Source organism: Somniosus microcephalus, chromosome 2 (assembly GCF_052327205.1).
Source record: "Somniosus microcephalus isolate GS21.2 chromosome 2, FLI_Smic_1.0, whole genome shotgun sequence".
Taxonomy (NCBI): domain Eukaryota; kingdom Metazoa; phylum Chordata; class Chondrichthyes; order Squaliformes; family Somniosidae; genus Somniosus; species Somniosus microcephalus.
The window spans coordinates 208,814,617-209,102,974 of record NC_140988.1 but is presented as its reverse complement, the minus strand read 5'-3'; the positions used below and the strand labels follow the sequence as shown (position 1 = coordinate 209,102,974).

Here is a 288,358-nt window from a genome sequence, read left to right as displayed (position 1 = left end):
ATTCGCCCCTAGAAACAGGGACCATCTTTGTAACCGTTGTGTAGTCATCACTGGCACGCCCTTCTTAGGATTAAAGATGGAGACAAGTGGTTGGTGGTCAGTCAGCAAGGTGAACTTCTGCCCATGCAGATAGTGGTTGAATTTTTTTACTCCCCATACTAGGCTGAGGGCCTCCCTGTCAATCTGGGCGTAGTTGCGCTCGGCTGAGGTTAGTGACCGAGACGCAAAGGCTACTGGCCTCTCCAACCCATCTGGGAATTTGTGCGACAGCACCGCTCCAATACCATAGGGTGATGCATCACATGCCAAACGAATTGGTAGTGCTGGGTTGAAATGGGCCAACACCTCTTTTGATGTGATCAATTCTTTGCACTTCTGGAAAGCTCGTCTACGTTCGTCATTCCACTTCCATGGTACCCCTGTTTGCAGTAGGGTGTTCAGTGGGTGTAATGCCGTGGACAAATTTGGTAAGAACTTGTGGTAGTAGTTTACCAGCCCAAGGAACGACCTCAGTTGTGACACATTTTCCGGTGCTGGAGCCTTGACTACTGCCTCAGTCTTTTCAGGGGACTTATGTAACCCCTCTTCATCGATGACGTGGCCACAATACGAGATCTGTTTCTGGAAAAACTCGCACTTGTGGCGATTAGCTCGTAGCCCATACTCCTTTAATCTGGTGAGCACCTTCTCCAAGTTGGCGAGGTGATCACTGTCATTTTCGCCCGTGACCAGGATGTCGTCCAAATAACACTGGGTCCCTGGAATCCCTTGCAGGACTTGATCCTTTGCCAGATAGCCGGAGCCGAGGCTACCCCGAACACCAGCCGGTTGTATTGATAGAGACCTTTATGAGTGTTAATCGTAAGGTATTGTTTTGAAGCTTCTTCTACCTCCATTTGCAAGTACGCCTGGGCTAGATCAATTTTGGTGAAGCGTTTACCTTCAGATAGCGAGGCGAAAATATCCTCAATTCGTGGAAGCGGATATTGTACCGTGTGAAGGACTGGGTTCACCGTCGCCTTAAAATCCCCACAGATGCGGACCTTCTTTGGTTCCCCAGGCGTATTACTCAACGACCTCTTCATTACAGGAACAATGGGTGTAGCCCACTCGCTCCAGTCCACTTTGGACAGTACTCCTGAACGTTCCAACCCTTCCAGCACTGCTTCGACAGCTGGTCTGGCCTTAAGAAACTTTGGGCTTGCATTTTCCTCTATTTTAATCGTTGCTGTTATGCCTTTTAGTGTTCCGAGTCCCTCCTGGAACACTTCTTTTGCGTCAGTTAGCATTTTTGACAGTCGTCCAGGTGTGACGTCGTCATCCTTTTTGGCCTCAACCTTCAGTGCCTGTATGGAATGCCAATCTAATTGTATCTTCCGGATCCATTCACGCCCTAGCAGTGGTGGTCCTCCATCTGGCAATACATATATATCCATTTTAGGTATTTCCTGGCCTTTACATATCACTTTCACCCTTATTTTTCCTTTGGGGTAGACCTTTTGCCCCGTGTACGTCTTCAAGACAATCTCTGTAGCTTTCAAGGGTATATGTGAAAATAGCCGCTTGTAGTCCCTTTGGTTTATGACTGTTAGGGCTGATCCTGTGTCCAATTCCATTTTCACTTGGACTCTGTCTATCTTGAGTGTAACCCAGATAGTCTGGTGATCCTCCATTTTGGTTACCTTATGTAGTTTCAGACAACCCAGCTCCTTGCTTCCGGAGTCTGTGTCACTTATCTGTTCGTCTGAACCACTGTCCATCACCTGGTGTACCTTTTTGTACTTCTCCTGTGAAGATTGCTTACTGTTGGCTTTCTTCCCAGACCTGCAGACTCTTGCTATGTGTCCTGCTTTTCCACACTGTCTGCACACTTGGTCCTTGAACCAACAATCCTTCTGGTCATGTGTTGTTCTGCCGCAGCGATAGCACTTCCCTGTTCCATAGGACATTTCATTGGTGCCATATTCTTGCGGTCTCCGTTGTATCTCTGCAGCGCCCCTTGCAGCTGCTTTGTGTGACACTGCCATACTGAAAGCCTTGTCCAGCGTAAGATCCTTTTCTGATAGAAGCCGTTTCTGGGTTCCTTCACTTTGTAGCCCACACACAAACTTGTCCCTTAACGTATCTGCTAGTCCCGCTCCAAACTGGCAGTGTTTCAATAGCTTGCGCAGTTCCGTTAGGTACTCAGCATTGCTTTCGTCTTTGTGTTGGTTCTTTTTATGGAACTTAAATCGTTTTGCTATCAGCAGCGGTGTGGGGTTTAAGTGGTCCTGTAGGATTTCTACTATGCTTTCGAAATTCTTGTTCACCGGCTTCTCTGGGGTTATTAGATTTCGCAGTAACCCATAAGTTTTTGCACCCATGGAATTTAACAAAACCAGTGCTTTACTAGCATCTGGCACTTCATTCACCCTGCAGTACACCTCAATACGTTCCACATATGTCGCCCAATCTTCGACTTCATTGTCGAACGTAGAGATACTGCCACTCTTCGGCATCCCTGGGTGTGATTTAACTGTTAAAATGGCATCTCCCGCGCTTCCCCTTCTTCTCCGCTGGCACAAAATGGCTTCTCCCGCGCTTTCCTTCCTTCCCGCGCTCGCCCTTCTTCTCTGCTGCGGCTTCTAAAATGGCATCTCCCGCGCTCTTCCTTCTTCTCCACGGCTCAATGGTGTCTCCCGCGCTCTCCCTTCTTCTCCCCGCGGACACTGTTCAGCCCTTGAACCCTGGCTGTGCTCTACCCTCTCTCTCTCCGGTTTGTTTTTTTTTCTTTCGACGCCGCTCGATTTTCAACCCCCGGCTGCGCCCTGTGCGCTTCACCCTCTGTCTTACCCCGTCGACGCTGCTCGGCTTTCTCTCCGCCATCGGTCGGCTCCAGCCGCCGCTGTCCGGGAAGGGTCTGCGCTGGACCTGTCATCAGTCTCTTGCTGATCGTCGTGGCTGGGGAACCAAGCCCGGCTCTCCACAGCCTCCCCTGCGATGTTCACTCTCTGCCGGACGACTGGGCGGTTGCTCGTGGTCGACGCCCGTGTTCCTGGCCTCGACTTTCTTACACCGCCCTCCCGGAGCGAATCCTCGAAGGGAAATGCAGAGTTGAAGGTAGATTCGAATCGACACTCGTCGCCACTGTTAGATCCGTGAGTCTGCGAGTATGATGTTTTTCAATAACCACATGGATGCTGTAACTTAACAATAAACAGGTATTTACTGGAGGAGGGTAGTCTCAAGACTGGGGGTACAGAGGCATGCGCAAGGCTTATATACAGGTGTGGTCACTGCCGGTACAACAGTATACAGGAACTGTAAAAGTAGTTCTGTCTTAAAGGTACATATACTACAGTATTGACTTGGATAGAGAACTGGTTGGCGGACAGAAAGCAAAGAGTTGGAATAAACGGGTCGTTTTCCAAGTGACAGGCAGTGACTAGTGGGGTACCGCAAGGATCAGTCCTAGGACCCCAGCTGTTCACAATATATATTAATGATCTGGACGAGGGAATTGGATGTAATATCTCCAAATTTGCAGACGACACAAAGCTGGGTGGGAGGGTATGCTGTGAGGAGGATGTTGTGAAACTCCAGTACGATTTGGATAGGTTGGGTGATTGGGCAGAAACATGGCAAATGCAGTATAATGTGGATAAATGTGAGGTTATCCACTTTGGTGGCAAAAACAGGAAGGCAGATTATTATTTGAATGGCAATAGATTGGGAGAAGGGGAAGTGCAAAGAGACCTGGGTGTTCTTGTGCACCAGTCGCTGAAGGTAAGCATGCAGGTGCAGCAGGCGGTTAAGAAGGCAAATGGTATGTTGACCTTCGTAGCAAGAGGGTTCGAGTACAGGAACAAGAATGTCTTGCTACAGTTGTACAGGGCCTTGGTGAGAACGCACCTTGAGTATTGTGTGCAGTTTTGGTCGCCTTACCTGAGGAAGGACGTTCTTGCCATGGAAGGAGTGCAGCGAAGATTCACCAGGCTGATACCTGGGATGGCAGGAATGACGTATGAGGAGAGATTGTGTCGATTGGGCTTATACTCACTGGAGTTTAGAAGATTGAGAGGGGATCTCATCGAAACCTATAAAATTCTGTCAGGCCTGGACAGACTAGATGCAGGAAGGATGTTTCTGATGGCCGGGGAGTCCAGAACCAGGGGTCATAGTCTAAGGATAAAGGGTAAGCCATTTAGGACTGAAATGAGGAGGAATTTCTTCACCCAGAGTGGTGAACCTGTGGAATTCTCTGCCACAGAGGGCGGTGGAGGCCAGTTCATTAAATATATTCAAGAAAGAGTTGAATATATTTCTTAAGGCTAAAGGGATCAAGGGATATGGGGAGAAGGCAGGGACAGGGTACTGAATTTGGATGATCAGCCATGATCTCATTGAATGGCGGAGCAGGCTCGAAGGGCCGAATGGCCTACTGCTGCTCCTATCTTCTATGTTTCTATGTTTCTATGAAAGGCTTTGGGGAGTCAGGAGGTGAGACACTCGCCGCAGAATTCCCAGCCTCTGGCCTGCTCTTGTAGCCACAGTAGTTATATGGCTGGTCCAGTTCAGTTTCTGATCAATGGTAACCCCCAGGATGTTGATAGTGGGGGATTCAGCGATGGTAATGCCATTGAATGTCAAGGGGAGATGGTTAGAGTCTCGCTTGTTGGAGATGGTCATTGCCTGGCACTTGTGTGGTGCGACTGTTACTTGCCACTTGTCAGCCCAAGCCTGAATGCTGTCCAGGTCTTGCTGCATATGGACACGGACTGCGTCAATTCCTGGAGATACCAGGCCAATCCTGGAGGATTTGCAAACCCAATCAGCATCTGAAAAAGGTTAATGGCTCAAGTTGCAATTGTTTATCAGAACTGAAAAAGGAAGGCAGGTTTTATAGGAATAATGACTTATAAGACAACAAAGATTTTGGTAGGAGGACAACAGGTAAATGCCAAAAATAAAGATATACCAACTATTAGCGCAGACACAGTGAATGGGTTAGTAGCTTGTGAATCCATTAGAAAAAACTAACGGGAAAGAACCGGAAAGTATGTTGGTCTAAGAAAATAAAAGAAGATTCCTCCAGTTGTACTTTGTTGCTTAATATAAGCATGTGACCAGCCACATGCTGGCAGTTGAACCTGGGTATTTATTGTTCTCTCTAATTTCAGTTTAGTAATGGAAAATACTCATTAATCAAAAGTTAATAATAAAACTAGTCAATTTTGTTTAAATCATTCTCAGGCATAGCTGGAAAGGTTGGCATTTATTGCCCATCCCTAGTTGGCCTGAGAAGGTGGTGGTGGTGGACGTTCTTCTTGAATTGCTGCAAGTGGTTTGATACAACTGAGTGGCTTGTTAGGCCATTTGAGAGTTGTCCACGTTTGTGTGGGACTGATGTCACATATAGGCCAGAACATAAGAACATAATAAATAAGAGCAGGAGTAGGCCAATTGGACCCTCGAGTCTGATCAGACATTCAATAAGATCATGGCTGATCTGATCTTGGCCTCAATGTCACTTTTCTGCCTCTTCCCCATAACCCTTGACTCCCCTGTACTTTAAAAATCTGTCTATCTCAGCCTTGAAGATATTCAATGACTCAGCCTCCACAGTTCTCTGGGATAGAAATTACAAAGATTCACGACCCTCTTGAGAGAAGAAATTCCTCCTCATTTCCGTCTTAAATTTCGACCCCTTATTCTGAAACTATGCCCCCTAGTTCTAGATTCCCCCATGAGGGGAAACATCATCTCAGCATCTACCCTGTCAAGCCCCCTCAGAATGTTATATGTTTCAATCAGATCACTTCTCATTCTTCTAAACTCCAATGAGTATAGGCCCAACCTGCTCGACCTTTCCTCATAAGACAACACCCTCATCCCAGGAATCAACCTAGTGAACTTTCTCTGAACTTCCTCCAATGCAAGTATATCGCTCCTTAAATAAGGAGACCAAAACTGTATGCAATACTCTAGGTGTGGTCCCACCAACGCCCTGTACAGTTGTAGCAAGACTTCCCTACTTTTATACCCCACCCATTTGCTTTCCTAATTACTTGCTGTACCTGCATGCTAACTTTTGTGTTTCATGTATGAGGACACCCAGATCCCTCTGTACCGCAGCATTCTGTAGTCTCTCTCCATTTAAATAATATTTTGCTTTTCTATTCTTCCTACCAACGTGGGTAACCTCACATTTTCCCACATTATACTCCATCTGACAATTTTTTGCCCACGCACTTAACCTATCTATATCCCTTTACAGATTCTTTGTGTTTTCCTCACAACTTGCTTTCCCACCTATCTTTGTATCATCAGCAAATTTGGCTACAGTACACTCGGCTCCTTCATCCAAGTCATGAATATAGATTGTAAATAGTTGAGGCCCCAGCATTGATCCCTGTGGCACCCCACTAGTTACAGGTTGCCAACCTGAAAATGACCCATTTATCCTGACACTCTGTTTCCTGTTAGTTAGCCAATCCTCTATCAATGATAATATATTACCCCCAACACCATGAGCTCTTATCTTGTGCAGTAATCTTTTATGTGGCACCTTATCGAATGCCTTTTGGAAATCCAAATACACAACATCTATTGGTTCCTCTTTATCCACCCTGCTCATTACATCCTCAAAGAACTCTAATGAATTTGTCAAACACGATTTCCCTTTCATAAAACCATGTTGACTCTGCTTGATTGTATTATGATTTTCTAAATGTCCTGCTACTACTTCCTTAATAATGGATTCCAGCATTTTCCCAATGACAGATATTAGGTTAACTGGCCTATAGTTTCCTGCTTTCTGTCTCCCTCCTTTCTCTCTTGAATAATGGCGTTACATCTGCGGTTTTCCAATCCACTGGGACCTTTCCAGAGTCTAGGGAATTTAAAAAAAAATTCGCTTATGAGATATGGGCGTCGCTGGCAAGGCCAGCATTTATTGCCCATCCCTAGATGCCCTTGAAAAGGTGGTGGTGAGCTTACAACCAATGTATCCACTATCTCTGCAGCCACTTCTTTTAAGATCCTAGGATGCAGGGCATCAGGTCCAGGGGACTTGTCCATCTTTAGTCCCATTAGTTTGCATTGTACTTTTTCTCTAGTGATAGTGGTTGTTTTAGATTCCTCCCTCTCTTTTGCCCCTTGATTTTGCACTATTATTGGAATGCTTTTAGTGTCTTCTACCGTGAAGACAGATACAAAATATTTGTTCAAGGTCTCTTCCATTTCCTTGTTTCCCATTATTAATTCCCCAGTCTCATCCTCTAAGGGACCAATGTTTACTTTAGCTACTCTCTTCCTTTTTATATACTTATTGAAGCTCTTACTGTCTGTTTTTATATATCTTGCTAGTTTATTCTCAATCTATTTTCTTCCTCTTTATTACTTTTTTAGTCATCCTTTGCAAGTTTCTAAAAATTTCCCAATCTTCTGGCCTACCACTAATCTTCGCAATATTGAATGCCTTTTCTTTCAATTTAATACCCTCCTTAACCTCCTTAATAAGCCATGGATGGTTCATTCTTCTCGTAGTCTTTCTTTCTCATTGGAATATATCTTTGTTTCGAGTTATGAAATATCTCCTTAAAAGACTGCCACAGTTTATCTACCGTCTTACCTTTTAAACTATTTTCCCAGTCTGCTTTAGCCAACTCTGTCTTCATATCCTTGTAATTGCCTTTATTTAAGTTTAAGATCCTAGTTTGAGACCCAAGTTTCTCACCCTCAAACTGAATTTGAAATTCTATCATGTGATGATCACTTTTCCCTAGAGGATCCTTTACTATGAGATCATTAATTAATCCTGTCTCATTACACATTACCAGATCTAAAATAGCCTGTTCCCTGGTTGGTTCCACAAAGTATTGTTCTAAGAAACAGTCCTGAATACACTCTATGAACTCATCCTCAAGGCTACCTTTGTCAATTTGATTGGTCCAATCTATATGAAGATTAAAATTGCCCACGATTATTGCAGTACCTTTCTTACAAGCCCCTATTATTTCTTGATTTATATTTTGTTCCACAGTGTAGCTACTGTTAGGGGGCCTATAGATTACTCCCACCAGTGACTTCTTTCCCTTATTATTTCTTATCTCCACCCAAACTGATTCTACATCTTGATCTTCTGAGCCAAGATAATTCCTCACTACTGCACTGATCTCATCCTTTATTAACAGAGGTACCCCACCTACTTTTCCTTTCTGCCTATTCTTTCGAAATGTCAAATCCCCCTGAATATTTAGTGCCCAGCCTTGGTCACCTTGCAACCATGTCTTTGTAATGGCTATCAGATCATACCCATTTATTTCTATTTGTGCCGCCAATTCATCTATCTTGTTACGAATGCTGCGTGCAATCAGATAAAGAGCCTTTAATTTTGTCTTTTTACCATTTTTCCCTACTCTGACCCTATTTACTGGTGCACTCTTACGTTTGTTCGCTCTGTCCCTTACTGTCACACTCTGGTTATCATTACCCCAATTGCTACCCTGCACTATTGCCTTGTCCTTTCTCTTTAACTTTCTAAATTTCCCCTCACCTGAAGCCGCCCACTCACTATTTAGTTTAAAGCCCTATCTACAGCCCCAGTTATTTGATTCACCAGGACACTGGTCCCAGCATAGTTCAAGTGAAGCCCGTCGGAACAGCTCCCTCTTTCCCCAGTACTGGTGCCAGTGCCTCATGAATCAAAACCCATTTCTCCCACACCAATCCTTGAGCCATGCATTCAACTCTATGATCTTATTGACCCTATGCCAATTTGTTCATGGCTCAGGTAGTAATCCAAAGATTATTACATTTGTGGTTGCTTTTTAATTTAGCCCCTAGCTGCTCATACTCCCTCAGCAGAACCTCTTTCTTAGTCCTATGTATGTCGTTGGTACCTACATGGATCATGACAACTGGATCCTTGCCTTCTCACTCCAAGTTCCTCTCCAGCCCTGAGGAGATGTCCTGAACCCTGGGGGCAGACAACACAGCCTTTGGGACTCATGCTCTCGGCTGCAGAGAACAGCATCTATCCCCCTAACTATGCTGTCCCCCTAACTATGCTGTCCCCTACCACTACGACATTCCTTTTCACTCCCCCAACTTGAATGGCCCCCTGTACCACGGTGCCATGGTCAGTTTGCTTATCCTCCCTGCAGTCCCTGCTCTCGTCCGCACAGGCTGCAAGAACCTCGTACCTGTTGGACAACTGCAAGAGCTGAGGCTCCTCCAATGCTACCTTCTGGATCCCCATACCTGCCTCACTCATAGTCACACCCTTCTGTCTCTGACCATGGATGAAATCTGAAATATTTAACCTAATATTTAACAAAGTGTCCAGGTAACTTTCTCCCTCCCTGATGTATCGCAGTGTCCGAAGTTCGGTCTCCAGCTCATCAACTCTGAGCCGAAGTTCCTTGAGCTGCAGACACTTACTGCTGGTCGCTGTGGATCACACTGGGGTCCACGAGCTCCTACATGCTACAGCTGCAACGCATCGCCTGCCCTACCATCTCTATTGTATTTTATTTAATTAATTGGGTTTTCAAGTTTTGAAATGCTCAATTGTCTATTAATAGTTTTTAATCTAGGTAATAACCTTGATTAATTTATTAAATTTAGTTATATGCTTTAGGTCTTTACTATAATTTAGCCTACAGTCCTAATTTAACCCTAGTTGTTTATATTTTTTTATGTATCAAGCAGCACTTCTTACCCCCGCCTCACCGAATTCCCTCACTCACCAAATTACTGAGTTTAGTACTCTGTAGAAGCAGTACTCCGTGGAACTGGACTCCGTACTACTTACCTCCATGCATTATGTTTCCTTCCCTAAAGGTCATTAGTGAACTAATTGGGTTTTTATGGCATCATGGTCACTTTTACTGATACTAGTATTTTATTTCCAGATTTTTAAAACTGAATTTAAATCCTTAAACTGCCATGGTGGGATTTAAACTCATGTTCTCTGGATTACTCGTCCAAAAACATAACCACTACACTACCGTACTAGTCCTGTAATGTTGCAGGGCAGATTTTCCTCTTTTACACTTGGGTGGGAATAATTGTCTGGGTGGAATACATAAATTAATCGACCGAATATCAATGGGCTCCATTACGGACCTCCCCGTCTGATTTTCCTCTATGTGTTCCACACAGGCGACTATTTACACCTAGTCAAGAGGAAAACCTGTTCTCGTATGCTTGAAAGCATATTATTAGTGAAGAGCAATTTTTTCTTCTCCCCCCACCCCCCCCGAAGGCCTTGACGTCTGCTGCGCTAGGGTTCCACAGGTACCGTTCAACCAAAAGCCTGTTCCTCATGTGTGAACTATGACAATGAGACTTAGGGAGCATCACAACTGAGCCTGATTCTGTCCTTAGCCGATGTTTATGCTTTCCAGCAGGTGTCTCTAGATAGTAAACAGAAGCAGCAACCCTGGTTGATTCTCCACTCCCTAGCTGAGAGTCATTTGCCTAGATATTAATAGGGGCTGGTTATGTAGGTGGTGGGGGCACTTAACATCCAAAAATTTGTGGGTTAGGGTTGGGTCAGATGTTAAAATTTTAAAAATCTGAAACCCGGCCCGTTCACTTCCGGGTTTAACAGAGGAGGGGCAATGGGCGGACAACCAACCTGCTCCCAGGAGGTAGTTTGGTGATGTGCCTCAATGAATCCGAGACTTGACGTTAACGGAAGACCTCTCCTGGTCCCTCAACACCTCCTCTCTGGTGAAGAAGGCCCAGCAGCGCCTATATTTCTTGAGGAGGCTGAAGGGATGTAATCTGTCACCCCCGATCCTCTCTAACTTCTACCGCTGCACTATAGAGAGCATCCTGACAAACTGTATCACGGTATGGTACGGCAGCTGTAGCTCCCACGACCGGAAAGCCCTGCAGCGAGTAGTCAAAACTGCCCAACGCATTACCGGCACCCGGCTACCGACCATAGAACATATATATCAGAAACGCTGCCTACGGAGGGCACGGTCCATCATCAGAGACCCTACCCACCCCAGCCACAGTCTGTTCGCCCTCCTACCATCTGGAAGATGCTACAGATGCATTCGCACCCGTACGACCAGATTTAGGAACAGCTTCTTTCCCAGGGCTGTCATCCTACTGAACTCCACAAATAAACACTAAAGCCTGCACATCTGCCGATGCACTTTATTATGGTCATATTTATGCTAATATATATGTGCAAATGTATGTTGAAATGTTTAAGTGTCCAAATCCAAATTGTACACTCTCGGGAGCCGCAATCCTACATTTCGTTGTACTGCACTTGTGCACTAACAATGACAATAAAAGTTGATTTGATTTGATTTGATTTGATTTATTAACTAAGAAAGTAATACACAGTGGAGAAGTGTCTCCCATCCAAAGATCTGCTGCACTGCCTGTGAGACAGTGCAGCCTGCTTAAGTAGTGGCCAGGTATGGGCGGAGCCCTACACACAATACAGTACAGGTGGGGAAATGAAACTGAAACTAAACTAAACACAGAGAATACAGTGCCTGAGAACACAGAGAATACAGTGCCTGATGAACGGCATATTTCATCACAGTTGGCAATTTGAGTATTTTAATGAGGCTGGCAGCCTCTGAGTTAACCTGCTTTGCAGGTTTAACCGTGGCCTGCCGGGTTTCCCAGGCCTCGGGAAATGCGGCAGCTAAAGAGAGGCGAGGACAGCTTTCGGGAGAAGGGAAGTGCCTTTACAGCACTGTTTGTGGGCCAGGAGGAGCAGGAGTGCTTCCCTCCGCCCCCCCCATACAAAGACTCCCGGGGTCGGGGATCTGATCCCCCCCCCCACCCCCATCAGGGTAGGGATCAGAACCCCCTGGGATCATGGATTGGACCTACCTGATCCTGCAGCCTGCTCTGGAGTCCTCTCCACCCAACTGGAAGCCAAACCTGTCAATCAAGCTGACTTCTGGGTGGGGAACCTGTCAAGTACAAAAGACGCACACTGTAGAGTTAAAACTCCACAGCACGCGGGGAAACTGGACTTCCAGGTTTCCCGTCCGAAACTCCGTCCACCCACCTACATAACTGCCCCTGTTAATATCCAGGCCATTATAATTGCCTTCATGAAGATTTCCTCTGTTCTGTATTTGTAGCAAAATTGTATGGCCTTGAAAATCTGCAGAGGGCAGGGGCATAAGTTCTTGTATGGGAATTCTGCCTCTGACCCCAGTAAATTTTTGGGGGTCAAGGAGAGGTTCCTGCTTTGCTTGGCAATAGCAAGTGCCTGTACTACTAGGGGTTCATCTGCAGCATCTGCCATATTAGTGAGGCTGGAATGTTCAGGCAAGGAATGGCCTGCCAAGTCCCCCTCCTGGAAACATCAGTCAGCTGTAAGAGGCCACATGTAAAACTTTTAACAAAGATCTCATGATCCTCTTTGTGAATCCAATCACAATCGCAGCCTGGACACTCAGGTGAACCCCACCTTTGTCATTCAGCAGCCTGGCACACCAGGCCTCACCAAGCATACTGGTTGCCAATCATGAATCCATGCTGGCTGAGAGGCTGCGAACACAGCAACTTAAATGTCCAGAGCTCCTGCTCTTGGCCCTCTTATGTCACGGACCTTGTAATGGACTCCGCCCCTTACAAAGCTGAGGAGAATTTCTGCACGAGAGCAGGATCGAGTGCAGGGGTTGTCAACCAGGGGTCTGCTACCCCCTAGGAGCCCATGAGAAGATTTCAAGGGGTCCGCCAATGTGTAGGCAAAAGTAATATTTTTTTGCCCTAACGAAATATGGTGGCACCCATTCGCAAATCAGTACAGCCCCACAGCATGCATGCGGTATAGTTTCCCTCCTTCCATGCCCCCCTTCTCTCTCTCTCTATGAGAGGCACCTTAAATATTTTATTGATTGATCACTGAGCAGAGGGAAGAAGGCCCCTCTCCCATCAAACAACAAAGGGAGAGGTGTGCCTTCACTTAACAGCACCCTCTGCTCAAGGAGCAAAAAAATACAAGGCCATAACGACCATCATCAGGCCTGAGACTTGGGGCCGCTATTTAAGCATCTGCAGGCGGCCTCTCCAATAACCCATGAGGCAGGAGGTTGGGCCTGTCAACTCATTGTGCAGCGTCTCCCTAGAACTGAGAATTAATGTGGTGCAGGTTCACAATATTACTTATCGAAGCATCCCCTATATAGGGAGGTAAAAAGCAAATTACTGCAACAGTACACATACTGGAAAACAACAGGTCAGTCAACATCTACCGGAAGAGCAGGCAGCATTTCTTCAAAAGGGTTTGAGGTATCTGATCCTTTGTTCACCCACCAGGGGTATCTGATGCTTTGCTCATCAATATGGGGAATTTGATGATATGTTCGCCCGTTTGAGGTTGGGGTACCATGCTTTACTCACCATTTGGGTGAGGGCTGGGATATTTTGAATATATTTTGATTCTTGGGATGTGGGCAAGGCTGGCATTTGTGCCCATCCCTAGTTGGAGCGCGTTTATTATGCTGAAAGCACAGAAATTAATACGTTCTCCGGTTACGTAATACATTCTCTCTTTACGTAAGGTGTAATGTTTCATATTAAGTAAATAAAACATAAATAATAATAAATATATATGTTTAATTGTATAACTAATTTTTATATAGAAAAAATACTTGTGTTGTTTTACAAGGGGTTCGTGGAGTTTTTATAACACGGAAGGGGGGCCTCCGAAGTAAAAAGGTTGAGAACCCCTGACCTAATGTATCCAGGTCCCAGCCTATAGATTCCAGCCCCCCAGTGGACTCCCACTCAGTACAGAGCATGCTGGAAGGGCCATGTACTGTATTTTTAGTACTTACATGTTTTGTTTTAGATGTGTTTCTTCTGTATACGCGTTAGCAGTGGAATGGATACAGGACCATTTGTGTGCTGTGACAAGATAGAAGACCAGATGGCGGTATCTACAGAAAGGGAACATCGAGGGCATAGAATGCTCAGCATGTGCTTACCTACCTAGACTGAGATACTTCACAGCAAGACAAAGCTGCCTGGAGCTCACTAAGGAGCAGTGTTTTTCTGATTTGTATTTTTCTGTTTTTTAAGACCTACACATTCTTATCCCTTTTGAAACAGTCCAACTCCAGTTCTTTGCAGAACCACAGAATGGAGCTTTTGATGGGAACCCTGCTGAAAAGGCATCTACGGTTATGGTGGAAGATTGGCAGAACCCTTGTGGTTTTATTTATCTTTTCTAACCGTATCCACTTTTTTGAATCTTTACTCACCACTGTGCTGTGCAATTGCCAGTGCTTTCTCCATATCTGTAAATGTCAAGATGCTAGTTTGTGGCTGACTCTTAGTGTAAGTGTTGGAAGTGACACTGGGTGCTCTGCAGTACTGTACTACAATTGTTCCTATTACAGACCTGCACCGTTGTCTGTAAAGAGAGCAGAAGGGATATTCACAAGTCCACTGCACAGCTTTCCTATTTATCATTGTTTTTGAGAGCAACAAATATGTAAAACTGTTATTTTCCAAATAAGAGCATTCTCGTCAGCTACTCCACAAATCAGGAGAATGTCACATGAATTTGGAACAGGGTAGATGATACATATTTCCTTCAAGTCAAGTGCCTTCCAGTACAGGCCGGCATTCTTTGTTGATTCATTGTGTTGCCTCCTGCACTCATACCGCTGCGGATTCTGTGAAAGTGATGTGGGTAGACAATATTGGCAGGTTCTATTTAGTATGACCCGTGCAAAGTGGAGAAGTGAGCATAGAATTTCAGGAGTAGGACTATGCAGCTTCTCTTTTGCTGGGATCATTTGGAGGCTCTCATGAGACTCTCATTAAGCCTTCAAAAACAAATTAAAAGAGGTCTGTGCTTACCTAGCTGGCATTTCATGTGGCTTGCCCCAGAAATGCAATGGGGGGAATTTAACCCCAAGAACGCCTAGGTAGGGATCGGTTGGGGGGTTAACATTTTTTGATCGGGAGCACAACCCGGCTCTAACATGTCCACTTCCTGGTTTAACGGGTTTGGAAAAAAAAATGGCGATGATTGGCACTATTGCAGCATTTGATAGCAGCATTGAAGACTGGGCAACTTACATTGAAAGAGTGGAGTTGTACTGTGAGGCTAACGGAGTGGAGGTAGAAAAGAAAGCCACTGTTTTGCTGAGTGTTATGGGTGCAAAGACATACAGGCTGCTACGTAGTTTATTAACCCCTGAAAAGCCAGCAAACAAAACATTCAAACAAATAGTGGACACACTCCAAGACCATTTAAGCCCCAAACCACTGCTCATAGCCGAAAGATTTAAATTCCATAAACGGAACCAGAGCAAAAATGAAAGCATTTCTGAATATTTGACAAAGTTGCGCAAATTATCAGAACATTGCCAATTTGGAGAGGGCTTATCAGACGCATTGAGGGACAGATTTGTGTGTGGCATGCAAAGTGAAAGCACACAAAAGAAGCTCCTGTCTGAAAAAGACCTCACATTGGAGAAGGCTCTGAGTATCGCAATATCAATGGAAGCAGCAGCATGTGGCGCTTTAGAAATTCAACAAAAATCCCTGGAATATTCAACTAATAAAATGTCACTGAAACAAGAAAAGAAGTGCTATCGCTGTGGCAAAATGTCACATGACCACAATGACTGTTGGTTTAAAGATAAAGACTGCAGACAATGTGGCAGACGAGGGCACATTGAAAGAATCTGCAAAGCAAATAAGAAGCCGGAAACTGATACAATACAGAGTAACAAAAAGGTACATCAAGTGACTGAAAACAAGAAACCTTTCAAAGATAGATACAAGAAGGTACACCACGTGACTGAAGACAGTTCAGATAAAGAAAAAAGTGACACAGACTCAGAGGAAGAGGATCTGGCTTGTCTAAAACTACACAGTGTAAAAGAGACAGGGATCACAGAATAATATGGGTTACTCCAGAAGTGGTAGGAGTTAGGCTGAAAATGGAGTTGGACACAGGCTCAGCTTTAACAGTGATCTCTGTACATGACTACAAACGACTGTTTTCACACATACCACTAAGGCCAAATAAAGTACTGTTAAAGACATACACAAGACAAAGAGTGTGCCCCAAAGGTAAAATAAAAGTGACAGTGATATACAAAGAAAAAAAAATACCGCAATTGAACCTCTATGTAGTGGAAAATGGAGGACCACCATTGCTGGGACACGAATGGCTCAGGAAAATACAGTTAGATTGGTACACCATCCAAGCACTGTTTGTGTCAGCAAAGGAGGACAGCAACGCCACTCCTGTGAGACTGTCACAAATACTCTCTGACTCTCAGGAAGTGTTCAAGAAGGGAATAGGAACACTTAAGGGCATGAAAGCAAAAATTAAGATTGAGGAGAACGCAAATCCAAAGTTCCACAAGGCCAGACCAGTGCCTTATGCAATTCGCCCTTCAGTAGAAGCAGAGCTGGAGAACTTGGAGCAGTTAGGGGTCCTGTCCAAGGTGGATTGGAGTGAATGGGCCACACCTATAGTTCCAGTGATGAAGAAAACCTCCAGCACAAAACCAGGAAAGCCAAGAAAAGTGCGCATCTGTGGAGACTTTAAAGTGACTGTTAACCCAGTCCTCCACACAGTACAGTATCCATTGCCTCGCATTGAGGACATCTTTGCTTCCCTGTCAAGAGGGGAACGCTTCACAAAGATTGACTTGGCCCAGGCCTATCTCCAAATGGAAATTGATGATGCATCAAAGAAGTACCTGACAATAAATACGCACAAAGGCCTTTACCAGTACAATCGACTGGTATTCGGAATAGCATCAGCTCCTGCAATCTGGCAAAGGGCAATGGACCAAGTCCTGCAGGGGATCCCAGGTACTCAGTGTTATCTTGATGACATCATCATTACTGGCAAGAATGACAACGACCACCTTTCCAACCTCGAACAGGTGCTCATCAGGTTACGGGAGTATGGGCTCCGAGCGAACCGAGACAAGTGTGAGTTTTTCAAAAAGGAAATCTCATACTGTGGACATGTGATTGACAAGGACGGTTTACACAAGTCTCCAGACAAGATTGAAGCTGTGATTAATGCACCAACACCTGAAAATGTGTCTCAGTTGAGATCATATCTTGGACTGGTGAACTACTATCACAAGTTCTTGCCCAACTTATCCACAGTGTTACATCCACTAAATGCACTGCTACAGACAGGGTCACAATGGAAGTGGAGTGACAGCTGTGAACAAGCTTTTCAAGAGAGTAAAAGACTCATTACTTCAGAAGAGGTGCTAGCTCACTTTGACCCATCCTTACCTATTCGACTGGCATGTGATGCTTCACCCCATGGCATTGGTGCCGTGTTGTCACATAAGTTCCCAGACGGCTCAGAAAGACCAATAGCCTTTGCCTCAAGATCATTGACTACAGCTGAACGCAATTATGCACAGATTGACCGAGAAGCCCTCAGCCTTGTGTGGGGAGTCAAGAAATTCAACCACTACTTGTATGGTCAACAGTTTACACTGTTAACTGACCACCAGCCTCTCGTTTCAATCTTCAACCCAAGGAAGGGCGTTCCAGTGATGACAGCACAACGGCAGCAACGATGGTCACTCTTCCTAGGGGCTCACCTGTATGACATTGAATACAAGGGGACCAAGCAACATGGCAATGCCGATGGTTTGTCACGTTTACCACTGCCGAACTCAGAGGAAACTACAACAGTTGACTCAGCAGAGGTATTTCACACAACAATAGTTGAGCAGCTACCAGTGACAAACTCCCTCATTGAAAGAGAAACACGCAATGAACCTACATTGTCAAAGGTTTATGACATCACTGTGAAGGGATGGCCAGCGCATGGTGACTCATTGTTTCCAGCATTCTCAGCTAGGAGGGAGCAGTTATCAGTGTGTCGGGGAACACTGATGTGCGGCTCACGAGTTGTGATTCCTCCCAAGCTTTGTAACCGAGTGCTAGATGAACTGCATGAAGGCCACTTAGGTACGGTAAAGATGAAAAGCCTTGGCCGTGGTTACCTGTGGTGGCCGGGAATTGACAAACAGATCGAGGACCTGACAAAAAGCTGCTCAGGATGTCAAAAGGTCCAGAATGCACCCCCACAAGCCCCTCTCCATCCATGGGAATGGCCCTCATCACCATGGCAATGTGTGCACATCGACTTTGCTGGACCGTTCATGGACTCCATGTTCTTGATTGCAGTCGATGCACATTCCAAATGGCCCGAGGTCATTAAAATGAAATTAACCACATCTGAAAAGACCATTTCAGTTCTGAGGACCATTTTCGCTAGAAATGGCCTACCAGAACAAATCTGCACAGACAATGGACGACAATTTGTCTCTGACGAATTCCAAGGTTTCATGAGGAAAAATGGAATCAAGCACTACACATCTGCCCCATACCATCCAGCTACAAATGGCTTGGCAGAAAGATTCGTACAGACTTTCAAGAAGGCCATCAAAGCAATGTACAGCGAGAGTCTACCACTGCAACACAAGATAGACAATTTCCTCTTTGCTTATCGGAATGCAGTACACGCAGCCACTAATCAGACTCCAGCGATGATGTTTCTGAACAGGAACTTGAGATCTCGCATGGACCTTCTTAAACCGAATGTACGTCGTGATGTAGAGAAAAAACAGTTCAAACATTTGAATGCTAAGCCAACAAGAAGCTTCAGTGTGGGACAGTCAGTTCTTGCTCGTGATTTCCGGACGGAAAAGTGGCAACCAGGGACAATATCCACAAGAGAGGGACCACTGATGTATACTGTGGATGTGGGAGAGAACATTTTGAGATGTCACGTGGACCAAATTCTGGATATTCAGGTGGAAAACACCCCAATACCTCGCCCAGACTCACCTGACATGGAAACAGACACTCCTGATTCATCAGCATCAGCACCAGCCTCATCCACAGCCGAGAGTTCTACCTGTGCTGATAGCTCACCTGATTCGTCTCATTCCCCAAAGCAAAAGAGTCTGGAGAGATGTTACCCAGAGAGGCAGAGGAGGCCTCCCCAGAGACTTGACTTGTAAAAGGGCTGTTGACAAAATAAAATGTTATGTTGGAATTTGAATTTTGTTACTTTTAAGAAAACAAAAAGGTTACTGTAAAGACAGGCTCTGTATGTTAATTATAGAAATTTTGCATTAATATACTATTAAACTAAAGGGGGAGGAAGTGTAATGTATACAACATTGAAGGGACTACTTTGTTTTGCGGATGTACATCCTTAGTTGCGAGCGTATATAACAGATGCATATCGATTTGTATAGTCAGTGCCGAAGTTCCAGTTAACCAGTAAAGATCACTTGAAGTTACTCTCAGTCTCTGCTGCTTTATTATTTTAATGTAGTTGTGTATAGCGGTACAAACACAACACTCACTTATTACAGCTGGTGTCTCAGTTCCCACTGGCAAACACTTGGCAGAGAGTGCTTGTGTGGAGATAGCTTTTTCAATCTTGGAGGCTTTCAAACTGACAAGATCAGGATAGGAGGCATGTTGGATGTGTTTGGCAACACATCAGAAGAGGAAGACCATCACCATCTACAGCAGTGATGACGTGCTGTGGTGGGATCAGCATGTACACAAGAGGGAAGTGCACAGGAGGGAGGTGCACTGGAGAGGGGTCGAGCTCCAGGAGGTACTACCCACATCACAGGGTTTACTCAACTTCCTTTACCTCTCAGAAGCGTAGTAATTCCACAGGCTGAGGTTGCCATGTCAGGTGGTGGCAGACATCTGTAGCTACCTATTGGAAGACCTGCTCCCTGCTGGATCTGGTGGCCACGCATTACCAGTGGCTGTGAAAGTGACAACCGCCCTTAACTTTTATGCCTCTGGTTCCTTCCAGGGTGCTACTGGAGACATATCCAAGATCTCCCAGTTGGCTGCACATAAATTCATAAGGCAGGTCACTGATGGCTTGTTTGCCAGGGCCGACAAGTATGTAAATTTCCCCTGTGATGACAATAGCCTGAATGAGCGGGCACTCGGATCTGCCTCTCTGGCTGGATTCCCACAGGTACAGGGTGCCATCGACTGCACACACGTGGCAATCCGAGCACCGCCACAGCAACCGCAAGGGATATTACTCCATCAATACGTAGCTGGTGTGCAACCACAAGAAGAGGTTCATGCAGGTGTGCACCAGATTCCCTGGGAGCTGTCATGAAGCATTCATGCTGCATCAGTTCAACATTCCAGACCTTTTCATTCTAGCAAGCAGACTTAAGGGCTGGCTTGTAGGAGACAAGGGATACCCTCTTCAAACTTGGCTCAAGACACCTGTGAGGAACCCTACAAATGAGGCGCAGGAGTGCTATGACAGCCATATTGTAATGTATATACCTTTAAGGGGGGGGAACTATGTTTTACAGCTCATGTATACTGCAGTACCGGCAGTGACCACACCTGTATATAACACTGAGTAGTAATCTGTACAGATCAGTTGCAGTGTGAGCCACGTTGAGTAAACACCTGTTGTACCGTTCTCCGCAGTCTGTGTCTCATTATACACGGACGCAACATTGGCGACGAGGCAGGTTCGAACCTACCTGCAACTCTGCATTACCTCCCGGGGATTCGTTCCTGGAGATCAGTGGATTGGAGGTCAAGGCCAGAGACTCGGGCGTTGACCACGGGCAACCGCCCAGTCATCCAGCAGAGACTCGAGCATTGCGGGGGAGGCTGTCGAGAGCCAGGCTTGGCTTTCCAGTCGAGGTGGTCCAGCGAAACGGGCTGGCAACAGGTAGTGCGCAGGCCCTTCCCGGACAGCGGCGGGCTAGAGCCCGACCGAGCGGCACAGCAAAGGGCCGAGCAGCGTCAACGGGGGAGAGAGAGAGAGGGCAGAGCGCACAGGGCGCAGCCAGTGTTCAGGGGCCGAGCAGCGTTGGAGAGAGGGAGAGAGAGACGCGCAGAAACCCGCGAGGCGCCGCCATTGCCACGAGGACCGCCGAGAGCGGCGTTGGCAGCAGCACAGGAGAAGCGCGCGAAACATACAGGGCGCCGCCATTGCCACGAGAACTGCTGGGAGCGGCGTCGGCAGCAGTGGGGGAGGAAGGAAAGCGCGGGAGATGCCATTTTAAGCCATTGGGAGACGCCATTTTAAACTACACCCAAAATGCCGAAGAGTGGCAGCATCACCGCATTTGACAATGAAGTCGAAGATTGGACTACACCTGTCGAACGAATAGAGGTGTACTGCAAGGCAAATGGGATGTCAGATGACAAGAAAGCGTCGGTATTGTTAAATTTAATGGGTGCAAAGACGTATGGTTTATTACGAAATCTAGTAACCCCAACGAAGTCAATGGAAAAGAGTTTTGAAGACATAGTAACGATACTAAAGGAACATTTAAACCCCACACTGCTGCTGATAGCAGAAAGATTTAAGTTTCACAAACGGAACCAGCATAAGGATGAAAGCAATGCTGATTATTTAACAGAACTGCGCACCTGTCGAAACACTGCCAGTTTGGAGCGGGACTGGCAGATACCTTAAGGGACAAGTTTGTGTGTGGGCTTCAAAGTGAAGGAACCCAGAAACGGCTTTTATCTGAAAAGGACCTTACGCTGGAAAAGGCTTTCAGCATTGCGGTATCATATGAAGCAGCAGCACAGGGCGCTGCAGAGATACAACAGAGACCGCAAGAATATGGCACAAACGAAATGTCACATGGAACAGAGAAGTGCTATCGCTGCGGCAGAACAACACACGACCAGAATGATTGCTGGTTCAAAGACAAAGTGTGCAGACAGTGTGGAAAATTAGGACACATAGCACGAGTCTGCAGGTCAGGAAAGAAAACCAGCAATAAGAAACCGACCAAAGGAAAGTACAAGAAGGTACATAAGATAACGGAGAATAGTTCAGACGAACAAAAGAGTGATAACGACTCCGAAAGCAGGGAACTGAGTTGTCTGAAACTACATAATGTGATCACAATGGAGGATCACCGAACCATTTGGGTCACTCTCAAGATAGCAGGAGTCCAGGTAAAGGGGTTTAGAGGTGACTTTCAGTCCTCGCCAGTGAGAGTCTCCAAAATGATAGTGGTATGCTGCGTCCTGCACAACTTTGTGCAGCAGCGAGGATTGCATGTGGAGGAGAACAAAACGGCTCATCGCTCATCTTTGGATGAGGAGAACATAGAGGAGGAGGAGGATGAAGATGGGGCACGCACTGCCAGACTAGCCGCTTACATTGATGCCCGGGATACCATGAACGCTCTAATAATGCAAAGGTTCACCTAGGAAATTAAACCTTGCAGTCCGCTCCCACCACCAGGACCACCCCACCCCTCCCTTTGGACTAAACAGTCCTCCAACCATTCATCCACCCATTGCACATCAGGCCAAATGGTCCTGTCTAGTGTTGACATTCATCATGAAACAAGTAAAAGGGCGAGTTGACACTCTGGATGCAATAATGGGCAAGACGTGGAAATGGTGCTGAGCAATAAATTTTATGTGGCATTATTAAAAAATGAAACTTAATAACATAACATTTTGTCAACCACTCAAGTGCATACCCTTGGTTAATTACAATTTCTTGAACTTACGCTTCCTACCGCTTCTACGTGGTGCATTCTGTGTGGCTTCAGCAGAGGTAAAGGCAGGCTGCTCAGATTCCTGCTGACTGTTGAGATGCTTTTGGCCTGTATCCTCTTGGTTTTGGAGCCACTGATGGCCCCGGCAAAGACTGCTCCATCTGCACCAATGCAGGGGCAGACTCAGAGACTCGGCAGGCAATATGTGGGGTACTGGATGATGGTCGGGGTGGGGGCAACGGGTGACAACTGGGAGCACTTTGAGTGGAGTTCCCACTTGCATGTCCCCTTTTGCCAACATCCTTCTCCTGGGCCAGGGCCACGTCACTCCTGCCACTCTGCTGGATAGCAGCTTGGTAGAGATCAGTGATGCATTGTAAGGCCATGGCTAGTGTATTGGTCATCCTGTTTAAGGCAGCAGACAAGTTAGCATCCAAAGTCTGCACGGCCGTAGTCACGGCCTGTATGGGCTCAATTGAGAGCCGTACTTGAAGCTCCTTGGAGGCGGCCACTCTCTCCATGGCAGACATTCTCGCAATTACCTGCGCCGTCATTCCACTAGCTATTGAGTTAGACTCCTCCATCCTCTCCACTATTGTGGAGAGTGAGATTGGCACATCTCTCAGTACCTGGCCTAATTGCTGATGCAGCTCTAGCATTCTCCTTCTCAATGAGGGCCCCCAGGGTTCAGCGTCTGTGTCCAGCTGAGCAGAGCTTGGAGAACATTGCGCCCCCTGATGCGGACTCTCCACAGCTGACCCTGCCACCGGTGTCTGCTTGTGCTCAACAGGTGAAAACCTAACTAACTCTCTAAATGGACCCACCAAAGTGTGAGTATCTGTGCTGGTGCATGGCTGAACGTCCTGTGACGGTGCACCCTCAGAAGGAATGGCGTCCTCTGAGGAATCATCCTCATGGATGTCCAGCGACACTAGATGTAGACATGAAGGCCCTGGAAGACAGAGATATGGTTTAGTCATGGCAAAGTCACAATCCTGACAATCACCATACTCAGTCTTCTCATAGTTCAGTCATTGATGAAGTGAAGTCAGCATATGTGTGCCAGAGATATTTTTAATCTGTCTCGCCATCTCCGACTGAGAGGGATGCAGAAGTGCCACTTATCTCCAGGGCATCATCCTCTGCATAGAATCATAGAATGGTTACAGCACAGTAGGAGGCCATTCGGCCCATCGAGCCCGTGCCGGCTCTCTGCAAGAGCACTTCAGCTAGTCCCACTCCCCCGCACTTTCACCGTAGCCCTACAAATTTTTTTCCTTCAGGTACTTATTGAAATAAAGAATAGATTTGCCTTTCTAATCTAGGCTTTATTAACTTAAAAACCCTGTAGCACATCTTTCAACACCCAGTCCCAACTAAAGGCTAGAAAGAACTGAATTTAAGATGGCCACCACAAATCACATGACATCAACTACCAATGAGATTACAGCATATAGCCCAAGGCAGGAAACAAACAACCAATCACAATACTTCTTACTAAACATAAAGAATAATCACCACATTCACCCCTCCTTTTAAAATATACTCCAACCTAAATAACCTTTACAATTTATAATTAATTATTTACAACTAAAACTATGCACAGACAAAATAAAGCTATTCAACATGACACAATACTAAGTGAGCAACAACAAATAGTAACATTGCACATAAGTATTAAGTATCTCTCAACTAAAACAATATAATATAATATTTCAACAATTTTAAAACATTACTATCAATTTAAAAGTCAATTTTCAATCGGTCGACCGGATATCTTGTTCGTGTCGACCTTCTTAACCTTGGTGAAATTCCTTGCCCTCCCACACCAGGAGACACAGAAGTATCTTCTGCAGGAAGGCTATCCATATCCCGATTTTCAACGGTTTCCGGATTAGAAATCCCATCAGGAGGTAAACTGGGATGGTCATGAACATCCATCGAGGGCTGACTAATAGAAGTATAATTATCTGCAGTCGGATTGGAAATATTCGTAGTATCTGTAACAGCATCCACATTATCTGAATCATGACTATTGTTAATATCCTCAGAAGAGGGCTGGCCACCACAAGGAGCCAAGTCTTTAATTGAAACGGTACTTTCTTTCCCATCTTGGAATCGAATATGAGCATATTGGGAATTTGCCTCCAACAGCTCCACCTCCTCCACTAAAGGATCATATTTTGACAATCTAACATGGCGTCGAAGCAGCACAGGTCCCTGCATAGTAAGCCATGAAGGCACCGAATATCCCGTAGTAGATCTCCGCGGATAGTTAAAGAGCCTTTCATGGGGGGTCACATTAGTAGCCGTTGAAAGCAATGATCTAATGGAATTGTGAGGGTGCCGGTTAGCTCTCCTAGTAACCTCTAGGTGGCACCTTCATGAGTGGTTACCCCTGTGTTAAATCCCTAATTGACTGCTATTGGGCTTATGAGTTTCACCTGTGATTTGTAGTATATTAGTTCTATTTTTCCCCTTCTCTGTGCTCAGTCTTGACAAGCCTTTGTGCCAAGTGGTTGCTTGTCAGAGCTTCTAAAGTGTAATTGTATCTTTGTGTTTATTAAGTAAAGTACTTTGTTTGAACTTTATACCTGCCTCAAGCCTCGTCTCTGCACTTGGGTCCAGAACCAGCCTCGCCCTGACAGGAATGCAGGGCATCAGGCAGTACCATTTCCCACTGTGTATTCTTAAGGTTCCGGGATGTCAAAGCCAACATAACTGCCTTCCAGATCACCCCATTGTATCGTTCGCACTGTCCATTACCCTGGGGATTATACGGGGTAGTTCTGCTAGTAGAAATTCCCCGACTCTGAAGGTATTCCTTCAACTGGGAAGACATAAAAGAACTTCCCTGATCCGAATGGATATACGCAGGCATCCCAAAGATGACAAAAAGTTGAGTCAGACATTTGATAACTGTAGCAGCTGATACATCTGCGCAAGGAAAAGCAAAAGGGAACCTTGAAAACTCATCCACAACAGTAAATATATATCGGTTTTGAGTAGTTGAAGGAAGAGGCCCCTTAAAATCGACGCTCAAACGTTCAAAAGGAGAAGTAGCCTTTATAAGATGAGCTCGTTGAGGCTTAAAGAAATTCGGTTTACACCGAGCACAGATAGAACATGATGAAGTCATCCGCTTGACGTCTTCAACTGAAAAGGGCAAATTCTTACTGCGTACGAAGTGTATCATCCTCGTAACCCCAGGATGGCATAAGGCATTGTGAAGATTAATAAGCGTATCTCCGTGAATCACAGAACAATAAGCCCTCGACAGCGCATCAGCAGCAACGTTATCCTTCCCCGGACGATAAACTATATCAAAATGGTAACATGCCAACTCAATCCTCCACCTCATTATTTTATCATTCTTAATCTTTCCAAAATGTTTGACATCAAACATAAAGGACACAGACTTTTGATCAGTTACCAACGTAAAATGTCGCCCCGATAAATAATGTCTCCATTTATGCAGTGCTTCGACTATTGCATACGCCTCTTTCTCTATTGAAGAATACCTTTTTTCACTATTGTTCAAGGTACGTGAGAAAAAGGCCACAGGTCTTCCATTTTGGTTCAGAGTAGCCCCAATTGCAAAATCAGAAGCGTCCGTCTCAATCACAAAAGGAACCTGCTCATCAATAGAATGCACAACCGCTCCAAGGATATCCTTTTTAAAATTATCAAAACACGTCCTGGCCTCCCATGATAGAGGATATGTCGTAACCCGAATAAGAGGCCGGATCTTCTGTGAAAAATTTGCAATCCAATTAGAATAGTAAGAAAACAGTCCAACAACTCGTTGCAAAGCCTTAGAATTAGTAGGACAAGGTAAATCAATCAATGGTCGCAGACGTTCTGGGTCTGGTTTAATCTTGTTTCCCGAGATAATGTACCCCAGTAGATTTACCTCAGTGGTCGAAAAGGTACACTTCTCTTTATTGAAAGTTAAACCAACTTTTTCCGCAGCTTGAAGGAATCTTTCTAAATTAGAATCATGCTCCACCCTTGATTTGCCACACACCGTGATGTCATCTAAGTATGAAAAGGTGTCAGAGAGAGAGTTATCACTTATAAAAGCATCCATTGCCCATTGAAAACAAGCAACACCATTAGTAACACCAAATGGTATTCGGCAAAACTGATACAGCTTTCCACCAGCCTCAAAGGCCGTATATGGTTGATCCTTCTTAACAATAGGAATCTGATGATAAGCACTCTTCAGGTCAATAGTGCTAAAAACCTTATACTGAGATACTTTATTGATAAGCTCATCAATCTTAGGCAAAGGGTACGCATCTAATTGAGTATACCTATTAATAGTTTGGGAATAGTCTATCACCATTCGTTTCTTATGTCTCTCGTTAGTCGTGACAACTACCTGTGCCCGCCAAGGCGAACAACTAGGTTCAATGATTCCTTCCAATAAGAGACGTTGAACTTCAGAATTAATAAATTCTCTATCCTGACTGCTATACCTTCTTGACTTGGTAGCAATTGGTTTACAATCTGGCATCAAATTGGAAAAAAGTGATAATGGGGAAATGGATAAAGAGGTTAATCCACAAATAGATAAAGGTGGCTTAGTCCCTCCAAATGAAAGACTAAGAGACTCGTGTAACTGAAGCACATCATGACCAATCAAAATATCCGCACAGAGATTAGGCAAAACAGATAGGCGTATATCAGTATACGTATTACCTAGAAGAATCAATTTCACAAGGCAACAACCAGCTACTTGTGAAGTGAGAGTCGTCTGAGCCATACACACCTGATAGGAAACAGGCGAAATTTTCAAATGCTTCTCCTTTGCAAACTGAAGACTTGTAAAACTCTCGGTACTGCCCGTATCTATAAGGGCCTTCACTTCCAACCCATTAACTTGGGCCGTAACTATAGCTTTGTTTAGGCCATGAGCAAATGCAGCAGAAATTGATGCAATAAACGCCCTATCTAAAGGCTGAATAGTCACAGAGGAGGTAATTGAACCTGATGATTTACACACACGTGCGTAATGACCTCTCTTGCCGCATTTACTACACACAGCCTCCCGAGCAGGACACTTCAGACGAGGGTGCCGGACCTTCCCACAAAAATAACACTTCTGAATCCTAGAGGCAACAGCCGCTGAAGTAGAAACTGTTTCAGAATCTAGTAAACCACTCCTATTAAGTCCACATAATTCCTTTTCATCCAGAACTGCCGAAACCACAGTCACAGGCCGATTAAAAAGAGCATAAGAATCCGAACTTCTCTGAGCCACATCCAATGTAGAAGCTTGCTCAAAAGCACTCTTAAGATCCAAAGTCTTATTTTCTAACAACCGCTGACGAATTGATCTAGACAGTAATCCATTAATAAAAGCATCCCGTACCGATTCTTCCTTATATTCTTCAGCCGTCACGGCCTTATAATTACAGTTAACACTAAGGCACCGAAGTGCTTGTAAATAAGTATCCAAATATTCTCCCACCTGCTGCCTACGGGCAGATAGAAGGTGACGTGCAAATACCTCATTCTTTGGTTTAACAAAAATCTTTTCCAATGTAGAAATAGCCACTTCGTAAGTTTTACAGTCCAAAATATACTTATACACATCCAGAGCAATGTAGTTGATCAGCATATTCAGCTTATTTAGAGACTCTTGATCCAACACGCCCAAAAAGTTTTTAAATGTACAATACCAGTGTTTCCATTTATCATCCACTCCTGCAGAATTAGGGTCAGCATTGAATCGTTCTGGTTGAAGATATCACTCCATTCTGACATAAAGTTAATAAATTGAAATAAAGAATAGATTTGCCTTTCTAATCTAGGCTTTATTAACTTAAAAATCCTGTAGCACATCTTTCAACACCCAGTCCCAACGAAAGGCTGGAAAGAACTGAATTTAAGATGGCCACCACAAATCACATGACATCAACTACCAATGAGATTACAGCATATATCCCAAGGCAGGAAACAAACAACCAATCACAATACTTCTTACTAAACATAAAGAATAATCACCACACTTATCTAATTCCCTTTTGAAAGCCACAATTGAATCTGCCTCCACTACCCTTTCAGGCAGTGCATTCCAGATCCTCACCACTCGCTGCGTAAAAAGGTTTTCCCTCATGTCGCCTTTGGATCTTCTGCCAATTACCTTAATTCTGTGTCCTCTGGTTCTCGATCCTTCCGCCAATGGGAACAGTTTCTCTCTATCTACTCTGTCTAGACCCCTCATGATTTTGAACACCTCTATCAAATCTCCTTTCAATCTTCTCTGCTCTAAGGCTTCACTTGGCCAGTGCTGGGACTAGAGTCCTGGCGGATCATATAACTAGGGCTGTAGAGAGGGCTTTAAACTAACAAGTGGGGGGGAGGTTCCTAGAGAGCAAATAATAAAAATGACAACAGAGAAGGTCATAGACTTAGGTAGCAGTGGGGAAATTCAAAACCAGAGCGTGTCAGGAAGGGGCAGAAGGTATGGAGTAAAAGGTAAAGTAATAAAAAGGGCAAAAGCAGGAACTAAGTGTCACAAAACATCTTTGAAAGTTCTCTATCTGAATGCACGTAGCATTCGTAACAAAATAGACGAGTTAATGGCACAAATAACTACATATGGGTATGATCTTGTGGCCATTACAGAAACATGGCTGCAGGGTGACAATGCCTGGGAATTAAGCATACCAGGTTATTTAACGATCAGGAAGGACAGGCAGGAAGGAAGGGGAGGTGGGGTGGCTATGTTAATAAAGGAAGGAATCACTGTAATACAGAGAAATGATATTCGGTCAAAAGATCAGGATAATGAAACAGTTTGGGTGGAGGTAAGGAATAATAAGGGGAAAAAAACACTAGTGGGCGTAGTCTATAGGCCTCCGAACAGTGGCAACTCTGTTGGACGGAGTATCAATCAGGGAATAGTTGAGGCTTGTAATAAGGGAACATCTATAATTATGGGGGATTTTAACTATCATATTAATTGGACAAATCAAATTGGGCAGGGCTGCCTTGAGGATGAGTTCATTGAGTGTATTAGGGATGGGTTTCTTGAGCAGTATGTAACTGAACCGACCAGGGGGCAAGCAACCTTAGATCTGGTCCTGTGTAACGAGACAGGATTAATTAAAAATGTCCAAGTAAAGGATCCCCTTGGAATGAGTGACCATAACATGGTTGAATTCCATATTCAATTAGAGGGTGAGAAGGTTGGATCTCAAACAAGTGTGCTAAGCTTGAATAAAGGAGACTATGAAGGTATGAGAGCGGAATTGAGTAGAGTGGATTGGGAAAATAGATTAAAGGGTAAGACGATACATGATCAGTGGTGTACATTTAAGGAGTTATTTTACAACTTCCAAAAAAAATATATTCCACTGAGAAGAAAAGGGTGTAAAAGAAAAGACAGCCATCCGTGGCTAAGTAAAGAAATTAAGGATAGTATTCGACTAAAAACAAGGGCATATAAGGTAGCCAAATCTAGTGGGAGGATAGAGGATTGGGAAAACTTTAAAAGACAGCAAAAAATAAGAAAAAGATTGATTAAGAAAGGGAAGATAGATTATGAAAGTAAATTAGCAAAAAATATAAAAACAGATAGTAAGAGTTTTTATAGTTATATAAAAAGAAAAAGGGTGGCTAAAGTAAATGTTGGTCCCTTAGAGGATGAGACCGGGAAATTAATGGTGGGAAATATGGCGATGGCAAAAACACTGAATGAATATTTTACATCAGTCTTTACAGTAGAAGACACTAAGAATATCCCAACACTGGACAAACAGGGGGCTAAAGGGGGGGAGGAGCTAAACACAATCAAAATCACTAAGGAAGTGGTACTTGGTAAAATAATGGGACTCAAGGCGGATAAATCACCTGGTCCTGATGGCTTACATCCTAGGGTCTTGAGGGAAGTGGCGGTAGGGATTGTGGATGCATTGGTAATAATTTTCCAAAACTCCCTGGACTCGGCAAAGGTCCCGGCAGACTGGAAAACTGCTAATGTAACACCCTTATTTAAAAAGGGCAGTGGACAGAAGGCTGGAAACTACCGGTTAGCCTAACACCTGTGGTAGGTAAAATTTTGGAGTCCATTATTAAGGAGACAGTAACAGGACATTTGGATAATCATAATTTAATAGGACAAAGTCAGCATGGTTTTATGAAGGGGAAGTCATGTTTGACAAATTTGCTGGAGTTCTTTGAGGAAGTAACGTATAGGGTGGATAAAGGGGAACCAGTGGACGTAGTGTATTTAGACTTCCAAAAGGCATTTGACAAGGTGCCACACAAAAGATTATTGCTTAAGATAAAAAATCACGGGATTGGGGGTAATATTCTGGCATGGATGGAGGATTGGCTATCTAACAGAAGGCAGAGAGTTGGGATAAATGGTTCATTCTCAGGCTGGCAATCAGTAACTAGTGGTGTTCCGCAGGGGTCAGTGCTGGGTCCCCAACTCTTTACAATCTATATTAACGATTTGGAGGAGGGGACCGAGTGTAACATATCAAAGTTTGCAGATGATACTAAGATGGGAGGGAAAGTAGTGAGTGAGGAGGACATAAAAAACCTGCAAGGGGACATCGACAGGCTAAGTAAGTGGGCAGAGATTTGGCAGATGGAATACAATACTGGAAAGTGTGAGGTTATGCACTTTGGCAGGAAAAATCGTAGAGCAAGTTATTATCTTAATGGCAAGAAACTGGAAAGTACTGACGTACAAAGGGATCTGGGGGTCCTGGTGTCCGAAACTCTAAAGGTTAGTATGCAGGTGCAGCAAGTGATTAAGAAGGCCAATGGAATGTTGGCTTTCATTGCTAGGGGGATAGAATATAAAAATAGGGAGGTATTGCTTCAGTTGTACAAGGTATTGGTGAGACCGCACCTGGAATACTGCGTACAGTTTTGGTGTCCATACTTAAGAAAGGACATACTTGCTCTCGAGTCAGTACAAAGAAGGTTCACTCGGTTAATCCCGGGGATGAGGGGATGGACATATGAGGAGAGGTTGAGTAGATTGGGACTCTACTCATTGGAGTTCAGAAGAATGAGAGGCGATCTTATTGAAACATATAAGATTGTGAAGGGGTTGGATCGGGTGGATGCGGGGAAGATGTTCCCGATGATGGGTGAAACTAGAACTAGGGGGCATAGTCTTAGAATAAGGGGCTGCTCTTTCAAAACTGAGATGAGGAGGAACTACTTCACTCAGAGGGTGGTAGGTCCATGGAATATGCTGCCCCAAAAAGCTGTAGAAGCTACATCATTACATAAATTTAAAACAGAAATAGACAGTTTCCTAGAAGTAAAGGGAACTAAGGGTTACGGGGAGCGGGCAGGAATTTGGACATGAGTCTAGGTGCGGATCGGTCATGGCCCTGTGGGTAGCAGAGCGGGCTCAGGGGCCGTGTAGCCTGATCCTGCTCCTATTTCATGTGTCTAATTCTGTTAGATTCAGGAGATGGTTCTGTGATAGTGGATTGGCGGTTAGGATCAGATCAGCCATGATCTTATTGAATGGCGGAGCAGGCTCGAGGGGCCGATTGGCCTACTCCTGCTCCTATTTCTTATGTTCTTATGTTCTTATGTAACAACCCCAGCTTCTCCAGTCTATCCACGTAACTGAAGTCCCTCATCCCTGGAACCATACTTGTAAATCTTTACTGCACCCTCTCTAAGACCTTCACATCCTTCCTAAAGTGCGGTACCCATAATTGGACACAATACTTCAGTTGTGGTCGAACCAGTGTTTTATACAGGTTCTTCATAACTTCCTTGCTTTTGTACTCTATGCCTCTATTTATAAAGCCCAGGATCCTGTATGCTTTTTTAACCCCTTTCTCAACCTGCCCTGCCACCTTCAACGATTTGTGCATATATACCCCCAGGTCTCTGTTCCTGCACCCCCTTTAGAATTGTATGCTTTAGTTTATATCGCCTCTCCTCATTCCTCCTACCAAAATGTATCACTTCGTACTTTTCTGTGGTAAACTTCATCTGCCACGTGTCCGCCCATTCCACCAGCCTGTCTATGTCCCCTTGAAGTCTATCCCTATCTTCCTCACTGTTCACTATACTTCCAAGTTTTGTGTCATCTGCAAATTTTGAAATAGTGCCCTGTACACCTAAGTCCAAATCATTAATATATATCAAGAAAAGCAGTGGTCCTAGTACCGGCCCCTGGGGAACACCACTGTATACCTTTCTCCAGTCCGAAAAACAACCGTTCACCACTACTCTCTGTTTACTGTCATTTAGCCAATTTTGCATCTGTAAGCTGGACTATTTTTGGTGGACCACCTCCAGACCTCTTCCTCTCCTTGCGTTTTACGCTTTCTTCTCCTACAAGGAGTGAAAAAACAGACCTGTGAGTGAGTGAAGGTCATGTATTCACCCGATGGATGCAATGCATTCAGTGACAGTGACTATGAGGCAGATCCATCATATTGCATAAGGATTGGGGTGAGTGGCAACGGTGGAACAAACATGGGGAGGTGATGAAATGTGTAGGAAGTGAAGGCTCGGTGCTGCTCAAAGTTGAATGGGTGTGAGGGGTGATGTGATGGCGAATATTTCGCAAGACAGAGTGAAAGGAGGAGGGGGCTTAAACAACAGGATGTAGGTGAATCAGCAAATGTACTCACTTTACTTGACCCTGGTTAGGTCATTAAACCGCATCCCACATTGCATCCAAGACCTGGGCACGACACTTTTGCTGCTTACCTCCTTAGCTACGTCCAACTATACCGTCTATGGTGAGAGCCGCAGGTTTCTTCCTCCCATTGCTGGGGAAATGTATGTCCCTCCTGCTCCCAGCAGTACTTCCAGCGAGGCATCATTAAGCCTGGCTGCTGCCCTGGCCACCATCCATCGTGAACACCTTCAATTCACATTTTTGGACTGTCCCTTTAAATACAGCTGCGATTGCATCATAAGGGTGTGCATCACGCCCACTGTGCAGCTTGGAGATTCGAAACACAAAACTCAAAATTAATTGGTACAATTGAGTTGAGATTGCAGATTCCGATCCACTGGGTTGACTTCCGGGTTTTGCCCACACAATTCCACCTCCCAGCTTGAAAGCTGCCTTCAGATTAATAACTGGGCCAATGTTGCTGAAAGCCTGTATTAAACGGGTGCATTTATAAACTCACTTCCTGGGTACTTCTTCTTGGGTTCCTTTTGTACTTAACTTGGTGAATTGTTTCATTTTCTACTTTGCACGTTTTGATTTATTGTTCCTTTTTTTTCACCTTCAAGCATTGTAGGGTTTAAATTAGTGGCCTTCTACCGCACTCCCACCATAATTCCGGCAGGAATGGTGGAAGGGATGGGATGTTGGCCGGATACACTGTGTCCCGGCCTTCCCTCGCATTTTCTGCGAGCCTCTACCCTCCCAAACCTGGTTTCCTGCGTCAAAAGCGACTTGGCTGGGGAAGGGCTTTACAGCTGGAGTTTCCTTATCTCCAGCTTGGCTAAACAGCAGCAAACTGGTATTCTGAGTGAGTGTAGGCATTCCAGCCAGCTATCCAGTGCAAATGAGTCGCACCTGGTTCCGGACTTTTGACGATATTCAAAATTTCAGCAACGTTTTCTGACCTCCCTGGAGGCAGCTTCCAGCAAGAGAATTTCTAGTATTCTCAGGCAGGCAGTTGCCCTTGATGCACTCCTAGTGACATAGGTGCCTGCTCAGATTATTTAAATGAGGTGACCTCCCTGTGACTCCACGGATTTGGTGGGGTGACTGCCAGTGGTCACATGTGGGCAGATCCCAGCACTTATGCCAGAATTGATGGCTCGCATATTTTCAGGCCCAAAATTTCTAAGCTTCTGAAACTGTAGGATGGACATTCCAGTAGAAATCTCTCCTGCCCACAGGGAGCTAGAGGATGCAAAATTCCTCAGGAATTCACAGAGGCATGTTTTCCTGCATGTCTGCATCAGACCAATTGAGTTGCCAACTCTGGTTGACCTTGTTCCTGGAGGGTTGGTCACATGACATCAGATCACGTGATGTCTGATCATGTGACATTCGGTCACAAGACACGCGTCCAGAGTTTGAAAATATTATTGTGTAGTGGTACCACCGAGTGTCCCTTACTTACCGGACATAATTCCCTTTAACGATGACGTGGGCGAACGCGATAATGCGGGTAAACGCAAGCCGGCCCAGCTCGGCCTCCCGCTCCTGTGACAATCGCCGGCCCAGCTCGGCCTCCCGCTCCCGCGACTTCGGCCGCAACGGCCAGCTGCAGTGCCGGGTGCCGGGTAAACGCGATGACGTCATCACGCAATTCACGTGACCGCCCCAAGCGCAGGCAAACGCGATGACGTCATCACGCAAGTCACGTGACTACCCAAGCGCAGGAAGAACGCGATGATGTCATCACGCAATCCATGGGACTGCCTACTCAGTCCTCGTGGCGTCTCCGGCTGGTGAAGACCTATTTTATGGCTCTCCTGTACCTAGCTCTGCAACCTGTTTGAATTCCTCTGTTCCTGCATTAAAAACCTTTTTGATTGTTCTCCTGGAGTCGAACTCGATTATTAAGTAGGAATTCGTCCAATACCTACATCGGTGACCACGAATACCTACAATTGGTGACCCCGTCTCTGTGAACGTTTTCACAGAAGAACGGCACGACGAACAACAACCGACGAACACCAATTCCTACAATTGGTGATCAACGACGTGAGGACGGGAGCTCATCAATACCTACATTGGTGACCCCATTTTTCGTGAACACTTTTCATGAAAGCAGCGCAGCTGGACCCCGATTTTTCGTGAATGTCTTTCATGAAAGAAGCACGCCTGGAAGCTACAGCTGTTTCGCTCAGCTACCACAACACAGTTAGAAGCCCCGTTCGCCTTGTGCAACATCGATACAGTGCAGGCCACGTACCTGGATACGGTCTCCGTTTTCGACTGCTCTGCCGACTTTCGGAGCGTCAGCCTCTTCAACAACCCCACGGCAGAACAGCAAGTACAACACCCTCACAGCGCGGGTACAGCACGTTTACGGGCTCACAGGATCGGAGCGCGCCCCGGCAGAGAGGCCACGAGGACTCAGTCCTCGCAAATCACCCCTCGCAACGCACGAGGACTCGCTCCTCGCAATCCACGAGGATTTGCCCCTCGCAACCTGATGTGCCTCAATGAATCCGAGACTCGACGTTAACGGAGCAAAGCAAGGCTTTTATTAACTCAGAAAATAATGCACATTGGAGAAGTGTCTCTCATCCAGAGATCTGCTGTACTGCTGTGAGACACGCTGGGGCTTGCTTAAGTAGGGGCCAGGTATGGGCGGAGCCCTACACACAATACAATACAGGTAAGGAAATGAAACTGAAACTAAACTAAACACAGGGAATACAGTGCCTGATGAATGGCATATTTCATCACATTCACCCCTTCTACAGATTTAGTCTGTTCGGGGGTTTGATAGTCCTCTGTGACCGACGTAGCTGTTGTGGTGCCGCGGGTGTCAGCTGGGTGTCCCCGGTGGCCTCCTGGGTCTCTGCCGGGGGCGCCGCCAGGGTTGTTGAAGGGGTAGTTGGTGGGGGCACCGTTGGTCAATGTTCTTCTGGGGGTGGTGAAAGGATAGTGGGTGGGTAAGAATTGCTGTGATCATTGTTGCTGTTGTTGTCGTGGTTGTTGTCGTTACCGGCTGGGGCGACGTCTTTTATGGACACGGTGTCCTCCCTTCCGTCGGCGTGCTGGACATACGCGTATTGGGGGTTGGCGTGGAGTAGGTGCACTGACTCCACGAGGGGGTCCGTCTTGTGGCCCCTCACATGCCTTCGTACAAATACCGGACCTGGGGTGGAGAGCCATGATGGCATGGATACGCCTGAGGTGGATTTCCGGGGAAAGACAAACATTCATTCATGAGGCGTGGCATTAGTGGCAGTACACAATAGCGACCGTATCGAATGGAGCACATCTGGGAGGACTTCCTGCCAGCGGGAGATAGGGAGGCCTTTGGTCCTTAGAGCTAGAGTGACTGCTTTCCAGACTGTCCCGTTCTCTCGCTCCACCTGGCCGTTACCCTGGGGGTTGTAGCTGGCGGTACGGCTCAGGGCGATCCCCCTGGACAGCATGTACTGGCGTAGCTCTTCACTCATGAAGGACGCCCCCCTATCCGTATGGATGTAGCTCGGCATACCGAACAGGCTGAACAGGCTGTTGAGGCATTTAATGACCGTGGCGCTGGTCATGTCTGGGCAGGGGAAGGCGAATGGGAAACGGGAGTATTCGTCCACAATGTTCAGGAAGTAAACATTGCGGTCGACTGACGGGAGGGGGCCCTTGAAATCTAAGCTGAGCCGCTCAAAGGGCCGTGTAGCTTTGATTAAGTGGGCTCTATCTGGGCGGTAGAACCGAGGCTTGCACTCAGCGCAAGTGCGGCAGTTCCTGGTCAGAGACCGAACTTCCTCAATTGAGTAGGGTAAGTTGCGGGACTTTATGAAGTGGAACAGCCGTGTGACCCCTGGGTGGCAGAGGTCGTTGTGGAGGGTCTGTAGCCGATCCCTGGTGGCGCTGGCACACATCCCTCGTGAGAGGGCGTCGGGGGATTCGTTAAGGGCCCCTGGCCGGTAAATGATGTCATACTCGAAGGTGGAGAGCTCGATCCGCCACCTAAGAATCTTATCATTTTTAATCTTCCCCCTCTGTTTATTATTGAACATAAACGCTACCGACCGCTGGTCGGTAAGTAGGGTGAAGCGTTTGCCAGCTAGGTAGTGCCGCCAGTGGCGCACTGCCTCCACGATGGCTTGGGCCCCCTTTTCCACGGAGGAGTGTCTGATCTCGGGCCCTTGGAGGGTCCTCGAGAAGAAAGCTATGGGCCGCCCCGCCTGGTTGAGGGTGGCCGCCAAGGCAAAGTCAGACGCATCACTTTCCACTTGAAAGGGAGTGTTCTCGTCCACTGCCTGTAGCGTGGCCCGCTCAATATCCCGCTTAACGCTTTTGAAGGCGGCGTGGGCCTCAGCAGAGAGCGGAAAAGAGGATGCTTTCAAGAGGGGGCGGGCTTTGTCGGAGTAGTTGGGGACCCATTGGGCATAATAAGAAAATAACCCCAGGCACCTTTTCAGGGCTTTGGGAGTGTTGGGCAGGGGGAGCTCCCGTAGGGGGCGCAATCGGTCGGGGTCTGGTCCGATTTCCCCATTCTCCACCATGCTGCCTAGTATGCAGAGGCGCGTGGTGTTGAAAACGCACTTGTCCTCGTTGTAAGTGAGGTTGAGTTTTTGTGCGGTTTTCAGGAACCTCTCGAGGTTCGAGTCGTGATCCTGCTGGTTGTGACCGCAGATGGTGACGTTGTCGAGGTAGGGGAAGGTTGCCTGCAAGTGGTGGTCATCGACCATGCGGTCCATCTCCCTCTGGAAGACCGAGACCCCATTCGTCACCCCAAAGGGGACTCTGAGGAATTGGTAGAGGCGTCCGTTCGCCTCGAAGGCGGTGTACGGGCGGTCCTCTGGTCTGATAGGGAGCTGGTGGTACGCTGACTTGAGGTCGATGGTGGAGAACACCCGGTATTGGGCGATTTGGTTCACCATCTCGGATATGCGGGGTAGCGGGTAGGCGTCTAGCTGGGTGTATAGATTAACCGTCTGGCTATAATCTATCACCATCTGCTTCTTCTCGCTACCCCTCACCACCACCACTTGGGCGCGCCACGGGCTGTTGCTGCGTTCGATAATGCGCTCCTTCAGGAGCCTGTCTACCTCGGTCGCGATAAACCGCCTGTCCTCCCAGCTGTACCTCCTGCTTTTGGTCGCTATTGGCCGGCAGTTGGGAGTAAGGTTCGCGAATAGCGAAGGCGGCTTTACCTTCAGGGTAGCCAGACCGCACACTGTGAGGGGCGGCTGGGACCCACCGTAATTGAGCGTGATGCTTTGGTGGTGGCACTGGAAATCCGGGCCCAAGATCACGCTCGCACATAGATTCTTCATGATTAGTAATTTAAAATTGTCGTATACAGTTCCGTTAACGGACAATTGTACCGCGCAGTACCCCATAATGGTCGATGTCTGGGTTTTATCAGCCATAGAGATGGTGCCCCGAGCAGGGACCACCGTTAGAGAGAGTTGTTGTGCTAGATCAGGGTGGATAAAACTCTCCGTGCTTCCACTGTCAATTAAACACTTAACCCCGCACCCGTTTACCTCGATGTCCACCATTGATTTGGATAGCGGGTGCGGTCTGGTCTGGTCCACTGTGACCGATGCCACTGTAGGGCCCTGATCGAGACAAGATGGCGTCCACGCTGTCTGCTCACAAGATGGCGGACCCCACGAGGTCGGGCAAGATGGCATCCAAGATGGCCGCTCCCACGGCGCACACGCGGCAGTGGCGGGTTTTCCAGCGGGGTTCCCTCTGCACACCTTCCCGAAGTGCCCCTTCTTACCGCACTTAAAGCAGGTGGTGCCTTTCGCTGGGCACAGGTTTCTGATGTGCTTCGGCTGCCCGCAGAAGTAGCAGTTGGGGCCCCGACGCGTCGCGGCTGTCGTAGGGCTTCTGGGGGGAGAGCGGGGCCCCGACGGTGTCGGGCTGCCGGGCGGGGAAGATGCCTTCCAAGATGGCGGCGCCCTTGGTGCACACGTGGCGGCGTGGGCGGCGCGGGCCGAAGAGTAGGCGTCCGAGTTTCTCTGGGCCACATCCAGGGATCGCGCTGTGTCCGCAGCCTGTTTCAGGTCCAATCCCGTTTTTTCCAGTAGTCTCTGCCGGATGTAAGTGGAGCTGAGGCCTGCGATAAAGGCATCACGAACAAGCTCGTCAGTGTACACTGCGGCTTTTACATCTTGGCACTTGCAGTCTTTGCCAAGCGTTTTCAGGGTGACTAGGAACTCATCCAGCGATTCCCCAGGTCGCTGTGTGCGAGTTGTTGTGTATGTGATATGTGTGCTACTTTGAACCTATGGACAGGACTGCACTACTTGTTGGGCGTAGTGATACGCAGTACCACTCCTGGCCATAGGGGTATAAATAGTACTGTGGGTACTGATCTCCCCTCAGTTCCCGCCTGTGGGCATGAAGTAAAGACCTATGTATAGCCCCTACCTCCAACCAGTAAAGACCTGTTTGAGTTATACGTTTAAGTCTTTGTGTTAATTGTTCAATACAATACACATACTTAACACTGGTGACGAGTCAGGTTCTTACCCTGCGGCAGTTGAAGAGAGGTTTCAAACATCACCACCCCACTAGAAGCGACAGGCTTTAGGACTCTGAAGCCTCCATCAGCGACTGAGCACTGGAGTGCAGCAAACATCCTGACAGCTTCCAGCGACTGACACAAGTCTTTCTGCAGTTTCCTTGTTCAACCTAGGTGGTGGGGTAAGCCGTGCAGTGTTGGCTGCAAAGACAGGGCTGGGGAAGTTGGAGAAGATAAGGGCGATCGCAATCCCTGATAAGAGCCGCGGTGAAACGCGCGAGCGGGTAAGCCAGAGCCCGGGAGGGAGCGAGCAAGAGCCGCGCGAGCGGGTGAGCCAGAGGCCGGGAGCCGCTTCAAGTGCGAGGCGCAGCGCGGGCCAGCGATCGGAACCAAAGATAAGGGCCGCACTCGGGGGCTGAAGGGAGACGGCGTCGGGGGACGGGTGAAGACCGCCAAGCGCGGGAAAACCGCCATTTTGTGGGCGGAGGACGACGGCAAGAGCGGGAAGCCGCCATCTTTGATAACAAGTAAACAAAATAAAATCTGAGAAATTGCAAATCTACAATGCCTAAACATGGGAATATTAGCACCTTTGATAGTGACCTCGAAGATTGGGCCATATATGTTGAAAGAGTAAAAAATTATTGTAAGGCCAATAAAATTCATGACCAAGATAAAGCTCTAACATTATTAAATTTAATGGGTGCGAAGACATACGGGCAATTGAAACACCTGTTATCACCAGATGAACCGGCGGATAAGACGTTCGATGAGATTGTTACTGTCCTGAAAGATCATCTAAACCCCACGCCGCTGATGCTAGCGGAACGATTTAAATTTTACGACAGAAGGCAGCTACAGCATGAAAGCAATGCTGATTATTTGCTGGAATTGCGTAAATTAGCGAAATATTGCCAGTTTGGAACGGGACTGACAGAGGCACTTCGAGACAAATTTGTGTGTGGTTTATTTAAACAGGATACACAAAAGCGACTGCTCGAGGAGAATGAGCTGACGCTTGAGAAGGCGGTCACTATGGCAGCAGCACACGAAGCCGCAGCGAGAGGCACGGCAGTAATGCAGCTACGGTCACTGGAGCTCAGTGCACACAAATTGGGTGTGAGTTCTGGCAAATGTTATCGTTGTGGAAAGACAACGCATGATCAGAACCAGTGTTGGTTTAAAAACCAAGAATGTAGAACTTGTGGTAGGCTTGGACATATAGCTAGAGTATGCAGGTCAGGGAAGAAGACCAGCAACAAGAAGTCACCGCAAGGAAAATACGCAAAGGTACACAAGGTGACCGAACAGGAGTCCGATTCAGACGCTAGCAGTAATGAACTGGCTAGCTTAAGCTGTAATGAACTGGCTAGCTTAAGAGTACTCAACACTGGTAAGGGTGCAGACCTCCAGACAATTTGGGTCACTCTTCAGATAGAAGGAGTCCAAGTAAAACTGGAATTGGACACTGGATCGGCATTGACGGTCATAAATAAGAAAGATTACGGAAAGTTATTCCAACATATTCCCCTACAGGATACGGGGATTATATTGAAAACATACACGGGGCAAAGAGTGTACCCCATCGGGAAAATAGAGGTTGCAGTGGTCCACAAGGGCGAAGACAGTCAAATAATGGACTTATATGTGATATCTGAAGGAGGTTCTCCACTACTAGGACGGGAGTGGATTAGGAAAATGAATATGGACTGGCATTTCCTACAAACAATAACGAGTGAGAACTCGGTGAAGATAGTCGGCCCAGACTCTGGAACGGATGATGGTAAGCCCAACTCAGGTGCAAAAGACAAAGTTTCAGCACAGAATTCCACTGAGCAACAACAACATAGTTTAACTGTGGATTCTGAGTCTGGCAAGTCTACTGATGTGCCCATTTCTGAGGGACACCGGGCTCGAACTCAACTCCATTTCAAACTACAACAGCAATTAGAACAAATGCTTCACCGTTGTGAGCAAGAGTTGAATGCAACGAAAGAGTTCTTTGATATAGAGTTGGAGAATCTGGAAAGACAACAGAAGCAGCTGATGGAGAAAATGGAGCAGGAGCACACAAAACGTCTGATGTCAGAGGAGTTAACGGTCAGCCAACTCCTGCATATGCTGAAGGACAGGACTCTGAAATGGGAAAAACTTGAACACGAACTTCAATATTCAAACGAAAGGGGTTCGGAGCTCTCAAAGGTTATTGGAAGAGCTGAGGTGGCAACACAGACTGAGATGACTGCAACAGAGCAGCCCTTGGATGCCAAAAGTACACTGACTCACGTCAACGTAGAACAACAGACCGCTGAAACAGCTGCTCCGGTAGAGGGATTGAATAGTCCGATCAATCAATCTCCAAAAGAAGTTGAAGTAGTAAAATCTCAAATGAGGTCATTAGTAAACGACTTGCTGAAAGCCCAGAAAAAGCTGGATGAAGAGGTACGCATGAAGAAGTCTCTTCAGGAAAGATGTCTGGACTTGGAACAAAAGCTGGCTAACGCCCAGCTGGGTATGGAGGAAATAGAAGACCCTCTCGCTGGCCTAGATCAGGACAACACCGAATATTACTATGTCCTGTCCTGCCCAACTTGTAACTTCGACTCCCACCATACAGAAATCATGGAGGAGCACCGAAAGTCTACGGAACATCGGGAGAAGGTGGCTCTACTACGGAAAAAGGAGGGAGAGAAGGAGGAACTGCGCATGCAGCTGGCAGCTGACAGTGGAGCCCAGAGAGTCTCCAAGAAGCAGAAAAGGAAAAGTCGAAACAGAAGATGACCCATCTGAACCATTATTACCTCTACCAGATCACACACGTGGTCCCTCCGAACGGAGCCAATTCAGTTCGGAAGTTCAAACTGTTAAATCCATGGAAGGACTATTGAATGAGTCACTCCAGCAACGTGAACCGACTCCACCACAGAGATTGAATCTGTGAACTGTTTTCCGCAGAGACTGAATCTGTGATCTGTTTTGACATGAAGTTATCTATGTTATTCTGTTATGTAAACCTGAAGTTATATATGTATATATGTTATTACGTTATGTTAAATGGGGAGATGACTGTAAAGCTAGGAAGGGAGGAATGTTGTGTATGTAATATGTGTGCTACTTTGAACCTATGGACAGGACTGCACTACTTGTTGGGCGTAGTGATACACAGTACCACTCCTGGCCATAGGGGTATAAATAGTACTGTGGGTACTGATCTCCCCTCAGTTCCTGCCTGTGGGCATGAAGTAAAGACCTATGTATAGTCCCTACCTCCAACCAGTAAAGAGCTGTTTGAGTTATACGTTTAAGTCTTTGTGTTAATTGTTCAATACAATACACATACTTAACACGAGTAGCGAGCAGATGCCTAGCGTACACCTCGTTCGTAGGCTGCTGGTAATGTGCCTTTAGGATGTCGCAGGCGGCCGGGTACGTGTCGGCGTCTTGGATGAGGGGGTAAACCCGGTGGCCTACCCAATTCTGCAGGATTCCGAGTTTCATACTCTCAGCGTCCGTAGCGCCTGTGATGGCTGCGGAATTGTCCAGGAAGAATTCCATACACTTAAACCAGTGTCCGAATCGTGCCGATGCATCCGAAGCATGCAGGTCCAAATCCAAACGTTCAGGTTTCAAGAGTTGGTCCATTGCGTTGAAAATTGAGTTAATAAAATTGATGTGCCTCAATGAATCCGAGACTTGACGTTAACGGAGCAAAGCAAGGCTTTTATTAACTCAGAAAGTAATACACATTGGAGAAGTGTCTCTCATCCAGAGATCTGCTGTACTGCTGTGAGACACGCTGGGGCTTGCTTAGGGGCACGTAGGGGCCAGGTATGGGCGGAGCCCTACACACAATACAATACAGGTAAGGAAATGAAACTGAAACTAAACTAAACACAAGGAATACAGTGCCTGATGAATGGCATATTTCATCACACAACCCACGAGGACTCACCCCTCGCAACCCACGAGGACTCGCCCCTCGCAATCCATGAGGACCCATCCCCCGCCGACGCCGCACTAGCCCGTCAGCCTGCTGGTCTGTCTTTTCTACCACGCTTTTCGGCGTGACGGCGAAGCATTGCCACCCTCCTGGCGGTTTTTCCCCCTACCAAAATCAACAACAACTAGAAGCGTTGCCGCCCTCCCGGCAGTTTTCCCCCTACCCAAATCAACAACAACTGGAGGCGTTGCCGCCCTCCCGGCAGTTTTTCCCCATACTGCAATCAACAACAACTAGAAGCATTGCCGCCCTCTCTACAGTTTTCCCCTCAACAAAAGCAAACATCTACTGACACTGTGACCATCGAGGACGGGTCCAATGGGCATCCCGCGGCTGCGATCGGCCACACGAAAATTGCTGTCATCACCGATCACTGATCAACGCAGCAATGGTTCACTCTCTTCTGTGTTGCCGTAGTAGCACTACGGCACGCACCGTTCTATGCGTTCCCGACTGCCGGAGAGTTCGCTCGCCTGTCGGCGAGTTCACCGACCTGCCCAGACCCACGTTTTTTTTCCCTCCTGGATCACTCGTTCGGCGTTCCTGCAGATTTCGTCAGACTGGGGATCTTTTCCCAACAATGACAAAGCCATGGTCCGCGTCTGCCCAAACTGCCAGTCGCTATGACGCGGCCAGCTGTTTCACCCCGGCGCCCGTTTCGAGCCACGGGCTGCAGAGGTCACACGCTTCCACGGTCCTTCACAGGGCTGAATACATTTTATTCACCCTTACACACATCAGGATCCGCTCAAGACCCCATCTACCGGACTACATATTTGGACCTCGCCCACCAAGTTGAGACAGCACGACCGCCGAGACCACCGACCACCCATCGTCGTTACGCCAACCCAAGTACGACTGCCCGCCAGACCGTCAGCCACCCAGCAGTCTCCGTCTCGAGACTACAGGAGCCGTTCGGACAGGCTCGTCAGACCATCTCATCGTTTGACGTCGACCGTTAAAGCGAATTCTGGGGGGGGTGCATGTAGCGGTACCACCGAGTGTCCTTTACTTACCGGACATAATTCCCTTTAACGATGACGCGGGCAATCGTGATGACGCGGGCGAATGCGATGACGCGGGTAAACGCGAGCTGGCCCAGCTCGGCCTCCCACTCCCGCGACAATCACTGGCCCAGCTTGGCCTCCCGCTCCCGCGACAACCGCCGGCACAGCTCGGCCTCCCGCTCCCGCAACTTCGGCCGCAACAGTCAGCTGCAGTGCCGGGTGCCGGGTAAACGCGATGACGTCATCACGCAATTCACGTGACCGCCCCAAGCGTGGGCAAATGCGATGACGTCATCACGCAAGTCATGTGACTACCCAAGCGCGGGAAGAACGTGATGACGTCATCATGCAATCCACGGGACTGCCTACTCAGTCCTCGTGGCGTCTCCGTCTGGTGAAGACCTATTTTATGGCTCTCCTGTACCTAGCTCTGCAACCTGTTTGAATTCCTCTGTTCCTGCATTAAAAACCTTTTTGATTGTTCTCCTGGAATCGAACTCGATTATTAAGTAGGAATTCGTCCAATACCTACATCGGTGACCACGAATACCTACAATTGCATTTACCTCATAAAGGGCAGTTCCTCTGTCATCTAATGTCTTTGCTCATAGTTTTGTGCCAGCAGTTGTAATGCAAGAAGTTCTAAGAACCGGAAGGCCGCCCGTGAGCAGACAAAGGATGTGCAAAAGGCAAAAACCACAGGCGCAAAGCTCTACTTTTCTACTGTGTTGCCAGCTCAAGAGTTTCATCTTCCATTTATGGAGAGTCCCAGACTAAACGGGAGGGTTGGCAACTCTATGTATAGAGTTCACTTCGAGAATTTGGCCCTGCTGTCAGATCTGTCAGACACGACCACTTATTTACAGAGATAAGCGCAGTTTTGGTGACAGAGGACAACTTTTATTTGTTTACAAAATCTCCCTTGCACACACCAGCTTTCAGCTCTGTTCAGTTAACAGTTTTGCAGTCTAGATTCCCGTTTCATTTCAAACCTCTCTCACTTTGAGCAGAGTGTAACTTCAGTAATGAAACTGAATTTCTCAATTTCTGCTGCCAGCATTAGGGCAATCACAGAAAAAAAGAGGAAATGTGATGACAGGTTGTGGCAGTATATTAAAACTTCCGAAGGCAGTCTAGAGCATTGAAAACGAACAGGTCACATTATGTGTAAGAGTGAATCTGCAATTTTCTGTTTGACCAGTGAGTCTGCAGGAAGATGCACGGTGGCATAGTGGTTAGCACTGTTGCCTCACAGCGCCAGGGACCCGGGTTCGAATCCGGCCTCGGGTAACTGTCTGTGTGGAGTTTGCACATTCTCCCCGTGTTTGCGTGGGTTTCCTCCGGGTGCTCCGGTTTCCTCCCACAGTCCAAAGATATGCGGGTTAGGTTGATTGGCTATGATAAATTGACCCTTAGTGTTAGGGGGATTAAATATGTGGGGCTATGGGGATAGGGTGGGATATGTGTTGGTGTAGGGGTTATGGGGATCGGGTGGGATATGTGTCGGTGCAGGCTCGATGGGCCGAAATGGCCTCTATCTGCACTGTGGGGTTTCTGTGAATCTGTGATTCTGTGATAGCTGGGGCTCACGGAGATGGAGAGAGAGGCCAGAGAAAACCATTCACCCTTACTAGGTTTGTCAAATCTTCCGGATTGACCAAGATTCTCCCGAAGTTGAGGATTAATATCCTGGGCACTGCTGTGAGAAACCTGGGAGAAAAATTTGCAATGTCAGGAAAGCTCACCTGGTGACTGCTGCTGTACCTGGAACTTTTGCTGAGTCCGGATCAGCAACTCCTCCCCTTGCAATCTGCTTCCTTCCAGTCCCCAAATTCTCTCAGGTCCGTCACTTTTGTGACACCAGTACATTCATGCAGGAGGTGCCATATATAGCATTCAACCCCAGGGATAGAGTGGTTTTTCTGCTGCTATGGATGCTGGGAAAATAATTCCCCATTCCACAAGAGCCGTTTCTTTCGCTGCCCATTGCCACTTCATGCTGAGCTGCATGTATTGATGTCACCAGCTTCCCGAACAAAGGAAAGCACATGCAGAAAGCCAGTAGGGCCATCATTTCCTGCCTCAGTGCCAGGATGAATCCTGCCTCCTTACACTTTTCCAGAGGCTACCGGCAGCTGTTCTCCCTTGACCCCACCATCATCTTCTTCCCCATGGCTTCTGAGAGAGGATCCACTTCTTTGCAGAACTTTGGCTTTGGGGAGTGAGGGTCTCCAACTCTAGTTGGACCTGATCCATTACGAGGACATTCAGGTCTGTCTCCCTAAGACTTGCTGCTTATTTCTTTGATCTGGCTGCCATCCTTCATGCCCAGTTGCCTGCTTCCTCCATTGCCCCTTTAAGCAGCAGCTGGTTTTATATTCTGCTGGCGTTGAGGAGCCTTTTTAATATTCATTCTCGGGATGTGGGCGTCGTTGGCAATGCCATCATTTATTGCCCATCCCGGTTGCCCTGACTGAGTGGTAAATCGTGCTTGACTAATCTACTGGAATTTTTTGAGGATGTAACTGGTAAAATAGATAAGGGAGAACCAGTGGATGTGGTGTATTTGGACTTTCAGAAGGCTTTCGATAAGGTCCCGCATAAGAGATTAGCGTGTAAAGTTAAGGCACATGGGATTGGGGGCAAGGTATTTACTTGGATAGAGAACTGGTTGGCAGACAGAAAGCAAAGAGTTGGAATAAATGGGTCTTTTTCCGAGTGGCAGGCAGTGACTAGTGGGGTACCGCAGGGATCGGTCCTTGGACCCCAGCTATTCACAATATATATTAATGATCTAGACAAGGGAACTAGATGTAATATCTCCAAGTTTGCAGATGACACAAAGCTGGGTGGGCGTGTGTGCTGTGAGGAGGATGCCGAGAAACTCCAGTATGATTTGGACAGGTTGGGTGATTGGGCAGAAGCATGGCAGATGCAATATAATGTGGATAAATGCAAGGTTATCCACTTTGGTGTCAAAAACAGGAAGGCAGATTATTATCTGAATGGCAATAGATTGGGAGAAGGGGACGTGCAACAAGACCTGGGTGTCCTTGTGCACCAGTCGCTGAAGGTAAGCATGCGGGTGCAGCAGGCGGTTAAGAAGGCAAATGATATGTTGGCCTTTGTAGCGAGAGGGTTCGAGTACAGGAACAAGGATGTCTTGCTGCAGTTGTACAGGGCCTTGGTGAGACCACATCTTGAGTATCGTGTGCAATTTTGGTTGCCTTATCTGAGGAAGGATGTTCTTGCCATGGAAGGAGTTCAGCGAAGATTCACCAGGCTGATACCTGGGATGGCAGGAATGATGTATGAAGAGAGATTTGGTCGATTGGGCTTATACTCGCTGGAGTTTAGAAGAATGAGAGGGGATCTCATTGAAACTTATAAAATTCTGACAGGACTGGACAGACTAGATGCAGGAAGGATGTTCCCGATGGTCGGGGAGTCCAGAACCAGGGGTCACAGTCTAAGGATAAGGGGTAAGCCATTTAAGACAGAGATGAGGAGGAATTTCTTCACCCAGAGAGTGGTGAACCTGTGGAATTCTCTAGCACAGAAGGCAGTTGAGGCCAATTCATTAAATATATTCAAGAAGGAGTTGGATATATTTCTTAAGGCTAAAGGGATCAAGGGGTATGGGTCACTTTTACTGATATCAGCTTTTTATTTCCAAAGTTTTTAAACTGAATTCAAATTCTCAAAATATCATAGTAGCATTTAAACTGGCATCTCCGGATTATTAGTACAAGTCTCTGGCTTACTAGACCAGTAAGATACCCATTACACTACCATACCAATCATTTTTATTTTTAGTGTCTTAAAACATTACTATCAACAATGTTCCTTTAAGATTTTATTGATTTGAATATTTTTGTGTTGTGAAATGAAATTCCAACAGCTGAAAGCATTGCAATGTAGATTTCAAAGGTTAAACCTGCAATGAGACTTTTAATATTCTTGTGCATTTTCTTACTGATACTGCGAACTAAAGCACTGAAGAATACTTGTTTTTGAATTAAGATTGAGTTTTACTTTTAACAAATCTATATTTTCCGAAGTTCTAAAATGTATTTAACATTTAAAATGTAGCCTATTTAATTTTGGGATATGAGGTTTTAATTAAGGATTTCATGTTGGGTTTTTTGGTTTAGTTTAAGAACTGGGTGTTAGCTAGAACGTGTATATCTTTGGGGAGTTAATCTTCCTTTAGCAGTTGGGTTATATTTTTTAAGCCGCGATTAAACCGTAATGACATAACCAGTATGATATTATAGTATTCCAAATTTGTGGTTATCATAGTGGTCGTTTAGCCATGTCTAGTCGATGGTTACCATTATGTTTGCCATGGAATTTTAAGTACAGAAAAATCATGGCCTAGGCCTACTATACTCCAAATATGCAGGAAGCGCCGCACATTCTGGTCAGAAGTGCAATGCCTGTCATATCGGTGAAGGTAGACACACTCACGGCAGGAGCGCCGCCGGCAACATTTTAAGTGCAGAATCATTTATTTAAATTAAGGTCCTGCGTGTCTTACCTCAGGGCCGCTGTGACGCCAGCAGTGGCTAACAACAACAACAACAACTTGTATTTATATAGCGCTTTTAACATCGTAAAACGTTCCAAGGCGCTTCACGGGAGTATTATAAAACAAAAAGAATTTGACACCGAGCCATATAAGGAGAAATTAAGGCAGATGTACACTTAACTATATAGTCACATGTACATTTTATGATGCTATTGTACATTTAGATATAAATTCATAGATATTTTATGAAAGTGTACACTAAAAAACATACTTTATGAAGCTGTTGCACATATTGATTGCATGGTGCTTGCGGAAGGTGTATATTGATGCATCCAGTCCATCTGGTAGGACTGCACTTGCACTGGGAGCAAGGTGGGGCAGGGGCGGGATAGAAATCCTGAGAATGAGACCTAGGCCATCTGTTAAGGAAGGAAGAGCAACAAGAAGTATGAATTCTTGCAGCAAAATGCATGAAGACCACCTCAAGAGTCATATATCGCACGTACCACACCCCAACCAAGCTTCACAAATTTATTTCCTCCGTGCCAGCTGGTTGTTGATTGAGCTGTGGCCAGAAAAGCATTCTTCTATACCTATTCGGATCATGCCCCCACATCCAACCATTCTAGACAGCAGTCTAGGAAGACACTAAGACCATAACTAGTCTTACAGTCCCAGGGGCCGAGTTTAATGCTCGTTTGGACTGCTTGCTGGAGATGGAGCACCGCTGCAATGAGTACAAAGCTTGAAACTAGTTGCTAGAAGATACATTCCTCCGTGGTGAAGTACAGCATTCTCCATTTACAAACCTGTGCCTGAAACATATGTGGGATATATGCCAGAGTGAGTAAAGTTTAGCCTCCACCAGGAACTGAGGAAATACCAAGCAGTCTGGGACCTATTCTTGGAGGCTCACTCAACATAAACTGCTCCCCAGCTCAGCAATCACCCACTGGCCAACAGCCCCAACCAATATGTCCACTAGTTTGCAGGGCATTCTCTCCCCAGGCTTAACTAACCTCTAGAAACCAAAGACTTGATTTAAATACAGCCCTTTTCAATGCACTGCCTCTCTTTTCATGTGGACAGCAAAGTTATATTTGACACATAGTGGTTGGTCACTTTTTCTGATTGTAGTCAAGTTAAAGGCTTGAAGAAATGCATGAATGAATAAATGAGTGCACTCTTGGGGCATGATGAGTGAATGCACTTCATGACATTGCGGCCCCAATAACCTGAGGCAACTGCTGAGATTTGACCACACAGGACTTCTGCCGCTGACCCCACCACAGTTTACAGTGTGGGGCGATCCCTTCATCACTGTGCAATTGGCAAATGGTTATGGAACTTGGAGTACATCTGAGATGCCTGCCATGGTGGAGAAGCCAGAAAATGGCCCACAAGTGCTAGATCTGGGTGTTGAGGGATTATTTGTAGTCCCCTTTGTAAATGATTTAAAAAAAAAAATAAGTATATTTTCTTTGTGGATCCCATGTCACAATCCAGGAGGTCCATGTAAGTGGGAACATCCACCATAGGGAGTCCCCACCCCCAGTCCTGCTCTCTCTTATGCTGATGACCTTGTTTCAGCTAAGCTATCCTCAAAACTCCAGTGCAACCTTGGAACCCTGTTTATAGGGGTCCCAGCCTAACTTGCAAGTTTCTAACAGATTCCTGCTGAAGATTTTTTTTTACTTGTTTATAGGATGTGGGCATCGCTGGCAAGGCCAGCATTTATTGCCCTTCCCTAATTGTCCTTGAGAAGGTGGTGGTGTGCGGCCTTCTTGAACCGCTGCAGCCCGTGTGGTGAAAGTACTCCCACAGTGCTGTTAGGGAGTTCCAGGATTTTGACCCAGTGATGATGAAGGATCAGTGATATACTTCTAAGTCAGGATGGTGTGTGACTTGGAGGGGAACTTGGAGATGGTGGTGTTCCCATGCGCCTGCTGCCCTTGTCCTTCTAGGTGGAAGAGGTCGCGGGTTTGGGAGGTGCTGCCGAAGAAGTCTTGGTGAGTTGCCGCAGTGCATCTTGTAGATGGTACACACTGCAGCCACGGTACGCCAGTGGTGGAGGGAGTGAATGTTTACGGTGGTGGATGGGGTGCCAATCAAGCGCTTTGTCCTGGATGGTGTCGTGCTTCTTGAGTGTTGTTGGAGCTGCACTCATCCATCAAGTGGAGAGTATTCCATCACACTCCTAACTTGTGCCTTGTAGATGGTGGAAAGGCTTTGGGGAGTCAGGAGGTGAGACACTCGCCGCAGAATACCCAGCCTCTGACCTGCTCTTGTTGCCACAGTATTTATGTGGCTGGTCCAGTTAAGTTTCTGGTCAATGGTGACCCCCAGGATGTTGATGGTGGGGGATTCGGCGATGGTAATGCTGTTGAATGTCAAGGGGAGGTGGTTAGACTCTAGCTTGTTGGAAATAGTCAATGTCTGGCACTTCTGTGGTGCAAATGTTACTTGCCACTTATCAGCCCAAGCCTGAACGTCGTCCAGGTCTTGTTGCATGCGGGCATGAACTGCTTCATTATCTGAGGAGTTGTGAATGGCACTGAACACGGTGTAGTCATCAGCAAATATCCCCATTTCTGACCTAATGTTGGAGGGAAGGTCATTGATGAAGTAGCTGAAGATGGTTGGGCCTAGGACACTGCCCTGGGGAACTCCTGCAGCAATGTCGTTGGGTTGTGATGATTGGCCTCCAACCACCACAAACATCTTCCTTTGTGCTAGGTATGACTCCAGCCAGTGGAGAGTTTCCCCCCGATTCCCATTGACTTCAGTTTTACTAGGGCTCCTTCATGCGGCATCGGCAGCGGGTGGAGGCGGAGCTGAGCGGCAGAGCGACTACAAGAGGCCCCAGAGGCTCAGGTAGGCCCCAGTGCGGTATCGGCAGCGGGTGGAGGCGGAGCTGAGCGGCAGAGTGACTACAAGAGGCCCCAGAGGCTCAGGTAGGCCCCAGTGCGGCATCGGCAGCGGGTGGAGGTGGAGTCGGGACCAGCGGGAGCAGCGAGGAGGAGCTCGGGAGAAAACCCAGCGACCAGCGAGGCCCGAGACCAGTCGGGAGCAGTGAGTCGGAGCCCGGTATAAAAACCGGAGAGAGGCGAGGCCCGAGACCACAGCTGGGGCAGTCGGGAGAGCAGGAGGCCAGTAACTGGTGAGTTTAAAAGCTCACCTTTCGTGGGCTTTTTCTTTCACAGCTGGTGCAGTCGGGAGAGCAGGAGGCCAGTAACTCTTATATAGGTGGAGCTGTTGCTAAACCCGAAACACTACAGTGTAGTGTCTCCCACCCTTCCACCTCCTCTAACCTTTTAGGGGTTAGGGGAAGTTGAAAAGGTAGGTTCAATTTATTTTATTTCAGGAGCCTAACCTAGGTGGAAAAGGTTCCAGGACAGGAGGCGGCAGTGAAAATACAACACCAGAAAACAGGTAGGTGACTGGTTGGTGAGTACTTTCACAAACTTATTCTAAGTAGAATTCAATAATTAAGCTAAATCGTAGTAAATAAAAGGGTATTGTAAGGGTTAAGTCATGGAAGGGCAGCTCGGACCCGTGTCATGCTTCTCCTGTGCCATGTGGGAAATCAGGGACACTGTCCCTGACAACTATGTGTGCAGGAAGTGTGTCCAGCTGCAGCTCCTAGCAGACCGCATGGCGGCGCTGGAGCTGCGAATGGACTCACTCTGGAGCATACGCGATGCTGAGGATGTTGTGGATAGCACATTCAGTGAGTTGGTCACACCGCAGGTAAAGGCTAGCTCAGACAGTAAATGGGTGACCAAAAGGCAGGGTAAAGGCAGGAAGGTAGTGCAGGAGTCACCTGCGGTCATCTCCCTCCAAAACAGGTTTACCGTTTTGGGTACTGTTGGGGGAGATGACTTATCAGGGGAAGGCACCAGCAGCCAGGTTCAGGGCACCATGACTGGCTCTGCTGCACAGAAGGGCGGGAAAAAGAGGGATAGGGCTATAGTGATAGGGGATTCAATTGTAAGGGGGATAGATAGGAGTTTCTGTGGCCGAGACCGAGACTCCAAGATGGTATGTTGCCTCCCTGGTGCAAGGGTCAAGGATGTCTCGGAGCGGGTGCAGAGCATTCTGAAGGGGGAGGGGGATCAGCCAGTTGTCGTGGTACATGTAGGTACCAACGATGTAGGTAAAAAGAGGGAGGAGGTCCTACAAGCTGAATTTAGGGAGTTAGGAGCTAAATTGAAAAGTAGGACCTCAAAGGTAGTAATCTCTGGATTGCTACCAGTGCCACGAGCTAATAAGTTTAGAGAGAGTAAGATAGATAAGCTAAATACGTGGCTTGAGCAGTGGTGCAAGGGAGAGGGATTTAAATTCTTGAGGCATTGGAACCAGTTCTTGGGGAGGAGAGACCTGTACCAAGGGGACGGTCTACACCTGAACTGTGAGGGAGCCGATGTCCTCGGGGTAATATTTTCTAGGGCGGTTTGGGAGGATTTAAACTAATTTGGCAGGGGGATGGGAACCTAGGTAGTGGAAAAGAGGGAAGTCATATGAAGTTAGAAATAGATGGTAGAAAGGTGAGAAGCAATAAGCAAAGGAGAGAAACACAAAGGGCCAAACTAATTCATAATGAGAGTGTGAAAAAAGCAAGCCTGAAGGCTTTGTATCTTAATGCTAGAAGCATTAGGAACAAGGTGGATGAATTAGTTGTGGAAATAGAGGTAAACAAGTATGATTTGATTGGGATTACAGAAACGTGGCTGCAGGGTGGGCAAGGCTGGGAACTTAACATCCAGGGATATACAATATTTAGGAAGGATCGGCAAAAAGGTAGGGGAGGTGGGGTAGCATTGCTGGTAAAGGAGGGGATTAATGCAATGGAAAGGAAGGATATTAACTCGGATGAAACGGAATCTGTATGGGTAGAAATGAGAAATAGCAAGGGGAGGAAAACGTTAGTGGGTGTGATATATAGGCCTCCAAATAGTAATATGGAGGTGAGGGAAGGCATAAAAAGGGAAATTAGAGAAGCGTGCGATAAGAGCACAGCTGTCATCATGGGTGACTTTAATTTACATATTGATTGGACTACCCAAATTAGTAAAAATTCTGAGGAGGAGGAATTCCTGGAATGTTTTCGGGACGGTTATCTGGACCAATATGTCGAGGAGCCGACTCGAGATCAGGCCATTTTAGACTGGGTATTGTGCAATGAGAAGGGACTTATCAGCAATCTTCTTGTACGAGGCCCCTTGGGTCAGAGCGATCATAATATGATCGAGCTCTCAGTCGAGATGGAGAGTGAGGAAATTGAATCAGAGACTAAGGTCCAGAACTTAAATAAAGGGAATTACGAGGGTATGAGACGGGAATTGGGTAAGATTGATTGGGTGGTGTTTCTGGGGGGATTGACAGTGGATAGACAATGGCAAGCATTCAAAGATAGAATGGAAGAATTCCAGAACATGTTTATACCGGTTTGGCATAAAAATAAACCTAAAAAGGTGACTCAACCGTGGATAACGAGGGAAATTAGGGACAGCATAAAATCAAAAAAAAGGGCATATCAACTGGCAAAAAAAAGCACCAGACCGGAAGATTGGGGGCAGTACAGGATACAGCAAAAGAGGACAAAGGGATTAATCAGGAAGGGGAAAATAGAATACGAAAGTAAACTTGCAGCAAACATAAAGACAGACTGCAAAAGCTTTTATCGGTATATCAGGAGGAAAAGACTGGTAAAATCCCAAGTCGGTCCCTTGCAGTCCGATTCGGGAGAATATATAATGGAGAATAAGGAAATGGCAGACCAATTAAACTCATACTTTGGTTCTGTATTCACAAAGGAGGACACAAATAACCTCCCAGGAATATCGACAAACATAGGGACTAATGAGAGGGAGGAGCTGACAGAAATTAGTATCTCCAGGGATATGGTGTTGGGTAAGTTGAGGGGACTGAAGGCCGACAAATCCCCGGGGCCTGATAAACTACATCCTAGGGTACTTAAGGAGGTGGCCCTGGAGATAGCAGATGCTCTAAGGATTATCTTCCGGAACTCCATTGACTCGGGAACAGTACCCGTGGATTGGAGGGTGGCTAATGTTACCCCAATATTTAAAAAGGGGGGTAGAGAGAAAGCAGGGAATTATAGACCAGTAAGCCTTACATCGGTTGTGGGCAAAATGCTAGAGTCCATTATTAAGGATAAAATAGCGGAGCACTTGACAAATGGGGAAAGGATCGGACAGAGTCAACATGGATTTACAAAGGGTAAATCGTGTTTGACTAATCTGCTGGAATTTTTTGAGGAAGTAACTGGTAAAATAGATGGGGGAGAGCCAGTGGATGTGGTGTACCTTGACTTCCAGAAAGCCTTCGATAAGGTTCCACACAAAAGATTATCATGCAAAATTAAGGCTCATGGGATTGGGGGCAAAGTATTAACGTGGATAGAGAACTGGCTGGCAGATAGAAAACAGAGAGTTGGAATAAACGGCTCGTTTTCGGAGTGGCAGGCAGTGACCAGCGGGGTGCCGCAAGGATCTGTCCTGGGACCCCAGCTGTTCACAATATATATAAATGATCTGGATCAGGGAATTGGATGCAATATTTCCAAATTCGCTGACGACACTAAACTAGGAGGAGGGGTGGGCTCTGATGAGGATGTCAGGAGGCTACAGTGCGATTTGGACAGGTTGGGGGAATGGGCGGATACGTGGCAGATGCACTATAATGTGGATAAATGCGAGGTTATCCACTTTGGGGGTAAAAACAGGAGGGTGGATTATTATCTAAATGGCAATAGATTGGGAGATGGGGAAGTGCAGAGGGACCTGGGTGTTCTTGTGCACCAGTCACTGAAGGAGAGCATGCAGGTGCAACAGGCGATTAAGAAGGCAAATGGTATGTTGGCCTTCATATCAAGGGGGTTCGAGTATAGGAATAGGGATACCTTACTACAGCTGTACAAGGTGCTGGTGAGACCGCATCTGGAGTATTGTGTACAGTTTTGGTCGCCCCATCTGCGGAAGGATGTTCTTGCCATGGAAAGAGTGCAGCGGCGATTCACCAGGCTGATACCTGGAATGGCGGGAATGACCTACGAGGAGAGATTGAATAGTTTGGGCTTGTACTCACTGGAGTTTAGAAGATTGAGAGGGGATCTCATCGAAACATATAAAATTATGGCAGGCCTGGACAGGCTGAATTCAGAGAGAATGTTTCCAATGGCAGGGGAGCACAGAACCAGGGGCCACAGTCTAAAAATAGCGGGCAAATCATTTAAAACAGAGATGAGGAAGAATTTCTTCACTCAAAGAGTGGTGAGCCTGTGGAATTCCCTGCCACAGAGGGCTGTGAAGGCTAATTCAATAAATATTTTCAAGAGAGAATTGGATATATTTCTGAAGGCTAAGGGGATTAAGGGTTACGGAGAAAAGGCGGGGACGGGGTACTGAACTGGTAAGATCAGCTATGATCTCAGACGAAGATCAGCCATGATCTCATTGAATGGCGGAGCAGGCTCGAAGGGCCGAATGGCCTACTCCTGTTCCTATCTCTATGTTTCTATGTTTCTATGCCAGACTCGGTCAAATGCTGTCTTGATGTTAAGGGCAGTCACTCTCACCTCACCTTTGGAATTCAGCTCCTTTGTCCATGTTTGGACGAAGGCTGTAATGAGGTCTGGAGCCGAGTGGTCTTGGCAGAACCCAAACTGAGCATCAGTGAGCAGGCTATTGGTAAGTGCCGCTTGATAGCACTGTCGATGAAACCTTCCATCACTTTGCTGATGATTGAGAGTAGACTGATGGGGCGGTAATTGGTCGGATTGGATTCGTCCTGCTTTTTGTGGACAGAACACACCTGGGCAGTTTTCCACATTGTCTGATAGATGCCAGTGTTGTAGCTGTACTGGAACAGCTTGGCTAGAGGTGCGGCTAGTTCTAGAGCACAAGTCTTCAGCACGACTGCCGGGATGTTGTCGGGGCCCATAGCTTTTGCTTTATCCAGTGCGCTCAGCCATTTCTTGATATCACGTGGTGTGGATCGAATTGGCTGAAGACTGGCTTCTGTGATGATGGGGACTGCAGGAGGAGGCCGATATGGATCATCCACTCAGCACTTCTGGCTGAAGATGGTTGCAAACGCAAAAATTGTCCAACAAAAAAATACACTAGCATCTAGTGTACTTCATATCGAGCAGAGCTCCATAGAGTCAGGTGGGTTTCTGTATGGATGCCTTGACTAACTGCATAAGTCATGTGTGAGTGTAGGTGTTGGGTCAGAAAAGACAGTAAGGGGACATGCACTCCTTGGCTAGCAGACACCCAGCTTCAGGTCATGTGGCCTGCTGAGACTTGAGGATATAGTTTACTATGTGGTTCCAAGTAAAGAGAGATTATTTAACTAAACCATCATTGGTTCAACAACAACAACAACAAACATTTGCATTTATGCAGCAACTTTAATGTAGTAAAATGTCCCAAGGTACTTTACAGGAGCATTATAAGGAGAAATTAGGATAGGAGACCAAAAACTTGGTCAAAGAGGTAGGTTTGAAGGATCGTCTTAAAGGAGGTGAGAGAGCTAGAGCGGCAGAGAGGTTTAGGGAGGGAATTCCAGGGCCTAGGCAGCTGAAGGTATGGCCATCAATGGTGGAGTGATTAATATTTTGGATGCCTAAGAGGCTAGAATTGGAAGAGCGCAGAGATCTTGGAGGGTTGTAGGGCTGAAGGATGTTACAGAGATAGGGAGGGGTGAGGCCATGGAGGGATTTGAAAACAAGGATGCAAATTTTAATATCGAGGTGTTGCCGGACCGGGAGCCAATGTAGGTCAGCGAACACAGAGGGGATGGGTGAACGGGACTTGGTGCGAGTTAGGATAAGGGCAGCAGAGTCCATAATAATGTAATTGGTTTAAATTGTCTTTGTTTCACACACAAGAAAATATACCCATTGGACAGCTTAACCTCTGCTTGTAAATGCAGTTGAGGAATTTACAAAAAAGATAACAGAGGCCCGGATATTCTAATCCCTACGGCTGTGTACGCGCATGCGCTGGAAACCAGCATTTCCGATCTGTCAAGAAAGGGCGTGACAGATCAAACGCATGCGCAGGATAGGCAGCGCTACTGGCTTAAAGTTCCGATTTTTTCTCAAATGCTTCAGTCCAGGTACGTCTGAAACAGCTGCGCCTAGTAAAAGTAGGCGTACAGCCTGCATTCTACCAGAAGAAGCTCCAGGAAGAAGAACTCTTTCAGCAGTGGGCTTGGAAATGGAACATTTTTAATTGTGAAAGTGAGCAAAGTTCTTTGTAGAAAGCCTGAGGTAAGTTTTTATCAACTTTAATTTGTTAAAAACGGTTTTGGATCTTGTTTTGAGTACTGTAGTTATAAAAAGCAATGCTTGCTGTGGGCAAGGTAATCATTCTATTGAATTAGATTTAATTTTCTTAAATGTGAAAATGACTGTTTAAAAATGAATTATTGAACATTTACTGAAGTTTTAAAAAATTATGCCAGAAAATATCAATTAGTTATATATTAACTTTTCCATGCCCTTTAAAAATTGTATGTATGACTTTGTGAAAATGTTCAAGCTCTTAGAAAATCATCTCGGGCCGTGATATTCATCAGGCGGGTATGACATGTTCCCAATCCGATACCGCACGTTTCCCACCATAGCCCGACGTGATTTTCTAGCCATTCACTTTATTAAAATTACTTTTACAACTCTTTCTATTTTTTCCTTACAAGTACTTCATCTGTTTAAAGAGGAAGCCTGTGAGGGAGAAACATGCCCTTTGACGATGCTGCCCTGATCCTCGGTGCGATTGTGCTTCAGAGAATTGGAAACGCCAGGGAACAACAAAGAAGACTGAGGAACCATCACCGTCTCCTGATCAGGAGGAACTACTACCCACCCCAGAGAGTGTACAGGGAGAGGCTGTCATTTGAGATGCTGTCGGAGGAGTTGTGTGCGAGGAGGCTGCACTTCAGTAAAGAGGCAATCGGCCGACTATGTGACATGTTAAAGGAGGACCTTCAAACACGCTCGAAGACCCGCACTGCCTGGTCAGTGAACATGAAGGTAACCACAGCATTGAACTTCTTTGCAAGTGGGTCATTTCAGGCAGGCACCAGTGACATTTCCAACATCTCCCAGAGTGCTGCGTTGGCCTGCATTCACCAGGTCACAGATACCATTATCCATAGGGCTTCAGAATTCATAGACCTTGATTTGTCCACTCGCCATCAAAAGGAGATGGCCCTTGCATTTTATAGCATTGCTGGATTCCCCAAAGTGATTGGGGCTGTCGATGGAACCCATGTTGCATTGATGGCACCACTGGATGCACCTGTGACATACATCAACAGGAAGGGGTATCATTCATTGAATGTCATGATAGTCTGTGATGCACACCTCAGGATCCTAAACGTGAATGCAGATCACCGGGGAAGTGCTCATGACTCCTTCAGCCTCTGTAACTCGGACTTATATGGCACCCTCAGCACATTGCCTCCAGGGTCTGCATGGATATTGGGCGACAAGGGCTTCCCGCTAAAACCATGGCTGATGACTCCCTACCGCAAGACCAATAATGAGTCTCAGGAGAGATACAACCAGGCACACTTGTCCACACGGCAAGTGGTGGAGAGAACAATTGGGGTTCTGAAATCACGCTTCCGGTGCCTGGACAGGTCAGGGGGGACCTTGCAGTATTCTCCTCTGAAAGTGGCAAGGATTGTGGTGGCCTGCTGTGCTTTGCATAACTTTGCCCTGTGGGAAGAACTGACCCTTAACCCTGCAGAGGAGCTCCCTGCTGAAATGGAGGACATGGATGATGCCAATGTGCCTGTGGCCAGGCCTGATGGGGAGGAGCCAAGTGCTGCTGAAAGTAAGGCTGCTCGGGAACTGCTAGTAGCCAACACCTTCACCAGGTGATTATAGTGTTGCCTTGTACCTCCCCCTCCCCAGCAAGGCAAAGAAAGGAACAGACACAATTTAAAGTGAAACAGTGAACTTTTATTGTAGCATCAAAGACTTTTGAGGTTCAGTTTTGATGTTCTTAGTTTTTAACTTTTAAATGTTAACTGGCTGTTTTCTACTTTTCAAACATTCGCAAACATAATTAAAAAAAATAAAATGTGTAAACAGTTTAAAGTGACATTTTTGGTTTCTTAGTGCAATAAAGACATTCAAGATGGAAACTAGCTATTTTCTAATTTTCAAACAGTTGTAATTTTTAATATTTTTGCAAATAAAAAAGTTGAATTTTTTTTCAAATTGACTGGAGGCTGTACTTTTTAAACGAAACAGTTACATACACTTTCAGTCACAAATATATATTTCAATAAAAAAAGCAACGACAACATTTAACATTTAAATAAAACGAAACATTAAAGAATTGAATGATTTGCCCCCTCGCATCTGTGCCTGAGGGTCAAAGGAGGTGGATTGTGCAAAAGGTGACAACCTACTGTCTCCTGCACCTTCCCCTTCCCCATGACCGAGCCCTCTGCTGCCAATTGAAAGGCTCCTGTGTGCCATCTCTTGCCCTTCAGCAATGGCCTCGTGACAGGGTTGTTGCCGCTGCTGCTGAAAGGCAACATTTGCTTGCATCAGGACTGGCGGAGCTGCTGTCTCGTGGGCCTGCACGGTTTCTGTGCTGGGAGCAGGTAAGGGCGGTTCAGCAGGAGTCAAAATAATGGCATTGTTCTACTGTCCGTGGAATGGTGGAGTTCGCGTTGACAGCCTGGGCAACTTCTGACCAAGCTGTCATCTGTACTTTGCGCGTCGCCCTGGACTTCTCATTCCCAAGGATCCGCGGGCGCTTCACCTCAACTTCATTGAGGAGTGTGCTGATGTTATTGTCACTGAAATTCTGAGCTCTCTTAATCATGCGAATTGTGCTCAGTCCTTCCATTTCACTTTGCTGATTAATTAAAATGAATGAAAAAAATGCTTTCAGGGCTTTTAAAACTTTTAAATTGCTTCAAATCTCTTTAAAACTATTTAAGATTCTTCAAATCCATGTAAAAGTCTTTAAAAGTTTCTAAAAGTTTACAAAAGATTAAAAAAACTATAAAGAAACAACTTACCATTGAGTTTTGCAGCTACTTTCAGTTGCCAATGCTACTGAAGAGTTGAAAAAAATCGGGGGCATGGCCTATGCAAATATAACTTTTGAGGGCGGGTCTCCCCTACGCTGGAAGCCCTAGGCTCCGTGCACGCTGCGCTCCTGGGCGGCGTGACATCATACGCTGCCCAGGAGTCCTCAGGATTACATCGGAGGTTTACGTGGGACCAGAGCATTAAGGTCAGTGCGGTTCTTTTTTGCAGGTCGGGGGCTTCCGCCCGCGGGAAGCCTCCGAGCGGAATATCTGGGCCAACAGATTTAAAGTAACAAATGACATTGCACCTCTCTGTAATAGCTTACTTCATGAAGAAACTGTACTCTTGTGCATTCAAATAAGTTTTGGATTTCTAATTTATGTTAGCAATAAGGCATATTAAATTATCATGGTGCTTGTGTGAGTTGCAATTATGGGATGGGAAGGAACTGCAAAGGAAATATTATTCAATAGCATTAAAAAGGAAAGGATGATTCACTTCCCGACACAGATTGGCTGACCAGTCATTTTATCTTGCTATATATTAACTCTGGAATTTGTGTGGAAAACTTTTACCCAAGTCAGAGCCTCCCTTCCTGAGTGTATCTTCCATTGGTATCAATGTTCAACATTGTTTTGCTGTACATGTGGGTCTACTATTTACTGTTTAGCTGGCTGTGGTTATTCTGCCACTACTATTTATTGATCCAAGTCTGTGAAATTGGATGAAGGCAACTGCTCAAGTATAGTACTGAACACAATTTTTAGTTTAACAAGAAGCACTAGGGACAATTTTGACTTTGGGCAATTGTATAAAACAGGCGATATCGGATCAACCACACATTGAAAATTGGGAGACATGCATAATGGGTAACTGATCTGATATTGCCTGTTTTACACTATTGTCCCCACTAATTTTTAATCCCTTGTATTGTCAGGCAGAAGTACCGTTCGGTTCTACAAATTAAATGATTCATGTGAAGTACTAATACATAAATACTGGTGGGTCTTTCCCCTGCCCCAGTGTTCAAGGTACTAGTCAGGATTTTGGAAGTCATATCTCTTTTCGCTTTAGGATCATACATCGCTACCATTTACGATTAAATCATTTCATTAACTGTTGGTGTTGGCTTGGCTCAGATGGCTGTATTCTTGTCTCTGAGTCAGCAAGTTATGAGTTCAAGGCTCATTTGAAGATGTAAATATAGTAGAACACTGAGAGAGTACTACATTATTGAAAGTACTGTCCTTCAGAAAAGACATCAAACAAATATCCTGCTTGTTCTAGCAGATGGCAAAGAACTCATGATGTTGTGAAAGAGAGCAAGGAGGTATCCTTGCTAATATCCCTCACTCAAGCTGTAGCATGCGGGAGCTGGTGGACACCAGTGTGATCCAGGGCGACCACATCTGCAGTAAGTGTCTGCAGCTCGAGGAACTGCAGCTCAGAGTTGATGAGCTGGAGTCCGAGCTGCAGATATTGCGATACATCAGGGAGGGAGAAAGTTACCTGGACACTTTGTTCCAGGAGGCAGTCACACCTCTTAGGTTAAATACTTCAGATTTGGTCCGTGGTCGGGGACAGGAGGGTGTGACTACGAGTGAAGCAGGTATGGGGATCCAGGAGGTAGCATTGGAGGAGCCTCAGCCCTTGCACTTGTCCAACAGGTACGAGGTACTTACTCCTTGTGTGGACAAGAGCAGGGACTGCAGGGAGGATGAGCAAACTGACCATAGCACCGTGGTACAGGGAGCCATTCAAGTTGGGGGGAGTAAAAAGAAATGATGTAGTGGTAAGGGACAGTATAGTTAGGGAGTAGATATTGTTCTCTGCAGCCGAGAGAGCATGAGTCCCAAAGGCTGTGTTGCCTGCCCAGTGCCAGGATTAAGGACATCTCCTCGGGGCTGGAGAGGAACATGGAGTGGGAGGGGAAAGATACAGTTGTTGTGGTCCATGTAGATACCAACGACATAGGTAGGACAAAGAAAGAGGTTCTGCTGAGGGAGTATGACCAGCTAGTGACTAAATTAAAAAGCAGAACTACAAAGGTAATAATCTCTGGATTACTACCTGAGCCATGAGCAAATTGGCATAGGGTAAATAAGATCAGAGAGCTGAATGTGTGGCTCAAAGATTGGTGTGGGAGAAATGGGTTTCAATTCATGGGGCACTAGCGCTAGTACTGGGGAAAGAGAAAGTTGTTCCGTTGGGACAGGTTTCACTTGAACAGTGCTGGGAACAGTGTCCTGGCGAATCGAATAACTAGGACTGAAGATATTGCTTTAAACTAAATAGTGGAGGGGAGGGTTCAGGTAAGAGGAAATTTAAAAAGTCGATGAGGAAAGAGAAGGCAATAGTGCAGGGTAGCGATAGGGGTAATAATAACCAGAGTGCGAGAGCAAGGGACAGAGTGTATTAACATAAGAGTGCATCAGAAAGTAGAGTCAGAGTAGGGAAAAATGGTAAAAAGACTAAATTAAAAGCTCTTTATCTGAATGCACGCAGCATTCATACCAAGATAAATGAGTTGACGGCACAAATACAAATAAATGGGTATGATCTGATAGCCATTACAGAGACGTGGCTGCAGGGTCACCAAGACTGGGAACTGAATATTCAGGGGTATTTGACATTTTGGAAGGATAGGCAGAAAGGAAAAGGAGGTGGGTAGCTCTGTTAATAAAGGATGAGATCAGTGCAGTGGTGAGAAATGATACTGGCTCAGAAGATCAAGATGTAGAATCAGTTTGGGTGGAGATAAGAAATAGTAAGGGAAAGAAGTCACTGGTGGGAGTAGTCGATAGGCCCCCTAACAGTAGCTACACTGTAGGACAGAGTATAAATCAAGAAATAATGGAGGCTTGTAAGAAAGGTATTGCAATAATCATGGGCAATTTTAATCTTCATATAGATTGGACAAATCAAATTGGAAAAGGTAGCCTTGAGGAAGAGTTCATAGAGTGTATGCGGGATGGTTTCTTAGAACAATACATTGTGGAACCAACCAGGGAGTAGGCTATTTTAGATCTGGTAATGTGTAATGAGATAGGATTAATTAATGATCTCATAGTAAACAATCCTCTAGGGAAGAGTGATCATAGCATGTTAGAATTTCAAATTCAGTTTGAGGGTGAGAAACTTGGGTCTCAAACTATTGTCCTGAACTTAAATAAAGGCAATTCCAAAGGTATGAAGACAGAGTTGGCTAAAGTGGACTGGGAAAATAGATTAAAGGGTAAGACGGTAGATAAGCAGTGGCAGACATTTAAGGAGATATTTCATAACTCTCAGCAAAGATAAATTCCAGTGAGAAAGAAAGCCTCTAAAAGAATGAACCATCCATGGCTAACTAAGGAAGTTAAGGATGGTATCAAATTGAAAACAAAGGCATACAATGATGTGAAGATTAGTGGTAGGCCAGGGGATTGGGAAATTTTTAGAAACCAGCAAAGGACGACTAAAAAAAAATAAAAAGAGAGAAGATAGACTATGAGAGTAAACTAGCAAGAAATATAAAAACAGACAGTAACAGCTTCTACAGGTATATAAAAAGGAAGAGAGTAACTGAAGTAAACGTTGGTCCCATGGAGGATGAGACTGGGGAATTAGTAATGAGAAACAAGGAAATGGCAGAGACTTTGAGCAAATATTTTGTATCTGTCTTCACGGTAGAAGACACTAAAAGCATCCCAGTAATAATAAATAATCAAGGGGCTATAGGGAGGGGGGAGCTTAAAATATTATCACCATCACTAGAGAAAAAGTACTAGGAAAACTTATGGGACTAAAGGTGGACAAGTCCCCTGGAACTGATGGCCTGCATCCTAGGGTCTTAAAAGAAGTGGCTGCAAAGATAGTGGATGCATTGGTTGTAATCTACCAAAATTCCCTGAATTCTGGAGAGGTCCCAGTGGAATGGAAAAGCGCAAATGTAACACCCCTATTTAAGAAAGGAGGGAGACAGCAGGATACTATAGGCCAGTTAACCTAACATCTGTCATTGAGAAAATGCTGGAGTCCATTGTCAAAGAAGTAGTAGCAGGACACTTAGAAAATAATAATAGTTAAGCAGACTCAGCATGGTTTTATGAAAGGGAAATCATAAGAACATAAGAAATAGGAGCAGGAGTAGGCCAATCGGCCCCTCGAGCCTGCTCCACCATTCAATAAGATCATGGCTGATCTGATCCTAACCACCAATCTACTATCACTGAACCATCTCCTGAATCTAACAGAATTAGACACACGAAATAGGAGCAGGATCAGGCTACATGGCCCCTGGGCCCGCTCCGCTACCCACAGGGCCATGACCGATCCGAACCTAGACTCATGTCCAACTTCCTGCCCGTTCCCCATAACCCTTTATTCCCTTTACTTCTAGGAAACTGTCTATTTCTGTTTTAAATTTATGTAATGATGTAGCTTCTACAGCTTTTTGGGGCAGCATATTCCATGGACCTACCACCCTCTGAGTGAAGTAGTTCCTCCTCATCTCAGTTTTGAAAGAGCAGCACCTTATTCTAAGACTATGCCCCCTAGTTCTAGTTTCACCCATCATCGGGAACATTCTCCCCGCATCCACCTGATCCAACCCCTTCACAATCTTATATGTTTCAATAAGATCGCCTCTCATTCTTCTGAACTCCAATGAGTAGAGTCCCAATCTACTCAACCTCTCCTCATATGTCCATCCCCTCATCCCCGGGATTAACCGAGTGAACCTTCTTTGTACTGACTCGAGAGCAAGTATGTCTTTTCTTACGTATGGACACCAAAACTGTATGCAGTATTCCAGGTGCGGTCTCACCAATACCTTGTACAACTGAAGCAATACCTCCCTATTTTTATATTCTATCCCCCTAGCAATGAAAGCCAACATTCCATTGGCCTTCTTAATCACTTGCTGCACCTGCATACTAACCTTTTGAGTTTCGTGCACCAGGACCCCCAGATCCCTTTGTACTTCAGTACTTTCCAGTTTCTTGCCATTAAGATAATAACTTGCTCTACAATTTTTCCTGCCAAAGTGCATAACCTCAGTGCCAAATCATGTTTGGCAAATTTACTAGTGTTCTTTGAGGATGTAACGAGCAGGATGGATAAAGGGGAACCAGTAGATATAGTATATTTGGATTTCCAGAAGGCATTTGATAAGATGCCACATAAAAGGTTACTGCACAAGATAATCATAGAATCATAGAAAGTTACAGCACGGAAGGAGGCCATTTCGGCCCATCGTGTCCGCGCCGGCCAACAATGAGCTATCCAGCCTAATCCCACTTCCCAGCTCTTGGTCCATAGCCCTGCAGGTTACAGCATCCCAAATGCACATCTAAGTACTTTTTAAATGTGGTTAGGGTTCCTGCCTCTACCACCCTTTCAGGCAGCGAGTTCCAGACCCCAACAACCCTCTGGGTGAAGAAATTTCCCCTCAAGTGCCCTCTAAACCTTCCCCCAATGACTTTAAGTTAGTGCCCCCTGGTTTTTGACCCCTCTGCTAAGGGAAATGGGCCCTTTCTATCCACTTTATCTATGACCCTCATAATTTTATACACCTCAATAAGGTCTCCCCTCAGCCTCCTCTGTTCCAAGGAAAACAGACCCAGCCTATCCAGTCTTTCCTCATAGCTAAGATGATATATAAATGATCTGGATCAGGGAATTGGATGCAATATTTCCAAATTCGCTGACGACACTAAACTAGGAGGAGGGGTGGGCTCTGATGAGGATGTCAGGAGGCTACAGTGCGATTTGGACAGGTTGGGGGAATGGGCGGATACGTGGCAGATGCACTATAATGTGGATAAATGCGAGGTTATCCACTTTGGGGGTAAAAACAGGAGGGTAGATTATTATCTAAATGGCAATAGATTGGGAGATGGGGAAGTGCAGAGGGACCTGGGTGTTCTTGTGCACCAGTCACTGAAGGAGAGCATGCAGGTGCAACAGGCGATTAAGAAGGCAAATGGTATGTTGGCCTTCATATCAAGGGGGTTCGAGTATAGGAATAGGGATACCTTACTACAGCTGTACAAGGTGCTGGTGAGACCGCATCTGGAGTATTGTGTACAGTTTTGGTCGCCCCATCTGCGGAAGGATGTTCTTGCCATGGAAAGAGTGCAACGGCGATTCACCAGGCTGATACCTGGAATGGCGGGAATGACCTACGAAGAGAGATTAAATAGTTTGGGCTTGTACTCACTGGAGTTTAGAAGATTGAGAGGGGATCTCATCGAAACATATAAAATTATGGCAGGCCTGGACAGGCTGAATTCAGAGAGAATGTTTCCAATGGCCGGGGAGCACAGAACCAGGGGCCACAGTCTAAAAATAGCGGGCAAATCATTTAAAACAGAGATGAGGAAGAATTTCTTCACTCAAAGAGTGGTGAGCCTGTGGAATTCCCTGCCACAGAGGGCTGTGAAGGCTAATTCAATAAATATTTTCAAGAGAGAATTGGATATATTTCTGAAGGCTAAGGGGATTAAGGGTTACGGAGAAAAGGCGGGGACGGGGTACTGAACTGGTAAGATCAGCTATGATCTCAGACGAAGATCAGCCATGATCTCATTGAATGGCGGAGCAGGCTCGAAGGGCCGAATGGCCTACTCCTGTTCCTATCTCTATGTATCTATGTATTCTCTACTCCCGGCAACATCCTTGTAAATCTCCTCTGTACCCTCTCTGGTGCAAGCACATCTTTCCTGTAATGTGGTGACCAGAACTGCACACAGTACTCTAGCTGAGGCCTAACTAGTGTTTTATACAGTTGAAGCATAACCCCCCACTCTTGTATTCTATGCCACGGCTAATAAAGGCAAGCATTCTGTATGCCTTCTTAACCACCTTATCTACCTGGCCTGCTACCTTCACGGATCTGTGGACATGCACTCCAAGGTTCCTTTGTTCCTCTACACTACTCAAGTGTCCTACCATTTAATGTGTATTCCCTTTCCTCATTAGCCCTCCCCAAATGCATTACCTCACACTTCTCCAGATTTAATTTCATTTGCCACTGTTCTGCCCACCTGACCAATTTATTGATATCTTCCTGCAGTCTACAGCTTCCTTCTTCAGTATCAACCACACAGCCGATTTTAGTATCATCTGCAAACTTCTTAATCATACCCCCTATATTCAAGCCAAGATCGTTGATATATACCACAAAAAGCAAGGGACCCAGTACCGAGCCCTGCGGAACCCCGAGGTTCCAATTTTTTGTGAGGCTAAAGGTGAATTGGAACTCATAGCGTATCTCTTCTTTGCCACAAATTGTTGTTTTTCAAAAAACGAACAATGGCGGGCGCCGTGAACTCGCCATTAATTTTCCAGCTGTTTCTGAGCCATTGTGTGTGAAGTGCTTCAAGGTGTTTCTAGGATAAAATGCTATATAAATGTAATGGTCCAGAAATTCGGGTTGGAGGCTTCCCGCGGGTGCAAGCCCCCGACCTGCACTTACCTAGCGCGCCGGCCGTTGAGCTGTGGGCCCCCATGGAATTCTGATCCGGGGCCTGCTCCAGCTCCCGGCGCACAGTGCTTGCGTATCCCAGGGGCGCAGTTAGTTTGATGCGTCCCCTGGGATCACGTGGGCCATGGGGAGCCAATCGGAGCAGGGAATGCTCCATTCATAAGTCTGACAGGAAGTGCTGTCAAACTTAGAAATACTACGGGCCCCTTCTTCTTACAAAGCATCACTAAATCTTCAAATAAATTTTTAAAAAACATCACATTTTTAAAATAAACTATAAATTACATGAAATAACTATTTTAAACAATAATTTAAATTTTTGAAAAAAATAATTTTATTTTCTAACGGGGCTAAAAATAAACTTACCTTTCTTTAAAGTATTTAAAAATAATAAGCCTGTGGAAAAAATGTTTTAATTTTAATTAATTCACCACTTACCTTGTAAAAAGCAGGCCTTACGCCTGCTTTTTACATGTCTAACTTCTGCAGACTTACCCTCCCGGGAAAACCTGTAAAAAAAAACGAAGTTCGATGCGCACGCGCAGCCTCCCCTGCGCACGCGTTCGACCTCTGAACCCCTTTGTTCAGGGGAACAGAAGTGCCGGTTTCCCACGCATGTGCAGTGCATGCAGGAAACCGGCACTTCCATTGGGCCTACGGGTGAGTACCCCGTGCGTACTCACTCATGGAGACCCGAATTTCTGGGCGGGGAAAAATATACTTTTTTAAAAATTACCTACTTAACATTGATTAGTTAATACTTGACCTTGAAATAGTGACATTTCATTGACATAAATGGACATTAAAATCCAACAATTTATAAAAATCGAGGCCCTGAAATTCAGTGGGGTTCTCTCAATCTCCTAACTGCAGGAGATTGGCAGAACACCTGGGAAAATGGCATTAACAGCTATTTTTAGCCCTTTATGTTATTCCTTTGGGGTTCTGATGATCACCTGCCAGAGAGTTCTTGTGGAAATTCCAGGCCGGAAGATCTTATGGGATACATTACAGGAATCAAAAACACTCTACGATGATCACATTCATACCATGTCACATGTGTATGCATAATTCAAAGAATATTGAGAGGCCAGTCCCAAGGACGCTATTACCTGCAGACATCAAAGTGGTGATTGTGTGATCCGGCATGCTGAGTGGTGCTCACATGGGAAATTGCAAGTGTGCAGTCCATTATTACCTGAGATACGCTTTGTGGCTGCTGCTGCTCATGGGAGGGCCATATCACGGCATCACCTCTCAAATATCTTTTATAAGATTGGAGCCCACTTGAGATGTGCAGGTCTTTCCCCTTGCTCTCTCCCACTGACTGCTCTCCATGGCATAAACAAACTCAGGTTCCAGGAACTGTCAGCATTATTGATCCATAAAAATGAGTCTCCGTGTCCGTTCTATCTCCCGCACTTCTGCCCTCACCCCTGCCCCTCCCTCCCGGAACCACGATAGGGTTCCCCTTGTCCTCACCTTTCACCCCACCAGCTTCCACATTCAACGGATCATCCTCCACCATTTGCGCTACCTCCAAAGTGATCCCACCACAAAATGCATCATTCCGTAGGGACCGCTCCCTCCGAGACACCCTAGTCCACTCCTCTATCACCGTCCGAGACACCCTAGTCCACTCCTCTATCACCCCCAGCACCCCTTTGCCTGGCACCTTCCCATGCAAGCGCAAGAGATGTAACACCTCCCCCCTTCCCACTGTCCAGGGCTCCAAACACCCCTTCCAGGTGAAACAGCGATTTACTTGTACTTCTTGCAATCTAGTATACTGTATTCGCTGCTCACGATGTGGTCTCCTCTACATTGGGGAGACCAAACGCAGATTGGGTGACCGCTTTGCGGAACACCTCTGTTCAGTCCGTAAGGGTGACCCCGAGCTTCCAGTCGCCTGTCATTTTAATTCACCGCCCCATTCCCACTCAGACCACACCGTCCTTGACCTCGTGCATTGTTCCATGGAAGCTCAACGTAAACTCGAGGAACAGCACCTCATCTTCCGATTAGGCACTTTACAGCCTTCCGGACTCAATATCGAGTTCAACAATTTCAGATCATAACCTTGGCCCCTATTACATTTTTACTTATATTTTTTAGCCACCCCTTTGTTTTGGTTTTTCCCTCCCACCCCCCTTTCCTTTTTTTTCTCTCTCCCACATGGCAGCCATCTCTCATTCTGCCAGAACATTTCACACCTAATCTGAGCCGTCTTTTGTCTCCACTGGTCCTATCACCATCTCGTCTTGTTTTGAACACCTCTTAATGTCTCTTCACTTCTTTTGTTCTCTCGCAGCCCTGCCTTTCGATCTATTTCATTTCCTTTCCAGTTTTGAAAAAGGGTTAGACCTGAAACGTCGACCCTAATTTCTCTCCACGGATGTTGCCTGGCCTGCTGAGTTTTTCCAGCATTTTCTGTTGTTATTTCTACAATTCTAATGTTGAGATAAGAGACTCATTGCCAATGTCATAATGTAGGGAGTTGGCCATGGACATTTCCTCTATGCAGGTTTCCATGCAAAAGCAGAGCCCAGCTTGCCTATGGAAAGCAATTCTCTAGTTCAAATGTAAAAGCAGGGAAACATGGAGCCAGTTTTCTGAAACAGGGTGCAGTGATACAACAGTTTAAAAGTGACTTTACTCTGATTTTTTACAATTCCTTCAGGGCTGCAACTGGCTTGGGAGTATTATGTTAAGATTTAGGGATCCCACCTTAAGAAGGAGTCCAGTAACAGTTCACCAGGATGATACCTGTGATAAAAGGACTAAGACCGCTATTTTATTTAATGAGGCGGCTTGGAGTCGGATTACGTGGTGGGTGGGTTCTGGACTCGCTGCTGCCTGGATCAGCTGTGGTTTACCGATTTTAATTAAATGTCCTTGTTAACTTCATTGGGGCGCGCTGGCCGGTCCAATGACTGCGATCGGGTCTGTTAGCTGCCTCTGATGATGTCATAATTGCAGGTGCTTTTAATGGTTCCATTCAGCCTCAGCCTTTGTGTTCTGGATTCTGATGGTGTGTGCATTTGTGAGAGCTACAATGAGTGCTGCCAGAGGCAAGTCAGTTCCACGCTTCAATGATGAGTCCCTTCTTGCTCTTGTTGAGGCTGTAAGAAGGTGCAGGGAGATCCTCTTCCCTCCGGATGACAGGAGGAAGCCTCCTCAGCAGACCAAGGCAGCCTGGCTGTGCATTGCTGAGAAGGTCTGTGTGTTCACGCACCTGGATCCAACGCAGGAAACACTCTAATGATCTTCTGCGGTCATCAAAAGTAAGTATCCCATCACACTTACCTTCAATCTGCTTCCCTTCTTTTCTCATCACCAGCACTCTGCTTTGTAAGCCTGCTCCTCCATATCCCACCTTACCCTTACTTCCCTTGCACCCTTACCTATCCATCTCTCTCTGTACTGAATCACTTCACCATCCTGCCTATGCACCCCTTAGACTCGCTCTCACTGTCATGCATTAATAACTAACAATGCACAGGGAGCTAGCTTCCTCTTGGCACTTCACTCCATCTTGGTCTCCCTCAAAGCTTCTATGTTAGGGATTCCTCACACTCACTCCATCACAGTGGCTGAAACTCTGCTTGTGTCCTTCCTTGCAGGAAAAGATAGCCCAGAATAAGAGGGAAAGAGTACTGACTGGAGGAGGAACACTAACCCTTGCAACGTTGACAAGTGCTGAGGAGGCTGCGCATGAAATTGTCGGAGATGGCGAGGATCTGGAAGTGGGTGATGAAGAGATGGGTGCACTAGACAAAGCTGGTGACAGAATAGAGTTTCATCCCTCTCACTGACATTTAATGATTGACTGCAATGGCATATGATGATCATAGAGATTCGCTTTGTATCATCTGCACAATAGAATGTGTCTGCTACATCAATATCAGATGTCAACTCATGCCTTTACTCTCCCACAGGACCATCGAGCGCCCCCCTCCCCACTGTCCAGGATGAACAGCCAGACGACTCCTCAGAGGAACCTGAAGCCTCTGAAGGAGCATCATCAGGACTCAGCGCACCCAGCACCAGTGCAGAAACACACACCTCAGCGGGGCCCTCATGACTTAAGAGCAGTGTTACCACCTGGTCTATCACAGCTCACAAGTGAGCATTCAGCAGATGGTGGAGACAGCGACAGCAGTGGAGAGTCCTCATCGGAGGTTGCAGGAATGTCCTAGCTCTGCTGAACTGCATGTAGATGCTGTGCCTCTGGGGCCATCCAGAAAAAGAGCAGTGCTGGAACTCCAGGAACAAGTGCAGGAGTCTCTGGAAGGGTTTGCCTCCAGGGTAAGTGTGAGTGTGTAGAGAATGGAGGAGTCCATCTCTAACATCAGCACTGCCTTGGTGGAGGCGGTGGCGCATGAATGCACCTCCATCGATAGAATGGCAACCTCAATGGATAGGATGGCAACTGCCATGGTGGAAATAAGTCACCAGAGTAACAAAAACATGGTGAGTGTTCAAAATAGATTGTCATCTCTGGAGGAGAGATGGGCAGCCATTGAGCAGAGAGACCAGAGCTTCATGGACGTCCTTGTTATGAGACTGCCAGTACAGATACCGGTCCCCATGGCCCCCTTGATATGCAGCAAGGTGCTCTCCAGCCACTTAGCAGTGAGGTGTGGCTGACCCATGAGAGGGATGTTGGTGGCAGGCTACAAGGAAATGTGGGCTCCTCTCCAAGCACGACCATGCCACTGCAGAACCCTTGCTCAGAGACCCATTTTGCAGAGCCAACTGAGATGGCTGTTTCAGCCCCTGCACAGCCACAGGAAGAGCAGACTGTTGCAGAGCCCTCCCAGGCTCCCAAACCAAGAGGACACCCGCTAAAGACGTCTAAGCAGGTGCAGCATCCTAGTCAGCAAGGTGCCTCTACATCTGCTGAAGCCACAGGAGAAGCACGTGTAAGAGGAAGATAAAGCACATATAGTCACAAGGGGACTCACGTGGGTGTTTTGTCATTATTTTTCTGCTTGTACTTGCATTGTGATCCTTTTGTCACTGTAGTAAAGAAAAGTGATGGCAAACAGTTGAATGTGTGGCCAGTGTGTTCTGGGACATGGCAAATGCGCACTGAGGGCTCAGGGCGACTTGCATTTGTAATGCTGATGGGGAAAGCGATAGGAAAGAACCTGTATGATAGCAAAATACTGCAGATGCCGGAAATCCAAAATAACAACAGAAAATGCTGGAAATACTCAGCAGGCCAGGCAACATCCGTGGAGAGAAATTAGTCAACATTTCGGGTGAAAACCCTTTGTCAAGACTAAAGAAGCACAGGAAATGAAATAGATTAAGAGGCCAGGCTGGGAGAGAACAAAAGAGAAGAGACATTAAGAGGTATTCATAACGAGACGAGATGGTGATAGGACTAGTGGAGACAAAAGACGGCTCTAGATTAGGTGTGAAATGTGCTGGCAGAATGGGAGACAGCTCCCATGTGGGAGAGAGAAAAAAAAGAAGGGGGGGGGGGGAAGGCCAAAACAAAGGTGTGGATAAAAAATATAAGTAAAAATATAATAGGGGCCGAGGTTATGATCTGAAATTGTTGAACTCGATATTAAGTCCGGAAGGCTGTAAAGTGCCTAATCGGAAGATGAGGTGCTGTTCCTCGAGTTTACAGTGAGCTTCTGTGGAACAATGCAAGAGGCCGAGGACGGTGAGGTCCGAGTGGGAATGGGGCGGTGAATTAAAATGACAGGCGACCGGAAGCTCGGGGTCACCCTTACGGACTGAATGGAGGTGTTCCACAAAGCGGTCACCCAATCTGCGTTTGGTCTCCCCAATGTAGAGGAGACCACATCGTGAGCAGCGAATACAGTATACTAGATTGCAAGAAGTACAAGTAAATCGCTGTTTCACCTGGAAGGGGTGTTTGGGGCACTGGACAGTGGGAAGGGGGGAGGTATAGGGGCAGGTGTTACATCTCCTGCACTTGCACGGGAAGGTGCCAGGCAAAGGGGAAGGGGTGCTGAGGGTGATAGAGGAGTGGACTAGGGTGTCTCGGAGGGAGCGGTCCCTACGGAATGCTGAAAGGGGAGGGGAGGGGAAGATGTGTTTGGTGGTGGGATCACTTTGGAGGTGGCGGAAATGGCGGAGGATGCTCCGTTGAATGTGGAGGCTGGTGGGGTGAAAGGTGAGGACAAGGGGAACCCTGTCGTGGTTCCGGGAGGGAGGGGCAGGGGTGAGGACAGAAGTGCGGGAGATAGAACAGACACGGTTGAGGGCCGTGTCAACCACGTTAGAGGGGAATCCTCGGTTGAGGAAAAAGGAAGACATGTCGGAAGCACTGGTGTGGAAAGTGGCATCGTCGGAGCAGATGCGGCGGAGACGGAGAAACTGGGAGAATGGAATAGAGTCCTTACAGGAGGCAGGGTGGGAGGAAGTGTAGTCCAGGTAGCTGTGGGAGTCAGTGGGCTTGTAGTGAATGTTGGTCAATAACCTATCCCCAGAGGTGGAGACGGAGAAGTCGAGGAAGGGAAGGGAAGAGTCAGAGATGGACCATGTGAAGGTGAGGGAAGGGTGGAAATTGGAGGCAAAGTGAATGAAATTGTCTAGTTCAGGGCGAGAGCAGGAAACAGCACCAATACAGTCATCAATGTATCGGAAAAAGAGATGAGGGAGGGGACCCGAGTAGGGCTGGAACAAAGAGTGTTCCACATATCCCATGAAAAGGCAGGCATAGCTAGGACCCATGCGGGTACCCACATGATTTGGAGGAAATGAGTGGAGTCAAAGGAGAAGTTGTTCAATGTGAGAACAAGTTCAGCCAGGCGGAGGAGGGTAGTGGTGGATGGGGACTGGTCGGGCCTCTGTTCAAGGAAGAAGCAGAGCGCCCTCAGGCCATCCTGGTGGGGAATGGAGGTGTAGAGGGATTGTATGTCCATGATGAAAAGGAAGCAGGAAACTGTTAAAGTGGCAGAGGGCATCCGAAGAGTCACGGATGTAGGTGGGAAGAGACTGGACAAGGGGAGAAAAGATAGAGTCGAGATAGGAAGAGATAAGTTCCGTGGGGCAAGAACAGGCTGAAACGATGGGTCTACCAGGGCAGTCCTGTTTGTGGATCTTGGGAAGGAGGTAGAAGCGGGCTGTGCGGGGTTGGGGAACTATGACGTTGGTGGCCACGGGCGGAAGATCTCCAGAGGAGATGAGGTCAGTGACAGTCTTGGAAACGGTGGTTTGATGTTCGGTAGTGGGGTCATGGTCCAGGTGAAGGTAGGAGGAGGTGTCGGAGAGTTGGTGTTCAGCTTCCGTTAGGTAGAACCCATTATAGCAGAGATGATGTATGACGTTGTAGGAAAGTCGCCTACAATTAGAGAGCCATATAGTAGCCACCTATGGTTGAAGAGTAAGCTTATGCGAATGTGGCATGGCAGTGTGCATCCCCTGCTTGACAGGCAGCACTGAACTGGAGGGACGCTGCATTGGTCACAACAGGGCCGACAAGGCTCGCCGCCTCTGTAATGATCAGTAACCTGTCATTCTGGAATGGTACACTAGGTGGTGCTGTATGTATATAAGAGTGGGCTACCCACGATGCACCAGGCTACCCACAAGGCAGCAGTCAAGATGGATGCCTCTACAGCTACTGTACCTAGTCCACATGTGCTCAATAAAGTGTCTGGCATAAGCTAGCTGTTCTTAATAAAAACAACTAGTTATTAATGAACATAACATGGTACCAGGAGTGGTAAGATCTGCTGAATATTGTGCAATGCGACATGGAGAATTTGAAGCCACCAGAGCATTTGAAACTCACAGGAAATGTCGACTACAATTGGCAGACTTTTATAGAACAATTCGAACTCTACATTGCTGCCATCGGGTACGGTACGAAGCCAGATGCAAGGAAAATAACGTTGCTGCTCATGATTGCAGGCCCACAGGTGATAGAGGTATTTAATACATTTGTATTTAATCCAGAGGAGAACAGAGAAAATTTAGATGATGTGCTAAAGAAATTTGATACACATTGTTCTCCCAAAAAGAATGAGACCTATGAAAGATACGTGTTCTGTTCAAGGACACAGCAGCAAAATGAGGCTTTTGATAGCTTTGTGACTGATCTGAAACTGAAAGCACAGACATGTAATTTCTCTGAGCTGAAAGCATCCATGATTCGTGACCAAATTGTGTTTAGTATTCATGATAAAAAGGTCAGGGAACGTCTGTTGAGAGAAACCGAACTAACATTGGAAAATGCTGTGAAAATATGCCAAGCCAGCGAGCTAGCTCGAAAGCATGCGAAGACTTTCAGTGAAATCAATAATGATGCGATTGTAGTCAGTGCTGCTGTCGGTGCTGTGTCCTACAAAGGAAAGAAACGTGGGCAGAACAGAAATGAAAAGCAATCGGAGGATGAAATTTTTAATTGTAAACGCTGTGGTTACAAACACCAGTTAAAACAATGCCCAGCGTTTGGAAAAATGTGCACAAAATGTCATGGAAAGAATCACTTTGCCAAACAATGCTTTTCAAAAGTAAAAACAAAGAAAGGGCAACAAGTCCGAGTTAATGTGATTGAGGACACTGATTTAAGTGAGACATTTTTTGTAGGAATGGTGTCATGTGACAATATAGAAAAGGATACAGAAAATGTGCAGCCCTCAGGAATAAACAATGCTGAACAGAACATCAATGCAGTAAAAGAGGACAAATGGATGATCCCACTGCAGGTAAATGGAGCATTCGTTACATTGAAACTAGACACTGGGGCAAAAGCAAACTTAATCATAATGAGTGACATTAAAAACATGAAAGAAAAGCCCAAAATACAGAAAAAGTCAGTACTACTGAAGAGCTATAATGGACAGAAAATAGATAGCTTAGGTGTATGCAGACTTAAAGTGACAGTCAAAGACAAAGTGCATCATCATGTTTTCTGTTGTGGCTGAAGGACTTGATTCACTACTGGGTGACAAAGCTTCACAGAATCACAGAAACCCCACAGTGCAGATAGAGGCCATTTCGGCCCATCGAGCCTGCACCGACACATATCCCACCCGATCCCCGTAACCCCTACACCAACACATATCCCACCCTATCCCCGTAACCCCACGTATTTAATCCCCCTAACACTAAGGGTCAATTTATCATAGCCAATCAACCTAACCCGCACATCTTTGGACTGTGGGAGGAAACCGGAGCACCCAGAGAAAACCCACGCAAACACAGGGAGAATGTGCAAACTCCACAGTCACCCGAGGCTGGATTCGAACCCGGGTCCCTGGCGCTGTGAGGCTGTGAGGACTTAGAACTGGTCAAGAGAGTCTACCGTATAAACTGTGCCATAAGCAGACCAGATGACTCGGTGGATTCTGTAGTGAATAATTTCCAGGATGTGTTCAAAGGATTTGGAGTTCTACCATTCACTTACAAGATCCAGCTAAAGGAGGATGCTCAGCCAGTGGTACATGCTCCACGAAGAGTTCCAGCACCCCTGCGTGACCGGCTCAAGAATGAACTGGACAGAATGACCACACTAGGAGTCATCAGGAAAGTCGAAGAGCCAACAGACTGGGTTAACTCCATGGTATATGCAAAGAAAAAGAACAATGATCTAAGAATATGCATGGATCCAAAGGACTTAAATGCAAACATAAAACGTGAACACTACCAGATTCCCAAGCGAGAAGAAATCACCAGTGAAATGTCAGGTGCCAGATACTTTACAAAGCTCGATGCCTCACAAGGATTTTGACAACTAAAACTGGATGAAGAGAGCACCAAATACTGTACCTTCAACACACCATTTGGCAGGTATTGTTTCCTCAGAATGCCTTTCAGGATAATATCTGCATCTGAAATCTTTCATAGAGCAATGGAACACATAATTGAAGGTCTGGAAGGAGTTCGGGTCTATGTTGATGACATCATCATCTGGGGCGCCACACTGAAAGAACACAATGAGAGACTGACTAAAGTGCTACAGAGCATACGCCGGAATGGACTGAAGCTCAACAAAGCCAAGTGTCAGTCTGGCGTCCAGGAAGTCACTTTCCTAGGAGATAATCTATCTGGTAAAGGAATAGAGCCAGATATGGAAAAAGTAAACGCCATACTCAAAATGCCCCGACCCACTGACAAAAAAGGAGTGCTACGCATCATGGGGATGATAAACTTCATTGGAAAGTTCATTCCTAACTTGTCAGCCAAGACAGCCTGTCTGCGAGACCTGCTACATAAAACAAATGAGTTCGCATGGACAGAAAGACATGAACAAGAGTGGATAAACCTCAAAACAGTGCTGACAACCACATCTGTACTCACCTTCTTTGACCCAACAAAAAGAATCAAAGTGTCAATGGATGCATCAAAAGATGGCCTAGGTGCGGTCTTGCTACAAGTAGAGGGTGAAGTTTGGAAGCCTGTTGCCTATGCCTCCAGGTCTATGACTGATACTGAGTGTCGATACGCCCAGATTGAAAAGGAATGTCTAGGCTTGGTAGTTGGACTAGAAAAGTTTCATGGCTACATATATGGATTTCCCACCTTCACAGTTGAGACAGACCACAGCCCACTGGTTGCCATCATAAAAAAGAACCTGAAGGAGATGTCTCCAAGGAGTCAACGACTCATGATGAAGCTGCAAAGATATGACTTTGAACTGATCTACACACCAGGCAAATACATAGTGTTAGCAGATGCACTATCCCGAGCACCCACAATGAGTCATGTGAGCTCTACTGAGGAATACGTGGATGTTCATGTGAGTATGGTCACTGTTGCGCTGCCCGTGTCAGACACAAAATCAAAGCAAATAGCAGAAGAAACAGTAAAAGATACAGTATTACAAACAGTAATAGAGAACATTCATCATGGTTGGCCAAAAGGTTGCTGTCCAAAATATTTTCACAAGGTCAGAATTGAGTGTCGCAAGTGGACTATTACTAAACCAGAACAAAATAGTCATTCCACAGGCTCTACGTCAAGACATGCTCAAAAGGATTCATGAGGGACACCTCAGAATTGAAAAATGCAAAAGGAGAGCAAGAGACACTGTTTATTGGCCTGGCATAAAAAAGGACATTGAGAACATGATAGGCAAATGTGAGACATGTCAGAAACACCAAAACAAACAAGCAAAGGAACCAATGATAGTAGCTGACATACCAACAGTGTAATGTATGTAATGTATATATACCTTTAAGGGAGAGAACTACTTTTTACAGCTCCTGAATACTGCAGTACCGGCAGTGACCACACCTGTATATACACCCTGAATAGTGATCTGTACAGTTAGTTCTAGAGTAACCCTCATTCAGTAAACACCTGTTGAATCGTTCCCTGCAGTCTGTTGTCTGATTATTGAAGGACACAACATTAAGATACACGGACATAACATTGGCGACGAGGCAGATTTGAACCTACCTGCAACTCTGCATCACCTCCCAGGGATTCGCTCCTGGAGAACAGTGGAAGGTCGAGTCCAGAAGCACGGGCGTCGACCACGGGCAACCGCCCAGTCATCCAGCAGAGATTTGAGCATTGCAGGGGAGGCTGTCGAGAGCCAGGCTTGGCTTTCCAGTCACGGTGGTCCAGCGAAACGGGCTGGCAACAGGTACTGCGCAGACCCTTCCCGGACAGTGACGGGCTAGAGCCCGACCGAGCGGCACAGAAAAAGGCTGAGCAGCGTCGACGGGGGAGAGAGGGCAGAGCGCACAGGGCGCAGCCGGTGTTCAGGACCGAGCGGCGTCAACGGGAGAGAGAGGCAAGAGAGAGCAGAGCGCAGCCAGTGTTCAAGGGCCGAGCAGCGTCAACAGGGGAGAGGCGCGCAGGAAAACGTGAGGCGCTGCCATTGCCACGAGGAACGCAGAGAGCGGCGTTGGCAGCAGCATGGGAGACGCCATTTTAAGCCGCAGCGGGGAAGAAAGGAAAGCGCGGGAGACGTCATTTTAAGCCAGTCTAACCACACCCAAAAATGCCGAAGAGTGGCAGTATCACAGCGTTCGACAATGAAGTCGAAGATTGGACGACATATGTTGAATGCATAGAAGTATACTGCAAGGCGAATGAAGTGCCAGATGACAAGAAAGCGCTGGTATTGTTGAATTCAATGGGTGCAAAAACGTATGGCTTACTACGAAACCTAGTAACCCCAGAGAAGCCAGTAGAAAAGGATTTTGAAAACATAGTGTCAATCCTACAGGACCACTTAAACCCCACACTGCTGCTGATAGCAGAAAGATTTAAGTTTCACAAAAGGAACCAGCATAAAGATGAAAGTAATGCTGAGTATTTAACGGAACTGCGCAAGCTATCGAAACACTGCCAGTTTGGAACGGGACTAGCAGATACTTTAAGGGACAAGTTTGTGTGTGGGCTTCAAAGTGAAGGAACCCAGAAACGGCTTCTATCAGAAAAGGATCTTATGCTGGACAAGGCTTTCAGCATTGCAGTACCACACGAAGCAGCAGCACAGGGCGCTGCAGAGATACAACAGAGACCGCAAGAATATGGCACAAATGAAATGTCATACGGAACAGTGAAGTGCTATCGCTGCGACAGAACAACACACGACCATAATGATTGCTGGTTCAAGGACAAAGTGTGCAGACAGTGTGGAAAAGTAGGACACATAGCAAGAGTCTGCAGGTCGGGAAAGAAAACCAGCAGCAAGAAATCTCCACAGGAGAAGTACAAGAAGGTACATAAGGTGACGGAGAGTAGTTCAGACGAATAGAAGAGTGATACAGACTCCAGAAGCAAGGAGCTGGGTTGTCTGAAACTACATCATGTGATCAAAATGGAGGATCACCAAACTATCTGGGTCACGCTCAAGATAGCAAGAGTCCAAGTGAAAATGGAATTGGACACAGGATCAGCCCTAACAGTCATAAACCGAAGGGACTACAAGCGGCTATTCTCACATATACCCTTGAGAGATACAAAGATTGTCTTGAAGACGTACACGGGGCAAAAAGTCTACCCCAAAGAAAAAATAAGGGTGAATGTTATATATAATGGCAAGGAAACACCAAAAATGGACCTATATGTATTGCCAGATGGAGGACCACCACTACTAGGACGTGAATGGATCCGGAAGATACAGCTAGATTGGCATTCCATACAAGCACTGACTGTAGATGCCAAAAAGGATGACGACGTCACACCTGGTCAACTGTCAAAAACGCTAACTGATGCACAAGAAGTGTTCCAGCAGGGACTCGGAACACTAAAAGGCATAACAGCGACGATCAAAAGAGGAAAATGCAAGCCCAAAGTTTTTTAAGGCCAGACCGGTACCTTATGCTATCCGCCCAGCCGTCAAAGCAGAGCTGGAAGGTTTGGAACGTTCAGGAGTACTGTACAAAGTGGACTGGAGCGAGTGGGCTACACCCATCGTTCCTGTAATGAAGAGGTCGTTGAGTAATACGCCTGGGGAACCAAAGAAGGTTCGCATCTGTGGGGACTTTAAGGTGACAGTGAACCCAGTCCTTCACACTGTACAATATCCGCTTCCGCAGATTGAAGATATTTTCACCTCGCTATCTGGAGGGAAACGCTTCACTAAGATTGATCTGGCCCAGGCGTACCTGCAAATGGAGGTAGAAGAAGCCTCGAAACAGTACCTCACGATCAACACTCATAAAGGTCTCTACCAATACAACCAGCTGGTGTTCGGGGTAGCATCAGCTCTGGCTATTTGGCAAAGGGCAATGGAACAAGTACTGCAAAGGATTCCAAGGCTCCAGCACCGGAAAATGTGTCACAACTGAGGTCGTTCCTCGGGCTGGTGAACTACTGCCATAAGTTCTTGCCGAATTTGTCTACCGTACTACACCCACTGAACACCCTACTGCAAACGGGGGTACCATGGAAGTGGAGTGACGAATGTAAATGAGCTTTCCAGAAGAGCAAAGCATTGATCACATCAAAAGAGGTGCTGGCTCATTTCAACCCAGCATTACCAATTCGGTTGGCGTGTGATGCATCACCCTATGGCATTGGAGCGGTGCTGTCGCACAAATTCCCGGACGGCTCAGAGAGGCCAGGACCCTTTGTGTCTCGGTCACTAACCTCAGCCGAGCGTAACTACGCCCAGATTGACAGGGAGGCCCTCAGCCTAGTGTGGGGAGTGAGTAAAACGTTCAATCACTCTCTGCATGGGCAGAAGTTCACCTTGCTGACTGACCACCAACCACTTGTCTCCATCTTTAATCCAAAGAAGGGCGTTCCGGTGATGACTGCGCAACAGCTACAAAGATGGTCCCTTTTTCTAGGGGCGCACCAATATGAAATCGAGTATAAGGGCACGAAACAGCATGGAAACGCTGATGGGCTATCACGCCTGCCACTGCCTACTGTGGAGGAAGTACCAGCAGTGGATCCTGTCGAAATATTTCATTCGACTATAATTGAATGCTTGCCAGTAACTAACGCTGGTATAGAGAAGGAGGCCCGAAATGACCCGACACTGTCTCGGGTATATGATTTGACGGTGAAGGGATGGCCAGCACATGGCGACTCACTGTTGCCAGCATTCTCATCCAGAAGAGAACAGCTGTCAGTATGCCAGGGGACCTTGATGTGTGGATCCCGAGTGGTAATTCCACCCAAGTTAAGGGAGAGAGTACTCAATGAGCTTCACGAAGGTCATCTGGGAGGGCTGAAAATGAAAAGCCTTGCTAGGGCTTATGTGTGGTGGCCGGGATCGATCAGCAAATCGAGGACCTGACAAAGAGCTGCTCAGGATGCCAGAAGGTCCAAAATGCACCACCACATGCCCCTCTACACCCATGGGAGTGGCCCTCATCTCCATGGCAATGGGTGCATATTGATTTTGCTGGTCCATTCATGGACTCAATGTTTTTAATAGCCGTGGATGCGCACTCGAAATGGCCTGAGGTGATCAAAATGTCCTCCACCACCACGGAGAGTATTGCAGTCCTACGGACCATTTTTGCCAGGAATGGCTTGCCAGAGCAGATTTGCTCTGATAACGGACCACAGTTTGTGTCCGAAGAGTTTCGAAGATTTATGAAAAGGAATGGGGTAAGGCATTACACATCCACCCCGTATCATCCAGCCACAAATGGATTGGCTGAGAGGTTCGTACAAACCTTTAAAAAAGCAGTAAAGGCCATGTGCGATGACGACATTCCACTGCAGCATAAGGTGGACAATTTCCTGTTAGCCTACAGAAATGCGACACATGCAGTCACCAACCAAGCCCCGGCCATGATATTCTTTAACCGAAGGTTGAGATCTCGTCTGGATTTGCTTAGACCAAATGTACGAAGAGATGTTGAGAGTAAGCAATTCCAGCACATCAATGAGAAGCCGACAAGGAGTTTCAATGTAGGGCAACCAGTCTTGGCCCGCGACTACCGAACAGAGAAATGGCAACCAGGAACGATATGCACACGGCAGGGGCCACTAATGTACACAGTGGATGTTGGGGAGAACATTGAGACGCCATGCTGACCAGATCCTAGAGTCACAGGAACGAGTCAACCCCATGTCTCGGCCATACGTACCTGGTGAGGAGCCCGACGTACAGGTTGCATCTACCTCAGAAACAATAGCATTGGAAGCTGATGAATCAACTGACGACAGGGTGCTAGAATCGCCTCCGCACCAAGAGCGAGACACTCGGGAAAGGCGTTATCCAGAAAGAATCAGGAAGCCTCCCCAGAGACTGAATATATGAATGGACTATTTTCATATAACATTGCATATTAAAAATGTTAATTGTTCAATGAGTATTATGGTACTGTTAATCTAAAAGGGGAGGAATTGTAATGTATGTAATGTATATATACCTTAAGGGAGAGAACTACTTTTTACAGCTCCTGTATGCTGTAGTACCGGCAGTGACCACACCTGTATATAAACCCTGAGTAGTGATCTGTACAGTTAGTTCTAGAGTAACCCTCATTCAGTAAACACCTGTTGAATCGTTCCCTGCAGTCTGTTGTCTGATTATTGAAGGACACAACATTAAGATACACGGACATAACAAACAGCACCATGGCAAAAGGTTGGTATGGACCTTTTTCATTTAAATGGTAAAGACTATCTAATAGTGATTGACTACTATTCTAACTATCCTGAGATGGCGCTGCTCTCAAGCACCACAGCAAGCAGTGTCATAATGCATGTGAAATCCACCTTCGCTAGACATGGAATTCCCAGGATTGCCATTAGCGACAATGGTCCGTGCTTCAACTGTAAGGAGTGGCAACAGTTTGCAGCACATTATGACTTTCAACACATCACATCCAGTCCTTTGTATGCTCAGTCGAATGGTAAGGCAGAGAAAGGTGTTCAAGTTCTCAAGCAGCTACTGAAGAAAGCGACAGAAAGCAAGTCTGATCCTTATCTCGCCCTGCTGAGCTACCGAGCCTCACCTTTAGACTCTGGTTCTTCACCTGCTGAACTCCTAATGGGTCGCAAGTTGCATACCACGCTACCCTGCTGTGCAAAAGAAAAGCAGAGTAAGGAACTGAGACAGAGACTTCAACTGTTAAAGCTGAAACAGAAGTCATACTATGACAAGTCATCCAAAACTCTGAAACCATTGACAAGGGATGATGTTGTCAGGATTGAAGATCCAGATGCAGGGAACAGGAAAGCTACAGTTCTTGAGGAAGTAGGACCAAGGTCATACCCTGTTAGAACTGAGGAAGGACAGATTCTCAGGAGGAACCGCCGTTCCCTCCTAAAAACACAAGAGACTATCGAAGAGCAAATCGATGACAATGCCGCAACTGAATCTTGTCACTCACCACCAGAACAATCTAACACAAATACACATACAGGCTCTCAAAAACACATCAGACATACCTGTGCTGAGAAGATCCACATGTGAAGTAAAAAAGCCTGATAGACTTAATCTTTGAGTACAAAGAAAACTACATTGAAAATGTATTGACTGTTGAAGATGTTTATGTTGTTACGATTGCTTGATATTGATACTGATTTTGTTTAACCTCAAAGGGGGATGTAATGATCAGTAACCTGTCATTCTGGAATGGTACACTAGGTGGTGCTGTATGTATATGAGTGGGCTACCCATGATGCACCAGGCTACCCGCAAGGCAGCAGTCAAGATGGGTGCCTCTACAGATACTGTACCTAGTCCACGTGCTCAATAAAGTGTCTAGCAAAAGCTAGCTGTTCTTAATAAAAACGACTAGTTATTAATGAACATAACATCCTCTTCCTCCTCTTCTTCTTCCTCCTCGGGGCTATTAAAATTGAGCCCTTAGTTATCATTAGAGACTGGGTTCATGTGCGGTATATTCTCTGAAGGTGAGGAGGTCAAGAGTTCTGAAAGTGGTGTTTAAAATGATAAATGAAATTGACAGAGTAGATAGGGAATGACTCTGCCCTCCAGTAGGGGAATCTACAACAAAGGATCATAATGTTAAAATTAAAATTAAGCCAGGTTAGGAGTCTTTTTTTCCACAATCAGACAACCCAATCTGGACAACAGTAGTTGACAAATTACACAATGGCTGTTTTTTGTACATCTTATAGTGCAATTCTTGTGATTCTGTCTACACACTGGATTTGGGCTCACTGTTCATGTGAAAAGTGTTTCTGAAATATTTCTGTGTTACAAAGGAAGACTGGGCTAATGAGTTTGATTATATATTTTTGAGAGAACAGTGATATCACTGCAAGGTAAATGAAAAGAAACTGCAAATGCTGAAAATCTGAATTAAAAACATAAGATGCTGAAAAATAGAGCAAGTCTGTCAGCATCTGTAAAAGTAAAAGACAGAAAGATGTTTTAGATGTAGACCCTTTGTCTACTAGAAACTGGAAGCTAAGTGAGTCCTTAATTGGGACTGAATAAACTAAACAAGGAGGAAGAAAAGATGAGGTGGGAGTCACAAATCAGAATTGCTGACTCCTGCCACAGAGAGGAGTTAATGGGTTGAATGTCCAGAAAATGTTTTTCTTTTAAAAACTGGAAGGTATGAACACCAATGGATGACAAACAAAGCTCATCTCAGTGAGACAGTCAAAAGGCATTGAAAGAATAAGACTGCATGAAAATTGCAAAGTAAGGTAGTGAAAAGGCATGGGAAAGAAGTACACAAAAGCCACTTCTATATTGGTGCCTCACACAGCTGGTGACACCCTAATGCAAAACCATGGCACCCCTCAAGCCCAGCCACAGGGAAAACCCAGTAAAGACTTAGGTTTTGGAATCTCAGGTGTACTTTAAAGCCAGCTGAAAATCTCTCGCAGCCATCAAGATCTGGGTGTAGTCTGCTCAAACTCATCTCAAGTAGGACCATGTGCAGACATGGAAGATTTCCTTCTCATCAAAAGAAGAAAGAAGTAGTAAACCATTGCACCATATGGCTCTCATTTTGTTTTCCCAGCCTTAGTGGCACTGCATAAATTGTTGGCATGGAGAGATCAATTTGATGGGTTGCATTCATTCTCTGCCAGGGAACATAAGCGCATCAATTTATAAGTGGCTAGATGATAATATTACATTTATATCGTGCATTCATGTCAGAACTTCTCGAAACAGTTTACACATAGAATTACTTTTTTGACGTTTAGTGACTGTTACTATGCAAATGCAAAAATCATTCTGCACCACTCAATATCCCACAAATAGCCATAAGATTAATCAATTTGTTTCTAGGTGGTACGAAGAGAGAGAAATGTTGACCTGGACATCAAGAGAACACCCTGCTTTTCTTTGAATAGTGCCGAGGGACCTCTCACAACAACCTGAATCACTAGAAGAAGCAGACGTGACCTCGGCTTGACGTCTCACCCGCTGAGTCTGCCATGACGGAGATTTTCTTAACATAGCACTTAGTGTCATGATGCAGGATAGCCTATAACGTGGTAATGGATACAATCAGATTGGATTTATAGTGGTGGCGCACTTCATGGCATCATTATGTGGTTAAATAGACTCCACTTGTCCTATGCCTCTAAATAGAAAAAAGCCTCACGGTACCCATCCAAACTTACTCTGCAATTTGTATGAAAGCAAAGGCTGAAATTAGGCCAATCCCTTTATGAAATACACATATGGGAGATAATTCAAAAAGAAACAGAGCAGCTGAGCTAATAACTAAGGCACTGCGACAGTATTCCAAACTGACCAAATCTGGAGACCCAGCTGGGCAAACCACTCACTTTGTGAATAGAATCTGAAAGATAGACAGCAGTGGTCATTTTCACCTTCAACGCCTGGGCAGTAATCTAGTGGAGCAATTATCCACCATTACAGAATCCGCCTAATTTTTATCCCATTGAAATTAATCCAGTATTTTACCTTATTTCAAAATTTGCTTTAAAACAGTGTTTTATTTTAGATTAATTTTATACATGTGGAGGTGCTATTGCTCTGGGATTTGATTTGAAAGGGTGTAGTTCATCATCTACCTTGTAACGTTTAAAAATGGCACTATAACGGTACACAAGATTGAAAATAGTTAATTATGCTAATTGTTAATGGAAACAAATTAACAACACAAACAGTATGAAATTGAAATTAAGTATCTGGAATAATTATTTAGAAGAATGGAATAAAATCCAGGCATAACAATGGCCCAGAAATTCGGGTCTCCACGGGTGAGTACGCATGGGTTACTCACCCGTAAGCCTAATGGAAGTGCCGGTTTCCTGCATGCGCGGGAAACCGGCACTTCCGATCCCCTGAACAAAGGGGTTCAGAGGTCGAACACGTGCGCGGGAGAGGCTGTGCGTGCGCATCGAACTTCGTTTTTTTTTAAAACAGGTTTTCCCGGGAGGGTAAGTCTCCAGAAGTTAGACATGTAAAAAGCAGGCGTAAGGCCTGCTTTTTACAAAGTAAGTGGTGAACTAATTAAAATTAAAACATCTTTTCCACAGGTTTATTATTTTTAAATACTTTAAAGCAAGGTAAGTTTAATTTTAGCACCGGTAGAAAATAAAATTATTTTTTACAAAAATTTAAATTATTGTTTAAAATAGTTATTTCAGGTAATTTATAGTTTATTTAAAAAATGTGACTAAAAAAAAATTATTTGAAGATTTAGTGCTGTTTTGGGGCCGTAGTATTTATAAGTCTTGACAGCTCTTCCTGTCAATCTTATGAATGGAGCATTCCCTGCTCCGATTGGCTCCCCATGGCCCACGTGATCCCAGGGGACACATCGAAGTAACTGCGCCCCTGGGATACGCAAGCACTGCGCGCCAGCAGCTGGACCAGGCCTCGGATTGGAATTCCACGGGGGCCCACAGCACAACGGCCGGTGCGCAAGGTAAGTGCAGATCGGGGGCTTGCACCTGCGGGAAGCCCCCGACCCGAATTTCTGGGCCAATGTAAATGTGATGGGAATATCAAATTTATGCTAGCGCAACTTTAAATTTTGTACAATGTCTATTTGACTTCAAAATATCTAACCCTAAGGTAAACTGCCAGGGATGGGGAGAAGGTGAGGCAAGTATGCTTCGTATAATGAAACTGCATCTAGTAAGAATTGTGTTGCAAACAGTGCTTTGTAAGTTGAGATGGCAGCCAATTTATAACCTCACAAATCACTGATTTGATTCTATTTGTTATTTGGGTAGAAAATTTGATATATGCAAAAATACTCAAAGAAAGCATATGGATGGATTTCCAACAGTACACAGGCAATTCTATGGGTAAATTGAATAATCTTTTAATGTGCTTTATGCTTAAAAATATATATATTTTCTAGGTTGGCTGAGAAAATAACATAGGCAGTGAAAGAAATGGGAAAAATTGTTTGAGACATTTTCTGGTAATTGTAGGTTCCGATTGGTAGAACATAAGAAATAGGAGCAGGAGTAGGCCGTTTGGCCCCTCGAGCCTACCCCACCATGCAATAAGATCATGGCTGATCTGATCTTGGCCTCAATGCCACTTTCCCGCCGGCTCCCCATAACCCTTGAGCCCCCTGTAGCTCAAATATATGTCTATCTCCGCCTTGAATATATTCAATGGCTCCGTCTCCACAGCTCTCTGGGGTAGGGAATTCCAAGGATTCACGACTCTCTTGAGAGAAGAAATTCCTCCTCATCTCCGTTTTAAATGGGTGACCCCTTATCCTGAAACTGTGCCCCCTTGGTCTAGATTCCCCCATGAGGGGAAACATCCTCCCTGAATCTACCCTGTCAAGCCCCCTCAAAATCTTATACGTTTAAATAAGATCACCTCTCATTCTTCTAAACTCCAATGAGTATAGGCCCAACCTGCTCAACCTTTCTTCATAAGACAACCCCTTCATCTCAGGAATTAACCAAGTGAACCTTCTCTGAACTGCCTCCAATGCAAGTATATCCCTCCTTAAATAAGGAGACCAAAACTGTACACAGTACTCCAGGTGAGGTCTCACCAACGCCCTGTACAGTTGTAGCAAGACTTCCCTACTTTTATACTCCATCCCCCTTGCAATAACAACCAACATTCCATTTGCCTTCCTAATTACTTGCTGTACCTGCATGCTAACTTTTTGTGTTTCATGTACAAGGATCCCAGATCCCTCTGTACCGCAGCATTATGTAGTCTCTCTCCATTTAAATAATAATTTGCTTTATTATTTTTCCTACACAGTGGATAACCTCACATTTTCCCACATTATTCCAAGGATTCACAACCCATCTGCCAAATTTTTGCCCATGCACTTAACCTATCTATATTCCTTTGCAGACTCTTTGGGGGTGATTTTCCTGGAGCCGTCAGGTGGGCTTTCAGGCGTGGGGGGGGCGAAAAAAAAAAAAAAAAAAGCGCTAAAATAGGGGGTCGTGACCCCCCCCCCCCCCAGCCTGAGTCCCTGGCCCGTCCGATTTTCACCCAGGCGTTTCTGTCCGACCCGAATCAGTCCCACCCGCAGCAGGCGGGACTGGTCTTCAGGCACCTTAATCACCAATAATTGGCATCTATAATGCCATTTTAAGGGGCCCTTGCTATTTTCAGCCATTTCCCATGTTAAACACGCCTGGTGGGAACCCCGCTGATGAAACCTGGCGTGAACAATGTCGGCTTGCTTACTTTCAGCTGCAGGTCAATCAGGAAAGAAGAGATTTAATCAGACATCATTTGTAGGTTGCAGGACCTTGTTGTTTCAGGCTTGGGGCAACTTGTTCCAGGCTTAGGCACAGCTGTGGAAGGTTGGAGCCTCACACACTTCTCCAGTGTGAGCTCCTGGGAAGCCCCTCTTGCCACCCTCACTCAGCGCTTCCTCAACGGAGGCATCTACCAGAAGCATGGGAGACCTTTTTTCCCTTTTCCCTTCTTGGCATTAGAGGATCTCCAGCAGCAGAGGCGGCAGCAGCAGATCCAGCAGCAACAGCAGCACCAGCAGGAGCGACAGGCTGTGGCTCACCCACCTGAAGCAGCACAGGCCAGAAGGGGCAAGCGCATGGAAGGCCGTCGGCGCAGGAGATACCCCCCAAACAGGGTCTGCAGACACAGGGTCAGCTACCTCAACATGACTGAGCAGCAGTGCCAAAGGCGGCTCCAACTTTCGCAAGAGGTGTGACTGACATCTGCGCAATGCTGCAACAAGACCTGGAGCCCAGAGCACCAGGTCGACACTCCTTACCAGTGGCCATCAAAGTCACCACCGCACTCAACTTTTTTGCCTCAGGCTCCTTCCAGGGATCAGCAGCAGACATCAGCGGCATCTCCCAGGTGGCTGCACACATTTGCATCACGCAGGTAACCGATGCCCTCTTTGCCCTCACGCACAATCACATCCATTTCACCAGGGATCACGCAAATGTGAGGGCGCGAGCACTTGGATTAGCTCATCTGGCAGACTTTCCAAGGGTGCAGGGCATAATTGACTGCACACATGTGGCCCTTAGGGCACCCCATCGCAATCCAGGAGTTTTTGTCAACCGCAAGGGCTTCCACTTCCTTAACGTTCAGCTGGTGTGTGACCACAAGAAGGAGATTTTGCATGTTTGTGCCAAGTACCCTGGCAGCTGCCATGACTCCCTCATACTGCGCCAGTCTACTGTGCCTCCGCTATTCAGGCCGCCAGACGAACTTCAGGGATGGCTACTTGGAGACAAGGGCTATCCCCTGCGGACTTGGCTAATGACACTGTTGAGGAGACCAACCAACGAAGCTGAGGAGCGCTACAACTCCAGCCACATTTCCACCAGCTGCATTATCGAGCAAATCATCGGATTGCTGAAGATGCGCTTCAGATGCCTGGATCGATCAGGTGGAGCCCTACAGTACTCAGCAGCCAGGGTCTCCAAAATCGTCGTGGTTTGCTGTGTACTTCACAACATGGCACAGCATCGTGGCTTGCAGATTCCTCAGGACCAAGTGGCTCCTCACAGAGCTGCCTCGGATGAAGATGATGCTGAGGAGAAGGAGGAGGAGGGCGTAAACGACCATCCCGCAGAGGCCCATCAACCAGCGGCACCATTACGCAAGAACATTGTTGCCCGGGATGCAAGGAACGCACTCATCCTGTCCAGATTTGTTTAGCCTACAACATCAAACACTGTAGCCTCGCTGCTTCTTACCTGAGCATGGAGAATGGCCAAACCATGCACATTCCAACCTATTTGACCAGCATCCTGACAACTGCAAGTAATCCTAAGGCCTCAATGTGAAATCCCCATTTGCCAAATGACACACGCCACAACTGCAGCAGTTGCCATCAGATTTTTTATAAACAAGATGCTGATGACATAATAACTATATTCAAAACTTTTCACCCAAGTGACTACCCTTGTGATTAGTGGTGCTTTATTTTTCTCTTACGCGTGCTCCTATGTAGTGGTTCCCCTGTGGCTTTAGCAGATGTGGAGGCCCCTTGCTGACTTTCCTGCTGCTCCTGTCTCGACACCTTTGGCAGGCGTCCTCTGGGGTGGCGAGCCTGTGAGGGCTCGCCAGCAGTCTGCTGCTCCTGCAGCTGTGCAGGGGTTGAGATGCTTATCTCACTTGGGTGTGGACTCCGGCAGGGCTCTGACCGAGGGCTCTGCAGCGGCATGGAAGTGTGAATGCGTGGAGAGGAGCCCCCACTTCTTTGAGGTGTGCCAACAACCTCCCTCTCATGGGTCAGGTCCCCCTCAGTGCCTGCAAGTGGCTGGAGAGCACCTTGCTGCACATCAGGGGGGCCATGGGGACTCGTATCTGCACTGGAAGTCCTACTCAGAAGGACTTCCATGAAGGTCTGGTTTCTGTGTTCAATAGATGCCCATCGCTCCTCAAGAGATGTCATTCTATTCTGAACACTCACCATGTTTTCCATACCCTGGCGACTAAGCTCCTCCATGGCTGTAGCCCTCCTCTCCTCGGCCATAGCCAGCCTTACCACGGAGGTAGCCATCCTTTCCATGGTGATGCGTTCATGCACCAATGACTCCACTAAGGCTCTGCTCATGTTCGCTATGGACTCCTCCATTCGCTCCACACTCGCAGCGACCCTGGAGACAAAACCTGCCAGAGACTCCTGCATCTGTGCATGGAGATCCATCACCTCTTCTCTTGCGGATGGACCCAGAGGCAGAGGGTCGACATGCAGCTGAGCTGAGCTGGCAGAGTGCTGCGCCCTCCAACGAGGACTCTCCACTGCTGTCCCTGTCTCCACAATCTGCTGATGCTCACTCGTGAGCTGTGAAACACCAGGTGACAACGCTACTCTATGTCCCGAAGGTCCCCCTGAGGTGTGAGTGTCTGTGCTGGTGCTGGGTGAGCTTACTTCTGCTGACGCTGCGCCCTAAGAGGTTGGAGCTTCCTCTGAGGAGTCTGGCTGCTCAGCCTCTTCCTCCTCCACAGTGGGGACGGGGGCTCTGGATGGTCCTGTGGGGGAGTAAAGGAAAGAGTTAGAGATGTGATGCCAAGGTTACATGCACATGGGATTTTGCAGATGTTCATAAGTCCAAATGATGTAGCTTCAGAATCATAACAGCGACTCATGCTATGTCAATGAGGGAGATGGAAAACTATTCTGTCACCAGCTTGCGGGACTGCCCGTCTCTCCTTCCCCAACTTCCGCAGCCACATCAGCCCCGACAATTTCCAGCACTCCTTCCTCCCAGGGGGTCAGGTGGGCTATTGAGGGTGGGCCTCCTCTAGTCCTGGCTCGCTCTCTGTTGTTGTGAGCTCTCTTTTCCTGCAATGAGGGAGACAAGTGGAGGTTGAGTGAGAATGAAGGAGTGAGTGCAGAGATTGCATAGCATAGATACTTAGAAGGAGACAAAGATGGAGTGAGGTTGCAAGACCAAGGGCCCTCCCTGTGTGTTGTCAGTTGTGTTCAAAGCATCAGAGTGCGAGGGAATGTGAGGGCTGCATGGTGGAATAGTTATGTGAATGTGAGCATAGAGAGAGAGGGAATGGGTAAGGGTGCATGGATGTGAGTGTCAAGTGGGATGTGGAGGAAGAGATTGCTAAAGCTGAGTGCTGGTGAGGAAAGGCAATGGGGATCAGATTGAGGGTGATGGAAACTTCATACTTACTTTTCCAGTGCGATGAAGGTCATGGAATCGTTTCCGACACTGTATCCAGGTTCTTCTGGTGACTCCCAGTGAGTTGACATCTGCTGACACCTGCATCCATGCAGCCTTGGTCTCAGTGGGAGGCCTCTTCCTCCCTGACCTAGGGAAGAGGACCTCCCTGTGGGCCCTAACCCCATCCAATAATGCCTGCAGTGAAGCCTCGTCGAATTTGGAGGCAGCTCGGGGTCTGGCACTGGCCACAGCTGCTGCAGGCTCTTCTGCCATCCTGTATGGTTCATTTGGAAGCCTGCAGAGGAAGCAATGCTTGCTGTGGACCTTAAAAGCACCACAAATGATGACATCATACTGTGCGACTTTCTGACTGGAAATAGTCAATTAGCAAGGGTTCCCACACGCTGGAAATGAATTGGCCAATTGAGGGACAATTGCATCAATCTGGCAGACCCATTTAGATTCGTGTGGGAACCCCGACATTCGGGGAACCTGACAATTCTCCATACCTGCAGGAAAATTGCCCCCTTTGTGTCCTCCTCACAGCTTGCTTTCCCACCTATCTTTGCATCATCAGCAAATTTGGCTGCAGTACACTCGTTCCCTTCATCCAAGTCATTAATATAGATTGATATAGCACTGATCCCTTTGGCACCCCACTAGTTACAGTTTGCCAACCAGAAAATTACCCATTTATCCCGAATCTTTGTTTTCTGTTAGTTAGCTAATCCTCTATCCATGCTAATATATTACCCCCAATCTCATGAGCTCTTATCTTGTGCAGTAACCTTTTATGTGGCACCTTATCGAATGCCTTCTGGAAATCCAAATACACTACATCTACTGCTTCCCTTTTATCCACCTTGCTCGTTACATCCTCAAAGAACTCTAGTAAATTTGTCAAACACTATTTCCCTTTCATAAAGCTATGTTGACTCTGCTTGACTATATTATGATTTTCTAAATGTCCTGCTATTACTTCCTTAATAATGGATTTCAGCATTTTCCCAATGACAGATGTTAGGCTAACTGGCCTGTAGTTTCCTGCTTTTTGCTTCCCTCCTTTCTTGAATAGGCGTGTTACATTTGCGGTTTTCTAATCCGCTGGGACCTCTCCAGAATCCAGGGAATTTTGGTAGATTACAACCAACGCATCCATGTCTCTGCAGCCACTTCTTTTAAGACCCTAGGATGCAGGCCATCAAGTCCAGGTCAGCTTTTAGTCCCATTAGTTTGCCTAGAAATTTTTCTCTAGTGATAGTCATTGTTTTAAGTTCCTCCCTCCCTATAGCCCTATGATTATCAATTATTATTGGGATGATTTTAGTGTCTTCTACCGTGAAGACCGATACAAAATATTTGTTCAAAGTCTCTGCCATTTCTCTGTTTCCCATTATTAATTCCCCAGTCCCAACCTCTAAGGGACCAATGTTTACTTTAGCTACTCTCTTCCCTTTTAGATACATGTAGAAGCTCTTACTGTCTATTTTTATATTTTTTGCTAGTTTATTTTCATATTCTATCTTCTCCCTCTTTATTATTGTTTTACTCGTCCTTTGCTGGTTTCTAAAAAATTCCCAATCCTCTGACCTACCACTGATCTTTGCAACATTGTATGCATTTTCTTTCAATTTGATACCACCCTTAACTTCCTTAGTTAGCCACGGATGATTCACCCTTCTCGTAGAGTTTTTCTTTCTCACTGGAATAAACCTTTGCTGAGAGTTATGAAATATCTCCTTAAATGTCTGCCACTGCTTATCTACCGTCTTACCCTTTAATCTATTTTCCCAGTCTACTTTAGCCAACTCTGTCTTCCTACCTTTGTAATTGCCTTTATTTAAGTTCAGGACACTAGCTTGAGACCCAAGTTTCTCACCCTCAAACTGAATTTGAAATTCTAACATGCTATGATCACTCTTTCCAAGAGGATCCTTTACTATGAGATCATTAATTAATCCTGTCTCATTACACATTACCAGATCTAAAATAGCCTTCTCCCTGGTTGGTTCCACAACGTATTGTTCTAAGAAACCATCCCGAATACATTCTATGAACTCGTCCTCAAGGCTACCCTTGCCAATTTGATCTGTCCAATCTATATGAAGATTAAAATCGCCCATGATTATCGCAGTACTTTTCTTACAGGCCCCTATTATTTCTTGACTTATACTCTGTCCTACAGTGTAGCTACTGTTAGGGGCCTATAGACTACTCCCACCAGTGACTTCTTTCCATTACTATTTATCTCCATCTAAACTGATTCTACATCTTGATCTTCTGTGCCAATATCATTTCTCAACACTGCACTGATCTCATCCTTTATTAACAGAGCTACCACATCTCCTTTTCCTTTCTGCCTATCCTTCTGAAATGTCAAATACCCCTGCATATTCAGTTCCCAGCCTTGGTCACCTTGCAGCCACGTCTCTGTAATGGCTATCAGATCATACCCATTTATTTCTATTTGTGCCGTCAACTCAACTATCTTGTTACGAATGCTGCGTGCATTCAGATAAAGAGCTTTTAATTTTTTCTTTATACCATTTTTACCTACTCTGAATCTACTTGTTGGTGCACGCTTATGTTCATATGCTCTGTCTCCCCCTGTCACACTCTAGTTATCATTACCCCTATCGCTACCCTGCACTATTGTCTTCTCCTTTCTCTTTGATTTTCTAAATTCCCCTTCACCCCTGAACCCTCCCCCCCCATTATTTAGTTTAAAGCCCTATCTACCGCCCTAGTTATTCAATTTGCCAGAACACTGGTCCCAGCATGGTTCAAGTGAAGCCCGTCCCAATGGAACAGCTCCCTCTTTCTCCAGTACTGGTGCCAGTGCCCCATGAATCAAAACCCATTTCTCCCACACCAATCAAACACATTGACCCTATGCCAATTTGCTTGTGGCTCAGGTAGTAATCCAGAGATTATTACCTTTGTGGTTCTGCATTTTAATTTGTCCCCTAGCTGCTCATACTCCCTCAGAGAACCTCTTTCTTAGTCTTACCTATGTCGTTGGTTCCTACGTGGACCACGACAACTGGGTCTTTCCCCTCCCACTCCAAGTTCTTCTCCAACCCCGAGGAGATGTCCTTTACCCTGGCACCGGGCAGGCAACACAGCCTTCGGGACTCACGCTCTCGGCTGCAGAGAACAGTATCCCCCTAACTATACTGTCCCCAACCACTACTACATTCCTTTTTATTCCCCCAACTTGAATGGTTCCCTGAACCACGGTGCTGTGGTCAGTTTGCTCATCCTCCCTTCAGTCCCTGCTCTCGTCCACACAGGCTGCAAGAACCTCATACCTATTGCACAAGTGCAAGGTCTGACGCTCCTCCAATGCTACCTCCTGGATCCCCAAACCTGCCTCACTTGCAGTCACCCCCTCCTATCCCTAACCACGGACCAGATTTGAAGTATTTAACCTAAGGGGTGTGACTGCCTCCTGGAACAAAGTATCCAGGTAACTTTCTCCTTCCCTGATATATCGCAGTGTCTGAAGCTCGGACTCCAGCTCATCAACTCTGAGCCGAAGTTCCTTAGCTGCAGGCACTTACTGCAGACGTGGTCACTGTGGATCACAGAGGTGTCTACCAGCTTCCACATGCTACAGCTGCAACACATCGCCTGCCCTGCCATCTCTATTGTATTTTATTTAACTAATTAGGTTTTCAAGGTTTGGAATATCACTCAATTGTCTATATATAGTTAATAATCTAAAATCACAGCTCTTAATTTAAGCCAATGCCCAAGTTTAGAGAAAAAGAGAAATACTCACCAAATACTCTGCATACTCAACGAATCTCCCGCTCTATATACTCAGCGAATCGCCAGCTTTGTATACTCACAGAATCTTCCACTCAGTAGCTTTGAAAAAAATTCAGTGACTTGATTGGGAGAAAACATAGGGCTCGATTTTGTCAATGGGGAGCTTTTGGAGGCGGGACTCCCACTTTTTGGGTTGTAGTCCCGCCTCCATTGACATGTGGCCAACCCACGCTATATTCTCTTGATTGACCTTGTTCAACCCGCCCAGCGGGCTCAGCAGGCCAACTAAGGGACACCTGGTTACTGGTGACGTCAGCTATTGATATTTCATCTGTCAAGAGCTTTTGACAGATGACAAATCAGCATTTGACAGCTCTGTGAAGCTGTCAAACAGACAATCTGTCTTCTAACTTGAGTCCTTCTACTCAGACTCAGTTAGAGAGCTCTCCAGACCAGAAAGCAGAGGCTGCAGCTTTTGACAGTTCAGCGGCCATTCTGCTTTCTGTGCCGGTGGGCTCAGGGACTCCCGAGAACTGAAGGAAGCCTGCAGGAGAAAGTAAAGGTAAGTAAAACTTATTAAAACACTTTACACTTACCTCACACACTTACCTCTGCACACATGCACCTATCACTCACCTGCACAACGGACATCTCGACCCCTCCAACCTCTGCAGACCGACGGTCCGCCTCGCTAACTTGGCGTGGTTCGGAGCCGTCAGGAAGCCCACACTTCAGGGCTAAAAATAGGGATTAGGCAAAAAACTGTGTTAACTACCTGTTAACAGGCAGTTAATTGGCACTAATCCCCTTCCCGCCTTGAGGAGGCGACTCCCAGCACAGGCCGGTTACCCACCTCCTGGGACATTGCCCCCCGATTCTGCCATTTTCCCACCACTCCCGCCTCCTCAGGGCTTGGAAAATTGAGCCCATAGTGTTTGATTATGGATCCCATTTAACTTTGTTCTGAGTGTGACTTGCGCCTGCATATACACACACATATCTCTCAGGGTGTGACAATTGAATGGATACACTCAATGGTTTTAATTGTTTTTGACTCACTGGCATAAATCTTCAGCACTGTTTTAAACAGAAGGTAGGAAAACGGAATCTCCTTTTTTATTGTTTTTTTTCAGGTATCCTCCCACACTCTGCTTGGGACTTGTACACCAAGATTATTTAATACTCTCGTAGTCACAGCAAACAAAGAGACATCAAGTAATCCTTTAATTCAAAATAGTTGTTAAGCAAACACTTGTACTATTTTATAAGATTGTGTATACAATTTTGTTCACTAAATGACCGATGTGAAGATTAAGTTTAAGAAACAGAACAATTGTTTTTACTTTTAGGAAGTAGCAATGAGTAGGAAGTTGGGCCCCTTGGTCAAAGGTCAGGAAAACAGACAAATTCTGGACTGAATCCAAGAACTGATAGTGAGAGGCAGGGATTAGTGGAAGTTGCAACTGTATCTGGAAGGGAGGGAAAATATATTGGCCGCAAAATTTGGCACCAGCTGTTAAGGCCGGTTTCAGCAAAAAATGGCGGCCGCCACACTTCCACGTACTTCCGGCATGGGATGCAGCAACCGCTATTTTCGGCAGATTGGTAGCACGGCTGTTGCCTGTGTTCGCCAGAAGAATGCTAATGAATCAGAGCGTGACGTCAATTAGAGTGCTGCTCGACTGCACGCTCTCTCCAAAACACGCACATCGGAACGTGCGTTCAGTTGCACAAGGGACCCTCCACTAGTGGTATTTAAAGGGATCATCAACAACTTTCAGGTGATTTGCTTTTTGATTTCTACTGGCTCTGTGTAAGTTTGTACAAATGTTTGGAGTGTTCTACAGTTATTTTAAGTTGGTGAGGTGACAGGGAGTGGTGCTGCAACTGGAGAAAGCCTTGCTTCTGAATTCAAGGGTTCTGCTCAGACCACTTGCTCCCAGTCATGGGGGCTCTACTTGCAGCTCCCTCGCACTGGAGCATGACAGGGAGATGGAGCAGAGGCAGCAAAGAAGAAGACAGGCTACTCGCAGAGGGAGGAGGAGGAGGGGCAGGAGGGCTCTCAGCAGGAGGCCTTACCTACCAAGGGTCTTCCAAGAGCACTTCTCCTACCTGCACTTAAGCCAGGAGCAGTTTATTCGGAGGCTCCGCTTCACCAGGGCGGTGGTCACAGAACTCCGTCACCTCTTGGAACCAGACCAGCAGCCTCCACAACTTGGTCATCATGAGGGTGCAGCCCTTGCCACCACAGGTTCCACGACCACATCAGGAAGAGGAGGAGGAGGAGGAAGGGACGAGGCAGGTAGCAAATCCCCATTCCAGATGGGCTGTCCGTGAGCGCATCATCAGATTCTGGTTCCCCTGAATGAAACCCCAGATCCCTGTTGCTCACCACTTCCCCTCCTTACCATCCGTCTGTCACGAAACATCACAGCATCCTCTTGGGCACAAAGGTGAAATGAGAGCCACCACAAAGCAAACATTCCAAACATAATTTATAAATTAATCAATCCAATACTACATAACAAAATCAACTAATCACCCTTATGCATATCCTTAGTGTCTGACTTTTGTATTCCTTTGCCTATTCTAGTGCTTCTATGAAGTGCTCCCCCAGTGGCTGCAGCATGGCTGGTAGAAGGCTGCTGACTTTCAGTGGGGGACACTGCAGATGGCCTTGCAGGATGATCTCGAGCAGCTCTGAGCCTAGAAAGCCCGGCTGTAGACTGCACCACCTCAGCATCAGCAGTCTGGGCTGGCTGGCTGACAGGCAGCAACAAGGGCACTGGCAGAGTGGCAAGGGTGGGAGTATGAATGCTGTCATCCTGAGAGACGACAGCAGGTTCTTGCTCCATGGAGCCACTGTCACTCCCTCAGGGCGGCGCCTCCGCATTCCTAAACATTTGTTGGAGCACAGATTGCTGGACTGCTGTGAGACCCTGCAAAGGCCCTTTCCACACTTGTAAACCCAGCCATGATGGCAGCAGTCTGAGCTTGCATGGCAGCAAGCTGAGCCTGCATGAGCGCAGTCTGAGCTTCCACTGCAGCACTCAGACGTTGGGTCACTTCCACTTGTGCTGCAATGGAAGCTGAGACATCGCCTATCAGACCCTGCATCATGGTTGGGTTCACAAGTGTTCTAATGGAATTGCCCATCACTTCCATCCTGGAAAACATGAACTCCAAGCTCCGTGCAATGTGGGAGCCGGACTCCTCCATGCTCCTTGGCACTGACAAGAGGCTAAATAACAACAGAAAATGCTGGAAAAACTCAGCAGGTCAGGCAACATCCGTGGAGAGAAATTTGAGTTGAATTGCTTACTCTCAACATCTCTTCATACGTTTGGTCTGAGCAAATCCAGGTGAGATCTTAACCTTCGGTTAAAGAACATCATGGCTGGGGCCTGGTTGGTGACTGCATGTGTCGCATTCCGGTAGGCAAACAGGAAATTGTCCACCTTGTGCTGCAGTGGAATGTCGTCATTGTACACAGCCTTTATTGCCTTCTTAAAGGTTTGTATGAACCTCTCAGCCAATCCATTTGTGGCTGGATGATACGGGGCAGATGTGTAATGCCTTACCCCATTCTTTTTCAAGAACCTCCGGAACTCTTCGGACACAAACTGTGGTCCGTTGTCGGAGCAAATCTGTTCTGGCAAGCCATTCCTGGCAAAAATGGTCCGTAGGACTGCAATAGTTCTCTCCGTGGTGGTGGAGGACATTTTGATGACCTCAGGCCATTTCGAGTGCGCATCCACGGCTATTAAAAACATTGAGTCCATGAATGGACCAGCAAAATCAATATGCACCCGTTGCCATGGAGATGAGGGCCACTCCCATGGGTGTAGAGGGGCCTGTGGTGGTGCATTTTGGACTCTCTGGCATCCGGAGCAGCTCTTGGTCAGGTCCTCGATTTGTTTATCAATTCCCGGCCACCACACATAAGCCCTGGCTAGGCTTTTCATTTTTACCCCTCCCAGATGACCCTCATGAAGCTCATTGAGCACTCTATCCCTTAACTTGGGTGGAATTACCACTCGGGATCCACACATCAAGGTCCCCCGGCACACTGACAGCTGTTCTCTCCTTGTCGAGAATGCTGGCAACAGTGAGTTGCCATGTGCTGGCCATCCCTTCACCGTCAAATCATATGCCCAAGACAGTGTCGGGTCATTTCGGGTTTCCTTTTCGATACAAGCGTTAGTTACCGGTAGTTATTCAACTATAGTCGAATGGAATATTTCAACAGGATCCACTGCTGGTGCTTCCTCCGCAGTAGGCAGTGGCAGGCGTGATAGCCCATCAGCATTTCCATGCTGTTTCGTGCCCTTATATTCAACCTCATAGTGGTGCGCCCCTAGAAAAAGTGACCATCTTTGAAGTCGTTGCAGAGTCATCGCTGGAACGCCCTTCTTCGGATTAAAAATGGAGACAAGAGGCTGGTGATCAGTCAGCAAGGTGAATTTCTGCCCGTGCAGATAGTGATTGAACTTTTTCACTCCCCACACTAGGCTGAGGGCCTCCCTGTCAATCTGGGCGTAGTTACGCTCAGCTGAGGTTAGTGATTGTGATGCAAAGGCTATTGGCCTCTCTGAGCCGTCCGAGAATTTGTGCGACAGCAGCGCTCCAATGCCATAGGGTGATGCATCACATGCCAACCGAATTGGTAATGCCGGGTTGTAATGGGCCAATACCTCTTTCGATGTGATTAGTGTTTTGCTCTTCTGGAAAGCTCGTCTACATTCGTCACTCCACTTCCATGGCACCCCAGTTTGCAGTAGGGTGTTCAGTGGGTGTAGTATTGTAGACAAATTTGGCAAGAACTTATGGTAGTAGTTTACCAGCCCGAGGAACGACCTCAGTTGCGACACATTTTCCGGTGCTGGAGCCTTGACTACTGCCTCAATCTTCTCTGGGGACTTATGTAACCCCTCTTTATCGATAACGTGGCCACAATACGAGATCTGTTTTCTAAAAAACTCGCATTTGGGGCGGTTAGCTCGGAGCCCATATTCCTGCAATCTAGTGAGCACCTGCTCCAGGTTGGCAAGGTGATCACTGTCATTTTCGCCAGTGACCAGGATGTCGTCCAAATAACACTGGGTCCCTGGGATCCCTTGCAGGACTTGTTCCATTGCCCTCTGCCAAATAGCCGGAGCTGATGCTACCCCAAATACCAGCCGGTTGTATTGGTAGAGACCTTTATGGGTGTTGATTGTGAGGTATTTTTTTGATGCTTCTTCTACCTCCATTTGCAGATACGCCTGGGCCAGATCAATCTTAGTGAAGCGTTTCCCTCCAGATAGCGAGGCGAAAATATCTTCAATCCGCGGAAGTGGATATTGTACGGTGTGAAGGACCGGGTTCACTGTTACCTTAAAGTCCCCACGGATGGGAACCTTCCTTGGTTCCCCAGGCGTGCTGCTCAATGACTTTTTCATCACAGGGACGATGGGTGTAGCCCACTCGCTCCAGTCTACCTTGGACAGTACACCTGAACGTTCCAGACTCTCCAGCTCTGCTTCAACGGCTGGGCGGATCGCATAAGGTACCGGTCTGGCCTTAAAAGATTTTGGGCTTGCGTTTTCTTCCATTTTAATCATCGCTGTCATGCCTTTTAGTGTTCCGAGTCCTTGCTGGAACACTTCTTTCACGTCAGTTAGGATCTCTGACAGTCGCCCAGGTGTGACGTCGTCATCCTTTTTGTCAGCCACAGTCAGTGCCTGTATGGAATGCCAATCCAGTTGTATTTTCCGGATCCATTCACGTCCCAGTAATGGTGGTCCTCCATCTTGCAATACATACAGGTCTAGTTTTGGTGTTTCCTTACCGTTATATATAACGGTCACCCTTATTTTTCCTTTGGGGTAGACTTATTGCCCCGTGTACGTCTTCAAAATATTTTTTGTGTCTCTCAAGGGTATGTGTGAGAATAGCCGCTCGTAGTCCCGTCGGTTTATGACTGTTTGGGCTGATCCTGTGTCCAATTCCATCTTTACCTGGACTCCTGCTATCTTGAGTGTGACCCAAATGGTTCGGTGATCCTCCGTTGTGATCACATTATGTAGTTTCAGACAACTCAGTTCCCTGCTTTCGGAGTCGTTATCACTCTTTTGTTCATCTGAACTATTCTCCGTCATCTTTTGTACCTTCTTGTACTTTCCTTTGGTAGGTTTCTTATTGCTGGTTTTCTTTCCCGACCTGCAGACTCGTGCTATGTATCCTACTTTTCCACACTTTGTCTTTGAACCAGCAATCATTCTGGTTGTGTGTTGTTCTGCCGCAGCGATAGCACTTCTCTGTTCCATATGACATTGCGTTTGTGCCATATTCTTGCGGTCTCTGTTGTATCTCTGCAGCGCCCCGTGCTGCTGCTTCATATGATACCGCAATGCTGAAAGCCTTTTCCAGCGTAAGGTCCTTTTCAGATAAAAGCAGTTTCTGGGTTCCTTCACTTTGAAGCCCACACGCAAACTTGTCCCTTAAGGTATCTGCCAGTCCCGCTCCAAACTGGCAGTGTTTCGATAGTTTGCGCAGTTCTGTTAAATAATCAGCATTGCTTTCATCCTTATGCTGGTTCCATTTGTGAAACTTGAATCTTTCTGCTATCAGCAGCGGTGTGGGGTTTAAATGTTCCTGTAGTGTCGTTACTATGTCTTCAAAACTCTTTTCCATTGGCTTCGTTGGGGTTACTAGATTTCGTAATAAACCATACATCTTTGCACCCATTAAATTTAACAATACCGATGCTTTCTTGTCATCTGACACCTCATTTGCCTTGCAGTACACCTCTATTCGTTCGATATATGTAGTCCAATCTTCGACTTCATTGTCAAATGCAGTGATACTACCACTCTTCGGCATTTTGGGTGTGGTTTAAAATGGCGTCTCCCAATGACTTAAAATGGTGTCTCCCGCGCTTTCCTTCCTCCCCCGCTGCTGCCAACGCCGCTCCCGGCGGATCTCGTGGCAATGGTGGCGCCCTGTAGGTTTCGCACTCTTCTCCTGCGCTGCTGCCAATGCCGCTCTCAGCGGTCCTCGTGGCAATGGCGGCGCTTCGCGGGTTTCTGTGCGTCTCTCTCTCCCTCTCTCCGACGCTGCTCGGTCCCTGAAAACCGGCTGTGCTTTCTGCGCTCTGCCCTCTCTCTTTCTCCCTCTCTTCGACGCTGCTCGGCCCCCGAACACCGGCTGCGCCCTGTGCGCTCTGCCCTTTCTCTCCACCGTCGACGCTGCGCGGCCCTTTGCTGTGCCGCTCGGTCAGGCTCTAGCCCACCGCTGTCCGGGAAGGGTCTGCGCACTACCTGTTGCCAGCCCGTTTCGCTGGACCGCCTCGACTGGAAAGCCAAGCCTGGCTCTCGACAGCCTCCCCCGCAATTCTCGAGTCTCTGCTGGATGACTGGGCGGTTGCCCGTGGTCGACGCCCGAGTTTCTGGCCTTGACCTCCAATCCACTGATCTCCAGGAACGAATCCCCGGGAGGTGATGCAGAGTTGCAGGTAGGTTCGAACTTGCCTTGTCGCCAATGTTGTGTCCGTGTATAATAAGACACAGACTGCAGGAGAAACGGTACAACAGGTGTTTACTCAACGTGGCTCACAGTGTAACTGATCTGTACAGATTACTACTCAGTGCTATATACAGGTGTGGTCACTGCCGGTACTGCAGTATACATGAGCTGTAAAAGATAGTTCCCCTTAAAAGGTATATACATTACACTTCACCCCCGCCTATCTTCTGCTGCTCACACATCAAGGTGTCACACTTTTATTTTAAAAAGAGTTAGTACTTTCCTGAAGGTTTTTCTGACCTTGGTAGCCTGGTCTTCTCCAAACAGCAGATTTTAGGAAGTTATAAGCAATTCCCAACCTACAGAAACTTCCTTCAGCAATTGGTCTTTAATTGAACGCAGGATGTGCCTACCTGTAGCACTTCCCTACAAGAAGTACTCGTGCAGTGGCTTTAAACAGAGCAACCAAGTTAAACAAACAGCTCAGTAGCCAAATATCATGATTATTGCCCAGGCGACCTAGGCTACTACTTATAACACAAGAAACACAAAAACTGGGATATTAACCAGAAAAAATATTTCAGCTTTCCCATAAAACTGCCTATTTCTTGTTGAAAATCCCTCTAGTAAGTCTTGTGCTAAAGTTTAATTTCTGCTAAGTGTCAGTTCTGTTCCTTTCTGCAGATTTCACATTTTCTATGGGTCAATCATACCAATATTTGCTGGGCTTTGTGCATGCACAAGGGTCACGGGGTTAGACCCTTCAATTTCCCACTGCAAGTCAAGCTAGTTCTGATTAGCTTAGGAACCGCAAGCTCGAAAGTGAGTTTTCTGCCCAGAACAGCAGCAGTTGTTTTCATTGGATGACAAGCAGTACAAAACTACCATCCGTGAACCAGGAAGTACCATAAAACTGACCAATCAAATTGTTCAATGTTTTACAAATTCTTATATTAGCCATGTTGGTTCCTCAGGAACAGGGTATATATGGTTCATGGATGGTAGCTTTGAAAAAAAAAGTTATTTTATGGCTTGGTTTTATCTGGTTACTTATTCCTCATTGGTACTTTTGCTACCTGCCCAGAGATTATTTTGATTGATCATATTTAGTAAATTTAATATTTGATTGTTAGCTTAACAGTTAGTGGTAATTTAACCCAATGTAATTTTTTGCACCATAAATGTGTGACATTTTTCAGATACGATGCTTTGGAGGTGCCACATTTTGAGGTGTGATGCCTTTGATGTGTGCTAAATGCAACATTTTTAATAAATGACTCCTAACAAGTGACACCTGGCACATGTGTATAAAGAAAGAAGGAAAGAATGAACAAGCAAAAGAACAGACGAACTTGCATGTATATAACACCTTTCATGACCTCAGGAAATCCCAAAGCACATTACAACCAATGAAGTACTTTTGAAGTGTAGTCACTGTTGTAATTTAGGAAATGTGGCAGCCAATTTGTGCACAGCAAGGTGCACAAGCAGCAATGAAATAAATGTCCAGATCATCTGTTTTAGGTGTTGATTGAGGGATATGTTGGCCAGGAAAATGACAACAACAATTTTTATTTATGGGACGCCTTTAACATAGTAAAACTTCCCAAGGCGCTTCACAGGAGCGTTATCAAACAAAATTTGACACCAAGCTACATAAGGTGATATTAGGGCACTTGGTCAAAGTGGTAGGTTTCAAGGAGCATCTTAAAGGAGGAGGTGGGCAGCACGGTGGCATAGTGGTTAGCACTGTTGCCTCACAGCGCCAGGAACCCGGGTTCGAATCCGGCCCCGGGCAACTGTCTGTGTGGAGTTTGCACATTCTCCCCGTGTTTGCGTGGGTTTTCTCCGGGTGCTCCGGTTTCCTCCCACAGTCCAAAGATGTGCGGGTTAGGTTGATTGGCTATGATAAATTGACCCTTAGTGTTAGGGGGATTAAATATGTGGGGTTACGGGGATAGGGTGGGATATGTGTTGGTGTAGGGGTTACAGGGATCGGGTGGGATATGTGTCGGTGCAGGCTCGATGGGCCGAAATGGCCTCTATCTGCACTGTGGGGTTTCTGTGATTTCTGTGAGGTAGAGAGGTGGAGAGGTTTAGGGAAGGAATTCCAAAGCTTAGGGCCTAGGCAGCTGAAGGCACGGCCACCAATGGTGGAATGATTAAAATTGGGGATGCGTAAGAGGCCAGAATTTGAGGAGCGCAGATATCTCAGAGGGTTGTAGGGCTAGGGGACATCATAGAGATAGGGAGGAGTGAGGCCATGGAGAGATTTGAAAACAAGGATGAGAATTTTAAAATCAAGGCGTTGCTCAACCGGGATCCAATGTAGGTCAGCGAGCACAGGGGTAATGGGTGAACAGGACTTGGTGCGATTTAGGACACGGGCAGCTGAGTTTTGGATGAGCTTAAGTTTATGGAGGGTGAAGATGGGAGGCTGGCCAGGAGTGCATTGGAATAGTCAAGTCTAGAAGAAAGAAAGACTTGCATTTCTATAGCGCCTTTCATGACCACTGGACGTCTCAAAGCACTTTACAACCAATTAAGTACTTTTTGAAGTGGAGTCACTGTTGTAATGTGGGAAATGTGGCAGCCAATTTGCGCACAGCAAGCTCCCACAAACAGCAATGTGATAATGACCAGATAATGTTTTTTTTTAGTGATGTTGGTTGAGGGATAAATATTGGCCAGGACACCGGGGATAACTCCCCTGCTCTTCTTTGAAATAGTGTCACGGGATCTTTTACGTCCACCTGAGAGCAGACTCGGTTTAAAGACGGCACCTCCGACAGTGCAGCACTCCCTCAGCACTGCACATGGAGTGTCAGCCTAGCTTCATGTGCTCAAGTCCCTGGAGTGGGACCTGAACCCACAACCTTCTAACTCAGAGGCGAGTGTGCTACCAACTGAGCAACAGCTGAAGTCCAGAGGTAACAAAGGCATGGATGAGGGTTTCAGCAGCAGATGAGCTGAGGCGGGGCGGAGTCGAGTGATGTTACTGAGGTGGAAGTAGGTGTAGTGTATGTAACCGTCTACCTTTAAGAGACTATTGTATGTAACCGTTCACCTTTAAGAGAACTATTTTAGGTGTGGCACTACTTGTTTGGCTTCTGTATACGGTAATACCGACGGTGACCACACCGGTATATAAGTGCTGTGGCATGATTTATAGGGCAGATTCGCCCTGACCTTCGAATAGTAAAGTCCTGTTGTATGTTACTCCTGAAGTCTGTGTCGTAATTAACTGCACAACCCACAGACTTTACAGTGGCGACGAGTCCGATCGTACCCTGCGGCAACAATATTTTCAAGCAACGAAAGAGCGTCGAAAAGAGGCAACCGCCCTCGTCATTCGGCTGGGAGAAAACTCAAGGCTGCAGCAATAGAAAGGAGGAAGACTTTAGCGACAAAAACTTCCATCAGCAACAGGCACTGACTGTCCCTTCTGCCACGGTGACTGTGAGTAAGGGAAAGTGAAAAGAATAGCCGGAGGATAAGGGCTGGGCACTCGACCACGGTCGAGGGGGAAAAGGAGCCGGACAAAAAGTCGGGTCCAACGGCGTCGTGAGAGACCGCGACCGGCGGGAAAAGCCGGGCGGTGACCGAAGCCACGAAGCGCTGCGACCGGGAGCGTAGGCGCGGGAAGAGAGAAACTCAGCCGCAGCCGGGGAGAGAAGCACCGGACTGCGAGAGGGCTGGGAGGCGTGATTGGGGTCCGAGCGAGCGGGAGAGGCAGAGCCGACCAAGAGAGACTGCGCGAGAGCCAGTCCAGCGGCTGAACTGTCCTCCGTCAACGGGGTGTAACCAGCGCCGGTAGAGCCGAGCGAGCGGGAGAGAGGCAGAGCCGAGCAAGGGGAACTGTGCGAGAGCCAGTCCAGCGGCTGAACTGTCCTCCGTCAACGGGGTGTACCCAGCGCCGGTAGAGCCGAGCGAGGGGAACTGTGCGAGAGCCAGCCCAGCGGCTGAACCTGTTCGCCGTCAACGGGGTACCCAGAGCCGGTCGCCCTGCCATAAAATAAAAAAAAAGGGAAAGCCTTGAAGCCGACGCGCAGGCTGTGAACCTGAAAGCCAGCGGCCGTCGCCCGTGGGGAAAGTGTACCCCTCCCGCCAGGGAAGAAACGCGGGAAGCCGCCATTAGGCGGGGAAGAAGACAGAAGCGGGAAACCGCCATTGAAGTGGGCGGGGAGAGAAGATAAGAGCGGGAAACCGCCATTTTCGCGGGAAAACCGCCATCTTAGAAAAAAAAAGAAATAATAATTTAAAGAAATACTTGTGTTGTTCCCAAAGAGAGGAAGATGCCTAAGCGTGGTAACATCAACGATTTTAATTCCGAAGTAGAAGACTGGGCCACGTACGTGGAACGCATTGAGATCTATTGTGAGGCCAATAAAATAGAAGATGACAAAGCTATAACCTTGCTGAACTCGATGGGCGCAAAGACATACGTGCTCTTGAAGCATCTACTAGCACCAGCTAAACCGGCGGATCAGACTTTCGATGATATTGTGGCTGTCCTGAAGGACCACTTGAACCCTACACCGTTGATGTTGGCGGAACGATTCAAATTCTATGCGAGAACGCAACGGAAAGACGAAAGCAACGCAGAATACTTGGTCGAACTGCGTAGACTAGCGAAATACTGCCAGTTTGGAGGGAATCTGACAGAGGCATTGCGAGACAAGTTCGTGTGCGGGTTGGCAAAGGAAGGAACGCAAAAGCGACTACTTGAAGAGAACGACCTTACACTTGACAGGGCTGTCCTTATTGCAGCATCGCACGAAGCCGCAGCGAAGGGAACTGCGGAAATGCAGCTAAAGACAGCAGCACTAAGTGTGGATCAAATTACCTCGACAACAACAAAATGCTATCGTTGTGGGAAGACAACACACGACCAGAACCAATGCTGGTTTAAGAACCAGGAATGTAGGAAATGTGGCAAACTGGGTCACATAGCTAAGGTATGCCGGTCAGGGAAGAAGACCAACAACCAAAGGACCAACAACCAAAGGAAGCCATCACAGGAAAAGTACAAGGTACACAAGGTGGCTGAGAAGAGTTCAGACGAACAGAATTCAGACTCAGACCCAAACGGCCAGGAGCTGGGTAGTCTGAGAATTCACAATGTGAGTAAGGAAGCTGACCTACAAACTATCTGGGTCATGCTAAAAATAGCTGGAATCCAAGTGAAAATGGAGTTGGACACTGGATCAGCTCTATCAGTCATAAATCGAAGGGATTACCACCGGCTATTCTCACATATACCCTTAAGAGATACCAAGTTCGTATTGCAGACATACACGGGGCATAAAGTATACCCCATGGGAAAGATAAGAGTCAAAGTGAGAGATAGGGGTAAAGAACACCCAAGAATGAACTTATACGTACTACATGAGGGAGGACCACCACTTCTAGGACGGGAGTGGATCAAGAAAATAGACATGGAATGGCACTATCTAAAAGCCATAACGAGTGAGGACTCGGTGCAGACAATCAGCTCAGATTCTGAAACGGACGACGATAAGACCAACCCAAATATGAAAGACAAGGCTGAAATGGACTTGCCGACGAAGGTTGGAAAAACGAAGGCATGCATAAAGGCTTATGCTCCAGAGAAGAACAAAGTTTCAGAACAGAACTCCACCGAACAACGACAACCTAGTTCAACAGAAAATTCTGAGCCTGTTCAAGTTATGGACATATCCATGACGGAAGAACACCGAGCTCGGACTCAAACTTATTTCAAATTACGACAACAATTAGAACAATTGAGTTACCGTCTCGTACAAGAGATGAAAACAATGAAAAAGTTCTATGACACCGAATGGGAGAATCTGGAAAGACAACAGAAGCAGCTAGCTCAAGCAGAGAGCGATCATAGAGCCATCGTGACCAATTACCGATCACATCTCCCTTATGCTGTTCAGGAGTTAGAATATTTGCAGGAAGAAGCAAATGAAGAGGAATCTTCAGGAAGCCAGGATTTTATTCCAGTTCTTCTCTACGACTCCTTACAAGCAGAGGGTGAGAAGTTGAAAGAACAGTATGAACAGGCCCAGGCTACAATTCTGGAAGGGGTTAACTCGGCAACCTCCGAAAAGCTAGTTTCAGTGGAAGCATATGAGCAACTAAAGGTTGAACATGAGCAAGGAGTCCAAAGGCTGCAGGAAATTCTTGATGAGCTCAAGGCCAAGACAGACTCATCGGTAGAAGTTCCATCCATAGATGAGAAATTAGAGGTGAAAGACATGGCAGAACCTGAAAGACAAGATGTACAAGAACTCATAAAAATATTAAAGGAAACCCAAGACAAATATGGGGCGGCTATGACCGAGATTCAACAACTTGAAGAACAGATTCAACTGGGAATCCGTTCAGTGGAAGAAAAGGGAACTGTAAGAAACAGAGACTGTAAGAATGGCCTCTGAACATGAGCTAGAGAGCATCAAGGCGCAACTTCTCCGAGCGCTGGAAGCCAAAGTACAAGAGGAAAAGGTGAAAGCATTGGAGGAAAAGGTGGATGAAATGGAGAAGACTCTGACCCACAGTGTTCCCGTGGAAGAGTTAACGGTCAGCCAACTCCTTCATATGCTGAAGGACAAGACTCTACAATGGGAACAATCTGAACACGAGCTTCAATCTTCAAAGGGAAGGAGTTCGGAGCTCTCAAAAGTTATGGAAATAGCTGAGGTTGCAACACAGATTTTACAGGGATGCCAAAAGTACGCTGAATCACGTCAATGTGAACAGCAGAATGTTGAAACAGCTGCTCCAGTAGAAGGATTGAATAGCCTGATCAATCAATCCCCGAGGGAAGGGGAAGTGTTGAAATCACAAACGAGGTCATTAGTGAAGGATTTGCAGGAAACCCAGGAAGAGCGGGATGAATATGAACGCATGAAGAAGTCTCTTCAGGAAAGATGTCTAGGGAGGGAACAACAGTCGGCTAACGTCCAGTTGGGTACGGAAGAAGTAGCAGGCCCTCTCGCTAGACTAGCTCAGGACGACACCGAATATTACCATGACCTGTTGAGTGACACTGAATATTACGAGGATCTGGTCTGCCCAGCTTGTGATGAAAACTCCCAAAGTGCAGAAATCAGGATGAAGCACTTAAAGTCTAAGGAACATAGAGAGATGGTGGCGCTACAGCTGGCAGCTGATAAGGGAGCCCCGAGAGTCTCCAAGAAGCGGAAAAGAAAAAGAAGCAGAAGATGATAACCATCAAAATCATTATCACTCCTACCAGATCATGCACGTGGCCCTACAAAGGGAGATAAATCAGTTGGAAAGTAAGGAAAATTACCAAGGCAATACAGCTGTTTGTAAAAGTCAGCATTGCTGGTTCAGCAGGACGGGAGTTCAAGCTGTTACGTCAAGGGGAAGACTAGTGGAGGAGTCACGCTAGCAATGTGAACCGGCTACACCACAGCGATGTTGTTCGGACCGAGTCAAGACTAGAGACTGAATCTATACACTGTTCCCACAGAGACTGAACCTGTGAACTGTTTCCCACAGAGACTATATCTGTAAATTGTTTACCTGAAGTTGAATATATGTATGTTAATGAGAAATAGTATGTTGTAAGCTAAAAAGGGAGGGTTGTAGTGTATGTAACCGTCTACCTTTAAGAGACTATTGTATGTAACCGTTCACCTTTAAGAGAACTATTTTAGGTGTGGCACTACTTGTTTGGCTTCTGTATACGGTAATACCGACGGTGACCACACCGGTATATAAGTGCTGTGGCATGATTTATAGGGCAGATTCGCCCTGACCTTCGAATAGTAAAGTCCTGTTGTATGTTACTCCTGAAGTCTGTGTCGTAATTAACTGCACAACCCACAGACTTTACAGTAGGCAGTCTTGGTGATGGCTCAGATATGTGGTCGGAAGCTCATCTTGGGGTCAAATACAACACCAAGGTTGCGAACAGTCTGGTTCAGCCTCAGACAGTTGCCAGGAGAACTCCCCTGTTCTTCTTTGAATAGTGACGTGGGATCTTTTACATTCACCTGGTTTAAAGTCTCAACCAAAAGATGGCAGCTCCAACAGTGCAACACTCCCTCAGTACTGCACTGAGGCGTGAGCCTAAATTATGTGCTCAAATCTCTGGAGTGGGACAAGAACACACGACCTTCTGACTCCGATGAGAGTGCTACCACTGAAATTTAATGTACAAAGTCTTATAAAATACTATGCTAACCAGGTATAATATTAATGAATCATCCATATATCTATATATATAGTATATACTACCATTAATTCAGTTGTTTCTTGTTCAAAAATGTTTGAATTATCCCTGTAATTTGAATTAAGCAAATAAAATAAAACAGGAGGCATTTTGTGCACAAATTTAATTCAAATTCTTGATGTGCACTGTTTTCCAGCTCAGAAGTCAGGTCAGTAGCTGGTTTCCTCCCATGCCTCTGTTACTGGGATGTTATATGTGTTCTCTAGGAGGTGTCCAAGAGCAGGCTCAGTTTCTCTTCCTGATCTCTCCTTATTGTGCAATTCTAGGACACTCGGATTTGTCTGGTAGCCAATTCTGAGCATGGAACATCAGAATATGTTGTATGGTGGTGTTCTAAAGTTTAGAAGCAGGCTGCACTATCGGGGCAGTGCTAGACATGTTGCTGTTGATCCACTGTAGCATTTGGGATCATCTCTGAATGCACATTGGCAGGGGAGGTATTTTGATTGAGGCAGTTGATATTCCGAATGTCCTTAGATCTGTATATTCCCTTTTACAGTATATGAATTGGTTTTACAGTGTTATGGTTTGACACAATACTACATTTGTTGCCATCAGCATTGCTGAGTATTCATTAATCAATCTCTTTTTACCAAATTTTTTCCTTTCTCAAGATGTTGGCTCCTTGCTGAATTATGTTTCCACAGACACCTGCTGCCCCTCCCCTTCCAAGTAGCCATTATTTATTGTGTGAGCCTAGACAGTGTCAACAGGCTTTCTGACTGCAGGGTGCATCACAGCTGAGTTCACCTGAAGTTCACACACATTGACTTTGAGCAGGGGTCATCAGATAGCAATTAGCAGCAGAAACCATGACTCTCTTTCCGTCCTCTCCTCAACCGAGGAGAGCTGAAGCCAATTGTAGCTCACCTCCCACCACCCAATGCAGAATAGATAACGCAACAGAGCAAGATCACATTTGAGACCTTCTGAGTTGATTGGCTCAGCTGAGCCATTGGGGGCACTATTAAGAAATTCTTAATTAAGCACATAGGGTAGATGTAGAGAAGATGTTTCCGTTTGTGAGGAGTCCAAAACTAGGGGCCATAAATATAAGATAGTCAGGAATAAATCCAATAGTGAATTCAGGAGAAACTTCTTTACCCAGAGAGTGGTAAGAATGTGGAACTCTCTACAACATGGAGTGGTTGAGGCGAACAGCACAGATGCATTTAAGGGGAAGCTAGATAAATACATGAGGGAAAAATGGCTGGATATTAATTCCGAGGTGGGGAGGGAGCTGATTTGAGGTCCAGAATCCCAGAAGAATGGGTTTCCCTCAGGTCCTGCCGAATTTAATGGCAGAACCTGATTAGCAATTTTTGTCTCCATTTCCTGGCCACAGCTAGCTGGATTGGGAAGCTGGCTGGCTGTTGGACACTTAGGCCTTCGGCACCAGGCCGTAGCCGGGGAGGGAGGGTTCAGAGTCCTCGGGGGGGGAGATCGGAAGAGTCAGGGGGAGATTGGAAGAGTCGGGGAGGAGATCAGAGACCTTATGGAGGAGATTGGAAGGGTCGGAGGGGAGACCAGAAGAGTCAGGGGGAGATCGGAAGCCAAGTGGGGGAGATCAGAAGAGTAGCGGAGGAGATCGGAAGGGTCGTGGGGTGCTCGATCGCGGGGGGTGGGTGAAGCAGATATACTGGATTCAGTAGATAAGTAGAAAGGCACTTACCTCCTGGATCCTGCAGTCCTCGCCTCCCTTTAGCCGCTGGGTTTCCCAAGGCTCCTATCCTGTCTCCATTAAAACCGGAAGTGGGTGGGTTGGTGTCGGGATTCAGGTTTTTAACATCCCACCCAACCCAAACCTGCTCGATTTTTGGGGGTTAACATTCCCCTCAAAGTAACAGTCGGATATGTTGATAGGGTGAGATGAGGTAAGGTGGGAAGAGGCTCATGTGGAGCATAAACTCTGACATAGAGCTGTTGGGCCAGATGGCCTGTTTCTGTGCTGTAAACATCTTTGTAATTCTATGTAACAGATAATTTGAATTAAGCAACTTTGAATTAAGAGTACATTGTCATAGCACAGCACAGAAAGAGGCCCTTCGGCCCATCGTGTCCACGCCGGCCTTCAAACCCTGTCTATTCTAATCACATTTTCCAGCACTTGGTCCGTAGCCTTGTATGCTATGGCATTTCAAGTGCTCATCTAAATGCTTCTTGAATGTTGTGAGGGTTCCTGCCTCAACCACCCTTTCAGGCAGTGAGTTCCAGATTCCAACCACCCTCGGGGTGAAAAAGTTTTTCCTCAAATCCCCTCTAAACTATGCCCCTTGGTTATTGACCCCTCTACTAGGGGGAAAAGTTCCTTTCTATCAACCCTATGAATGCCCCTCATAATTTTGTACACCTCAATCAGGTCCTCCCTCAGCCTTCTCTGCTCTAAGGAAAACAAGCCCAGCCTGTCCAGTCTGTCTTTATAGCTGAAGCGCTCCAGCCCAGGTAACATCCTGGTAAATCTCCTCTGCACCCTCCCCAATGCAATCACATCCCTCCAATAGTGTGGCAACCAGAACTGCACACAGTATTCCAGCTGTGGCCTAACTAACATTTTGTCCAGTCCATCATAACCTCCCTGCTCTTATATTCTATGCCTTGGCTAATGAAGGCAAGTATCCCAAATGCCTTTTTAACCACCTTATCTACCTGTCCTGCTGCCTTCAGGGATCTATGTACATACACACCAACGTCCCTCTGATCCTCTGTCCTTCCTAGGGTCCTACTATTCATTGTGTATTCCCTTGCCTTGTTAGTCCTCCCAAAATGCATCACCTCACGCTTTTCAGGGTTAAATTCCATTTGCCACTGTTCTGCCCACCTGACCAACCCGTCTATATCGTCGTGTAGCCTGAGGCTTCCCTCCTCGCTATTTACCACTCCACCAATTTTTGTGTCATCTGCGAACTTACTGATCATACCTCCTACATTTGTATCTAAATCATTAATGTACACTACAAACAGAAAAGGACCCAGCACCGAGCCCTGCGGTACACCACTGGACACAGGCTTCCAGTCACAAAAACAACCTTCGACCATCACCCTCTGCTTCCTGCCACTAAGCCAATTTTGGATCCAATGTGCCAAATTGCCCTGGATCCCATGGGCTCTTACCTTGTTGACCAGTCTCCCATGCGGGACTTTGTCAAAAGCCTTACTGAAGTCCATGTAGACTACATCAACTGCACTACCCTCATCCACACACCTAGTCACCCCCTTGAAAATTCAATCAAATTGGTTAGACATGATCTCCCCTGACAAAGCTATGCTGACTATCCTTGATTAATCCTTGCCTCTCCAAGTGGAGACTAATTCTGTCCCTCAGAATTTTTTCCAATAATTTCCCTACCACTGATGTTAGGCTCACTGGCCTGTAATTCCCTGGTTTATCCCTACTACCCTTTTTGAATAATGGTACGTTAGCTGTTCTCCAGTCCTCTGGCACCTCCCCTGTGGCCAGAGAGGTTCTGAAAATTTGTGTCAGAGCCCCTGCAATCTCCTCCCTTGCCTCACACAGCAGCCTGGGATACATCTCGTCAGGGCCTGGGGATTTATCCACTTTTAAGCCCGCTAAAACCGCTAGTACCTCCTCCCTCTCAATACTAATTTGTTCAAGTATACCGCAATCCCCCTGCCTGATTTCTATGCCTAGATCGTCCTTCTCCATAGTGAACACAGATGAAAAATATTAATTTAAAACCTCACCTACATCTTCCGGCTCTACACACAGATTGCCACTTTGGTCCCTACTCTTTCCCTGGTTATCCTCTTGCCCTTAATATACTTATAAAACACCTTGGGATTTTCCTTTATTTTGCCCACCAGTGTTTCATGCCCCCGCTTCGCTCTCCTAATTTCTTTTTTAAGTACCCCCCTGCACTTTCTATACTCCTCTAGGGCTTCCACTGTTTTTAGTCCTTTGTAGCTACCAAAAGCCTCCCTTTTTTTCCTAATCCATTCTTGTATATCCCTTAACATCCAGGGTTCCCTGGGTTTGTTGGTCCCACCCTTGGCCTTTACGGGAACATGTTGGCGTTGTACTCTCTCTATTTCCTTTCTGAAAGACTCCCACTGCTCTGATGTGGATTTTCCTACAAGTAGCTGATCCCAGTCCACTTTGGCCAGATCTTGCCTTATCATATTAAAATCGGCCTTCCCCCAATTTAGAACCTTTATTTCCAGTCCATCTTTGTCCTTTTCCATGACTACCTTAAATCTCACCGAATTATGGTCACTGTCACCAAAATGCTCTCCTACTGACACTTCCACCACTTGCCCGGCTACATTCCCTAGAGTTAGGTCCAGTGCCGCCCCCTCTCTTGTAGGACTTTCTACATGCTGGCTCAAAAAGCTCTCCTGGATGCACTTTAAGAATTCTGCACTCTCTAAGCCTTTCACACTCTGACTATCCCAGTTAATATTGGGCAAGTTGAAATCCCCTATTATTACCCTATTATTTCTACACTTCTGAGATTTGCCTACATATCTGTTCCTCTATCTCCCCCTGACTGTTTGGGGGCCTATAGTACACTCCCAGCAACGTGCTTGCCCCATTTTTGTTTTTAAGTTCTACCCATATGGCCTCATTAGAGGAACCTGCTAAGATATCATCCCTCCTTACAGCAGTAATAGACTCCTTGATTAATATTGCAATTGTGCAATGAAAAGTCCTGGAGACAGTGCGGGTAATGCTTTAAATGTCACACTTTTCTGACTGGCTCAAGGAATCATTTAAAATATAAACCAGAAGGAAAAACTTCAATATTATGTATATCCAGATACTATATTATATCCAGAACTAGCTGAGCCTCGAGCCAAGCTGTTCCAGTACAGCTACAACACTGGCATCTATCTGACAATGTGGGAAACTGCCCAGGTATGTACTGTCCACAAAAAGCAGGACAAATCCAACCCGGCCAATTACCCCCCCATCAGTCTACTCTCAATCATCAGCAAAGTGATGGAAGGTGTCATCGACAGTGCTATCAAGCGGCACTTACTCACCAATAACCTGCTCATTGATGCCCAGTTTGGGTTCCACCACGACCACTCGGCTCCAAACCTCATTACAGCCTTGGTCCAAACATGGGCAAAGGAGCTGAATTCCAGAGGTGAGGTGAGAGTGACTGCCCTTGACATCAAGGCAGCATTTGACAGAGTCTGGCATCAAGGAGCTCTAGTAAAACTGAAGTCAATGGGAATCAGGGGGAAAACACTCCACTGGCTGGAGTCATACCTAGCACAAAGGAAGATGGTTGTGGTGGTTGAAGGTCAATCATCACAGCCCCAGGACATCGCTGCAGGAGTTCCGCAGGGCAGTGTCCTAGACCCAACTATCTTCAGCTGCTTCATCAATGACCTTCCGTCCAACAGAAGGTCAGAAATGGGGATGTTCGCTGATGACTGCAGTGTTCAGCGCCATTCACAACTCCACAGATAATGAAGCAGTCCATGCCCGCATGCAACAAGACCTGGACAACATTCAGGCTTGGGATGATAAGTGTCAGGTGACATTCACGCCACAGAAGTGCCAGGCAATGAATGTCTCCAGAAAACAAGAGTCTAACCACCTCCCCTTGACATTCAATGGCATTGCCATCGCCAAAACCCCCACTATCAGCATCCTGCGGGGTCACCATTAACCAGAATTTTAACTGGACCAGCCACATAAATACTGTGGCAACAAGAGCAGGTCAGAGGCTAGGAATTCTGCGGTGAGTGTTCTCACCCCGACTCCCCAAAGCTTTTTCACCATCTACAAGGCACAAGTAAGGAGTGTGATGGAATACTCTCCACTTGCCTGGATGAGTGCAGCTCCGACAACACTCAAGAAGCTCGACACCATCCAGGACAAAGCAGCCTGCTTGATTGGCACCCCATCCACCACCTTAAACATTCACTCCCTCCACCACTGCCGTACCGTGGCTGCAGTGTGTACCATCTACAAGATGCACTGCAGCAACTCGCCAAGGCTTCTTTGGCAGCGCCTCCCAAACCCGCGACCTCTTCCACCTAGAAGGACAAGGGCAGTAGGCACGTGGGAACACCACCACCTCCAAGTTCCCCTCCAAGTCACACACTATCCTGACTTAAATGTGTATCGCTGATCCTTCATCGTCGCTGGGTCAAAATCCTGGAACTCCCTACCTAACAGCACTGTGGGAGTACCTTCACCACACAGACTGCAGCGGTTCAAGGCGGCGGCTCACCACCACCTTCTCAAGGGCAATTAGGGATGGGCAATAAATGCTGGCATTGCCAGCGACGCCCAGATCCCATAAACAAATAAAAAAAATCATTTGTAGGAGTGAGTGAAGAAGACCGTATTGCTTTTTCACCCACTTCTACAAATGACATTATAACATAAGAACATAAGAAATAGGAGCAGGAGTAGGCCAATCGGCCCCTCGAGCCTGCTCCACCATTCAATAAGATCATGGCTGATCTGATCCTAACCGCCAATCCACTATCACAGAACCATCTCCTGAATCTAACAGAATTAGACACCCGAAATAGGAGCAGGATCAGGCTACACGGCCTCTGGGCCCGCTCCGCTACCCACAGGGCCATGACCGATCTGAACCTAGACTCATGTCCAAATTCCTGCCCGCTCCCCGTAACCCTCAATTCCCTTTACTTCTAGGAAACTGTCTATTTCTGTTTTAAATTTATGTAATGATGTAGCTTCTACAGCTTTTTGGGGCAGCATATTCCATGGACCTATCACCCTCTGAGTGAAGTAGTTCCTCCTCAGCTCAGTTTTGAAAGAGCAGCCCCTTATTCTAAGACTATGCCCCCTAGTTCTAGTTTCACCCATCATCGGGAACATCCTCCCCGCATCCACCCGATCCAACCCCTTCACAATCTTATATGTTTCAATAAGATCGCCTCTCATTCTTCTGAACTCCAATGAGTAGAGTCCCAATCTACTCAACCTCTCCTCATATGTCCATCCCCTCATCCCCGGGATTAACCGAGTGAACCTTCTTTGTACTGACTCGAGAGCAAGTATGTCCTTTCTTAAGTATGGACACCCAAACTGTACGCAGTATTCCAGGTGCGGTCTCACCAATACCTTGTACAACTGAAGCAATACCTCCCTATTTTTATATTCTATCCCCCTAGCAATGAAAGCCAACATTCCATTGGCCTTCTTAATCACTTGCTGCACCTGCATACTAACCTTTTGAGTTTCGTGCACCAGGACCCCCAGATCCCTTTGTACTACAGTACTTTCCAGTTTCTTGCCATTAAGATAATAACTTGCTCTATGATTTTTCCTGCCAAAGTGCATAACCTCACACTTTCCAGTATTGTATTCCATCTGCCAAATCTCTGCCCACTTACTTAGCCTGTCGATGTCCCCTTGCAGGTTTTTTATGTCCTCCTCACTCACTACTTTCCCTCCCATCTTAGTATCATCTGCAAACTTTGATATGTTACACTCGGTCCCCTCCTCCAAATCGTTAATATAGATTGTAAAGAGTTGGGGACCCAGCACTGACCCCTGCGGAACACCACTAGTTACTGATTGCCAGTCTGAGAATGAACCATTTATCCCAACTCTCTGCCTTCTGTTAGATAGCCAATCCTCTATCCATGCCAGAATATTACCCCCAATCCCGTGATTTTTTATCTTAAGCAATAATCTTTTGTGTGGCACCTTGTCAAATGCCTTTTGGAAGTCTAAATACACTACGTCCACTGGTTCCCCTTTATCCACCCTATATGTTACTTCCTCAAAGAACTCCAGCAAATTTGTCAAACATGACTTCCCCTTCATAAAACCATGCTGACTTTGTCCTATTACATTATGATTATCCAAATGTCCTGTTACTATCTCCTTAATAATGGACTCCAAAATTTTACCTACCACAGATGTTAGGCTAACCAGTCTATAGTTTCCAGCCTTCTGTCTACTGCCCTTTTTAAATAAGGGTGTTACATTTGCAGTTTTCCAGTCTGCCGGGACCTTTGCCGAGTCCAGGGAGTTTTGGAAAATTATTACCAATGCATCCACAATTCCTACCGCCACTTCCCTCAAGACCCTAGGATGTAAGCCATCAGGTCCAGGTGATTTATCCGCCTTGAGTCCCATTATTTTACCGAGTACCACTTCCTTAGTGATTTTGATCATGTTTAGCTCCTCCCCCCCTTTAGCCCCCTGTTTGTCCAGTGTTGGGATATTCTTAGTGTCTTCTACTGTAAAGACTGATATAAAATATTCATTCAGTGTTAAGCACATACAACATTCAAAAATTCTGACAAACACAAAGCTTATCAATACAATTACTTAATACATAGAAACATAGAAGATAGGAGCAGGAGTAGGCCATTCGGCCCTTCGAGCCTGCTCCGCCATTCAATGAGATCATGGCTGATCATCCAAATTCAGTACCCTGTCCCTGCCTTCTCCCCATATCCCTTGATCCCTTTAGCCTTAAGAAATATATCCAACTCTTTCTTGAATATATTTAATGAACTGGCCTCCACCGACCTCTGTGGCAGAGAATTCCACAGGTTCACCACTCTCTGGGTGAAGAAATTCCTCATTTCAGTCCTAAATGGCTTACCCCTTATCCTTAGACTATGACCCCTGGTTCTGGACTCCCCGGCCATCATAAACATCCTTCCTGCATCTAGTCTGTCCAGGCCTGACAGAATTTTATAGGTTTCGATGAGATCCCCTCTCAATCTTCTAAACTCCAGTGAGTATAAGCCCAATCGACACAATCTCTCCTCATACGTCATTCCTGCCATCTCAGGTATCAGCCTGGTGAATCTTCGCTGCACTCCTTCCATGGCAAGAATGTCCTTCCTCAGGTAAGGTGACCAACACTGCACACAATACTCAAGGTGCGGTCTCACCAAGGCCCTGTACAACTGTAGCAAGACATCCTTGTTCCTGTACTCGAACCCTCTTGCTATACATACCATTTGCCTTCTTAACCGCCTGCTGCACCTGCATGCTTACCTTCAGCGACTGGTGCACAAGAACACCCAGGTCTCTTTGCACTTCCCCTTCTCCCAATCTATTGCCATTCAAATAATAATCTGCCTTCCTGTTTTTGCCACCAAAGTGGATAACCTCACATTTATCCACATACAGCGTCATATTTACAAACTTTCACCTTTATAGGCACGAAAGTGTATGGATTTTCAAAAGGCTGTTTGACAAAGTACCACATAATAGACTTGTTAGCAAAATTAAAGCCCATGCGATTAAAGGGATAGTGGCAGCTTGGACACAATATTGGCTAAAGTACAGAAAACAGAATTGTGGTGAACAGTTGTTTGTCAGACTGGAGGGAAGTATACAGTGGCGCTCCCCAGGGATTGGTATTAGGACCTCTGTTTAATCACCTGGACTTGGGTATACAGGGCATAATTTCAAAGTTTGCAGATGATATGAAAGTCAGAAATGTAGTAAATAATGAGAATAGTAACATACTTCAGGATGACATAGACAGATTGGTAAAATGGGCAAACACATGGCAGATGAAATTTAACGTAGAGAAGTGTGAAGCAATACATTTTGGTAAGAAGAATGAGAGGCAACATAAAATAAACGGTACAATTTTAAGAGGGGTGTAGGAACAGAGAGACCTGGGGGTGTATGTACACAAATCTTTGAAGGTGGCAGGACAAGTTGATAAGGCTGTTAAAAATATGGGATCCTTGGCTTTATTAATAGAGGAACAGAGTACAAAAGCAAGGAAGTTTTAAACACTTATTAGGTCTCACTTTAGGAAGGATGTCAGGGCTATGGAAAAGGTGCAGAGGAGATTTACAAGAATGTTATCAGGAATGAGAGACTTCAGTTATGTAGAGAGATTGGAGAAGCTGGGGTTGTTCTCCTTAGAGCAGAGGAGGTTAAGAGGATATTTGATAGAATGTTCAAGGTCATGAATGGTTTTGATAGAGTAAATAAGGAGAAACTGTTTCCAGTGGCAAAATGGTCGGTAACCAGAGGACACAGATTCAAGGTTAAAAAAAAGCAGGGGCAACATGAGGCAAAAAAATTACACAGCAACTTGTGATCTGGAATGTCTTGCCTGAAAGGGTGGTGGAAGCAGATTCAATAGTAACTTTCAAAAGAGAATTGGAAAAAGAATTGAAGGGGAAAAAATTACAGGGCTATGGGGAAAGCAGGGGATTGGGATTAATCTGCCAAAGAGCTGGCACAGGCACAATGAGCCGAATGGTCTCCTTCTGTGCAGCGTCATTCTATGATTCTTTACAAGTCTCCCTTTTCTCAGCAACCATGGTTGGTCTATGTTCCCAGAGCTCCTATCCTTTTTCGCCCTTCAGTCTTGCACTAACTCTACGAATCTCCCTCCTTGTCTTTCCATCTCTCCCCAACGAACAGGCGCAAAAAACACTTGTGGACGCTTAAGTACCCTGCATATCCGCTGCTGCAGTCCCGCTTATAGGCGGTGTCCGGAGCCTAATTTTGTAGAAGTGATCGTCCCTCATTCCTCGGCTTGGAGAGTGTACCGACGTCACGAGGGAGGGTGTGGTTTGATCGAGGGGCGGCGGCAGGCGGGCGCGAGCCGGGCGGTTGGAGTGTGGAAGCTGGCGAGCTCGCGCACGGATGGAGCCGAGCGCGAGGGACGGTGAGTGGGGCGGCAGGGTCACTTCAACTGTCGGGGAGTCGCGGCTCGATCCCGCCGGTGTGAAGTGCCGCTGCCGGAGCCGCTGTTTCTGGCCAGGTGAAATGTTTTGGGGCAGTGCCCGGTTGCCTCGTCACTCGTCAGTTCACTTTTAATTAGTTGCTGTCAGTAACGGGCGAAGTGTGCCCGCCGGCCGCGACAGTAGCAGCAGGCTGTGTCCCCCGGGGAGCCGCTGGATCCCGCCGCTCCCAGCGCTGCATTCACCGGACCTCAGCCACAGCCATCGCCATCGTGGCCTGAGTCCGCCTGTCGCTGTCTCTGCCGGTGGGTGAGCGGCTCTCCGGTCAGCCGGGAGGATTGTAAGGGTGCGAGTGGGAGTAGGACTGCGCTCCGGGTTGTATATTTTCATTAACTGCACTCTGTGTGGCCCCTGTTCTCCCGTTGTTACATTGTCGGTGCTGGAGCCGATCCACCGCCTCTCACCGAGGGGCTGTTCTGTAGTTGGATCTTCGCCAGTGGTTGATCACACGGATCACGCCAAGTGCAGCTCTTAACTCTGGAGGGAGATCACCCCAAATCGCTCTTGAATGCGATCAGTTACGGATCTTTTATCTTGCAGTCTGCTAAAACATTTTTTTTTACTCCAGACTTGCCCCTTTTCTCAACATCCGAGGAATAAACAATTTTTTAAATAGTATTTTAGTACTGGATATAACTATAAAATCTTAATTTGCGTAGCACTGGTTTGGAGCACGGAGGGATAAAAACTGAACGGGTATTTAATATTGCTGCGAAAATATTACTTATATATATAGATAAAAATCTGTTGGAAAAGTATTATTGTAGAAATCTTAACATTAACTTGGAATATGAGGTGGTGGGGGTAGGTTGGAAGTTTCTAACTAAGAATTTTAAATTTCAGATCAGTTTTTACCAAAAATCTACGATACTGGTAGGGCCAAAATTACAAATTTTAGGGTTGTGTATTTTACGGTGTGCAAGTTTCCACAGACTGGGAAGGTGGAATGTGTGAAATCCATCTTTGGTTTATTTCCAAAAGTTTGATGTATTAGGTCTAACGACATATTTACTGAAAACTAGTATTCTTATTTTTTTATTATTCCTAGTTAGATTTTAACAGTTTGATCAGCAAACTTACTGGCTATGTAGTTAAGATAGTGACAGTTAAATGATTTGGCACCACTTAGAGAATAATGGGAGTGCTTGAGAGGAAATATTTAGCGGTGAACAATTATAACAACATTGTAAGTCTTACTGAGGGGGAATCAGATGATGTCAGTTGATGAGTAAACTTTGAGTTGGAGCGGCAGTAGAGATGTTTAGATCGATTTCTGTTAGTGAAGATAAAAAGCCAGTCAGGTTCCCTGCTTGTGAAAAGTTATTTATTGTCCCGTGCTTGGAACTGTGCGATTATAGATGTTGGATAATGGCATAATCAACTTTGTATAACTAAGAGATATCACAGCCAATCAGCTGACACACTGCCAACACTTGCACATGAAGAAAGGGCACTCTCGTGAAGTATTACAGAGCTAGTGGTCCTACCACTGAACGTGTAATTTTTAAAATGGGCAGCATGCATTAAAAATCAGAGACAAATGGCTGAATCAAGGTTTTTGCTGAGCATATCCGTGAAGATTCAAGTTACCTGATATTTTAATTTTTATGTTTCCAGTCAGTTCAGTGTGATCAAGGGTGTTTTAGTCTGCAGTGTGCTTTTTCCCCACACTTCTCAATTCGTTAGATTGACTATTTTTTGATTGTACTCTACAATTAAAATGTTAATTGCTCTGACTGAAGCATTTAACAGTCATGTGCCTGTCACTTTCCATGTGTGACAATTAAATACCCAATCCCAGACAAGTAAAGCAATAACATCATGTGCTTGAATATGCATTAGTTTCATACTGTAAATTGTATATATTTCAAAATTGTGAAAACATTCCACCCACACATCAAGCTGAACACGTTCCTTTTTCTTTTCTTTCCTGGGGAAGGGGAACAAGCTAAGCACATATTATCTCCCAACCCCTGCAGCTGTAGAATTTTTTTTAACGATTGCAATGCTCCCAGGAATATTTCCAAATTTCAGAACATCAGTCCAAAATTGTTAATGGGACAGGATTGAAATTGACTCAATCAGAATGGGCTGATTAAATTGGTACTGTTGTCATTGTGAAATCATAGTTAAGCATAAGTGCCTTCAAGAGAGGAGAGAAAATTTGCGTTGTGGGGTGGGGAGAGGGTGTGTGCCAAGATGGTTGGAACAAGAAAAGTGTTCAGCTGGTATTGGTAGTAGAATGCTTTTTGCAATCTTGAAATATGCAGTTTATTGTATAGTAATGTGCATTCAGGCACATGATGCAACTGATGTACCTGTTTGCGATTGTATGTAAAGTGAAATGTTCGAGTGCTAAAGAAAGAACTTGCATTTATATAGTGCCTTATCACATCCATACGATGTCTCAAATTGTTTTACAAGCAATAGATGCCTGAATCCTGTTTAAGCAGGTACAGTATTCCACATAATTTACTGAAGATGGTGCCAGGTTAATTATCTGAGCTGACACTTTGTCACAGCTGGCAACACATGTTTAAAATAGGAAAAAGCTGTCGCTTAGCAAACAAGGCCAAAGTACTGGAAAGGTAGCTGAGAGTGATAAGTTGCTGAAACACTAAATTGATGTATATAATATTAAAGCTGCTCTCTTTTTATATTCAATTCAGAATGGAAATAATTCTGAATATATAGCTTCAAGGATGGGTTTTTGTGTTGGCATGACATAAGTATATAGAATTTGAGAACTTGCTGCTCAAGCTGGCCCTGCTTATGGGCATCTAAGATGTTGAAAATACAGAATAGCTGGTTCAGTGCCAGTGGTCATTCCATTAACACTGGACTCATGATGTTAGCAAACCACGTTGGAAATTATTGTGAAGACACAGCATTTCAGACCTCATTTAATTTGTGCTTTTCTCACAAGTCTTTGGTATTATTAGTTTTTGTGCCTAAAGTTAGGCATGTGATTAGAAAATCAGTTGGAACATCTAGACTGTCGTTGGAGATGTCATTGTCATTTTAATACATACATGCAAATGCATATGGACAGTGAAAGGTCACCTAAAGTTGTGTTTGAATTTCTGGTTAATGTGATTGGTGTTCTGTGTCTGATTTTGAAGTTTTCTGTAACGCTACCTTGCAGGGATGTTGTTGACATAATGGACCAAATGTATGCCGTTACAAGCTGAAACAGAACCAGCTTAGAGGATTTTTCAAGCCTTTGTTAATTTTGTCACATTCCATTCCATGTCTTTTTATTGTCTTGATGCATATTTAAGCTTCATGCTTTAATTATAGTTGGTGGTAAAATTGCTAACTTTTATGATTCTACAACTAGCAAATCTATCAATTAAAATAAGGGATAACTGCACATCTGAAATAAAAACAAAGTTTACACAGCAGGTCATTTAGCATTTGTAAAGAGAAAAGTCAGGTTATGACATTTTGAGGTGTACTCTTCAAAACTGAATACACCTTCAAGGCTGCATACTCAAAACATGATAATCATCCTTTTCTCTTCATAAATGCTGACTGACCTATTTACAAAGCTTTGTTTTTATTTCAATCTACTGATTAATATCTTGTTTCAGGCAGAAAATACTCCTGCCGCCTTGTCAGAGATGCAATATTGCCAAGTGGACACCTCTATTCATTTCTAGCCTCACTCCATATAATAGCAGTGCATGGTACAGTGAGCTTAAGCTAACTTGATCGATGTTAGAATCAGTTGAATTAAGAGTGTACCAGATTAATTATGAAAAAAATGTTTACTTGAATAAAATCTGAGTGGGGGCAGCCACCCATTACCATCAGCACCTGGTATGCTCAGTTTCGTGGTAAAACACAGGTGGTCTATTAATATTTGATCTCAGTTTCAGCTGTTGCTGTTGTTTTTTTGATTATTTGTTGTGCCCAACAGTGGGTTTCCTTATGCAAATTGTGCACAGCTAGGTGAGTGCTTCATATGTTGAAGTACCTCGTGAGCACGTCCACAGTAAAGTTTGCAAGTAGTGTTCTGATTGGGAGCTATACTTCTAGATATTATTGTCTCAAATTTATTAGCTCTTCAGCAATCAGAATTAGAGGGAATTTTTTTTACTCCATATGTCATGTAAGACTTGAAGTCCCAAGTTTAAACAAACAGCTTTGGAGGAATGAAAAACCCTGTCTGCATTATTTTGATATGTAATTCATCACCCCAGTTACTTTATGTAATTTTCTTATAAGATTGATCACAAATAATGCATTGGAATTTACTTGTATTATACATATTGAAGCAGATAAACAGCAGGAAATTTTCAGCTGGTGGCAACTATGGGATAAATTTTCGTCTTTACTGCCTGGGTGGAAATCTGGGAGAGTGGATTGCCTGCTTGTTAGAAAACCGATCTGAATTTGGTTCCATTGAAACCCACTTCCCCAGATTGTCCAATGACAAGCACACTCTGTCAGGAATCTAGACAGGATTGAAGTAAAGGAGATGCAGCCACATTGTGATTTTAATGCAGGAAGTACAAAGGTATGATTTATTCATCCCAAGAACTTTCTTTTTGGATAGTTGTTACTCTATCAGCGTACAGTGATACTTTGTGCTCTGTTCCTTTTAATCTGCACTCAGTGAGCTTGCTATTGTTGCATGTAACTGCTAGGGTCTCTTTCCAACACTTCTAACTGGTGCTTGTGAAATAGAGACAGAGCCAAAAGCAAAAAAAAGTCTCCTATAAGCTGAAATCTGTGGTCTTGTATGTAGGACTAACAATTACCCTTTTACTATGGTATATTGCACTGGAGATCACATGGATGCCTACCATGTTCTCCTATCTATGCCAAAATGTGGTAAATACTATGCTATTAGACCATTACATTCAGCCTGAAACTAATAGCCAGATTTATTAACAAGTTATTGCACCAAAGCAGAATGACATAGCAAGAAACTAGTAGTACCATCCATACATTTTAATAATAAAAAAATTCTGAAATGATTTTATTTTTGAATAAGTCTGTAGAAGTATTGTGGAAAACCAACCTTGTATGGTGTCCCTGGCCACGTTTCATGATTGAATCAGGAACCTGGGGACTGTAGGGCTGCTCTTTAATTGTATGTCTCTTTGATGTTAAAGCAGGTCCATTTGATCAAACACTTTTTCCTCTGGTCAGGTAATTGAGATATTAATCATTTCTAATACTTAAACAAATGAGCTGTGAACAGTTGTCAGGTGAAAATTTAATGGCCTGTTTGCTTTTGATGCCAAACTCCCCTTCTAAGAAAAAGATCTCAATGGTACAGCTACTAGAGATTAAAAAAAAATTCTGCTTTCCTCTTTCAACGGAGTTGCATACATTAGCAATTCACCAAGCACATTTTGACACAATCTATTTCTGATAGAAACACAGAAACTCTTTCAGATACAGTTAGCTGAAGTCATTTTTTAAATTGCAGTTACTTTGTCTTCTAAAGTCATATGAAATAAAACTTCAGGTATTTGATATAGGATGAAAACTCTTGCATTTGTCACAACCATTATGTCTCTTTCTACCATCTTCAAAACATCAAGGATTTGTCAGCTAACAGGAAACAAGTTGCGGTACTTCAAAAAAAGGAGAGCTTATCTGTCATGTATGATGTCTCTACTAATATTGGAATCTGATCTTCATGGACAAGCTTCAGATACCTTGGCAGCAACACCCAAATTCTCAATTTTTCTACAGAAAAAACTACCTGCTAATGCTAGCTAGCACATATACTGACCTAAATAAATGCAGCAGTCAACCAATATTGGTCCTTGGAAGATGAATGTGCTACTTTCACTTGATTTTTGTTCCCTTTCAAACTTCCAGCACAGCATTTCTGAAATCCTGACCAGAACAACTTAAATTTCTCTGCAGGCAAAAAAAAATTGCATTTGCCTCCAGTATCTCTAGCTACCCAAACAGAAGAATGGAAAAAGGCACACTCCTAAATTTTAGCCACTCTTACTGGGCGTTCCAACTGTGCAAGGTCACTACCTGTAATATGGCCTTCTCCACAAAACTATTGGTTATCTACAGAAACTTGAACCTCCCTACTATATTGATGGCTACCCTACCCTTCATAAATGCTAATAGAGGCTCCAGAGTTTTCCACAATAATACTAACTTGAACATCTGGCAGGATTTTTGTGCACAGTTCAACATAATACTGGTTATATCAATCCTTTCATCACTTTTCTAATAGAAAACATTTGTCAAGAGCAGTTTCTGAATCTGTCCAGTTCCACACATGATCATTCAGCATCTAGCTGAAAAATTCCCCCTTGCACATTCTGGTCTATTTTATTGCTTCCAGGACCCAACAATGCCCTACAAATTCCAGTATACGGTTTGCCCCTCTCCCATCCTTGAGCTCTGCATCTGCAAACTAGAAAACCCCTGCAGACTTGCCTCCATGATGAAATCTTTGTCGTCGTGGTAGTGGAGGGCACCAAAGTATTAAGAGGCTTGGGAACAAGACCTTGTTTGTCAGGCAACTGATGAGAATGGGATTAAGTGTTGTGGTTAATGCTTATAACTGTCACATGCGTACTTTACCATTAGGGTGCATGCTTCCACTCTTGAGCTGGTCTGAAGTTGTGACCCTCATTATAACAAATAGGGCTGCTTTGGGATCCAGGCGTTTCTTCATCAATGGTGACATTGGAGGGGCTGAGTGGAAGATCTCAAATGGTTGGTCTCGGTTGGGTAGGATTCCTTTTTTTTAATATAGACATCAGGAAATATTTCCCCTAAACTTATTTCATTTGAAATTTCAGATGCTTCAGTAGAAGGGAGAACAAGCTGAGAAAGGTTTATTTTAAGATAATGGAGTCACATTTACATAAAAAACAGCCTAATATTACAAAATATTTCTTTTGGGTATGTACACGTGTCCCTAAACCTGTTTTTTCCCCATATGAACCCTAAACAAAATGATTTTTTTAATGCTGATATGAACTGTGCTTGTGTTGCTTTAATATATGTATCTTACTAAAAATCTTCCCGGTGTGCTCTTCCTATCCACAAACCTTACTTCCTATTGTCATAATTTTTGGTCACGCTTTTGTGTCAACCTTTCCTATTGTAAACTAATGGGCCGTATATTCCGATCCCTACGGGTGTGTACGGGCTGTGTACACACCTGTAGGGACATCGGAAATGCTGGTTTCAGGCATGCTAAGTGCATGCGCTGAAAATCGGCACGGACGCCTGCCCTGGAGAAGGGCCTCTGTGGGCAGATAGTTCCGCTTTCTGGAGAACCTCCACCTGCAGAAAACCCTTAGAAACCTTACGCCTGGTAAAAGGTGTAAGGCCTGCTTTTACCAGCATAAGGGTTGAAAAAAAAGTTTAAAAAAAAAAAAAAAAAAACATTTTTCACTCATTTATCATTTAAAAATACTTTTTTTTAAAAAAAAGGTAAGTTTATTTTTAGCCCTGTAAAAAACTTTAATTTTTTTTTAATTAAATTTTTGTTTAAAATATTTAATTTATTATAATTTCAACTCATTTTAAAAATGCGATGGTTTTTTAAAACATTTATTTAATGTTTCAGTGTTTTTGGGGTGATTTCCATTTATATATTTGACATGTCTATCTGTCAAGTGTATGAAGGGAGATTCCCATCTGCTATTGGCTCCCCATGGCCCACGTGATCCCAGGGATGCTTGCTAACTGCATGCACCTCTGGGATACATGGGCCCTGCACATTTCGAGTTGGAGAGGCCCAGGATCGGAAGTATACGCACATCGGGAGCCCTCTGGTAAGTCCGTAGATTTTTTTCCAGATCGGAGGCCTCTGCACACAGGAAGCCTCCGATTGGAAAATACGGGCCTATATGTCCACTCAATTTTTGCAATCATAATTCGTTGATAAAATGCTTGAATCACTGTTTTTCCAAAAAATAATTTTGTCCAGTAACTGAAATTTTTAATGTCCAAAATAAGGTTTTAAACCAAATACATACTGTATTTCACGATAAAATGATAGAAATGTTCAGTTGAGTTGAATGTTTCATATGTCTTTAAATTACTTCAAAAATATTTTGTTTACTGGAAGGCATCACCCTCTCCCAAAAACCTGGTCTTCCATTTGACATTTTTGTACAGAGCAGTGACTCTGTTAGCTGAAGGTAGGTCCTGCAGTCTGAACATGTGTTGTATGCAGAGTTTCCCAAAATGAATCACTAGTGTTTACTCTGTCTCTAACCAAATCTATTTGATTAGCTTTCCTTCAAATAATTTTGGAAAACAGAGGACAGATTTCAAAAGCTTTATTCAGGTATGATTTATAGATTGATTGTTTTATCTATATTATATAAATAAATCGGTCCGTCTGTCTGTCATCGCGTGTGCGTCTGGCGGGCTATGCGCTCGAAAGTTACAGGGCGTACCTAAGTGCACGTTACCTCCAAAGAAAGCTTACGCTTCCGAGACGGTTTTAAGCGTATTTACGTTTCAGCCGGGCTAAAATCGCGCCCGCGGTATCCCAAAAACCTTCAACATTCCGCTCATTAGCATCTCATTATCCGCTCATAAGCGACTGGTCGACCGAGGTCACTCTATCGTACGGCGGCTTGCTACCGCGTGCGGCCGGGCCCTCCTACGGTCGAGTGACGGGACGATTGACCAATCCTACGCTTTGGTGACCTGACGGTCGACCAATCGGTGCGTGTGTGGGCGGGCCTTATCGTTCTGAACCGAGGTGAGTCGCCGCCATCTTGCTTCCATTCTTTTTCCTGCTTTCTGCGTCTTTCTTTTCAAATATACATTTCCACCAAAATAAAATTGAATTTATTAAATTGTTTTTAAAAAAATCACTCATTTGTTAATATTTTCTCTAACCTGAACATTCTTTTTCCTACCTTTCCCCGTTTTTTTTCTTAGGCCTCAAAGCCTGCGCCTTTCTTGCCCAGCCAGGCCCGAGCTAGGTGATTGCGCTTCTGCTAAGCTCCTCACGCCGCCCCCCCCCCCCGCCCCGTGTCACGTTACCCAGGGCAACGGCGTCAGCCACGAGGGTCAGGGTGCGCGCGCAGCAGGAGCAGGTGAGACGCGGCGTCTCAGTTCCGCGCTCGGTGGGGGGTGGCGGGGCTCGGCCACCGGCCGTCTCTCAGAGCCGCAATCGGCCTCGGCCGGGGGGGGGAGCTCGGCCGCCGGCCGTCTCTCAGAGCCGCAATCGGGCTCGGCCGGGGGGGGGGCGGGGCTCGGAGAGCGGGGCTCTCGGCCTGGGCCCCCTTCCCGCCCCTTGCCCCCCCGCCCCTTGCCCCCCCCCCGCCCCCCCTTTCCCCCCCAGTCGCTCTCTCTCTTCCCCCCCCCCCCCAGTCGCTCTCTCTCTTCCCCCCCCCCCCCCAGTCGCTCTCTCTCTTCCCCCCCCCCCCAGTCGCTCTCTCTCTTTCTCCCCCCCCCCCCCCCCCCCCCCCCCCCCCCCCCCCCCCCCCAGTCGCGCGCTCTCTCTCTCTCTTCCAACAACAACATGCCCTCGAAAAAGCCTCGGCACCGCCGGGCACTTCAGCTAGTATAATTATATACAAGAGAGAAAACATGAGGATACTGATTAAACACCTGCTGCTGCTTTAATTGATGTTCAAAAAATTTATTAAGCTGACAAAGGGAAACACAGCTGGAATGGTGTATGGGAGGAGTTAAAATTATCCTAGTCTACATACTGGCCCAAGTCGCACTGTTCCGGCCCGGTAACGTTTTATGTTCATCAACTTTGAAGTTGGCTGAGGCTCCCACTGCAGGCAGGTGGGGCCCCAACTGCGCATGTGCGGACTCCAGAAGTTGCTGTCCGATTTACTCCATAATAATAGTGAATGCTGTAGCCTCGCCATTATTAACGCAAAATCCGGGCCGTTCTCTCACTTCCAGGTGGGGACCTTGCATCATGTGCTCTAACTTGCACATATTTTACGGTGCTTAATCAGCATGTCTATGTGTGGAGGGGAAATCTTTACTGTAGGGAGATGTATTGTGTTTGTCTACATAATAACAGTGACTTCAAAAGTAATTCATTGGCTGTGAAGTGCTTTGGGACATCCTGAGGATATGAAAGGCACTATCTTAATTCCAGTTCTTTCTTGCTGTTTGCAGAGGTCTGAGCGCTGAGAGCAAACTCAGCAGCAGGAAAGTGGGCTGGGGATCTCTTTGCTGATCATGGACTCTTATTTTTTGACTGCTGCCTAGTATTGTTGCATTTGGAACAGGTCCTGAAGTTATGTAGGAGTGTGATAGTGTTACATCGGGTGTTGCTGGATCATCTCCAATATTCATCAAACAGGAAGAGGTTAAACTGCAGTTTGTGTGGATAAGTTGTTGAGTTGGCCATCTGATGTTTTACTTTGTGGTCAGTGTGAGGGTTTGTTCCCTAACTGTCCTGTTACTTGGCTTGGTTGTGCTCCATGGGCACTGGCAGTCTTCCAGTTCCTTACTCAAGAGTCGTAGTATAATTATTAAACACCATTAGCCCACTATAATTATCGTAAAGAAATGTAGGCCGCAAATTTAATTGAGGAGGCGGGATGGGGCGGGACAGCTGGTTTCCAGGTTCCGGTCCCACTCCCAGCTGCATCCACTCTGCAGATGTGATTTTGCCTTGTTAAGCCTGCCCTGTGGGCTTACCAGCCAATTAACAGGAAGCGGGTCTGATGACGTCATTTGATGATGCGTCACCAGTCGGTTTCCTTAAAGGGACTACATCCACATGGAGATTGACAGTTGTTCTGTCAGTGTTTGACAGCATTGAGCTGCTGCAAACACTGACAATCACTGCACAAGGGTGAATGCATGCACCCAGGCTCTCCAGTGACTCCCTCCATATGCTTATGGAGGGAGTCACAGCACGCAGGGAGGTTCTCTTCCCTTCCAAGGGCGGAAGAGACCTCCCCAGGACACCAAATCACCTTGCACCTCCACCCAACCCTTTATCTACTTTATCATTTCCCCATCTCACTAGCCACCCCTCACACTCGCCCTCATCCTACTGCAAGCATAGCAACTAACAACACACAAGGGTACGCACTTGAGCGATTTAGCCAATGCCCATGTGAAGTTTCTGGTAATGTGTTGTCATACAGTGAAATCTCTTTTTCAAAAAATGCCCCTTATTGGACAGATCTGAGCGCACATTGAGAAGTGTCTTACTGAGTTCCAATGATTGTTCAGTTATAACTCCCACACCCCCCGCTATAGTGATGAGTGTGCATGGAACGGCTTGGGCAGTAAAGGGATGCTTCACGGTGCTGGTGTGGGATGGTGTCAACCTGGCGCATTATGTGGCAGCCAGGGTTTACAGCGTCAAGTGAAGTAAATCTGGCCATGGTGATGCCATCGCTGGCCTCCCGGGCAGCAATGTTATTAGGGGCTGATGCCCTGTGTCCAGTGCAGCATCAGGTGATGGCAGAGACTGTTGGTGTTGGGGCTGATTGTGGAAGGATTCGGAGGACCAAGGTCTGATTGCTTCATTGGCTCTGATGTTGCTGCAATGGATAGCTGCTGCAGGTGAGATGACAGAACCGATCTGTCACAGGTGAGAGTGGTTCTCCCAATGAAGTGGTGCTGGACATACAGTTGGATCTAAAAACTTGTAAGCTAAAGAAATCTCTATTAAAAATGCAGTAACCAACATTTTCTGTGCTCTGAAACTCACCATCTGCAACATGGCATCCTTGACACACCTTCTGCAGCGGTCAGCTTTTCCCAAACATCAGAGCAGACTCAAAACATGCCAGGTTGAGCTGGCGTGTTCCCCGAACAGTGGGAGAGAAGGTAATGTTAAATTATGCCTCAAAATACTCTTAAATTGGCTCTTTAACAAGCCATTTAAATAGCTGAATTGTATCTCTCGCCGCTTGGGGGCGGGTCAGTTCTGTGCTGACAGACCCGACACCTGGGAGACTTGTGTGGAGGCGGGATGACGGTGGGTTTCCTATCCGCTGTCAATCTTTGCAATTTTGACAGCAGACCTGCCCCCAAACCCACCCCCACAGCGCGATTAAATTCGCAGCCGTAGTCTCTAATACAACTTATCATTTATTTTTACATCATACTGGATAGGGGTGATCATATGCATTCATAGGATTACATTGGATATACAGCACAGAAACAGGCCATTCGGCCCAACCAGTCCATGCCAACGCTTATACTCCATTCGAGCCTCCTCCCGTCTTTCCTCATCTAACTCTATCCAAATAACCCTCTATTCCCTTCTCCCTCAGATGCTTGTCTAGCCTCCTCTTAAATGCATCTATACTATTTGCTTCAACCACTCCCTGTGGTAGCGAGTTCCACATTCTCACCACTCTCTGGGTGAAGAACTTTCTTCTGAATTCCCTATTGGATTTCTTGGTGACTATCTTATATTGTTGGCCTCTAGTTATGCTCTTCCCCACAAGTGGAAACATGCTTTCTGTATCTACTCTATCAAAATCTTTCATAATTTTAAAGACCTCTATTAGGTCACCCCTCAGCCTTCTCTTTTCAAGAGAAAAGAGACCCAGCCTGTTCATCATTTCCTGATAGGTATACACTCGCATTTCTTGTATCACCTTTGTAAATCATTTTTGCACTCTCTCTAGTTCCTCTATATCCTTTTTATAATATGGCGACCAGAACTGTACACAGTACTCCAAGTGTGGTCTAACCAAGGTTCGATACAAGTTTAGCAAAACTACCCTGGATAGGGGTGATCATATGCATTCCCACAGTGATCCTCAAATTAGAAAACTACATTTGATTTAGGCCGCGATTTCCCCAACCTTGATGGGTGCGGTGCAGGCGACATCAGTGGCAGGTTCTAACCCCGCTGCTGGCTCCAGCCCGCTCTGTAGAATGACTTTACGATGATTGGACATGTTAAGCCCACCCAGTGCATTTGCCGGCCAATTGAAGGAAGCGGGTCTGATGACGTCATTTGATGACGCTTCATCGGTGGTTTCCTTAAAGGGACCATGCGCAAATTGATTTTGACAGTTGTGCTGTCAGTATGCTACAGTATTGATGTGCTGTAAACACTGATTTATGAAAGGGAAATCGTGTTTGACAAATCTATTAGAATTTTTTGAGGTTGTAACTAGCAGAATGGATAAGGGGGAACCAGTGGGTGTGGTGTATACTGCAAGGATCAGTGCTTGGGCCGCAGCTATTCACAATCTACATCAATGATTTGGATGAGGGGACCAAATGTATATTCAAGTTTGCTGATGATACAAAGCTGGGTGGGAATGTAAGTTGTGAGGAGGATGCAAGGAGGCTTCAAGGGGATACAGACAAGCTAAGTGAGTGGGCAAGAACATGGCAAATGGAATAAAATGTGGAGAAATGTGAAGTTATCCACTTTGGTAGGAAAAACAGAAAATCAGAGTATTTTTTAAATGGTGAGAAATTGGGAAATGTTGGTGTTCAGAGGGACCTGGGTGTCCTTGTACACTAATCACTGAAAGTTAACGTGCAGGTACAGCAAGCAATTAGGAAAGCAAATGATATGTTGGCCTTTATTAAAAGAGGATTTGAGTATAAGAGTAAAGATGTCTTACTGCAATTATATCTTCTTAGGCAGCCTCTTGGAACCGAGGATGACTTGCTTCCACATTAAAAATGAGTTTGCGGGTGACTGATTAGTCCAATGCGGGACCTACAGTCTCTGTCACAGGTGGGGCAGACGGTGGTTGAAGGGGCGGGAGGGTGGGGTGCTTGGGTTGACGTGCGCTGCCTGCGCTTGGCTTCCGCTTGCTCCCGGCGAAGGACTCTGTGTTCGGCGCCTTCCTGGATGCTTCTCCTCCACTTGGTGCGGTCTTGGGCCAGGGATTCCCAGGTGACGGTGGGGATGTTGCACTTTTTCAAGGAGGCTTTGAGGGTGTCCTTGAAGTGTTTCCTCTGCCCACCTGGGGCTCTCTTGCCGTGCCGGAGCTCCGAGTAGAGCGCTTGTTTTGGGAGTCTCGTATTGGGCATGCGGACAGTGTGACCCGTCCATCGGAACTGATTGAGCGTGGTCAGAGCTTCGATGCTGGGGATGTTGGCCTGAGCAAGAACACTGACGTTGGTGCGCCTATCTTGCCAATGGATTTGCAGGATCTTGCGGAGGCAGCGTTGGTGGTACCTCTCCAGTGCTTTGAGGTGCCTGCTGTACATGGTCCATGTCTCTGAGGCATACAGCAGGGCAGGTATCACTGCTGCCCTGTAGACCATGAGCTTAGTGCCGGGTTTGAGGTCCTGGTCTTCAAACACTCTCTTCCTCAGGCGACCGAAGGCTGCACTGGCACACTGAAGGCGGTGTTGGACTTCATCGACGTCTGCCCTTGTTGACAGTAGGTTCCCGAGGTATGGAAAGTGGTCCACGTTGTCCAAGGCCTTGTCGTAGATTTTGATAATCGGGGGGCAGCACTGTGTGGCGGGGGCAGGTTGGTAGAGGACCTTTGTCTTACGGATGTTTAGTGTAAGGCCCATGCTCTCGTATGCTTCGGTGAAGGTATTTACGATGGTTTGGAGTTCGACCTCCGAGTGAGCGCAGACGCAAGCATCGTCTGCATACTGTAATTCGACGACAGAGGATGGGACGACCTTGGATCTGGCCTGGAGGCGACGGAGGTTGAACAGTTTCCCGTTTGTTGTGTAAATTAGCTCCACTCCAGTGGGGAGCTTACTGAGGGTGAGACGGAGCATTGCAGCAAGGAAGATTGAGAAGAGCGTTGGTGCGATGACACAGCCTTGCTTGACCCCGGTTCGTATGTGAATTGGGTCTGTGGTGGAACTGTTGGTCAGGATCACTGCTTGCATGTCGTCGTGAAGCAGGCGGAGGATAGTGACAAACTTTTGAGGGCAGCCGAATTTGAGGAGGACACTCCATAATCCCTCACAGTTGACAGTGCCGAAGGCCATGTACAGCGGTTGGTGCTGTTCACTGCATTTCTCTTGTAATTGACGTACGGTATAGATCATCTCCATTGTGCCTCTTAGTGGGCGGAATCCGCATTGCGACTGGGAGGAGCTCTTCGGCCACTGGGAGAAGGCGATTGAGGAGGCTTCTTGCGATGACTTTCCCTGTGGCAGATAGCAGGGAAACTCCTCTGTAATTACCGCAATCGGACTTGTCACCTTTCTTGAAGATGGTCACAATTACGGCGTCTGAGATCCCCTGGCATGCTCTCCTCCTTCCAGATAAGAGAAATGAGTTCATGAATTCGCGCCAGTAGTGCTTCTCCGCTATGCTTTAGTGCCTCGGCGGGGATTCCATCTGCTCCTGAGGCCTTGTTGTTCTTCAGTTGTCGGATGGCCTTTTCAACCTCATGCCGGGCTGGGGTTGTGCTGAGATGGTGGCGGGTAGCATGCTGTGGGATGGAGTTGAGGACACTCGTGTCGAAGACAGTCGTGGTTAAGGAGATCTTCGAAGTGCTCCTTCCAGTGGGCACTGACTGCTTCCTTGTCCTTGATGAGTACCTCTCGGTTCTTGGCCCACAGTGGGGAAGGGCCTTGGGTGCTTGGGCCATAGATGGTCTTGACTGCGCTAAAGAATCCACGCACGTCATGGTTGTCGGCTAGCTGCTGGATCTCCTGCGCTTTCTCCACCCACCATCTGTTCTTTAGTTCGCGAGTTTTTTGTTGGACCTCGGCCTTCAGGCTTCTGTAGAGCTGCTTTCTTGCTCTCGAGTTCTGTTGCTGTTTCCAGATCAGAAATGCCTTGCGCTTGCGGCTTATTAGCTCCTGGATCTCCTGGTCATTCTCGTCGAACCAGTCTTGGTGTTTCCTGGTTGAGTGACCGAGCGTCTCTTCACAGGTGCTGATTATGGAGGCCTTGAGTGCAGACCAGACGCTGTGGGCGCTCTGTGTCTCTGCATCACTGGGAGTCATCAGGTTGTTTGTGAGGTGCAGGCTGAATAGGGCTTTCTTAGCGGGGTCTTCGAGTAATCCAGCGTTTAATTTTCCTGCGGCTTTGTTTCTGTTGCCGCCGCTGTTTTGGGGCTACATTTGATGGAGATGACAGAGCGAATTAGGCGGTGGTCTGTCCAGCAGTCATCAGCTCTTGTCATGGCGCGGGTGATGCGGACGTCCTTGCGGTCCCTCACTCGGACGATGACGTAGTCCAACAGATGCCAGTGATTGGAACGAGGGTGCTGCCATGAAGCCTTGTACTTGTCTCTCTGACGGAACAAGGTGTTGGTTATGACGAGGCCATGTTCTAAGCATTTCGACAGGAGGAGGGTACTGTTGGAGTTGGCTTTCCCTACCCCCTCTCTGCCGATCACACCTCTCTAGAGGTCTGTGTCCTTTCCATCTCTGACGTTGAAGTCGCCAAGGAGGATCAGCTTGTCGCGCGTTGGGACTCGGGACAGGGCTTGTTCGAGGCTGGAGTAGAATTCCTCTTTGGTCTCGTCTGTGGCTTCCAGTGTTGGGGTGTACGCACTGATGACCGTAGTGCACTGGTTTCGGGCTAGGGTGAGTCGAAGAGTCATGAGGCGCTTCTTTATACCACTAGGGGAGTCTCTGAGACGCCCGACCAGTTCATTTTTTATGGCGAAGCCTACCCGATGGAGGCAGCGTTCTTCTTCGGGTTTGCCTTTCCAAAAGAAGGTGTAACGACCGCCTTGCTCCTTCCCCTGCCCACCGGGTCTCACTTAGGGCGGCGATGTCGAAGTGTCTGAGCTCCTGGGCAACGATAGCAGTACGGCGTTCTGGTCTGTCACTGTTGGGGTTGTCCATGAGGGTCCTGACATTCCAGGTCCCGAACTTCATTTTAAAGGGTGGAAGATGCCTGTGCCTGAATTCTTTTAACGTGGGGTGGCCGTTGCACACCAGCTACCACACGGGCTTGACAGAGCAAGGTCTTGGTCCAATGGCAAGGGGATCCAAGACGATTGGTGACCAGGCTCTGCTACAACGGCCTAGCACACACACACAAACATACTGCTTCTGTCCTCCTCCCTCCTTCCCGCAGTTCAAGCTGCAAGGTTAAAGTTACCTGAGCCAACTGCCCATCCCCCCGACCGTGCCTGTTCTTTGTTCTCAGTGAGCACTGGCTCTTCACTTAAACTTAGCTCCCAAAGCGAGAATATCAGTGCTAATTTGATCCTGTGAGAGACAACATCATTCATGTCCGAGACCGGGACCCAGGAATGAGGACGAGCCCAGCAGCAAGGTCAAGGCGCAGGAGTGGCACAGCGTGGACCAACAGTGGGGTCGGGGCCCAGGGAATGTGCGGCACGGGTTAACAGCGAGGTCGAGAGGACCACAATGCATCCTACGAAACCCAAGCAGAGAGGACCTGCAATTATATAGGGCCCTGGTGAGACCACACCTGGAGTATTGTGTACAGTTTTGGTCTTACCTAAGGAAGGATATATTTTGCCATAAAGGGAGTGCAACAAAGGTTCACCAGACTGGTTCCTGGGATTGGGGGTGGGTGCGTTGTCCTATGAGGACAGATTGAGCAGACTAGGACGATATTCTCTGGAGTTTAGAAGAATGAGAGGTGATCTCATTAAAACATACAGGGCTTGACAGGGTAGATGCAGGGAGGATGTTTCTCCTGGCTGGGGAGATGAGGAGAAATTTCTTCACTTGGAGGGTGGTGAATCTTTTGGAAGTAGCATGGCAGTGGGATGACAGCGGGTTCTCAACCCACTGTCAGAAGAAATTTTTTTCCCACTCGACCCGTCACCAAACGCACCCGCTGAGCCCCCGAAAAATTCCCCCCTTAGAGTCTGAGTCATGGGACTTTCCCAGATGTCGGGTCTGCCAACGCTGAACAGACCCAACACGCAGCGATGGGGTAGGCAATTTAGGTCATTATGACCTTGTTAACAGCACATTAAACAGTATTTTGAGCTCACCATACCATTTTACGAGGTCGCCCATGGGGTCCATGCTGCTCGGGGATCACGTCAGGTAAAGAGGTTGGGAGTTGAATTAGCATGGGATCATCTCATTAGTTGACAGCTGCAAATGTGATATAAAAGCTCTCATCTCACAGCTGTTCACTTTCCAAGCTCAGAAACTGTTGCTTACTGCATTTGGAAGACAGATTGAGCTTTATGCAGGTTACAAGTGTTTGGAACAACCTCTGCATCCAATGTCACCTCATTGGAACAACCCCTCTCACCACTGACATCGCTACTGTCATCTCAAGTTCACCCGCCGTCTATTCCATCAGCATCAGTGCCCTTGAACAAATCTCACCTTGGTCCTCAGGATCCTATCACGATCAGCACCAGGCACACCATCAGTACCAACAACAACATCAACTGATGCTGCACAGGACAGAGGGCATCAGCACTCGACCACATTGCTGCCCGTGATGGCATCACCATGGCCAGATTTACTTCACTTGACGCTGTACATCCTGGCTGTTGCATAATGTGCCAGGTTGGCACCACCCCACACCAACACCCACACCATAAAGCATTTCTACAATGCCCAAGCCATTCCTTTCACACTCACCATTGTGGGGGGTGGGGGGGGCGGGGACCGTTATGTCTCACCATTCACTGCAACTCACTAAGCCACTTCCAAAGGTGCGCACAGATCTGTCCAAGAACGCAAAGTGGTGAAAATAAAGGTTTCAATGTTTGACACCACATTAACAGAAACTTTACATGAACATTGGCTAAAACATCCAAGTGCCTACCCTTGTGCGTTGTTAGTTGGTTTGATTGGACTAGGATGAGGGTGAGTGTGAGGGGTGGCCAGTGAGATGGGGAAGTGTTAATGTAGATTGAGAGGGATGGGTGGAGGTGCAGGATAAGTTAGTGTGAGTAAGGATGTGCAGGAGTATGGTAGGGAAGGCAAAGTGATGGGGATGTGATGAGTGGCACAGCAGGATGAGGTTGTGTGGCTTTGCAGTAAAGTTTCGTGATCTACTGAGATTATTGAAATGTTTGCGCCACTGCAGCCTGGTCCTCCTGACGACATCCCTGCTTGTGTCCTCCTCTGCAATGTGCAGCCAGGCTGCATTTATCTCCTGGGGAGGTCTCTTCCGCCCATGGGAAGGGAAGAGGACCTCCCTGCATGCTGTGACTCATGGGAGAGCCTGGGTGTAGCCATGCACCTCTGTGCAGTGCTTGTCAGTGTTTGCAGCACCTCAGTGTTGTAGAACACTGACAGCACAACTGTCAATCAATTTGCACATGGTCCCTTTAAGGAAACCAACTGATGATGTGTCATCAAATGACCTCATCAGACCCGCTTCCTTCAATTGGCCAGCAAACGCGCTGGGCAGGCTTAACGAGGCCAATCAACGTAAAATCATTCTACAGAGTGGGCTGGAGCCAGCAGTGGGGTCAGGACCCACCACTGATGTTGCCCGGCCTGGACCCGCCGAGGTAGGGGAAATTGCAGCCATAGTTATCATAATCCTCACATCTGTAATATTTAATTTTGAAATAATTGGATTGTGGTAACTGCTCATTGGTCCAGCAGAGTTGTCCAGTCTAAATCCAGCAGACCATATCAGAGACTTGAGCTTTGGTGACTTGCCCTCCTTTCAGCATTGAGGCCTAAATCCACCAATGAGGGAGTCACATAGAAAAGAGACCTTTCAAAACTACCAGTCTGCCAAATTCAAAAGGGCAAAACATGAACATTTTTATCTGCAAATACAAATTGAGTAGCAAATTCAGGCAGTCTGAAACTCAGCTTGAGAGGGGCTGGGGGTGTGGAATAAAGAGTGCTTTTACCCAAAATTAATGTTTAATTTCGCTGATATGGTCAGTTGGTGGAATTGCTTTGCAATATCTAAAATACTGTAAAGTTAGCAATGAACTTAAAGTTTGTGTTGTGTGCTATTAGGCTCCATGGTACACATTCAACTGGCCAACTAATATAAATGTTATGCAATATTAAATTTCAGTCCCAACAAAAAAAGTGAACAGAGCCCAGCCTAACATTTACCACTTTTTGCAAGAAGCAACCAATCTGATTTTAACAGCATTTACATTTTTTCTTATTAACTTCATTGCTGTTAGAAATCTGAATTGTTTGGTTTGGGCACGTTCTGAGCTGTTACTAACTGTGGCACCACCCAAAATGGCAGAAGGCTGAGTCACTGCCTTTTTTTTAGTAAATAATGTGAAGCCTCTAAAGATCAGATTACTTAAAAGTTTTTTTAAAGTTATGAACAGGAGTAGGCCATTGAGCCCCTCGAGCCTGTTCCGCCATTCATTGAGATCATGGCTGATCTGTGACCTAACTCCATATACCTGCCTTTGGTCCATATCCCTTAATACCTTTGGTTAACAAAAATCTATCAATCTCCGATTTATAATTAACAATTGACCCAGTATCAATTGCCATTTGTGGAAGAGAGTTCCAAACTTCTGCCACTCTTTGTGTGTAGAAGTGTTTCTTAATTTCACTCCTGAAAAGTCTGACTCACTCCTAAACTCCCCAACCAGCAGAAATAGTTTTTCTCTATCTACCCTATCTGTTCTCCTTAATATCTTGAAAACTTCAATCCGATCACCCCTCAACCTTCTAAATTCTATGGATTACAACCCTAATTTGTGTAATCACTCCTCGTAATTTCACCCTTGGAGTCTGGTATAATTCTGGTAAACCTACGCTGCACTCCCTCCAAGGCCAGTGTATCCTTCCTAAGGTGTGGTGCCCAGAACTGCTCACAGTACTCCAGGTGTGGTCTAACCAGGGTTTTGTATAGCTGCAGCATAACCTCTACCCCCTTGTATTCTAGTCTTCCAGATATAAAGGCCAGCATTCCATGAGCTTTTTTGATTATTTTCTGTACCTGTTCATGGCATTTTAATGATCTATGTACCTGGACCCCTAAGTCTCTTTGGACATCCACTATTTTTAGCTTTTCATCATTTAGAAAGTACCCTGTTCTATCCTTTTTAGGTCCAAAAGTGGATGACCTCACATTTGCTTACATTGAAATCAATTTGCCACAGTTTTACCCATTCACTTAATCTATCGATATCCCTTTGTAATTTTATCCTTTTATCTACAATGCTGCCTATCTTTGTGTCATTGGCAAATTTGGATATATGACTTTCTATGCCATCATCTAAGTCGTTAATAAATATTGTGAATAGTTGAGGCCCCAACACAGATCTCTGCAGGACACCACTAGTCACATTCTGCCAATTTGAGCACCTACCTACCCATTGGGCTAGATTTTCGTGGAGCCGTCAGGCGGGGTTTCAGGCGTGTGGTTGGGGGGGGGAATCCCGAATTTGGGGGTCCCGACACCATCCTGCCCAAAACCCCGCCACACGTAAGTTTCAGGGGCGGCAGGTACCCGCCCCGCACTGGGACCTGCCAAAACCAGGCGGGAAGGGATTAGTGCCAATTAACTGCCTGTTAACAGGCAGTTTTTAGCCTAATCCCTATTTTGAGGGGTTTCGTGTGGGTTTCCCGACGGCTCCAAACCACGCCAGGTTAGAGCAGGCGGGCCGTCGGGTTGGAGGGGTTGTGATGTTGGCGCTCAGGTGAGTGATGGGTGCATGAGTGTAAAGGTAAGTGTGTTTGGTGTGTCTAAAGTGTGTAAAGAACTTTTACTTACCTTCACAGCCTGTAGCCGTCTGGAGCACATTACTCAGCCGGTACTTAAAGCTGAACGGCTGCGATCTGTGAAAAGTGACAGCCTTCAGCTTTGAGTGCCGGTAAGAGTTCTAACTGAGTCTGTGCAGAATGACTCATGGTAGAACTCAAACTGTCAGTGTTTCACAGCTTCAAACAGCTGTCAAACGCTGATATTTCATCTGTCAAGAACTCTTGACAGATGAAATTTCAGTCTGTGACGTTGCCGGGTGGCCCTTAATTGGCCTGCTGAGCCCGCTGGGCGGGCTAAACAAGGTCAATCAAGGGAAAATCGCGCGGATTGGCTGGACGTCGAAGTAGGCGGGTCAAAAACCCGGAAGGGGAAGTCCCGCCTTCTTCCCGACAGGTTCGGGAAAATCTACCCCATTATCTCTACTCGTTCTCCTGCTGCTCAGCCAATTTCCTAACCAGGTCAATAATTTACCCTCAATTCCATGGGCTTCTACCTTAGTTAACAGTCTTATGTGGGACTTTATCAACTGCTTTCTGGAAGTCCATTTAAATAACATCCATAGACATTCCCCTGTCCACTACTTTAGTCACCTCCTCAAAAAATTCAATCAGGTTTGTCGGACATGACCAACCTTTCACAAATCTATGCTTGCTCTGATCAACTGAAAATTTTCGAGGTGTTCAGTCACCCTATCCTTAATTATAGACTCTAGTAATTTCCCGACAGCAGATGTTAGGATAACTATAGTCTATACTTCCCTGGTTTCCCTCTCTCTCCATTCTTAAATAGCAGAGTGATGTGCAACTTTCCAATCTAAAGGAATGAACATAACATAAGAAATAGGAGCAGGAGTAGGCCAATCGGCCCCTCGAGCCTGCTCCGCCATTCAATAAGATCATGGCTGACCTGACCCTAACCGCCAATCCACTATCACAGAACCATCTCCTGAATCTAACAGAATTAGACACACGAAATAGGAGCAGGATCAGGCTACACGGCCCCATGGCCCACTCCGCTACCCACAGGGCCATGTCCGATCCGAACCTAGACTCATGTCCAAATTCCTGCCCGCTCCCCGTAACCCTTAATTCCCTTTACTTCTAGGAAACTGTCTATTTCTGTTTTACAGAGGCTAACATTGCTCATGCTCTTTTTCCTAATACAATTGTAAATGGTTCCTGAATCAAGAGAACTTTGGAAGATTATAGTTTTATGAGCATCTGCAGTGTGCTCACCTACTTCCTTTAAAACCCTGGAAAGGAAACCATCTTGACCTGGGGATTTGTCACTCTTTAGTGCCATTATTTTCTTCAGTACTGTTATTTTATTTGCATTAATTTTATTGAGTCCCTGTCCCTGGTTCAATATCAATTTCCTTGGGATTTCTGGCATGCTATCCTCTTTCTCTACTGTAAATAGTGACGCAAAGTAATTATTCAACATGTCCGCCATTTACTTTTTATCATTGACAATATCACCGCTTTCAGTTTTTAAGGGGCTAACATTGCTCGTGCTCTTTTTCCTAATACAATTGTAAATATTCTTTATTGATTTTGATATCCCTTGCAAATTTCTTTCCATACTCCCTTTCTGTAACTCTGTTTTTGCAGCTCTTACTATCTGTTTTATGACCCCTTGCTGTTCTTTGTATCTTTCCCATTCACCAGGATCTGTGCTATTTTTGTAAGCTTTTTCTTTGTTTTATGCTGTCCCTTAACTCTAGTTGTCCATGGCTTTTTTTTTTGGCAAGTGGAGCTCTTGCCCCGCAGGGGTATAAACTGGTTCTATATCACATTAAATTTGTTTTTGAACACCTCCCACTGATCATCTATTGTTTTGCCCAGTTTACTGTGGACAGTCTCTGTCTCATCCCGTTGAAGTCGGCCTTCCCTAAATCTAGAATCTTAGTAGTTGTTTCGCGTTTCTCTCTTTTAAAAGCTACATTGAACTCGATCATGTTATGATCGCTACTGGATAAATGTTCACGCACTGTTAGGCTGTTAACTAAATCTGGCTCGTTACTCATTACTAAATCTAATATGGCACGCCTCCTTGTTGCATCTAGGACATATTGTTGTAGAAAACTATCCCGGACACACTCAAGAAATTCACTACCTTTCGAATAGGTGCTAGTGTGCTTATCCCAATCAATATGAAAGTTAAAATCCCCCAATAAAACCACTCTGCCTTTGCTACATGCTTGTCTAATCTCTGCATTTATACAATCTAGCACTTCACAGCTGCTACCAGGGGGCCTATACACAACTCCCACTGCAGTCTTAATTCTACCTATAACGCTTCCACTGCCTGCTTACCTCCTCATTCTATCCTCTCTTATCATCAAAGTGATTTCATCCTTAATCACTAAGGTTACTCCTCCCCCTCTGCCATTTTCCCTATCTTTCCTGTTGACCTTATAACCTGGTATATTTAGTTCCCAGTCCTGACCGTCTTGCAGCCATGTCTCAGTAATGGCTACCATGTCTTGCCCTCCAATTTGAAATCACACCTGCAGTTCATTCAATTTATTCCTTATACTCTATGCATTTGTATAAAGAACACTTATTTGGGCCACACACACCCTAACCTGTCCTTCAGCTTTAATGTTTTACTCACATGTTTCTTATTTCTCTCTCCTGATTTAATAACTTTACATCTTTAGGTTTTCCCTTTACCTGTAGTGCCTAAAGCACAATTTCTGACTGTTACTCTACTCTCTTCCCTTTCATTTGTTTTTGAACTATTATTTGTACTACAATTTCCACCTGAGCCCTTCTTCCCCATTTACTAGTTTAAAGTCCTTGTGACCGCCCTAGTTATCCTTTCCGCTAGGTCCCTGGTCCCAGACTGATTCAAGTGGAGCCCGTCCCAACGGTACAGTCCCTTCCTGTCCCAATACTGGTACCAGTGCCCCATGAAATGGAACCCCTCTTTCCCACACCACCCCTTTAGCCATGTGTTCACTTCCCTGATCAGCTTATCCCTATGCCAATTTGCACGTGACTCAGGTAATAATCCAGAGATTATAACCCTTGAGGTCATGTTCTTTAATTTAGCTCCTAGTTCCTGCTACTCCCCACCAAGACCTCTTGCCTACTCTTCCCTATGGTGTTGGTCCCAACATGGACCACAACGACTGGATCCTCCCCCTCCACTATCCTTTCAAGCTGGTTTGAGATTCCTCACCCTGGCAGCAGGTAGGCAACATACCATGTGGGACTTTCTATCTTGCCTACAAAGGATGCTATCTGTCCCCTTAATTATAGAATCCCCTACAGCTACCACATTATGCTTCCTCTCCTCCCCTTCCCTCCCTTTGGCCAGCTTCCTGCTCCAAAGTGCCATGATCTGCATTCTGGCTGTCCTTCCAACAGTCTTTTATCATTATCCTCACAAGTAGCAAGTACATTGTACCTGTTGAATAGGATCAGTTTCTGTGGATCCTTGTTCTCTATCTCACCTGGGTGCCCCTTACTCTGCACACTATCGGCCACAACAAACCCGTTCTGAGCCTGCACACCTCTAAGGTGTGACCGAGGTCTGGAGCAAACTGTCCAGATACCCCTTCCCCCTTCCTTGTGTGTCAATGACTCTGAGCTGGAGAGATTCGAGACAGAGACGTCTTCTGTTCGAAAGATTGATTGTTTTGCTGTGATGTAGATTCTTTATAAGCAGATTTGCTATACTGTGTCTTGTATATTTGACACCTTATATTCTGTCTACATTAATATAGGAATGTGAAAATATTAATAAACTAATTACTACAGTTGCACATGTGACTGAATAGTCAAAGGACTGGTTCCAATAAAAATAAAATCCAATTCATGAAAATGCAGTCTAACATGCTGCTGCTGTCTCTCTTGTTCTGTATGGAGAGTCAACTTTGTGTTCTGCCAATGTTAATTTTAAAGTAGGAGATACATCTTGCTACAATTTGGGCTCTTTTTACTTGAGCTGAATTCAAAGTCAGCTTCCAAAGTGAATGCACATCCTGTGAACCAAAACTTTACACTGCCTGTTCTCTTCAATATCTTTGGACCATGTATCAATGATAAATTGACATGAGACTGAACCTCATGGAGCAGGCTACTAGCCTCTGCTCATATAGCAGAACAATGAAGCAGGTAAATGTCTTCCCATCTGATGCCAAGCTAGCACAAAGAAAGCTTTTTTTCCAAAAAAAGTACCTTCACAACTAAACAAAACTGTCTGTCAAAATCGATTTCAAAAGCACAAGAATGGCTTTTCAGAATCTTGACTCGATCAATTCACACACCTTCAGGACTCCTAAGAGTTGCCCGCAGGACCCCTTTCAATCACTTTCTGCAGTGGCAGCTTAGAGACTACAAATGTAAATAACTTCAACAAACTCTTAGACAAACAAGGTTTGGCTTAATTGTTTATGAATTCCAGACTATAATAAGTATAGATAATTGGCAGGTTGGTGATCAATAATTATTTCTGTCATCTGAGTGGGCTCTGTCTAATACTTGTTAAGCAATCGACATAAACAAATGTGAGTCATCCCTTTTGATGCAAGCATCTACATAATATAGGGTAGATCCTCTATCTTTCCTCCCTTTGGAGACACATAGACAGCAAAAAAGATTCTCACTGAATGCAGTCAGTGAAGCCATTTTAAAGTTGTACTGGTGTAGCTACAAGTTCTTGTACAAATATATAATCTAGAGATTCTTTCTGGAACAGGATGGATACTGTGGTCCAACTGCCACATATGTTCAAAATGAGCGAAGTATCAGAGGTAAAAACACTGCAGCCAATTCAGAATGCAGTAAATCATCAGATTGTTGCATAAAAATTGCTTAAACTAACTTGCCATCTGTAGAAAGGAATTATGCTGCAAAACATCATGCATAATTTGACTAAAGGTAGTCTGGCCAGTTATTAGAGACTAGAAAACTTCTTCAGACCTAACTATCTCAAAGCAAACATGATGTGCACTAGGCTCAAGAGAAAGTGTTGAATTGAAGTAGTTTTAGTAAATTCAGTGCAGTACCTGCATAATTTTTTGAACAATACTCTATACAGTATGGCACAATAGTTGGATCTGTCTGAATGAGACATTGTATATTCTTCATATTTCCCCTCTCCTCCCATGGTGCTGGTTAGCTGCAGTACTTAGGTCATTTTATTTCCTTAATGACCTATCATTAACTTTGTTCTTTGTCACAGAAGTGACTCAGCTATTGCTTGATGGCTTGTGTGATGCAGTTATCACTGAATCGTATGGAACTTTTTCCATCGTGAGTCATAAATCTAATAGTTCTAGGTGACTGGAAAGTAAAATAGTTCCTATAGTTACGTTAATTGTATAATTGAATAATGAAGATACAATAGACATTTAATATGGAAATTACTAAATAGACTATTTCCCAATAACATTTCTGCTTCCTGACTAATAATACAAATAGTTTCCTTTATAACTAATATAAAAAGTGACACTTTTACCTGTCTGGGGCATCTGCAGTGAAACTCGAAAGTGCTAGTGGTTTGGCACACGAATTAACAAATTCTAGACTGCAACATCATAAATGCAGTCCCAAGTGTACAATGGTAATGCATGGAGCATTGATATTTAGATGCTAAATGCTTGTTAAACTCCACCCATCTTTTGCTGGAAGCTGTTTATGTAAAAAAATCAGAGTCCTGCAGTTCACATCATCTGGGATATTTCTAGTTGGCAGTTTCCTTTGTCCAATTAAGCTTCAAAGAATATATTACAATTTACAAGTAGCTTCCTTATACATCTGACACAACTCTTGAGTGTTGTGATGCTAAAATGTCAACAGGTATCAAACTGATTTTAAACTGAGTCAAGATTGGGTTTTGAGAAAAACAGTATCATCTCTTCAAACATGAAGTGAATTCAGGAGGAATTTATGTTTTTGTTGCTTGATGCAGTATAAATGCACTGTTTGTGTCTCTATCTTTGTGTTAAACTAAAGGATCATCACAGTCTCCTCCTTGTTTTTTTTCAGGTCCTTGAAACTCAGGCTTAAAATTCAAGCTCTTAATACCTGAGTTTGGCATCACTTAATCCCTTCTGGAGTTGTTAAGGCAAATGGCGAGAGCCTTTGCTGTCCATTTGACCAGGTTGTACGCAATTGTAAAAGGGCCCAGAAATGTACTTGAATTGTTTGTGTGTGTATATATAATCTTATTTAATTTGTTGATGCAGATAATAGTGATACACTTTGTACTACTTTGAGTACAGAAGCTGGATTCTGCAATGATGCTAATAATTACAGCTAGAGTACACGACAAAGCCTAGCAAATCGGCCCTGCAAAGTCCTCCTCACTAGCACCTGGGGACTTGTGCCAAAATTGGGAGAGCTATCCACAGACTAGTCAAGCAAGAGCCTGACAGAGTCATACTCACAGAATCATACCTTTTAGCCAATGTCCCAGACTCCTCCATCCCCACCCCTGGGTATGTCCTGTCAGACCAGAAGTGGTGGCATAGTGGTATACAACCAGGAGGGAGTGGCCCTAGGAGGACTCGATGTTGCCTCTGGACCCCATGACGTTTCATGGCTTGGGCATGGAAAGCATGGGTAAGAAATCTTCTGCTGATTGCCACCTACTGCCCTCCCTCAGCTGATGAATCAGTACTCTTCCATGTTGAATAACACTTTGAAGTCGCCCACCTATTCTGTGCCCTTGCTACCCTCGGTGCTTCTTCCATGTCCATCACCAAGAGTGGCTCGGTAGCACCACTACTGAACTGGCCGAGTCCTGAAGAACATAGCTGCCAGACTGGGCCTGCGGAAGGTGGTGAGAACCCAATGAGGAAAAAACCTGCTTGACCTCTCTCGCCAATCTACCTGTTGCAGATGCATCTGTCCATGACCGTATTGGTAGCAGTGACCACTGCACAGTTCTTATGGGGTCGAAGCCCCGTCTTCACACCGAGGACACCCTCCATTGTGTTGTGTGGCACTACCACCAAGCTAAATGGAATAGACACAGAACAGATCTAGCAGCTCAAAACTGGGCATCCATGAGGCGCTGTGGGTCATCAGTTGCAGCAGAATTGTATTCCACCACAATCTGAATCTCATGGCCTGGCATATCCCTCACTTTACCATTACCATAAAGCCAGGGGACCAACCCTTGTTCAAGGAGGAGTGTAGAAGTGCAGCACCAGGTACACCTAAAAATGAGGTGCCAACTTGGGGAAGCTGCAACATAGGACTACATGCATGCTAAACAGTGGAAGCAGCATGCTATAGACAGAGCTAAGTGATCCCACAATCAACGGATCAGATCAAAGCTATGCAGTCCTGCCACATCCAGTCATGAATGGTGGTGGACAATTAGACAACTAATAGGAGGAGGAGGCTCCATGAATATGCCCATCCTCAAGGATGGGCCCCGACAGCATCCTGGTTGTCGTGCTGAAGATTTGTGCTCCAGAACTAGCTGCGCCTCTAGCCAAGCTGTTCCAGTACAGCTACAGCACTGGCACGTACCCAACATTGAGGAAAACTGCCCAGGTATGTCCTGTCCACAAAAAGCAGGACAAATCCAATCTGGCTAGTTTCTGCCCCAATACTGGTTTTCTCATTGGTGAAAAAAATTAAATACTCCATTGGACAGAACTAACATCTAGTTGAATGGTGGAGAGTGAACTAATATTCTAATGTGGAGGAAAAGCATTATCTGTGGTAGCAGATGTAACAACTGAGATAACACCCATAAATAAGTATATTCTTATAATGTATAAAACCCAAAATGCTGCTGACTGTTGTGTATGTAACCGTTTACCTTTAAGGGAACTATAGAATGTGACCGTTCGCCTTTAAGAGCACTACTTTAGGGTGGCACTATTTATTGGCTCATGTATACTGTAATACCGATAGTGACCACACCAGTATATAAGGGTTGTGATACGTTAACTAGGGCAGAATCGCCCGAACCTCTGAATAGTAAAGACCTGTTTTATTTTGTTAATCGTGGAGTCTGTGTATTATTTACAATACAACCCACAGACTTAACACTGGCGACGAGTCAGATTCGAACCCTGCGGCAGTTACTCACGGCAGCTTCGTCCACAGACAGGACGTTGCAGAGAGTTTTCCACCCTCTCCACCCCACTGGAAGACACCCTGACCTCGGAGCCTCCATCGGCGACTGTCAGCTTCTTCTCCAACCTCGGTGGTGGGTAAGCCGTTCTCTGGGCCGGGCAGCGACGCGACAGGCAGTCGACCGCGTTGGCCGCACGCAAGGGCTGGGAAGCCGGAGGTATAGGGCGCGAGAGCGATCGCACCACCGATAAGGGCCGCACTCGGGCTGAAAGGGCAGCGGCTGCAGAAATTGAAGGCGCGAGAGCCGCGGTGCACAGCGCGGGCCATCGATCGCGATCGGGAGATAAGGGCTTTGGAGTGCGAGGCGCAGCCGGGCCATCGATCGCAAGCACTGATAAGGGCCGGGCCGCTTTCAAGTGCGAGGCGCAGCCGGGCCATCGATCGCATCCGCTGATAAGGGCCGCACTCGGGCTGAAAGACAGCGTCGGGGGACGGGTGAAGACCGTCAAGCGCGGGAAAACCGCCATTGAAGTGGGCGGGGAGAGCGAGAAGCGCGGGAAAGCCGCCATTTTTCGCGGGAAAACCGCTGGGGAAGAAGACAGAAGCGGGAAACCGCCATCTTAGAAAATTAATTAGAATTTTCAGAATTTTCCTCTCAAGAAGAGAGGAAAAATAAGAATAAGTAAAGCAATACTTGTGGTGTTCTCAAGAAGAGAAGAAAATTAATAATAAGTAAAGAAATACTTGTACTGTTCTCAAAGAGAAGAAGATGCCTAAGCGAGGAAATATTAATGATTTTAATGCTGAAATAGAAGACTGGGCCACGTATGTGGAACGCATAGAAATATATTGCGTAGCCAACGACATTGAGGATGACGACAAGGCAATAACTTTGTTAAATTCGATGGGAGCAAAAACATACGGGCTTTTGAAACATCTAATAGCACCAGTTAAACCAGTGGACCAGACCTTCGAAGAGATCGTAGCAGTGCTGAAGGATCACTTGAACCCCACACCGTTGATGCTGGCTGAACGATTTAAATTTTACGCCAGAACCCAGAGGCAAGATGAAAGCAATGCGGAATACTTAGTCGAACTGCGTAAGCTAGCGAAATACTGCCAGTTTGGAGGGAATTTGACAGAGGCGCTGCGGGACAAGTTCGTATGCGGCTTGGCCAAAGAAGGAACGCAGAAGCGACTTCTGGAGGAAAACGACCTCACACTGGACAGGGCTGTCCTCATAGCTTCATCGCACGAAGCCGCAGCGAAAGGAACGGCGGAAATGCAGCTAAAGGCGGCGGCACTCGGGGTGGACCAAATGACTGCAAGCATTTCCAAATGCTACCGTTGTGGAAAGACAACGCACGACCAGAATCAGTGCTGGTTTAAGAATCAAGAGTGCAGGAAATGTGGCAAACTGGGTCACATCGCGAAGGTATGCAGGTCCGGAAAGAAGACCAACAAGCAAAGGAAGCCACCACCACAAGAAAAGTACAACAAGGTGCATCAGGTGGCTGAAAAGAGTTCAGACGAACAAAATTCAGACTCCGACCCAAACAGCCAGGAGTTGGATAGTCTGAGAATCCACAATGTGGGTAAAGTAACTGATCTACAGACGATCTGGGTCACACTAAAAATAGCTGGAGTCCAAGTACGAATGGAGCTGGACACGGGATCAGCTGTATCAGTCATCAACCAAAAGGACTACCACCGACTATTCTCTCACATACCCTTAAGAAATACCAAGTTCGTATTACAGACATACACGGGGCATAGCGTATACCCCATGGGGAAAATAAGAGTCAAGGTGAGAGATAGGGGTAAAGTACACCCAAGAATGAATTTGTACGTACTACCTGAGGGAGGACCACCACTTCTAGGACGGGAGTGGATCAAGAAAATAGACATGGAATGGCACTACCGACAAGCAATGACGAGTGAGGACTCGGTGCAGACAAGCAGCTCAGACTCCGAGCCGGAAGACGATAAGTCCAGCTTATGTATGAAAAACAAGGTTAACATGAACTCACGGACTAAGGTTGGGAAATCGATGGCGTGCATAAAGACAGAGAATTCTGAGTCTGTTCAAGCTACAGACATATGCATTACGGAGGAACACCGGGCTAGAACTCAACGTTATGTCAAAGTACAACGACAATTAGAACAGTTGAGTGCCCGTCTCGTACAAGAGATGGAAAAGATGAAAAAGTTCTGGGACACCGAATGGGAGTCCCTGGAAAGACAACAGAGACAGCTCGCTCAAGCAGAGAGCGACCATAGAGCCATCGTGGCCAAGTACCAATCACATCTCCCTGAGGCTGTTCAGGAACTAGAATATACACAGAACGATCCAAAGGAAGAGGAATCTTCAGGAAGTCAGGATGGTATTCCAGTTCACCTCTACGACTTGTTGCAAGCAGAGTGTAACGAGTTGAAAGAACAGTATGAACAGGCTCGGACTACAATCCTGGAAGGGGTTAACTTGGCAACTTCCGAAAAGCTCGTGTTAGTGAAAGCATATGAGCAACTAAAGGTTGAACATGAACGACTAAAGGTTGACCATAAGCAAGAATTACAAAGTCTGCAGGAAATGTTTGATTAGCTTCAGGCCAAGGCTGACTCATCGTTAGGGATTCAATCCATAGAAAAAAAATTAGTGGTGGAAGACATACCAGAACAGGGAATACAGGATGTCCAAGAACTCGTTAAATTATTAAAGGAAACACAAAATAAATATGAAGCGGCAATGGCCGAGGTCCAACGACTTGAAGAACAGATGCAACTGGAAATCTTTTCAGTGGAAGAAAAGGGAACTGTAAGAAACACAGAGACCGTAAGAATGGGCCATGAACATGAGCTTAAATCGTCAGAGGAGAAGGGTTTGGAGCTCTCAAAAGTTATTGAAATAGCCGAGGTTGCAACACAGACTGAGAAGATGGCAGCAGAGCAACCCTTAGATACCAAAAGTACGCTGACTCATGTCAAGGTTGAACAACAGAATGCTGAAACAACTGCTCCGGTAGAGGGATTGAATAGTCCGATCAATCAATCTCCAAAGGAAGTTGAAGTATTAAAATCACAAATGAGGTCATTAGTAAACAACTTGCTGAAAGCCCAGAAAAAGTTAGAGGAAGCGGAACACGTGAAGAAGTCTCTTCAGGAAAGATGTCTGGATTTGGAACAAAAGCTGGCTGACGTCCAGCTGGGTAGGGAGGACATAGAAGACCCTCTCGCTGACCTGTCGGACGACTCCGAATATTACTATGTCCTGTCCTGCCCAACTTGTAACTTCGACTCCCACCATACAGAAATCATGGAGGAGCACCGAAAGTCTACGGAACATCGGGAGAAGGTGGCTCTACTACGGAAAAAGGAGGAAGAGAAGGAGGAACTGCGCATGCAGCTGGCAGCTGACAGTGGAGCCCAGAGAGTCTCCAAGAAGCAGAAAAGGAAAAGTCGAAACAGAAGATGACCCATCTGAACCATTATTACCTCTACCAGATCACACACGTGGTCCCTCCGAACGGAGCCAATTCAGTTCGGAAGTTCAAACTGTTAAATCCATGGAAGGACTATCGAATGAGTCACTCCAGCAATGTGAACCGACTACACCACAGAGACTGAATCTATGAACTGTTTTCCACAGCGACTGAATCTGTGATCTGTTTTGACATGAAGTTATATATGTTATTATGTTATGTTAAACATGAAGTTATATGACGTTGACTCCATCGAGAGTATATCTGCAAACTGTTTATATAAAATTGAAGATTGTATGTTTAACGGGATTCTGTAAGTAATAAGCTAGGAAGGGAGGAGTGTTGTGTATGTAACCGTTTACCTTTAAGGGAACTATAGAATGTGACCGTTCGCCTTTAAGAGCACTACTTTAGGGTGGCACTATTTATTGGCTCATGTATACTGTAATACCGATAGTGACCACACCAGTATATAAGGGTTGTGATACGTTAACTAGGGCAGAATCGCCCGAACCTCTGAATAGTAAAGACCTGTTTTATTTTGTTAATCGTGGAGTCTGTGTATTATTTACAATACAACCCACAGACTTAACACTGACCTTTTTTGATTTTTTTTCTATCCTCACTTACACTTTCACTTCCAGGGAATTATGTCTTTGAACTCCTAGGTCTGTCACTGTTTTTCCTTCAAGTTGTAGGTAGGTGAACCCGCACCTTCCCTCTTATAATCTAATTCCAGAATCCGATCTGAACCCGTCCGGGTGGGGTAAAATGGTCAAGGCTCACAACCCAGTACAAGTCAGTATTCTTTTAAATGTTTATTGTACTACGGGTAACCTACAAACATCAATGCACTGTTCCCTTTAACTTCAAACAGTACTCACATACACTGTTCCCTTTAACTCTCTTTAATTTCAAACACCACTCACCCCGGCGATCACTCGGAGGAGTATGTTTCCATCTGTACGGGTGATCAAATCCGTCCGCAGTTCCCTTGCAAGTTGCCGAAGTTTGTCCCTAAACGCACCCTTTTTATAATACAAAGATCATACCCGTGGCAATTGATTGACGCAACTGCCCCCCCCTTTGATTGTCTGTTTCTGCAAATCTATAGAGTACTTGATTTGATCACTTTCCCATCCTGGGTCAGTGAATAGTCCATTATCACACAAGGAAATGTCCTCATTCTGTTCAATGTTCAACCATTATCGCACAAAGGTGTTTTGATGGTGAAAAGTTCCGGGCTTATCGGCATTCTGAAAGGTTGGTGAATGGGTTTTACTCCAGCAATAATTTGATATTAACATCTCCAAAGGTTGAGGGATCCAGGCTCAGTGGAGCCACGGTCGTTACCTGTCGTGTTGATTTGTAAGTCTTCTTAACAGCCTGACCACGGGTTCAATGGACAGGACAGTCAGTTAAATTTAAACAAACACATGTCATTGTGTGGTCTGATTACTCCAGCTAGTTCCTTGGTTGGCATATTCATAAAGTCAATCAATCGTGTCTGTGTCTCTATATGAATAATTTCCTCCTGCATTCCGTTCGGCTCACAGCTTTTAAAAGTTCATTTAAAAGCCCCGTTGGTTCCTCGAGGCATGCTGGGATACAAAGCTTGCTCAATTTCTTATGATTGATCAATTTACAAAACTGCCTTCACAGTACAGCTGCTTAACCCTTTAATGTCGGTTTACTTTAAGTTAAGTGCGTTCTTGCTGCAGGACTGGCTACAAAGTGTATACTCCCACTCCTAATTTTTCCTTCCAAAATGTATTATTTCACAATTATTCACAAGTTCCATCTGTACCTGTGTGCTTATTTCTCAAACCCATCTCTCTCTGAAGTCTTTTACAGTTGTCCTTGCTGTTTGCTAAACCCCTTACTTTTGTCTCATCTGTAAATTTCAAGATTGTTGTCCCTATACCCAAGTCCAAATCATCTGTAAATACTGAGAATAAAAATGAATCTGTCATTGATTTCTGGTATATGCAATTTCCAATTCTATTCCAAACCCCTTTTCCTCTCGATGTATTGCCTAACATTTACCAACATCAAATTGCATCTGCCACCTGTCTGCCCATTCTGGTAACATGTCTGTGTTTTGGTGAAATTTTTTACACTCTTCCTTGCTGTTTGCCAAACCTACTTTTATGCCATAAACAGATTTCAAGATTGTGCTTCCTATACCAGAGTCCAAATCATTTATATATATATATATATATATATATATACCGAGAATAGAAGTAGACCTAGCACATACTCCTGGGATAAACCAGTTCCAACCCTTCTCCAATCCAAACAACACCCAATTACCTGTTTGTTTCTTGTCTGTCAAACAACCTTCAATCTATGCAGCTACATTTTCTCTGACAATATTGGAAGTTTTCTAACAAGCCTCTTGAGACATCTCATTGAACACCTTCTGAAAATGCATAAACATTACACCTGCTACAATTCCATTATCTATGCAACCAATAACTTTATAAAAAAAAACCTATTTAAATTTGTGAAACATAACTTGCCTTGAATAAATGCTACAAGGATTAATGAGATCCATTATATCAAACAGGTCCCACCTCGCTCATGACTCCACTGATTAATGCAGTGAGTAGGTGTGCCATAAAAACAGGTACTAGGTTCGAACCTTGCTCTGTGCCATTAGTTGATATCATCCGGAGGGGGTGTCATGGTGGTAGTGGTGCATCAGTTGGCCTATACGCTCTAAAATCTGTGATATTAAGGACAGAGTGACAGAGCACATAGAAACATTTGAGCTGATCGGAGAGAATCAGCGTAGATTTGTGAAGGGTAAGCCATGTCTGACTAACTTAGTTAAATTTTTTAAGGAGGTCACTAACACGGTGGATAAGGGAGTGTCTATGTATTTATTTATGTGGACTTCTAACAGACCACCGATAAGATTCTGCACAAGAGATTATTAGCGAAAATGAAAGTGCATGGGATTGGAGGCAACCTTGCGGCATGGGTTGGAAATCGTTTGGTAGATGGGGACAGAGAGTAGAGATAAAGGGCTTAATTTTAACTCGGCCGTCAGGCGGGCTTTGAGGCGTGTGGGGGGTTAAAATCGCAAAACCTGGGGGTCGGGATGCCCCCCGCCTTGTTCCCGACACCTAGCCATTTTAACCCAGGCATGTCTGATGGTCCCGAACCAGTCCCGCTGCAACAGGCGGGACTGGTCTTTAGGGCCCTTAAACAGCACTAATTGGCCTTTATAATCACATTTTAACAGGCCCTTGCCTGTTTAACCCTTTTCCCACGCAAAACACGCCTGGTGGGGATCACGCCTGTGAAACCTGGCGTGAGCACTATTGGCTTGCTGACTATCAGCTGCAGGTCAACCATTAAAGAGGAGATTTGATCAGTCATCATTTGCAGGTGGCAGGACTTTGTTGTTTCAGGCCTGGGGCAACTTTTACCAGGCTTAATCACACCTGTGGAAGGTTGGAGGCTCGCACCCATCTCCAGTGTGACCTCCTGGGAAACCCCTCTCGCCACCCTCACTCAGCGCTTCCTCAACGGAGGCATATACCAGAAGCATGGGAGGCATTTATTTCCTTCCCTTCTGGGCATTAGATGAGCTCAAACACCAGCTGCGGCACCAGCAGAACCAGGAACAACAACAGGAGCGCCAGGCTGCTGCTCACCCACCTGAAGCTGCACAGGCCAGAAGGGGCCAGCACTTGGAAGTGGCTTGAGAGCACCTTGCTGCACATCAGGGGGCCATGGGGACCCGTATCTGCACTGGCAGTCCTACTCAGAAGGACTTCCATGAAGGTCTGGTTTCTCTGTTCAATAGATGCCCATCGCTCCTCGAGATGTCATTCTATTATGAACACTCACCATGTTTTCCATACCCTGGCGACGCGTTCATGCGCCAATGACTCCACAAAGGCTCTGCTCATGTTCGCCATGGACTCCTCCATTCGCTCCACACTCACCGACCCTGGAGACAAAACCTGCCAGAGACTCCTGCATCTGTTCCTGGAGTTCTAGCCCCGCTGATCTTATGGATGGACCCAGAGGCAGAGGGTCGACATGCAGCTGAGCCGAGCTGGCAGAGTCCTGCGCCCTCCGACTAACACTCTCCACTGCTGTCCCTGTCTCCACAATCTGCTGATGCTCACTTATGAGCTGTGATACACCAGGTGACAACACTACTCTATGTCCCGAAGTTCCCACTGAGGTGTGAGTGTCTGCGTTGGTGCTGGGTGCGCTGAATTCTGCTGACGCTGCACCCTCAGAGGTTGCAGATTCCTCTGAGGAGTCTGGAAGCTCAGGCTCTTCCTCCTGGACAGTGGGGAGGGGGGCTCTCGATGGTCCTGTGGGGGAGTAAAGGAAAGAGTTAGAGATGCGAGGTCAAGGTTACATGCACATTGCATATTGCAGATGATCATAGGTCCATCTGTTATAGCTTCAGAATCATTATCAGCGACTCATGCAATGTCAATGAGAGAGATGGAAAACTATTCTGTCACCAGCTTGCTGTGATGCACCCGTCTGTCCGTCCCCCACTTGCGCCTCATCCTCCAGTCGTACGATCTCCAGGACCGCCTCCTCCCAGGGGGTGAGGTGGGCTACTGATGGTGGCCCTCCTCCTGTCCTCGCTCATTCTCTCTTATTGTGAGCTCTCATTTCCTGCAATGAGGGAGACAAGTGGAGTTTGAGTGAGAATGAAGGAGTGAGTGTAGCGAATCCATAGCATAGATGCTTAGAAGGAGACAAAGATGGAGTGAGGTGGCAAGACCAAGGGCCCTCCCTGTGTGTTGTCAGTTGTTTTCATAGCATCAGAGTGATAGGGAGTGTGAGGGCTGCATAGTCGAATAGTTAGGTGAATGTGAGCATAGAGAGAGAGGGAATGGGTAAGGGTGCATGGATGTCAGTGTCAAGTGGGATGTGGAGGAAGAGATTGCTAAAGCTGAGTGCTGGTGAGGAGAGGCAATGGAGATCAGATTGAGAGTGATGGGAACTTCATACTCACTTTTCCAGTGTGCTGAAGGTCAAAATGGGGTGCAGACCTCGGTCTTTCTCTTGCCATTCTGCTTCCAGCTCAGTGTATCAGCGAATGCCAAAAGGTTGGCAGCCTGCAGAAGAAGCAAGGCTTGTTGCAGACCCTAAATGCAGCAGCAATAATGACGTCATATTATGCGACTTTCTGACTGGAAATACTCATTTGCCAAGGGTTCCCACACGTTGGAAATCAATTGGCCAATTGAGTTAAAATTGCATCAATCTCTCACACTCGTTTAGATTCGTGTGGGAAACACCAAATTCTGGGAACACGACAATTCCCCGCACCTGAGTTAAAATCGAGCCCAAAGGGTACGAACTCTGATTGATGAGATGTAACAAGTGGTGTTTCCCAGGGATCTGTACTGGGGCCTCAGCTTTACATTATATTTATCAATGATTTGGATGAAGGAGAGCTGCATATCAAAGTTTGCTGAATATACTAAGTTGGGAGGCACAGTAAGTAATGCAGATGGGAGCAGGACATTGCAAAGGGACACAGGTTAAGTGAGTGGGAAGAACAATGTCAAATGGGGTTATCCACTAAGGATCCAAGAAAGACAAATTGGAGTATTTCAAAATAGTGAGAAACTAGGAACTGTGGAGAAGCAGAGAGATTTAGGTACTGTGTTCAGTTCTGGGCACCGCACCTCAGGAAAGGTATATTGGCCTTGTAGGGGGTGCAGCGCAGATTCACCAGAATGATATCAAAGCTAAAAGGGTTAAATTTTGAGGACAGTTGCATAAACTTGGCTGGTATTCCATTGAGTATAGAAGATTAAAGGGTTATTTAATCAAGGTGTTTAAAATGATAAGATTTGATACGATGGATAAAGAGAAACTATTTCCTCTCGTGAGGGAATCCAGAACAAGGGGCACCATCTTAAAATTAGAGCCAAGCCCCAACTGGAAGAGTGTGTGTGACGTTACGTGAGAGCAGCAAGATGCTTGGCTGCATTTCCTTCCGTGCCCCTCATTCCTTCCTATGGCTGAACAGCCTGGCAGCAGTGGTTGTCTATATATTCATACATGAGGAATGGTCACTTGGGTGAGGTACTGGAGAGCACTTGGCACCTGTGGAGCCATACCCAGTCCAACTTCAAAAAGTAGTATTAGAAGAGAAGGAATTAGGACAGAAAAGAGGAAGAATACCAAAAGAAAATTATATTAAATATTGGGCATTTTAATGAGATACTTGATTTACCTGTGCTTATTTTCAGAGTCCTGGTCTTTTCCTGCTCCTTTAACCTTTGAAAAAGGGCAGAACCAAACTAAGACAGATGAGGGACATCCAGAATACATTGCATTTGTATTGGTACCTGTCTTCTTTCTCACAGGACTTTTGGGAATATTGATTTGCCACCTTCTGGCAAAAAAAGGCTATCGATGCACAACGGACAGTGAGTCAGAATGTGAAGAGAAGGTTGCTGAGGCGCAGATGGGTAAGCGTAACAATTAATCTTATGACAACTGCAACTAGTGGGACTTTTACAGAATAATTCAATAATGTGAAATTTATTGATGATAAATGGACAGTAGAGGATACTAAGAATATCCCAACACTGGACAAACAGGGGGCTCTAGGGGGGGAGGAGCTAAATACGATTAAAATCACTAAGGAAGTGGTACTCGGTAAAATAATGGGACTTAAGGCGGATAAATCCCCTGGACCTGATGGCTTACATCCTAGGGTCTTGAGGGAAGTGGCGGTAGGGATTGTGGATGCATTGGTAATAATTTTCCAAAACTCCCTGGACTCGGCAAAGGTCCCGGCAGATTGGAAAACTGCTAATGTAACACCCTTATTTAAAAAGGGTAGTAGACAGAAGGCTGGAAACTATAGACCAGTTAGCCTAACATCTGTGGTTGGTAAAATTTTAGAGTCCATTATTAAGGAGACAGTAACGGGACATTTGGATAAACATAATTTAATAGGACAAAGTCAGCATGGTTTTACGAAGGGGAAGTCATGTTTGACAAATTTGCTTGAGTTCTTTGAGGACGCAACATACAGGGTGGATAAAGGGGAACCAGTGGACGTAGTGTATTTAGACTTCCAAAAGGCATTTGACAAGGTGCCACACAAAAGATTATTGCTCAAGATAAAAAAAATCACAGGATTGGGGGTAATATTCTGGCATGGGTGAAAGATTGGCTATCTAACAGAGAGCAGAGAGTTGGGATAAATGTTTCATTCTCAGACTGGCAATCAGTAACTAGTGGTGTTCCGCAGGGGTCAGTGCTGGGACCCCAACTCTTTACAATCTATATTAACGATTTGGAGGAAGGGACCGAGTGCAACATATCAAAGTTTGCAGATGATACAAAGATGGGTGGGAAAGTAGTGTGAGGAGGACATAAAAAACCTGCAAAGGGACATAGACAGGCTAAGTAAGTGGGCAGAGATTTGGCAGATGGAATATAATACTGGAAAGTGTGAGGTTATGCACTTTGGCAGGAAAAGTCATAGAGCAAGTTATTATCTTAATGGCAAGAAACTGGAAAGTACTGCAATACAAAGGGATCTGGGGGTCCTGGTGCACGAAACACAAAAAGTTAGTATGCAGGTGCAGCAGGTGATCAAGAAGGTCAATGGAATGTTGGCTTTTATTGCTAGGGGGATGGAATATAAAAATAGGGAGGTATTGCTGCAGTTGTACAAGGTATTGGTGAGACCACACCTGGAATACTGCATACAGTTTTGGTGTCCATACTTAAGAAAAGACATACGTGCTCTCGAGGCAGTACAAAGAAGGTTCACTCGGTTAATCCCGGGGATGAGGGGGTTGATATATGAGGAGAGGCTGAGTAGATTGGGACTCTACTCATTGGAGTTCAGAAGAATGAGAGGCGATCTTATTGAAACATATAAGATTGTGAAGGGGCTTGATCGGGTGGATGCGGTGAAGATATTCCCAATGATGGGTGAAACTAGAACTAGGGGGCATAATCTTAGAATAAGGGGCTGCTCTTTCAAAACTGAGATGAGGAGAAACTTCCTCACTCAGAGGGTGGTAGGTCTGTGGAATTTGCTGCCCCAGAGAGCTATGGAAGCTACATCATTAAATAAATTTAAAACAGAAATAGACAGTTTCCTAGAAGTAAAGGGAATTAGGGGTTACGGGGAGCGGGCAGGAAATCGGACATGAGTCTAGGTTCGGATCGGTCATGGCCCTGTGGGTAGCGGAGTGGGCCCAGGGGCTGTGTAGCCTGGTCCTGCTCCTACTTCTTGTGTTCTAATTCTGTTAGATTTCAGGAGATGGTTCTATTCACAGGGATTAGTGGAGACCTCGGGAACAGGCTGCCAGCTTGGAGTCCTTCAAGAGTAAATTGGGCCTGTTCCTGGCTGGGGTGGAGATCACCTCTTACAGAAGGTAAGTACTGCAGGAAATACAGGGACAGAGTGATCTCCTGGACAAGTTTCGATCACCTAGATGGGTCGGAGAGGAATTTCCCAGATTTTTTCTCCCAAATTGGCCATTGGGTTTTTTATCTGGTTTTTCGCCTCTCCCGGGAGATCACATGGGTTCGGGTGGGATGGAGAGTGAAAGTAGATTTGAGGTTAGGATCAGATCAGCCATGATCTTATTGAATGGCGGAGCAGGCTCGAGGGGCCGATTGGCCTACTCCTGCTCCCATTTCTCATGTTTATGTTCTTATGGACAGCCATTTTCAGATAATACTGAATTTTCTGTATCATAAGTGAAAATTATTTTATTCATCCAGCTGTCATGACTCCTACACTGACTCATATACAACTTCCCTAACCATGTGGGAAGTTCCAGTGGCCATAAAATAAAATAAAATTGCACACTACAACTTCCAAATATTTTCACACAAAGTAATTTATCTGTTGCCCCAGTGCTGTGAAAGCTAACTATGCTATGGAAATTGCCCCTTTCGTATTATGGAGTGGCTTCAAGTCCCAGAGTCACTGTTTTCAAGTTCCTATCTATACATGAATCTGAATTTAGTATTTAGAGATTAGTATAGATCTCCAAATTGTTGGAAGGAAATAAAAGAGAAAATCTGCAGTTAATTAGAAAGATGAGTAGGAATAACAATTATTGTTATGGGAAACTTTATTTATCCACTTATTAATTGGGACAAAGAGTGAGTAAATGGAGAAAAGGGATTGGAATCCCTAAAATGTATGCAAGTCTCATTCCTCAAGCAGTGTATTAGTAGGCCTTGCCAGATCTGGTTGTGAGTAAGGAAATAGTTTGCTTCCAATTTCCACCCTTCCCTCACATGGTCCATCTCCGACTCTTCCCTTCCCTTCCTCGACTTCTCCGTCTCCATCTCTGGGGATAGGTTATCGACTAACATTCACTACAAGCCCACTGATTCCCACAGCTACCTGGACTACACTTCCTCCCACCCCGCCTCTTTTAAGGACTCTATTCCATTCTCCCAGTTTCTCTGTCTCCGCCGCATCTGCTCCAACGATGCCACCTTCCATACCAGTGCTTCCGACATGTCTTTTTCCTCAACCGAGGATTCCCCTCTACTGTGGTTGACACGGCCCTCGACTGTGTCCGTTCTATCTCCCGCACTTCTGCCCTCACCCCTGCCCCTCCCTCCTGGAACCACAATAGAGCTCCCCTTGTCCTCACCTTTCACCCCACCAGCCTCCACATTCAACGGATCATCCTCTGCCATTTCTGCCACCTCCAGCATGATCCCACCACCAAACGCATCTTCCCCTCACCTCCCCTTTCAGCATTCCGTAGGGACCGCTCCCTCCGCGACACCCTAGTCCACTCCTCTACCACTCCTTCCCCTTCGCCCGGCACCTTCCCATGCAAGCGCAACACATGACCTTATACCGCCCCCCTTCTCGCTGTCCAGGGCCCCAAACACACCTTCCAGGTGAAACAGCGATTTACTTGTACTTATTGCAATTTAGTATACTGTATTCGCTGCTCACGATGTGGTCTTCTCTACATTGGGGAGACCAAACGCAGATTGGGTGACCGCTTTGCGGAACACCTCCGTTCAGTCCGTAAGGGGGACCCCGAGCTCCCGGTGGCCTGTCCCTTTAATTCTCCGCTCCATTCCCACTCGGACCTCACAGTCCTCGGACTCTTGCACTGTTTCACGGAAGCTCAGCGTAAGCTTGAGGAACAGCACCTCATCTTTCAATTAGGCACTCTACAGCCCTCTGGACTCAACATCGAGTTCAACAATTTCAGATCATAACCTCGGCCCCTATCATCATCTATATATATATATATATTTTTTATCCACAATTTTTGTTTGGCCCCCTTTTTTTTCTTCTTCCCTCCCACATGGCAGCTGTCCTTCATTCTGCCAGCGCAATTCACACCCCATCTAGAGCCATCCTTTGTTCCTTAACCTGTCCTATTACCACCTCCTCTCGCCTTGAATATCTCTTAATGTCTCTTAATCTCTCCTGCTTTCTATCCTATCACTGACCTTCCCTTTTGTTCTTTTATCCCCCCCCCCCTTTTTCCAGCCCCTAGACCTGCTTTCCATTTCCTGCTTTTTTCCAGTTCTGACGAAAGGTCATTGACCTGAAACGTTAACTCTTTTTCTCTCCACGGATGCTGCCCTGGCCTGCTGAGTTTTTCCAGCGTTTTCTGTTGTTATTAAGGAAATAGTTTGGGTAGGTGAGCTAAATATGGGTGAGCACCTTGAGAATAGTGACCACAATATGATGAGTTTTAAGATTCAACTGGAAAGGAAAAAAGTCAAAATAAAAACTAGAATACCAGATTGGATTAGGACAGATTTTAGGAAGGTGAAGTGTGAGCTAGCTGAGGTGAGGTGGAAGGAGAAATTGGCATACAGGACTGTAGAACAAGTGGGATGATCCTAGAACAGAGATTGCAAAAATACAGAATCCATCTCTTTTAAGATCAACCTGGGATGGCAGGAATGACGTATGAAGAGAGATTGGGTCGATTAGGCTTATATTCGCTAGAGTTTAGAAGAATGAGAGGGGATCTCATTGAAACTTATAACATTCTAACAGGACTAGACAGACTAGATGCAGGAAGGATGTTCCCGATGGCAGGGGAGTCCAGAACCAGGAGTCACAGTCTAAGGATAAGGGGTAAGCCATTTAGGACAGAGATGAGGAGGAATTTCTTCACCCAGAGAGTGGTGAACCTGTGGAATTCTCTACCACAGAAAACAGTTGAGGCCAATTCATTAAATATATTCAAGAAGGAGTTAGATATATTTCTTAAGGCTAAGGGGATCAAGGGATATGGGGAGAAAGCAGGGACAGGGTACTGAATTTGGATGATCAGCCATGATCGCATTGAATGGCGGAGCAGGCTCGAGGGGCCGAATGGCCTACTCCTGCTCCTATCTTCTATGTAACATTCTTCATCAGACAGGTCATACAAGCTTGTTTGGGGTATTAACATAATGAAGTGAAGTTACCCCACTTTGTTAGATTTGCTATAACATTTCCTACACTGCTGACCAAAGGGGTTATTATATTTATGATGCCCTACTCTGGTTTGTGGTTTATTACTTTACTCAGCTTTGCTTTTTGTATTTAATTTTTTAGATTTCCTTGACGCTAGTGAGTGCAATGCTGACACAGTTGGACAAATGGTGCACTATATTATGAAAAACCCAGGTAAGTTTTCATTATAAAACTGTAACTTATTAGGAACATAGCAACAGGAGTGGGCCATTTAGTCCCTCTAGCCTGTTCCATCGTTCAATGAGATCATGGCTGATCTGTGACCATATACCCACCTTTACCTCATATCCCTTAATACCTTTGATTCATAAAATACCTATCAATCTCTGATTTAAAATTAACAGTTGACCTAACATCAATTACCGTTTGCGGAAGAGAGTTCCAAACTTCTAGCACCCTTTGTGTGTAGAAGTGTTTCCTAACTTCACCCCTGAAAAGACTGGCTCTAATTTTCAGACTATGTCCCCTAGCCCTAGACTCTCCAACCAGTGGAAATAGTTTCTCTCTATCTGCCCTATCAGTTATTCTTCATATCTTGAAAACTTTGATCAAATCACCCCATTACCATCTAAATTCCAGGGAATACAACCCTATTTTGTGCAATCTCTCCTCTTAATTTAACCATTGGAATCAGGTTATCATTCTGGTAAATCTACACTGCACTCCCTCCAAGGCCAATATATCCCTCCAAGGCCAATATATCCTTCCTACGGTGTGGTACCCAGAACTGAATACAGTACTCCAGGTGTGGTCTAACCGGGGCTTTGTATAGCTGTAGCATGACTTCTACCCCCTTGTATTCTAGTCCTCTAGATATAAAGGCCAGCATTCCATTAGCCTTTTTGATTATTTTCTGTACCTGTTCATGACATTTTAATGATCTATGTACATGGTCCCCCAAGTCTCTTTGGACCTCCACTATTTCTAGCTTTTCACCATGTAGAAAGTACTTTGTTCTATCCTTTTTAGGTCCATTGTTTGCCACAGTTTTGCCCATTCACTTGGTAATTTTGTTTCCATCTATGCTGCTTACAATGCCACCTATCTTTGTGTGTCATCAGCAAGCTTGGATATGTGGCTCTCTATCCCATCATCTAAGTTAATAAATATGATGAATAGTTGAGGCCCCAACACAGAGCCCTGTGGGACACCACCAGTTACATCCTGTCAATTAGAGTAACTGCCCATTATCCCTACTCTCTGTCTCCTGCCACTCAGCCAATTTCCCAACCAGGTCAATTCTAGGAGCTTTAACTTTAGCTAACAGTCTCTTATGAGGGACTTTATTGAATGCCTTCTGGAAGGTCTGTAAGTAACATACATAGACATTCCCCTGTCCACTACTTTAGTCACCTCTTCAGAAATTCAATCAGGTTCGTCAGGCGTGACCGACCCTTTACAAATCCATGCCGGCTCTCTGATCAGTAGAAAATTTTCACGGTGTTCAGTCTCTCTATCCATAATTATAGACTCTAGTAATTTCCCGACAACATGTTAGGCTAATTGGTCTATAGTTCTGTGGTTTCCCTCTCTTAACATTCTTAAATAGTGGAGTGGCATGTGCAGTTTTCCAACCTAAAGCAACGGTTCCTATATCGAGAGAATATTGGAAGATTATAGTTAGGCTATCTTTTATTCCCATGCTTTTATAGAGTCATAGAGTAATACAGCACGGATAGAGGCCCTTCGGCCCATCGTGTCCGCGCCGGCCATCAAGCCCTGTCTAATCTAATCCCATATTCCAGCATTTGGCCCGTAGCCTTGTATGCTATGGCATTTCAAGTGCACATCCAAATGCTTCTTAAATGTTGTGAGGGTTTCTGCCTCCACAACCCTTTCAGGCAGTGAGTTCCAGACTCCAACCACCCTCTGGGTGAAAAAGTTCTTTCTCAAATCCCCTCTAAACCTCCCGCCCTTTACCTTGAATCTATGCCCCCTAGTTATTGACCCCTCTACTAAGGGAAAAAGCTCCTCAGCATCCATCCTATCTGTGCCCCTCATAATTTTGTACACCTCAATCATGTCCCCCCTCAGCCTCCTCTGCTCCAAGGAAAACAAACCCAATCTGCCCAGTCTCTCTTCATAGCTGAAGCGCTCCAGCCCTGGTAACATCCTGGTGAACCTCCTCTGCACTCTCTCTAACGCAATCACATCCTTCCTGTAGTGTGGCGACCAGAACTGCACACAGTATTCCAGCTGTGGCCTAACCAGTGTTTTATACAGCTCCATCATAACCTCCTTGCTCTTATATTCAATGCCTCGGCTAATGAAGGCAAGTATCCCATATGCCTTTTTTACCACCTTATCCACCTGTTCCGCCGCCTTCAGGGATCTGTGTACTTGCACACCCAGATCCCTCTGACCCTCCGTCTTGCCTAGGGTCTTTCCATTCATTGTGTATTCCTTTGCCTTGTTAGTCCCCCCAAAGTGCATCACCTCGCACCTTTCCGGGTTAAATTCCATTTGCCACTGTTCCGCCCATCTGACCAACCCATCTATATCGTCCTGCAGACTGAGGCTACCCTCCTCACTATTTACCACCCTACCAATTTTTGTATCATCCGCGAACTTACTGATCATACCCTTTACATTCATATCCAAGTCATTAATGTCGACCACAAACAGCAAGGGACCCAGCACCGATCCCTGTGGTACCCCACTGGCCACAGGCTTCCAGTCACAAAAACAACCTTCGACCATCACCCTCTGCCTTCTGCCACTAAGCCAGTTTTGTATCCAATGTGCCAAGGCACCCTGGATTCCATGGGCTCTTACCTTCTTGACCAGTCTCCTGTGCGGGACTTTATCGAAGGCCTTACTGAAATCCATGTATACCACATCCACACACCTAGTCACCCCCTCAAAAAATTCAATCAAATTAGTCAGACATGATCTTCCCTTGACAAAGCCATGTTGACTATCCCTGATTAATCCTTGCCTCTCCCAAGTGGAGACAAATTTTGTCCCTCAGGATTTTTTCCAATAATTTTCCTACCACTGATGTTAGGCTCACTGGCCTGTAGTTCCCTGGTTTTTCCCTACTACCTTTCTTGAATAATGGTACTACATTAGCGGTTCTCCAGTCCTCTGGCACATCCCCTGTGGCCAGAGAGGTCCTGAATATATGTGTTAGAGCCCCCGCAATCTCCTCCTTTGCCTCACACAGCAGCCTGGGATACATTTCATCCGGGCCTGGGGATTTATCCATTTTTAGGCCAGCTAAAACCGCCAATACCTCCTCCCTCTCGATGTTAATATGTTCGAGCATATCACAGTCCCCCCGCCCTATTTCTATGTCTACATCGTCCTTCTCCATCGTGAAAACAGATGCAAAAAATTCATTTAGAGCCCCTCCTACATATTCCGGCTCCACACACAGATTGCCACTTTTGTCCCTAATGGGCCCTATTTTTTCCCTAGTTATCCTCTTACCCTTAATATACTTATAAAACATCTTCGGATTTTCCTTTATTTTGCTCGCCAGTGTTATTTCATGGCCCCTCCTTGATCTAATTCCTTTTTTAAGTATCCCCCTGCACTTTTTGTACTCCTCTAGGGCTTCCTCCGTCTTTAGCCTTTTGTATCTACCAAAAGCCCTCCTTTTTTTCCTAATCCATTCTCGTATATCCCCTGACATCCAAGGTTCCCTGTGGTTTTTGGAACCACCCTTGACCTTTACGGGAACATGTTGCCATTGTATGATCTCAATCTCCCTTCTGAAAGCCTCCCATTGCTCCGATGCGGATTTTCCTACAAGTAGCTGATCCCAGTCCATTTTGGCCAGATCCTGCCTCATCCTATTAAAATCGGCCTTCCCCCAATTTAGAACCTTTATTTCCGGCCCATCCCTGTCCTTTTCCATGGCCACCTTAAATCTTACCATATTATGGTCACTATCACCAAAGTGCTCACCTACTAGCACTTTTTCCACTTGGCCGGCCACATTCCCTAGAATTAGGTCCAGTACCGCCCCCTCTCTTGTAGGACTTTCTACATGCTGGCTCAAAAAGCTCTCCTGGATGCACTTTAAGAATTCTACACCCTCTGAGCCTTTCACACTCTGACTACCCCAGTTAATATTGGGGAAGTTGAAATCCCCCATTATTATTACCCTATTATTTGCACATTTCTCTGAGATTTGCCTACATATCTGTTCCTCTATCTCCCCCTGACTGTTTGGAGACCTATAGTACACTCCCAGCAAAGTGCTTGCCCCCTTTTTGTTTTTAAGCTCCACCCATATGGCCTCATTAGAGGACCCTGCTAATATATCATCCCTCCTTACTGCAGTAATTGACTCCTTAATTAATATTGCGACACCCCCTCCTCTTATACCTCCCCCTCTGTCTCACCTGAAGATTCTGTACCCCGGAATATTGAGCTGCCAGTCTTGCCCTTCCCTCAACCATGTCTCCGTGATAGCAACAATATCATACTCCCATGTGTTTATCAACACCTTCAGTTCATCCACCTTATTTGCAAGACTCCTTGCATTAAAATAGATGCCATCCAGCCTTGCCCTTATATATTTGCCCTGTCTACCAAGCGGACTTGTTTTTTTCTCCATAATTGGCAGCACATTCCCCCCCCCCCTATTTCAGCTCCCCTCTGTATCCCATCCCCCTGCCAAGTTAGTTTAAACCCCCCCCAACAGTGCTAGCAAACCTCCCCGCAAGGATATTTGTCCCGCTCTGGTTCAGGTGCAACCCGTCCGACTTGTACAAGTCCCACCTTTCCCAGAAGCAGGCCCAGTGATCCAGGAAAGTAAAACCCTCCCCCCTACACCAACTCTTTAGCCACGCATTCATCTGCTCTATCCTCCCATTCCTATACTTACTAGCACGTGGCACTGGGAGTAATCCAGAGATTACAACCTTTGAGGTCCTGCTCTTTAATCTGTTACCTAGCTCCCTAAATTCTTGATGCAGGACCTCATCCCTCTTTTTACCTATGTCGTTGGTACCAATGTGGACCACGACCACTGGCTGTTCACCCTCCCCCTCCAGAATGCCCTGCAGCCGCTCAGTGACATCCTTGACCCTGGCACCAGGGAGGCAACAAACCATCCTGGATTTTAATCTTTATTGGGTTGAAATTCCAGCCAGAAAGGGATAAAATTTGCCACAATATAGCTTTTTATTGATCAAATTAATCATCTGTAGAAAGAAACTATATCTAGCATTTTTTTGTCACTGTTTGGATTTAACACATTTTTATTGCACTTGGACCCGCAGCTCAAATTTTGTAGGAAGAAATCACAACTGAACAATTGGGCTTAGTGTACGAAGTAAAAAAAAAAGATAAATGAATGGTCAGCAATTAATGAGACAAAACCAACCAAACAAATTGCTCAAAATATTTTTTGAAAATCTTGGTTTCCACATTAAGTTGAGCACTTACTGCTAGAAATAAGGTTTTTTTTTACAACATATTTGCAAACAAATTAGAACATTTACAAGCAAATTGTTAAATTTACCTATACAATAACATTTTCTGTGCTAGAAGTGCCACTGATGATCAAAGCGCTGTGACTATGTGAGAAGTCTGAGCATTGAGTTCATGCAGGTTTCCAAACCTGCCACTGTTAACTAAAGAAATTCAATATAGTGGCCCACAGCTCCCTGCATTCCTGTGCAAACAACTTCTGGATGTTTTTTGTAACCTATAGTGAGATCAACCATTCAGAGCTTGCCAGGACTTGCTGTTTGCATGTGCTGTGCTTTAACAGAGGCTTTCCCAGCTTATTACAGGAGAAACACTTGAGGGAGCCTGTTCCCCGGATAGAAAAACGGTTTCTAGCTATGACCAGAAATGGGCTTAGGTTCTGTAGGCAGTCACAGCTTTTGCACTGCAGGGCTTGGAGGAAAAGATTGGAGTGGTCGAACAAATTGGCGAGAGGGGAAAATGCTGACTGGGGGTCGGGGGAGGGAGGGAGAGGGAGAGGAAGGGTCCTGCTAGCAAGAGAAACCGGGAAGGGTAGCATTGGAAGCTGTTGGGTTATTGGCCCAGTTTAATTAGGCCTGAGGTGGGTGTTATTCTGGAGAATAGCACTGACTGCCTTGCAGATTAAGCAGGGAGGACTTGTTGGGAGTTAAGTATATTGTAGATAATGTATATAGCTAAGTTCAAGCATGATGGGCATGTATAGTGGAAAAATGTTAAAGCAAATAAGTGTGATACTCGCAGAAAGTGGGTGCTATACACAAGCAGTTTAATACATTATTAGGGATCTCTTGTGGCATTACTTATGGTTAGTTAGTGGCTGCACTCTTTTATCCTATGTAACTTACGATATATTAATCCTTCCACTGATTTTATTTTGATTTGAAAAAAATCAGATTGCATTTTCATTAAAGTAGTGTGGGACTGTTCATCATATTTTCAGGCTCTAATTTTATGTGTGCATATTTGCACGTAATGGACTAAATCGTAACTCCAAAAAACAGGTGCTTTGAGGTTCTATCAGGTTAAAATGCAACAAATCTGGAACAGGAACCGAACCTGTCCACTTCCGGTTTTAACGAGGCGGGGTGGGGGGGGGGTGATGGTGGTCGTGGGGTCAACCAATCCGCTCGCGGGAAGTGGGTTAGTCATTTAAATATTATAATAAGGCTGCCTGCCTTCATTTTAGCAGTCATTCTATTTTTAACCGCAGGCGGTCGGTTTTCACAGGCCTCAACCCGGCTGCTTAAAGGAGTCGAGAAGGGCTGTATCAAAAGTGCCTTTACAGGCCTGCTTGTGGGCCAGGAGCAGCAGGAGTGCTTCCTCTAGGCCCAGCAAGCTACCCAGTAAACCCACCCCACCTTCCTGGCAATCTGTCTGCTACCCCCCCAGTCGAGAACTGTAGCATAGTGGTTATGTTACTGGACTAAAGATTCAGAGATGTGAGTTCAAATCCCATCACGACAGCTAGGGAATTTTGTAATGTATGTACCTTTAAGGGGGGGAACTACTTTTTACAGCTCATGTATACTGCAGTACCGGCAGTGACCACACCTGTATATAACGCTGAGTAATAATCTGTACAGATCAGTTGCAGTCTGAGCCACGTTGAGTAAACACCTATTGTACCGTTCTCCGCAGTCTGTGTCTCATTATACACGGACGTAACATTGGCGACGAGGCAGGTTCGAACCTACCTGCAACTCTGCATCACCTCCCGGGGATTCGTTCCTGGAGATCAGTGGATTGGAGGTCAAGGCCAGAGACTCGGGCGTCGACCACGGGCAACCGCCCAGTCATCCAGCAGAGACTCGAGAATTGCGGGGGAGGCTGTCGAGAGCCAGGCTTGGCTTTCCAGTTGAGGTGGTCCAGTGAAACGGGCTGGCAACAGGTAGTGCGCAGACCCTTCCCGGACAGCGGCGGGCTAGAGCCCAACCGAGCGGCACAGGAAAGGGCCGAGCAGCGTCGACGGGGGAGAGAGAGAGAGGGCAGAGCGTACACGGCGCAGCCGGTGTTCAGGGGCCGAGCAGCGTCGGAGAGAGGGAGAGAGAGACGCGCAGAAACCCGCGAGGCACCGTCATTGCCACAAGGACCGCCGAGAGCGGCGTTGGCAGCAGCGCAGGAGAAGCGCGCAAAACCTACAGGGCGCAGCCATTGCCGGGAGCGGCGTAGGCAGCAGCGGGGGAGGAAGGAAAGCGCGGGAGACGCCATTTTAAGCCATTGGGAGACGCCATTTTAAATCACACCCAAAATGCCGAAGAGTGGGAGTATCACCGCATTTGACAATGAAGTCGAAGATTGGACTACATATGTCGAACGAATAGAGGTGTACTGCAAGGCAAATGAGGTGTCAGATGACAAGAAAGCGTCGGTATTGTTGAATTTAATGGGTGCAAAGACATATGGTTTATTGCGAAATCTAGTAATCCCAACGAAGCCAATGGAAAAGAGTTTTGAAGACATAGTAACGACACTACAGGAACATTTAAACCCCACACCGCTGCTGATAGCAGAACAACACACGACCAGAATGATTGCTGGTTCAAAGACAAAGTGTGCAGACAGTGTGGAAAAGTAGGACATATAGCACGAGTCTGCAGGTCGGGAAAGAAAACCAGCAATAAGAAACCTACCAAAGGAAAGTACCAGAAGGTACATAAGATAACGGAGAATAGTTCAGACGAACAAAAGAGTGATAACGACTCCGAAAGCAGGGAACTGAGTTGTCTGAAACTACATAATGTGATCACAACGGAGGATCACCGAACCATTTGGGTCACTCTCAAGATAGCAGGAGTCCAGGTAAAGATGGAATTGGACACAGGATCAGCCCTAACAGTCATAAACCGACGGGACTACGAGCGGCTATTCTCACACATACCCTTGAGAGACACAAAAATTATTTTGAAGACGTACACGGGGCAAAAAGTCGACCCCAAAGGAAGAATAAGGGTGACCGTTATATATAACGGTAAGGAAACACCAAAACTAGACCTGTATGTATTGCAAGATGGAGGACCACCATTACTGGGACGTGAATGGATCCGGAAAATACAACTGGATTGGCATTCCACACATGCACTGACTGTGGCTGACAAAAAGGATGACGACATCACACCTGGGCGACTGTCAAAGATCCTAACTGATGCGAAAGAAGTGTTCCAGCAAGGACTCGGAACACTAAAAGGCATGACAGCGACGATTAAAATTGAAGAAAACGCAAGCCCAAAATTTTTTAAGGCCAGACCGGTACCTTATGCGATCCGCCCAGCCGTCGAAGCAGAGCTGGAGAGTCTGGAACGTTCAGGTGTACTCTCCAAGGTAGACTGGAGCGAGTGGGCAACACCCATCGTCCCTGTGATGAAAAAGTCATTGAGCAGCACGCCTGGGGAACCAAGGAAGGTTCCCATCCGTGGGGACTTTAAGGTAACAGTGAACCCGGTCCTTCACACCGTACAATATCCACTTCCGCGGATTGAAGATATTTTCGCCTCGCTATCTGGAGGGAAACGCTTCACTAAGATTGATCTGGCCCAGGCGTATCTGCAAATGGAGGTAGAGGAAGCATCAAAAAAATACCTCGCAATCAACACCCATAAAGGTCTCTACCAATACAACCGGCTGGTATTCGGGGTAGCATCAGCTCCGGCTATTTGGCAGAGGGCAATGGAACAAGTCCTGCAAGGGATCCCAGGGACCCAGTGTTATTTGGACGACATCCTGGTCACGGGCAAAAATGACAGTGATCACCTTGCCAACCTGGAGCAGGTGCTCACTAGATTGCAGGAACATGGGCTCCGAGCTAACCGCCCCAAATGCAAGTTTTTTAGAAAACAAATCTCGTATTGTGGCCACGTTATCGATAAAGAGGGGTTACATAAGTCCCCAGAGAAGATTGAGGCAGTAGTCAAGGCTCCAGCACCGGAAAATGTGTCACAACTGAGGTCGTTCCTCGGGCTGGTAAACTACTACCATAAGTTCTTGCCAAATTTGTCTACAATACTACACCCACTGAACACCCTACTGCAAACTGGGGTGCCATGGAAGTGGAGTGACGAATGTAGACGAGCTTTCCAGAAGAGCAAAACACTAATCACATCGAAAGCGGTATTGGCCCATTACAACCCGGCATTACCAATTCGGTTGGCATGTGATGCGTCACCCTACGGCATTGGAGCGGTGCTGTCGCACAAATTCTCGAACGGCTCAGAGAGGCCAATAGCCTTCGCGTCACGATCACTAACCTCAGCTGAGCGTAACTACGCCCAGATTGACAGGGAGGCCCTCAGCCTAGTGTGGGGAGTGAAAAAGTTCAATCACTATCTGCACAGGCAGAAATTCACCTTGCTGACTGATCACCAGCCTCTTGTCTCCATTTTTAATCCGAAGAAGGGCGTTCCGGTGATGACTGCGCAACGACTACAAAGATGGTCACTTTTTCTAGGGGCGCACCACTATGAGATTGAATATAAGGGCACGAAACAGCATGGAAATGCTGATGGGCTATCACGCCTGCCACTGCCTACTGCGGAGGAAGCACCAGCAGTGGATCCTGTCGAAATATTCCATTCGACTAGAGTTGAATACCTACGCTTGTATCGAAAAGGAAACCCGAAATGACCCGACACTGTCTTGGGTATATGATTTGACGGTGAAGGGATGGCCAGCACATGGCGACTCACTGTTGCCAGCATTTTCGACAAGGAGAGAACAGCTGTCAGTGTGCCGGGGGACCTTGATGTGTGGATCCCGAGTGGTAATTCCACCCAAGTTAAGGGATAGAGTGCTCAATGAGCTTCATGAGGGTCATCTGGGAGGGGTAAAAATGAAAAGCCTAGCCAGGGCTTATGTGTGGTGGCCGGGAATCGATAAACAAATCGAGGACCTGACCAAGAGCTGCTCAGGATGCCAGAAAGTCCAAAATGCACCACCACAGGCCCCTCTACACCCATGGGAGTGGCCCTCATCTCCATGGCAACGGGTGCATATTGATTTTGCTGGTCCATTCATGGACTCAATGTTTTTAATAGCCGTGGATGCGCACTCGAAATGGCCTGAGGTCATCAAAATGTCCTCCACCACCACGGAGAAAACTATTGCAGTCCTACGGACCATTTTTGCCAGGAATGGCTTGCCAGAACAGATTTGCTCTGACAACGGACCACAGTTTGTGTCCGAAGAGTTCCGGAGGTTCTTGAAAAAGAATGGGGTAAGGCATTACACATCCGCCCCGTATCATCCAGCCACAAATGGATTGGCTGAGAGGTTCGTACAAACCTTTAAGAAGGCAATAAAGGCTATGTACAATGACAACATTCCGCTGCAGCACAAGGTGGACAATTTCCTGTTCGCCTACCGGAATGCGACACATGCAGTCACCAACCAGGCCCCAGCCATGATGTTCTTTAACCGAAGGTTAAGATCTCGCCTGGATTTGCTCAGACCAAACGTACGAAGAGATGTTGAGAGTAAGCAATTCCAGCACATCCATGAGAAGCCAACAAGGAGCTTCAATGTAGGGCAACCGGTCTTGGCCCGCGACTACCGAACAGAAAAATGGCAGCCAGGAACGATATGCACACGGCAGGGCCCACTAATGTACACAGTGGACATTGGGGAGAGCATCGTGAGACGCCATGCTGACCAGATCCTAGAGTCACAGGAACAAGTCAACCCCATGCCTCGCCCATACGTACCTGGTGATGAACCTGACGTACAGGTCGCATCTACCCCAGAAACAGTAGCATCGGAAGCTGATGAACCAACCGACGACAGGGGGCCAGAATCGCCTCCGCACCAAGAGCAAGACACTCGGGAAAGGCGCTATCCAGAGAGGATCAGGAAGCCTCCCCAAAGACTGAATTTATAAATAGACTATTTTCAGCTAATGTTGCATGTTAAAAGTGTTAATTGTAATTAGTTTGATATTTAATTGTTAAATGAGTGTTATGGTACTGTTAATCTAAACGGGGAGGAATTGTAATGTATGTACCTTTTTAAGGGGGGGAACTACTTTTTACAGCTCATGTATACTGTAGTACCGGCAGTGACCACACCTGTATATAATGCTGAGTAGTAATCTGTACAGATCAGTTGCAGTCTGAGCCACGTTGAGTAAACACCTATTGTACCGTTCTCCGCAGTCTGTGTCTCATTATACACGGACGTAACAAATTTGGTTAATTAAATAAATCTGGAATAAAAAGCTAGCATCAGTAATGATGACCATGAAACTACTGGATTGTCATAAAAATCCACTGGTTCACTAATGTCGTTTAGGGATGGAAATTTGCTGTCCTTACCTGGTTTGGCCTATATGTGACTCCAGACCCACAGCAATGTGGTTGACTCTTAACTGCCCTATGAAGTGGCCTAGAAAGCCACTCAGTTGTACACAAGCACTACGAAAAACAACAATCAAAATAAAACTACATGGACTACCTGGCATCGACCTTGGCACCGGCTTTGGACACGACAACGGCACTCAGCCCAGTCGACCCTGCAAAGTCCTCCTCACTAACATTTGGGGACTGGTGCCAAAGTTGGGAGAGCTTGACATAGTCATACTCACAGAATCATACCTTTCAGCGAATGTCCCAGATTCCTCCATCATCCCTGGATATGTCCTGTCCTACTGGCAGGACAGACCCACCAGAGGTGGTGGCACAGTAGTATACAGTCGGGGGGTGGGGGAGTGGCCCTGGGAGTCCACAACATTGACTCCGGACCCCATGAAGTCTCATGGCTTCAGGTCAAGCATGGGCAAGGAAACCTCCAGCTGATTACCACCTACCGCCCTCCCTCAGCTGCCCTCCCTCAGCTGATGAATCAGCACTCCTCCATGTTGAACACCATTTGGAAGAAGCACTGAGGGTAGCAAGGGCACAGAATGTACTCTGGGTGGGGGACTTCAATGTCCTGAAGGACATTGCAGCCAGACTAGGACTGCGGCAGGTGCTGAGAGAACCAACACGAGAGGAGAACCAACATGAGGGAAAAACCTACTTGACATCGTTCTAACCAATCTACCTGTCACAGATGCATCTGTCCATGACGGCATTGGTAGCAGTGACCACCGCACAGTTCTTTTGGAGACGAAGTCCTGTCTTCACACTGAAGATACCTCCATCGTGTTGTGTGGCACTACCACCGTGCTAAATGGGATAGATTCAGAACAGATCTAGCAGCTCAAAACTGGACATCCTTGAGGCGCTGTGGGCCATCAGCAGCAGCAGAATTGTATTCCACCACAATCTGTAACCTCGTGGCTTGGCATTTTCCTCACTCTACCATTATGATCAAGACAGGGGACCAACCCTGGTTCAATGAGGAGTGCAGAAGAGCATGCCAGGAGCAGCACCAGGTGTACCTAAAAATGAAGTGCCAACCTGGGGAAACTGCAACACAGGACTAAATGCATGCTAAACAGCAGAAGCACCATGCTATAGACAGAGCTAAGCGATTCCACAATCATTGGATCAGATCAAAGCTCTGCAGTCCTGCCACATCCAGTCGTGAACGGTGGTGAACAATTAAACCACTAATAGGAGGAGGAGACTCCATGAATATCCCCATCCTCAATGATGACGGAGCCCAGCACGTGAAGGCAAAAGGTAAGGTTGAAGCGTTTTGATATACCTATCAATTCATCCAATGAAAAGCAACGAGTTAAGATAGTAACTATAGGTTTTTATTGGCTAAATGACAGAGCCCACCCTCGTGGGTGATCGGGTCCAACAAGGAGGAATACCAGCCAGTCGACCACCTTTATACCTGGGCAAGCAGGCGGAGCCATGGGCGGAGTCAGCTGTGGTCAGCCCAGGTATAACAGCGTGACAAGAGGTGACCTTGTGTAGTGATACAACAGTGTAAACAGTGATAACCATAGTGTAACGATATAAACAGTGATAACCATAGTGTAACGATAGTGAACGATAAAAGTGGTTTACCACATTCACCCCTTGTTTAGATTTGAGTCCGGCGGGGTGAAGTGTACTACCAGTTCGGGTATGTCAGTCTGTCCGGAGGCCTCGTAAGTCTTTCTGATCGGCGCAGCAGCGGTGGCGGTGATGCAGTATCCGATGTTAATGCTGGTGTCTGCGTGGTCGGCGAAGGCTCGTGGGGTTCCGGCATGCCGTCTACCTGGGCTGGATTTGGGGGGGTGGTGGGGGGTAACGGTGGTGTCTCAGGGGTGCCCGAGGGTGCAAGGTCTCGTAAGGAGACTGTGTCCTCCCGCCCGTCTGGGTATGCCACATAGGCGTACTGGAGGTCCACCCTCTCGACCAGGGGGTCCGTTTTATGGGCCCTCACGTGCTTTCGCAGCAAGACGGGCCCCGGAGAAGTCAGCCATGTTGGTAGCGAGGTTCCCGTAGTCGACTTCCTGGGGAAAACAAACATTCGTTCATGGGGGGTGGCGTTAATGGCCGTGCAAAGCAGTGACCGGATGGAATGCAGCGCTGCCGGGAGGACTTCCTGCCAGCGAGAGGTTGGCAGGCCCTTAGACTTTAAGGCTAAAAGAACGGCCTTCCAGACAGTCGCGTTCTCTTTCCACCTGGCCGTTCCCTCGGGGGTTGTAGCTGGTGGTCCTGCTTGCAGCAATGCCTCTCGCTAGTAGGAACTGGCGAAGTTCCTCACTCATGAAGGATGAGCCCCGGTCGCTATGTATATAGTTCGGGAACCCGAACAAGGCGAAGAGGTCGTTCAGGCATTTGATGACCGTGGTACTGGTCATGTCTGGGCAGGGGAAGGCAAAGGGGAAACGGGAGTACTCCTCAATGATGTTGAGGAAGTACACATTACGGTCAGAGGACGGGAGGGGCCCCTTAAAATCGATGCTCAAGCGCTCGAAGGGGCGGGTGGCCTTGATCAGGCTTGCTCTGTCCGGCCTAAAGAAATGCGGTTTGCATTCGGCACAGGTTTGGCAGTTCCTGGTCATGGTCCTGACCTCCTCGATGGAGTACGGCAGGTTGCGGGCCTTAATGAAGTGGTAAAGTCTGGTGACCCCGGGGTGGCAGAGGTCGTTGTGGAGGGTCTGCAGTCTATCAATTTGCGCGTTGGCGCATGTACTTCGTGATAGAGCATCTGGGGGTTCGTTCAGTTTACCAGGCCGGTACAAGATATCATAATCATAGGTGGAGAGCTCGATTCTCCACCTCAAGATCTTGTCGTTCTTGATTTTGCCCCTCAGCTTGTTATTAAACATAAAAGCGACCGAACGCTGGTCGGTGAGGAGGGTAAATCGTTTGCCTGCCAGGTAATGCCGCCAGCGTCGTACTGCCTCCACGATCGCCTGGGCCTCCTTCTCGACCGAAGAGTGTCGGATCTCAGGGCCCTGGAGGGTCCTTGAGAAGAAGGCCACAGGTCTCCCTGCCTGGTTAAGGGTTGCAGCTAGGGCGAAGTCGGATGCATCGCTCTCCACTTGGAAAGGGATAGACTCATCTACCGCGTGCATTGTGGCCTTAGCAATGTCTCCCTTTATGAGGGAGAAGGCTGCGCACGCTTCTGCCGTCAGGGGGAAGGAGGTGGACTTCATGAGGGGTCTGGCTTTGTCCGCATAATTCGGCACCCATTGGGCATAGTAAGCGAAGAGCCCCAGGGTTCTCTTCAGTGCCTTTGGACAGTGGGGGAGGGGAAGCTCCATGAGGGGGCGCATTCTTTCGGGGTCGGGGCCGATGACTCCGTTCTCTACTACGCAGCCGAGGATGGCAAGACGCGAGGTGTTGAACACACATTTCTCCTTATTGTAAGTGAGGTTCAGCCGTTCGGCCGTACGGAGGAATTTCTCCAGATTAACATCGTGGTCCTGCCGGTCGCGGCCGCAGATGGTGACGTTATCTAGATAAGGGAACGTGGCCTGCAGCCCGTTCTGGTCAACCATCCGGTCCATCTCCCTTTGGAAGACCGAAACCCCATTGGTGACGCCGAAGGGAACCCTAAGGAAGTGGTAGAGGCGGCCATTCGCCTCGAAGGCGGTATACTGGCGGTCCTCAGGGCGGATAGGGAGTTGGTGATAGGCCGACTTAAGGTCGATGGTGGAGAATACCCGGTACTGTGCAATCTGATTGACCATATCAGATATGCGGGGAAGGGGGTATGCGTCCAGCTGGGTGTACCAGTTTATGGTTTGGCTGTAGTCGATGACCAGGCGGTTTTTATTGCCGGTCTTAACGACTACGACCTTGTAGTGTATGTAACCGTCTACCTTTAAGAGAACTATTTTAGGTGTGGCACTACTTGTTTGGCTTCGGTATACGGTAATACCGACAGTGACCACACCGGTATATAAGTGCTGTGGCATGATTTATAGGGCAGATTCGCCCTGACCTTCGAATAGTAAAGTCCTGTTTGTTTGTTACTCCTGAAGTCTGTGTCGTTATTAACTGCACAACCCACAGACTTTACAGTGGCGACGAGTCCGATCGTACCCTGCGGCAAGACTACCAAAGCAACTAAAGAGCGTCGAAGAGAGGCAACCGCCCTCGTCGTTCTGCTGGGAGAAAACACGAGGCTGTAGCAACAAAAGCTTCCATCAGCAACAGGCACTGACTGTTCCTTCTGCCACGGTGCGGAGTGAGCCGATCAGCAGGAAGCAAGGCGGCCACGGAGACTGAGTAAGGGAAAGTGTAAAGAATATCCGGAGGATAAGGGCTGTGCACTCGACCACGGTCGAGGGGGAAAGGAGCCGGACGGAAAGTCGGGTCCAACGGCGTCATGAGACAGCCAGACCGCGATCGGCGGGAAAGCCGGGCAGCGACCAAAGCCACGAAGCGCTGAGACCGGGAGCGTAGGCGCGGGAAGAGAGAAACGCAGCCGGGGAGGGAAGCACCGGACTGCGAGAGGGCTGGCAGGCGAATGGGAACCGAGCGTGCGGGAGAAACAGAGCCGACCAAGGGAGACTTCAGCCGCTGGACTGGCTCTCGCGCACTGTTCTCCGCCAACTGGAGTACCCAGCGCCGGTAGAGCCGAGCGGGCGGGAGAGAGACAGAGCCGAGCAAGGGGCGAGAGACTGCGCGAGAGCCAGTCCAGCGGCTGAACTGTTCTCCGTCAACGGGGTGTACCCAGAGCCGGTAGAGCCGTGCGAGCGGGAGAGAGAGACAGAGCCGAGTAAGGGGAACTGTGCGAGAGCCAGCCCAGCGGCTGAACCTGTCCGCTGTGGGGAAAGCGTACCCCTTCCACCAGGGAAGAAACGCGGGAAGCCGCCATTAGGCGGAGAAGACGACAGACGCGGGAAACCGCCATTGAAGGGGCGGGGAGAGAAGGAAAGAGCGGGAAACCGCCATTTTCGCGGGAAAAGCCGCCATCTTAGAAAATAAAAAAAAATAAAAAAATAATTTAAAGAAATACTTGTGTTCCCAAGGAAAGGAAGATGCCTGAGCGTGGGGACATCAACGATTTTAATTCTGAGATAGAAGACTGGACCACGTACGTGGAACGTATTGAGATACATTGTAAGGCTAATAAAATAGCAAAGGATGAAAAAGCTTTAACCTTACTTAACATAATGGGTGCGAAAACATTCGGGTTGTTGAAGCATTTTCTCTCACCAGCTAAACCGGCGGATCAGACTTTCGATGATATTGTAGCAGTGCTGAAGGATCACTTGAACCCCGCACCGTTGATGTTGGCTGAACGATTCAAATTCTATGCAAGAACGCAACGGAAAGACGAAAGCAACGCGGAATACTTGGTCGAACTGCGTAGGCTAGCGAAACACTGCCAGTTCGGAGGGAATCTGACAGAGGCACTGCGAGACAAGTTCGTATGCGGATTGTCCAAGGAAGGGACGCAAAAGCGACTACTCGAAGAGAACGATCTTCCACTGGATAAGGCTGTCCTTATCGCAGCATAAACGAAGCCGCAGCGAAAGGAACTGCGGAAATGCAGCTAAAGGCAGCGGCACTCGGTGTGGACCAAATTACCTCGAGTATAACAAAATGCTATCGCTGTGGGGAGACAACACACGATCAGAACCAATGCTGGTTTAAGAACCAGGAATGTAGGAAATGTGGCAAACTGGGTCACATCGCTAAGGTATGCCGGTCAGGGAAGAAGACCAACAACCAAAGGAAGCCATCACAGGAAAAGTACAACAAGGTACACAAGGTGGCTGAGAAGAGTTCAGACGAATAGAATTCAGACTCAGACCCAAACGGCCAGGAGCTGGGTAGTCTGAGAATTCATAATGTGAGTAAGGAAGCTGACCTACAAACTATCTGGGTCATGCTAAAAATAGCTGGAATCCAAGTGAAAATGGAGTTGGACACTGTATCAGCTGTATCAGTCATAAATCGAAGGGATTACCACAGGCTATTCTCACATATACCCTTAAGAGATACCAAGTTCGTATTGCAGACATACACGGGGCATAAAGTATACCCCATGGGAAAGATAAGAGTCAAGGTGAGAGATAGGGGTAAAGAACACCCAAGAATGAACTTACACGTACTACCTGAGGGAGGACCACCACTTCTAGGACGGGAGTGGATCAAGAAAATAGACATGGAATGGCACTACCTACAAGCAATGACGAGTGAGGACTCGGTGCAGACAAGCAGCTCAGACTCTGAGCTGGAAGACGATAAGTCCAGCCCAAGTATGAAAAACAAGGTTAACATGAACTCACTGACTAAGGTTGGAAAAACGATGGCGTGTATAAAGACAGAGAATTCTGAGTCTGTTCAAGTTACAGACATATGCATTACGGAGGAACACCGGGCTCGAACTCAACGTTATCTCAAAGTACGACAACAATTAGAACAATTGAGTTACCGTCTCGTACAAGAGATGAAAACAATGAAAAAGTTCTATGACACCGAATGGGAGAGTCTGGAAAGACAACAGAACCTGCTGGCTCAAGCAGAGAGCGACCATAGAGCCATCGTGACCAATTACCGATCACATCTCCCTTATGATGTTCAGGAGTTAGAATATTTGCATGATCTAGAGATACAGCATAAAGGCAAACCACGCTACACTGAGGATTTTGTCCTGCAATTGGAGACGGAGCTAGTGCAGGCAAGGTTAAGAGAAGCTGAATCGCAATGTGCTCTTAAGGAGATGCAGAAAAAAATCTTGGACATAGAAAAGAGAAACGCTTCTTTACCTGATGAGAATAATGTGGCCATGTTGCAAGAGGAGCTTATAGGGGCGAAACTGAAAGAAGCTAAGCAAAGGATGTTGGAACTTGAAACACAGAACCAAATCAGCAGTAACCAGCTATGTCGAGCAGAGAAGGAGTGCAATGGTCTACAGGAGAAGGTGCAATATCTCTCAGCCCAGAATAAGGGACTACTCACTCAGTTAAATGAAAGTAAAGGGAAAATGGCTGAGATAGACTGCAAGAATAAAGAAGATTTGATGGCAGTGAGACTTCGAGAGGCAGATAGCATAGCAGCCTTGGCTGAACTCCAACAGAAAATTGCGAAAGAAGCAAATGAAGAGGAATCTTCAGGAAGCCAGGATTTTATTCCAGTTCTTCTCTACGACTCCTTACAAGCAGAGTGTGAGAAGTTGAAAGAACAGTATGAACAGGCCCAGGCTATAATTCTGGAGGGGGTTAACTCGGCAACCTCCGAAAAGCTAGTTTCAGTAGAAGCATATGAGCAACTAAAGGTTGAACATGAGCAAGAAGTCCAAAGGCTGCAGGAAATTCTTGATGAGCTCAAGGCCAAGACAGACTCATCGGTAGAAGTTCCATCCATAGATGAGAAATTAGAGGTGAAAGACATGGCAGAACATGAAAGACAAGATGTCCAAGAACTCATAAAAATATTGAAGGAAACCCAAGACAAATATGAGGCGGCAATGACCGAGGTTCAACAACTTGAAGAACAGATTCAACTGGGAATCCTTTCAGTGGAAGAAAAGGAAACTGTAAGAAACACAGAGACTGTAAGAATGGCCCCTGAACATGAGCTGGAGAGCATCAAGGCGCAACTTCTCCGAGCGCTGAAAGCCAAAGTACAAGAGGAAAAGAAGGTGAAAGCATTGGAGGAAAAGGTGGATGAAATGGAGAAGACTCTGATCCACAGTGTTCCCGTGGAAGAGTTAACGGTCAGCCAACTCCTTCATATGCTGAGGGACAAGACTCTGCAATGGGAACAATCTGAACACGAGCTTCAATCTTCAAAGGGAAGGAGTTCGGAGCTCTCAAAAGTTATGGAAATAGCTGAGGTTGCAACACAGATTTTACTGGGATGCCAAAAGTACGCTGAATCACGTCTATGTGAACAACAGAATGTTGAAACAGCTGCTCCAGTAGAAGGATTGAATAGCCCGATCAATCAATCCCCGATGGAAGGGGAAGTATTGAAATCACAAATGAGGTCCTTAGTGAAGGATTTGCAGGAAACCCAGGAAGAGCGGGATGAATATGAACGCATGAAGAAGTCTCTTCAGGAAAGATGTCTAGGGAGGGAACAACAGTCGGCTAACGTCCAGTTGGGTAAGGAAGAAGTAGCAGGCCCTCTCGCTAGACTAGCTCAGGACGACACCGAATATTACCATGACCTGTTGAGTGACACGGAATATTACGAGGACTTGGTCTGCCCAGCTTGTGATGAAAACTCCCAAAGTGCAGAAATCAGGATGAAGCACTTAAAGTCTAAGGAACATAGGGAGATGGTGGCGCTACAGCTGGCAGCTGAGAAGGGAGCCCCGAGAGTCTCCAAGAAGCAAAAAAGGAAAAGACGAAGCCGAAGATGATAACCATCTAAATCATTATCACTTCTAATGGGAAAGTAGGGAAAAATTATTAAGGCAGTCCAGCTGTTTGTAAAAGTCAGCACTGCTGGTTCAGCAGGACGGAAGTTCAAGCTGTTAAGTCAAGGGAAAGACTATTGGATGAGTCACGCTAGCAATGTGAACCGGCTACACCACAGAGATGTTGTTCGGACCGAGTCAAGACCAGAGACTGAATCTGTGAACTGTTCCCACAGAGACTGAACCTGTGAACTGTTTTCCGCAGAGACTATATCTGTAAATTGTTTTACATGAAGTTGAATATATGTTATGTTTAATGGGGAATACGTATGTTGTAAGCTAAAAAGGGAGGATTGTAGTGTATGTAACCGTTTACCTTTAAGAGAACTATTTTAGGTGTGGCACTACTTGTTTGGCTTCGGTATACGGTAATACCGACGGTGACCACACCGGTATATAAGTGCTGTGGCATGATTTATAGGGCAGATTCGCCCTGACCTTCGAATAGTAAAGTCCTGTTTGTTTGTTACTCCTGAAGTCTGTGTCGTTATTAACTGCACAACCCACAGACTTTACAGACCTGGGCACGCAGGGGCTGTGCTCCTCTCGATGATGCCCTCCTTCAGGAGACGCTGCACCTCAGAGCTAATAAAAGCTCTGTCCCTGGCGCTGTACCGCCTGCTCTTGGTGGCGACGGGTTTACAGTCGCGGATGAGGTTAGCGAACAGGGAGGGGGGCGGGACCTTGAGGGTGGATAGGCCGCAGGTGGTACGCGGTGGGCGGTTTAAAGGCTGCTGGTTGTCGACTGTGAGTGGGGGGAGGGGTCCACCATATGCCAAAGTGACACTTTGAAGGTGGGATTGGAAGTCCAGCCCTAGTAGGACGGCAGCGCAGAGCTGGGGCAGGACGAGGAGTTTAAAATTTTTATACTCCGTGCCCCTAACCGACAGGGTCACAACACAGTAGCCGCTGATGTCTGTAGAATGGGACCTCGACGCCATCGAGATCCGGTTGCGCGTTGGCCGGACAGTGAGGGAGTAGTGGCTCACCGTGTCTGGATGGATGAAACTCTCCGTGCTTCCGCTGTCAAACAGGCAGGTCGTGGCGTGGCCGTTTACTTTGATGTCCATCATGGATTTGGACAGGTGATGCGGGCGAGCTTGGTCCAGTGTGACGGAGGCTAGTGTATGGCTGAGCGAGCTGCTGTAGTCTGCGGGTGAGGCGGTGGTCGGGTCTGGAGACAAGGTGGCGGACGAGTGTGGTGGACAAAATGGCGGCACCCACGACGTTGAATAAAATGGCGGAGAAGATGGCCGCCCCCACAACTCACATGAGGCCCTGCTGGCGTCGGTGGCCTTGATCAAAGATGGCCGCCCCCACGACTCACACGAGGGGATACGGGCATCTGTGGCCTTGATGAAAGATGGCCGCCCCCACAACTCGCATGAGGCACTGCTGGCGTCTGTGGCTCTCCCCCTGCAGGCCTTCGCGAAGTGGCCTTTCTTGTGGCAATCGGAGCAGGTCGCGTTTCTTGCAGGGCAGCGCGTCCTCGGGTGTTTCGCCTGGCCACAGAAGAAGCAGCCGGCGGCCCGATCGGTTCTGGGACGCCGACGCTGAGGTAGGTCCTAGAGGCGGCGGTGCGAGGGGTATTGCGGCCGGGTTTGGGCCCGAGTCCCAGGGTCGCGCAGCACAGTACCTGGAATATGCCTCGAGGTCCCGATGGGCCACTTCCAGAGAGCGAGCGAGGGCTGCAGTTGTATTCAGGTCGAGGTCCTTTGATTCGAGCAGTCTTTGCCGTGAGTAGTCGGACCGAAGGCCTTTCACGAAGGCATCGCGGATATTCCCTTCAGCATTTTCTGCCGCCGTTACAGCTTTAAAGTCACAGTCCCTGCCGAGTGTTTGTAGCGCCCGTAAAAATTCATCTACAGACTCTCCTGGCTGTTGCGAGCGGGATCTTAGGAGATGTCTGGCATACATAGAATTTACCGGGCTCCGGTACTGCTCTTTCAGCAGACTGAGGGCGTCCTCGTATGTAGTAAGGTCCTGGATGAATGCAAATACTTTAGGGCTCACTTGGGCGGTCAGAACTCTTAGTTTGGATCCCGGAGGCACGCCGGATTCTCCCAGGTAGGATTCGAAACAGCTCAGCCAGTGTTTGAAGTCGAGGGCTGAGTTCGCTGCCTGTGGGTTTAGATCCAAGTACGGCGGTCGGAGGGCTCGCAGCCAGGCCGGCTGCTGTGGCTGTTGTAGCTGGCCGTTTGGCTGCTCCGGTCCACTCATTTCAAAATTTAGCCAATAAAATTGATATACCTATCAATTCATCCAATGAAAAGCGATGAGTTAAGATAGTAACTATAGGTTTTTATTGGCTAAATGACAGAGCCCACCCTCGTGGGTGATCGGGTCCAACAAGGAGGAATACCAGCCAGTCGACCACCTTTATACCTGGGCAAGCAGGCGGAGCCATGGGCGGAGTCAGCTGTGGTCAGCCCAGGTATAACAGCGTGACAAGAGGTGACCTTGTGTAGTGATACAACAGTGTAAACAGTGATAACCATAGTGTAACGATAGTGAACGATAAAAGTGGTTTACCACACGTTTAAAATCATTTTCAGTCAGAAGTGCCGAGCAGATGATCCCTCTCGGCCTCCTCCTGAGGTTCCCACCATTACAGAAGCCAGTGTTCAGCCAATTTGATTCACCCCATGTGATATCAAGAAACAGCTGAGTGCACTGGATACAGCAAAGGCTATGGTCCCAGACAACATCCCAGCTGTCGTGCTGAAGACTTGTGCTTCAGAACTAGCAGCGCCCCTAGCCAAGCTGTTCCAGTACAGCTACAACGCTGGCATCTACCCGAGAATGTGTAAAACTGCCCAGGTATGTCCTGTCCACAAAAATCGGGACAAATCCAATCCAACCAATTACTGCCCCATCCGTCTACTCTCAATCATCACCAAGAAAGAGGATGCTGCCAAAGACATAGTGAAGGAGGAGGTAGTGGAGACACTTGAGAGGATAAAAATTGATAAAGAAGTATTCGTAAGACTGGCTGTACTTAAAGTAGATAAATCACCAGGAGCGGATGGAATGCATCCTACGATGCTGAGGGAATTGAGGACTGAAACCGCGGAGGTACTGGCCATAATATTCCAATCCTCCATAAATACAGGGTTGGTACCAGAGGACTGGAGAATTGCAAATGTTACACCATTGTTCAAAAAAGGGTGTAAAGATAAACCCAGCAACTACAGGCCAGTCAGTTTAACCTCTGTAGTGAGGAAGCTTTTAGAAATAATAATCAGGGACAAAATTAACAGTCACTTGGATAGGCGTTGGTTAATTAAGGAAAGCCAGTACGGATTTGTTAAAGGCAAATCATATTTAACCAACTTGATCGAGTTTTTTGATGAGGTAACAGAGAGGGTTGATGAGGGTAATGTGGTTGACATAGTGTACATGGATTTCCAAAAGGTGTTCGACAAAGTGCCACATAATAGGCTTGCCAGAAAAGTTGAAGCCCATGGAATAAAAGGGACAGTGGCAGCTTGATTATGAAATTGCCTGAGTGACAGGAAATGGAGAGTAGTGGTGAATGGTTATTTTTCAGACTGGAAGATGGTATACAGTGGTATACCGTTTCCCAGGGGTTGGTTCTAGGACCACTGCTTTTCTTGAGATATATATTAATGACTTGGACGTGGGTGTACAGGTCACAATTTCAAAATTTGCAGATGACACAAAACTTGGAAGTATAGTGAACAGTGAGGAGGATAGTGATAGACTTCAGGGAGACGTAGACAGGCTGATGAAATGGGTGGACATGTGGCAGATGCAATTTAACGCAGAAAAGTGTGAAGTGATACATTTTGGTAGAAGAATGAGGAGAGGACATATAAACTAAATGGTACAATCCTAAAGGGGATGCACAAACAGAGACCTGGGGGTATGTGTGCACAAAACATTGAAGGTGGTAGGGCAGGTTGAGAGAATTTTAAAAGGCTTATGGGATCCTGGGCTTCATAAATAGAGGTATAGAGTACAAAAGTGTGGAAATTATGATAAACCTGTATAAAACACTGGTTCGGTCCCAACTGGAGTACTGTGTCCAATTCTGGGCACCACACTTTAGGAAGGATGTGAAGGCCTTGGAGAAGGTGCAGAAAAGATTTACGAGAATGATTCCAGGAATGAGGGATTTTAATTATGTTGATAGACTGGAGAAGCTGGGGTTGTTCTCCTTCGAGCAGAGAAGACTGAGAGGAAATTTGATAGAGGTGTTCAAAACTGAGGGGTCTGGACAGAGTAGATGGAGAGAAACTGTTCCCATTAGAGGGGAAGTTGCAGGTGATGGTGTTCCCATGCGCCTGCTGCCCTTGTTCTTCTAGGTGGTAGATGTCGTGGGTTTGGGAGGTGCTATTGAAGAAGCCTTGGTGAGTTGCTGCAGTGCATTTTGTATATGGTACACGCTGAAGCAATGGTGCGCCGGTGGTGGAGGGAGTGAATGTTTAAAGTGGTGGATGGGGTGCCAATCCTGACTTGGAAATATATTGCCGTTCCTTATCATCGCTGGGTCAGATCCTGGAACTCCCTTCCTATCAGCACTATGGGAGTACCTTCACCACACTGCAGCGGTTCAAGAAGGCGGCTCACCAACACCTTCTCGAGGGTAATTACGGATGGACAATAAATGCTGGCCTTACCAGTGACGTCCACATCCCAGGAACGATTTTTTTTTAAAGCACAAAGGAAGATAGTTGTGCTGGTTGGAGGTTAATCTTCTCCGCTCCAGGACATCGCTGCAGGAGTTCTTCAGGGCAGCATTCTCGGCCCAACTATCTTCACCTGCTTCATCAGTGACACTTTCCCTCCATCATAAGGTCAGAAGTGGGTCTGTTTGCTGATGATTGTACAGCGTTGAGCTCCATTTGCAAGTTCTCATAATGAAGCAGTCCATGCCTGCATGCAGCTGGACAACATCCATACTTGGAAAGAAAAGTGGAAAGTAACATTTGCGCCACTGAAATGCCAGGCAATGACTATCTCCAACAAGAAACAGTTGAATCACATTCAATGACATTACCATCGGCAATTCCCCTACCATGAACATCCTGGGGATCGCCATTGACCAGAAACTCAACTGGACCAGCTACATAAATGCCGTGGTTACTAGAAGAGGTCATAGAAACATAGAAGATAGGAGCAGGAGTAGGCCATTCGGCCCCTCGAGCCTGCTCCGCCATTTAATGAGATCATGGCTGATCATCCAAATTCAGTACCCTGTCCCTTGTTTTTCCCCCATATCCCTTGATTCCTTTAGCCTTAAGAAATATATCTAACTCCTTCTTGAATATATTTAATGAATTGGCCTCAACTGCCTTCTGTGGTAGAGAATTCCACAGGTTCGCCACTCTCTGGGTGAAGAAATTCCTCCTCATCTCAGTCCTAAATGGCTTACCCCTTATCAGTGTCTCACCTCCTATCTCCGCAAAACTTCTCTACCACCTACAAGGCACAAATTAGGAATGCGACTGCAACAACGGTCGAAGTCCGACACCATCCAGATCAAAGCAGTCCGCTTGATCGTCAGTCCATCCACCACCATAAACATCCACTCCCTCCACTACTGGCACATCGTAGCTGCAGCGGTACTATTCACAAGAAACACTGCAGCAACTCTGCAAGATTTCTTTGTTCGCACCTCCAAAACTTTCAACCTCAACCACCCAGAGGGACAAGGGCACCAGGTGCATCACCTCCAAGTTGCACTTCATCCCAACTTGAGCATATATTGTCGCCCCTTCATTGTTGCTGGGTCAATTTTGTGGGAGCACCTTCACCACATGAACTGTAGCAGTTCAAGAAGAAGGCTCACCACCACCTTCTCAAAAGCAACTAAGGCTGGGCAATAAATGCTGGCCTTGCCAGTAACAACCATATCCGGAGAGTGAATTTAAAAAAAAAAGTTGAGAAGATTACATGGAGAACATATGGGAGCTGATTTTCCTTTCTGGCTTCCACCTAGCTGCTATACAGGCAGAGTAGACCCCAAGTGTGATTTACTTGCAATGGGTCGAACTCGCCTGTAATTGTGGAGCCCCGGTGCAGGCCCATGCCCTGGCAGGGCTTACATCTGGAATTCTGGGAGAGGCCTCCTGCAGCTGTAATGGGCTGTGGCCAGGGTTTTCCACTGTTCTCCAAAAACAGTAGCCAGAATGTTTCCAGCTGAGCCCGTGTTATGAGAAAAAAGTTGATAAGTTGACAGCTCCCTGCTCCTCTCTCATCCACCAATTGGAGAGGGGCTGCACAAAGGGCCTTGGACCCAATTCTCTTGGGAATCACAAAATGGTTGGTGAAGGCACTGGGAAACCTGGCTAGTTTCTCTGCTGTCTCTCAACTGATTACCTCTGATCAATGCTTATTGCAGGTGCAGGCAGTGTGCTTCCCCCTTATGCTCTCCTCCCCTCCCCCCAAGCTGTAAATCACAGGTTTCTGCCCCTATTTCCTGCGCTTTTCACCTGGGGTATTAACATTCAACAACAACTTCAAATTATATAGCATCTTTAATATAGAAAAATGTTCGAAGATATTTCACAGAGGTGTAATCAGATAAATATGGATAGTGAACCAAAGGAGATATTAGCAGTTACCCAAAGCTTGTTCATATTGGTGAATGTCTGACTGTGGGTGTGCCATGGGGCAGAAAGTTGGGGCACGGTGTTTAATTGAAAGATTTGTTTTCAAAGAGAAGAGGGCCATTTTGGAGATTGTGTGATGGGTGGAGAAGGAAGATTGGGTTGTTTGGGTTGAGTGGTGGGGAGGTTTAAAATGTTAGGGGAGGAAGGAGGGGGGAAAATGGGACTGAGGAGACGGTAGTGGGAAATGGGTTGGTAGTGCTAAATAGGTGGTAAAATGAGATTTTGGGTTGAATGAAGGGATGGTAAAAGCTTGGGTGATAAAGGAGGTTTAAAATTGGTATTGGAGTTTGAGTGCAAAAAAAATTAGTGGAATGAGGTATGAGTGGGTGGTCCTGGAGAGGACGGTGAAAGAAAATATATGGAGGACAAATTTATAAAACGTATACGGGCCTTTGTTGATTACTAAACATTTGATAGTTTTTCTCATTTGAGCCAATGTAAATGTAATTTCAAATTTATAATGTTTTGAACACTTATTGATTAGTCTTCATTTTGACTTGCAGAATCACTGAATTCCAGGCTCTTGTTTTAATTTAGTGTTACAAGTGTGAGTGGTCCTTGAGACTCGTCAGAAATGCTCATTAAGATTGCAACTTGATTTTATTTGGGACAAGAAATTGACTCATTTTATATCCTGCCCCATCAGTCATAATTAGAATGTGGATTTACTTGTTTGGATGCTGGCATTTTATATTAAATGTACAGAGCAGTCTTGACAGCTATTTTTCATTCAGTGTAAAAACCTTGGATGAACCAGTGATAATCCTCATAAACTCTAAAGAAAAATCTGGGGAAAGGACAGGGGAGTAGGATTAAGTGGATAGCTCTGAGAGCTGATATAGGTACGATGGGCCAAATGGCCTCCATTTATGCTGTAAAATTCCATGATTCTAATGATCATTGGACCTGGTTATTGTATAACATAATGGGCCAGAAATTCGTGTCCAAATGCGTGAGTACGGTCTGGGTACTCACGCATCTGGCCGGTGGAAATGCCGGCGTTCAGCATGCACAGCGCATGCGGGGAACGCCGGCATTTCCAGTCCTCTGAACGAAGGGGTTCAGAGGCACAGCGCGTGCGACTGCACAGGCAGCGCTTGCGCAGTGAACTTCGTCGATTTCATTCATGGATTCAGTGAGGGTAAGTCCTTACAAGTTACACTTGGAAAAAAGCATGTGTAAAGTTGTTCCAAGGCTGCGGAGGAAGATATATTTTATCGTGGAGCTTCTGAAAGGCAATATTTTTGTTTGGGAAAGGGAGGGAAGTTATTTTAAGAAATTTTAAGTAAGTTTTAAAGTTTAAATTTTTTTTTTTTTTAAATGGGTCTTCAGAACAGTAGGTAGAAGGAGCAATTGTGGCTGTGTGAATGGAATGTGAAAATGAGTGTTCTAAAATGAGTAATGTAACATTTCCAGCACTTTTAAGAAAGAAACTTTTCATCAGTAATAAGTAATTATGTATGTATGTCCGCATATATTCCTTTACGTATATGTATGTATGTTTTATATTCCTTTACTTATGTGTATGAATGTATGTTTTTAATTATGATTTTCCAATAAGTTACTTTCTCTGAAAGTCATAATTAAATACATACATTCATACACATAAGTAAAGGAATATATACATACACGCAAAGGAATATATACAGACATACATACATAATTACTTAAAAGAATATATTACTGATGAAAAGTTTCTTTCTTAAAAATGTTGGAGTCATTTTCACATTTAATAAACACAGCAAATTCAATTCACATAGCCACAATTGATCCTTCTACCTACAGTACTGAAAACCCGTTTTAAAAAAACGAAAATAAACTTTAAAACTTACCTCAGCATTTCTTAAAATAATTTTCCTCCCTTTCCCAAACAAAAATATTGCCTTTAAGAAGCTCCACGATAAGAAATATCTTCCTCCATGTGTAAGTTGCAAGGACTTGACCTCACTGAAAGCATGAATGAAAGCGGCGAATTTTACTGCGCACGCGCTGCCTGTACAGTCGCACGTGTTCTGCCTCTGAACCCCTTCGTTCAGAGGACAGGAAATGCTGGTTTTCCCCGCATGCGCTGTGCATGCTGAAAACCGGCATTTCCTCCGGCCAGACGCGTAAGTACCCCGACCGTACTCACGCGTTTGGAAGGGAATTACTGGGCCAACATTTTACATGTCAATAAAATGAAAAATTTAACAATTGCACGATTTGCCCCCTCGCATCTGCGACTGAGGGTCCAAGGAGGTGCATTGCGCAAGAGGTCATCGTCGTACGTATCCTCACACTGTTCCCTTTCGGGAACTGTATGAAGTGGTGGAAGGATTTCTGGCCACGTTAACACTCCTTCCGTGACCATAACCATCTTCATACCAGCCATTAGGGTGGTTAGTCCTATGGCGTGAGGGTTTTACGGGCTCCCACAACCCATCTGAGGGGGGGGGGGGGCACCCACACCCGCGGACGCAAGTATCCCGCTGGATGTCCACCCAGAATTTATAGTTGGAGCTCCGACTCCACTTGCCGGGACTGTCTGGAGCGGGGTTCGAAACCCTACTCCTTCTGGCCCAGCGGCGGGGATGCTTACCGCTACGCAAAAGGCTCACTCCGTGCAAAAGGTGACACCCATACGTTTCCTGCGCCTTTTCCCTCCCTATGACTGGAGCCCTATGCTGCCACTTGAAAGACCAAGCTATCATCTGTCCTTTTTGCGGCGCCTTTGACTTCTCATTACCAATGATGAGCAGGCGCTGCGCCTCCACCTCGTTGAGGAGATTGCTGAGGTCATCATCAGTTCAATTGTGAGTTCTTTTAATGCCGTGAATTGTGCTCATTCCAGCCATTTCACGTTGCTAATCGGATTGGGCCTTTGGCGTAGCGGTAGGATCCCCGCCGCTGGGCCAGACGGGGTAGGGTTTCGAACCCTGCTCCAGACAGTCCCGGCAAGTGGAGTCGGAGCTCCGGCTCTAAATTCTGGGTTGACATCCAGTGGGATATTTGCGTCCGTGGGTGTGGGTGGCCCCCCCTCCTTGTATAGCTTGTGGGAGCCCGTAAAACCCTCCCGTCATAGGACTAACCACCCTAATGGCTGGTTCAAAGATGGTTACGGTCACGGAATGAGCGTTAATCACGGCCATAAATCCTTCCACCACTTCATACAGTTCCCCAAAGGGAACAGTGTGAAGACACGTATGATGACGACATTGCTAAATAAATAAATGGAATTTAAAAAATTCTTTTAGGGCTTTTAAAAGTCTTTAAATTACTTTAATTCTGTTTAAAACTACTTCAGATTCTTCAAAATAATGTAAACGTTTTTAAAAGTTTATAAAAGTTACCAAAAGCTTCATTAAAAATACCAAAAACCTATTTAAAATGCTGCTTTGCATGTAAAAATGCTTAGCTTGTGAGAAACATTGGGGGCGTGTCCTATTAAACTGAGACCTCAAGGGGCGTGTCTCAGTTGCACAGCGCGCTACAGGCTTCGCGCTGGCTGCACTCCTGGGCGGCGTGACGTCAGACGCTGCCCGGGAGTCAACATTTTAAAACAGCAATTCCAGGCGTCCCTGAAGCTCAACGGCCGGCGCGTCGGGTAAGTGCAGATCGGAGGCTTACACGCGCGGCAAGCCCCCGACTCGAATTTCTGGGCCAATGTATTTGTTAGAGGTGTCCTGTCAGCTGGTTTTAAAACTCCATTTCAGGAGTGCCCTGTACCGTCAGACTAACTCAGTTTGCAATGTTCTCATCCTTGCCTCGGAAGGTTGCGGATTCAGATCTCACAGGCTCTGCTGTGTGTTTAAGTTATCTAGGATTAAGGAATGCTAACTACAACAACAACTTGCATTTACATAGCACCTTTAGTCGTAAAACGTCCCAAGACACTTTACAGGAATGTTATCAAACAAAATTTAACGCCGAGCCACATGAGATATTAGGACAGAGAGGTAGGTTTTAAGGAGTGTCTTAAAGGAGAAGGGAGAAATAGAGAGGCAGAGAGATTTAGGGAGGCAATTCCAGAGCTTGGGGCCGAGGCAGCTGAAGTCACAGCCGGCAATGGTTTGGTGTTGCAGCAGAGAAGAGACGCAAAGCTGATTCCCAGCACCAAAAGTCTGAGTTGTGAGGAAAGACCGGACAGGGTTTCTAATGTATAAATGAGTAATAACATTTTATTTTTCTATTTTTCTAACTCTTATGCTGGCGGACAAATAGCGCAACTCCCTACCCGCAGAGGCCCATCTCCCGGGGATGCGGAGGATTCCGGACAGATCGCAAGTTCCAGATTTTAGCGCATGCGCTTCGCATGTCTAAACCCGGAACTTGCGTGGCCCCAACAGGCGTGTGCGCACCTTGTACGCACAAAAAAAGGGCTGCAAAATACGGCCCATTGTGTTTTGGTAATCTTAAGAGGTATAAAACATAGTTGAGTGAACGGAAAATGTACATTCAGAATCTTACTTGAAATTCAATTGTGAAAGTAGGATAAGGTACCACAGGTTCAAGTAGTAAAAGGTAAATTTAACACTGATGTCAGGAAATTGTTCGCAGAGTGATCAACAGATGGAATAGAATTCCAGATAGAGTAATGGAAGTGAAAACCATGAAAGTATTGAAGAAACCGTTGGATGCTGCAGTGGGGAAGCACTCTGGATGGACTAATTTAGATGGGCTGAATGGCCTTCCTAATCTGTAACTATCTTGTAATTTTGTGAACTAATGCATAGGCAAGGTGCTGGTCTATATTGAGTGGAAGCATTGTGGCACTGGTAGAGAGAGCATCATACTTTTGCTTGATCAATACTTGATCTTCAGGAACCAAACGGAAGAGGACCAAAATCCTACAACATGTGAAAATGTTTCTATTGGAAGAATGAAGATGTGATTCTTACTAGTTCGCTCTATTTTACCCAGATAAGTGTTAATTAAATAGTCCAGATTGTACACTTGAACTTGGCAAACTGTAGTGTTATTCTACCCTGCCCCTCACCCTGACCCCCCACCCCCTCCATAATACATTTACCTTCCTTGCCCGGTGAGAAAACAACTTTCTGGTACATACTGAAGATATTGACTCCAACTCATTAAAGTGATTACATTAGCTGCAAATGCTTTCCATGGTGATGAGCATTATAAAGTATTCAATAGATGTTCATAGTGTATAGGCTGATATTGTAGAGTTGAGTTCCAATACTAGCTACAATTTATTTATTTCAAATAAATCACCACTTTTTAATGCTGTTGTGGCAGAACCACCAAGAGACACTGAACAACCTGTAATAATTCCTTTAAACACTCTGTAGTGCAGTTGTGGACTGCACATTTAAGCTGTATGCAGCTTCTTGTATTTTCACGTGATGACGTCATGACACCGATCACGTGACCCCCAGTTGGCGCGGAAAACGTGATGACGTCATGATGTCAGGTTCCAGTATTTAAAGGCAGTCTGAGAAAGGCTGGAGACCTTAACAGACCTGCTGACCTTTGCTCCTGTAGTTTAAAAGTTAAAGTTTTGAGTTTATTAAAAGTTGATTACTTCGTTTATCTGCGTTGGAATTCGTTATTTGGATAGGAACTTCCGTTCCTACATTGGTGACCCCGAGCTCGTTGGACAACTTTCTTCGAGATATTCATGATGAATACGAATGCCGTTGCCCTTAAATTGCCGCAGTTCTGGGAACAGCAACCAGAAGCATGGTTTTTTCAAGCAGAAGCCCAGTTTGCTATCCGGGACATTACAGCGGATTCAACCCGCTATTATTACGTGGTTTCCGCTCTGGACAGCGCCACGGCTTCACGCGTCGTCAGCATCCTGGGGAATCCACCGGCAGAGGGCAAGTACTCAGCTTTAAAAGAGCGTTTACTACAAGTGTATGCTTTAACTAAATTGGAACGTGCACGCAAGCTTATTGCAATGCCGGGTCTTGGGGACTCAAAACCATCAGAATTGATGAGCCAAATGCTCACGCTTTTGGGTTCAGAGCCCCAATGTTTTTTATTTCGAGAGCTCTTCCTCTGCCAGCTACCCGAGCCAGTTCAGGCAGTCTTGGCCAGTTCTACGATTATGGACTGTGCCGAGCTGGCTGCGGAGGCAGATAAGTCTTTTATGGTCATACAGCAGAGTTGTGCAGCTACGAGGCGTCTTTCTCCTACGTGAGCAAAATCCAGCCCTCCTTCGTCAGGCTTGTGTATGTACCACGCCCGTTTTGGCGTCAGGGCTAGACGCTGCCGTCCACCCTGCAGTTGGGTAGAGAAAAAGTCTCCAGCAGACTCACAAGCTTCGAAGAAGACAGAAACTGACAAACACATCCAGTTCACCATGGCAATCGGTTCAGCAGGAAAAGTCCTCTTATGTTACTGATTCTGGAACAGGGCGACGATTTTTATGTGATACTGGTTCTCGGTGTAGTATATTGCCAGTTTCAAAGCTGGACCTACAATCCGGCAGTCACGGCCCTTCCCTTGAGGCAGCCAATGGTGCGGCTATTCGCACATTCGGTAAACGGACAGTTAATTTAACTCTTGGAGGTCAACGTTTTGTATGGGAATTTATAACGGCTAAAGTATCACAGGCCATTCTGGGGGCTGATTTTTTTTGTGCCTATGGTTTACTGGTCGACGTCCAACATTGTCGACTTATTAATGCGTCTACCTTCCATGCAGTGCCTTGTCACCGCAGTACTGCTGTCTCCTGGTTGGTTGCCTGTGCGGTTCCATCGCAAGACGGGTTTAAGCGCCTACTTGGCGAATTCCCAGAGCTCACCAGGCCTACATTCTCAGCAGCAGTTGCGAAGCACGGGGTGGTGCATTATATTACCACAACGGGATCGCCCGTGTACGCTCGTGCACGAAGGTTGGAACCCGGAAAGCTTATAGCCGCAAAGGCAGAGTTTCGTATTATGGAGCGCCTTGGGATTGTCCGACGCTCCAACAGTCCTTGGTCTTCCCCATTACACATTGTACCCAAACCAGGTGGCGGATGGAGGCCTTGTGGGGATTACAGACGCCTTAACGAAGCCACTAGGCCAGATAGGTATCCAATACCACATATACAGGATTTTTCTGCTCATTTGGCCGGCAAATCGATATTTTCTAAAGTGGATCTCGTTCGTGGATACCATCAAGTTCCTGTACACCCTCAAGACATCCCCAAAACGGCGGTCATCACACCGTTTGGCCTGTTTGAGTTCCTTCGTATGCCGTTTGGATTAAAAAATGCAGCTCGGGCTTTTCAGCGGCTTATGGACTCTGTGTTACGGGACCTTTCTTTCATTTTCATTTACTTGGATGATATACTCATTGCTAGTAAAGATAAGGAAGAGCACATGGCTCATTTACGTACACTCTTTGCCCGTCTCAGCCAACATGGCCTCATTATAAATCTAGCCAAATGCCAGTTTGGGTTAACCAGCATTGACTTTCTAGGGCACAGGATCACCTCAGAAGGTGCTGTCCCACTGGCCACTAAGGTAGAAGCAGTTATGGCATTCCCGCAGCCTCAAACGATTAAATCTCTTCAGGAGTTCCTGGGAATGGTGAATTTTTATCACCGTTTTGTCCCCAAGGCAGCTCAATTAATGCAGCCGCTGTATGAAGCACTTAAAGGGAAGTCGGGTAAAGCTTCCCGATGGACCAAGCATTCTTGGACACCAAGGCGGCATTGGCAGATGCAACTATGCTTGCACACCCACTTCCGGGCGCAACCATCGCCCTCACTACAGACGCCTCCGATTACGCCATCGGGGCAGTGCAGGAACAATGGGTGGATGGTATGTGGCAGCCATTGGCCTTTTTTAGCCGCCAATTACGTAAAAATGAACGAAAATATAGTACTTTTGATAGAGTTGCTGGCCTTGTTTTTGGCCATCCGGCATTTTCGTTTTCTGTTAGAAGGACGTCCTTTTACAGCATTTGTGGACCATAAACCACTTACTTTTGCAATGGCCAAAACGGCGGAGCCGTGGTCAGCCCGACAACAGCGTCATCTCACATTCATATCTGAATTTACAACGGATTTGCGACACGTGTCTGGCAAAGATAATCTTGTGGCTGATTGCCTGTCACGTGCCCCAGTCCAGACAATTCACCTGGGAATTGATTACGTCGGGTTGGCGAAAGAACAACAGACGGACCCTGAAGTTCAGGCGTATCGGACTATGCCTTCTAGCTTGCAGGTAGCCGATGTTATGTTCCAATCAGCAGGAACCACGCTGTTGTGTGACATATCCATGGGAGTGCCCCGACCAATTGTGCCAGGCGAATGGCGTAAGAAGATATTTAATATTATACATGGCTTATCACACCCGGGGATGCGAGCTTCACAACGACTTATGTCCCGTAAGTTTGTTTGGAAGGGGATACATTTAGATGTTCCTGACTGGACAAACAATTGCGTGGACTGTCAAAAGTCAAAGGTTCATCGTCATGTGAAGGCTCCAAGGGCCATCTTTCCAGTGCCTGAACGCCGTTTCGACCATGTACACGTGGACTTGGTGGGCCCCCTCCCCATTTCGCGGGGTTTTATGCATCTCCTGACAATAGTAGACCGTACTACCAGGTGGCCAGAGGCGATTCCCTTAGTTGCTACTACCACAGCAGACGTATCCAGGGCATTTATTTCAACGTGGGTGGCCCGGTTTGGTGTGCCATCTGATATCTCCTCTGACCGTGGTCCTCAATTTACGTCAGAATTATGGAATGCAGTTGCACAGGGCTTGGGTACCAAGCTGCATCGTACCACCGCTTACCATCCGCAAGCAAATGGCTTATGTGAAAGATTTCATCGTTCTTTAAAGGCGTCCCTCCGTGCCAGTTTGCGTTGTTCCAACTGGGTGGACAGACTCCCTTGGGTGATGCTAGGCCTCCGTACAGCCCCTAAAGAAGACCTCCAGGCTTCATCGGCTGAATTAGTATACGGTCAGGTGCTTCGAGTACCCGGGGATTTCCTCCCTCCACATACAGAATCACGGTCGCCTGCGCAGCAGCTTCTGCATCAAGAGGCGGCAAAGAATTTTCTGCCTATTCCAACTTCACATCACGGTCTACATCAGCCTCATGTACCGGCAGAACTTATGAGTTCCGATTATGTTTTTATTCGGCGGGATGCTCATGGAGATACACTCAGACCACCTTTATGAGGGACCGTTTCGGGTTATTGCAACGGGAGAGAAATATTTTACGATCGAAATAGGAGGTAAATCGGATACCATCTCCATCGACCGACTTAAACCAGCCCATCTGGATCGGAGTGAACCGGTGGTTGTTGCTCAGCCGCCTCGCCGTGGATGACCGCCATTGGCTACTAGACCAATCCTGAAGCGGCCTACTATTAAATTGCCTGCTTCGGCTTCATCCTCATCTACACCTTCTGCTATGGTTTCCTCCACCCCAGATGTACCTCTTCAGACACAGCCAAATGTTGGCCCATCTGCTATCGATCCAGCGTCTGAAGTTCGCAGTCGTTCGGGCAGAATAATTAAACCTCCTGCACGTTTGATGCTGTCTGTTAAAGAGAATTCTGGGGGGGCGCCTGTGGCAGAACCACCAAGAGACACTGAACAACCTGTAATAATTCCTTTAAACACTCTGTAGTACAGTTGTGGACTGCACATTTAAGCTGTATGCAGCTTCTTGTATTTTCACGTGATGACGCCGATCACGTGACCCCCCAGTTGGCGCGGAAAACGTGATGACGTCATGACGTCAGGTTCCAGTATTTAAAGGCAGTCTGAGAAAGGCTGGAGACCTTAACAGACCTGCTGACCTTTGCTCCTGTAGTTTAAAAGTTAAAGTTTTGAGTTTATTAAAAGTTGATTACTTCGTTTATCTGCGTTGGAATTCGTTATTTGGATAGGAACTTCCATTCCTACACTTTTCTATATATTGTTGCCTTACCTCTTTTTATCTTTGTTAATCTTTAGTCTTGGTTCTAATTTTCATTTGTTAGGAATCTATTCAATTTCCAGTTCACTTTATAATAAGAATTCACAGCCTGAATTGGATTGAGAGAAAATGTAGATTAAATGGAACAAACAGTAAAACAAATTAGGTCTGAATTGTAATGCATTTTGAAGTTTCAAATATCCATTATTCAATTTTGGACTAAAATTTATTTTTCCTCCCTTTGCAGCTAATACTGAAGCATTACATGCTATGCTAGACCATGGTTCAGAAAGGTAAGATTACTCTTGGGACTCTATTAAAAACACTTGTTCAAATTTAACAAATATTTGAGAGATAATTATCATAGCCTATTAAAAAGAAATTAGTACATTGTATGATAAATTTTGAAGTTGCTGAAAAGATGGCAACTCATGCTGGGTGTGGTAAATTCAAATACAGGAAACTTTGTGATATCCGGCACCGACGGGACCGAGCTGTTGCCATCCCATCAAAACTGCCGGACAAACCAGCGTTAATGTTAAAACATACGGAGCTTTAGAGCTCCGTATCTAGCAACAAACCCTGTTGCTTACAGCTTCTAAACAGTCGGCCGTAGCTTGCAAGCCTCTCTGTAGCTAAGCAACAGCTTTAGCTAGACCTTGCAGAGCCTGACTGGTGGAAAAAAAAGCAACGAAAAGAAAAAAAACTTACTGAAGCGACTCCTGAATTTTGCCGGTGGATCGAGCATTCCGGACTGTTAACCTCCGGATAAACCAAAGTTTCCTGTACTTAGTCAGTTTGAGAAAATCTGAGAAAGGAAATGTAGAGCCTTCTCAATCTTGGAAATCTAAACAGTTAGTCCAGTAGCAATAATGTCTGTTGTAAGGATGTTAGAGGGACCAGACACTGGGGCATTTATTACTTTGCCCCAACAATACAGAGTGTGCCTGCATGATAGTCGTCCAGTAGCTCGCAACCAGATGTGGCGACCCTGTCCAAGAAACAACCCAACAGATGCCAGAAAACTCTCCGTTTATGCAAACCTTTCTCTCGATCTCGATGATTATTGATCATTGCAAACATCTCAACAGAAATGCTACAGCATCCTCCGATTTAGGTCTGTCCTCAAGTCTGACAATGCTACTGACCTCTGCCCAAAGTAGTGCTGGAGTAGGTTAGCAGAGAAAGAACTTGATTCCAGTGTCTTTATCCAGATCACAAAATAGGTTTTACAAAAATGTCAAACAAAATTTTCATGTATATATTTTTCGTTATAAAATGGGGAGTAATTTGAACAAAAAATATTCTTCCTAGAATTTCCTTCCCCTTTGAGTACTTGGGTATTCACATTATCCACAAATTAGATACTCCAGTGGAGAAAATTTTCCAAATACATTTTACCCTCTCTGGGAGGATTTGACTAGATGGCTTCTCCTTTTCTTTGAAATTTTGAGCAGTGTTGTGAAATATATTCTACCATGTTTACACTTTATATACACTAAGCCACCTTTAAGATGAATGGGTTTCCTAATGCCAAAGTTTGGAGTTGAATTTACAGCATATTGCGACATATTCCCCTAGGAGATAGGAAGTCAGGCCCACATGGGTAGGTATCTGACTTGTGGATCCTCAAGGGCTCGCAGAAAATCCATGCTGTACGATTCTTCATAACCCTTAGGTCTGCAAACAAAATGTATTGGTTTAGCCTCTTGCAGCATCTGGAGAGAATGATGCTTCTTCCTTCTGCATTAGGTCTGCAAGTCAGTTTCTCCTCCCTGTCGCCCCCCCCCTGTCGGCGCTGTCGCCGCCCCTGCGCCCGGCCCCCTGCCGCCACCCCCGTCGTCCCCTGCGCCTGACCCCGCCCGCCCCTGCCCCTCCCGCCCCTGGTTTTCCCCCCCCCCCCCCCCCATCCCTGGTCTCCCCCCCCCCCCCCCCCCCGTCGTCGCCCTCCCCCGCCCCCGTCCCCCCCGCACCTGTCCCCCCGCCCCCGTCCCTGTCTCGCCCCCCCCCCCGTCCCTGTCTCGCCCCCCCCCCCGTCCCTGTCTCGCCCCCCCCCCGTCCCTGTCTCGCCCCCCCGTCCCTGTCTCGCCCCCCCCGCCCCTGTCTCGCCCCCCCCGCCCCTGTCTCGCCCCCCCCGCCCCCGGCCCCTCTCCCCCCGCTAATGAATCAACAATTTCCTCACCTCCATTACCATTTTTTTTTTGCTTCAGGGCTGGCCGGACTTTAATGGCCGCCACTAACCTCAGGTCAGCTCTCGCTCGGCAGTTTGAAGGATTAGGCCCCACCCACAAATGCCATGAAACTCCCCCCAATTGGTCAACCATCACGTCACTCAATGCTAATGAGCAGTAGGATTGGTCAACCGCTAATGAGCGGATTTTGTCCGTTTTTTGAACGTTTTTTGTATGCTGTCCGAACAATTTTTGTCTGACCAAAAAGTAAATATGCCTATGAGACTCCCCTAATCATAAGCTTTCTTTTGATATAACATGTGTAGTTACGCTCTGTAACTTTTGAGTGATGCCCCAGACAGACAGACACTACGATCCTTTTACATATATTATATTATAGATAGATATCTAATGTAGCTAACCACACGAATTAAGCAGTCTGCTTTTTGATGGTGCTTGTCTTGTTTGTGATGTTGAGGAGGAATTGTGGGGTGGGGTGATGGTGGGGGCGGGTTTGTGTGCTTGCTCTCACAATTACTGGCTCCATAATAAGCTATGGGATTTGTTACACACTTTCATCTCTGCTAATGGGATCTCACTGCCACACATTTGAGGAATGGGGAGACCTCCTACTTATCTTTTGGACCTATTCATTGTGACATTTGAGGGGATGATATTTTTATTGGAATTAATCTGTAACTTGCTGTATTCTGCTTTGCTCCCTCTGGATACATGTGTGGAGAAATTAATCTGCACTTGGGCAAAAGCACATCCCAGTCCTAAACAACCCTACCACTGCAGATTGCTTAATTCGTGTAGTTAGCTGCATTAGAATTAAATATATTTGTTTCTGAATCAGACTAAGCAGCTAAAGTTTGAGACCTGCCTAACATTCACCCAACCCTGGCTGGGCAGTATACTCTCTCAATCCTTCCCTTTTTTAATTGATTGGCTAATTGCTACTTTAATTACATAATTGCCAGATGCATTTAGTCAATTTAATGGTGTTCAAACAGCATCTGCTGATGAATTTTAGAGATAATTATAGTACATCATGGAAAGAATGGTGGATTTTGAAAAAGAGAAGGTAGTGAAATTAATCGCAGCACAGAGGAACAGTGGAATGCAATGAAAGTGTAGGCAAGATGGAAAGGCGTTGCAGTGTAGGTACACAACTGTAAAGAGGGGTAATAGCGCTAAAGAATGTGCTGAGCTGAGATACAGTGGGAAGGCAGGCTTCAAAATCCTAGACTCAAATGCGAAGAGCTGGGGTTGGGGGGGGGTTAGCTCTTTGTCAAAGAGGGCATATTGATAAAGGAGTTGCACAAAACAGAATTGGTTATAGATAGTCATAGAGTCAAAACGGCACAGAAGGAGGCCATTTGGCCCATCGAGTCCGTGCCGGCTCTCTGCAGAGCAATCGAGTCAGTCCCATTCCCCTGCTCTATCCCCGTAGTCCTGCAAGTTTATTTCCCTCAAGTGTCTATCCAGTCTCCCCTTGAAAACATTGAGTGTCTCCGCTTCCACCACTTCCATCGGCAGCGAATTCCAGGTCCTCGCCACTCGCTGCGTAAAAAAGTTTTTCCTCACATCCCCCCTGTATCTCTTGTCCAAAACCTTAAATCTGTATCCCCTATTCCTTGTACCATCAACTAGTGGCAACAGCCTTTCCCCGTCTAGCCTATCCAAACCCGTCATAATCTTGTACACCTCTGTCAAATTACCCCTCAACCACCTTTGCGCTAATGAAAACAAATCCAGCTTCTCCAACCTGTCCTTGTAGCTAAGATCCCCCATCCCTGGAACCATTCTGGTAAATCTCCTCTGCGCCCTCTCGAGGGCCTTCGTATCCTTCCTGAAGGGTGGTGACCAGAATTGGACGCAATACTCCAGTTGTAGCCTAACCAACGCTTTATAAAGATTCAGCATAACTTCTCTATTCATGAAACTGAAGATCCCATATGCTTTGCTAACCACTCTCTCTATGTCCTGCAGGGACCTATGCACATTAACTCCCAGGTCCCTCTGTCCCTGCACACTCTTTAAAACTGTGCCATTAAGTGTATATTGCCTCGCCCTGTTCCTTCTGCCAAAATGCATCACCTCACAGTTCTCTGTATTAAATTCCATCTGCCCATTCTGCAAGCCTTTTTATGTCCTGTTGCAATTGATTGGTATCATCCTCACTGTTTGCCACATCCCCAAGTTTGGTGTCATCAGCAAATTTAGAAATTCTACTTTGTATTCCAATATCCAGGTCATTAATTTATAGTGGCCCCACTGTCTACCATCCTCCAGTCTGAAAAACAGCCATTTACCACATAAGACATAGGAGCAGGAGTAGGTCATTTGGCCCCTCGAGCCTGCTCCGCCATTCAATAAGATCATGGCTGATCTGATCTTGGCCTCAACTCCACTTCCCTGCCCACTCCCCATAACCCTTGACTCCCTGCCCGCTCCCCATAACCCTTGACTCCCTTACCTTTCAAAAATCTGTCTATCTCCACCTTAAATATATTCTATGTTCCAGCCTCCACAACTCTCTGGGGAAGAGAATTGCAAAGATTCATGACCCTTTGAGAGAAGAAATTCCTCCTCATTTCCAATTTAAATAGGTGCCCCCTTATTTTGAAATTATGCCCTCTAGTTCTAGATTCCCCCATGAGGGGAAACATCCTCTCTGCATCTACCCTGTCAAGCCCCTTCAGAATCTTAGATGTTTCAATAAGATCCCCTCTCATTCTTCTAAACTCCAATGAGTATCGGCCCAACTTGTTCAACCTTTCTTCATAAGACAACCCCTTCATCTCCGGAATCAACCTTGTGAACCTTCTCTGAACTGCCTCCAATGCAAGTATATCCTTCCTTTAAATAAGGAGACCAAAACTGTACACAGTACTCCAGGTTTGGTCTTGCCAATGCCCTGTACAGTTGTAACAGGACTTCCCTACTTTTATACTCCATTCCCTTTGCAATAAAGGCCAACATTCCACTTGCCTTCCTAATTACTTGCTGTACCTGCATGCTAACTTTTTGTTACTCATGTACAAGGACCCCCAGATCCCTCTATACCTCAGCATTTTGTAATCTCTCCCCATTTAAATAATTTGCTTTTTTATTTTTCCTACCAAAGTGGATAATCTTGCATTTTCCCACATTAAACTCCATCTACCAGATTTTTGCCCACTCACTCAGCCTATCTATATCCCTTTGGAGATTTTTTGCGTCCTCCACACAATTTGCTTTCCCACCTATCTTTGTATCAGCAGCAAATTTGGCTACATTACATTCGGTCCCTTCATCCAAGTCATTAATATAGATTGTAAATACAGTAGTTGAGGCCCCAGCACTGATCCCTGCGGTACCACACTAGTTACAGTTTGCCAACCTGAAAATTAGCCATTTGTGTAGTAATCTTTTATGTGGCACCTTATCGAATGTCTTCTGGAAATCCAAAGACACAAAATCTACTGGTTCCTCTTTATCCACCCTGCTCGTTACATCCTCAAAGAACTCCAGCAAATTTGTCAAACATGATTTCCCTTTCATAAAACCATGCTGACTCTGCTTGACTATTATGATTTTCTAAATGTCCTGCTACCACTTCCTTAATGATGGACTCCAGCATTTTCCCAATGACAGATGTTAGGCTAACTGGTCGATAGTTGCCGGCTTTCTGTCTCCCTCCTTTTTTAAATAGGGGCGTTACATTTGCGGTTTTTCAGTCCGCTGGGACCTCTCCAGAATCCAGGGAATTTTGGTAGATTACAACCAATGCATCCACTATCTCTGCAGCTACCTCTTTTAAGACTCTAAGGTGCAGGCCACCGGCTCCAGGGGACTTGTCCACCTTTAGTCCCATTAGTTTGCCTAGTACTTTCTCTCTAATGATAGTGATAGTGATTGTTTTATGTTCCCCCCCCCACCCCACCCCACCCCAATAGCCCCTTGATTATCCATTATTGGGATGCTTTTAGTGTCTTCTACCGTGAAGACAGATACAAAACATTTGTTCAAAGTCTCCGCCATTTCCCTGTTTCCCATGATTAATTCCCCAGACTTATCACAACTTGCTGCTTTCTGTCATTAAGCCAATTCCTTATCCGAGCTGCCACTGACCCACCTATTCCATGAGCCTCAATTTTGTTAACCAGCCTTCTATGTGGCACTTTGTCAAACGCCTTCCTAAAATCCATGTAGACAACATCCATTGCATTCCCTTCGTCGATCCTCCCTGTTACTTCATCAAAAAATTCAATTACATTAGTCAAACATGATCTGCCTTTTACAAATCCATGTTGGCTCTCCTTAATTAGCTCAAACCTCTCCAAGTGCCCGTTAATTTTTTCTTTGATTGTTGTTTCTAAAACTTTACCTACCACTGATGCTAAACTGAACCGGCCTGTAGTTACTAGGATTGTCCTTGCACCCTTGAACAATGGTGTCACATTTGCCACTTTCCAATCCTCAGGCACCTCCCCCGTATCTAGGGACGATTGGAAAATTATCGCAAGCCCTTCCGCTATCTCCTCCCCCAATTCCCTTAGCAATCTGGGATGCAAGCCATCTGGACCAGGCGACTTATCCGCTCTAAGCATACCCAGCCTTTCTAGTACATCCTGTCTATCAATTTTCACCCCTTCCATTGCTTCTATCTTTTCCACTGCTCCCAATATTTTGTCATCATCCACCTCCTTAGTAAACATCGATACAAAGCACTCATTGAGTATTCTAGTCTTGCCCTGCGCCTCTAAGCATATATCACCTTCTTTGTCCCTAATAGGCCCCACCCTGCCTTTTACTACCCGCTTAATGTTAACATGCCAGTAGAAGATTTTTGGGTTCCCTTTTATGTTAACCACCATTCTATTCTCATATTCTCTCTCTGCCAATCTTACTTTCATCTTCACTTCCCCTCTCAACTTACTGTATTTGGTCTGGTTCTCCCTTGAAGAATTCACCTGACATGCATCAAACCCCCTCTTTTTTTGTTTCATCATCTTTTCTATCTCCCTCGTCATCCAAGAAGCCCTTGCTTTGGTTCCCTTACCCTTCCCTCTTCTTGGAATGTACCTAGCCTGTACTTGGAACATCTCCTCCTTAAAGATCACCCATTGTTCCATTACAGTTTTTCCTGTCAGTCTTTGGTTCCATTTTACCCTGGCTAGATCCTTTTACATCCCATTGAAGTTAGCCCTATTCTAGTTTCGAAGTTTCACTCTCGATTGTTCCTTGCTACTCTCCATTGCTAATCTAAATCTTATGATACAATGATCACTTGTACCAAAGTGTTCTCCCACAGACACTTGGTCGACCTGGCCCACTTCATTCCCCAGCACCAGATCCAGCAATGCCTCCTTCCTAGTTGGGCCAAGAACATACTGGTCAAAGAAATTCTCCTGAACACATTTCAGAAATTCTTCCCCCTCCTTTCCCTTTACCCTAGCATTATCCCAATCGATATTTGGGTAATTAAAGTCCCCCAATATCACCACTCTATAGCCCTTGCATATCTCTGCGATTTCCCTGCAGATTTGCTCCTCTATCTCCCTCTCACTATTTGGAGGTCTATAGAATACCCCCAATAGCGTGATCATTCCCTTCTTGCTCCTCAACTCTAACCATGGAAGTGTTGTGGATTGAGTTAAATGATATTCAGGAACTAACGGTTGGAATTTGTAATTGGGTATCACATTGAGGTAACAAGGAAAGAGGTGACATTAGACTTGGTAATTGTGATAACTATGTGATGCTAATGCAGGTTCGAGTGAGAGAGCACCTTCGAAATAGTGATCATAACATGGTGGAATTTAGCATCAGGCTCACGCGAAGGAGAGGAGTATTATACAAATTCTCAATGTTCAGAATGTGTATTTTGAGGGAATAAGGAGCTGGCTGAAGGGGTAGACTGGGCCATACTTTTAGAATGGTGGAGCACCGAACAAAAATTCAGGAATATACTATAGTTAATGTAAAGTAACTGTATACTACTGGTAAGGTGTGCAGTAGCAAAAAAAATAGACCGATGTGGGTAACCAGGAAAGTATTGCAAAGGGCAAGGGGGAAAAAAATCTTACCTCGAGTAAAAAGCCATGAGTACAGAGAAGAGTATAAGAATAAGGTTAGAGAGGCTAAGAAATTGGTGAGGTGAACCGCAATAGCAAAAATTCATTTGGAAGATAGGGAAACAGTGGGACCCCTGAAAGATGCCAAAGGGGCCGTTATGTCAAGTTATCAAGGAATAGCAACTATATTCAAAATTAATTTTGTGCCTCTGTTGATGGAGGGAACCTGAGACAGCCTTTGTTGTGTTTGGGCAAAATGATGTAATTCCAAGGAAAGTTTATGTAACTGAAGATGTTGATGAACAGATTGTAAGAAACCAAGGCCATGGGTCCAAACAGATTGCACACTAGGGTATTTAAGATAGTAGCTAATGAAATTTATCCTGCTTTGGTGTGAATCTTTAAGAAATCATTGAAAATGGGAACTGTGGGAATCTTTAGAAAATCAGTGGAAATGGGAAATGTGCCTGAGGATTGGAGAAAGGGAAGTGCGAGGCCCATCTATAAAAAAGGACAAAGAAAGAACCAAGGGAACTATAGGCTGGTCAGCCTGATATCCACTGTAGGGAAATTATTGGATGGTGTCCTGAAGGAATGAATGAAGAACCGCCTGGAAAAAATAAGGAGGAGTCAGCATGGTTTATTTTTATAATTATCTTATTCATTCATGGGATGTGGGCATTGCTGGCAAGGCCAGCATTTTATTGCCCATCCCTGATTGCCCTTGAGAAGGTGGTGGTGAGCTGCCGCCTTCAACTGCTGCAGTCCTGTGGTGAAGGTACTCCCACAGTGCTGTCAGGAGGGAGTTCCAGGATTTTGACCCAGCGACGATGAAGGAAGGGTGATATATTTCCAAGTTAGGATGGTGTGTAACGTGGAAGGGAACTTGCAGGTGATGGTGTTCCCATGCGCCTGCTGCCTTTGTCCTTCTAGGTGGTAGAGATTGCGGGTTTGGGAGGTGCTATCGAAGAAACCTTGGCGAGTTGCTGCAGTGCATCTTGTAGATGGTACACACTGCAGCCATGTTGCGCTGGTGATGGAGGAAGTGATTGTTTAAGGTGGTGGATGGGGTGCCAATCAAGCGGGCTGCTTTGTCCTGGATGGTGTCGAGCTACTTGAGTGTTGTTGGAGCTGCACTCAACCAGGCAAGTGGAGAGTATTCCATCTGACTTGTGCCTTGTCGATGGTGGAAAGGCTTTGGGGAGTGAGGAGGTGAGACACTCGCCACAGAATATCCAGCCTCTGACCTGCTCTTGTAGCCACAGAATTTATGTGGCTGGTCCAGTTAAGTTTCTGGTCAATGGTAACCCCCCCAGGATATTGATGGTGTGGGATTCGGTGATGGTAATGCCGTTGAATGTCAAGAGGTGGCTAGACTCACTCTTGTTGAAGATGGTAATTGCTTGGCACTTGTGTGGCGTGAATGTTACTTGCCATTTATAAGCCCAAGCCTGAATGTTGTCCAGGTCTTGATGCATGCGGGCACGGACTGTTTCATTATCTGAGGAGTTGTGAATGGAACTGAACACTGCAATCATCAGCAAACATCCCCACTTCTGACCCTATGATGGAGGGAAGTTCATTGTTGAAGCTGCTGAAGATGGCTGGGCCTGGAACACTGCCCTGAGGAACTCCTGTGGCAGTGTTCTGGGGCTGAGATGATTGACCTCCAACCACCACAACCATCTTCCTTTGTGCTAGGTATGACTCCAGCCAGTGGAGAGTTTTCCCCTGATTCCCATTGACTTCAATTTTACTAGGGCTCCTTGATGCCACATTCGGTTAAATGCTGCCTTGATGTCGAGGGCAGTCACTCTCGCCTCACCTCTGGAATTCAGCTCTTTTATCCATGTTTGGACCAAGGTTGTAATGCGGTCTGGAGCCGAGTAGTCCTGGCGGAACCCAAACTGAGCATCAGTGAGCAGATTTATTGGTGAGTAAGTGCTGCTTGATAGCACTGTTGATGACACCTTCCATCACTTTGCTGATGATTGAGAGTAGACTGATGGGGCAGTAATTGGCCGGATTGGATTTGTCCTGTTTTCTGTGGCCAGGACATACCTGGGCAGTTTTCCACATTGTTGGGTAGGTGCCAAGCTCTTCCAGTATAGCTACAACACTGGCTAGAGGTGCGGCTAGTTCTGGAGTACAAGTCTTCAGTACGACAGCCGGGATGTTGTCGGGGGCCCATAGCCTTTGCTGTATCCAGTGTGCTCAGCCGTTTCTTGATATCACGTGAAGTGAATCGAATTGGCTGAAGACCGGCTACTTCGACGGTGGGGACGTCAGGAGGAGCCCGCTATGGATGATCCGCTCGGCACTTCTGGCTGAAGATGGTTGCAAACGCTTCAGCCTTGTCTTTTGCACTCGTGTGCTGGCTTTGGCTTGCACAGGTTTCTAGGACCCAGTTGGAAGAATTTCCAAACCCCCCAGCCAGTAGAAATTTACTCTTGCAGGTCACCTTGATGAGATAGCTTGACTGATCAACAATGCTCAGCAATGCTGCAAACCTAATTGGGTCTGGTATTGGATTACTATGTATGCCACAGAAAATTGACTTGCTTCTAATCTCCTGGTGTGGAATGAAGCCAACTTGACTAAACAGACCATGCTACAATCATAGAATCATAGAATAGTACAGCACAGAAGGAGGCTATTCGGCCCATCAAATTTGCACCAGCTCTTTTGAAGAGTAATCCAGTTAGTCCCACTCCTGGCTCTTTCCCCATATCATTGCAATGTATTCTCTTTCAAGTATTTATCCAATTCTCTTTTGAAAGCTACTATTGAATCTGTTTCCATCACCCTAACGACTCGTTGCGTAAAAAGTTTTTCCTCAAGTCATCTCTGGTTCTTTTTCCAATCACCTTAAATCTGTGCCCTCTGGTTATCGACCCTTCAGCCACTGGAAACAGTTTCTCCTTCTGTACTCTATCTAAACACCTCTATCAAATTTCCTTTTAGCCTTCTCTGCTGTAAGGAGAACAACCCCAGCTTCTCTAGTCTATCCACGTAACTGTATTCCATCATCCCTGGAACTATTCTAGTAAATCTCTTCTGTACCCTCTCCAAAGCCTTCATGTCCTTCCCAAAGTGCAGTGCCTAGAATTGGACACACTACTCCAGCTGGGGCTGAACTAGTGTTTTATATAGGTTTAGCATAACTTCCTGGCTTTTGTACTCTATACCTCTATTTATAAAGCCCTGGATCCCATATACTTGATTAACTACTTTGATAACCTTTCCTGCCACCTTCAAAGATTTGTGCACAAGCACCCCCAGGTCTCTGACTTTGCACCCCCTTTAAAATTGTACCATTTAGCTTGGATTGTGTCTCCTCATTCTTCCTACCAAAATGTATCCCTCTCTTTTCTGCATTGAATTTCATCTGCCATGTATCCACCCATTCCACCAACCTGTCTATGTCCTCTTAAAGCCTATTACTGTTTTCCTCACTGTTTACTACACTTCCTAGTTTTGAATCATCTGCAGATTTTGAAATTGTGCCCTGTACCCCCAAGTCCAAGTCATTAATGTATATCAAAAATAGCAGTAGTCTTAGTACTGAACCCTGGGGTATACTTCTCTCCAGTCCGAAAACAGCATTTCACCACAACTTTGTTTCCTAACGCTGAGCCAATTTTGTATCCGTGCTGCTACTGCCCCTTTATCCCATGGGCTTCAGTTTTTTTTTGCTAATAAGCTACTTTATCATAGAATAGTTACAGCACAGAAGGAGGCCATTCGGCTCGTTGAGCCCGTGCCGGCTTTCTGCAAGAGCACTTCAGCTAGTCCCACTCCCCCACCCTTTCCCCGTAGTTCTGCAAATTTTTTTCCTTCAGGTACTTATCCAATTCCCTTTTGAAAACTACGATTGAATCTGCCTCCACCAGCCTTTCAGGCAGTGCATTCTAGATCCTAACCACTTGCTGTATAAAAAAGTTTTTCCTCATGTCGCCTTTGGTTCTTTTGCCAATCACCTTAAATCTGTGTCCTCTGGTCTTGACCCATCTGCCAATGGGAACAGCTTCTCTCTAGCTACTCTGTCCAGACCCGTCATGATTTTGAACTCCTCTATCAAATCTCCTCTCAATCTTCTCTGCTCGAAGGAGAACAACCCCAGCTTCTCCAGTCTATCCACGTAACTGAAGTCTCTCATCCCTGGAATCATTCTCGTAAATCTTTTCTGCACCCTCTCAAAGGCCTTCACATCCTTCCTAAAGTGGTGCCCAGAATTGGACACAATACTTCAGTTGAGGCCAATCCAGTGTTTTATACAGGTTCATCATAATTTCCTGGCTTTTGTACTCTATACCTCTATTCATGAAACTCAGGATCCCGTAAGCTTTTTTAACTGCTTTCTCACCCTGCCCTTCCGCCTTCAATGATTTGTGCACATAGGTCTGGGGGGTCTAGAACGAGAGGGGGTCACAGTCTCAGGATACAGGATAGGACATTGAGGACTGAGATGAGGAGAAATTTCTTCACTCAGAGGGTGGTGAACCTGTGGAATTCTGTACCACAGAAGGCTGTGGAGGCCAAGTCACTGAATATATTTAAGAAGGAAATTTCTAGACACAAAAGGCATCAAGGGGTATAGGGAGAGAGCAGGAATATGGTATTGAGGTAGAGGATCAGCCATGATCATATTGAATGGTGGAGCAGGGCCGAATGGCCTACTTCTGCTCCTATTTTTCTATATTTCTATGTCTCTCTGTTCATGCACCCCCTTTAGGATTGTACCCTTTAGTTTATATTTCCTCTTTTCATTCTACCAAAATGTACCACTTCACACTTTTCTGCATTAAATTTAATTTTCAGTTTGCCCATTCCACCAACCTGTCTATGTTCTCTTGAAGTCTATCACTATCCTCCTTGCTGTTCACTATACTTCCAAGTTTTGTGTCATCTGCAAATTCTGAAATTAAGCCCTGTACACCCACTTCAAAGTCATTAATATATATCAAGAAAAGCAGTGGTCCTAGAACCGACCCCTGGGGAACACCACTGTGAACCTTCCTCCAGTCCGAAAAACAACCGTTCACCACTGCTCTCTGTTTCCTGTCACTTAGCCAATTTCGTATCCATGCTGCCACTATCCCCATTTCATAACTCTCAACAAAAATATATTCCAGTGAGAGAGAAAGATTTTAAGAGAAGGGAGCACCATCCGTGGCTAACTAAGGAAGTAAAGGATGGTATCAAATTGAAAACTAAGGCATACAATGTTGCCAAGATTGGTGGGAGGCCAGAGGATTGGGAAATTTTTCAAAACCAGCAAACGATGACACAAAAAATAATAGAGAGAAGATGAATTATGAGAGTAATCTGGCAAGAAATATTAAAACAGATAGTAAGAACTTCTACAGGTATAAAAAAAGGAAGAGAGTTGGTCCCTTAGAGGATGAGACTGGGGAATTAATAATGGGGAACGGGGAAATGGCAGACTGAGCAAATATTTTGTATCTGTCTTCACGGTAGAAGACACTAACAGCATCCCAATAATGGATAATCAAGGGGCCACAGGGAGGGGGGAACTAAAGACAATAACTGTCACTAAGGAAAAAGTACTTGGTAAAATAATGGGACTAAAAGATGACAAGTCCCCTGGACCAGATGGCCTGCAGCCCAGGGTCTTAAAAGAAGTAGCTGCAGAGATAGTGGATGCATTGGTTGCAATATACCAAAATTCCCTGGACTCTGGAGAGGTCCCAGCGGATTGGAAAACCGCAAATGTAACACTCCTATTTAAGAAAGGAGGGAGACAGAAAGCAGGAAACTATAGACCAGTTAGCCTAACATCTGTTGTTGGGAAAATGCTGGAGTCCTTCATTAAGGAAGCAGTAGCAGGGCATTTGGAAAATCATAATGCAGTCAAGCAGAGTCAGCATGGTTTTAGGAAAGGGAAATCATGTTTAACAAATTTGCTGGAGTTCTTTGAGGATGTAACGAGCAGGGTGGACAAAGGTGAGCCAGTGGATGTGGTGTACAGGTTGAGTGTCCAAAATCCAGAGTTCCGGAATCAGGAATGTTCCGGATTCCGGGACGATTGGTGGCAGGGTCGTCCGGAATCCGTAAAATGTTCTGGAATCCGGAACTCTGGATTTTGGACGCTCAACCTGTACTTCAAAAAGCCATTAACTTTTGTTGTCTTTTATTGAAAAATCCTATGAAATATGCGAGTGATGTAATAAAACTTTAGTGTTGTGTTTTATCCTCCTTAATCTGCACAGCTCCACTAAGTGTTTCCGCCAGGCTGCAGCCATGGCACCATGCCGCCCCGGTGGCCTAGTGTGGGCCATCAGATGCTTTGCAGAGCTCGCAGCATCCCTCCCCTTTAACAGAAGGGGAGGGGCGGAGAAACGCGTCACGGAATGGCCCAGGCATTTCCGGACTCTGAACGTGTTTCTGATGTCCGAAGTCCGGAAACGCCCGAGCTCCGGTTGCGATATTTCCAGACTTCGGACATCAGAAACACGTTCCGAAGTCCGGAAAAACACGAAAACCGGCTCGGCCTCAGTCCCGACGTTGCCGGATTCAGGACGCTCAATCTGTATTTAGATTTCCAGAAGGCATTCGATAAGGTGCCACATAAAAGGTTACTGCATAAGATAAGAGCTCACGGAGTTGGGGGCAATATATTAGCATGGATAGAGAATTGGCTAACTAACAGAAAGCAGAGAGTCGGGATAAATGGGTCATTTTCTGGTTGGCAAACGGTAACTAGTGGGGTGCCACAGGGATCGGTGCTGGGGTCTCAACTATTTACAATCTACATTAATGACTTGGATGAAGGGACCGAGTGTAATGTAGCCAAGTTTGCGGGTGATACAAAGATGGGTGGGAAAGCAAGTTGTGCAGAGGACTCAAAGAATCTGCAAAGGGATATAGACAGGCTAAGTGAGTGGGAAAACATTTGGCAGATGGAGTATAATGTGGGAAAGTGTGAAGTTATCCACTTTGGCAGGAAAAATAAAAAAGCAAATTATTATTTAAATAGAGAGAGATTAGAAAATGCTACAGTTCAGAGGGACCTGGGGGGGTCCTTGTGCATGAAACACGCATGCTGGTACAGCAAGTAATCAAAAAGGCAAATGGAATGTTGGCCTTTATTGCAAAGGGGTTGGAGTATTAAAGGAGGGAAGTCCTGATACAACTGTACAGCGTATTGGTGAGACCACACCTTGAGTACTGTGTACAGTTTTGGTCTCCTTATTTAAGGAAGGATATACTTGCATTGGAGGCAGTTCAGAAATGATTCACTAGGTTAATTTCAGAGATGAGGGGGTTGACTTATGAAGAAAGGTTGAGCAGGTTGCGCCTATACTCATTGGAATTTAGAAGAATGAGAGGTGATCTTATAGAAACATATAAGATACTGAGGGGGCTCGACAAGGTAGATGCAGAGAGGATGTTTCCCCTTGTGGTGAAATCTAGAACTCGGGCATAGTTTCAGAATAAAGTGTCGCCCTTTTAGAACTGAGATGAGTAGGAATTTCTTCTGAGGATTGTAAATCTGTGGAATTTTCTGCCCCAGAGAGCCATGGAGGCTGGGTCATTAAATACATTTAAGGTGGAGATAGACAGATTTTTGCAAGGTAAGGGAGTGAAGTCTTATGGGGAGCGGGCAGGGAAGTGGCTTTGAGCCCAAGATCAGCCATGATCTTATTGAATGGCAGAGCAGGCTCGAAGGGCCAAGTGGCCTAATCCTGCTCCTATTTCTTATGTTCTTATTCCATGGGCTTCAACTTTGCTGGCAAGCCCATTATGTGGCACTTTATCAAAAGCCTTTTGGAGTCCATATACACAACATTAACTGCACTGCCCTCATTCACCCACTCCGTTACCTCATCAAAAAACTCAATCAAGTTAGTCAAACATTATTTGCCCTTAACAAATCGGTGCCGGCTTTCCTTTATTAGTCCATATACTTGTCCAACTGGCTGTTAATTTTCTCCCACATTATTGTTTCTAAAAGTTTCCCCACCACCGACGTTAAACTGACTGGCCTGTAATTGCGAGGATTATCCTTCTCCCCTCTTTTGAACAAAGGTGTAACATTTGCAATCGTATGGCACCACCTCGTACCTAAGAAGGATTGGAAGATTGTGGGCAGCACCTCTGCAATTTCTACCCTTACTTCCCTCAGCAACCTAGGATGCATCCCATCCGGACAGGATGATTTATCCACTTTAAGTGCTGCCAGCCTTTCTAGTACCTTCTCTTTAGCTAATTTTATCTCGCCCAGTATCCCAACAACCTCCTCGGTTACCGTAGCTATGGCTAAGTCCTCTTTCCTTGGAAAACATTAATGCAAAGTACTCATTTAGTACCTCAGCCATGCCTTCTGTCTCCACCAATAGATCTCCACTTTGGTCTCTAATCAGCCCCACCTCTCCTCTGACAACCCTCTTACTATGCCTAGAGAAAACCTTTAGATTCCCTTTTATGTTAGCTCCCAATCTATATTGTCTCTTTGCCTCTCATTTCCTTTTTCACTTCTCCTCGGTACTTTTTATATTCAGACTGATTCTCCCTTGTATTATCGAGCTGACATCTGTCATACTTTTCTGCTTCATCCTACTCTCTAACTCCTTCGCCATCCAGGGAGCTCTGGTTTTGGTTTCCCTCCCTTTCCCCCTCGTGGGAATGTAGCTAGACTGTATCCAAACCATCTCTTTAAAGGCCCCCCATTGCTTCATTACATTTCTGTGTGCTAATCTTTGACTACAATTTACCTGGGCCAAATCCCTCCTCCAGTTAAGTATTTTTATTCTAGATTGCTCCTTGTTTTTCCCCATAACTAATCAAAACCATATGATACTATGATCACTATTCTTGAGATGCTCCCCCACTGTGACATTCTCCACTTGACCCACTTCATTCCTCAGAACTGTATCCAGCAATGCCTCCTGCCTCCTTCCTTGTTGGGCAGGAAACCTACTGATCAAGAAAATTCTCCTGAACACTTCAGAATTTGCTCCCCTTCTCTGCCCTTAACACAATCACTGCTCCATTCAATATTGGGGTAGCTAAAGTCTCCCATTATCACTACTCTATAGTTCATTCACTTTTCGGTAAGTTCCCTGCAAATCGGTTTCTGTATCTCCTTCCCACTATTTGGTGCCTTTGAGCAGCTGGAGGCACTTCCTGTACACGTGGGCCTCTAGGACACATGAATTGTCTTGCAGTTCCCACATGGTGCAGGAATTGCAGGCTACAGGTCCCAGCTGTCCCTCCATTCTAATTAGAGACTTAAAAAAAACTCCTCGGATACAAGGTGATTATTTATATAATTGCTGCTAACTAGGTCTAAACAATTTTAATGTATTAAATTACATTGTTATTTTTCTATTTGCTCCTCAAAGTGAACTAACCAAAGACTAATTATTTACTCAAGCTTACCGAGAAGCACTTTATCATTAAACACAAAGAACCTGAATATTGATTATCTAGATACTTAACCCAGATGCTTATCTTAGAATCCTCGGGTTTTCAAGCTCCACTCCTTTTTTTTGAGTTGGGTGTGAGAAACTGTCTTCCTCCTCTTCACTGAATTCCTACTATCAACAAATTCTCAGCTTCCACTCTGTTTGCAATCCACTCCAATTGTAATTCATCCAGCTCTGTCTGCAAACTCTGTGCCTAAACTCAGAGTATTAACTTGATTGTGTAATCCAGGTTACATGAAGGAAACCGGGAGAGAAATAAGCCATGTTAAAACCTGGATTTTATTGATCAATTTTACAAACTGAAGAAACAGAAACAAAATGTGTATACAAGAAAAGTTCTGAAATCCGGCACCGACGGGACCGAGCTGCTGCCGATCTGTCAAAACTTCCGGATAGACCAGCGCTAATGTTGAAGGATAGGAGGTTTTCATCTCCGTATCTGACAATAAACACTGTTGCTTAGCAACAGCTTGTAAACACTCGGCCCGTACCTTGGAAACGTCTCTGAAGCTGTTGCTAAGCTACAGAGATGCTTTCCAGAGCCTGACTGTTTTTAAAAAAATTAAAAAAAAATGCTAGGAGAAGAAAAAAAACCTAACCAAAACGGCTGCTGATTTCTGCCGTTAGATCGAGGTTTCCGGGCATACAACCTCCAGATAAACCAAAGTTTCCTGTATTTGTAAATTAGGTTGCCCTCCAGTGGTGGTTGTAGATAGCTAAGTTCCAAAAGGACAGTTTAAAATACTTTCTTTGCAGTCTAACAATGTGTTTAATTTTGGCAGATTGTAATTATCTGTTTACAGATACTGAAGTAGTCACCTTTTTCTAATTCTTTCTTATTTGGCGAACATTGTTATTTTTTGTTATCTAATGACTTCATTGCCCAATTGAAGAATTTTCATTTAAATTATGATTTGACAGCTGTTGTACATAGCCACAATTGAGCATGATGGACTTTATTGAATCACTTGACAGTTTGCTCCCCTGATCATGCTGCTGGATTATAGTCAAGTCACCTGAGTGATTGCACACTCTTTCTTTACCACAGGTAAATTTGCCATTATCAGACTAAGTCCTCCATCCAGACCCAGCTAGCTTTGTTTTTGATGACCTAGCTGGTGAGAGGGTACATTTTTTAAACTACGATTTTCTGCTTTCACTATTAGATGTCGTGTTGGCTTCCAAAAATACCTCCACAAGTAGACCTTAGTGTTAAATGGATGAAAATAATCAGTGACTTACCAAACATCTTAATCCTTTCTCCTGTAATGTCTCCTATACAGTACTCAGAACAGAGGTATTTTCAATAATTTGCAGCTATGCTAAAGTCATTGCATGAACATGGATAGATCTGGGCTTCTACTGCAGTCTTCCATAATGGTCTATCCTCTCCTCCTTTCATGTTTCAAGAAATACATGTTTCTTCTCTCTTGCACTCTTCTATGTACTGGCTCTTCATTGTTGTTTGAACAGTTTTTTAAAAATCTTGTAGGAGAAATGTTTTCCTTTTTCCTTATCTCTTCATGCTAGGGTATAGTTCCACAAGTCTAAGTCGCTCTCTGGTCTCTTGGGCGAGGCACCATTCTTCATGTGTGAGTCTAGACAGTGAGTATTGGGCTTTCACAGCTGAACACAATTCTGTCCTCCTCTGATGTCTACACGTGCACTTTATGCCAGAGATCACTGGATAGTGAACAAAAGTGGGGTTCCTGGCTTATGTTCTAGCCTCCTCCCTATCCACTGGCACTCTACTTGGGATCACCTAACTGCACAAACCAAGGATTGAACCTAGGACTTTTAGGGTCTGAATGCCTTTGTATCATACCAGGTAGTAGATTCAGTCACAACCATCAGAAAGCCCTGACATTTTTTTTAACGTTTCTTTGTATGGGTCTCAGCTTGCCGTAGAGCTGGTCATTGTTGAGTACTGTGGGTTCATTTTTAATAATCACGCATAATGATCATGCAGATCTAAAGCTCAAGTTGCACTTGTCAAGACCCATTTTATTAACACTGCATTTTTCACTGGTGGTGGTGGTCTGTTTTGTGCTGGACATACCGTTGTTTTCCACCTTCAGAACGTTTTCAGCGCACTTCCAACTTTAGTGAGCAGTGTTGTCTAACAGCGAACCAGTAAACTGTGTAAATGCCCTAGTACAGGAACCATAGCACTATAAAATATAATTTTTTTAACCCATTCTCTGCTGACAGCCCAGAACCAACAGCATAGCACTGCACTACCATTTTTTCTATTCATTCATGGGATGGGTGTGTCGCTGGCAAGGCCAGCATTTATTGCCCATCCCTAATTGCCTTTGGGAAGGTGGTGGTGAGCCGCCACTTTGAATTGCTTCTGTCTGTGAAATGGAGGTAGTCCCACAGTGCTATTAGGAATGGAGTTCCTGGATTTTGACCCAGCGACAATGAAGGAATGGCGATATACCAAGTCGGGATGGTGCGAGTTGGAAGGGAACTTGGAGGTGATGGTGTTCCCATGTGCCTGCTGCCTTCTAGGTGGTAGAGGTCGTGGGTTTGGGAAGTGCTGTCGAAGAGGTATACACGAGTTGCTGCAGTGCATCCTGTAGGTGGTACACACTGCAGCCACGGTAGGCTGGTGGTGCAGAGAGTGAATGTTTAAGGTGGTAGATGGGGTGCCAATCAAGCGAGCTGCTTTGTCCTGGATGGTGTCGAGCTTCTTGAGTGTTGTTGGAGCTACACTCATCCAGGCAAGTGGAGAGTATTCCATCACACTCCTGACTTGTGCCTTGTAGATGGTGGAAAAACTTTGGGGAGAAAGGATTAATTAGCAATCTTGTTGTACGAGGCCCCTTGGGGAGGAGCGATCATAATATGATAGAATTCTTCATTAAAATGGAGAGTGAAGTAGTTGACTCGGAGACTAGGGTCCTGAATTTAAATAAAGGAAACTACGATGGTATGAGGCACGAGTTGGCTAGGATGGATTGGGGAACGTGGATAGGCACTGGCAAACATTTAAAGATCGCATGGATGAACTACAGAATTTGTTCATCCCTGTTTGGCATAAAAATAAAACAAAAAAGGTGACTCAACCGTGGCTAACAAGGGAAATTAGGGATAGCATAAGATCCAAGGAGAGGACATATAATTTGGCCAGAAAAAGCAGCAAACCTGAGGATTGTGAGCAGTTTAGGATTCAGCAAAGGAGGACAAAGGGATTAATTAAGAGGGGGGAAAATAGATTATGAGAGTAAGCTTTCAGGGAACATGAAAACTGACTGTAAAAGCTTCTATACACATGTGAAGAGAAAAAGATTGGTGAAGTCAAGCATAGGTCCCTTGCAGTCAGAATCAGGGGAATTTATAATGGGGAACAAAGAAATGGCAGACCAATTAAATACATACTTTGGTTCTGTCTTCACAAAGGAGGACACGAATAACCTCCCAGAGATGTCGGGGAACATAGGGTCTAATGAGAGGGAGGAATTGAATGAAATCAGCATTGTTAGGGAAATTGATGGGATTGAAGGCCAATAAATCCCCGGGGCCTGATAATCTACATCCTAGGGTACTTAAGGAAGTAGCCCTAGAAATAATAGATGCATTGCTGGTCATCTTCCAAAATTCTATAGACTCTGGAACAGTTCCCATGGATTGGAGGATAACTAATGTAACCCCACTATTTAAAAAGGGTGGTAGAGAGAAAACGGGGAATTATAGACCGGTAAGCCTGACAGCGGTAGTGGGGAAAATGCTAGAGTCCATTATAAAAGATGTAATAGCAGAGCACTTGGATAACAGTGACAGGATCGGTCACAGAATCACACAGAAACCCCACAGTGCAGATAGAGGCCATTTCGGCCCATCGAGCCTGCACCGACACATATCCCACCCGATCCCCGTAACCCCTACACCAACACATATCCCACCCTAGCCCCGTAACCCCACATATTTAATCCCCCTAACACTAAGGGTCAATTTTTTTTATCATAGCCAATCAACCTAACCCGCACATCTTTGGACTGTGGGAGGAAACCGGAGCACCCGGAGGAAACCCACGCAAACACGGGGAGAATGTGCAAACTCCACACAGACAGTCACCCGAGGCCGGATTCGAACCCGGGTCCCTGGCGCTGTGAGGCAACAGTGCTAACCACTATGCCACCGTGCTGCCCATCAAAGTCAACATGGATTTACAAAAGGTAAATCATGCTTGACTAATCTACTGGAATTTTTTGAGGATGTAACTGGTAGAATAGATAAGGGAGAACCAGTGGATGTGGTTTATTTGGACTTTCAGAAGGCTTTCGATAAGGTCCCGCATAAGAGATTAGCATGTAAAGTTAAAGCACATGGGATTGGGGGTAAGGTACTGACTTGGATAGAGAACTGGTTGGCAGACAGGAAGCAAAGAGTTGGAATAAACAGGTCTTTTTCCGAGTGGCAGGCAGTGACTAGTGGGGTACCGCAGGGATCGGTGCTAGGACCCCAGCTATTCACAATATATATAAATGATCTAGACGAGGGAACTAGCTGTTTGCAAGTTTGCAGACGACACAAAGCTGGGTGGGCATGTGTGCTGTGAGGAGGATGCAGAGAAACTCCAGTATGATTTGGACAGGTTGGGTGATTGGGCAGATGCATGGCAAATGCAGTATAATGTGGATAAATGCGAGGTTATCCACTTCGGTGGCAAAAACAGGAAGACAGAATATTATCTGAATGGCAATAGATTGGGAAAAGGGGAAGTGCAACGTGACCTGAGTTTCCTTGTGCACCAGTCGCTGAAAGTAAGCATGCAGGTGCAGCAGGTGGTTAAGAAGGCAAATGGTATGTTGTCCTTCATAGCGAGAGGATTTGAGTACAGGAACAAGGATGTCTTGCTGCAGTTGTACAGGGCCTTGGTGAGACCACATCTTGAGTATTGTGTGCAGTTTTGGTCACCTTATCTGAGGAAGGATGTTCTTGCCATGGAGGGAGTGCAGCGAAGATTCACCAGACTGATACCTGGGATGGCAGGAATGACGTATGAGGGAGATTGGGTCGATTAAACTTATATTCGCTAGAGTTTAGAAGAATGAGAGGGGACCTCATTAAAACTTATAAAATTCTAACAGGACTAGACAGACTAGATGCAGGAACGGTATTCCTGATGGCGGGGAGTCCAGAACCAGGGGTCACAGTCTAAGGATAAGGGGTAAGCCATTTAGGACTGAGATGAGGAGGAATTTCTTCACCCAGAGAGTGGTGAACCTGTGGAATTCTCTGCCACACAGGGCAGTTGAGGCCAATTCATTAAATATATTCAAGAAGGAGTTGGATATATTTCTTGAGGCTAAAGGGATCAAGGGATATGGGGAGAAAGCAGGGACAGGGTACTGAATTTGGATGATCAGCCATGATCTCATTAAATGGCAGAAGAGGCTTGAGGGGCCGAATGGCCTACTCCTGCTCCTATCTTCTATGTTTCCATGAGTCAGGAGGTGAGTCACTCACTGCAGAATACCCAACCTCTGAACTGCTCTTGTAGCCACAGTATTTATATGGCTGGTCCAGTTAAGTTTCTGGTCAATGGTGACACCCAGGATGTTGATGGTGGTGATGGTAATCCTGCTGAATGTCAAGGGGTGGTGACTAGAGTCTCTTGTTGGAGATGGTCATTGCTCGGCACTTGTGTAGTGCAAATGTTAATTGAAATTTATCAACCCAAGCCTGAATGTTGTCCAGGCCTTGCTGCAAACTAACCACTGGTCTGTTAGTCACTAAGGAGTTTGAAGTTGGAGCCGCTCTGCAGCAGCCATCATTTTAAATCACAAATATTCATATAAGTCCTGAAAAGGTAAACTCTGGGGATTATGGGAGTCTAATTATTTAAATAGGAGAGTCCCGCAACTTCTAGGAGAATGAGGAAACGCACCTTCCTCGTGTTGATGGACAGGGCGGGCTTAACTAGGTTAATCAACGTAAAATCACGTCCGTGGGCCGGATGTAGTTGGGGGCGGTACTGGAAGCCGGAAACCACCTGACCCGCTCCCAACCCGCATCTATTTACAAAATCACGGTAATGGTATTTGAATGCATTTGAAATGGCTTGGAGGATGGGGAATTGGTGGTCAAGAAAACTATTTGTAAAAATGTTAAACTGCACAGTATCTTGTTTGCTAATCTTAATATTGTGAATAGTAATAATATTGTACATTTGAAAGTTAATTTCCATCCATGTTTTTTCTCTCAAGCCCTACAAGTCCCAATGGTCCTCCTAGTCCTGTTACCCCTGAAAGTCCTACCAGTCCCATATCACCAACTGGAAGCCTAACAACGCACTCTTTGCAAGGACATCATCTACATACCGTTAGCGGAGCAGCAGGGAAAAGTACTTGCTCACGTTGCAGCCATCGAAAGTCGAGGAGTTCAAAGGACTTCAGAAGGAGTCGAGCTGGAGAGGTCACAGTGTTAGCTGTGGGGAGGTGAAAAAATAAATTACAACCAGCTATTCACCAACTGAAATTATTATATATTATATATGCTTTACATTTCATTTGTCCTATAACGTAATTCAAATGCTGTACAATCAAATATCAATCTGGTGTTCAAAAGGGTTCTTTTTGCACTTTATGCTTTTAGTTTAATATTTAAAGCCCTTGTTTAAATCTTAATTTTTTGAACCTCCTTACAAGTGGAAAGAGTGTCATCCCATTTTGAGAGAACTATTTATTCGTGTATTTCTGGAAACTGCCTGGAGAGCTTTAAGCACAAGGTGAGAGTTGGGTGAATCTGCTGAACAGGGTGGCTTGCTAAACAGAGTGAAGATGGAAATTTGTTGGGAATGGGAATTTGGTGAAGGAGGTGCTAAGTAATTTAAACCAAGGAGCAACAGTAAATATATAAATAATCAGAATTAATTAGATCTAAGGGGATATCAACATTAAATGGATCCGAATTACATTAAATAAAAATCTGGTATACATAAGTAATAAATAAATGATAAATAGGAGTAAGGGGATTCTAAACTAAAACCATGTATAGATGGCCTTTAAAGCAAAATGATGGGACAGCTGAGCCCCATTGCCTGTAAATTCCTGTGCCATGTGGGAACTCCAGACGCTTCATGTGTCCTGGATAACCATGTGTGCAGGAAGTGCCTTCAGTTGCTCGAACTCGAGCTCGGGGTTTCTGAGCTTGAGGAGCGACTGGAGTCACTGCAGGGCATTCGGGAGGCTGAGAGTTTCCTGGAGTGCACATTCCAGTAGGTTGTTACCCCACAGCTACAGAGAGTTCAGGAGGATAGCAAGTGGGTGGCCTTCGGCAGGGTAAGAAGAGACAGGCAGTGCAGGAGTCCTCCTGGAGTGTGGCACTGCGGGGGAGTGCAGTCTAGAGCACATCCACAGTACATAGACGAAATGACTGCATGGGGCGGGGCATAGCAAAGTGTAGAGATGCAGTGGTTCGTACGGGATCGATAGTTAGGGGGAGTAGACAGGTGCTTTGCAACCGCTGACTTGAGTCCTGCATGGTGTGTTGCCTCCCTGGTGTTGAGGTAAACGACATCAATGAGGGGGTGTAGAACATTTTGAGGTTGAAAGGGAGAAGAGCCAGAAGGTGTGGTCCATGTGGGAACTAATGATATAAAGGAAAAGGGCTGAAGTCCTGCAGTCAACGTTTCAGGAGTTAAGGAAGAAATTAAAGAGCAGGGAAGTATACAGTGGTGTTCCCCAGGGGTTGCTATTAGGACGACTGCTCTGTTTGATATATATTAATGACCTGGACTTGGGTATACAGGGCATAATGTTAAAGTTTGCAGTTGACACAAAACTTGGAAATGTAGTAAGCGATGAGCAGGATGGTAACGGACTTCAGGAGGACATAGACTGGTGAAGGTGGGCAGACACATGGCAGATGAAATTTAATGCAGAGAAGTGTGAAGTGATACATTTTGGTAGGAAGAATGAAGAGAGGCAATATAAAATAAATGGTACAATTTTAAAGGGGGTGCAGGAACAGGGAGACCTGGGGGTGTATATACACAAATCTTCGAAGGTGGCAGGACAAGTTGAGAAGGCTGTTAAAGCATATGGGATCCTTGGCTTTATTAATAGAGGCATAGAGTACAAAAGCAAGGAAGTTATACTAAACACTGGTTAGGCCACAGCTGGAGTATTGTGTCCAATTCTAAGCACCACACTTCAGGGAGGAAGAGGATGCAGAAGAGATTTATTCGAATGGTACCAGGGTTGAGGGATTTCAGTTATGTGGTGAGACTGGAGAAGCTGGGGTTGTTCTCCTTGGAGCAGAGAAGGTTAAGAGGAGATTTGATAGAAGTGTTCAAAATTATGGAGAGTTTAGAGTAAATAAGGAGAAACTGTTTCCAGTGGCAGGAGGTAACTAGATTGGCAAAAGAACCAGAGGCGACACGAGGGAACATTTTTTTACACAGCGAGTTGCTGTGATCTGGAATGCACTGCCTGAAAGGGTGATGGAAGCAGATTCAAGTGCAACTTTCAAAAAAAGAATTGGATAAATACTTGAAGGGAAAACATTCACAGGACTATGGGGAAAGAGCAGAGGAGTGGGACTAATTGTATACCTTTACCAAAGAGCAGGTACGATGGGTTGAATGGCCTCCTTCTGAGCTTTATGATTCTATATAAAGCTGTCATTTTTAACACATTCCAGAAAATCTTCAAAATGCATGAAAATTGTGACACTTGTGGGGGTGGGGGGGAAACTCAACTTTGTTAAAGGACCTCAGCTGAGGAGAAGGGGAGGAGGAGGAGATCATCTTCAGCTAACCTTTTAGAGCCTTTAATAGCTGTAACTATTTGTAACACCAAAGTTCTGATTGGTCCCCTTGAAGGACAAGACACACCCAACAGTTTGTCTGGAATGTGTGATTAGTTCCTGCCTGCCTGAGTAATCAAGTACTTTGCAATGTGTAATATGACCCATTCATGGTGACAGCCAGCTCCAGAACTCAACAGTGTGGTTAGGAGCCCTCACACTGCTGAGTTCAGATAGGAAGGGGTGAGGCCATGGAGGGATTTTAACATGAGGATGAGAATTTTAAAATCAAGGTTTTGGTGGACAATGTACCCCCTAATACAAAAGCAAAATACTGCGGATGCTGGAAATCTGAAATAAAATCAGAAAGTGCTGGAAATACTCAGCAGGTGAGGCAGCATCTGTGGAGAGAGAAACCAGGTTATCAACCTGAAACGTTAACTCTCTTTCTCTCCCCACAGATGCTGCCTCACCTGCTGAGTATTTCCAGCACTTTCTGTTTTTATTTCAATGTTCCCCCTAATTTTTTTTTGGTGCGTGTGTGGTTCCTTTAAATGGGCTGCGCGGGACCTCCAGACAGCTGTGTGGCTTAGCGAGCACAGGGGTGATGGGTGAATGGGACTTGCTGCGTGTTAGGATACGTGCAGCGGAGTTTTGGATGAGCTCAAGTTCATTGAGGGTGGAAGATGGGAGGCTGGCCAGGAGAACATTGGAACAATCGAGTCCGGCAAATAATACATAATTGTAATGTTATGGATGTTGTAAGACCAACACACAATATGCGCTCATTTTTTAAAATACCTTTATTTATTGCCCATCACTAGTTGCCCTCGAGAGGGTGGTAGTGAGCTGCCTTCTTATACCGCTGCGGGGGGTGGGGGAAGAGAGAATGAGCGTGGTGCAGGTGTAAAGGGGTGGGGTTGGGGGTGGAAGAATGTAACACAGGGAAGGAGAACATGATCTAGTTTCCCATCTGGATCAGGTGCTTGCTCTCACCCACCCCCCACCTCCTTTAGACCTGGATCACGTTCTTCCCCCCCCACCCCACTGTTCTCGCTGTGCTCCCCCCAACAAGTTCCTGACCACCTCTCCCCGAGCTCCTGACATTCTCCCCCCGCCACTTCTCCGAGCTCCTCTTTCCCCCATCCCTTCTCTCTTTTTCTCCCCCCTCCGATTTCCCCCTTCTCTCTCTTTCCCCCCCCTCTGCTTCCCCCCTCCGATCCCCCACTCTCTCTTCCCCCTCCTCCGATCCACCCCTCTCTTCCCCCCCTCTGATCCCCCTCTCTTCCTCCCTCCGATTTCCTCCTTCTTTCTTCTCCCCCACCGACCCCCACCTCTTTCCCCCCGATCCCCCCCCTCACTTCTCCCCCTCTGACCACCCCCTCTCTCTCTTCCCCCCTCCATTCCCCCCTCTCTCTCGTCCCCAGTCCGATCCCCCCTCTCTCGTCCACACTCTGATAACCTCTCTCTTCCACACTCTGATAACCTCTCTCTCTTCCCCCCCCCGATCCTTCCTCTCTCCCACCCCTCCTCCGATCCTCTCTCTTTTCCCCCAACTCCAAACACCTCTCTCTCTCTCTCTCCCTCTCTCTCTCTCTCTCTCTCTCTCTTCCCCCACTCTGATTATCTCTCTCTCTCTCTCTCTCTCTCTCTCTCTCTCTCTCTCTCTCTCTCTCTCTCTCCTATTACGATCACCTCTCTCTCCCCCGATCCTCCTTACTCTCTCTCTCGCTCTCCGGTCCCCCCCTTTTCCCCTCCGATTTCCCCCCTCCTCCGATCCTCTCTCTTTTCCCCCAACTCCAAACACCTCTCTCTCTCTCTCTCTCTCTCTCTCTCTCTCTCTCTCTCTTCCCCCCCCACTCTGATTCTCTCTCTCTTTCTCTCTCTCTCTCTCTCTCTCTCTCTCTCTCTCTCTCTCTCTCTCTCCTATTATGATCACCTCTCTCTCTCCCCCGATCCCCCTTACTCTCGCTCTCTCGCTCTCCGGTCCCCCCCTTTTCCCCTCCGATTTCCCCCTTCTCTCTCTCCCCCCACCCCCCCCCAATCCCGCCCCCAATCTCTTCCCCCCCCCTCCGATTCCGCTCTTTCTTCCCCCCTCCGATTCCCCTCTTCCTTCCCCCCTCCGATTCCCCTCTTCCTTCCCCCCTCCGATTCCCCTCTTCCTTCCCCCCTCCGATTCCCCTCTTTCTTCCCCCCTCCGATTCCCCTCTTTCTTCCCCCCTCCGATTCCCCTCTTTCTTCCCCCCTCCGATTCCCCTCTTTCTTCCCCCCTCCGATTCCCCTCTTTCTTCCCCCCTCCGATTCCCCTCTTTCTTCCCCCCTCCGATTCCCCTCTTTCTTCCCCCCTCCGATTCCCCTCTTTCTTCCCCCCTCCGATTCCCCTCTTTCTTCCCCCCTCCGATTCCCCTCTTTCTTCCCCCCTCCGATTCCCCTCTTTCTTCCCCCCTCCGATTCCCCTCTTTCTTCCCCCCTCCGATTCCCCTCTTTCTTCCCCCCTCCGATTCCCCTCTTTCTTCCCCCCTCCGATTCCCCTCTTTCTTCCCCCCTCCGATTCCCCTCTTCCTTCCCCCCTCCGATTCCCCTCTTTCTTCCCCCCTCCGATTCCCCTCTTTCTTCCCCCCTCCGATTCCCCTCTTTCTTCCCCCCTCCGATTCCCCTCTTTCTTCCCCCCTCCGATTCCCCTCTTTCTTCCCCCCTCCGATTCCCCTCTTTCTTCCCCCCTCCGATTCCCCTCTTTCTTCCCCCCTCCGATTCCCCTCTTTCTTCCCCCCTCCGATTCCCCTCTTTCTTCCCCCCTCCGATTCCCCTCTTTCTTCCCCCCTCCGATTCCCCTCTTTCTTCCCCCCTCCGATTCCCCTCTTTCTTCCCCCCTCCGATTCCCCTCTTTCTTCCCCCCTCCGATTCCCCTCTTTCTTCCCCCCTCCGATTCCCCTCTTTCTTCCCCCCTCCGATTCCCCTCTTTCTTCCCCCCTCCGATTCCCCTCTTTCTTCCCCCCTCCGATTCCCCTCTTTCTTCCCCCCTCCGATTCCCCTCTTTCTTCCCCCCTCCGATTCCCCTCTTTCTTCCCCCCTCCGATTCCCCTCTTTCTTCCCCCCTCCGATTCCCCTCTTTCTTCCCCCCTCCGATTCCCCTCTTTCTTCCCCCCTCCGATTCCCCTCTTTCTTCCCCCCTCCGATTCCCCTCTTTCTTCCCCCCTCCGATTCCCCTCTTTCTTCCCCCCTCCGATTCCCCTCTTTCTTCCCCCCTCCGATTCCCCTCTTTCTTCCCCCCTCCGATTCCCCTCTTTCTTCCCCCCTCCGATTCCCCTCTTTCTTCCCCCCTCCGATTCCCCTCTCTCTCTCTTCCCTACTCTGAGCCTCCTTTTCCTCCTCCGATCCTCTCTCAATCTCTCCTCTTAGGATCCCCTTTCTCTCTTTTCCCCCTGATCCCTTTTCTCCCTCTCTTTCTCTCTCCCCCCCCCCCCCCCCCCCCTTGGATCCCCCGCTCTCTCTCTCTTCTCTCCCCCCCCCCTCGGATCCCCCCTCTCTCAATTTTTTCAATTCAAATTGCTTTATTGACATGACAAGATACATCTTATGTTGCCAGAGCACAGAAAAAGAGCATGTATAATTGAACACATAAACGCAGATCTAGACATAGTGTATAGACAAATATGCCCATGTATACATAAATTACACACATATAATATACATATAATCTTTTCTTAGATTCAGTGGTCACTGGTTGTCCCTTTGCTTATGGCAAGCTGTAACATAGTTTGCCACAAAAGTTACACATTTTCTCTGTTCCCCTAATAGATATGGGAGTTTTTGGTGGTCATTCAAATTTTTGAATTCAGGGCATATTTTTATGCATTTTGGGTAGAAATTCCCCCTTATGTCCTGATAGTTTCCACAAGTTGTGAGGAAGTGCATCTCTATCTCCACCACTCCCTGACTGCAGTGAGAGCATAGCCTGTCCTCTCTGGGCAGCCAGGTCTGCCTGTGTCTGCCTTTTTCGATGGCCAGGCTATGCTCACTAAGTCTGTACATTGTCAAGGTTTTTCTCAGTTTGCTATCTTTCACCATGGTCAGGTAATCAGCCATGGTGTACAGTCTGTTTAGGGCCAAATAGCAATCGAGTTTGTTTTGGGTTTTTGTCGTTTCTGTCCAATAGGTCAAATATTTTTCTTTTTGTTTAGTAATAATTGTGTTTGGTCGAATTCTCTGTGCTGGGATGTCACTGTCCTGGGGCTGATTATTATTAGTAGTGTTAGTAGTTACTTCGCTGAGTCCCAGGACCAGTTGACTGAGGGGACTCTTCTCTATGTTCACCTCTTGGCATTTCAGGGCTTTGTAATGATAGCAGTGGGGGTTGCTCATTTTTAGATGTTTCCAAAATTTGATGGCTCTTTTTTGGATATTAATTAGTAGTGGATATTGGCCTAATTCTGCCCTGCATGCATTGTTTGCGGTTTTCCTCTGAGTCCGGAGGATACTTTTACAGAATTCTGCATGCAGGGTCTCAATTGGATGTTTGTCCCATTTTGCAAATTCTTGTTGTGTTAGCGGACCCCACACCTCACTGCCATAAAGTGCAATTGGTTCAATTACTGATTTAAAAATTTTGAGGCAAATGCCAATTGGAATTTCTATTTGGATTGACTTTTTAATGGCATAGAAAGCCCTTCTTGCTTTCTCTTTCAGTTCATTCAAAGCCAAATGAAAATTTCCCGTAGAACTGATTTTTAAGCCCAAGTATGTGTAGTTAGTGGTTTGTTCAATTTTGGTTGTTCCTAGTGTGAAATTTATTTTGGGTCCCTGATGTCTGGATCTTTGCTGGAACACAAGGACTTTGGTTTTTTGGGGATTTATTGTCAGGGCCCAGGTCTGGCAGAACGACTCCAGCAGATCCAGGTTCTGCTGTAGACCCTCCTTAGTTGGTGATAGCAGAACCAGGTCATCTGCATAGAGGAGGAATTTAACCTTGGATTCATAGTGCCTGACAATAAGCAAGGCGTAATTCCTCGTTTTCTGGTTGTCTGTGTTTTTGGTTTGATATTTTTCTGAGTTTTTTCCTCATGTTATAACAGTCTGAATCAAACTATTTTTCGTGGTTTTGTGTTTTGGATTTACTCTTGGAAGATTTCAAGTTCGTCATTGATGCCGAATTATCAAAAATATTATTTAGGTTATTCACTGCCAGGTTTATGCCTTCTTTATTGTGAGTGTATGTGTTTTCCAGAAAGGTGTCCAAGAGAGATTGAGTTGATTGACTGCTAATTGCTTTCTGGTATTTTTCAGTGCTGTTTTGGGTCCATCTGTAGGATTTTTTAATGTTGTACAGCTTACTGGGCTGTGCTTCTGTGTTGGTTGTTTCTGTCCTTTTAAGATACGCAGTAATTTGGCTGTGATTTGACAGAGGTGTTAGTGGTTTGACTGTGAATGCTCTGAAAGAGGATGGGTCCAGATCTGTAATCATATAGTCTACGGTGCTGATGCCAAGAGGTGAAGAATAGGTCGATCTTCCTAGAGAGTCCCCTCTGAATCTACCATCGACAATGTACAGACCCAGGCTTCGACGGAGCTGCTTTCTGTTTGCATTTGTCTGTTTGTCGTAGTTATTCCTGTGTGAATGAAAAGGAAGATCGAAATGGTTATTCCCAAATATGTAATTATTCCCGAGTACTGATAAAGTCTGGTTCTTCACCAGTTCTTGAGTTGAGGTCACCACAGATCAACACATTCCCCTGGGCCTGGAAATGGTTAATCTCCCTCTCAATGTTGGAGAAGGTGTCCTCTTTGAAGTACGGGGATTCTATAGGGGGGATATAGATTGCGCAAATGAAAACATTTTGCATGCTAGAAATTATGTCTTTCTTAATCTTGAGCCATAAATGATTTTCGCCCTTTTTCATAAATTCAATGTAATTCCTAAGCTCTGCTTTAAACCAAATCAGTATGCCTCCAGAGTCTCTGCCCTGGGTTACTCCTGGCAGTTTATTGGAGGGGACCACCAGCTCTGTGTACCCAGGGGGACAACCAGTGGACCCTTGTCCTCTACACCAGGTTTCTTGCAAAATGATAATGTCCAGATCTTTGATTTCATCTAAGAACTCTGAGGTCCTGCTCTTCAAGCCAAACACAGAAGGGCGTAGGCCTTGGATATTCCAGGTTGAGATGCACAAGGATTTCATGTTAAGATTGGTCTTTCACTGTAATAGGTGTGTGTGTGAGTGAATGTGTGTGTTTGTCGTGTTAAATGAGGAAAAAAGAACATTTCAAGTGTCTATAAATACTTGAGAATATATAACTGCAACTCTTTCTAACAATCATACCCCTTTTTTTTTTCCGGTGTGAAATGGGCTAGTCATTATACTTCCTGTTCCATAAGGCGGGAACAGATGATGCTGAGCATCTGCTGTATGTCTGTCAATGGATTGCCTGGGTGTGGTCACGGTTAAGAGCGACGTCCTTCAGGGCCTTAGCAAAGACGGGCACTCGCTCCTTGTGGAGATGGACGTGGTCGTAAAGACATTCTACATCGAGGGTGGGATGTTGGGCCAGGTACACGTTTTGTTTTAATGCACAATCTCGTGATATGCTGGCATTTACCTTGTGGATTGTTTTGTGGTGAAAGTCTTTTCTCGGCAACAGTGTGGAAACAGTGATCTTTGTGTTTGGGAAGGTGGTGCTTGCCTTCTCAATCACTGTTCGGAGCGATGTTGCCACCCTCTCCTGTTGGGCCCTTAGGTCAATAGTGCCGGTGTGTATTATGATGTATTGGGGGGAGCCTAAGTGGCTTGTGGACAACATTTCCAGGGCTTTGTCTGATGTTGGGCACCAGAGCTTGGCTACTTTATGTTTAGGGAAGAGCTTTTTCTCCTGGAGGAATTTCCCATTTGAGTCTATCAGTATTACAATGTCAGCCTTGTTGGTGTTTACTGGCTGGTGACTCTCGCCTGGACACTCAGGTTGTGTGTTGGACTGGGGGGGTCATGTCTGGTGTGTGCGCTCCTCTTGTGAGACGGAGGCTGGGTGGTTCGGCTGTGATTCCAAAGTGGGGGGGGGCAGACTGGGCTTCAGTGTGCTGGTTGGTCTGTGTGGCACTCCCTGTAGTGTGGGTCTGCTGCTGTTGCTCAGTGAAAGAGTGCAGCTGCTCAATAAGGTTCTGCACTGTGCTGTCTCTGGCCTCCAGCTGCTGGGCCAATGTAGCTATCTCTCCCCTGCGACTCTCCCTGTCCTTCTGCAGCTCTCTCAGCTGCTCCCCAAGTGAAGTCAGCTCTCTCATGTAGCTCTCCCTCTCTTGCTTTTGCTCTTGTTTTAGTGCTGAAATGCTGCTTTCTTGATCGCTTTTCAGTTTATCAACCTGGTTTTGTAACTCTTTTATTGTGTGTTGCTCTTGATTCTGAGTGAGGACAGTCTCTCTAAGCTTAACCAGCTCTATCTCCAGCTGGGTGAACTGCTCCTTTAATTGTACCGGGGAGCTGTGGGGCAACAGGGTGTGTGCCTGGTCAGAACTGGGGGGCTCACTCACCTCCTGGCTAAGCTGCTTTACTCCTGGTGAGCTGCAAGTGGTGGGGGGAGTGTGTGTGGCTTTCTCCCTGGTAGTTACGCTGGGGCTGGTCTTTCCCTTCTCTACTAATCCTCTCAGTGTCTGGAAGGCCATTTCAAAGTCTTTGAGGTTGCCTTGCACCATTATTGTCCCATTTTTGTACATGTTGACTGTTGTCATTTCACTATCAGGGTCCTCTGATTCCCTTATTTTCAGTTTGACCCCATTAGTGGTTTTCTCATGCTGAACACAGTGTGTGGTGATTGATTTGCACCAAACAGTGGACTGATCTGAGTAAAAAAATAAGATTACTCATATTCCCATTTTTGCACAAGTCAGCAAAAAGAGTCTCCGGCCTCTCATCAGCTTTTGCTTCGACTGTTTACTTGCACTGTCTTTGATGTCGGGGGGAAACTGAAAGAGGGTGCTCTCAGTGCGGTGGGGGAGGGGAATACTGGTTGCTGCTCTGATGGGTAGACAGTCTGTCAGTTCAGCTGTGCTCTCTCTCGCGCGCTCTCTCTCTTTTCCCCCCCCCCCCGCCCCCCCCCCCTCGGATCCCCTCTCTCTCTCTCTCCCTCCCTCCCTCCCCCTCTCTCTCTCTCTCTCTCTCTCTCTCTCTCTCTCTCTCTCTCTCTCTCAATTCAATTCAATTCAATTCAAATGCTTTATTGGCATGAAAGTTTACAGAGAACCATATTGCCAAAGCTTACATAGCAAAAAGGTACAGTTTTCCAACATTCTGTAGGTGTCAATCGATTTGACATTTGTTGGGTACATACAATATTACTTTTAAACAATATTAATTTTAAACAGTCTTTCTACTTCATTTGGTACGTTCAATATTAATTTTAAACAGTCTTACTTTTAAACAGTCCTCAGGTTGTGACATGTTGTTACATATTTGGCCCCAAGGTATGGTCTGTCTCCTTCTCCTAGGACTAATCTCAATTTTGACAGATCATCCAATTCCTTGAAATCTGGGGTTGTTTGGCTTAGCTTGTTGAATAATATGTTTCTTGATGTGTTGAATTTTTCGCATTTTAGGAGGAAATGCATTTCTGTTTCAACCTCGCCAGCCAGACATTGATCGCATATTCTATTCTCTCTAGGCTGCCAGGATTTCTTGTATCTGCCTTTTTCAATTTCCAGTTGGTGGTCGCTTAGTCTGTACCTGGTGAGGGTCTGTCTCTGTTTTGTGTCTCTGATGGTCGTGAGGTAGTCTGCCAGTTTATATTCTCTTTTTAGGGCCCGGTAACATTCTAATCTGCTTTGGCTTTTGGTTATTTTGTTCCAATGTTCCAGGTAGGTTTCTTTGCATTTTTTAATGATTTGGTTCACTCGGATTGGTGTTTGGACGGCTGTGTTGGTCTGGGGCTGGTCAGGGTCCGGCTGAGTACTTAGTTTCAGTAGCAGCTGACTCAGGGGACTCTTTTCTGGGTTTAGCTCTTGGGTCTGAAAGGCTTTGAAATGAAGGGTGTCTGGGGAGCTAGATTTGAGGTGATTTAGGAAGTTTAGTGCTCGTTTTTGGATGTTTATTATCAGTGGGTATCTGCCTAGTTCGGCTCTGCATGCATTTGTTGGCGTTTTTCTTTGGGTGCGAAGGATGCTTCGGCAGAATTCTGCATGTAGGGCTTCTATTGTGTGTTTTTCCCATTTAGTGTAGCTTTGGTGATTTAGCGGGCCCCATACTTCACTACCGTACAGTGCAATGGGCAGGATTATGCTGTCAAATATTTTGAGCCAGATTTTGATTGGGATTTGGACCTCTCTCTTTCCCCCCTCCGATCCCCTCTCTCTGCTCCCCTCTGCCCCTGAACCCCTTCCTTTCTCTCTCTCTCTCTCTCTCTCTCTCTCTCTCTCTCTCCCCTCTCCGATCCTTCCTCGGATCCCTTCTCTCTCCCTCCTTCTCTCTCCCTCCTTCTCTCTCCCTCCCTCCTTCTCTCTCTCTTTCCCACCCCCCCCTCCGATCCCTTCTCTCTCCTTCCCTCGGATCCCCCCTCTCTCTGCTTCCCTCGGATCCCCCCCCTTTCTCTCCCTCTCCTTCCCTCGGATCCCCCTCTCTCTCTCCTTTCCTCGGGTCCCCCCTCTCTCTCCTTCCCTCGGATCCCCCTCTCTCTCTCCTTTCCTCGGGTCCCCCCCTCTCTCTCCTTCCCTCGGATCCCCCTCTCTCTCTCTCCCCCCTCTGCCCCTGAATCTCTCTCTCTCTCTCTCTCTCTCTCTCTCTCTCTCTCTTCCCCCCCCCCCACCGATCCCTATCTTCACCCCTCTCCGATCCCCCTCTCTCTTCCCCCTCTCCCCCCTCTCCAATTCCCTCTCTCTCCCTCTCTCTCTCTCTCTCTCTCTCTCTCTCTCCCTCCGATCCCCTCGCTCTCTCCCCTCCGATCCTCCCTCTCTCTCTCTCTCTCTCTCTCTCTCTCTCTCTCTCACTTCCCCCTCCGATCCCCTTTCTCGCTTCGCCCACTGATCCTCTCTCTCTCTCTCTCTCTCTCTCTCTCCCTCCCCCCTCTGATCTCCCTCTCTCTTTTTCTCTCTCTCTCTCTCTCTCCCTTCCCCCTCTGATCCCTTCTCTCTCTCTCTCTCTCTCTCTCTCTCTCCCCCCTCTGTTACCCCCCTCTCTCTCTTCCCCCCTCCTATACCCCCTCTCTCCCCCCCCCTCCAATCTCACTCTCTCACTCCCCCCTCCTATCCTCTCTCTCTCTCTCTCTCTTTTTCTCTCTCTTCCCCCCTCCCCTCTCCCTTTCTCTCTCCCCTCCGATCTCCTCTCTCTTTTCTTCCCCCCCCCCCCCCCACCCCTGGCCATCAACTTGACCTTCTCCGCACGGAGGCGAGTGGAATGAAACATGGCGGTGTAGGCCGCCGCCGCACCGTTGGGTACTGAGCATGTGAGACCGGATCGAGCGCGCATACGCAGAGAGTCAAAAATGCGGTGCAAATAATCACTCCAGTCTTTAATAGACATTACTGACACAGTACACAGGGGAAATGTTTTCTGAGTAAATGAGCTTCATGCCCTGGCGATTGACTCTCCCTGTATTGTGTTACTGTAACTGGACAGTCCTAACCTAACAATGTTTTGAGGTTTTTAATGTCAAAATTGTTTTTGAGATGAATTTGTGTTGCGATTACTATGCCTGTGGTTTTACCTTTGGACAGAAAATATTACATAGCTGTTTATAGTCCCCTACCTTTTTGATTTAGACACGATTGCAGAAATTCCACAATTTTGGGTAAATTTATTATTAGGCGACATGTAGGGTGATAAGGTGATCATGATGAGCGTTTGGGGTTTTGTGCTCAAACTGATTCGGAAGTAAGACCCTTGAGTTAATTACCTTTTATTATTTTACTAGGAATAACATGAACAGTTAGCAACTGAGAATATGAAATAAAAGCAGAAAATGGTGGACAGCAGGTCAACCAGCATCTGAAAGAGAGATTAAGGGTATAACCCTTAAACATTAACCATTTTCTCTTTAAAATTAACATTGAGCACTTCCACCATTTTCTGTTTTATATACCTATTACTTTGCTGCAAATTTATTTATACAGTATGTGGAGGCTGAATATATGGAAAATAATTTCACTGTGACAATATGACTGATATGGTTGTCCCCCATTCTTTCAGTGTAGTGCAACATTCGCCTCTTAGCTGTCACTGTCTGCCCTTGAATGAGTGTGTGTGTGTTTGAATAATTACATTTTATGTATAATTAAGATGCAAGTGAAAATAGGTTGTTGCCATATTAAATATAGAAATCTTCTATTGCAATAGATTGAGCTCTTTGCATCAAAGTATTTTTCCAATTCATAAAGTCATGAATGAAATAGCATGTCTTGGGCACAAAAAGGGCCTCCAGTTGGGAAGAGGGTATCGAGTTCTCTATATTGAACCCTAAAGTCTTGGTGGCAGCAATTGCTGAGGCAGCTCCAATAGCAACTCTTTATCTACAGTATATGTAGGAGCCATAGTTTTGATTTTTGCTTTGTGGGATGGGGGCAGGTGGGGTGTGCGTGGAGGGTGGGGGCTGCAGAAAGAGAAGTAAGGCAGGTGAATTGCATAAATCCACACTTAAAAAGCCTTGTGGCCATCTGGTGGGTAAAGTTAATTTATATGGCAACAAACTGAGCACCGAGTTACAAGATGTGGGTTCTCTGTTGTGGCAAATTCTCAAGTTCAGTTGGCCAGGTTGCCTGAAGGACACAGAGTGGGAAGGGGAGGGAGGAGAGAGTAGGGAGGAACAATGCATTAAGAGTGCATTTTCATTTGGCGAGTAATACATGTTTCAGGAGTATTAGAATTCAGATTATTGCTGGGAAGAGGGATGAGGTTAGATGTAAATAACAATCAGGTATTTGTACAATACTGTGTATGACCCGTTCCCACTGTAAACTGGAATTTTTACTGACTGTTTATCCTCCTAGGTTTCGTGTTACACATGTAGATCCAAAATCACGTTCTCATGATCAAAAGGGGTTGCTTTCAGCACCTCCAGATGGTACTAGTACCTGTGCAAATTCAGGCAACCAAGAAGTGCCAAGCTCACCAGGGAAACTGGATGTAAAAGAGGTGAGTGAAAGGTTGGAGAGATTTTAACTTAAAACTACAAGACGTGATTGCTATCTGTCAAATAGTGGGAATTATTTCTGCAATATTGTAAATTATGCACTTTTCTATAACCAGTCAGAATTCATTCTGCAAATCTCCCAAGTTTATTGTAACATAGTATTTGAAGTAATGTGCAACTTTTAATCAGAGACCTTTTATTAAAATCATGTAACCTGATATACCTATCAATTCGTCCAATAAAAGGCGACGAGTTAGGAACGTAACTAAAGGTTTTTATTGACTAAATAACAGAGCCCACCCTCGTGGGTGATCGGGTCCAACAAGGAGGAATGCCAGCCAGTCGACTACCTTTATACCTGGGCAGGTAGGTGGAGCCATGGGCGGAGTCGGAGGTGGTCAGCCCAGGTATAACAGCGCGACAAGAGGCGACCTCGTATCGTGATACAACAGTGATAACGGTGATAACAATACAACAGTGATAACTATAGTGTAACGATAAAAGTGGTTTACCACATTCACCCCTTGTTTAGATTTGAGTCCGGCGGGGTGAAGTGTACTACCAGTTCTGGTATGTCAGTCTGTCCGGAGGCCTCGTAAGCCTCTCCGATCGTCGCAGCGGCGGTGCTGCATTATCCGGTGTTAGTGCTGGTGTCTGCGTGGTCGGCGAAGGCTCGTGGGGTTCTGGCATGCCGTCTACCTGGGCTGGAATTGGGGGGGTGGTGGGGGGGGGTAAAGGTGGTGTCTCCGGAGTGCCCGAGGGTGCGAGGTCTCGTAAGGAGACCGTGTCCTCCCGCCCGTCTGGGTAAGCCACGTAGGCGTACTGGGGGTTGGCGTGCAGGAGGTTCACCCTCTCGACCAGGGGGTCTGTTTTATGGGCCCTCACGTGCTTTCGCAGCAAGACGGGCCCCGGAGAGGTCAGCCAGGTTGGTAGAGTGGTTCCCGTAGTCGACTTCCTGGGGAAAACAAACAATCGTTCATGGGGGGTGGCGTTAACGGCAGTGCAAAGTAGTGACCGGATGGAGTGCAGCGCTGTCGGGAGGACTTCCTGCCAGCGGGAGGTTGGGAGGCCCTTAGACTTTAAGGCTAAGAGGACGGCCTTCCATACCGTCGCGTTCTCTCTTTCCACCTGGCCGTTCCCTCGGGGGTTGTAGCTGGTGGTCCTACTTGCTGCAATACCTCTCGCTAGTAGGAACTGACGGAGTTCCTCGCTCATGAAAGAGGAGGCCCCGGTCACTATGTATATAGTTTGGGAACCCGAACAAGGCGAAGAGGTCGTTCAGGCATTTAATGACCGTGGTACTGGTCATGTCTGGGCAGGGGAAGGCAAAGGGGAAACGGGAGTACTCATCAACAATGTTGAGGAAGTACACATTACGGTCAGAGGACGGGAGGGGCCCCTTAAAGTCGATGCTCAGGCGCTCGAAGGGGCGGGTGGCCTTGATCAGGCTTGCTCTGTCCGGCCTAAAGAAGTGCGGTTTGCACTCGGCACAGGTCTGGCAGTTCCTGGTTATGGTCCTGACCTCCTCGATGGAGTAGGGCAGGTTGCGGGCCTTAATGAAGTGGTAAAGTCTGGTGACCCCGGGGTGGCAGAGGTCGTTGTGGAGGGTCTGAAGTCTATCACTTTGCGCGCTGGCGCATGTAATTCGTGACAGAGCATCGGGGGGTTCGTTCAGCTTACCTGGCCGGTACAAGATATCATAATCGTAGGTGGCGAGCTCGATTCTCCACCTCAAGATCTTGTCATTCTTGATTTTGCCCCTCAGCTTGTTATTAAACATAAAAGCGACCGAACGTTGGTCGGTAAGGAGGGTAAATCGTTTGCCTGCCAGGTAGTGCCTCCAGCGTCGTACCACCTCCACAATCGCCTGGGCCTCCTTCTCGACCGACGAGTGTCGGATCTCAGGGCCCTGTAGGGTCCTTGAGAAGAAGGCCACCGGTCTCCCCTCCTGGTTAAGGGTGGCGGCTAGGGCGAAGTCAGATGCATCGCTCTCGACTTGGAAGGGGATGGACTCATCCACTGCGTGCATAGTGGCCTTGGCAATGTCTCCCTTAATGAGGGAGAAGGCTGCGCACGCTTCCTCCGTAAGGGGGAAGGATGTGGACTTCATGAGGGGTCTGGCTTTGTCCGCATAATTGGGCACCCATTGGGCATAGTAGGCGAAGAGCCCCAGGGTTCTCTTAAGTGCCTTAGGGCAGTGGGGGAGGGGTAGCTCCATGAGGGGGCGCATTCTTTCGGGGTCGGGGCCGATGAGTCCGTTCTCTACTACACAGCCAAGGATGGCAAGGCGCGAGGTGTTAAACACACATTTCTCCTTATTGTAGGTGAGGTTCAGCCGTTGGGCTGTACGGAGAAATTTCTCCCGATTCACGTCGTGGTCCTGCCGGTCGCGGCCGCAGATGGTGACGTTATCTAGGTAGGGGAATGTGGCCTGCAGTCCGTTCTGGTCAACCATCCGGTCCATCTCCCTTTGGAAGACCGAGACCCCGTTGGTGACACCGAACGGGACCCTAAGGAAGTGGTATAGGCGCCCATTCGCCTCGAAGGCGGTGTACTGGCGGTCCTCGGGGTGGATAGGGAGTTGGTGGTAGGCCGACTTAAGGTCGATGGTCGAGAATACGCGGTATTGTGCAATCTGATTGACCATGTCAGATATGCGGGGAAGGGGGTATGCGTCCAGCTGGGTGTATCTGTTTATGGTCTGGCTGTAGTCGATGACCAGGCGATTTTTATCGCCGGTCTTAACGACCACGACCTGGGCACGCCAGGGGCTGTTGCTCCCCTCGATGATGCCCTCCTTCAGGAGACGCTGCACCTCAGAGCTAATGAAAGCTCTGTCCCCAGCGCTGTACCGCCTGCTCTTGGTAGCGACGGGTTTGCAGTCGGGGGTGAGGTTAGCGAACAGGGAAGGTGGCGGCACCTTGAGGGTGGATAGGCTGCAGGTGTTACGCGGTGGGCGGTTTAACCTTCGCTGGTTGTCGACTGTGAGTGGGGGGAGGGGTCCACCGTATGCTAGGGTTACACTTTGGAGGTGGGATTGGAAGTCCAGCCCTAGTAGGACGGCAGCGCAGAGCTGGGGGAGGACGAGGAGTTTAAAATTTTTATACTCTGTACCCTTAACCGACAAGGTCACAGCACAGTAGCCGCTAATGTCCGTGGCGTGGGACCTCGATGCCATCGAGATTCGGTTGCGCGTTGGCAGGACAGGGAGGGAGTAGTGGCTCACCGTGTCTGGGTGGATGAAGCTCTCCGTGCTTCCGCTGTCGAACAGGCAGGTCGTGGCGTGGCCGTTTACTTTGATGTCCATCATCGACTTGGACAGGTGGTGTGGGCGGGCTTGATCCAGCGTGACGGAGGCTAGTGTGTAGGTAAGCGAGTCGTTGTCGTCTGCGGGCGAGGCGGTCGTCGGGTCCGGGGGCCCGGTGGCAGTCGGGCGTGGTGGGTAAAATGGCGTCTCCCACGAGGTAGGACAAAATGGCGGAGAAGATGGCTGCCCCCATAACTCACATGAGGCACTATTGGGGTCGGTTGCCTTGATCAAAGATGGCCGCCCCCATGACTCACGTGTGGGGATGCTGGCCTCAGTTGCCGTGAAAGAAGATGGCCGCCCCCACAGTTCGCATGAGGCACTGCTGGCCTCTGAAGATCTGCTCCTGCAGGCCTTAGAGAAGTGGCCTTTCTTCCTGCAGGTTGCGCAGGTAGAGTTCCTGGCTGGGCAGCGCGACCTCGGGTGCTTCTCCTGGCCGCAAAAGAAGCAGCCGGCGGCCCGATCGCAGGTGCCCGATGTCGGAGACGGTGGCGGGCCCGGTCGGGTCCGGGACGCCGACGCTGAGGTAGGTCCCGGGGGCGGCGCTGCGAAGGGTATTGCGGTAGGGGTCGGGCCCGAGTCCCAGGGTCGCGAGCAGTACCTGGAAAACGCCTCCTGGTCCTGATGGGCCACCTCCAGGGAGAGAGCGAGGGCTTCAGCTTTGTCCAGGTCGAGGTCTTTAGCTTCAAACAGTCTTTGCCGTGAGTAGTCGGACCGTAGGCCTTTCACAAAGGCATCGCGGATATTATCTTCCGTATTTTCAACAGCCGTCACCGCTTTAAAGTCACAGTTCCTGCCGAGTGCTCTTAGCGCCCGTAAAAATTCAGCTACAGACTCTCCTGGCTGTTGCGGGCGGGATCTTAGGAGGTGCCTGGTGTACATGTAATTTACCGGGCTGCGGTACTGCTGTTTCAGTAGGTTGATAGCGGCTTCGTATGTAGTCGTGTCCTGGATGCGTGCGTATACTCTCGGGCTCGCTTGGGCGTTCAGAAGTCTTAGTTTGGATCTCTGCGGGACGCCGGATTCTTCCAGGTAGGATTCGAAGCAGTCCAGCCAGTGTTTGAAGTTGAGGGCTGAGTTTGCTGCCTGTGGGTTTAGATCCAGGTACGGTGGTTTGAGGGCTTGCAGCCAAGCCGGCTGGTGTGGCTGGCGTAGCCCGGTGTCTGAAAGCTGCTGTGGCTGTGCTTCTGGGAGGGCTTCTGGCTGGCCAGTAGTAGACATCTTTAAAATTTAGTCAATAAAATTGATATACCTATCAATTCGTCCAATAAAAGGCGACGAGTTAGGAACGTAACTAAAGGTTTTTATTGACTAAATAACAGAGCCCACCCTCGTGGGTGATCGGGTCCAACAAGGAGGAATACCAGCCAGTCGACTACCTTTATACCTGGGCAGGTAGGTGGAGCCATGGGCGGAGTCGGAGGTGGTCAGCCCAGGTATAACAGCGCGACAAGAGGCGACCTCGTATCGTGATACAACAGTGATAACGGTGATAACAATACAACAGTGATAACTATAGTGTAACGATAAAAGTGGTTTACCACATAACCTTTTTGTGAATACTTGTTACTAAAAGAGTTTATGCCAACAGTGTGTATTTCAAGTTTCCTAGGCAGGGCAAGAGTTAATCTAAAGCTGGTAGGTTCTTGTAAGTAGGATTTATGTAGCTGCTTCGTAATTTGTATTTAGCTGATCAGGATGGATTGGATGTGTGGTTCTGTGTTGTAAAGCACGTATAAGATTAAAACGAAGTTGGGACCTCATGTATGTTAAAGTCTGTCTATTTTGTGTAATCTATACAAGGCTCCTCTCCCTTGCTGGTGGTTGGTTGTAGTGAGGATTGCCTATAATTAAAAGTGCCTCCAGGCTACCTGTTACAGAAGATATTTGACATTTTCGATGTATTCTGCTTTGATATCACACTTAACTGATCTTGTGTTTTCAGAAGTATGTTGTTCACTGTTTTAATATTTCTGTAATGTTAGGATTTTCTTTTCAGGGGGCTTCACAGGAAACAGAAGCTGTGCAATGAGTTTCGTAACCAGGTAAGGCATTTTCTTTTCACTCCTGATATTTCTAGAAGTGTGAAAGATATTGCATTATGGGTGCCTTTTGTGATAATAATAATAACTTCCGGGAAGTTATGTCACCACGTCCTGTGAACTATGAACTGTGTACATACCTCACTTCCTGTCATATGTCACTTCCTGTTAGACTGGTATAAATACTGGTCTGTTCAGTATTGTAAGAGGCTTCTACCAGAGGCATGGTAAAGACCTCTCTTGTATATAGTGTGTTTATAAGTTACTTAAAGCTTACTTTAAAGTTACTTGATGATAAGACTCCTTTTTCTTACATCAATTTAAGTAACTTAAATTTACACTCACAAATACTAGACCTTCGGACAAACTCGGAGTTAAGGATCCAGGGAACCACCCATCATGGAGAGAATCCTTAGACCTATTCGTCTGGACTTGGACCCGAATACACCAGCAGCTGGCAGGGTATGGAAGCATTGGTACCGTACTTTTGAGAATTTTCTGGATGAATGTAAAGCGGATGCTCCTGCTAGATTGAGGATACTTATCAATTATGTGACCCCAAAAGTGTTCGAATATGTTGATGAATGGGATAATTACGATGAGGTGATTCGGGCACTTAAGAAACTGTATGCCAAGACCCCAAATGAGGTCTATGCTAGACATCTACTGGCCACAGCCCAACAAGGGCCAGGGGAATCAATTGACGAATTCCTGCAAGAATTTCGCAGGCTCAGCATAGATTGTAACTTTCAGGCAGCCTCAGCTGAGCTGTACCGCAAAGAAATGATTCGTGATGCTTTCATCTGCGGGATTGCCTCTCCATTTATACGCCAGCGTCTACTAGAAAGTAAAACACTTGAGCTACAAAAAGCTTTTGACCTAGCTTGTTCTCTGGATTTGGCAAAGAGAAATGCAGACCTCTATCAGCTGCCCAGATCTCGATCTGCTGCTGTAGCTGCAACCAGACAATTCAAGCGGTCTCGGGTGAACCCTATCATGGGGGAATCTAATTCTGATAATTCTGATGAAGAGGAGGAGGATGACCCCACTTTAGCAGCCTCTTGACAATCTAGGAAGGAGTGCTTCTTTTGTGGAGATGCTTTTCACCCTAGGAAAACCTGCCCTGCTCGCAATGCAATCTGCAGTTATTGCAAAAAAAAAAAGGACACTTTGCTAAAGTTTGCCTATCAAGGGCCTCTACGAGGGCCAATCCAGCTAAGGCCTACCGAACTGCCCCAATTAAGGCCTATCAAGATGCTCCAGCTAGGACCTATCAAGCTTCCTCTCGAGCTCTCTCCCGAAGAGGCACACCGAGAGTTTTAGCCACTCTCTGTGCAACGACACCAATTACAGCTGCTTGCCCACAGAACCTGTCTCATGCAGCCACAAAAATTTCAATTAAAGGGCATACCTTAGATGCCTTAATTCATTCAGGAAGTACTGATAGTTTCATTAAGGAACAGATTGTTGCGAAATTGAAACTACATGTCTTCCCATCGGACCAGGCAATTGCGATGGCTCAGTCATCACTTAATACCAGAATCTCCGGCTTTTGTGTTGTTGATATGACACTTCATGGTCGTATGTATCCCTCCACCCGACTTTCGGCGCTCAAGGTCTTATGTAGTGATCTCCTCTTAGGGTTGGACTTCCAAAAACAGCATAAGAAACTCACCATTGAGTTTGGTGGATCCAAACCCGGACTTACTATTTCTAATATACCGTCTAAATTACCGTTTTGTGCATTGTCAGCAGCTTCACTTGATGAACCCTCATTATTTGCCAGTATTCCGCCTCGATGCAAACCAACAATAACGAAATCGCGGCGCTTTAATCAGGAAGACCAATCTTTTATTGCGGCTGAAATCTCTCGACTTCTAGCAGAGGATATCATCGAACCATGTTCGTCGCCCTGGCGGGCTCAAGTCGTCATTGTCAAGAACCCTCTAAAACCTCACACACAGCGACTATGCATCGATTATTCGCAAACCATCAATCAATATACCGACTTGGACGCCTACCCATTGCCACGCATTGATGATATGGTTAATAAACTGTCCGAATACAAAGTGTTCTCAACTTACGATTTAAAAAGTGCCTATCATCAGGTACCCTTGAAGGTCTCAGATAAGCAGTACACGGCCTTTGAGGCTAATGGACGGCTGTACCAATTTCGTCGCCTCCCATTCGGGGTTACTAATGGAGTGGCTGTCTTCCAACGGGCAATGGATGGCCTGGTTAAGCAGGAAAACCTAAGGGACACTTTTCCCTATCTTGATAACATTACCATTGCAGGTCACGATCAACAGGAACACGGCGCCAACCTCCAAAAATTTCGGGATGCCCTCCATCGCCGTAATTTGACCCTGAATGAATCCAAATCTGTTGAGTCGCAACTGACCATCAACATCCTTGGCTACTGCGTAGGCAATGGTATCATTAAGCCAGACCCAGAAAGACTTCGCCCGCTCCAAGAGCTCCCATCACCTAAGAATCCGGCTTCTTTACGTCAGGCTCTCGGTCTGTTTGCATACTACGCTAAATGGATTCCTCATTTTTCGGACAAAATCCAACCCTTGCTGCATGCTGGATCATTTCCACTGGGAACAGCAGCTGTTGCAGCCTTTAACCTTCTCAAAAAACAGTTGGAGAAAGCGGCTCTTCACTCCATCGATGAGAATCTCCCTTTCGTGGTTGAATGTGATGCCTCGGAGGTGGCGATCTCGGCTACTCTGAATCAGGAAGGTCGTCCTGTAGCATTTATGTCCAGGACCTTACAAGGTGCCGAGCTACATTATCCTCCGGTTGAGAAAGAAGCCACAGCCATCATAGAGGCAGTACGGAAGTGGAACCATTTTCTAGCTCGCCAGCACTTTACATTGATCACGGACCAACGATCAGTCGCCTTCATGCTCGATAATCGAAAACGAACCAAAATTAAGAATAATAAAATACAACTTTGGAGGATGGAACTGGCCTCTTTTGGTTATACCATTCTCTATCGGCCTGGCAAGGAGAATGTGGCCCCGGACACCCTCACGGGCATTCTGCTCCACTATGTCATCCTCTACTCTCATGGATGTCCACAATGGATTGTGTCATCCTGGCGTTACGCGCATGCTACATTTCGTACGATCACGGAATCTCCCTTTTTCCACTGGAGATGTAAAGAAAATATGCTCAGAATGCCGGCTTTGTGCGGAATTAAAACCTCAGTTCTTCCGCCCCTCAGATGGTATACTCCTACATGCAACCCAACCGATGCAACGACTTAGCATCAATTTTAAGGGCCCAGTGCCCTCTTCAACTCGGAACACATATTTGCTCACCATGATCGACGAATATTCACGTTTTCCGTTTGCCTTCCCCTGCTCCAATATGCTGGCGTCCACAGTAATCTGCTGCCTTGAGCAGGTATTTTCTCTCTGTGGCATGCCGGCTTATATTCACTCAGATCGGGGTCCATCCTTTATGTCAAGGGAACTCAAGGACTACCTCTCGGAACGGGGAATTGCTACAAGCAAAACAACACCATACCATCCCATCGGAAATGGGCAGGTAGAGAGGTATAACGGTATCATCTGGAATTCCGTACGTCTCGCTTTAAGATCTCGGGGCCTACCAGACCAGCAATGGGAAACAGTGCTTCCGGATGCATTGCACTCTATACGGTCCCTGCTTTCTACAGCCACAAATACTACACCTCATGAGCGGTTCTTTGGATTCCAGCGTCGCTCATCTCATGGGACATCACTCCCGTCATGGCTAACTACTCCTGGACCTGTATTACTCCGAAGATACGTTCGGACGTCTAAATATGACCCTCTCGTAGACGAGGTCGAACTAACCAATGCCAACCCCACCTATGCAAACATACGATATTCCGACGGCCGAGAATCTACCGTATCATTACGGGATCTGGCTCCCTGCCCACCAGGACCTAGTGGGACATCGGGTGATGGCATTTCACCAGGAAACTCTTGGGACCTATCGGGTACCCCTCTCCAGGATCCTGATCGGACACCAACTAGCTTGGTGCCGGTAGAACCCCGTACTCAAGGTTGTGACCCTCCCAGTACCGCGCATGAAAGTACTGATCCGCCACAGACCAGCTCTGCACCTCCCTCTGAACAGAGGCAGTCCGACTTTGAACCTATTGGGGCTCGTACTCGAAGCCATGATCTCCCCGACCCTTCACAGGGCAACCCAGGCCACACAGACTCTTGACAAATGGCCAACCGCATGTAAGCGGACCAGCGACCTTCTACGACGGGAATCCAAACGGGTGCGACTCTTCCTTGTTCGGCGGCTGTGGACCAAAAGGTAGACCACAGCCTCCTAATCCTGCAGGAGGGAAGAATGTGATAATAATAATAACTTCTGGGAAGTTATGTCATCACTTCCTGTGAACTGTGAACTATGAACTGTGTACATACCTCACTTCCTGTCATATGTCACTTCCTGTTGGACTGCTTTAAATACTGGTCTGTTCAGTATTGTAAGAGGCTTCTACCAGAGGCATGGTAAAGACCTCTCTTGTATATAGTGTGTTTATAAGTTACTTAAAGCTTACTTTAAAGTTACTTGATGGTAAGACTCCTTTTTCTTACATCACCTTTCATTGTCTTCATTCTTTGTGATTCATTTATCTTCCATGTACAGTAGAATAAGCACATTACTTCTCTCTTCACAGATGCTGCCTGACCTGCTGAGTTTCTCCAGCATTTTCTGTTTTTATTTAAGCACATTACTTCAAGGGATGTCACCATTTAAGAGCTTTGTCTGTCGATTCTTTAGAATTGCATAACCGCACAGACTATGATTACAACAACTTGCATTTGTATAGAATCTTTAATGTAAAAATGTCCCAAGGCACTTCACATAGGTGTCAAGGAAACAGACACCAATCCAAGAAGGAAGAGATTGGAGAGGTAACTGGAGGCTAGGTCAAATAGGTGGATTTTGATGAGCTTTTTAAAGTTAGCAAGTGAGATGCATAGGCGAAGAGATTTGGGGTGGGAGTTCAGAACTGTAAGACTGAGGCAACATAAGGCTTTGCTGCCAGTGGTGGAGAAATTTAAGTTGGGTTATAGAAGGCCAGAGGGGTTCGAGGATAGGAGATTATAGTGATGAAATGGGGCAAAGCCATGGGAGGATTTATGGATGAGGACAAGGATTTTGAATTGAATGCGTTGGGGGAAAGGGATCCAGTGCAGGTGAGTGCGTAGGACTTGGTACAGGACAGGCCACATCCGGCAGAGTTTTGGACGGGTCAGAGTTTATTGTGGCTGGGAGGCAAACCAGGTGTGTTAGAGTAATCCAGTCTGGAGGTGAGAAAGAGATGGATAAGAGGTTCAGGCATAGAGGCAGGAAATATTAGAGGTGGAAGTAAGTTATCTTGGCGATCAATAAAATATCGGGTTTAAAGCTCAGTTCAGTGTCAAACAGGACGCTACAATTGTGACCAGTTTGGTTCAGCCTGGGGAAGGTGATGGAATCAGTGGCAAAGGAGTGGAGTTTGTGGTGGGGCAGATGATGATGGCCTTGATCTCCCTGATGACTAGACCAATTGTGTGTCAGGTTACTCAAGTTTGTGTAATCAAGGTGAAGATGGGGTTGACCGGGATGGGTGACAGTGATTGATTTGTTGGCAGCAAGGGTATTGAAGGTAGAGGTAAAGGAGTGAATTTAGCAGGTCAACAACATCATCAACAGATGTGATAGACAGAGGGTCAAAAGTGAGGAAATTGGGAGAGTTTTTTTTCCATGGACATTTGGTGAGAAAAGTGGAATTGGAGGCAATACATGAAAGCGGGTAGTCAGGGAGAGGAAGAAGAGTCAGAGATTGCCTGGTCAGTAATGGTGACCTCTGGATTCGTTTGAGGCCACGAGAGATAACATTTGGGAAAGCCTGACCGAGAGGGAACTCTGAGTTGAGGTGTAGGTTGAAATTTGCTACGATTGAAATGTCACTTCCCTCAGCCTGTACATGAAGACAAATAGGAGGAATATTAGAAAAGAAGTTGATGTGCTTTGGGGATGGTGAATGATTAGGATTTTTAAAAAAGAGATGAGATGGCAGAGGATGAAATGCTGAAAGAAGAACATGCTGGGTAGTAAGGAGGAGGGGCCAATGGGAGACTTGGCGATGATGGCCATGGCAATTTGAATGGGATGGTGAGGAAGTTTGGGGGTTGCGGGGGCGGTGAGATAGTTGCCTAAAATAGAGGATGGGACATTTTGTGTTGCTACTTTGAGAGAGCTGCCTGCGGATTCTGTGGGCCTGATGAACAATTCCAAGGGAATTGTAGATTGGAGCTGTGGGCTCATTCAACTGGGATTAGAGCCTAAGGTGATAACAGGAGCGAGTGTAGGCTGTTTAGTATGTATAGGAAGAGGGATCAAAGGTGACATCATGAAGGAATGAGAGATGAAAGGGGATGTGGCTGGGTGAAAGAGGTGGGTAGATGACCTCAAGGAAAAAATGAGTAGTGGGCTCAAGTCCAAAGCAGCGGTCAAGATGTGCAAGCAAATGAACATTGAGGATAATCTTAGTTACTTGAACGTAACCAGGTTCTAGGCATGGCATGGAGAGGTCTTAATGATGAGGACAGAGAGAGGAGGAGTTGAGCAGTCTTCAAATCAGTTCTTTCTCACCTGACAACAGCAGGGTCCTAATGTTGCTCTCTCAGTTTAAAAACAAGTTCTTGCGTGTCAATCAGTTGACAATTTCTAATAAAAGCAGGAAATGTTGAAAATACACAAGTACACAGCATCTATAAAGAGGAAGGATAAGTTAATTTTTTGGGGGACAGTGTCTGACAGCATTAAAAATTGGAAGATAAACAAGATTTTTAAAATTTTGTTTAGAATCTTACTTGGGCAGTAGAAATTTCAGTTGCCATGGGGGGGGGGAAATTACTTGAACAGATTTGTACCAAAAGCAAAACAGCGCAGTTATTTTTTCATATTCTTAACAATCTATACATTTGAAAAATCAGTTTCATAAATGCAATTATTTATAATATTTTCAATTATAATGCCCACCAGGATCCAGTGTGTTAAATGTTTACCAGGAGGATGTACTTCAGTGCATATGAACAGAAGAGTGGGCATAGACCATCCAGCCCACCTGGCATGGTGCAAACATATACACCAGTGATGCACCCCCTAACTATGCAATCTCCTTGAGGAAAAATACCTATGGCAATTCAGGAAAAACTTGGGGAAATTCCCTTCGGGTTCCTAAGGCAATCAAACAAGGTTCCAAGAGACTGCAGTAAAGAAAAAACTTGCATTTATATAAGAGCATTCACATCTTCAGGACACCCCAAAGTACTTCACAGCCAATTCAGTGCTTTGGCATTGTAGTCACTGTTGTAATGTAGGAAAACAGGACAGCACACGGCCAGGACCCACAAACAGCAGTGAGATAAATAACCAGATAATTTGTTTTTAGTTGTCTTAGTTAAGAGATAAATGTTGGTCAGGACACTGGGAGAACCCTCTTCAAAAGTGCCAGGAAATCTTTAATGTCCACTGGAGAGGAGGAACAGGGCCTCAGTTTAATGACAGCACCTCCAACAGTGCAGCACTCCCTCAGTACTGTATTGAAGTATCGGCATATATTATGTGCTCAAGTTTCTGGAGTGAAGCTTGAACCCCATGACTTTCTGACTCAGGAGCAAGAGTGCTACTCCTGAACCAAGGCTGACACCTATAACTGTAGCCCACAAATCTTTAAAATCCCAGCTAACTGGCAACGTATCCTCTGACTGGAAATATCTTTCTCTCAAGAACTTGTCAATTTCCCTTTTAAAGGACAGTAGTGATTCCTTATGCAACACATGTTTGGGTAACCTGTTCCAGAGGGTGGTGACACCCTGCTAACAGAAATACTTTCTGCCTTCTAAAATAACCCTCTTTGCTTGTAGATTTTGTGTGGATTGTACGCCCTCTGATCTGCTATCCCTATTCGTCTCAAAAAACCTATCCACCCAGACTGAGTCCAATACCTTATTTATTTAAAATAAAATTCAATCAGATCCCCTCTAAGCCTACCTTTCTCCAAAGTAAATAACCTTAACACTTGGAAGCTATCCTGATGACTAAGAGCCCTAAGGTTAGGTATCATTCTGGTTGCTTTCTTTGTACCTTCTCCAGAGCCACAATAGCCTTCACCATGTGCGTGGACCAAAACAGACACAATGGCCCGGAATTTGTGGTCGGATGACGGCGAACTGGCAGCGTTCGCGTCATTCCGCCTTTGAAACTGACTGCAGCTTCGGGATTTAGCGCATGTGCAGGCACATGTTGAAATCTCGAAGTTGCGGTCAGTCATTGACCGCTCCGAAACAGGCTGCACTGTGCCCCCACCACACAGAGCCGGCGGCAATCTGTGTAATCAGCCAAATCATTGAAACTGACGAAAACTTCAGCTCTTCCGCAGTAATTACGCTGTTAAATTCCCCACTAAAAGTTAGACCCAAAGGGATTAGGCGTAACTGGGGTTTTAACAGCGTATTGACTGCTAAATAGGCAGAATAGGCGCACCAACATCAGTGTTCTCACTCGGGCCAGCATCGAAGCTTTGACCATGCTCGATCAGCTCCGATGGACGGGTCACATCGTCCGCATGCCCGATATAAGACTCCCAAAACAAGTGCTCTACTCGGAGCTCTGACACGGCAAGAGAGCCCCAGGTGGGCAGAGGAAACGCTTCGAGGACACCCTCAAAACCTCCTTGAAAAAGTGCAACATCCCCACCGACACCTGGGAATCCCTGGCCCAAGACCGCCCAAAGTGAAGGAGAAGCATCTGAGAAGGCGCCGAACACCTTGAGTCTCTTCGCTGGGAGCAAGCGGAAGTCAACCCAAGCACCCCACCCACCGTCTGCCCCACCTGTGACGGAGACTGTAGGTCCCGCATTGGACTCATCAGTCACCTGAGAACTCATTTTTAGTGTGGAAGCAAGTTATCCTTGGTTCCGAGGGACTGCTTAAGAAGAGAAGAAGACTACTAAACAAATGTTAAGGGGCCTGGAAAACTCATTTTAATTTTGTGTAGTGTGAAATTTGTCCATTTTAACAAAAATAAAAATTTTAAAGAAACTTTTCAAAAAAATTCTTCAAATTTTTTTTAAATTTCCGATTTGCCTTTTCCCTATGTGAGAGCCCCAATCTTTCTTTTGCTCTCTCTTTTAACAAGTTAGATTTTTAACAGCTTACTCGCTTCCTTTTTTGATGTCTGAGAATTCTGCCTTTTCATTGGCTGCTTGGACAGCCTGTTGACGTAACAGCATTTTAAACAAGGAAACCCCCACTACAGCCCATTGAATTGAATTGAAGGTTGTAAAACCCAAAGTTCTCGACGTAGGGATTGGGAAATCCTTGTGTGGCGCGTAATTCGGAGCCAGCAGCGAACGCCTTCACTTCGCTGCTCACCGCAAATTCTAGGCCAATGTCTCGCATGTGAGCATACTGAAACCCTATGTAGCATATGTCATATTCTTTGCTTTGTACTCAGTGGTCCTAATAATACAATCTGAAATCCTATTTGAAATAAAAACAAAAATGCTGGAAATACTCAGCAGGTCAGGCAGCATCTGTGGAGAGAGAAACAGTTAACGTTTCAGGTCGATGACCTTTCGTCAGAACTGGAAAAAGTTGGAGATGGAACAGGTTTTTAAGCAAGTGTAGGAGAGGCAAATCCTATTTGCCTCTCTATAGCCACCTCATTGTGTGTGCATGTTTAATGTTTAACATCCCAAGTTTCTTTCTTGATTATTGCCTTCAGTGGATACCCTGCATGTTCTAAATATATCTGGAGTTTTCTAATCCCAAATTATGATACTTGCTTGTCCACATTGAAGAACATCTGCTACAAATGTGCCTATTCCTCGAACTTGTCTAAATCCGCCTGCAACCTATTGATTTGGTCTGAAGTGCTGACTCCTGCACAGTTTGCAAATTTATGGTGCAGTGTCCTAGGCCAGACCATCTTCAGCTGCTTCATCAATGACCTTCGCGCTAACATAAGGTCAGAAATGGGGAGGTTCGCTGCTGACTGCACTGTGTTCAGTGCCATTCAGAACTCCTCAGATAATGAAGCAGTCCATGCCTGCATGCAGCAAGGCCTGGACGACATTCCGGCTTGCGCCGATAAGTGGCTGGTAACATTCGCGCCACGCAAGTGCCAGGCAATGACTATCTCCAACAAGTGAGTCTCTAACCACCGCCCCTTGACATTTAACGGCATTACCATCGGAATCCCCCACCATCAACATCCTGGGAGTCACCATTGACCAGAAACTTAACTGGACCAGCCACATAAATACTGTGACAACAAGAGCAGATCAGAGGCTAGGTATTCTGTGGCAAGTATCTCACCTCCTGACTCCTCAAAGCCTTTCCACCATCTACAAGGCACAAGTAAGGAGTGTGATGGAATACTCTCCACTTACCTGGATGAGTGCAGCTCCAACAACACGCAAGAAGCTCGACACCATCCATGACAAAGCCGCCTGCTTGATTGGCACCCCATCCACCACCTTTAACATTCACGCCCTCCACCACTGGCGTACCGTGGTTGCAGTGTGTACCATCTACAAGATGCACTGCAGCAACTCGCCAAGGCTTCTTCGGCAGCACCTCCCAAACCCACGACCTCTTCAACCTAGAAGGACAAGGGCAGCAGATGCATGGGAACACCACCATCTCCAAGTTCCCCTCCCAAGTCACACCACACCATCCTGACTTGGAAATATATTGCCGTTCCTTCATCGTCGCTGGGTCAAAATCCTGGAACTTCCTCCCTAACAGCACTGTGGGAGTACCTTCACCACACAGACTGCAGCGGTTCAAGAAAGCGGCTCACCACCACCTTCTGAAGGGCAATTAGGGATGGGCAATAAATGCTGGCCTTGTCAGCGACACCCACATCCTATGAAAGAATATTTAAAAAAAACTTAGTTCCCTTTTTTTAAATTGTGTAAGTGAAAAGAATTAATTTTATATAATTATATTTCGGAGAGTCTCTTTTTGACCGGTCTCTGTTTGACTCTGCCTTTTTATGTAGCGCCACCTTGTGGACAGCTAATAATTTTGCATTCATATATTAGTAAATGAAATCTTTCAAGAAGTGTTTCCTGCCTCTAGTGTTCAGATTATTTCAGTAGACTTGAGTTTTTAATTCAAGTTAGTGGTCTCGATAGAATTTGTCTCTTAGACATGAATAGTGACACCATTTTTATACCAAAGATGCTCTGAGAATTTCTTTAACTAACCACCCTATCACAAACACTTCACTGTTTTACTCACGGTGCAGTCACAAATAGGGTTCCTCTCTGGAGTCTTGTAACTACAATTGGTGAAACCCATTGTTGCAAATTTCAGGTCTGCCTTAGATATTTTCTAGGGTTAAGTGACACTGGTCACTCTGATGGTGCCCATGCCGCTTGTGTTTGCGAGTCTATCTGTACTGCCCAATATCTATTTATACGATAGCATAACCTGCAGGTGTAACAATAAGACTCTTTATGATCTGAACTGGATATTGTTTCTTTCCACATGCCCGCATGTGCTTCTCCAACCTTTCAATAGGTGGATTAATTTTACTTTAGTGACACGAGGCCATTTATAAATTGCTAAGCTGCTTTATTTTGCAGGCATCAAGTGAATGTACTTAAAATCAGCAAGCTTTTCCTTGCTTACCAGGCCCCACCCAGACATATCAGGACTCAGCAGGCCATATGTTTCTTGCTATCTGTTGTCTTTTGTGTCCACTGGAATTCAAGAGGCTTGTCTTCTGACTACTCCCTCGTCCAGGTCAGTAGGGCTGCCAGTTAGATTGGCACCATCCTCCCCACAATGGAAGCCAGACAACCCCATATAAGCTCACAGGCAAAGCAGAAATGACCACATATGAGCGCCGCCTAGAATCGTCTGAATGTGTCAATAGCTTATCTATATGTCTCTAGCTAATAAAGACAACTGTTTTGGAAAGATTGGGCCAGCTAGCAAGAGAATCCAGAGAAACCTTCCTCCTGTTGGTTCAATAGCTACAAGATTTTCCACTGATTTAAAACAAATGTGCTGATACTTAGTGCATTAAAGTCTTTGAATCTTAGATTCGACCATGTATCAAAACTATATTGTAGCTTAAACTAAAATTCCTTCCCAAGTAGAATAGACAGAAATCCAGAAACGTGACACTCATGCAGTCGATTTAATGAAGCATTTGACAAAGTCAATCTTGTGCTTATAGGCTTTCACATTTAATGGTGTTTGTTTGCTGTGCTTTCATTAGTACTGCATGTGGAGGGGAAGAAAGAGAATCTTCAAGGAGACATATTGCATGTAGTATAGGTGTTTTGTATTGCTTGATATGAAGTTGCTGACTCTTAGGCCTTCATTTTAGCCCCCTCCCCGCCCCCAACATGGGCAGGAAAGGGTCGAACGAGGGGTTAAAATCCTCAAACTGGAGATCACGCCTCTAAGCCACTGCATTCCTGGCTGCCGTAATATTTACGGCGCCAATTCAGGCCCTGGACAAGGTTCCTGCTAAAAGCAAGCGGGCGCCTACTTGAGCTTCTAAAGTTGCAGCCCAATGATGTGATCAGCGCCACACTGTAATTTTAAGGTCCACTCTGAGTTCCGAGCTGCCTGCTGCCCAGCAGCAGCCGCCACACAGCAGGAGGAGCCAGTGCCCAGATAAGTTTTAAAACTTTGCCTGTCGTTCAACTCCTTGTGGGCCAGGAGGGGCAGGAGTGTCCTCTCCAGACCCCGCAAGGAGTCCTTGGGCCTCCCCAGGAATCCCCATGATCTTCGGGGAATCCCCAGCCCCGGTATTCCCCCCTGATCTTGGTTGAAAGCGAACACCAGCCTGTCCCTCCCACCGCGATGTGAGTGAATCCCCTCCACACACTGACTGCCGGGGACTGTTCCTAAGGGTCCCCTGCTGCAGCCTCATACTGCCAGATGTCCACTCCCACCTGCTGGCCAGGTAATCAATCTGGCTGGGTGTCGGGCGGGACTCTGGAAATATTTATTCAAATCAGTATTATAATCAGCAAGGCCTCCACATCCCCAACCTTGCTGGGTTCGTCGCCCGCTACCAGGCTCCCGCGCACCCTTTCCACCCCACCCCCCAACCCCTGTAAAAATTGAGGCTTTAGCTCAGGTCCATCAGTTGAAGGAAGCAAAAAAGGAACAGAAATGGGAATATTGGAGGAATGTGGTGACTAATTTTAAAAATATTTAAATTTTCCCCTTTTTTTAAGTGAAACTGAATGGAACCATGTTTAAACTGAATAAAAGGCTTGGTGTTCAATTGTATTCTATTCAGTTGCCAATAATAATGAAGCTGCACTTTTTCCCTTTTTGTTTCTATAACAATGAACCTTTGTATCTCGGCAGAAGAAACCGCTTCAGTCAAGAGCAGATTGGAGGAATGGTAGATATTTCTGAATGAAAACCAAAATATGGAATTGACATTTGCATCAATGAGTGTGTAAAAGTGGGCTTTTTTAAAAAAAATGTGTGTTTCTGAAATATTTTTACAATGTGTTGCATGTGGGCATCTACATGACAAACTAGCAATGGTCAAATCACGTAATTAGTTTGATTTTTCTCCTTCGAACCTTGAATCCTATATATTTGGACTGAATGGTTAACATAATTGCTAGTCATTTTTCTGCATCCACTGCTGTCGGACTCTTGCCATAATCTTAAATTCCTTTGTATTGAGCTGGCTTCATGCTTCAAACGTATACTTCTTTTCCCTGGAAATTTCTAAAACTGTTCTGCTAACTCCCCATATGAGTTTCAAAAATAAGAAATATTCTAATTATTAAAACTAATTGAACTTTATATGCTTATGAAAGTTTTTATGCCAGTTATTAAATTCAAATGCGGGTGTATGTTTATGTACATGATGCTGTGAAAGACATGGGTTACACTCTTTGGAAATGGGATCCTATATTGGAAGATATCAACATGATTGAAAGTCCTTGGGGAATAAAAAATCTTTTTTTTTCTTATTTCCCCCCCCCCCCCTTCACTGGTGTTTGCATGACGCATTTGTGGATTGGGTACGGCATTGATTAGATGTAACAAGAGTTGTATCTTTTGCAATGTTATAACAGTTGGAGTATGAATGGAAGAAATCTAGATAACGCCTTAACTTCCATCCTAAAGTATCCCCAACTGACCAAGAATCAGCTTAGTGCTGAGGTAAGATACAGTAGGAGTGTACAGATGGAGCACGATCCCGTAAACCCTATTATTTTTGTTTTCTTTGCAACAGTAAAACAGGGCAGTTATACTGTGCAAGAAACCAGTATCTCCAAGCTTTTTTTAAATCTGGGGAGGGGAAAATGTTGCCTGAAAATAAAAGGATCTGTGGCTTATATAAGAAAAGCTTTTTGTGCCTTGACTTTATGTTCACTTCACCATATCTAAATGGTTTGAGGACAAGGACACCAAAATATTGATGAATAGATTTTATAATATAACTGATTAACCTAGAAATAAATGTTATTTAAGCTAATCTTTAACACTAGAAGCAATTTCAATATAAAGTTCATGTATCACAGAAGGTCCCAGGTTTGATTCCTGCTCTGATAAGTTAGATAATCTCAACTGGAACAGTAGTTGAGCTGCTGCAATTGGCTACTGTGCAGTGGAGGGGAAAAATCAGCAAGATTCTTCTTCCTTATTCTGTCCCACTGGATTACGTTCTTGCATGGGCATTGGTTGAGGACATTGGGCTTGGCTGCATTGCCCTCAGTGTTCCAGTAGCCTACTGACACTCACTGGATGGGTTCCCACATTGAGAAAAGTTACTTAAGTGAGGTACTGAAGGACTTCCAGCACACACTGAACTCTGTTTCAGTAAGAGTTGGCACATTGAGGTGGGAAAATTGCAGAAGGAGGGGGCAGATAAGTATAAACTAGCATGCTCCAGTGTGTCTGAAGGATTTGCAAAGATGTGAACTCTACAAAGGTGCGTATGCATTGCTGCCTTGAATGCAAGTCACTGGTGGTATTTTGGCTTAATCCTCAAGGAAAATAACTATAGTTTGACAGTTGTAGATTGTAGATGCTTAAAACATTTTTTTAGTAACTTTTCCATGCATGGACGTCTTTCATGTAATCTGTTCAAATGATATGTCTAAAACAAAAAGTGGGACAAATATATATGTCTCTATTAGAGCTGTAATTTTCCACAAGGATTATCAGTCTTATTTTTAGAATACAATACTGTTTTGATGTGGTTAAGAGAAAATGTATAATGTTATACTCTTGAGCTGAAATGCCAAATATGATTGGTTTACAAGCACGCCTGTGCGAGGAAAGTTAATTCATTATTGTCTGCAAATTGACATGTGGGCACTAATTAGCAAGCAACAAAACAGATCATCGTAAGGAATCTACCTGAATGGATAAAAACACCAATTATTCTCCTAGTTCAACAGCATAAACTGACCTGTGATAGTTTATGAATTGTTATAGCTTACCACTACAAAGTGCTAATGGATTCAGATTTTGTAAATGTACCTTCTTTGTATAAAATATAACTACACCGCTACTTTTGGAAAAACTGTGTTATGAAATAGCGTGCAGCAAAAAAAAAATAGCTAAATGGGCAAAGACATTGCCTAGCGTGCCGCTGTGCCGTACATATCAGATGATCACCGGTTCAATTCCTGGTCTGATAACTTCTCAGCCAGGGTAGCATTTGGGCGCTATAATTGATATTATTATTCCTGAGCTAGGGAGGAGGGAAAAGCAACCAGGGTTCCCACAGTTGATTTGCTATCCAGCAATCCCTGCTGGAAAGTATGCACATATCTGGACATGAAGTGAAAACCGCACCAAGCTCAGCTTGGTGCATGGTGAATAACCTACCTACAGTCACTGTCTAGATTCACATATGAAGAATGGCCACTTGGTCATGTTGGTTGAGGAGAAATGGTGGCTAAGATACAAGGACTGTGCTCTTTTAAAAAAAAAAAAAAAAAAAAATAAATAAATTAAATAAAAAATGTTGACCCCAGGCTTTTTAAGATTATGGAATGTTCCACCAGTTGCCTAACCCTGGAAGAAACACAGGTGTGCACAGCCTCTGTTATGTCCGTGTAGCACTACAGTCATCACCATAAATGACCAGATTGACCAGACACAGTAAAATGTTACCAAGAAATGTGTGTGTAATGTTTACATTGTATTTATGTGCAATAAAGCTTCATTAACATATGGGACACATCCACTTACCCTCTACCTATGTACTTGGTAATAAGGTGGCTTTCATTGGACTGCCACATTATATGTTGCAATACTTGGTGGTCTCAGAAATTTATTTAAAATTGCATGACCGTACAATGTTTTTATTTATTGCTCATTGAAATAAGCTTCTGGGAAAATGAAACCATAAAGGTTTCAAGATGTGTGACTTTAGTTGTGGGTTCAGCTGATTTTTGCCCTTTGATCAGAACAGCCGCAAACATAATTTTGCATTTAATATGAGTAATTGAGCTGACTGAAGGAACCTTTATGTTGACCCCTGGCTTGCAAACACTCTTGACTGCTTCATCAACTCTTCATCTAGGAATCCCAGGTCAAAACATATTCCTGGGAGTTGCTATCAGGAGTACAATCAATGGGTCCTTAAATAAAAATATGTGGTGTCCTGCAACTATTAAAGTTGTCTTTTAGAAAATGTCACAGCTTTTTCTGTGTAATGTGAAACATTTAACAATAATTGAGGCAGCTTTAGAATTGGGTGGTGTATTCTAAAAGGCAATAGACGTGAATAGTGTGCGCTCTAGAAAGGATGTTTTGTGCAGTATTCATATTTTAAAACCTTCGTCAAGTCTTCAATGTAATGCCAAGTTGTCAATCATGATAATTGTTTCCTTCATATGGCTATATATACATTATTTTGGGTGCTTATTGTTTTATATACTGTATCTTTTCTGTATATGTTTCTCCTTCGCAAATGCTGCACGTTTGGACATTTTTGTTTTATCAAACCCTTCTGTACATATCTTCAGACTTTGTGATTGCTACTTTTGAGTATTGCAACATACCTTTTGAATAATGCTACAAATGGAAAAAAAATTGTTTAATTGAAATCTAACTTGTGAAATTTAGTCCACAGTACTGTGCATGTATCGGACTTTTTGCAAGCAATACTGCAAATTTACATTTAAAACTACAGATTTTTTAAAAAATTGGAATGTAGATATAATGATTTAAGCAGCTAAGTGTTTAGGTAAACTATCTTTTGGTTTACAGTTCCTGTAGACTAAATGGATATTGCTCTTTAGTGTGCTTTGAAAAACTTAAAGGGTATCAAATTTGTAACTTTTTTGAATAAAATCTTGATACATAAACAATTTTTAAAATTTTTCTTTCAATGGTGTACTTCTCTAACCAGAAATTTGTGAGCAAAAAAAGGATAATTGAATAAAATGATTGGGGTTACTACAGGGGAGTTAAATTAGAGAAGTGTGCGATATCAGAATCTGCCAAAAGGGACTGATGTACACTGAATTTCCAGGGATTTTTTAATATGCTGATGAAGAATGCTCTTGTACACACAATATTAATGTACAGAACTAATAACCCTCAACATACCTTCCAGGCACACACACAAGGGTAGGGGAATCGGATGTTATTTGGCTCAAGCCTAGCTCAATCTGCTATTCCTGTCTGTCCCCCTCCCCCTCTTCCTCATTTGCCTGGCAAGCCGTACCCATGAAAATCTGTTGTGGGTTTATTTTTGCTTTAACTCCAAGTTATTGACCACTTACTTGGGTACGGTTCCATGAGTGCAACAGGCCTCCAGTATCTTGTTCATATGTGCTGCACGCCCACATCCCACACCAGCAGGAGTTATGAGGTCAGTTTCAAGAATAGGATTCCTGACTAACATTACTCCACCTAGCCAGGAGTGCCGAAGCTAATTGTAAGAGCCAAACTATTGATCCAGCTGAGATATCAAACTTAACACAGACCAGGAACTAAAGCTGCCTATAATTTTAGTGCTGCCTTTACCCACCAAACTATTGAAACATTACAAATCATTATTTTAAAATACCTTTAACAAACATAAGTGACTGCCTCTCCACCATCACAGTCATGCTGGAAATTATTCATTATTACTTGCAAACTTATTGGTTCTAATATAACTTACAATAAACTCAAACAAACGTAGGAACAAGACTAGGCTATTCAACCCCGGAAGCCTGTTCTGCCATTCAATTAGATCATGGCTTATCTGTGCCTCAACTCCATTTACCCTTTTTGTGCCATATCCCTTGATGGCCTTAACCAATGAAAATCTATCAATCTCTGCCTTGAATATTTCAATTGACCCAGCATCCACAGCCTTTTGGGAGAGCAAGTTCCAGATTTCCGCTACCCTTTGTGTGGAAAAAGTGCATCCTGATTTCACTCTAAATGGCCCAATTTTAATATTATGTCCTTTTGTTCTGGATTTCCCTGTAACTACCCAATCAAATCCCTTTATCATTTTAAACACCTTGACTGAATCATGTTTCAATCTTCTAAGCTCAAGGGAATACAAACTAAGTTTTTACATAGCCTGTTTCTGTTCTGTATATTCCATTTGCCACCCCCTCCCCATGACATTCAATGGCATTACCATTGTCGAATCCCCACCATCAACACCCTGGGGTCACCATTGACCAGAAACTTAACTGGACTAGCCACATAAATACTGTGGCTACACGAGCAGGTCAGAGGCTGGGTATTCTGTGGCGAGTGACTTTATGATGCCCCAAAGCCTTTCCACCATCTACAAGGCACAAGTCAGGAGTGTGATGGATACTGTTCACTTGCCTGGATGAGTGTAGCTCCAACAACACTCAAGAAATTCAACACCATCCAGCACAAAGCAGCCCACTTGATCAGTATCACACCAACCAACTTAAACATTCAAACCCTCCACTACCGGTGCAACGTGGCTGCAGTGTGCACCATCGACAAGATGTGCTGCAGCAACTCGCCAAGGCTTCTTTGACAGCACCTCCCAAATCCATGACCTCTACCACCTAGAAGGACAAGGGCAGCAGGCACATGGAAACATCACCACCGCCAAGTCACACACCATCCTGACTTGGAAATAGATCACTGTTCCTTCATCGTTGTTGGGTCAAAATCTTGGAACTCCCTAACAGCAATGTGGGAGTACCTTCACCACACGGACTGTAGCGGTTCAAGAAGGCGGTTCACCACCACCTGAAGGGCAATTACGGATGGGCAATAAATGCTGGCCTTGCCAGCGACGCCCACACCGCATGAATGAATAAAAAAGAGAACTGGCTTATACTGGTGTTTATACTCCACACGAGTCTCCCATTGTATCTACCTCATCTCAGCCTTTCAGCGTATCTATTCCCTTTCATGTACTCATCCAGTTTTCTTTTGAAAGTATCTAAGCTATTCACCTCAACCACTTCCTGTGGCAGTGAGTTCTGGATTCTAACCACATTCTGAGTAAGGACATTTCTCCTTATTTCCTTATTAGTAGCTATCTTGTTTTTAAGGGCCCTAGTTTTGGATTCTCCCACAAGTGGAAGCATGCTCTCCACATCTACCCTGTCCAACCCATTCATAATTTTAAAGACTTCTATCAGGTCACTTCTAAGTCTTCTCTTTTCTAAAGAAAAAAGCCCCAACCTGTTCAATCCTTTCCCTTTGGCGGTAGTCTCTCAGTTCTGGTACCATCCGTGTAAATCTTTTTTGCAATTTTGTGTACAATTTTGGTCTTACCTAAGAATGGATATAGTTGCCATAGAGGGAGTGCAACAAAGGTTCATGGGATTGATTCCTGGGATGGTGGGACTGTCGTATGAGAAGAGATTGAGTAAACTAGGCCTGTATTCTCTTGAATTCAGAAGGATGAGAGGGAATCTCATTGAAACATACAAAATTATTACAGGGCTTGATGGGGTGGATGCTGGGAGAATGTTTCCCTTGGCTGGGGAGTGTAGAACCAGGGGCCACAGCTTCAGGGTAAAGGGTAGGCCATTCACGACTGAGATGAGAAGAAATTTCTTCACACAGAGGGTGGTGAATCTTTGGAATTCTCTGCCCCAGAGGGCTGTGGAGGCTTAATCATTGGGTATATTCAAAACAGAAGTCGATAGATTTCTGACTAGTAAGGGCATCAAGGGATATGGCGATAGGGCCGGTGAATGGAGTTGAGGCAGAAGATCAGCCATGGTCTCATTGAATGGCAGAGCAGGCTTGAAGGGCCTAATGGCCTACTCCTGCTCCTATTTCTTATGTTCTTACGCATTTTCTCCAGTGCTTCTATGCCCTTTTTAGAGTATGGAGACCAGAACTGTGCACAGCACTTAAGTGTGGCCTGACCAGGCTCCTATACAAGTTTAACATAACTGCTACTTTTGAATTCTGTACCCTTAGTAATAAATCCCAGTGCTATGTTAGCATTTTTAATTGCTTTGCTAACCTGCGATCCTGCTTTTAATGATTTTTTCACCTATATCCCTAGATCCCTTTGCTCTTTACCCCATTCAGTTTTTTTATTTTCTAAGGTTTAGGTGATTTTTTTTCTATTTTTCCTACTAAAGTGCATCACCTCACATTTACCTATTAAAGTTCACTTACCACTTAACTGCCCAGCCTGCAATTTTTCTAATGTTTTATGTTACATTCTTCCTCAGTGTTAGCCGTAACCCCTAGTTTGGTATCGTCTGCAAATTTTGATACTGAGTTACTTGTTCATAAGCTCAAATCATTAATGTAAATTATGAATAACAGTGGCCCCAGCACCGATCTTTGTGGAACACCGCTTTCTACCTATCTCCAATCTGAATAACTACCCTGTACCCCTACTCTCTGCTTTCTTTTTTGCTAATTTGCTATCCATCCAGCTATTTGTCCTGTGAAGCGCCTTGGGACGTTTCACCACATTAAAGGCACTATATAAATGCAAGTTGATGTTGTTGGTGAATGCATTGTACCTCTTCCAAGGCCAATATAGCTTTTCTGAGGTTTGGTCCCCAAAAATAAACACAGTATTTCAGATGGGGTCTGACCAGGGCTTTGTATAACTGAAGCATCACTTTACTTTTGTATTCTAACTCTTGAAATCAAGGCCAACATTCCATTAGCCTTTTTGTATCTGCAGTACCTTTTCGTGATCTGTGTATATGGATACCTAAATCCCTTTGCTCCTTCACTGTTCCAAGTCTGTCAGCATTCTGATTTGTCTTTCTCTGATCCAAAGTGAACAACCTCACACTTTCCTGCATTCCCTAACTCTATCTGCTATAGTCTTGCCGACTCACTCAGTCCCTTTGATGGAGTGGGGTGCCAATGCCAAGTGGCCTCCTTGTGTGTTGTTAGTTGGTATGATTGCACTAGGATGAGGGTGAGTGTGAGAGGTGGCTAGTGAGATGGGGATGTGATAATGTAGATAGAGGGATGGGTGGATGTGCAAGGTATGTTGGTGTGAGTATGGATGTGCAGGAGTAGGGTTGGGAAGGCAGAGTGATGGGGCTGTGATGAGAGGCACAGCAGGATGAAGTTGAGTGTGGCTTTGTACTCATGTTTCCTGCTCTAATGAGATCATTGAAACGTTTGCGGCACTGCACCCAGGTCCTCATGAACACATCCCTGCTGGTGACCTCTGCAATCTACAACCAGGCTCTTTTGGTCTCCTGGGGAGGTCTTTTCTGCCCATTGGAAGGGAAGAAGACCTCCCTGCGTGCTTTGACTCCCTCCATAAGCAAATGGAGGGAGTCATCGGAGAACCTGGGTGCAGCCCTCTGCCTCTGTGCAGTCATTGTTGAAGTGTTTGCAGCACTCCAATGCTGTAGTGCACTGACAGCACTATGCTACATTAACCTTCAAATCTAATGTGGCCATGGCCCCTTTAAAGATCCTGGCTAAAAACATGTCATGAATGATGTCACCAGACCCACACCATTTAATTGGGCCGGGTAACGTGCAGGGCGAGCTTAATAGGCCCTGTTAACTTAAAGTAGTTCTGTGGAGTGGGATGGAGCCAGCAACGGGGTCACGACCTACACCGGAGCTACCCAGATAGGGAAAATCCGGCCACTGTCTCTGATGATAGATTTCAGTAACTTCCTCACAATTAATGTTAAACTGTAGTTACCTGGTTTCTCCCTCCCTCTCTTAAATAATGGAGTGCCATTCATAATTTTCCAATCCAAAGGCACAATTCCTGAATCTAAAGTGCTTTGGAAAATTATGACTACTGAATCTGCAATTTCCTCACCTATTTGTTTTAATCCTCTGGGGTGGAAACCATCAGGTGCTGGAGATTTGTATATCTTAAGTCCGATTACTTTCTCCATCCTGCTCACCACCTTTAAAATTCTCATCTACCACTCACCCAAGCTCCATGCTGTGTTTCTTACTGAAATATCCTTCCTCCTTTCCTTCCTCAGTCTCTGCAATGAGCGACGACTCGTCCTCGGTAATTTTAAACTATTTCAGTTCCCTTGCCCTCCTCTGAATTCACTGACTTCCTGTCCTCTTTAAACCATATAAACTCCCTTATCCATATTGACAGCCACCCTCTCGCCCTTGCCATCTCCTGTGGCCTCTGTTCTCCTATGACCTCTATCACAGATAAGGCCATCTTAGAATCATAGAAGCAAAGGGCGGAAAAATTGGTGGGAGTTGTGTATAGGCCACCAAACAGTAGTGATAATGTAGGACATGGTATCAATCAAGAAATTAGAAGTGTATGTAACAAGGGCAATACGGTAATCATAGGGTACTTTAATCTACATATTGACTGGGCAAATCAAATTACCACTAATGATGTGGAGTACGAATTCTTGGAATGCATGCAAGATGTTTTCCTGGATCAGTATGTGGAGGAACCAACCAGGGAACAGGCTATTCTGGATCTGGTACTGTGTAATGAGAACGGGCTAATCAATAATCTTGTGGTAAAGGGGCCCTGAGGGACAAGTGACCATAATATGGTTGAATTTTACATTGAGGCAGAAATTCTGGTCCCTACGGGTGTGTACATGCTGTGCACTCACCCGTAGGGCCAACGGAAATGCCGGTTTCAGGCATGCACTGTGCATGCGCTGGAAACCGGCATTTCCGATCTGTCAAGAAAGATCTTGACAGATCCTCCGGCTGCACTGGAACAGGGCCTCTGCGGGGGGGGGGGGGAGAGTTCCGTTTTTTGGAGACCCTCCGCCCGCAGAAAGCAGTTACAATTCTTGCGCCTGTAAAAGCAGGCGCAAGGCCTGCTTTTACCAGGCTGAGTTGAAGTAAAAAAAAAATTTTTTCCACTGATTTATCATTTTAAAATACCTTAAGAAAGGTAAGTTTATTTTTAGCCCCGTTTAATTATTTTTTCAAAAATTTAAATTTTTGTTTAAAATAGTTAATTTATGTAATTTATAGTCATTTTAAAAATGCGATTTAAAAAAAAAATTATTTGAAGTTTTACTTATGTTTTGGGGTGATCTCTATTCATAGATTTGACAGGTCTTCCTGTCAAATCTATGAATGGAGATTCCCTGCTCTGATTGGCTCCCCATTGCCCACGTGATCGCAGAGACGCTGCGAACTACCTGCGCCCCTGGGATACGCGTGCCCTGCACACTGGCAGTTTGAAGAGGCACAGCAACGGAATTCTGTGTGTCCCGGAAGCCCTCCGGTCCAGGCGGAGATTTTTCCAAATTGCAGCCCTCTGCCCGCAGGAGGGCTGCGAACAGAATTTCTGGGCCATTAAATTTGAGTGATGTAGTCCAATCTGAAACTAAGGTCTTCAATCTAAATGGAGGAAACTACAAGGATATGAGGGACAAGTTGGCCATGGTAGATTGGGAGACTACACTAAAAGGTATGAAGGTGGACATACAATGGCTAACATTCAAGGAAATAATGCATAATTTGCAATAAACATATATTCCTCTAGGGCATAAAAACTCAAAAGGAAAAGTGATCCAACCATGGCTAACAAAAGAAATTAAAGCTAGTATTAAGTCAAAGGAGGAAGCTTATAAAGTTGCCAGAAAAAGCGGTCGGCCTGAGGATTGGGATCTTTTTAGAAATCAGCAAAGGGGGACCAAGAAATTGATAAAGAAAAGGAAAATGGAATATGAGCACAAACTAGTGAAAAATATAAAAACGGATTGTTAAAGCTTCTATAGGTATGTGAAAAGGAAAAGACTGGTGAAGGTAAATCTAGGTCCTTTACAGTCAGAGACAGGAGAATTTATAATGGGGAATGAGGAAATGGCAGAGAAATTAAATAAATACTTTGTTTCCGTCTTCACAGAGGAAGACACAAAAAACCTCCCAGAAATATGAGAAAACCAAGGGTGTGGTGAGAATGAGGAACTTAAAGAAATTATTAGTAAAAAAACAGTACTAGCAAAATTAATGGGACTAAAAGTCGATAAATCCCAAGGACCAGATGACCTACATCCTAGGATTTTGAAAGAGGTGGCCATTGGGATAGTGAACGCATTGGTTGTCATCTTCCAAAATTCTATAGATTCTGGAATGGTTCCTGCAGATTGGAGGGTAGCAAATGTAACCCTGCTATTTAAGAAAGGAGGGAGAGAGAAAACGGGGAACGACAGACCTGTTAGCCTCACATCAGTAGTTGGGAAAATGCTGGAATCTATTACAAAGGATGCAATAACTGGGCACTTAGAAACTAATAGTAAGATTGGGCAGAGTCAACATGGATTTATGAAAGGGAAATCCTGTTTAACAAACCTATTGGAGTTCTTTGAGGATGTAACTAGTGGAGTAGACAAAGGGGAACTGGTAGATGTGGTGTATTTGGATTTTCAGAAGGCCTTTGATAAGGTCCCACATGAGGTTGGTGAACAAAATTAGGGCACATGGAATTGGGGATAATATACTAGCATGGATTGAGAATTGGTTAACAGACAAAAAACAAAGAGTAGGGATAAATGGGTCTTTTTCAGGATGGCAGACTGTGACTAGTGGGGTACTGCAAGGATCGGTGCTTGGGCCCCAGCTATTCACAATCTATATCAATGATTTGGATGAGGGGACGAAATGTAACATTTCCAAATTTGCTGATGATACAAAGCTAGGTGGCAGTGTCAGTTGTGAAGAGGCTTCAAGGGGATCTCGACAGGCTCAGTGAGTGAGTGAGAACATGGCAGATGGAATCTAATGTGGATAAATGTGAAGTTATCCACTTTGGTAGAAAAAACTGAAAGGCAGAGTATTTCCTAAATGGTGAAAGATTGGGGAATGCAGATGCTCAAAAGGACCTGGGTGTCCTTGTACATGAGTCACTGAAAGTGAATGTGCAGGCGCAGCAAGTCATTAGGAACGCAAATGGTATGCTGGCCTTCATTACAAGAGGATTTGAGTACAGGAGTAAAGAAGTCTTACTCCAATTATATAGGGCCTTGGTGAGACCACACCTGGAGTACTGTGTACAATTTTGGTCTCCTTACCTAAGGAAGGATATACTTGCCATAGAGGGAGTGCAACGAAGGTTCATGAGATTGATTCCTGGGATGGCGGGACAGTCGTCAGAGAAGAGACTGAGTAAACTAGGCCTGTATTCTCTTGAATTCAGAAGAATGAGAGGGGATCTCATTGAAGCATACAAAATTATTACAGGGCTTGACAGTGTGGATGCTGGGAGAATGTTTCCCTTGGCTGGAGAGTGTAGAACCAGGGTCCACAGCCTCAGTATAAAGGGTAGGCCATTCATGACTGAGATGAGAAGAAATTTCTTCACACAGAGGGTGGTGAATCTTTGGAATTCTCTACCCCAGAGGGCTGTGGAGGCTCAGTCATTGGGTATATTCAAAACAGAAGTCGATAGATTTCTGACTAGTAAGGACATCAAGGGATATGGCGATAGGGCCGGTGAATGGAGTTGAGGCAGAAGATCAGCCATGATCTCATTGAATGGTGGAGCAGGCTCGAAGGGCCGAATGGCCTACTCCTGCCCCTATTTCTTATGTTCTTATACAGCACAGAAGGAGACAATTCGGCCCATTGTGCCCATGCTGGCTCTTTGAAAGAGCTACCCAATTAATCCCACTCCCCTGCTCTTTTTCCAAAGCCTGGCAAATTTTTCCTTTTCCAGTGTTTATACAATACCCTTTTGAAAGTTACTATTGAATCTGCTTCCACCACCCTTTCAGGCAGTGCATTCCAGATCATAACTACTCTCTGCGTAGAAAACATTCTTCTCATCTCACGTCTGGTTATTTTGCCAATTACCTTAAACCTGTGTCCTCTGGTTACCGACCCTCCTGCCAGTGGAAACAATTTCTCTCTATGTACTCTATCAAAACCCCTCAAAATTTTGTACACCTCTATTAAATCTCCCCTTAACCTTCTCTACTCTCAAAGACAACAATGCCAGCATCTCTAATCTCTCCACACAACTGCAGTCCTTCATCACTGGTACCATTCTAATAAATCTCTGCACCCTCTCCAAGACCTTGACATCCTTCCTAAAGTGCGGTGCCCAGAATTGGACACAATACTCCAGCTGAGGCCGAACCAATGATTCATAAAGGTTTAGCATGACTTCCTTGCTTTTGTACTCTATTCCTCTATTTATAAAGCCAAGGGTCCCAAATGCTTTTTAACAGCCTTATCAACTTTTCCTGCTGACGTAATAAAACTCACTATGCACTTGGTTTGAACATAAAGCAAGGCTTTAATTAACTTGTTTCAGAACATGGAGGTCTAGTTATACTTCACTTGTTCCTTGTCTTACAAAATGTCCCTGGAAAGCTGAGCCCACGCCCGAGTATTTATACTCCTTGGACGGCGCCACCAGCTGGCCGTCCAGCATTATTTCATGAGTAGTTTCTTGATGATGATGAGATTTATAACATTCTTCCTGCCTAAAAGATTTGGAAGTCCAACGACTTCCTCTTAACGGATTAGGCGGACCACGAATAGCCGCAGTCTTTTAGATTTTTGTTTATGGCTAGAAGGCACATCTCCCCAGACTGTGTCTTGGTCCCTGGGCTGCTTGATCCGTACCGATGGATCGACAGGGCCCGTGTTGCTCTGATCGACCCGAGGGAGGCCGGGGAGATCGTGACTCTGGGTGCGGGTCCCCACAGGCGCAGAACTGGCTTCATCCTGTTTGATAGCCGAGGATTGACCGGCGTCCTGGCTTCGGGTGGCCATCCCACAGGGAGCGCTCGGCTCCCCGAGTGGATCCAGTGGGGCAGCTGGCAGATCTCTCGATGTCCCAGGTAGGGCAACATCTTCGGGGGAGCGCAGAGTGTCGGCATCATCCCCGTGGGTCCCTCTATTAGTTGAGTCCGTGGAACTGGCTGGACAGGGAGCCAAGTCCCGGAGCGAAACGGTGGACTCCCGGCCATCAGGGTATCGCACGTGCGCGTACGTGAGATTGACGTCCGTGAGTTCTACCTCGTCGACGAGAGGATCGTTTTTAGACAATCGGACGAATCTTCAGAGCAGCGCGGGGCCGGGAGCTGTCAACCATGATGGTAGAGACATCCCATGGGTGGAGCGACGCTGGAAGCTGAAGACTCGCTCGTGAGGTGTGACATTGGTAGACATAGAAAGGAGAGACCTGATGGAATGCAACAAGTCAGGGAGCATAGTTTCCCACTGCTGGTCTGGTAGGTTGCGTGACCTCTGCGGTAGATGAACAGTATTCCAAATGATAGCGCTGTATCTCTCAACCTGTCCGTTACCGATGGGATGGTATGGTGTTGTTTTACTTGTGGCGATTCCCCATTAGGAGAGTTAACTTTTGAGTTTGCTTGACATGAAGGAGGGACCCCGATCAGAGTGGATGAAATTGGCCGTACCGCAAAGGGAAAAGACTTGATCAAGGCATTTGATCACTGTGGAAGTAAGCATATTGGGACAGGGGAAAGCAAAGGGAAAGTGTGAATATTCGTCCACCATAGTCAGTAAGTAGGTGTTTCGCGTTGAGGAAGGCAATGGCCCTTTAAAGTCAATGCTGAGTCGCTGCATAGCATGTATGAGCGAGCCATCCGATGGATGGAAGAATTGCGGTTTTAATTCCGCACAAATTCTACAGGAGGAGCACGTTCTTTTCACATCTTCCGTAGAAAATGGGAGATTTTTAGATCGCACAAAGTGCAACATACGGGTAACGCCATGATGGCATAAGTCAGTATGAAGATCCGCAAGAGTCCAAGTTGACATAGAAGAGCAGAATGCCTGCGTGAGGGTATCTGGGGCCACATTCTCTTTGCCGGGTCGATAATGTATGGTGTATCCAAAGGCAGCCAATTCCATCCTCCAGAGTTGTATTTTGTTATTCTTGATCTTAGTGCGTTTCCGGTTATCCAGCATAAAGGCCATGGAGTGCTGATCGGTTATAAGTGTGAAATGGCGATGAGCGAGAAAATGACTCCATTTATGTACAGCTTCGATGATGGCCGTAGCCTCCTTCTCGACAGGAGGATAATGGAGCTTGCTACCCTGCAAAGTTCTGGACAGAAATGCAACGGGTCGACCACCTTGATTCAAGGTAGCAGAGATCGCCACATTCGATGCATCGCACTTGACCACGAAAGGAAGATTTTCATCAATGGAATGAAGCGTGGCTTTTTCCAGTTGTCGCTTGAGGAGGTTGAAAGCTGAAATAGCCGTTGCCTCTAATGGAAATGTCTTTGCGTGAAGCAGGGGCTGGATCTTGTCGGAGAAGTGGGGTATCCACTTCGCACAATAGGCGAACATGCCGAGTGCCCGACGAAGAGAGCCGAGATTTGTAGGGGGAGGGAGCTCCTGAAGCGGACGAAGTCGCTCCGGATCCGGTTTGATGACACCATTGCCCACCCAGTAGCCAAGGATGGTACTGATTTCACAGATTTGGACTCATTTAAGGTTAAGTTGCGACAACGGAGAACATCAAAAAATTTCTTTAGGTTGGCATCATGCTCCTTCTGGTCATGACCAGCAATGGTGATATTATCCAGATATGGAAAAGTATCCGTTAAGTTCTCCTGTTTGACTAGGCTATCCATTGCCCGTTGAAAGACGACCACCCCATTGGTGACCCCAAATGGAAGGCGACAAAACTGGTAAAGCCGACCATTGGCCTCAAAGGCCGTATACTTTTTGTCAGACCTTTAACGGTACTTGATGATATGCACTCTTTAAATCAAAGGTTGAAAATACCTTGTAGTTAGCAAGGTTATTGACCCCCATGTCATCGATGCGTGGTAGTGGGTAGGCATCCAGGTCGGTATACTGGTTAATAGTTTGTGAGTAATCGATGCAAAGACATTTCTTGTGTTGCTTCAGAGGAATTTTGACAACGATGACTTGAGCCCGCCAGGACGATGAACATGGCTCAATGATACCGTCAGCTAGAAGGCGAGAGATTTCTGCCTCGATAAAGGATCGATCATCTTGGCTGAAACGTCGTGATTTAGTGACTGTGGGCTTACATCGGGGGGAAAGATTGGCAAACAAGGAGGGCTTGTCGAGCAAAGCCGCCGAAAGCGCACAAAACGGTACTTTGGAAATAGTAAGCTCCGGCTTTGACCCCCCAAAATCAAAAGTGAGTCTTTTGTGTTGTTTCTGGAAATCCTGTCCCAGGAGCACATAGGTTCTTGAGCACCCCGAGCCGGGTGGAGAAATAAGTGCGGCCATTGAGAATAAGGTCGACAAGACAAAAGCCGGAAGAATTGATGATCAGTGTCGTCAGAGCCATTGCAATTTCCCTGTCCGAGGGGTAAATACGCAGTTTTAACTTACTGACAGCCCGCTCACTACTGAAGCTGTCAGAGCTGCATGAATCGATTAGTGCACTCAAAATGTATCCATTTACCGAAATCTTCGTGGCTGCATGGGACACACTTTGGGGAAAAACAGCTGTGATGGGAGGAGGGGCAGTTTTACCCTTGACAACTGTAACCTTAGTAGTGGTTCTTGGGGAGGAGCAGTTTTATAGATTGCAGCTGTAGCCTTAGTAGTGGCTCTTGGGGGAGGAGCAGTTCTGAGGAAGGATGTTCTTGCCATGGAAGGAGTGCAGCGAAGATTCACCAGGCTGATACCTGGGATGGCAGGAATGACATATGAGGAGAGATTGTGTCGATTGGGCTTATACTCACTGGAGTTTAGAAGATTGAGAGGGGATCTCATAGAAACCTATAAAATTCTGTCAGGCCTGGACAGACTAGATGCAGGAAGGATGTTCCCGATGGCCGGGGAGTCCAGAACCAGGGGTCATAGTCTAAGGATAAGGGGTGAGCCATTTAGGACTGAGATGAGGAGGAATTTCTTCACCCAGAGAGTGGTGAACCTGTGGAATTCTCTGCCACAGAGGACAGTGGAGGCCAGTTCATTAAATATATTCAAGAAGGAGTTGAATATATTCCTTAAGGCTAAAGGGATCAAGGGATATGGGGAGAAGGCAGGGACAGGGTACTGAATTTGGATGATCAGCCATGATCTCATTGAATGGCGGAGCAGGCTCGAGGGCCCGAATGGCCTACTCCTGCTCCTATCTTCTATGTTTCTATGTTTATAGATAGTAGCTGCAAAACTAACAGGAGCTCTCGACTGGTATACCTTAGAAAAGTGACCTTTCTTGCTGCAATGATTGCAGGTTGCGTTACGAGCAGGACAAAATTTCCTATATTGGAACGCACCTCCACAGAAGAAACACTTCCTTTCAGAATGCCAAGATGCTGCTAGGGTGGGGTCGTCATCAGTGTAAGTTTCTAGGGTAGGGTTGTCATCAGCCAGGTTGGGGTCATCATCCGTGAGGGCTTCCGCCCGAGGCCTATCGAAGGAGTCACTAAAAGTGATAGCAGCAGCCCGTGCACGTGGTGAAAGATAAGTATCTGCATTCCTCTTTGCTAAGTCCAGAGAACATGCCTGGTCATAGGCAGCCTGTAACTTGAGTGTTTTATTCTCCAACAGACGCTGACGTATGAAGGGAGACGCAATCCCATTAACAAAGGAATCATGAATTAACACATCCTGGTACTGCTCAGCTGTAACAGCTTTAAGATTACAATCCTTGCTGAGCCTGCGAAGTTTCTGAAGGAATTCGTCAAGTGATTCCCTGGGTTGTTGTCGAGTTGTGGCCAGTAGGTGCCGAGCAAAAATTTCATTTGGGGACTTGACATATAGCTGTTGTAGTATTTGGATAGCGGCATCATAGTCTACACAGTCTTCGATATAATCAAACACATGAGGGGATACATAATTAGCAAGTATCTCTAATTTATCAGGAACATTCTCACCACACACCCTGAGGAAGTTGCTGAAAGTACGATACCAGTGTTTCCATACCTTAGCAGCTGTAAGTGAATTCGGGTCCAGGTCGAGACGGGCGGGTCTGAGTAGTTTCTCCATGATGGATCGATTACTTGTCTGAGTTCCCTTCTACGGTTCGAGTTGTAGCTGGCTGTTCCCGAAATCACTCCAAGCGTGGAGTCGATATCAAGTTGATTAAATTGACATAATAAAACTCACTACGCACTTAGTTTGAGCATAAAGCAAGGCTTTAATCAACTTGTTTCAGAACATGGAGGTCTAGTTGTACTTCACTAGTTCCTTGTCTTACAAAATGTCCCTGGCAAGCTGGGCCCACGCCCAGCTGGCTGTCCAGCATTATTTCATGAGTAGTTTCTTGATGATGATGAGATTTATAACACCTGCCACCTTCAACGATATCTGTACGCAATCCCCCAGGTCTCTGTTTCTGCACCCCCTTTAAAATTGTACCATTTAGTTTATGTTGCCTCTCCTTATTCTTCCTTCCAAAATGCATCACTTCACACTTCTCTGCGCTAAATTTCATCTGCCATGCATCTGCCCATTTCACCAGTCTGTCTATGTCCTCTTGAAGTCTGGTACTATCCTTGAAATTGTTAACTACATTTCCAAGTTTCATGTCATCCACAAACTTTGAAATTATGCCCTGTATATCTAAGTCCAGGTCATTAATATATATCAAAAATAGCAGTGATACCAACACTGACCCTTGTGGAACACACTGCTGCTACCCCTTTAATCTCTGACCACTTTCTTGTATTCCTTTACATCCACATCCACTGGCCCCTACCAACCCTGCTACCTTCTGTGTCCATCCCAGGAAACAAAAACCCTCTCCCAAAATCACTTACAACTGCACTTTCTAAATCCCAACAGCCTTTTGCCCTCCATTAGCCACAATAGTCCTGCAGCTGTCCATTTACTTAATCACTTCCCACGTCCACCTCTGATGCCCTTGTCACCAGTTGATCCACCTAGTAAGGCTCCCATCTTCACTCCCTTAAATCGAAGGGAACATATCTGGTGCACAGCTGATTTAGCCATCCCCACCTCCACTTTTACCTCCAACAACACAAGCAAGGAGCTCATGGATTTCTAACATTAATACCATCTGTTCAGCTACCTCTGCTGCTCTTCTCCTGTCCCAGTCCTGAACCTGGATCTTACTCCAGTTTCTCTCCTAACTCCCCTCATGCCCTCCGTTATCTCATCATTTCCATGAGACCCACCCTCCTGCTCGCTTGACCCTATTCCCACTAAACGGCTAACCACCCAACTTCCCTTTCTAGCCCCCTTGCTAGCTGACATTGTAAATGGTTCCCTCTCCTCGGGTACTATTCCTTTCACCATCAAAACTGCCGTCATCATCCCCTCCTCAAAAACCTGCCTTGACCCCCCTCTTCCTTGAAAATGTCCACCCCATCTCCAACCTCCCTTTCCTCTCCAAAGTTCTTGACCATGTTGTCACCTCCCAAATCCATGCTCATCCTTCTTTCAACTCCATGTTTGAATTTCTCCAATCAGGTTTCTGTTCCTGTCACAGCATTGAAATGGCCCTAATAAGAACATAAGAACATAAGAAATAGGATCAGGAGTAGGCCATATGGCCCCTTGAGTCTGCTCCGCCATTCAATAAGATCATGGCTGATCATTGACCTCAACTCCACTTTCCTGCCCGATCTCCATATCCCTTGATTCCCCATGAGTTCAAAAATCTATCTCAGCCTTGAATATACTCAAAGACTCAGCATTCACAGCCCTGATTCACAACCCTCTGAGTGAAGAAATTCCTGCTCATCTCGGTCTTAAATGGCCTACCCCTTTACAACAGTGACTCCAATTCAAAAGTACTTCATTGGCCTTAAAGCACTTTGAGACGTTCGGTGGTTGTGAAAGGCGCTATATAAATGCAAGTCTTTCTTTTTTCTTATCCTGAGACCATGCCCCCTAGTTCTTGACACTCCTGCCAGAGGAAACAACCTCTCAGCATCTACCCTGTCAATCCCCTTCAGAATCTTGTATGTTTCAATGAGATCACCTCTCATTCTTCTAAACTCCAGAGAGTATAGGCCCATTCTACACAATCTCTCATCATAGGACAGCCCTCTCATCCCAGGAATCAATCGAGTGAACCTTTGTTGCACTGCCTCCAAGGCAAGTATATCCTTAGATAAGGAGACCAAAACTGTGCACAGTACTCCAGGTGTGGTCTCACCAAGGCCCTGTACAGTTGTAGCAAGACTTCCTTACTCTTGTACTCCAACCCCCTTGCAATAAAGGCCAACATGCTATTTGCCTTCCTTGTTGCTTGCTATACCTGCATGCTAGATTTCTGTGTTTCTTGCACGATGATACCTAAATCTCTCTGAACACCAACATTTAAAAGTTTCTCACCATTTAAAAAATATTCTGTTTTTCTATTCTTCCTACCAAAGTGAATAACCTTGGTCACCTTGCAAACATGGCCGGAATTTTGCCGGCGCTCAGAGGGCGGGATTAGAGGTGGGTCAGAGGTTAAACTCGCGATGATTGATGGTGAGTTCCAAACCCACTGTGATCCCGCCTCCACACACCTTTCCTGAGTGTCGGGTCTCTGATTTGCAAATGGGCCCGACACCAAGTGACGGGAAAGGGATTAAAGGCAATTAACTGCCTATTAAGTGGTACTTTAGAGCTGTTTTGACAGGGTTTTTAGATTTTCCAGCTTTTGGGTCGGGCTTCACGACGTTCCAACAACATGCCAGGTATGTGTGGCATGAACACCAGCGAGCTGGAGACTTCACAGCTGCAACTGCAGTGTAAAAGCTGCACTCTCAAATCTGGTCATTTAGAAATCTGTGAGGTTGGTGATTGAATAATTTGGGGGGCATAATCTGTGTTTAGGTTGCAAGTATGTACAGATCCACTGTAACCTGCATTGCTGGATTTTAAAGGCACACTTACCCTCAACTGTGCCTCCTCAAATTGTCAGCACACAGATGGCAACGATGCCAAGCCTTCGTTCGACATCAATTTATTACAATATTGTCAAAGAATAGAAACTTTACAAATACATTTATCATAACACCCAAGTGAGAACCATTGTGATTATTAACGTGATATCTTCCTCTTATGTGTGCTTATGTAAGATCCCTGTGGCTTCAGCAGATGTGGAGGCAGCCTGCTCACTTCCTTGCTGCTCCTGCTTAGACACCTTTGGCGGCCGTCCTCTGGTTTTACGAGCCTTGGAGGACCCCTCCAAAGTCTGCTCCTCCTGCGGGTGTGCAGGGGCAGACTCGGCCATCTCTGTTGGCTCAGGCAGATGGGGCTCTGACCGAGGGCTCGGCAGTGGCAAGGGAGTGTGAGCGCTTGGAGAGGAGCCCCCACTGCCTTGTGCTTGAGCACCACCATCACTCTCATGGGTCACCCGTACTTCACTGCTAGCAAGTTGCTGGAGAGCTGCACATTGGCGGGGCCATGTGGACCCATCTCTGTACTGACAGCCCTCATAACCGGGATGTCCATGTACCTCTGCTTCCTCTCCACGATAGATGGCCTCTATCCTCCATAGCTGGCCATCTATCTAGAAGAGCCATCATGTTGATCATGTTGGCTTGTGTCTGGCGAGTTAGGTCCTCCATGGAGGTTGCCAACCTTTCCATGGCGGCGCCTAGATTGCCCATAGTGTTCACCACAGCATTGCTAATGTTTAAGATGGACTCCTCCATTCTCTGCACACTTGCAGTACCCAATCAGAGCCTCCTGCACTTGTTCCTGAAGCTCCAGCACTGCTCTCCTTCTGGATGGCCCCTGAGGCTCAGCGTCTAAATGCAGCTCAGCAGAGCTAGGAGCGCCCTGCGACCTCTGACAAGGACTCTCCACTGTTGTCCCTGTCTCCAACATCTGCTGATGCTCACTTGTGAGCTGTGATACACCAGGTGACAACACTACTCTATGTCGCAAAGGACCCGCCGAGATGTGCGTTTCTGCGCTAACAAAATTAGGGCTCATGGGATTGGGGTAATATACCAGCATGGGTTGAGGATTGGTTAATGGACAGAAAACAGAGAGTAGGAATAAACGGATCTTTTTTGGGTTGGCAGGCTGTAACTAGTGGGGTACCGCATGGATCAGTGCTTGGGCCTCAGCTATTCACAATCTACATCAATGATTTGGATGAGGGGACCAAATGTAATATATCCAAGTTTTCTGATGATACAAAGTTAGGTGGGAATGTAAGTTGTGAGGAGGATGCAAGGAGGCTTCAAGGGGATATAGACAGTCTAAGTGAGTGGGCAAGAACATTGCAAATGGAATATAATTTGGAGAAATGTGAAGTTATCCACTTTGGTAGGAAAAATAGAAAAGCAGAGTATTTTTTAAATGGTGAGAGATTGGGAAATGTTGGTGTTCAGAGGGACCTGGGTGTCCTTGTACACAAACCACTGAAAGTTAACATGCAGGTACAGCAAGCAATTAGGAAAGCAAATGTTGGTCTTTATTACAAGAGGATTTGAGTAAAAGAATAAAGACGTCTTACTGCAATTATATAGGGCCCTGGTGAGACCACACCTGGAGTATTGTATACAGTTTTGGTCTCCTTACCTAAGGAAGGATATACTTGCCATAGAGGGAGTGCAACAAAGGTTCACCAGACTGATTCCTGGGATGGGGGGATTGTCCTTTGATGACAGATTGAGTAGATTAGGCCTATATTCTTTGGAGTTTAGAAGAATGAGAGGTGATCTCATTGAAACATACAAAATTCTTACAGGGCTTGACAGGGTATATGCAGGGAGGATGTTTCCCCTGGCTGGGGAGTTTAGAACCAGGGGTCACAGTCTCAGAATAAGGGGTTGGCCATTTAGGACTGAGATGAGGAGAAATTTCTTCACTCAGAGGGTGGTGAATCTTTGGAATTCTCTACCCCAGAGGGCTGTGGAGGCTCAATCGTTGAGTATATTCAAGACAGAGATCGATAGATTTTTGGATATTAAGGGATATGGGGATAGTGCAGGAAAGTGGAGTTGAGGTAGAAGATCAGCCATGATATTGAATGCTGGAGCAGGCTCGAGGGACCGAATGTCCTATTCACAGAATCACAGAAACCCCACAGTGCAGATAGAGGCCATTTCGGCCCATCGAGCCTGCACCGACACATAACGCACCCGATCCCCGTAACCCCTACACCAACACATATCCCACCCTATCCCTGTAATCCCCCTAACACTAAGGGTCAATTTATCATAGCCAATCAACCTAACCTGCACATCTTTGGACTGTGGGAGGAAACCGGAGCACCCGGAGGAAACCCACGCAAACACGGGGAGAATGTGCAAACTCCACACAGACAGTCGCCCAAGGCCGGATTTGAACCCGGGTCCCTGGTGCTGTGAGGCAACAGTGCTAACCACTATGCCACCGTGTCTGCTCCTATTTCTTATGTTCTTATGACAGCTTCTCCGATATCCAGCCTTGGATTAGCTGCAGTTTCCTCCAGTTAAATATTGAAGCCATCATCTTTGGCCCATGCCGCAAACTCCTTACCCTTGCCACCAACGTTATCCCCCTCCCCAGACATTGTCTCCGCTGAACAAGACTGTTTGTAATATCAGTGTCCAATTTGACCCTGAGCCGAGCTATCGACCCCATATGCTTTCCATCACAAAGACTGTCTACTTTCACCTCAGTAACACCACACACCTTTGCCCCTGCCTCAGCTCATCAACTGCTGAAACCCTTATCCATGCCATTGACTCCTTCTGAGTTGACTATTGCAATGCTCTCCTGGCCGGCCTCCCATCCTGCACCCTCTGTAAACTTCAGCATCCAATACTCTGTTGCCATATTCTATCCTGCACCAAGTCCCACTCACCCACCATTCCTGCCGCTGCTGACCTGCATTGGCTCATGGTCACCAAACACTTCCGATTTTAAATGAGTTTAAATCCCTTCATGGCCTCAGCCCTCCCTTTCTCTGTAATCTCCTCCAACCCTACAAACACCTCCCCCAAACTTTCCATTCGTCTGATTCTGGCTTTGGTGCATGCCCCCTCCTTTCGCCACACCATTGGCGGCTGCTGTTGCAGCCTGACTGCGCTCCGCTCTCTGGAATTCCCACTGTAAATTCCTCTGCCTCTCCAACTCCCTCTTCTCCTCCAAGACCCTCCTTAAACCCCACCACTTTGACCAAGCGTTTGTTTTCTCCTTTCTTTCAGCATCCATTTTTGTGTGATTATACCTCTGTGAACCAACTTTGAACATTTTTTTATATGTTAAAGGTGCTATCTAAGTACAAGTTGTTGTCATAAAGACTGTGCAATTTTACCTTTGCAATATAACATGGGAGTCACATGCATGCAGGTGTTGGCAAGAGACAAAGGCCTAGAAATTGGGTATAGCCCCGCTTGGGGCGTTAGAATTGGCGGAGCGCAAATTTTATAGCCAGGTGCAACTTATCGACACCTCATGCGATATTGGGTTGCAGCGCCCCAAAGGTGATTGAGGCGCGAAATCAGGCATTACACAGGGCACCTAAGGCGCTAACATGCCGGCGCTACTCAATATCGGGGCGGGCAGGCGCAGCGCAGGTGCTCTCAATTACCGATGACCACGAGACTTCCCGGCGCCGGCCAGCTCTTAAAGGGGTGGGTCAGGCAGCTCCAGCATCCACACTCTGCGCCTTGTAGGCCTGCAAATCGGCGCAGGCCCTTCTCTGGCACAACAAACTTGGATCCTATGGAGAGGGTGAGGCAGAGAGCAGAGCGCTTCAGCACTGAGTCTCTGGAGGAATTGGTGTCCGCAGTGGAGTGCCGGCGAGATGTCCTATACCCAGACAATGGCAGGAGGCCTAATCATAAGGACTACCAATGAGCTTGGAGGGATGTTTCACTGAGGGTCAACTCCAGCAGCATGGCGACCAGGAGCCCTGCCCAGTGCCGGAAGAAATTCAACGACCTCACTCAGGTCGTCAGGGTGAGTGGAGTTAATGTAAACTTATGCATCCCTCCATGAGCACCTGACTTTATGGCTACAGGGTGCGCGATACCCCAATGGCCATCTGTCAGCAAGCACCCATGGCCCTTTCTGGTAACACACATCCACATTTGACTCAGGGCATCATGTAAGGGCTCTTCCACCATGGGGGGCATGAGAACATCACTCAGGGCATCATGTAAGGGCTCTTCCACCATGGGGGGCATGAGACCATCACTCAGGGCATTATGTAAGGGCTCTTCCACCATGGGGGGCATGAGAACATCACTCAGGGCATCATGTAAGGGCTCTTCCACCATGGGGGCATGAGAACATCACTCAGGGCATCATGTAAGGGCTCTTCCACCATGGGGGGCATGAGATGATAACTCAGGACATCATGTAACATCACTTCCCGTCCTTTGCCCTGCAGGCCAAGCTGGCGCGGATTCAAAAGGAGCAGCTTCACACCGGAGGAGGCCGTCCTCAAGTGGAGCCTCTGACGGATCTCGAGGAGAGAGTCCACCAGATTGTGGGAGGACGTATGAGT

The 288,358-nt window shown here is 46.0% G+C and overlaps 1 protein-coding gene and 1 pseudogene across 3 annotated transcripts; one reads left to right on the top strand and one right to left on the bottom strand.

Annotated features, from left to right (window-relative positions):
* Positions 1-22,521: 22,521 nt before the first annotated feature.
* LOC147123189 (uncharacterized) lies at positions 22,522-33,729 on the bottom strand (annotated as a pseudogene).
* A 90,441-nt stretch (positions 33,730-124,170) lies between these two features.
* LOC147123188 (RELT-like protein 1) lies at positions 124,171-266,941 on the top strand. Of its 3 annotated transcripts, none has more exons than XM_085968475.1 (8): positions 124,175-124,336; positions 163,699-163,920; positions 169,023-169,094; positions 205,896-205,941; positions 229,552-229,782; positions 244,050-244,194; positions 249,499-249,544; positions 262,957-266,941. In XM_085968475.1, the coding sequence occupies exons 1-7, from the start codon at positions 124,315-124,317 to the stop codon at positions 249,529-249,531; spliced, it is 771 nt and encodes a 256-aa protein (XP_085824601.1). In that variant the 5' UTR covers positions 124,175-124,314; the 3' UTR covers positions 249,532-249,544; positions 262,957-266,941. The 3 variants fall into 3 exon arrangements, with proteins under 3 accessions (XP_085824609.1, XP_085824601.1, XP_085824614.1); XM_085968488.1 differs by having other exon boundaries at positions 124,177-124,336; positions 163,816-163,920; XM_085968483.1 differs by lacking the exon at positions 169,023-169,094 and having other exon boundaries at positions 124,171-124,336.
* Positions 266,942-288,358: the final 21,417 nt, after the last annotated feature.

Excerpts from the sequence above, each read along its gene's own strand:
- LOC147123188 (XM_085968475.1), top strand. The coding sequence starts at position 124,315 with ATGGAGCCGAGCGCGAGGGACG. Across the intron at positions 124,337-163,698 it reads GGAGCCGAGCGCGAGGGACG|AGTCCTGGTCTTTTCCTGCT; the intron begins GTGAGTGGGGCG and ends GCTTATTTTCAG. Across the intron at positions 244,195-249,498 it reads GGAAACTGGATGTAAAAGAG|GGGGCTTCACAGGAAACAGA; the intron begins GTGAGTGAAAGG and ends TTTTCTTTTCAG.